Here is a 269654-nt window from a genome sequence, read left to right as displayed (position 1 = left end):
CGAAAGCCCAATTCCTGTTACTTCCCAACTATACGTACCGATTGAATGGAAACACACACCCACACACGCACATAATACACGCATTATGCTGTGCCATCACATCGCCCCAAAAGCCACTCAAACGAAAACGACTCTCTCCAGAAATCGGCTCCAAACTCCACTCACTCTCCTGTCTCGGTACCGTGAGCTCTGGCTCTGGCGAAAAAGCTTACACTCACCCCCTCGCACTCATGGCAGGGTATGGAAATGAGGGGCGGAAAAAGTATGCACCCACAGCCCCGCATGAACCGCAAGCAGCCGGGGATGGGCAGAAAAGAATGCCCGCTTGCAGTGCGCGGCGGGCAGAAGGAAGAAAAATAACAACACACAACACAAGAACCCATCATCCGACCGACAGCATCTCGAGTGCAACAGTTCCCTTTTGCGAAAACGTACATACACAGCCATGCGGGCCAGCCAGCCAGCCAGCCAGCCAGCCAGACGATGTTGTATATATGCTCGATGCTTATTTCCTTTCGCTTCCTTTTGGCTTACAAGAGGCTTATGGAGCAAGCACAGCAACCAGCGCACACAAACACACAAGCTTCCCCACTTCTGAATGCAATGTAAAAGAAGCACTACTAATGGCAAAACGCGGGCTGCATAGCATTTTAGCATAAAAGAGAAATGAGAATAAATACAAATGAATTATTACCGCATCAGATCGTGCGGCTGCTGCCGATGCTGCTGGTCCGGCCTTTGCTGTACGTGTAGGTTGGGTGTATGTATGTATGTGTGTGTGTTTATGCATTGCTACAGGAACTACAGGACCGGCTTAGCCTGCTCGAAAAGGGCTCGGGCGTCCCCGTGGAGAAAAGGGAGGGTGAAGTGAAGCAGCAGCAGCAACAACAAAAAACGCTACCCAAGCCACGGTTAAGGAAAGTCAACGCGATGCGCTCTTGAGCCGCGACGACCACGACGGCGATGAAACGAAACGAAACCTTCTCTACGAAGCGAGCTTTTGGGGTAGAACGGGGTAGAAGGGTACGATGGGAGAGAGAAACGGGAGCATTGAATCGAGAGGCAGGAAACAGAACCAACAGCAAATGCTGGATGCAGGCCCCCCTCCCTGCTGGCCGGTGCCGAGGTGCCAGCAGGCAGGAAGGAGATAAGAAAACCAGTTGATTCTTGGGAGATGCAAACGCAAAACATAAATAAAAGCAGCACGTTCGATGCTCTCTTCTCGCAGCGGGCTTTGCGGAGGGGTTTACTTTTTCCACCCTGTGCTTGTTTCTGTGCTTTCCGATGCGACGGAGAAAAGGTGGTGCTGTAATGGAGAGCAAGAGACAGAAAAAGAGAGAGAGAGAGAGAGAGAAAGATAGAGAAACAGAGAACGTGATATGAAATGAGTGTCACCGAGGCACCGAAGCTTGTGGGCTAGTGCTGCTCGTGAGTAGTATTGGGGCGGATGAACGAACCAACTGAGATATCCATCAACAGGCTACCAGCCAGAGAGCCAGCGAGTCAGCAAACCCTTCCCACAGGCCCACGAAGGCTGAGAAAGTGGGGAAACCAAACATAAGCCTGAAAATATGCTTTGGTGCAAATGTGCTACCAAATTAATATTTGCGTTGGATGCGCTCAATAACAAAACAAATAACTCTAATCCGAATGACTTAGTTTAATATTCTCAACATTAAATTTGAACAAAAAAAACCGAATCAATTCAATCTAAAGACAATAAATTGTAATAAACATACTACCAACAGAAGAAGTGTTATAACACAGAATTGACCAAATTGTCTTTCGATGCTATTTAAGCGACGAACCCACGATCGGTGAGTCGATCAGGAAACAACATATCAATGCACAGTGTAGCTTAACGTTTAAAGCTTAAATAATTATTAAAAAAAATGATTTTCAATAACGTTTTGTTGTTAAAATAATGGCTTCAACCTAAACATAAGATCACTACAAATTAACGATCGAATGATCAAGGGTTCGTCGCTTAAAGGCTGTGAAAAATACTTTTAAAGCTTATTTACAGAACTACTTATTTAAGCTTCTTTAAAATTCTAGTACGTTATACTAAAACATGCATGATGTTCTTTGAAACATAACGCCCTTCCCCGCTGATACACCACATCGTCCAAACCGCACTCGCAGTGCAAAGAATGCACTTCCCTGTGCAGTAAAATTCTTTCATCCCGAACGGAAAACCGGGATCCGTACCATCCAGGGGGCATCATCTTCATGTTTGGCGAACCGCGAACAAACACAGAAACGAACACGATCCAAACAAACACGACCATGCAGATCGAGCCCATTTTGCAAACACACACAGACACGTGTGCATGTGCATGAGAGGTTGCATCTGGGCATGGTGCAACGTGTTTTTTTTTTTGTTGTTGTTGTGCATGCAGGCCAGACTCTGGAGTGGAGACAAGTAACAACAATCGACAGGCACACGCCTAACTATCACGAGGAGAAGCAGAGGGCAGGTGATGGGAGGAGGATTCTGGTGTGCAAAAAACCAGTTTTAAGGGACAGCCGACAAGCGACCGATTCTGCGGGAGCAAAAGAAGCAGCAAAAAACACACACACACACTCACACAGCACACAGTGTTGGCCTGCCTGCACCCTAAAGCAGGCTGAGCAACCTACCTTTCGGTGTTGCGTGCCATCTTCACCGTTCTAGAGAAGGGAAAGGCTTCGCCTGCCCAAACCCTTGTGAAGCGTTCCAAACCCGTCCTCTTTCTCGCTCTCATTCTACGTGCAAACAACGTTGAGTGCGGTGTTGGAATGGCTGCAGAAGAAAAAAACAATACCAAAAAACTGGTGGAAAAACAGATGAAAAAAAGCGGAATAACTTTCCGAAGTTTCCTTCCCGCGCTCCCCTCCCCACGCAAACGGCCCTGTGTCGCAATGTCCCGTATTGGGAAAGCTTTTTACCTCCCCCATTCCATTCGCCCAAGAAATGATGGCCGCCGACTGTCCTGCGCTGCCTGCCTGTCCATTTCTTCCACTGCTTCCGAGCCACACGGTGTGGTGCAGCACACGTTCCGGGCATTAAATATGCGGGTGTTTCTCGGTTGGCTATGGATTGTCGCTGGCAAATAGAGTGTTCTGCTACCGCGATGACGCTCGCAGAACAATACCTGCACCATACATTCTGCCCTGGAGGCGCTCTCGCATGCGAAAGACAACAAAACTATCATCGTTTCCGAGATGAACCACCGAGGGGGGGGGGGGGATGGAGGTGCAGGAACGCAAATAAACAATCTAACTTTTTCCCGGCTTCATCCCGTCCTTTAGCTTGTGCTGGTCCGCTAGAGCAGAAGGAGCTTTTTTGCTAGCATACCTGCACTCCGCCCGTTTGCTTTCGGGCCCGGTCAAACGGGGCTAGCCGTGTGCGGCATCGAGACACGTATGCACGTATAAATAGCCGAGACATTTATGACACACAAACACACACACAAGGCACCAACTCATCCATACGGTCTGCGCAGCCTTGAAAGCCAATCGTACAAAACTTTTTTCGTTAAACTTTTTGTCTTACTTTTTTCGTTTCGCCGGCCGCACACTTCCCCTTCGTCCGGTGGGACAGTTTCCTGCGTCGTTTGACAGTTTCGAGAGCAAGTTAAATGCGATGCACTTGAGTGCGTCGCCGAAGGATGTCAGACCAGAACACAGAACGTTAAAGAAAGAGAGAGGGAGAGAAAGGAAGAGAGCACAAAAACAAGCATCGAGAGTGTATCGAGTGTAAGCGCACTCATCATAAGCGCCTGTTTGTTGGCCGTTCGACGGCGACCAGGGTGAGCTTGTATGATGCATGTTTGGTTTTAATGTCCAACCTGGACCTAGAAGTTTCCCTCCCCGTTGCATTTGGAAAGGATAAAACGGTCCCAATGGTGCCAGATGCTTTCCTGGCAGCTTTTTTTCTCTCCAGCGATCGTCAGAGGATGTAGAAAAACCGACCCAGAATAAGAGTGTTCATTTTGCGATTTCAATCACCATGTCCGTCCAGGCACGTTTTGGGGAAGAGTTGCAAGGCGCGACCCAAAAGCGACACATTGCGATTAAATGCAATGCGAAGCGCTTTTTGTTGTTGTGTTTCGGGCACACATTCTTTGTGGCTTGGCAAGCGTTTAGTGTGATTTTGTACGATCTTTCATTTGAGTCATCGTTTGGCAAGAACAGGTTTGGATGGGCTCCCCCTCAAGAAGATGGGAATGAATCATAAACGCTCATGAAGGATGAAGAAGTGTGAGAACAGCATTTTTTTTACCGAATGCAAGATGCAATGCCAATGACTAAGACGCAGAAATCGTCTCTTTTAAACAGAGCTTTCTGCTGCTTTCTGTGGTAGATGATATTAAGGGCAATTATATTTATAATTTTAATTTAAAGATTTTTTTTTTGCAAATTTTATTCGTAATACAAAAACACACTTAATGCTATAAAACACTTGACTGAACCCAGCTAATAAAGAGACAACTTGCCAAGTGCTTGGGATTTGCAGGTTAATCAAATAGACCATGCAATCTTGAAGCGAATTGCTGAATTCTTTTCCTCGTAAATTAGATCCAATGAAGTATTTTGGTGACATTTTGAGATTTTTTAAAACACACTTCAAACCCCTTCAAACATACTTCAAGCGCTAAGAAGTGCACGGTTGTTTGAAAGTAATTTGGAAACAAGCCTAGTTTTCCAACACAGCAGCAGCACCTTTACTCCATCATACCAGCCAACTAATCCTCCACACCAGCCGGCAGCCAGGATTGGCCAGAAGGTCAACAATATTTCGCAGCAGTTTGCAGCAGACCCGGCGCTACCAACACCTAACACCAACCTATACGCCCCACCCTCCTCTAACGCCTCTTCGCAAACGACGGTGGCAATTAGGAGATACTTGAAGAGCAGCATCAGCAGCAGCAGCAACAACAAACCAGTTGTGAAGAAAATTCGCAATCTTGGCGCACATTGTGCGCACCCCTCTTCACGCCTTTTCCTTGTCCCCTGCCCACAAAAAAAACATTAGACCACCGTCTACCGGCTACCGGAGTTTGAGTGGAGCAAACATAGTAATAATAAACAAAGCACCACACACTCACACAAAAACACCTCACAAAACAAAATAAGGCCCCGGCACACTCATCATGATTATAAGAGGCCCCCCTCCCCGACTCCATCCTTCATACTCCGGCGTCAAGTACAGGCCGGGCAGCAAGCCACATCAATCCATTACATTAATCACCCGACCGGAGGAAGTAAAGGAGCGGGTTGGTTTTCCGTCCGCAAGCGTACGCGCCGGCCACCTTCCAACCCAAAGCCACGGTGGTACAGCACGGCAAAAGGAATTGGCTTTTATTGGCACTGAATAAATTGTTTGATATTTCTCATAACGCTCTCCCCCCCTTCTTGCCAGATCGGAGTCGTTCTTTTTTGCATCGACGTTGCTGCCAGCTCCGGGCACACCGCGTCCACACTTTCGCAATGGTAAAGTGTTGCAAGGAGGATAAATTAATTACCACCCACCACCACCCCAGAATGCCCCCCCCCCCCCCAACCCCTCGTGTCACAAGAAAATAATCATCAGCAGCATCGTCGTTCGTCGTTCGTCGCACAATCTGGCCATCATGCTCTGTTCTCTTGTGTCGTTGGACATCATCGTTTGTGTGCGCACGCGATCGCCCCTTACAATCGATTATCGACACAAGTTGTCCAAGTTGGTGCCGTCCGTCCGTCTTCTGGAAAGGGAGGAAGTTTTATGCCTTAGCTGGTCGTTCTTATTTTACGATTCTTCGGCTCCAATTAGCGCACCATTAAACAGCACAGCCTAAACATCCATTTCCGGTTGGGGAAGGGAAGGGGTTCTACTCTGCCCGAAGAGCAGGATAAAAGTTTAACGGAAAGAACGCCTGTACTGTTTAGCTTCGCGTTTAATTGTTTGAGAGTTGGAAAAGTTTTAACATCAAGCAAGGAGTATGAGGTACGAGCCGAGTTTCATGGGCATTGAAAAGGTAAGAAAAGTAATTGAAAAGCAATGGTGAACTGCTAAATGATGATTGTTTAAGTTTTACAGCGTTTTTGTTAACTGATTTTTAAAGGCGAGAGCTGTAATATTCATCTTTTTAAATAATTCAAATTGTTACAAAGATTGGTCATACTTATTTACTCTTAAAATTGATAATGCAGATGATGAGAATTTTGACAAATGTTCTTCTCCATCCTAAGTCCTAAGGGCAGTCTGAAGCAGTTCTTTGTCTGGTCTCAACATTAGTAAGTAAAATATTGGATTGGAGAGCAATTGGATTGAAGCTTGTCTGAAGCAAAATTAATATGGCAAAATTAAAGCGTAGCTCTGATTATATTGCTACCTTAAAACATCTTTTTGTCTAAGAAAAATTAGATGAAACTTGTAATGAAGCTTCTTTGTCGCTCTATCACGGCGTAAACAATGTGAAACGAATCGAACGCTTCGCACAAACCGCCTTCACTTCCCAAAACAATAAACCTATCTGCTCATTAATCGTATCCGTCCTCGGCGAGGGCTAGAGCACACGAAGGTTAGCGTCTCATTAGTGACGGCACACATGATCCACCGTACCCGCTGCTGTCATGTCATCTTTCGCCCTTAGCGAAGGCCCTTAAGGGAGCTCCATCTCCCCCCACCATCGTCTCTTGGTTGAAGTCGCATCATAATCGCGAAACGGATTCGTATCGATCGTAATCACACAACAACTGTGCTCGATGTGGCCTCGAAGCGGCGCGAGGCACACCGCACGAATCGTCGGAATCGGAAGTAACCAACCCTCCCCATGGGCATGCCACCCCCCCCCCCACTCTTCTCCCAATTAAACGGGCCACCATTTTGCGGTGACACGATTGCGTGATCGAGCCGGAAAGAGATCTGTTTTCGCTCGCTCACTCGGCACACATACACAAACGGTTGAGCGGTTTCCCGTGCTTCCGAGCGCCACCGAGAGGGAAAACTGTCGTCGGTTTTTGCTGACGAGATTTTAATTTGGCGTGGAAAACCCATTCGAAAGCTCTAATGAATGAACTGCTGCCGGCCTGCGACCGCCGCTGCGTTGCTTGGGGCCGCACCGAGTTGCACGGGCGCAGTTGACAGGGCCCGTACGTCGCTAACGATCGATTAGTTTTTCACGCTTCCCCGTGCATGGTGCCGAGGCGAGGCGAAGTCAGTCAGCCGATTAGGCTTCGTGTGCAAGCCCACGATCCACTGCAATAATTATGCCATGCTGCACGATCGAATTGCTGCCAGCTTCGGTTTGCTGTTTCTGTTTGTTTGTTTGAGGCGTTGACGTCACGCCCAATCAGGAGATCATTTTGTGGCTTTTTACACTGTTTTCATTTACTTAAATTGCGCTTACACTCTCTAGCATCCGTCAATAGATATTTCAATTTATAATATTAAATTTTGATAACCTTAAACAATAATGCAAGCCTCTTTCTCTCTCTCTCTTCATGTAAAAATAAACCACCAAACCCAGTGAAGGTAGTTCAGCAGATGCTCTCCAGTCAAATAGCTAACAAGCCACAACAATTCACAACACAGCAAACAAAAAGTGAGAGCCATCAGCAGTTCTTCAACAGCACCCTCTTTTAAGATCTCCGCCCCGATTCCGGTCCGATTCGTTCCGTTCCGAAATAGACGAACGTCACCCGAAGGAAAGCCACCGCAGTTTCACTTTCAAAGGAAACCATTCATTTTCAGCCAGAGCTTTCGAGGGTGAAGATGGTTCCGCTGCTGCTGATTCAATCTTGCGGCTTTTTTTTTTGCTTCTTCTTGTTATCTGATTGATGGACTTTTTGGAGCATCAAAATCATAGGGTTGAGTTGGACGGTTTCGAGGTGAAGTTCCCTCAATCTCAAGGATGATGGTGCGTGATTTATGATCAGATTCAAGGTTGCGGCGGCTGCTGATAGCTGTGGTTGGATACGTTGTTGCTGCAAAACGTAGAAAAATGGAGGCTTACTTGAAACTTCCATACTTTTCAACAATTTTTAATGTATTACCATTAAACGAAAGTGAAATTAAAAACAGTGCGAAAAGGTTCCAGTATTGCTGAACACTTGTTTCTAGCTACCCTTGTGTCTATTAATTATGAACGAGCTGACAATTGATCGCACATACGCACACACCCGTCACGGGAAAGTGGATCCGGCTCACCAACTTTCCCACCGCGAAGGCACAACTTCCGGCCGCCGCTCGCTGCTTCCCTTTTCGCTAGAAAGTGTCAGATTAAGCCATCACGACGTCACACAGCGTCGGCGTCGGCCATGCCCGTTGCTCGCTCCGCTAAAAACCCGATTATCGACCCGACGTGGCGTGGCGCTGGTTCCAGTTTCCACACGCGGGGGCCATCACCCGACAGGTCAATGGTCCGTCGCCATCTGCCGTCAGTGCCGTCTTCTCGGGCATAAAATTTCCCCCAAAAACAGAGAGTCGAAAGAACAGCGGCGTTAAGCAGACGTTTAACCGTAGCCAACCGAGCCTCGAAAAGCGTTTCATGGATTCGAACGCGTGTTTTCTTTCTCTCTTTCTCTGTGTCAAGACACTTCAGCAGGATTACTGCCAATCGCACCGGGCCAACCGGGCACAGCACACATAGACGATCCGTTTTTTTTTTTTATTTGCCCGCAAGCCAACGCGTCTGACGGTGATGATCGCGATAGGCGAAAATTGGCGAAAAATTTCGTTGAAAACCATGACCACAAGGAAATTACCACCCTGTTTCCCTGTTTCCTCACTGTTAAAATTCTCTTTCAACTCGCGTCAACTTGCCAACTTGCCGTCTGTTTCGTGCGCTCGAAGCTTCCGTCCGTAGCTCCAGCAGTTTTGGACGGCAGTCTCTGGCGCGTTACGCTTTTCGGTCTGCCAACCAGGACGGTCATGGCCGGTTGTTGGCTTGCCAGCGCTGGCAAGACTGCTGTTCGCGCTCCCGTCATTTCATCGCAACAGCGGGAAGTGTGTTTGTGTGTGTATTGGAGCGTTTGAAGAACGGCCAGGGATGAACGTACTGCAAAAACAAAATGGGAAAAAAATAAGCAAAGAATAGCACCTTCTGCCGAATTATGCAGGTGGAAGTGAACGATTAAGATAAATGTGCAAATTGCTCTCTGCTGTAGCAAAGGGTTGCTTCTTCTGGGGTGGTTGCTTGTTTTAGGCATGTTTGTGCATTTGTGCTTGTGCACGCGGACACCATAGCAGCACGTGTTTGTATCAACAGCGATCGTCATCTAACCATGGAGCAGCCCAATGATCATTGAGTGCAATGTGAGGATAAAGAAGAATTATTTTGCGTGAAAAATAGCGTGCACGGTGTAGAGCAGACAAGCATTACATTAGCAAGAGTTAAAACACTGTTGGGAATATTCTTAAAATGAATTACATTAAAAAATCCATCTTGCAATACGACTTGCTAAGAGTGAACTCTTAATTGATTGTCTCCTTCCTTGTGATGTACATGACAACGACATGCTCCCTGACGACACGGAGTTATTTAAAGCCCAATGATATCACTCCACTCGTCACACAAACGTAAAGCGCAGTAAACGATCGATCTTTCAGTGGATCGATGCGCAATACACGTGCGTATTCAAATCCAAATTGCATGCAAACAACCCGTCCTGTCCGTCTTGCCCTATTTGTCCACGGCGGCTCACGGAGCAGCACCCCAACGGTGTGAACATTTTCCGCATTATAATTGACCTTGGCTGTGTTTTCCAGATAAGGATAGACCAGCACGCTGGACAAAAAGGGGAAAAGATCGATCGATGCTTTGCTCTGCGAACCGTTGCCAAGGGAAGCAGTAGAGAGAGAGAGAGATAGAGAGAGAGAGAGAGAGAGAGAGAGAGAGAGAGAGAGGGAGATAACTACTACCTAAAACAATCCAAACGATCACTGTCGGAAACCGATCATCGGTCGGTTGGACTGGAATGCGGGGGCGCTCGCGCAATAAACCTCCCCCTAAACACTATTTTTTTTTGTTTGCTTCTACTCCGATCCAGCGACCAGCGACTTATGACGGCAGCACAAACGTTCGATCAAACCCCCCTCTGTTTGCCGTACGAGGACAAACCGATGGCGGACGTGAACGGAAAGCGGAGGGATAGCGGCAAACTTGAGCCAAATTCCTAAATCGCCACCGGTTGACCCGAACCGAGCCCGGGACGGGTTGGCGCGCGGCACCAATGAAAACAAAACCCCCTGTCATTACGGCAGCGGCCGGATTGACATAGAAATTATTCAAATTGTTGGCCGCTCGTGAGTAAGCTCGGGCCGATTCGAGCCGGCGGTCACCCGGGCGGCTGCAGAAGCTGTGTGAAGCTGCGGGTGGTTCGGCTGTTGTTCTACCAGCAGCCCCCGTCGTGCCGGAGTTGGAATTGATCGGCTAGAGGGTGTCTTTACTGTGTCTGCTTCTTGTCCTCACATTCGCCCATTCTTGCTGGCAGTGAATTCTGGCAGGCTGGCAAAAAGGCGGCTCTCGGATTGGAGCTGATCACAGTGGTGGTCGACGTGCCGCGACAACGATTAATTATTAGCTGCAGGGCATATTGGCGCTGGCAGTGGTAGTAGTAGTGGTGTTGTGTTTGTGTGTGGAGGGGCGAAAAGGGTGCATATTGCACTCGGCCCCGGGGCGAGTGATGACGAATTACTCCGACCAATGGGTCACCCCAATGATTCTATCCATCACTTTTAGCCCGCTTTTTTTCCTGCTTAGCTTTAATCCAAAGCGACTGGTGTGGCTGGAGCAGAGCCTTTGCTGTCACACTGTTGGAATAAGTTAATACAAGTAATCAACAATGCTCCCGAGCTCTCAAACAGTAGCATTAGAAAGGAAATACGTCCTGTTTTCGAAATACGCAATCTTGAGTGGCCTTTGACGAAGACGTTTTATTAGATTTAATTATAGATTACAGTGATTATTCTACATGTTACCTCTCCCAGCGTACATTTTTGTCTGGAAATACATTACACAAATTAAATTTGATTTACTAAACTCAATCAATAACGAAGCCTTTTGTGTGAATGTTGGTAGGATTTCATATTCCATCCTGCTCACCGTTCTGTCCCGTGGCGCCTGTAGAGATTAATGCCCCGACAGCGGGGTGGATTAGTGGTCGTTAGGCAAAATAGAATTGTAATTAACTCGCTCGGAACAATGACATAAACATGACAAGCGCTGCTGGTCAAACCGAACCGAGCAAGATCAGATATGACTTTATTTAGGAGATCTCAGTGGAGCAAAACTCCACATACGAGCACAAAGATACAAAATGAAATCAAAAGATGATTTTTAAATTAAGCCACTAATTCCTCCTTGTGATTTGTGGCTTAACTAGAATAAAATCACATTTCATTCGCCACCTGTTGTTACCAACAAAACAAGCCAACCCTCACACTAAAGAAAGCAAATTTATGTTGCACACAGTTAAACGCCGATTATTGCTGCTTCCTCTTTTGTCATCTAATAATCACATTTTATCGCAAAAATATCACCCAAACTAAAACCCAGCAGCACGCTTTTCTTGCTAATCATCTTACGGGTTCGTTCGTTCTTTCTTTCTTTCTTTCTTTCTTTCTGCTGCCTCAAGCTCACGTGTCACAGAGAGAAAAGGGACAATAGCGGACCTCGTTCCGCCTACTCCCGTCGCGATTAGGATAATGAGCGTTAATAGACAGCGCCTACAGTGGCCAGCGAAATAGCTCTATTTTTTGGCCATTTTCATCCTCCACTCCCTTGGATCGCTTCTTCCCGTGGCTTCCACCGGTAGGGGTAATCTCATTTTTCCCTGAAACGACTTTATCAGCCTAATCTTTCTGCCCGGCACCAAGCCGTATGCGCGCCGTCTCTGACCGGATAGAAATTAAGCGAATTAGGAAGGTGATTGGAGCGTTGTTCTGCTTTAAAGCCTCCCCGCGGCCATCATCTTTCATCGGGGCAAAGATCGGTGTGCCGATTCTAGACATAAATTCATTACCCGAAAGGGTCCCCCCGGGACGGGGCCGCCGTATTTCGAAGCCGGTCCTCCCTCGGCAGGGTGCCGATTTGGAGTTCAGTGCTTCAATTTCAAGCATTCCTTCATGGAAAGAATTCCTGTTGGGAATATTTCCCTTACCTCGGCTAACCCGCTGTTGGGAAGAATTTGGCAAAGAACGAATCTAAGGGAGGTAGAGCGAGAATCGCAACCGAAAAAGGGGATTTCGGGATTTTGGCACGACTGCCGACTGTAGCGGGCAGGAAGAATTGATTTGAAGAATTAGCAAAAGCGGTTTTGGTGTGGGGAGGGAGTACGCCTGGGAAACGGATAGCACTGAGCGGTGGTTATAAATTTATCCCAAAATTCCTTCCATCCGGCGGCAGTGTTGGGTGTGTAGCAGCAGCAGTAGCAGTAGCAGCAGCAGAAGCAGTAGGCAAAGGAGCGAAGCCAGCAGTTAACCTTAATCGAGCGAAACGCGGCCAGGAACGTGGTTTTGTGTACTCCCGAACCCGGTCCTTTCGCTGGGCGGGTTCAAACAACGTGGGCAGGGGTTTTCGACGGAGTAGTTGAATTTAATAAAATTTGAGAGCTTAGGGGAAGTAAGAGCTTAGAAGAAACAAACTACTGGTTAAACTGCATTAAGCGCTGAATAGTTATAAAATATTTTTAAATCATTCATAAACCTCAGAGTTGTATGTGGTTATGTAGAGGATATTACAAATAACGTTAAAATAATAACAGTAAATAAAACTGTGGTAACAGAAAGCGAATAACTAAAACAAGGCCCATGAACATTACTTAAAAGTTTATAAAAAAAAAAACACAAAACAGGCATCTTTTACGACCAAACTTTAGCACTACTCTATATTGCTCCAGCGACTCAGTGCTACAAATGATAAACTCTTATAACGCTCTAGGGCACAAAGTATATTTTCATGTGACGATGAACCAACTAAGATCTTGTTCAAGGTAGCTTTTCTGACGATTATTTCATGTTCGGTGTAGCTATTTATGTTTCTATTTACAGGGTTGTCCAAGTCAGTTTCGAATGTAAATATTGTTATTCTCTGCATGCAAGAAGATTTTCAACAGCTGTCAAATGGTTTATTTGTTTCAAAATGAAATTTCAATTTCAACACATGATTTTCACCACATAACAAAGAACTGTCAAACTCAATCCAGCTTGAGTCGTGTTGAAAATCATGCTGAAGAAATTAAAAATAATTGTGATGGAAATGAAATGTCAGATCGATGTGGAACAACATTTTGCATGCGATGAATAACAATGTTTACATTAGAAATTGACTCGGAAAACCTTGTATTTTATTCTTTTATAACGCGTCAATTTAATCGTGTCTGTTTAAAGCTTTAGTGAGGTTTAGGTCCTCTAGTTCTAAGAACGATTTTGTAATTTGTTATGTAGGCAAAACTTGCTCTATAAATTATTAAATAAAATAAAATAAAAAATAAAAATCTGTTTTAACATTGTTTATAAATAAAAGTTATAAACAATGTATCAAAACTCAACAAACTACAATATTAAACAAGAATAGTGAAAATTATAATAAATTAAAGCACCAGAGTAGCTCATAAACAACTTAAAATGCTTCTAATTAATAATTATAAACTTAGAAAGGTAATTAGCAATTGAAAAGTTATAGCAATATGTTATCTCTACCAAAAATTATTCACCACAGCACAACCCTACCGAAAACCCCTGCCAAATGTCATACCGTTTCGTGGGTGACGGCGACGATGCTGGTCCACCACCTTGTGGATGGGAAAAGGCAGCAAGGGCGGGAAAAGGGCAGCTTTGCTTACGCGAATAGGGGTGGATAACATTTTTGCGAATTTGGCACGCCATCGCCATCGATCTGGCCAACCGGCATACCTTTCGGAGTGCCATTATTTTTCACCCACCCTCCCCCATGTGCAGTGCCACATTCTCACCGCAGCCTCAACGTTGGCCACAGCATCTCCGACCAGACGCAAACGCGGACGCGGCCGGATCCCCCTTTGCTTCTAACGCGGCTTTCTTCTCGCCGTTCTCTCAGCGTACCATCAGCGCTTGGAAGGAGCGTTTGGTTAGCAGGAGAAGGGCGCCTAATATTCGAAACTTTATGCTTGCAGCGAAACGTGAGCATCCGATCTTCCACATCACCCCACCACCCTCGGTTCTGTGATGATTTTCTCCGATTTGTCGATAGCGATTATCGGCACTGGGAGTTTGGGAGTTGAACAACAAATCTACCCCGCTGCACTGAAGGGAACGACGATGACGAAAGTAAAAACCGAAACCCGGTCGCCTCTTGCCATCTTACCTTCGCGCAAACGTCTTCCGAGCGAAACTGGCAAAGGGAATCAATTACCGGAGGGGTTTTTAATTGCGTCACAATCGAACGACACTAAGACGCCGGCGTGGTAAAGCGTCGGAGGCGCCGCCGGTAACGTCCGCCGTTTCTTTCCGCAAGCTTTTGCTCAAAAGTCGGGAAAAGGGAAATGCGAGACCGGTTCGGTGGTGGTGGCATTTTGCGAATATCGGCATTTCTTCCGGGAAATGATTATTATCCTTTCTGCGACGAAAGGAAATTGCAGCAGCAAAAATGAGGAAAGTGCGCAGCGCGGATGGAAATTGTCTTTTAACTTGCTGCGTGTGCGGAAGCTTCCAGGTGGAAGGTGAAGCTACCATTGTAATGGGTTGATCCGATTGGAACACAATTTAAATGTTCGAGAATTTAAAGCTGGTGTACCGGGTTGGATTTGAAGGAATTTCAATTTGCAATTCAACCTATTTGGCTTGATTTAAGAGTAATTGGTAGCAATTTATGACATGATTTATGTATGCTATACATTTACTAATTAAGAAGACACTCCAATGCTTCCAAAACAAACCACATCTTGCCAACGTTTCATACATTATTTTATATTTTTAATTATTGAAATTTAATTGATGTACTGCTGCATGCGTCCAATTAACAAGCAAATCTTAAGACAGCAACATCATTAAATAATTATAATTTTTTCACTTCAACCCTCAAACATTACTCCGACCCATCATTGCAAGACATTCTTGCACCGCTGAACGCTGACACGGGATATCACCCCTGGCGGGTAGGATAGAAGTATTAATAATGATAATTATAATGATTACATTACGAGCTTTATAAGCTTCGGTTCGGACGCGCCGCAGGGAATATCAATTAACGGCAACGTGACATGACCGTGGTGGACACCCCTAATCCACCAAGCCCCCAGCACCAAAAACAAGCCAAACAAGAAGGCCCCGCAAACGAATGAATCTCAGAATTGTGTAGCTTTTTTCCCCCTACCGGTCCACTAATAATTTTGCAAACCTCACCGGCGCTGACGATGCCTGCCGACAACAAGAGAAAAAGAAAGGTTTCATCGTGCCGGTTTTTTTGTGTTGTGTTTAACTAAATCTTTTCGGCCACCAAAGCCAGCGGGTGGTACAGCTGGGCCGCTGACGAAGGGACAAAGACAGAAAAGGAATGCGCCGAACGCATTCCGGGAAAATGGGGAGCCATTTTACAGCGCAAAGAGAAAAAAGAGTGTTCACCACCAGAATCAAACAAAGGGTGTGTGTGTGTGCGTGCTGGGGGACAACGTTAGAAGAACCGGCATGACTTGTATTCCCTCTCGGGCCTGATCTGGCGTTAATTCAGCGATTTATGCATTTTATTCCCGATTTTCGGATGTCACGGGACGTGAGACTCGCATTTGGTTCTAACCCGCTTCGCACCACCGTCCGCAAACTTTGTGCACATTCCCACGACACAGCAGCCAACCGTTGGATGATACCGGAACACTCAGCCTCGGGGATAATTGATTTCCATTCCGGGGGACGTAATTAGAAGGCGGCTCTAGAAAATTGGCTCATGCCGCGCTCGTTTAGTTTGGTTAGTTCTTTCGCGCCGCGCGCTCCAGCGACTGTGCCAAAAGCCTTCTGCTGGTTGCTGAAGCGTTGAGAATTGAGACTTTACAGGCGGTTGATTTTTGTGCGGGATTGGTGAACCGACCGGACTGCTGGTTGTATTATTTACTTTTGATTTCTTCTTTCGATTGATTGCTTCCTTGTGTGACGCCGCGCCGGGGTGTGCAATTGCTTGCGCCCTCGAGCTGAGATGAGCTCCAAACGGAAGACCCTTAAAAGCTTCCTGCCATTGCTATCGACTGGTGCGTGTGTGTGTGTGTGTGTGTGTGGTTTGATTCGATGAATCATCAAATAACAATTCTATCGCATTACAAATGCCAACAGCTCAATCAACCGATGTCTGTGCTGGCGGGAAAGATTCGCGGGATGCGGACACGATTATCTGGAAATCTAAATTTGAAACAGAATTAAGACTTTTTTTTTGCTTAGAATCACACTGTGGCATTAAAATGGATTTTTGGTGATGTTGTCTTCCTTGAAAGACAATTTGAAGACTTGATATTACATAGATCTAGGAGTATACTTAAGAGATATAGAAATATCTCGTGATAGACAATTGTTCAAAATGCATGTAAGCTTCAACAGTTGTGTTCCACATTTTGCTATTTTGTGTTTTGATTCTTGATGATTTATATTCAGAGTCTCTTAAACTGTGCTAAACTTTTCTTCAAAACTATTCTCAAATCTGTCACTAAAACGCACTCTTATGATATAAAACTAGACGAAATAAGACCCAAAAAGTCAGCACCAGTGTCATTCTCATCCAACACGTAAATAGATTCCAACCCGATCTCATGCGACCTTGTCACTAAATGATCGATTCGAAAACAACAACAGAATGTGTCCTTGCGCAGATCATGTAACGACTGTCGTTTCTTCCGCACTGTATTCTTCAAACGCTAAATTGATTTCCTAACGCTCTGCCACAACACTTGATCTTCCTGTTGATCTTATTTGACGGAAGCCAACCCTTTGACCATTTGGTCAACGACCGATCCCAGCGGAATGGCCATGATGCGGTCAGCTAGATAAATTACGTAACCCTTACACTACACTGCCGCTACCACTACACTTCAAAACGCCCTTGCCCTGCTGCAAACAATTGCCAACTGATGGTTAATAGAAGACCTTGCATCCTTCACGACGAACCGCACCGGACCAATCAACCGTTCCATCGAAAGCGATTTCATAACAAGCCGGGACGGGCGGGAAAAACTCGACGGGAACGACGCACTGTCTGGTGTGCGAACCAGCGTAACCTTCAGGCGTACTGGAAGTTCTTGTTCTTGCGTGCGGGGATGAAAATTGGGAGGATCGATCGATCCTGATGTAACGGAGCCGGTAGAGACACGCCGGCGAAGATCCCGCTAGCTCGATCAGCTTCAGGTTCTGGCCTGCAAAAGGAGCGATGCGTGCGAGTACACCACTTCAGGTTTTTGAGGTTATTGATCTAAACCGCGTCCCGGGGATCTGTCTCCTCATCAACCCTCAGTACCCAGCTGTGTCTATGTGTCTGTGAGAGAAGCTGCAAAACGCCCATCACTTGCTCTGTTCTAGCTCTTCGCACAAGCCCTTGTTGATTGTTGTTAATAGTCGATCGTCTCCGTTGGAAACTCTCCGATTGGATCTCCCAACAACCATGATGATGATGATGATGATGACGATCCTGTGGGTTGCCTCATGATGGGTGATTTATAGCCCCGCGTAGAACAAATGAAACGATCCCATCAACGAGCCGTTTTGGCTCGCTCCTACCACTCCCCCCGGGGGACAATAGGCAAAGGGGAGATGCCCTCAACACCACGCCAGAACCTCGCGCATTCTTCCTCGCTGGAAGTGGAAGGTGAAAAGCGAGAAGCGACAGTGAAATGGAATTATGTAAAAAGCGGTAATGACTCCCCGGGACTTCAATTGGTGCGCAGCTTCGTCATCGTTTCGTCTGGGAGAGTTGGGAGGACCGCGCGCGCGCGCTCGCTCGCTCGCCTCGTACGATCCAGATGATCCATCCTGTTTGACGTGGCTGGAACACGCAACAGCGCAAAAAAGCGCATCATCCATCCGTTGGCGATGGAGAACAGACCGGTTGCGGTTCTACAATGTTGCAGCAGGGATAAGGTAAGCGGGCTGGTTTTTCTAGTCGATCGATTCCGACCCAACTAGGGCAGAGTGCACGACCAACGAAGACGACGACGACGACGACGACCACGGCAGACGTCCCGGTCCCGTTGTGGAGTGCCCCAGGCCGAGGCGCTGCACGGAGTGATGCTGTAAGTCATAAAATTTAATTTATCTCAACCCCTTCGCGGTGCCCTCGTGAAAGTGGAGATGCTGCAAAAACTATGAAGGAAGAAGAAACGCAACCTCTTCCAGTAAACTAACCAGTTTTCTTGCAAACGCAATGATGCCAATGTCTGCTGGCACTGTGCAACTTCCCACTCCCAGCTTTCCCGCACGCCCGGCTCGGGTGGGTGCTCTTGTTTTACGCGCATCAGAACCGATCAGAACTGGGCTTCAGAACCTATTAAAGCGATGGGAAGCATAAGAAAACTTGTTGTGCCGTTGCCGTTGCTGCTGCTGCTGCTGCTGCTGCTCCCCGGACGCAAAAGTGGGGCCCACGGTCTGTGATTATCTAATCACGACACCACCACCGGCTCCACTGGCGCGAACTCCAGAACCTCCAAGGCGCGACCATCATGGGAGTGAGCTTAATGAAGAAGAGTGTATAAACAATCACCACACACACAGAGGGAGGCACACGGGTCACAACACCGTACCGGGTAGGTTGATCGTGACCTAACGGAAAAGATGCCATGAACCTCGGCCAAACCGGCGAACCGTAGGCGGAGAACCAGCTTTGCTGGGTTTTGCTGGGCTGGAAATCGATCGTCCACAGGGAAGACGTTTGCGTTTGCGGAAGAACCTTTGCTACCCGATGGAAGCGAACCGCAAATAAATAAAAAAAACATCCTACTACAATTAACCCCCCCTTTATTGTTCGGACAGCCGATCGATGATGTGCGGCTTGCGATGTGCGGGCCTTTTGCGCCTTCCATCTCGGCACCCGTCGTGACCTTCAACTGTCGAAAAATTATTCACTTCCAAAATCGTGAGAAATGCTCAATCCGCAATTGGGAGGTCGAGCCGCATCATCGGAAATAATAACTCACTGGCCCGGTGGGCCCCATCTCGTCCAGGGGGGGGAGAACGAACGCTTGGAATTCCTTATCCAGTGCCCGAGTGCGTTAGAATGGTGTGCTCGCGAAACCCACCAATTACGGTGTTTCGGGAGGGTTCAAAGAGGTAGAATGTACGTACGCAAAATTGCAGCTCTGTACGTTTTATGGCTTAATAAAGTTCTTGTAGCACATGAAGCGTAGGGAAATTCTGAGCCTGAGTGAGTCAGAATTACTCAGATCGATCTGAGTAATGGTACGGTAGGGTTTATTGGGTGTTCTGCAATTACAGGTGCTGGTGTAATGAGGTGAAATAAGCACAATCGGAGGCAATCGTAAATTCATGGTAAAGGTGGCTACTAAAGTAATTAATAAGCAATGCCAATGAAAACGTTGAAACGACTACCTTTTCGTATTAAAATGCTTTAACAAGTATAACAGACGTAGGTAAGAATATGTTCCAGAAAGCAAGGCGATGAGCATCTCACGATGAAATGTGTTTCAATCCACCTTAATTCTTCCTCCCATAATGTATCTTCCTTTCCGAGCTCCAAAAAGTCACTCTTTGCAAAATTATACTTGCAATCTGCTACATCTACCTCGTAAACTAAGCCCTCTGCTCTTCAAACCTGTGTGCTCTAGTGCAAAAAGACCACCTCAGACGACCAGCAACAGCTTCGGATGCAGCTTTCGTCCCATCCAAATCGACATATCTCGTACGTGTTCTTCCTCTCCTAACCATTTTACCATGCTCTCGGTACTGTAGGGCTTCGCCGGTCGATCATACCATGTGGGGACGATTGGCAATGCCTACCCCCTTATCCCGACTGGTGTTAGTTGAAGTGGTTGGAGGTCGACGTTCCGGTGGATGATGATGCTTTCCCCGCTGCCCAGTGTTGCATACACGGTGTGTTGGGTCTTTATGGTTTTATGATGAAGGCACAGACAACATAACACACACACACACACACATAGATACATACAACCACACGTTCCGGGATCGTTCGGACTCTGCGTCATCGAGTTGTGCCGGGTTGTTGACGTGCTGCCTTTTTTTTATTGCGATCTCTACCCATACCCGCACAACGATGATCATCTGGTCGATCCAGTTGCAACCTTCCCTACGAACCTGGCCAGCAGCACACATGTGTGGTTTGAACATTATCCTCCCCGTGTTTCCCTTTGCATGTACTCAGCACATCTCAGTTTATGGGAAAGGATGGAAAAGATGCTGCCGGACGGTTGATACAAACCCCTTTCCCATCATCTTGGAGAGATTTTCTATTCACTCTGATAATTGGCAACCGTTTAGTGAGGGGAAATTGATTTTCATACAAACATGATGCCCCCTTTGAGATCCTGTCCGTATGTAAATGAACGCACAAATATGTAATTTGCCAGTGATCATCAGTACTCCCCCTTCTTATTACTTGCATTACATTTCGAATAATACACAACACACGCTCCATACAATAATCCCCCTCTCTCCCACCCGGTGACCTAATGGTGAGTTGAACCTGTGGAGGCCTCACAGGTGGTAGACACGTTGCCAGTTGCTTACATCGTGAGCCAGCGGTTAGAAGTCAAGGTTTTTCTTCACAACTCAACCATAGCATCAACCATAGCGCTGCTCATCAGCCCGGTGTGCTCCGGTGTGCCAGGGTCAATGGCAGACGGAAACACACGGCGCACTCATCACCGTGCCGGCATTATGAGGCGGCACATCGACATCGAGCAGGGGAGGAAAACGGAATGGAAAACTTTAGCAAAGCCGTCGGCCGGTGGCGTGCGTGTGGAGCTCGAGTTGAACCAGCGCGAGCAGACTGTTGGAGCTGGTTTGCTCGGTTTGACTGTGTGTTAGCGAGACGGTTAACTGCTTTAGCTGAGGACGATCAACGACGGCGAGTGGTGTGCGGCAAGATTTTATTAAAATCGAAAATGAAATCACTTTTTCTGTGGCTGGTGTGGTTTGAAGTTACTGGCAGCGTTAAAGCTGAATGTGGTCTTTCGACGCATTGAACAGGTTGAAAATGCATTCAGAATTACTTAAAGATGGAAGTGTTCTTCTACGTTAAAATTGGATTGAAAATTCTTTATATTCTTTGAGTTCTGGAATATAAATACACCATACAATAGATTTTGCATCGTCAATGGGCAAGAGCAATGCGAAGAATACTATTTGAGATATTAAAAACAATTTTCGCTCCATCCAAAACCCACTCGTTCTCAACTCGTGATCGCCTGATTGCATCATAGAAAAGCTCTGCCAAAGATACCCGTTTTAAAATAACCTTCCCGTACGCGTGAGATTACGTTCGACCCGTAACAACGCAGAACGGAACTACAACGTTCGCTCCGTAGAGGGGTAGAACCGTTCGACCGCCTTCGATTGGTTCCATCCTTTCCGTATTGGAGGATGGAACCAAAACGCGGGAAGTGAAGTAATTTTTATGTAATCATATTTGATGACATGTAATCGGTCCGGCACGACTTCCAGCATGTTCTGCTGGCATTTACTGTACCACAGTTCTTATCTTTTCGACGGGGTTTAAAGCCAATTCTTCTGATGCAGCATCAACCTCACGTCACGTCACGAACACGACGAACCAAAGGTACCGTAGATGTGCAAACGCACGCTGCAAGACCATATCGTCGCCTGCTTGTTCGTGATGCTCTGCTCCCCGGACTGGTGGATCAAATCTGATGCGCTCGATACCTTCCAAAAGGGACACGTACGCGTCCCTTACACCTTAGTCAACGCTTTTCGGTGCATGCTCGGGTAAGTGAGAGTTTTGCGGTCACGTCGAGTGCATTTTGACGCCACTTTAACGTTTTGCAACCTACACGCGCTAAAGGTGCAATTGATTTTTTTTTATTCCATTCCAGAAACACACGCACACACTCATGTAGAAGGAGATAATGCACCAGCTCTAAAGCCGGCACGTTTCTTCCCAGGGGCTTAAGGGATCAACCGTATACACACATGATCATAACTTTTATGTTTTTTTCCCCTCTCTTTTCTTACTCTTTTCTCTTCCTATTGATCGGTGGTGCATGCTCGTGCTCTGACTGCCTATGCGCCGCAGTTCCAGCCCTGCAAGGTGAATATCGGTTTGCGTCTTTTCTTCAGCGTCCCCAGCATGCTTTTGTCATTCCTTTCCACACAGGAAAGTTCTATGCTCGTGGGGTAAATGTAATCGTATCCCCGTATCGATGCTGCGTGATGTCTATCTCAGCACCGGACTGTCGTGTTTTATTCCCCATGCCTTCCAACCATCGTGCGTGTCCCGTTTAGAGCTGGGTTTAGAGCTTTTTATTCAACATTCGGCACTTGCTTCAAGACCGCACTGCGGGAGATTTGCTAGATAAAAGGGGAGAACCCCCGTAGAAGACGATTAAAGTTGACAGACATAAATAATACGTCCATAAAGCCAGAGGGTTGATGCGTTACAAAGGGTTCAATAGAAAGAGAATGAACAATGTGATCTTTAGGACATATTTGATGCATTTAAATAGAAATGTTGCTATAATTTTGTCATAGATAAATAGCTTACTTTTCCTACAAAGTACAACAATCACTATGGAAAAAAAGCACACACAGTTTGTAATAATATTCCCGCCCAGTACGCACACCTGTATCATCATCATCAAGCCCGAGTTCAATGAAACTCCGACTGCCTGCAACTAAGGTGCACCTGAGCAAAAGGTAAAATTCGCCGGAATCGTAGAAGGACAAATAAGGGATGACCGTACAGTACTCGGCGGCGGAAGGCAACAGCACACAGACGTTCGTGGAACGGAAACACACACGCGCGTGGAATCAAAAAAAGGGCAAAAAAGAAAAACCACCCAGAAAGAACCCCCACCCATGCCACCATTGCACGCTCGTCTCGTGCGCTTCCTTCTTCCCGGCTGTGGTGAAATGAACAAAGATACTCGACGGGCGGATAGACGACGAACCCGCCCAAACCCCCTTCGCGTCAACCGATGTCAATCCGGGGCGGGCATACATTAAACCCCGGGCAAAGCAAAGCGCAGGGAAAGAAAAATGGACAGCAAACGAACGATTCAATTGTAATGAAAATCGAAACGATTGCAATAAACAACGTTTCAATTTACGAGCAGTGCGCTTGCGTAAAGAATGGGTTCTTGCGCGGACTGACAACGGGTCCCATAATGATCCACACGCCTCGGCGGGGTGGGGTGCATACAAAAGCGACCCACGATGAAAGGCGATCCGTTGCAGCCTTCCTTAAGAATGCAATGGTAGCAGCAACAGCAATGCACTCTCCCAGTGACATCCAAACAGACTCGTTTGCACTTGTCCGGTGCGGTGCGTTTGCGTACACATTAAGCACACACATGCGCGCGGGAGAAAAGAAAACATTTTAACACCACCCATCGAGACGGAGGGCTGGATTGCAGGCCACTTGTGCTGCTCCCTTTGTTGGTGGTAGCAAACGCCGATCGGCGATGAATCATTTGCATTGTTTTCTTGTGCGCCTACAGTAAGCTATCATCGAATGCAGCGATCCGATGGTCAGTGAACTCACCGGCCGTCGGCCAGCTGACGGCTCATCATGTGAAGAGCCGGCCCGTGAAGGACACGACGTCATAAGTGCGTCGTCCGGGTTCGGATCGGAACACTCCGTGTTCCGTGCGATTGTTCTGGTGGTGCGGTGTACTTTCACCCGCACAGCCGCCCATGTACGACAAAGACAACAGCAACACACATTTCACAGAGCCACCCAGAACTCGGCTGCACAGCTTCCCGGTGCAGCTGCAGCGTGGAAAGCAATTAGTATGCCACCGGCATCGTCACCGCGGTGTTGTGTTGTGTGGGGCGTGTTTTTGCAACGATGCGAACGAAAACAAATGCAAATAACAATACAAAACAAAAAAGAACGGTGGTAACTGCTTGTCCGATCGAAATGGTACAACGCGTTTAGGAGTGGATCGGTCGGCAGGCAGGGACCGGCAGGCAGAGTCAGTGTCAGTTTTCAGCGACCGATGACGAACAGTCGTTACAATTTGTCGTGCTTTGCATGCTAAAGATGGTTGTCTTATGGTGGTAGAATCGTGTGTAAATTGAGAGTGGGAGAGTTCGGTTCGTTGAAAGAACTGTAATGTTGGTTCTACTTGTCCTTTTCTAACCTTATGATGCATTCAAATTGGTATATTTATAACAACATACTTTGAAATGTGCTTTAATGGGCCTTATTGATCTTTCTTTTAATATAAAAATGTATACATTCTCTTGTATCTAGTTTCAAGCAGTATTTACGTCTTTGAAGTATTTATCTTTTTACTTCTTTAATATATGTATTGAACTGTTCCATTGCTTTCTATTACACGGATACGTAGCTTTTCTGAAAGCTTATTAGCTGCCTACTGTAGTTATAAACTTTCTTCATCATTTTTAGCGTCCTATCTTGTCTTGTTTCCAATGCCTTACTTCTAATGTATAATTCTGATCAGTACATAGCTTGAATTTCAATCAAAATGATTTTAATTTTATTATGATATTCAACACAACTTTATCTTAAATTTACTTTACTCCTCTAAATTAAACTATAAATTATCGAAACTAAATTTATCTGTTTGTGTAAATGATGCGTTAGTACACGTCTTTCTTTATGTCTCTATTCTTGACACAATTCTTGATCTAAGCCTGCCATCTCCTTGCATACGATCAACTATAGATAACGTTTATGACTTCATTAACTGCAGACTAATCAGTCCCTGGAGGTCCCAATAGAGATATAACTTCCAGACAGGAAAGATTTTAACCTTATTATTCGGTTTAAAACTGAAGATCGTTTAACTCTATCGCTTGCTGATATCACTGTTGTTCACTTATCCACACAACATGTCCTAATGGATATGTAATAAAGAAAATCACATACATCCATCGTAGATACAGACCTATGATGACTGCTAGTTACCGTTCTAACAGATCAAACCCGCTACTCACAATTTTCAACCACATTTTCCCACACACACAGACACACAACTAGTGCCATACATCCATACCGCCATACTGTTCACCAAATTTGCAACCCCAAAACCAAACAGCAAACCCTGGAGCCAGAAAAAAGTAACTAGAGCTTACTCCACTTTTTTTCGTAACAGTTACCCTCGCCGGGGCACTATCGTTAGCCCGGTACCCGGTGATTATGAGGCAAGGGAAATGGCTCTACAATGAGCAGCAAAAACACACACACACACAGCGATTTCATGCTGCCAAAGTTTTAAGGTCCCCCCTTCGGGCCCCGAACCGGTAGGCATACCATCTAAATCATAGCAATTGGCAGATTGCGAAGCTGAAACGATCGTAGATCGAACCGAGGCTTCCTTCCAGTTGAGCGAGTGGAGGATTTCGGACGATGAGTGTGCCCTTTCTCCCTGCCAATGCCCCAAATGGTCAGCACAATGGAATGGCCATTCTAGCTTGCACGATCCCAAATCCCGTTCAGAACTGGGTTAGCACTCTTGAAACAAATTGACCAAACACCCCTGAGCCATCGCAGCTCGTTTGTTTCTGTACTACGAGCGAAATTGGACGAGTTGTTCCACAGACACACACACACACAAGTAACAAGAACAGAAGAATCCAAACCGAACCTTCCATTACTACGGAGGGAACCCGTTTATTAAGGGCTTGCAATTTAAATTCTAAACGCCTGTATGCCAGCCTCCCGGTCCACATTCACTCGCAGGGGGGAGGGAGCAGCCCGTGTCTAAATGGGCTGTAAAAAGTGACCCCAGTGGAAGGGAACAACGGCCCAGTGGAGAAGAGAAAAAAAACCAACAAACCTACCGACATCAGTTTTACCGTGACTGACAGCCAGCCCGTGCCGTTAACGAACTTCTGCGCCTGTGGTTCGTTTGCTTGAGAGGGCGGGAGGTGTGTTTTTTTTTTGTCTTCGTTCCGTAGTGTCTGAGGTTCTGCTTTACCTAAAGTAAGTCAGAATACGAACCCGGAAGCAATCTTCCTACCTATCACTCAAACGGAGAGCGCGCGAATGAACCAACATGTGAGTAGGAGCTCTACGGTGGGTTCGTGGCCAAGACTACACTGTCTCCCGATGCCCCTCTCAAGAAGGGCGTACCCACTTGCCCGTACTCCAAGGTCCAAAAACCCAAGCTGCTTGGTTTCATTTGCAAATATGACTACCTTCCTCTAACAGAAACGTTAAAGCGGGCCTGCTCCGTGAAGCTCTGTGAATGGGGCAGAACCACGGCCAGGCTGTCATCTGTCTTTTGCTAGAACCGGGAACCGGGTGAGAGGTCTATCATTATTATTCACCGTTCTGGCGCAGCGACCCGCGTACGTGCAACAGCAAAACCGTTCTACTCATTCTATTCAATTTGTCCGTCATACGGCTCCGGTTTAATTTTCTTTCCCTACGTCTATTCCGGTCGGTCTCGGGTGTCATCCCAATTCTTCAGCACTGCTCCCTGGGTCCCAAAAGGCACGGGGCAACGGGCAGCCACTTACCAATACAAAAAAAAACACAGCAACAACATCAAAAGTACGTCTAAAGAACCCTTCGAAGATGAAAGATTGCGTAAAATGTTATACAATGGCACAATGGCACGTTTGGTGCTCCCTCCAATCTCATCAGTTCAGGGGGTTCTCCCGGCCGCCGAAAACAAGACACAAGATCCCATGCCGTTCGTTCGTGATCGAGCTGCCCCAATTAGATCGGGCGGTAAACATCAGAGTAGCATGCTGTTTGCCGTTGCAGCCAGCCAGTTTGGCTCACTTTTTGGTGGTTCGTCTAGGAAAAAAACAACGGTCCAATGGGAAGATGGTGCGGCTAAAAGGGCTAATATTAGCTTGGGTTGTTACATTAAGCTTTCCTTTGAACTATTTTTTTTTTGTGGTAAGCATTCAAGGGCTTAAGTCTAATGTACGATCGTAAGTGTAGGCTAAATAGTTAACAACACAACACAGAAAAAAAAAACTGAATTAATTCACAACCAAAGACTTACGAAAATACCTAAACCATCTATAAAGTACACGGCAAGCTAAGATCGGCTCTCTGTATTCAATCCCCACTATCTAACGATCACAATGAATAATCAATTGCGCTCACCAAACCGTTCCAGATCTCTCAGTCTCAGTCTAAGATAAACGGTAAATGTCAACCCTAATTCATACCAACCAGACCAACATCATCCAATTTATGCACAAATCTGACCCGACCTTCCGGGGCCAAACGGGGTTTTTTTCATCCGTCTTTTTGTTCAAACCTCAAACCCTCTGCTCTCCAACCCACCACCCCTAGCAAACTAGCTCCCAAAAGCCTAATCACGCACACACCTTTTAAGAAAAGCGTAATTTTGTGTGGAGGGGGGGAAGCCTAGCACACCGAAAACGATTGAGCGAGTCCACCGACCTTCACGGTAGTTAAATTGTAACAGAAAAACGCTAATCATCACCCTGCCCGGGGTTGCCTTTCCGTCTGCAGCCCGCCAGAACGAGAACCGTCACACCACCGGATGAAGTGGTGCCTTAAATAGCCGATGAGAGATGGTGCCGATAACTATGTTTCGCTTTGTCTGAGCTACTTTCCTGGTTGTACGGTACCCTGTTTCCTCCGTGCTGCTCGTCAAACCATAAATAGATGGGCACGAAAAATCAACAAACCGTCTCGCGGGGGGTTTTTTTTCTCTCTCTCTTGCTCCTCTCCCAGCCAAACGGGTTGCGGGTTGAGGAAACTACCGGTACCAGAGCGAACCGCAGTGTCCCATTGTGCCCCTGGACTGGCTTTGAAATGCAAAAGAAAGAGCTTTCACGCGGTGGAAGGGTGTGTGTTCTCCCATTTTTCTGATTAGGCAGGGTAGCATAGCTGCATTATTCACCTCATCTCAGCTGGCTTAAATTAGAGCTGGAAGGGAGGGCGTATGCTCTTGGGTGTTAAGTATGTTAACGCTGCTGTGTCGCCCGGGCGGATGATGATTTAGTATGGCGAAGGGAGAGGTTAAAAATGTTCTTATTTGTTCGTGTTGTTGAAAATATTCTTATTTCTATGGGGTTTTTTTAATCTAAAAATAAGCAAACGTGAAAAAAACAAACAAACAAACAAACAATCTCCAATATCTCTGCGCACATTTGCATAAATCAAGTCGCGTCAGCACCAGAAACCCAGTCCGCGGGCGCTTACAAAGATCGATACCGTTGATTAAAGCTAACAAGAAAGTACGAGGCAATCAGCCAACTGCACTGCACGGGCTGCACAAACGCACTGCACTCATATGCACGCTGTGATATGCAACGGTAAATAAGCGATGGCGATAATGAATGTCCGAATGGGTTCCCTGGGTTTGTGGGTAGATTGCATTGGTTGCTTGCCGGAATGCAGCAGGTAGGAAAGGAACGGCCTAGAAGGGCACTATGTCTTCGATGCATCCGAACTGCGTCACGTTGCATAATGTGCATCTTAAGTGCGTGTTATGTGTGTGTGTGTGCTTGGTGTGTGTGAAGGGAAACGAAGGAAGGGGCTGCGAAGCTGCGGGGTGAAATTTATTGTTTTGGAAGCGATTAGAATCGCCGGATGTAAGACGCGTGTGCTGTGACATACCGGGCTGTGGCACAAAGCGGTAATCGTTTCCTATAAAAGACGTTCCCGTGTTTTGCTGCGCACATGTGGTGTGACCGTGCCTGGTAGATTGTATTTCAGACAAACTAACGGAATTCCGTAATTTGCCAGTGAGTGAGCAAGAACCTGCTATTAGTGGAACGGTCTTGCAACGTACTTTTCGCTGGCCCTGGCTTGTTCTTGGAAAGGAGCGAATGTGCATCCGTACCTGTGATAGAGGTGCTCAAGAAGAACAAGAAGAACAAGAAGAAGAAGAAGAAGAAGAAGAAGAAGAAGAAGAAGAAGAAGAAGAAGAAGAAGAAGAAGTAGAAGAAGAGATGTCAGCATACCGCGTCAGAAGCGCGGGCGCGCACGCTCGCGTGAAGTGTTTGACCAAGTGACGAACTTGTGCAAACTTGTCCCGACCATCTCCTCTAATTTGTATGCAACTACAACCACAGCGTCGCTGTAAAAGAAAGCCCCCGCCAGTGGCGGTGGTATCGGCGTATTTGCTTGAATTGTGCGTCCCTTTCCGCACTTTACATTGCTAAAGAAGTGTGACAAAGCGGTTGAGTCAACAGCAAGAAACTACACTGGTACTGGTGCACAACTGCGGACTTGTGTCCTGCGGGGCTTTGAAAGTGGGGCCAAAGCACTAGCAAGTGTTAATGGTAAAGGATAAGCAAAGAGAAGAAAGAGAGAGAGAGAGAGAGAGAGAGAGAGAGAGAGAGAGAGAGAGGGGGAGCGAGAGAAGTCACTTCACAATGCCGCTCGCCGATATCGTGTAAATAAGCCGCTAATCTTTGTTTATTCTAATGCGGGTCCTAGCAGCACTGGTAGCACGCGGTGGGAGACAATCATGCTAGCAAAGCTTACAACACAACTGCATCGTATTTCATTTATATTCGCACTAAAGTAGGCAAACTCACCCATGCTCAGCTCCAGGAGTCCGGAGGCGGATTAGGCGTGTGCGATTTGATGGAATTAAAAATCGGCACCACTGTCAGGTCGTGAGACACGTTTAGAATGCATTGAGAATGCGTGATAGGTGATTTTATCTGGTAGAAGTCTTCTATGAGGCTTTAAAATAAAATACAATTAGTCAAGACAATATTTTGTGCGCTTTGGTAAGTACTCAATGGAAAGAAATGTAATAGAATGGGCACTAAGAATTGAAATGACACCGCCGTTTTAAACTGGATACTTATTACAGCAGCGCCATCTGGAAGGATTTATCTTAAACCCCATTTTTACAAGCAGCACGTATGTTGTAAAGCAAGGAACTGCACTATTTCATTTTTGAACCCCATTTTTGCTAGCAATCCCCAACCAAATACCATCTAATTGTCATCAACAACCGCCAACCCCGAGCCCATGTGCCTGACCAATTCTGACCCCAAAAACCAGTCCCGCACCAAGTGCAGGAAATGCCAAGCACATCGGACGAAGCTACCGCAAGGCAAAAGACTTCTTTCACCCTCATGTTTATTCATGGAACGAACCCGTACAGCTTGCGATGACCGCAACAGAACCACCGACCGGAATGGTAAATGAGAACCGAACACAACTGGTCTGCGTCGTCGGATGCAGCAAATGCAGAATACCGCTAAACGGACTGCAAAAGAGCAGGGGGGGGGGGGGGGAGTTAGAATTACAGTCCGACTTGCTTAACATTCCCAGTAGAGATATTGGGTTTGTCCCCGTCGACACCTTGCGGCTAAATTGACCGAAAGGTCGCGCAAAAAGAAAGCGTTTATAGTGTTAAGAACAAAGTTGTACTTAGAAAGGTTATGTTTTCTGTGAAAGAAAGCACTCCACGGGAGGGATTGAAATAGCAAAATAGTGATTCTCACCAAAGAGACAGCTTTCTTCAGTGGAATGATCTTGCTTGTTTTGATTGTAAATTGAAATTTCCAGTCCCCATTGTTGGAGAGAGCAACAGAAAAAAGAAGAATTGCATCCCTTTTCCATGCAATGCACATCAGGGAGCAACACTAGCATCAGGACGGTGGGATTCCCTTCGTGCCTTACGATGTGTATTGCGCACCGAAGATGTACGTGACGTTTCCATGGTTTGCGAGTAAAAGCAATCGAACCGTTTTACGCTGGCAATATGAATTGGAATTTGTTGGTTGACGTTTTGATACATCGGTCGTTACGGTTTGCATACTTTGTAATGCCAGTTTCACGTCTTCTACAGTTCCAATTTCAGTAACAAGAAGCAACAAGCGCTTACTTTCAACGAAGAAGCAACAGAAGCTATCAGAACGCGGACATGCACAAGTATGATCTCATGACTTCATCATGCTAGCTTTATTTTTAATTTCTTACTCATCCTATTTTACTCATCCAACTTAACATTCTTGCGGCAGCATCAAGTAGGCATTTCATATCACAAAGCACATAAAGCACAAAAGAGCGTTCTAGCGCAACAACGGACCGCACGACCGATCATCACCGGTCGTTCGATCAATCAATCAACCCAAATCAACCTTGGTTCCCTTTAACCTCTCGCATTCTGTTTTTCTGCCGTGTACGTGATAAATAAAGAACAGAGCTACAACAAAAATCTAATTATCTGTACCAAACAGTCTCGTCCGGTGTGCGGACTACGCGTAGCCTTCAACCCGCTTCTGCCTGCCGCTGATCTCGCTGAGCTCACAAACGGGCTAAGCAAAATGATGCCCCACAACGATTCCGGAACAGGTCGACGGTGCAAACCCACCGTCCACCGGCGTCAGGGTGAATCATAAATCATGACCGTGCAAAGCGCAAAACCCCTTGGCAGGTATAGCATCATCGCCGATTCTAGCGATGGTACCGAATTCCCGTGACACAAACAAGGATGCTCGTGTCCTAATAGTTAATGGCAATGCTTGGATGTGGCGTCATCGACCCGCTTTTTTCCCATTTAAACTGATAATAAAAATTAATCAACCAACCAAGCAAGTGGCGGTGTTGCGATGATGCTCACGAACGGCACGACATTCTCGACGAGCACGACGGCACGACGGCACGGGGATAGCATCAAAGTACGCGCCAAGAATGCGTCTCCTCGTGTGCGTGAATCATCCAAAGGGCACGGATCCACACGGGGTGAAGTTCAAGGACTGCAGACACACATCCAAGACTTCCGAGAGGAAGAAATCCTGCAAGCGGTGGTTCATTCGAGTGCCTGTGCAAACAACTGTCGCCTGTTCCCGCAAACGGACTATCAAAATAACCGTAGCACCGAAAGGTCAATTACGGTCCTGTACCCCCTTTCAACCGTCTGGCAGGGTGCGCATGATGGAAGCAATGGAAGACACACACCGGAGTTGCTCTGCAAGTTGCTCTGCACGCTGTTGCAGGGCTTCGGAGGAAAATGCTCCCGAGCCCGAGCGCAATAATAACAATCATTATCATTGATTTCGCTCAATTACCGATTGTGTTTACCTACTCGTCAACGCGGGGTGAGTGTCAAGAAGTCCTTAGCAAAACGGGGTGTCCACACACCGAAGAAGCCAGCGTCCCAAGTACAGCGTGCGTCGTGTGTTTTGTTGGGTGCGTTCCCGCAGTAACTATAGGTGTTGAACCGGCCATCAAGCTGAACCGTTTCGATTATCATTATCGATCGCGTATAGAGTGGCACGGTTGCAGGTAACAGTGCAGTGGCAGTGCTCTAGACGCACCAGGAGAAGGGAATTCCGCACACCAGTCCAGTTGCTTTGCACCGAGCGGTTGCGCGGTCGCAGTAAAGGCAACGTTCGATAATGATATAATTTATCAATTTTCAATTATTACCGCACCTCACCTATCCGCACCCGTCTGGCAGGTCCACATCGATTATCACCTTTTTCGGGATGATTCAAAATTTGAACCAAAAATCGTCTACACTTAGGAGTGGTTTGGGGAGGGCTTTGGTGTCTTCGTTTTCGTTATAGCAGGTGCTTCTGTTTGTCCTTGACGTGGCGGCGTGCTTAAAAAACATGACGCACTGCAAACGGTTCCAACATCCAGACAAAACGGGATAAACGTGAAAGACACTGAGAAGGTCCCAAAAAAAAACCCGAGCTACTAATTGATTCGTGGCCAAATTTGGGCTAGCTGGCTGCTAGGCTGGGGTATGAAATCGCTTTTGCACTCACGAAATGGGGTTTTGAAGCTGAAGAAATCAGCCGAAACCACAGACGACGACACACAAACTATCGCGCGTGAACGCGGAAATAATCATTCCAATTACCTGGGATGTGGAGATTAAAAAAAAAAGCCCCAAGAAGAACGATGTAATTTCTCACCATCCGCGTGGATGAAGGAGCGCCCCGGATGGCACACGGTTTCGAGCCATCAAACGTTTAACTAAGATTTCTTCCCTCCACAAGTTTAAGTGCAGCCATCATTTCGCTGCTCTTGCAGAGCGAACCAGCGCACCGCCGGCTGTCATTAAACGTTTCGCGCGAATCGTACCTCTGAGGGAAGATCCGGGGAAGTGTGCCTTGCGGGGCGGGCTTGGTTTTACAGGCCCATTAAATGCTGCATCGCCCAACGCACTCGAAACTAGTTTGCGGGCCAGTTGGGTAAAGTACGCCCGAGCCTTGATGTACGTCCGTCAGCTCGGCTATTCCATCCATTCGGCCATTCCATTCGGGGAGATGGGCAGGTTGGCACAATTAAAAGAATCCGGTGCAGTTAATCTGCAGCCATTAGTCATCAATTAAGTGCAAGTGTGCAAGTCGGCGAGCGTTCGCTTGGTGCATTTGGGTGATCCACACTGCAGCCCCAGGGCGCTCTGGGGAAGGGGATATAAAAGCGAGGTGATTATTTGGTAATTTGGCGAAGGTTGTTCTACTGTTTAATGGTCATCAGACAACAGGCTTCAAGGACGATTGGTGTTTGATGAAGGAAATACCGGCGGTAACAAGCTTTTTTTTAGATACTTTGTTTTGATAGGCTCTAGGGCATGCATTGGATTGGATCGGTTCCAGGAACGGTGTGGGTTCAGGATATGTTTCAGTACCAGTAAGGGTTTGAAATCAGTTCCAAGACAGGTATGTATTTGTGATAAGCTCCAGAAATAGAATGGGGTTCGTATCAAACCCAGAACTAGTAGAGGATTGGAATCAGTTCCATGATCCTGGTCCTGGACCGGTATGGTATTGAGATTTCCTCTAAGAAAATCATTACCAGAAATGGCATGATGTCATTATTGGCCACCGAACCGCTCTGGACTAAGAATTAGGTCCTGAGCAGTTGTATATTCGGTATCACTTCCAGAATTGGAATGGAATCAGGATCAGTTCCAGTATTGCTGTGAGTATCAGCTACAGAATAGCTGTGGATTTAACATCAGTTTCACTTCTGGCTCAAAATCAATCACACTGGATGTGTCCTGTGGTTTGCTGGTGCCCCTAAAAATTCACCATTACCCCTATTGCCGATTTGGCATAATCATCACGAACCTCATCAGAACAATCTACAGAACGGTTGGAAAACCCCATCCACAGGTTGTCCAACTTCAACAACCAACAAGAAATTGCAACAAGTCGAAGACCTCCACTTCCCGGAAAGCGCTTCAACGTCTGATAGATCTTTGCGACACTTCATCAACCGACGGTACAATGCAGATACAAGGAAGGGAAACAGGAATGTACATACCCATTCTGGATTGCCATCGACAACATTGTACAGGCGGCAGGCAAAGATCGATCAACCTGTCAACGCCGGGTACGTGCAAACGTGCCAACTGTGTAGACCAACACGGCCCCCTTAGCGTAGTTGGCACGGACCCGTACGACCTGTGAGTAGAGTACGACCGCGTGGCGAGCGTCAGCGAGTCATCAAGAACGAAGTCGCACCTCTTTCCTTCCCTCCTACCAACAGCAACAACAACGACACTGCCCCCAGCATGCTTCGATCTACCCCAATGGTTACATTTTAATAATCTATGTCCAGCGCAAACACACGACCAGGACAGCAATAAGCGAGAGGACAGTGTACGGCGGGAGGCAAAAGGAGGCCCGAGTATTTCCATCGAGCATATGGTGAGTCCGGTGGAACCCGCAGACACAAAAACCCTTCGCTTCGCTCTTAGCGTGTGTTGTTTGTTGCTACCGCTACGAAGCAGCTCGCTCCACCTCCCCCTAGTAATTCCGATTGCTCGATTTTGCCTTTGCTTCGCGCGTTCTTTGCGGCAACCCCTGAGATGCATGCTGCCGTTGCTAATGCTCTGTCTGGTGCTGCTGCTGCTGCTGCGGTTGCTGCTGCAGGAGCTCGAGAGCCGGCTAAAAAAGCATATGTCACCGCACACACCGCCTCGCCCGGGTGTCACTTGCACGTGTCTTCATAGACCGCGGCACCGCAAACCCTACCCTCTCCACCGCTTCCACCCTTTCCCCCACGCAACGGGTTTATGTTTGATCAAGGTTTGATTGGCGTGCTGAAAATAAATAAAATGCTGCGGTGCCCGTCTGGCACTGGGCTGGATGGATTGTGCATTGTGCGATTGGCAAACAATATCGATCAGTGGTGAGGAGTGTTTTTTGTTGCCTTCTTCACCCCCTTTGGGTACGGTAGAGCGTTGGAGGTGTTTGAGGAGTAATAGAGTGTAGGCGATCGCGTAAAAGCTGCAGCAAATCCCCACCCGGCTTAGTGGCTGCACAGGAATGAATTATGTAGCGTTGCGTGGGGAAGTACAAAAGGCAGTGCGGATTAGCTTCGTTTTCTTCGCTTCGCAATGAAGGTACAGGGTGATTTGTATGCAAAATTGTTAACGTTTAAAGGGGTTTCAGTTTGAATGATAGTAACATGGTGGGGTCATTAAGCAATAACAAATAAATTAATAAATACTTATTAGCTTATATTATCAGAAAAATCTTCCTTTGGTGCTGTGATCAGGATACGTTTCAACGACGCTACCAACAGAAGACAAGCTACGCTGAACACATTTGCGACAACAACCAATCGGACTGCATTAAAAATCCAACACATATCCACCCTATGACTAAGTGACTGATCACTCGAACCATTCTGAACTGCGAAGGTGCCAAAAACCTGAGCAAAGCAAGCAAAAAGAAACTAATATATCTGGAGATAAAATACGACAACATTAGCCTTGGTACCCCCTGCTAGTACTATAGGCTCCGGCAATTGATCACGAAATTCTTCTCGCCAGGCCCGTGAGTCATTGCTCTGTGCTGGGCGGGCTAGGAGATTAGTCACCCACCCCAGAAAGCAAAAGGAAAACCGGCGCGCGCAGCGCGCTTCGGGTCAAATCCTTAACAGATTGGGGGTATCAATTTGGCCGACTTCGAAGGTTAGTGGGTCTTGGGCTGGCTGGATATCAATTGAAGTGTTCTCCGCACCTCCCCTCAGGGCTGGGAGCTGGAATTTATGTTATTACCCTTTTCCCCTCAAGACAATACTGTGTTCGAGGGGGTGATTTGCGTATAGTGGGTAGTTTTGATCCTACCACCGTGCGCGAGAGGTCAATCGTTCGTTAACATTCCACGGAAACTCGGTACCCGCGATCGTTCATGGTGAGTTTATGCAGTAAGGAGTACGTCGATCAATCTAAGAGAGATTTTTTGTTGGTAAAGGCTGAACATGACACAGTATTTGCAATCAATCGAACGATCGATCGATCGCAATGCTACTGCTCGCTCAACGATCAACTAGTTGGGTGCTAGGTTAACAATCATCATCATCATTTCGTCCATTCGCTCTTGTTGGTATGTCCATTTTCACTCGCTTTTCGCGAAACAACAAACGACATCATCAACACACACACACACAAGTGAGAAATGGAGTACGATGAATGGATCATTCAAACAGTCACCAACAGTTCAGTCCATTGCACCACACAACCTATTCGTGCCGCGCGTCACAAACGTGACAAAAACTGGAACTCCCTTGGAGCAATGGAAATGGTTGGACACGAGTTGTTTTTCCGTTTTCCTGTGTGTATGTATCGGATGATTGAGTATGCTTTTTTCCTGTGACTGTGCCTACCAGAGGGCAGAGTTTATGTTCAAGTTTTTCTTCCCTGCTTAAGATCACGTTACATCATGCGCACAGTGGCTACAGACGGTGGTTACAAAAAAAAACAGAGTAGAAGACTGTGATCGAGTGATCGCGATGTATGGATGTGTTGTGTGGCGGTATCTGCTCAACTACTTCAGTTTAGAGAAAATCAATTTAAGACTTTATAACAGACAGCTCCGACTACTTCTATTCCCACCTAAACGGCCGGTAGTTAAACGATCCAAAACGAACGTAGCCCCTGGAAGCCCATTATCAGATGAACTCTGTGCGAGAATTAAGTCAACGATCGATGCCCCCTGCTACACATAAGAGCAGCCCAAATCAATCAGCAAAGGCGGGAGGAGTAATCCAGTTACCCCGCTCCAGTAGGTCGTAAAAGTTTATTTTTATTGCCGAAACTCATTAATGCTACATGGCACTTAATTACTGCGCACCTTCTTGGAGCCTAGCGAGCACACGAGCACAGTCCAGTGGCATCGTCGGAAATCGGGAAATAAAACCAACTCCAACAAGCAAAGAGGCAGGAACACAAGGAAGGAGCTCTATTGTACAACAGCCATTGCGAAGATTCACGCTTCACCGTGGCGTAATTAGCATATCCTACGAAGATATCGCGCGATGTTCATACGGCTTCATTTCCTTTTTTTGCGCAGGCAATATGCAACATTGTTGCAGCGTCTACTAGTTTGTCCAGCGCTAGAGTCCCGGAGGGCTCGATAGCGCAGAATAGGATTCGCTATGCGCGCGCCACGCTAAGGTCATCGCTAGAGTGTGCGCAATAAATTGTGCGCTTTTCATTTCCTCTCGGGGCTAAGGAGTAAGGTTTATTTTTTTTTGCCGTCTGGAGCGGAGAAGCAAGATCATCGGTTTGTTGGAAAACGTTTTGTAGGAGGTTGGTAAAGATCTCTTTTGCTGGAACGACAACCTCCCCGGGATGGTCTGCCTGTGAGCCTATATGCGGTCCGTACAGTAACGCTAAGCCTATATGCGGGAGAGCTTACCAATGTGCGATACAAAACACTGGCTCCAAGCCTAACCATTCCACAAGCCGAGTCCAAACTAAGCTGAGGTGGGAGTTGGCAAAGCACTGCTGCGAATAGGATTTCATCATCCTCGTCGCTTTCGTTTTGTGCTTCAACCAAAACAGTAAGACCAATCCGTGCTGGAGAAACTCGGAAAGCTAGAATCTGCCGCAGCGCAAAGAGCGCCCCGTCGCGCGAAAAAGGGTGCGTACACGATCACGATCACACCCCCCCCCTTTTGCGCAGATTGACACGGGAGATATGCGCCGTTGCATAACTCTGCCAACACCAGTGTCTTTTTTTCCATTACTATTTGGTATTTCTACGCAATGGGAAGGGTTCAGTGAGTGCGTTGGAAGTTGCACCGTTGCGGGACAGTGCCAAATTTGTCGCTGACGCTGTAAACTACTCCACACCACATCACATACCGGTGATGGTGAAGGTGAAATGGGGGGTCTTTTTATTGACTTCGGGCCTTTCCCCGGACTCGACCTAAAACACCGTTCTCGATCTTGGTGAATGTACGGTTTCGCTACGGTGCAGACCTCCGCGGAGAAGCGCTGCACTTGGACAATCACCACGATCGCCTGCAATGCCTCTAATGACACTCCGCTGAAGCGAATAAGCGTTGTCCCATCCCGCAACACGAGCGCGCGCGCGTTAAGCGATAAATGTCGAATTATTGCCGCAATTGGGATGAAGATATCTCCCACAGTAGTGGATGATCGGCTGATGAAGATGCGGCATTTCACCATGCCTCAGCGCTGGCCCGTTCACGATCACGGTGCCGTTAAGCTCCACACGGTTAGCCCACCCAGATTGGGGCTTCTGGTATTAGTCCCGCGTTCTGGATGCCCTTTCTACGATTAAAACCGATTCCTCTGCCTCTCTCCTTTCCACGAAATGGTAATTTTGCAAATCTTGTTGCAAAAATATGCTGCAATATCCACCCCGGGTGGAGAGTGACGGAAAGCTTTTCTTCGTTTCTATTCCCTTTTTGTTGCATCCAGCCCGCTTTGTGATGGCCCGCTGGATGAATGACGAACGATTAAGCACAGCGCGTGCAGTACACAGGGGCTCGTGGGTTTCGGTTATGCAATGTCCTGCCGAACAATAGCCAACCGACGGGTTGGGAAAGGGGGCGGCATGGCATGGGTGTAGTAGTAAATTCTGATGGATGTGGTATAATAAAAGGAAAACCAGCAAAAGCTGTCCCTCCCAGGCTGCACACACACACACACACACAGTGGGGGCGGGAAGATATTTATTGCAATGGAGCCTGGAATGGGGACGACAAACCATTCCCTTGGATGGGTTGATGCTCAGACATAGCGGATTAGAGGTGAACGGAAATGTTAGAGAGATTAAGATAAATTGAGTGAAAGATTTTGAGTTTTGTATTTAGGCTGTGCTGGTTATGCTTCAACTACCGAATTCAATTATAAATAAACGTCACAACAATAAGAGACACAACAAAAGTTGGCTTCATGAGGCTAACATCTGATGCAGTTTAATTTAAAAATAAAGTCTTCTTTAGATCCTTATTATACACAACATCACCATTAGTATCAACTACGATGTAAAATCTGATACTAATCTTAATATCACACTTTTAATACTAAAAGCACACTTAGCCGGTCTCATAGTACAGTCGTCAACTCGTACAACTTAACAACATGCCCGCCATGGGTTCAAGCCCCAAATGGACCGTGGCGACATACGTAGGACTGACTATCCTGCTATGGGGGGAATTGATATTGGAATTTCTGCGTCTAGAATTTCTTCTGCTTCTATGGCACAACCACCGAGGTCGGTGAAAGCCTGCCAGTACCACTAGTGGGCTCGGCTTTCAGTGCCTTATTGATTACCCATTGCAGGATAGTCAGTTCTACGTATGGGGACATGGTCCCATGACGGGCATGTTGTTAAGTCGTACGACTTGACGACTATACTACGAGACAGGCCGGAATTTAAGAGAGATAATCAGAAACGGATCTCACGTCAATAATACTCTGGTCATCGTATAGATATGAACGAATATTATCAATTCTGCATTAGTCATTATGCGACATTGTTTTAGCTGATACCTCGCTGATACGGGAACTGATAGGGATTTAGAAGAATAACCCAGATTCACCATTCTTTACTGCTAATAATCTGGCCTTGGGTTAACTCCAAACAACCGGCAAAGCCTAAGAGCTACGACGAATAATGGCGGTTGGTCGAGAGGTCAATTATAAAACCCAAGGCTATTTCCAACCAACATGGTGCATCTAACGGCGATCGATCCGGGACGAAGATCGTAGTTTGAGCACGTCCTACCGCATTTCCGTGTGCAGATGCCTGCCTTAACTTGTAGCTATCGTTAATGTAGTGAGTACTGAGTAGATTTACGTTTAAATATATTCAACTTGATGGATGAAGATGGCTGACTTTTGACCCGAAACTAATGCATTTTTTTTAGTTTCCTCAGGCGTAGATAAGAATTAATTAGTATGGAGCTATTATGGGGATAAAAATAGGCAAGAAACGTGATGTTGCTATGAACAGGGTTTTCATACACTGTTGTTCAGTCCAAATTGATTATCTCTTCAAAAAAAAAAAAAACAAAATGATAAGATTTAGTCTTATGCGAATTTTGGAGATTGTAGTTATCACTGTCCGTCTCGATAGAGAACTTTTTGTACTGTAAAGTTAACATAAAGCGTCATTTTTCATCTCTAAACTTGTTACTTATTCATTGTACTGTAGCTCATGACTCACGGACATCCCTACCAAGCAGTAAATGCTCTACCGATTCACTAACACTTGGCGCAACAACAAAAATCTCTGCAAAGTCGTCCTAAAATTCAATCTCCCAACGGTATGACAGCCTCATAAAGAGATGCTAAATAAATAAACCGATAAAGCAAAAAAAAACAGCTCGCCCGCTCCGTATCCCATTCATTTCGATCTCGTGTGCAATATCTATGACAGCAAATCGTGCCCCAAACATCGCGATTAAATCTCCCCCTCCCTCTCCCTCTCTTTCTCTCCTCCCACCTAAAACACGAATCATATTCACGACACTTCCGTGCGACACTTGGTGTCCGATGGGGAAGCGGGGAAACAACGTGACAATAACCTATGTCGTCGTCGTCGTCGTCGCCGTCGTGTGCTGGCAGTACTAATAAAAATTGATTTTTATGCAACGCCTAGTTCGGCGTTGGCCCGTTAGCATTGGGCTTGCTTCCAGGGTTAGAGGGTGTGTGCATAAGGAAGCTCTAAACTTGGCGGCGCGAGCGCTTTCTTCGCCCGTCTCAAGCGGGCACGAAAGGGCGTCCGGAGTGATCCGGCACAGCAACCGCATGCTCGTAGGACGATGGCGGTGGTGGTGGAAAGAAAAAACGAAACATTGTCACGATTTTCGCACACCACTTGCGGAGGTGCGAAGGCGTCCGTTCGATTTGATTGATACCGTTCGCTTCCTGTAAAAAACGCTTCCTTCAAAAGCTCTACCAAACACTCCCAAATGGTGGCTGGTGCTGCTGCTGCGCCAACTGTCAACCAGTTGGTTCGTGAGACATTTTTCATGCGCTCACCGGCGACTGCAATCCAAGTGGGCAATGAATCGGAAATCGGGTGGCAAACAACAGCCCCCTGACAGAAGTGGGAAGCTGCTGTTATGGAAACGCTCCGCCGTGGGGGTTGGGTGGGGGTGGGGTGAGGAGGTTCTCAGCAAACGTGTCATAACCTCTTCTCACACGAATCTAACGGAAGGTTCATTCCACCGGGGCGTCACGTGAGCCATCGTCACACACGCACGCGACTGAAACTCTCAACTTTTTTTTGCTTTGTTTTGTTTTGTTTTTTTTTTTTGTTGCAGCCCACATATGCTCCCAAACATAAATTACCATCGGGAAAACAATGGCAATAATGAAGCACATACACACACACACATACACACTCATCGATGCACGCCGGGAAGAGATAACTACTCCCGCCGCACCGCGAACCGGAAGAGGGATTGATAATTTATGTGAAGTGTGTATGGGGAGGAGAACAAAAAAACCGGGGTGCGCTAAGAAGCTTTTCCCTCTCTCACTCACTCTCTCTCTCTCTCTCTCTCTCTCTCTCTCTCTCTTTCTTTTCTGTAGTGCGAAAAGCGCTAAACAGATGCATCCGCGTCATGGGAGGAACTGGAAAGCGCCAGTGCCAGAGCGGCGCCTAATTATCATTCCCATGGGCACCACCATCACCCAACAACTCTCCGCAATGGGAACCTGGATAGGTGCGCCGGTGTGATCCGACCCTTATCCATCGATGAAGAAGATTTGTTCCGTTTCAACGGGAGTTATGCTTTCCAAAACCACCCACAATATCATCGTTTCTCAAGTTGAAGGTCGAACCACGGGCATTTGTGCGGGGGGCATGATGAACGGGGAGCAGGATGATTACGTTTGCTGGCCAGATTTCGCAACACATGTGTGGCTTAAAAGAGGGGGGGAGGAGCTGGAGGTTTACAGCTATGAGAGGTCATGACCTTTATGGCAGCGTAAAGCTGGGCAGCTCCCGCTCCGCAGTTTGCGGTTTGTCTGATGTTGCCGGGAGTGGTATTTGGTCAGTTTTTTTTGGGGAGGGGGCAGGTGGATTCTAATGATACACAATTCGCAACAGCTGACAGTAATTGCATGCATGATACTCCCGATTTGGAGAGTTGCAACAAACGCGCCAGCTCACATGTGCGTCATACCACTGCCGAACATATACAGGCTTTCCAAAATTTAACTCATTTAACTTAATTTGGTCCACCAATTAGAGCAATGGTCAGAAAGTAGATAATCCTTAGACCTGAGACGCTCTAATAGCAAAAAGATCCTATCATAACACACTCAAATGAAGGTCTGCAGTGTTATACACTAGACTTTCAGCAGTTTGAGGACCGATTTGAACACTTTGTAAAAAAAAAACTGGACAATCCTTTCTATCGGAGGATGATCCTAATGGAAATTAAACTACTACCAACCTCATCGTTAGAGTAATTACAGTGTGCTTGACTTACTGCATCTGCCGGACTGCAGCTGAAGGTCACGTTCAAGTCAGGGTACTTTTTCTTGGCCTTTGTACAAAGTTAGGGAAGGATAAACGGAATTTTGAGGCATCCATTCAGTCTTCTTAACGTCTTCAGAGCAGATGTCGTCCCTCTTACAAATTCTTCACTCATTTCCAATGGTAAAATCTTTGAATTCTTGAGTGATTTATCCCTAAATCGATCTCTTCTCTTCCAGCAAAAGGTCGGTAAAATGTTCTTGAACTCATGGACGGTGTGTACCTGGAAAGAAGCAAACTTCGATTATTTCATTATCATCTGTTTTATTATCGTTGAAATAGAAACGGCCATTGTATTTGTTTTGTTTGTTTGTTTGGAATTGGAAAATAGTACTTTACAAATGTCAGCCAAAAGGTCGCGCGAAACCTTGCACACTGTCACGGGATACACACACACACACACTCGCACAAACTCGCACCATTCGTAATACAGTTTTCATTTCGAGCGAGTCCCAAAGTTCAAATCTCCTGCTCTAGTAAAAATTCTCCTGAGCGCTGCTAAACTGCTTGCATTTCTTTTCTGCCGTTTCAACCTCCCACTAACTCCCTTCCTTCCCCTCTCTCTATCTCCTAACCACTCTTGCACACTGCGCCAAACCAACATGAGCTAGACATGTCGATTTGGATTGAAAAACTTCACTTAAAGAGCTAAGACTCGCATGCCGCGCGCTAGAGTAAACCGAACACACGATGGGGAGTTCACTTTTGCTACCTTAACGTATATACACGAAACAATTACAGATTGCTTACACTTTACAAACTTACGGATTATGCACGACCCGCTTGGGCAGTTTCGGTGAGAGTAGTGGGTAGATGTGTCGAAGCCCTATAGTTTGTGTGCTCGTCTCTATACCTTACCATCTACAATCCCTAGACGCTGTGTGCTTTAGCAAAACTGTGTCGCTTTAAAGAAAGGGTCTGCCGCTTCCTTTTACACACCCATTGTCCGATGGTGTTCACCGAGAGGGTAGAGCACGCTGAAACAACAACCGAAGCACACTTTTGGGGCAACCGATGCCACTATTCTTTCAGGGATAACGACTTTGAGTTTTATACTTTTAGTGCCTATACCCTAGCAAGTGACCCTAGCAACGAACATTTTGGTACTGAGCCGTCGTTTTCTCTCCGTTCATTCATGTGTTTCATAAAACGGTAACCGCCGGCTGCTAGAAACGGAACTTCTAATCGTATCCGTCTTTGAGCGTAACAACAGCGTACGCGTAGAGGCCTACAAACAAACAAGCAAAGAGATGACATGTTTAGTACAATACACCTTTGTTTCAAAACGGCATACAACTACCAACACTTACCTCGTACCGTTTGAAGATGATTTGATTCGTCCTGAGTTACAACCAATCGATAAAATCGATAACGCGCAGTAAATCTCACAGTTGCAGCTGCACACCGGCACTTCCTCCATCGGCTGGTGCTGCTGCTGGTGGTGGCGCTTCGAGCACGCACGGTGCGACCGACACGGGATCCTGCACACCGACACCCTCCAACACTTCCACAGCGATCGGTGGCTGTGCGATTGCCGCATCGACCCCATCGATGACGACACCGCCGCTGCTAACTACCTCCTCCGTTGCCATGATTTCGTCCATCGCTCCGTCGATCGCATCGAGCCCGAGGACGGAGGAGGGCAGCGGCGAGTCGCTGTCCATCGTGCCCATGCTTTCGATCAGCTGGAGCGGCGAGGCGACCGAAGCCGGCAGCGCCAGCGATTGCGAGGACAGCGATGGTGACGGCGAAACGGACGTCGTGGACGGTGGGAATGATATCGACGAGAAGGGGGAGGCGGCCGCCGACGAAAGGGCACGATCCTCGGGCAGCAGGAGCGGACGGTGCTGCTGCTGCTGCAGCTGCTGGTGTTGGTGGTGGTTGGTATCGCTTTCCGCCCAGCTTAACGTCGGCTCGAAGATCGATTCCGATGCGCCGGTGTTGCTTTCGTCCACCTCGAGCAGGCTGCACGGGGGTTGATGGTGTTGATCGTTGTCGGCGGTTGGCAGTTGAAGTTGCGCCTGCATGTACTGTTGACCCGCGTCTTGCAGGGGCCAGTGCTGCTGCGGATGCACGGCGGACGTGAGCGTCGGATTGAACGACACGCTTGACGAGCACGTTGGTGCTGCCACGGCGATAACGGAGGAAAATCGGGAACTGTTCCATCCGCTCGATACCGGGACCTCCGGTTCCGAGTCGGTCGACGATCCGCTGGAAGAGGACAGCTGTATATCGTTGTCGTCGGTTGGTTCACACTTCAGCGGCTCTTCCTGTTTCACGTCCGAGTTCGTTTCTTCCTCCACCGTCAACCGCGAGCTGGTTGGTGCTTCCTGGCCACCCGGTCCTGAGACACCCGAACCGGACGCTGGCTCCTCGTCTACCACCATCGCATCGTTCGTCCGACTGCCGGACGATGATTTAGTGTAGTGGCATCGTTTTATGATGACACTTTTGAGCTTGCGCTCCCTACACTCCGCCCCATCGACCGTCGTCACGTCGATGGTGGGCGATACCGACGGCCTTGACGCGATGACGTAGTGCGCCCCGGTGGATGCGCCTTCCTCCAGCAGCGCATCCTCATCCAGCAGCGGTGTCGAGCGTGTCTGCTCGTTCTCGGACGCCGGTTTGGTACGTTTTTTGCTTCTGCCGCCACTGCGTGCCGATGCGCTGCGCGATTTGGATTTCGATTTCGCTTTCGACTTCGCACCTTTCGCGCCAACGCTCTCCACCGCCGATGACTTCTTTTTCGCCTTACTACGACGCGGTTTCGCTTTGGCGGGGGACGTCGCCGCAACGTTCTTTTCCTTGGCGGCGCGTTTCGATTCCTTCTCGTTCGCCTTTCGGCTGCGCTTCTTCTTCGATCGGCCCTTGGAATCGGTCTGCGTCGACTTTAGCCGTGTTATGTAGGCGGCGTGTGCCTGCTGCTGGCTGGTGTTTCGCCGCAGCTGCCGTCCACATTCGATCTCGACGATCACGTTCTTACGATACGCGGTGGCACAGTTGTTGCCGCACGCGTAGCTACTGGACGAGCTGCTGCTTCTGCTGGCACTGTTGCTACTGCTGCTGCTGGTGTTGCTGCTAGTGCCCGTGTTGCCCAAACCGCTCGTTCTTCCGTTGCTTTCTTCCTCGCTGCTGCTGCTGCTACTGCTGCTGAGGCTTCTGCTGCGATCGTGGCTACTGGTGCTACTACTGCTGCTACTACTACTGTCGCTGCTGCTACTGCTACTACTGCTGCTGCTGCTGCTACTCCTATTACGCCGCTTCCTCGACACACGCTTCGCCGCCTTGGGCTGTGTGTTCTTTTTGTTCGGTCGTCTCCTTTTCCGCTGCCCATAGTCCGGATCATCGTTCGAGTCCGTTTCGCTACCCTTGCCCGAGATCGCGCGCCTGCCCGGCGGCAGATTAAACAGCGAGTCACAGTCGCTATCGTCCGAATCGCTCGCCTCGTAGATACTCTTCACCCCGATGCCGCCCGAGTAGCGCGTCAACCGTGGCCGCGCGTAATACTTTGTGCGTAGTGCGGCGCTACCACTCGCCACACTGCCACTGCTGCCTCCGGTTCCCCCATTACCACCACCACCGCAAGCTCCTCCTGCACCACCGCCCCCACAGTATCCCGAGCTGGTCGATGCGCCATTGTTGTAGTCCTGGTTGGCGGCCGTCTCTTTCTTCATCAAGTTTACCAGCTGCTGGCGCGTGCCACGCGCCGTTGGACCGGCTTCTCCCAGCGGTTCTTCTGCCACGAACACCACATCACTATCGCTGGCCGATTCCAGATCGACCACATGGTCGGGTGTGCGCAGATGGGGCGGCTTCTGTGCCAACACGAACTGGCAGTCGTCCGAATCGCTCGACGAGAGGAGGATGTTTTCCGTCGGCACGGCGCTCGAGGCCGCGGTAGAGGTTAGGGGCACACGTGGAAGCACATTCACTCCCTGCTGCGGCTGCGGCTGCTGTGGCTGGGAAGCGGATACGACGACGGGATGAAGCTCCTCATTCCCGGCGCTATCGACCAGCGAGCGAAACTCAATGTGCACATCAGCCGTTCGTCCTGTCCGCTGGTTGGTGCTCGCTGTGCCGGAGCTGCTGCTGCCACCGTTCGCACCGTTACCAGCACCTCCTTCCCCTGCTGCAGCCACACCGTTGGACGTCTCGTTCGTCGACGATGTGCTGGCGGACGGTTCGGGCAGATACACGATGTCATCGTTGTCCTCTTCCGACGATGAGATGATGACCTCACCGCTGCGCACACGGCGCGGCTGGTAGTAGCGCGGATTGTACTGGACGCACCGATCGTACCCGATCATATCGTACGGCGAGCGGGCAAAGTTGGTACACTCGTGCTGGAAGTGTTCGCCCGTTTCCAGCGGCATGTGGCGCAGGATGCGCAGCAGGAACTCGCGGGAATCAATGTCGTGCGTTTGGAGCAGATCTTCCAGCACGTTCATGTTCGGTGCGTGCACCGCTATGTTCACACCGAGCACCAGCAGATCCCTGTGCATATAGGAAAGGACACGATGCATCTGTGCCGGATTTTCTCTAAAATTGTAGAAGCAAAAAATGGTAAGTAAGTGGTTGTTAGCCACTTCGGTCGATCAGGGGCAGCGCCAGCTTACCTATAAAATGCGGCCGACGTGTCCCGAAAGCGTCCGTTCAGATCCGGCATCGGACACGCGTACAGTCGGTTCGAGTAGACGAACTGTCGCCACCGGAGCTGATCCTGCCGGCTCGGGATCGGCTGGTTGCCGTACTCGCGTATGAATCGGTCCACCTCGCTCGACTGGTGCAGCAGCAGCTCCTGCAGCCGGTCGTTGTTCGACTGCAGGCGCAGCGTCATGTTCGACGGTATGCTGTAGGCGGCGAACCGCGGCGAGTTGGACAGGAACAGGTTCAGCTCGTGGTACGTTTCCCGGTTGCGTGCCCGGGCCTCGTTCGCGGTCGGCACCGGGATGGTGTGCTGCTCGAAGCAGTCGATCGATTTGTAGTACACGATCGACAGGAATCGCTGCTTGCACAGTGGACATTCTGGCTTGACCTAATGGGAATGGGAAATGGGCGGATGAAAAATGGCTCACTCGGTGGCTCTACGGCGCAGTACGGACCTTGCTCCACTCCAGCAGGCAGCGGAAGCAGAACTGATGCTTGCACGAGTTGGCAAATGCTGGCTGGCGACACTTGCCGAGACAGATCGCACACTTGGGCGGCGGAGAGCGGCGACCGTCCGCCGTTTCTTCGGCCTCCTCCGACGACGAGCTGTACACCACCTCCGGACGGGGCGGTGTGACGGAGAGTGGAAGTATTTCCGGTGTGGGTGGACAGTCATCCACGGGCACTTCCTCCATGGTGGCAGGCTAACTGCTAGACGCTGGACCCCCGTTTACTGCCCCTCGTGTGCGGGCAATGTTTTCTGGGTATGCTTTATACTAACTCTCTACACACGGGCACTGCTACTTTGTGTCAGGGAAGAATCGAGAATGTACAGTCGGCCGCAGGCCCTACCAAACGCATCCAATCTGCGTGATTCAGATTCGATGCACACCTCTAATGCCTACTTGTTTCACTGTATCAAACCAACCGAGGGCTTTATTTTGCGTGGCGTTTGCATATTCTCCTCCGCCGTTAATGCGACTGGCAGCGCATAAAGATTGCTGTGTGGTTCGCACACGGACAGCTCAGTCTGGCAGCCATTAGCACGGGAGCACGGGCACCTTTTTCGCTCGTTTGCACCGTACGGGGCCCGCACACACTACCGTCCGCGACGAGCCTCAAAGTAAACACATAACAAAACGCGACGCTGGGTAATATTGGCAAGACACATTAATGAATTTCACGAATCGATACAATCAAGTATTTTCTTCCTCCGAACCACACAGTGCCACAGGAGAGACGACCAAAACAGCTCGCACACACACAGTCAGCGCCCGCACGTTCGGATAAACACAGTGCACGCACACATGCGCACGGTTCGCTGCTCGCGGTTTGACGTTTCGGGAAGAGCACACAAAGTGTGCGCTTGGGAACAAAATTTTCGCCAAGGTGGGGTGGATTTTTGTGAAAATTGTATGTAATTAAAGTTTAAAATTTGTTATTTGTCGTTGGATGATCTGAAAACAGTAAAAGCAGCAAATTAATCATTTTTTGCATCATTTTAGAACAGTAAACAAAATGTGCTATAAAGAGTGGTACGAATTTTATAGCAAAGCCCGTTTTAGCACAAACTACGAAGCGAAATTTTAATCTTTATGCTTTAATGTTTGCTTGAATGTTTAATATTTGTGAATAAAGAGTGATCATCGGCTCAAGTTCATTACACAAAATACTTTTGTTTTTAATTTAGTTTTTAAAACAATGAAAAACATGATCGCTTCTCGCATTGGATGAATATCATGGCGTGTCGAATGTTGCGCACAGTTTAGCACGCACTGTAAGACCTGTCAAACGCAAATGTAAACGGAAGGTTTTGTTTTGGTTTTTTTAAACGTCCGGTAAATAAAACATGCACGGAGGGCAGGCGATTTTAGGCAAAAACTATTGAAAAATAGCAGTGCAAAAAGGGTGAACAATGAAGAAAGTGCAAATGTTGTAGCGGATTTCATTTTTCCAATCAAACAAGTTGGTATGTGTGAAGATGGTCTTAGATTTCTTATCGTCTACAAAGGCTCGCTGACCGGACGTGTCGATCGCAAGTTGCTTGATTTTCACACCGCTTCACCTCATAAACTAGATATCTTTCTCGCACTTTAAGCTCACAAATGACGCCCCGAAAGCTGCTGCTGACAGTCGGCCACACAAATAAAAGCATCCTCTCTATCTCTCGCACGCGCACACTTTTCCGCGGTTGCGTGCGCATCGCCATCCTCAGCCTGCTGGGGGCCGCGCCAACAAACAACCCCGATCGGGAGACAAGATTTTGAAATCGAAACTGCCGCAGCATCAGTAGCGAACGGACGGTAAGCGAGTGCGGTACGGTTCTAGGTTGGCCCCGATCGTCAGCAGGTTGGTAGGAGAGCATCCGGCAAACGGCAAGGACCGGTCGACCGGGCGATCGTCACTCCGGTGGTCGTGGGAGGCGTGAGGAGGAATGTGCGGGCGCCCGATCTTAAATTAGAACACATCGACGTCGTGGTCGTCGCGGTAGTCGTCGGGCACCGCGCGCTGCCTTTCCAAAGATATTTTCCTTCCACGTCCATATCTTGAACCCCGTCCGTTTGCCCGCTTACTATCACAGTTGGCACTGCACACAACACAACCCACACACACAGTCTGCTGGGTGTGTTTGTGCATGCGTGTGCGTGTGTGTGTGTGTGTGTGTGTGCTGAACAGGAAGTGTTACCGCGCAAAGCAGCGGAGTTAAGCGGGGTCGAGAATTAGTAGTGCGAGATCTCTTCTCATTAACCCACACTGTGATTTTTCTTACTTTTAATCCCGTGTGCATCTGCATTTCCACAGCATCCGGCAGCTGATACGAAAGTGAGAGTGAGTGTGTGTTTATGTGATAAAGTGGTGCGATAAGAATCGACCCGGCGGGAACCACATTAGCAAGAGAGGAAGCCGACAAGATGTCTGGTGACACGCAGGCCAAGAAGCGGAAGGATAAGAAGAGGAAGAAAGGTAAGTGTGGCCAACAACAGCGCAAGGAACCGGTGTGAGATAACGATCGGGAGCCTTGCTACAGCAATTGCTGACCGCGGGCACAGCATCTGCGGACACATTCGCTTGCCCGCCAGTAGCGCCAAGCTCTCTTATCGGATGGAACGGCGTTCTGGCGTAGTGGCCGTTCTTTTGGGACCGTTTTTGACCGTAGCGAAGTCTCGCTTGGTCCCATCTCGGCGGTCTTCCCTTGAGGTCGCTTTTAAATTAGAACATTATTAGCTTGTCTGAAAAATCTTTAAATAGCTCGCGGCGCTCTTGGCGTTGAACTTACCGTTTCTCTGCTGCTGGTGCTCGGTCCCTTTTTTTCGGCAGGTCGGTTTTCCTCCATTCTAGCAGCGACGAAAGTGGCAAGAATGTCGTAATATTTCCATACACCGTGCGCTTTCTTGCGGGGGGTTTAGTCGCACTTTGAAGGGGGTAAATAAGGCGAAAAAAGGGCATTGTGGATCGCTGAAGATGGCTACTGGATTAAAGCATGGTGATTGATTTGAAACCCATGGCTACGGGGCTATGATTATAGTGTAGGATTAAAGACACATTTGGAAAAGATCAACTAAGGATCATTTATATTTGGTCAATTAAAATATTTAAAACATGTTAAACACGTGGTTCAAATAAGAACCTGAAATAAATCATCAAGAAATTGTTTTTTTTTATCGCGGAAAAATGCCCCTTTTTCACGGGACTGCGTATTAAACACATGAAACGCAATTTAAAACTAGCCGCGCCATTTTTACCCCATTAATAAATGACTCCTTGACGTGGATTGCGCATTTAAAAATTTCCATTTGCAAAACATTGCAAAAAGAATGCCCCAACAACGGGGTCAGTAAACAATGACCCAGGTCAGGCGGTCGCGGGATTAAGCTAGAGGCGCGCAGATACAAACCACCGTCAAGTGCGCCACAACTGGTTCCACGCACGACGCGCCCTGGTACGCGGAGGACGCAAAAGTACATGCCCGCAGTAATCGCAGTCCGTCGTCCGTTAAGCGGGGAAATTCTGTGTGTGCCGTGTTTTCTTTCCATTTGCCTGTTTCGACGGCACATCGTCTGATGTTTTTCCTTCCCCACTAGCGACGTTCCACCTGCGACGTGTTTGCCGTTAGCGCTAAGCCGGCTTTTTTTTTATTTTAGTTGCTTTTGTTTCGGTTGGTCTATTGCCGGTAGTTCGCGTACGTGGCGCCATCTCCCTCCCGCTCTAGGGTGGCGCGGGATGTAAAAATATCGTTCAGCAAAAGTCGTTAAAGCAGAAGCGGGAAGTGGGAAGTGGGCAAGTGGTGTATAGAAAGTGAGAATGCCGCGTGTTTGCTGACGTGTGCCACGTCACATGCCATGCGGTGCTCGAAATCAGGGAAACGGGCCAACACCAACACCAAGAAGGTTCTAATAATGGTGTTTTGCCTTTTCGCTTTGTCTACGTTTCAGATGATGAAGATACGGTAAAGGAAACGACGGTCCATGCACCGAAGCAACCGTCGGCCGGAGCTGCCCAGGCCGCGAAGGAACCGGGCGATGTGCAGATGCACATCCAGAGCGACCACGGCACTGGCGGCCACTGGTGTGCGAAGGTCGTGTTCTTCATCCTGCTGGCCGGTCTCGGTGCACTGATTGGGCTGATCATAATGGAAAATCAGGGCGTCTCGAACGAGGATACGCCACTGTCGGAATCTCGGTACTCGGAGTTCTTCAACGGTTGGGTGGACGAAAACCGACAGGACGATCATCACCACGATGAAGTGCTGGCCGCCATCAACTCGCTGGACGATCACGACGACGAGGGTGATGCGCATCACGCAGTGGAAGATCACGATGGTGGTGACGATGATGGCCACGATCAGGACGGAGATGATGATGATCACGATGATGGTGCACCGTACGCAGAGGAGGAAGATCACGACGATGATGAGGACGGTACGGAGGTACAGGATGATGATGAGGATGAAGGACCGGCATCGAAGCTGGATGACGATGAGGTAGAGGAGATCTACACTCAGCAGGAAGCAGCCGAACAACAGCAAGCGGCTGCTGCCGATGACGATGATGATGGAGATGACGATGGGCAGGATGATGATGACGAGGACGATGATGCCGGTAAGTTACAAAAACGGTCTGGTAGTCTGTTGTAGGTCGTTCGTAATTATGTCTCAGCTCCTGGCACGCTCTAGGTGCCAACGATCAAACCAATGCTGTTGATGATGATGATAATGATGATGATGATAATGATGATGATGATAATGATGATGATGAGAAGAATGAGGAAACAGTTGTTGGACAGGATAATGATGATGATAACGACCAGGACGAGGACGACGACAACGATGACGATCAAAATGACAAAAATGAGGCGGAAGATGAGACTGATAATGGTAATTTGCGGAATAATTGGTTAATTTTTCAAAATTCTAAAATCGATCCAAAAGACAATCGAATGAATTTTTGAAGTGTGATGTCACATGCTTCCTGTCATAATCATTTTAGTTTGCTTTTAACGCTTTTTAAGACCCAGAATGGTCTTTTTCGCAGTATGACACAATCGCTAACATTTTGTTTCAAGCTAGAATTTGGTTATTTTTCGTTCAGCTTTGAAGCCAAACATATTTCAAACTAGTGCTGTTTTGTTCTCTTTTTTATATAAAACTTAAGTTTTTTAAGTGTGTAGAATTGGCTTTTTTGAGTAGAGTAATTTAACTGAAGTCATATGTTCTTTCACTCTTTAGTTTTGACAAATAGTAAGACAGAATTGGAAGATGACAATGATGAAAATGATGATGAACAGGATGAAAATGATGATGGTAATGATGATGACAATAATGATAATGAAAATGCTGCCGCAGAACAGGACGACGATGATGAAAATGAAGAAGATAATAATAAGAATGTAGATAGCGAAGAAGGTAATGTCGATCTTTGTTGTTTTTGATTTCCATGCTTTTTTTATATGGTTTGTGTGTTTTTAAGTGAAAGATCAAATCCAGGTTAGCAAATAATTAACTTAAGTTTTCTTCTATTCCTCAGATCCCGCTGGAAATGCTGACGACGATGACGACAATCAGAATGAAGCAGCAAATGAGGATGATGATGACGATCAGGATGATACTCCATTCGATGAAGTTGTGAGTGTTGCAAAACTATAATTTTTGTATCTTTTGTTTGTTTCAAAAACAGTAGTATTAATTGTTTGATTGTTTTGTCTGTTTGTTGATATGAACGTTTGCTTTTTTTTCTTATTTTTACTTTGCTTCGTTTGTTTCTTGTGCTGCTTATACCGCTTTCAGAAGCGATCTAATGCTTTGAATGATAATGCTAACCAAAACGTACCAACGATCAACGAAGACACAGTGCAAACATCTGTCCCTGAACCGGAACGAAATCAGGTGCCTGTAACGACAACCGTCCCATCAACCGAAGGAGCAGTTACGGGCGACACGCTCAAAGATCAAATGGACGAATTAGTTCGAAACTATAACAAACTAGCGGAGTCGTTAGACGTACCGAAGGTTGAGGAGGTTGTCGATGTTCCGGACACGATCGCAGCACAGGTGAATGAGGTGGGGCTGAATAGCGCATGAGATTGGAATGAAGTGTGATTTTGCTTCAGTTTGTTTGCTCGCGTGTTGTAAAATCCTTTCGACAATTAACTAAGTAATTTATAATCCCATAGGACGCGAACGATGTCGGTGATGAGGAAGAAATTCTGGAAGTTACCCGTGGATCTCAGCCAGCAAACGACGATGACGACGACGATGTGGAAGATGATGATGCTGCATTCAGCGAGCTCGTGGACAACGATGGAGGAGAGGAAGAATATCTGGAGAAGCTCCGTGCAGAGCAGCAGCGACGTGCAGCAGCGGAAGAAGAACGCAGAGCCGCTGCCGAGCCGGAAGAGGAAACTTCACGTAAGTGACGATGGGGGACGAAACAAAAAAACGGATCGAACTGAAGCGCGTACGGTACGCGGATACTACAGAATCACACAAAATTTATGATATGCGCGCTATTTCGCATTTATCTCTATTAATTCCACTTCAATTCCACCAATCATGATCATCATCATCACCTGTTGAGCGATTCGATGAGAAAGTGCAACTTATTGCTTATAATCGAGCCAGTAGGCTGGCCAAATCCATGCTGTGTAGCAAAATGTTCAAACATAACTTTATACATGTGGTAGTGGTGGTAGATTTTGTATAAAAAAAAAGAAAACACATTTTTGTTCATTTGAAGCAACTAAACTAAGAACAACTCCTGTTGGGCTACACTTTCAGTTACCGTAAAGATCTTTGTCGGTGTCGCACTGCTCGGTGCTGCCCATCTTCTCTTAACTAGTCCACGTGCCCCTACGAGTGAGTTGTCCTGTTTTCCTATTGTATTTGTTGTACAGTTTCCGTGTTAGTGTTTTGTTGTTGTTACGATTTATGTTGTGTAGCTTCTTAATTCGTTTAAACCATTGAAAATGTTTGAATCATTTTTGAGTTTTATTATTTCGTTTAGTATGTTGTATTTTGTTTTTGTTTTTCTTTCAAATTGACATACTAGCTTTACTCTTTCTTTGTGTTTCTTACACGTTTTGTATCAATAATTGTGCCACTATATTGTTTGTGCATGGCGGTTTCTAACACTTGCCTTGCCTGTTTTACTTATTTTTTTAACTCTGTTACCTATTTTGGTTGCTCAAACTTTATTGTTTTCTAAAATTGATTCGTTGCCTTCGACTGATGAGATGATCTTCTATCTCTTAACGCTAATAATTTGCACTTTCGAGCTCGATAAATCGTTTCTCACATTTCTACTATACCTGTAAGCTTTTACTTATGTTTTGAAGCAACTGTGTAACCATTCAAACCAGCGAAAGGCTTATGAAGCAGGGCAACATTTAACACGAGGCTGATTTATTGCATGACGACCGAAATGCAGCGGTTTGTAATGTATTGTGCGTGTGTGTTGAGAATGCAAAATTTTGAGTGTGATAAAATATCGCCAATAATGCGTAATGTTTTCATCATCTAAGAAAAACCAACCAATCAAAGCGACGATAAATCCAACCCGAAGGTAGCTAATGTACGTTCCGATGGTGCTGTTGCGGCAAACGATAGTGTCGCCGAGCAAAAGAATGCACCGAACGTGCAAACGACCGCCACCAAAACGGTACTGGACGATTTTGTTTATGCAGGTCCAACGGAACAACTATTATCGGAACAGCAGGAGGAAGTGATCGAAGACAATGGTGAGTGTGTTTTGGCAATTAACACGAATGAAAAGCATTTCACTGATTGCTGCTTTCTTCTCCTGCCTGCTGTAGTGATCATATTCGACGATAACGACGATGCTGAACGCTACTCTGGCGATGACTACGAGTACGAGCTGGATGAATTGGAAGAGGCCGAAGAAGAGGCGGAACCTGAAGAGGACGCGGAAGAGCAGCTGCTCATCAAGCAGGAGCAAGAAATAGGAGCCTTTGTACCGATCACGTTTGAGGACTTTAGCTCCATGTACCGAGCACCAGCCGAACCCGAAGCTGTTCCGTTGCAAAGCCACCAGGAAGCGGCCTTGCCCGTTCAGCCACCACCGCCCTCAAACGAACGACATTCGTCCAAGAAAACGACAAAAGATTCCCTGCTTGCGCGCAGCAAACCACCAAAGGGAGCGTTTAACAAGCTCATCTACGGGCTGCACAAGGACCCGATCGTAATACCGCCCGACGGGACGGAGCAGCAGCAAACCGGGGCGGCACCAGTGGAACGAGGCGAAAATGTAAGTGCGAAGGGTGAGGCAAAGACCGTCCTGACGGCACTGCTTGCGGAAATCCCCTCACCACCGGTTGAGCGCGTTCACGAACACCACCTCCCAAAGCTTGTTGTCCCTCCCGCGGGAACGTCACCAGGTCGCGCGCGAACACCGTCGCCATCGGGCCAGCGAGCTGCAAGGGAAAGGCACGTTGAGTTTCTGTTGCCCGAGCGGGAGCAACAGCCCGAGTTCGAGCTGGACGAGCCGGCGGAGTTTGAGCTGGAGCGCTCCTCGCCCGCCGGTGACAATGGCAGCAAGGAGAATCTGTTCGTGCCCGACACCAGCGAAGAGGAGGAGCTGGAGCCGAACGAGTACGCGGAAGAGTACAGCACGTACGCGGAGGAGCAGGACGAGGAGGAACTCGTGTACGAGGAGGAGGAAGAGCTGATCGACGACATCGACTCGGTTCTGCTCAATCAGTACGGTTCGGACGAGGAGGAGGAACCGCTGACTGACGACAACATTCCGCCGGGTGGGGACGACGAGGAGGAAGCGTCCGATGTCGATGACACCGATCTGATGCGACGGTTGGAGGAAAAGTATGGCAAGCTGCCGGCGACCGGTAGTGCAGCTTTGCCGGAGGCCACACCGACCGAGGGCAATGACGAGGAGGACGAGGCGACCGCTGCCGGCTGGACAAGTATTTATGCGTATTAGTGGCCGTAACATCATCGCCCTCCTCGGATCTCTCGTGCCATGTTGATGCCAGAGAGAAAAGAGAGAACAAAGATTGCACCGCGTGTTGTGTGTGTGTGTGTGTTTTCGCTCGATCGCTCGCCCGCCCGCTCGCTCACGTGGCTCACATCGATAGGTTTCATCGCTGCTCTGGCGTGTTGAGTAGTGTTTAGTAGTATGCCACAATTTGCACATTTTCATTCTTCATGCTGCTGCCCGCCCACTCCGTACACTCATCCGTAGTAGTAGCGCTGCTTTCCATTCATCCCCCGCGATTGCTCCACCTTCCCCATCTTCCGACATCTGCAAAACCACGCATCAGACAAAACAGTTAAGGATGCCATTTTATATTTGTGTTGTGATTCTGTAGTATCTAGTAAAAGCACAGAGACAGAGTTTTAACGCTACAAAATGTGCTTCGGCAGGTGTTAAAAGCAAAAGCAAACAGCACTTGATTTTGATTTCCCTCTTTTTTTTCGGAGAGATATCCCCGCAATAAGAACCGTTTCGCCGCAAAGTATGGACCGGACAAATTAATTTTGTGCCATTGTTTCTGTCTTATTTCCGTTTACCCATCCTTGCTGAACTACTACGCGTACGTGTTCTGTCCCGCGGCCTGTTTGTCGTACAGAAATCCCCTCGAGGGCTGAAGAAGCTGATCGGTCCTACCAGGAAGAACTAAGACGGGCTGAGCAGCAACTCGATGAGGTATGTATGGTGTAGTTTTAGTGTGTACCACAACTCATTTCAGTCACTCTTCTTACGTTCAAGCATTTGTAATGTATAATTTGTTATGATTAAATTTATTTTCTGCACCAAACTTAGGAGTTTGGGTTTGAGTAAACCCCGGGCTTGAGGAGAACGAAAAGATCAACCCAATTCTTCAAACCCCCTTACCTTTAAAATAGTTTTGCCTGAGCGCACTGGGAGTACGCGCGACTGCTGGTTGTGCGTGTAAGACAACCCCAGAATTAGTTTTTAGAATCAGAAATTAGAAGCAAGCAGGAATGGGCAGGAATTGTTGAACAAGAAAGTAGCGCACACAAGAAGATGAAGATTGAATTTTTCCTATTGTGATAGCACAACTCTACATCAGCATGGCCAATGAATAGTACGAGATATTTTCTCAGACATCACAAGTACCAAGGACGCAATGAGACTGGTGGACGACAAATCACACTTGACAAGACCTACGACCTACTGACTGACACAATGTTTGTGGAAATCAATCGAGACTAACGCTAGCGTGCTCTCTTTACTGTAGAGTGTGAATAAATACAAGATAGTGTAGAGTTTGCGCACGTTTGTGTGTGTGCGTGTGTGTGCCTGTGTGTATTGATCTGTGATGAAAAACAGTTTGTTAGAATCTCTTCCACTCGAGATTGCCTCGAAAAGTCCGGATCAACACGAGATCGATACAATAATTTGGAAGAAGTTGCTCTAACAAAACAGCGCCCATCCCTTCCCATTCTGCAAACACACGCACAAGATTCAACGGGAATGCTTTCGAGATCGTTCTTCCATGGGGGGTTGATTTTGTGTGGTACCGTTTTGGACACCCACCCGAAACGTTTGTACGACCCTGCCGACAGCCCGGCTTGTCAGCATCCAAAATCGCACCAGCTGCAACGGACTCGCGGAACCATTCCTTGTGTTGCGAATGCGAAGTTACAGTGTGGCGTTTGCGTTGTGTTTATTTTAATTGATTAATGTATTTGCTTTTATTTCTTTTTTTTATTTCGTTTTTTTTCTCTTATGGCTTCCTAAACGCTTCTCTCCTTTTCTACGTTTTCCAATGCTGCTACAACTCTACTCGCGCATTTAAACCCTTCCCTTTTTCCTGCTCTAACATAACATATGCTTTTGCGGATGGCTCTCCCGTTTGTGTGTGTGTGCGTGCCTGTGTGTTTTTGTGTGAATTTGTATGCTGCAACATTAACGCCTCGGCTCCACGTTAACTTCCTGGATTAATAATCAACGCTGCACACAACACCAACAAAATGGACTCTTTTACTCGACCACCCAAACACCACCACAACTACCACGTCCATCGGTCACTTACTTCGGCTTAGAACAAGCCCCAGGAAGCGCTGGCCGCTTTCGATCGTATATTGCTCCGAACGCCCAACTCGATCGATGCGCTAATCGGCCGAGCGCGATCGTTGGATGCGCTGGCAGAGCAGCGGCGCAGTAACGCGATCCTGACGGAAGCGATCGCCGCCTACCGGAAGGTGATCGAGCACGAGCTGTCGGTGGACGACGGTACGCTCAAAACGGTAGCCGAACGGTGCATCGATCGTATGCGCTTCCAGGGCCAGCACGCGCAAGCGATCGAGGTGCATAACGTGCTGATTCGACGATTCGACAACGAACCGCTGTATCGGAATCAGCTCGCCGTAAGCTACCTTTACTTGAACAGGTTCGTTTGATTGCAATTGGGGGTTTGCTGTGTGTTGAAATTAAAAGTAAACATGCTTTCCATTTGCAGACTTGCCGAAGCTAAAGCCGTACTGCACGAGACGCTTCTCCGCTGGATCGACAATGGGTTTGCGCTGGTACACTACGGCTTTGTGCTGAAAACGCTCGACCAAAACATGGAACTGGCGGCCCAGTACCTGCAGGAGGGCATCGAAACGGGCCATCCCGGTACGCAGGACGGCCGGTTCTACTTCCAGCTCGGCGATGCGCTCCAGCGGCTCGGGCGCAACAGTGAAGCGCTCGCCGTTTACCGCAAAGGTGTGCAGAAGAAGCTCTTCCGCTCGGTGTACCAGCGCTCGCTGTACAATGTGGACGGGCTGGCGGCCCGGCCCTACTGGACGGAGGAGCAAACGACGTACGCTACCGAGCTGGAGCTGATCCGCGCCAAGTGGCGGGAAGTTCGCGACGAAGGCCTGAAGCTGCTCACCAGTGCCGGCGTGTTTGTGAACGAGTCGGAAAATCTGCGCGACCGGGGTGACTGGAAGCAGCTGGAGCTGTTCTCCCGAGGGGCCCGTGTGGAGCGAAACTGTGCCCGTGCACCGTACACGTGCCGGCTGGTGGAGCAGTACTTTCCCGCTGCCCGGACGTGCAAGCGCGGGCAGGTGAAGTTTAGCGTGATGCATCCCGGGACGCACGTGTGGCCCCACTGTGGGCCAACGAACTGTCGGGTGCGGGCGCATCTTGGGTTGCGTGTGCCACCGGGGACCTACATACGGGTGGCCCAAGAAACACGGTACGTAGTAGAACAGGGCGTAGTTGTTTCTTAATAGCATTTTAATGTGATGTTGTATTCCCCTTTTAGCTCCTGGGAGAACGGCAAGTGGTTAATATTCGACGATAGCTTCGAGCACGAGGTGTGGCACAATGGGACGGAAACACGGTTGGTGTTGATAGTGGATTTTTGGCATCCCGAGCTTACGGAGAGTCAGCGGCGTACCCTGTCACCGATCTAATGCTTGTGTGGTACAGTACGAGCGCAAGGGCAGGATTAACAGGATGTGCGTGGAACGCAAATGCATTTTTACCCACCCCAAACTTCTCCCTTTTAAGAGCTGTTTTACTTCTCCTTATTAGCAGTAAGAGAATGTGTTTGGTGCCTTTTGCAAATGCGAGTGAGTTTTACATTAGAAAAGTAGCGTAGTAAGCGTAAAAAACATTACTCAAAAAATCAAAAGTAAAAAGTGTACTTGTCTCGAATCACACACGGCGGTGTGGTGCAACCAAAGTTGTCGCGTTTGTCGAGCCGTTGCCTACCTTACGTTCGTTACGGGTTATTTGGGTGAGGAGATACGGTGATGTGTATTATTTTGTAAAGACAGATTCAGCCCTGTAAAGAGCCTATAAAGACGAACAAAGTGAAAAAAAATGAAGCTAGACGAAAGGGAGGACTATGACGGACTGATACGGAAGGACGAGAGTTACGAGAGATTACTTTTGCTGAGACTGGAAAGAGAATCTTCAGAAATTAAGTTGTGAGGATCGGATAGAGTTACCCCAGACACACCAAGAGCAATAATCACAAGCAAATGGAAATGCAGTGCGCGCAGTGTTTTGTGAAATCGGAAAGCGGTGTCTCCTCATGAAAATGGAGATTAATAAATAGTAATAAACGGAAACGCGCTTCCCTTCTTTTATTATAATTTATACCTTAAGCAGTAGTGCTAGTAGCTGTAAAACCGTGTCCAGAAGTCGAACATGTCGGCATCGTAAAAGTTGATGTACTTTTTCAGAACGGGCTCCTCCGTACTGTTAGAGTTGATCAGTTCAAGGGCTTGGGGGAATTCGCTGTCGCTCACGCGATCACTATCCCCATCACCTGTTGGTGCAGTTCTGCAATGACACAAAAGCACGAGTATGAGAAGGATTCGATCTACTCTACACTACAACTCAGCTTACCCTGTGCGTGCAAAGTCTACGATCAACTTTGTCATCACTTGCGTGGCCTTTGCGTCTGGCGAGTTGCGCCGAAAGTCGGGAAACAGTATCGGAGCGCGCAGGATGTAGATCAACTCATCGCAATGTACGATGCCAAAGTTTTGCGACTCATCCCGCTCCGGCACAAAGATGGAGGAGTACGAGTGTGGACCCTTGTAGTTGAACCGGTACAGATATATGGGAGATTTTGTGCTTGTATGATTGGCGTGCTGGCGTACGCTGAGAGTGAGCGGATAGACGAACAGTCCTTCATTGAACAACTGTAAAGGGAAAACAGTTAGGCAATTAGTTGGAATTTATTAACTAATGCAGCATCTATACTCACCTTCGTTAGTTTGTCCACATTTTCGTGCGTGAAACACTCGCCGATCGACGACTGATTGCCGAAGAAGCGCTCCATCAGGATCGGCAGTGCGTCCGTCTCCTTCGCGCCGCCCAGCACGTTCAGCAGCAGCGTCTTCTGCTGGGCAAACGTTTCCTTCGAACAGTCGGTGTCCTTCAGGATGGGAGCGCTGAACACGAACCCATCGTTTGGCACGATCCCCGTCAGCCAGGGTACGGACAGGTGCGCTCCACGGGCCCACAGCTCCCGCGGAGGTTCCGTCAGGAACGCGTCCGGAACGGTAGCAGCTTCCACCACCGGTCCGTACACGATCACAGGATAGCGAGAGCCGTTCTGTTCGTGCGAAAGCGTTGGTTAACATTTAGAGAGAATACACAAACACACCGGACTACGTACCGTAAATCCTTTGTAACTGCTCACGAAAAGATCAGCATCGATGGCACGAAGTGCTTCCACCAGTTCGGCCGAAGTCATCTTGTGGGGCTTTTTAACGCCCAACAGACGAGCCTGTTGGTGGGCAAGCTGTAGCGGGTTGGCTCTGGGAGCACTCCAAGGAGTTAGTGCATTGCCACTGAGACTGATGGCACGCTGGAATAACCCCTCGTTGCCAAGATGCATCAGCTGCAGATGCACGGAAGCACCACCGGCACTATGTCCCATGACCGTCACCAGCTCCGGATCGCCTCCAAACGCTACGATGTTTCGACGCACCCAGCGCAACGCTTCCCGCTGATCCTTCAGGCCAAAGTTTCCACTCGCCGCATCATCACCGGTCGAAAGGAACCCGAACGCCCCCAACCGGTAAGCGATCGTCACCAGTATGACCGCATTGTCCATCAGCTTTTCCGCTCCCGCAACCAAGGGAGAGTTGTATCCGGCCAGAAAACCACCACCGTGGATGTACACCAAGGTAGCTAGCGGAGTCGTTCCATTGTCGGTCGTTCCCTCTTTGCTCACCTTAAACGGTCGATAAACGTTCAGATACAGACAATCCTCCTTACCCTCGACACCACGCTCGGGCAGGAAGAGATTCTTCTGCAGACAGGGCGCTCGTGGAATTCTGCCCGATGCATCCAGCTCCTGCCGGTCCGCCCAAGGCTCGTTCGGGACCGGGTTGGCGAACCGAAGTGGCCCAACCGGGGGCTTGGCAAACGGGATACCGATGAACGCTTCGTACCGCTCGCCGTGCAGACTTCGCATCCACGATCCCCGCATACACCCGTCCTGGATGCAGACCCGGGGGACATTCTCAGCTGCTGCAGCGACACACACAACCGTCAGTATCACCACCACTCGGTGTGGCATGATGATGATGGATGGCATTAAACTGACCCTGGCCCTGGTGGGCTGCGTTCTTTTATACCTTGGACGCCCCATGGGGGTTGATTTTCAGCAAACTTTCTCTTCCACTTTCGACTTCCCAGTGTGCGAGTGGGAAGTGTTACAAATGCTGGAAAGGGCGTGAAGATCTTGTCTTGACGGGTGGCGAATTCTTAGTATTAGGTCCTCCGGGAAAGTTGTCCAATTGGGTGGAGATTCGAAGGCTGGAAGTGTGTAATAGAGATGTTACATGAAACGATTCAAAGCCTAGGTAATCCAATACCTTCTAACATTGACCTTTAACGAAAAAAAAAAACAACAAAATACTGGTTTGGATGCTGCGATTCTTGCCCTGGCAGTTCACCACACAGCGGGCACCGGAAACAGGTTTCAACCGATTAACGGGTACCGCTGAACTGCTGAATATCTGCTGTTTCGGACATTCGTAGAGGGTGTGGCTTTGATGAGAACGACCCACAAAAGAAAGTAAACCACCAGCAAACTGACCTATCTTACATAGTCCCCAGTTTTATTCTACAAACAATTTTGGTGTTTTTAATATTGTATACAATTGCAACACATTCCGGCACTACCTTAACAAACAAAAACAAAAGCCTAAAACCAAACCCTACAAACTAAACGCTTACGATGATGAAAAATGGCTCTCGTGAGCGATCATGAGCGATCGCTAGCGAACGATTGCTAACGAACGAAACGAACGACAGGTTTGATGGAATTGATTAATTATCTTACATTTGCAACTTGTACTGCATCGCCCCGTATCGAGCTCTGGTCACCCCCCCCCCTCCACCCCTTTGCACAACAATCCTTGGAATGGACGATTAAGTATCACATTTAAAGCTGTGTCCGAAGTCGCGCGTTTTCAGTAGAAATCCTTCCAGAAGGCAAACATTTCCTCGTTGCGAGCGTTCAGCACCTTCACCTGCACATCATCACCGACGCGGACGAACTCCTGCACATCACAGTCGAGCGATTGGTAGACTTGGTTCTCGTTCCTGCACTCCCGCACCGGTGCTAGCGGTGTCGCACGACTAAGGTGAGAGGAACAAGCCCAAAATACAATTAGTTTTTTAGTGAGCGCTAAAACAGACATCTTCCCCTGCCAAACCTTACCCATTGATTGCGAAATCGATGAAGAAGTTCACGAACGTGTCCACCATCTTGAGCTCGGGCGCACCGGCCGGATAGTCCGGGAAGATGGCCGGCTGGCGGAACAGATAGTTCAGGTCGTCACAGTGCACCACACCGTAGTCGCTCGTATCACCGCCCGCATAGATGGCGGAGTACGAGTAGCGGCCCCTGTACGACAGCTTGTACACGCTGGCCGGTGCACGGTCGGTGTCGGCCGCCGTGATGTACTGCCTAACGCCCAGCTGCACTGGATAGATGAACGCGGCCTCACTGTACAGCTGTGGGAAGAATGACGTTCAGTGCTCGTTTGCTGGTGTCTGCTCCCTCTCAAATGGTTCACTTACATCAACAAATCCCTGCAGGTTATCCTGCCGAACGGGTTCGTCGTCTGTGGTGTCGTTGAGGAAACGCGTTCGCATCTTCTCCGTCAACGCTTTCGATGGCGGTTGCTCGAGCAGGATCGGCAGAATGGTGCTAAAGTTACGCTGCAGCTCGCCAAACAGTGTCGCGTCCTTGAAGATACTGAGCGCCCGGATAGCACCCTCGTTGGGCACGAAACCGGCCAGGTACGGGACCTGCTGGTAGTTGCCGTTGCGCCAGCTCAGCTTCGGCTCCTCGGTCAGGAAGGGATTGGGGGATTCCTTCGGTTCCACCACCGGGCGGAACAGTGTCAGTGGATCAACGGACCAGAGCTGTGCGGGAGAGCAATGAATTAGTTTGCGTAAGAGTCGAGTAAATCCGCGACAGTGCTTACCTTTAGCTTGTGAACGTTACCGACGAGCTTCTCGCCGGGGATGTCCCGCAGTGCCGCGACGAGCTGTTTGCCCGACAGCCGGTCCGCACCCAGCACGTCCACCACCATGGCGGTCGAACGGGCGAGTGCCAGCGGATCCTTGGTCGGTATGTTCCACGGCACCAGGGAGTTGCCGCTCATCATGATCGCCCGTTCGAACAGTCCCCGGCTCAGCGGACTGATCATGTGCATGTGCACGGAGGTGGCGCCCGCACTTTGGCCCACGATCGTGATCAGCTGCCCGTTGCCACCGAACCGTTGGATGTTGCGCTTCACCCAGCGCAGGGCGAGCGTTTGATCCTTCAGGCCGAAGTTGCCCGGTGCGGCCGTATCGCCCGTCGACAGGAAGCCGAGCACACCGAGCCGGTACTGCACGGTGACCAGAATCGCCCGCCCCGTGTCGAGAATGTACTCTGGGCCGACAATGAGCGAGCTGGCCGTGCCGGAGAAGAAACCACCGCCATGGATGTACACGATCACGGGCAGGTTGGTACGGTCGTCACATTCCTGTTGGGATGCGGATGCAAATTAGTACACAAATACACACAAAGCTCCCACAGGTTAGTAAACGGTCGTCGTTGGCGACCTTCAGCGTGCGAGGCGTAGTAATTTTCACTTTCATTCTCACTCTCGCGGCATCACAACGCCACGTGTTGCTAATTGCCGTTTGCTACAAGTCGTTGCCATCGATCGCACCGACAGATCGCATCGACTGGCTCCATCCAGGGGCTCCAGCCATAAACCACCAAACAAGTGGGTGGGGGGGGGGGGGGTGGGGGGGGGGGGGGGGGAGGAGGGTTGAGATATAAAAATAAAACACGCGTTTAATAAATACGGCGACGGCTTTTCCAACCCCCCCTCGCACCGTTGGCTGACTCGGCACACGCGGGCATATCAATAGCACCACGCACGCCCGGTGGCGGAAGACCGCTTAATCAGCAGAACGATCAAAAACCGGAATTTCTGTATGGAGGGTGAATGTGCTCACCCCACGCGGACGGTTAGTGAAGCCACGCGCGCGCGCGCGCCCGCTCGCTTTTAACGATCTTGTTCTACTTGCTGAAGCGTTGCGCTGTTGCCTAGCGAGTATTGGAGCCTCAATGAAGCCCTGCCACGTGTGTTTGTGTGTGGTTACGCGCAAAAACGATTCGTTTGTTAATTATGACATGGCGCCAATGGAAGGGGGGGGGGGGGCTCGTTTGCGCAGTAAGCACTAGCAGGTTCCCACGCGTGACTGTCCCCACTTTCTCGGTGCCACCCGGAGCGTAAAATGGTTGGCGCGTGGCCACGAGCCATCGGCATCGCTTGGAGCGCGTACAGCAAGCGCGTGAGCGAGTGAGTGAGCGAGAGCGAACGGGAGCGTGAATAAATCATCCGTGACTCACCTTTGGCCGGTACACGTTTAGGTAGAGACAGTCTTCGCTGCCGGTGACGGGCGGATTGGGCAGCAGATCGTTTCGCTGGAGACACATGTCACGCTCGTAGGACGCGTTGTACAGCTGCTCGTACCAGGGGCCGTTGGGGAGCGGGTCCTGTTGGAGGTAGGGGAAGATTTGATGGTGGCGCATTTTACTAACGATAACGATTGATAACGAGACGACGACTTACACAAAATAATGCTTCCCTGATTACACATTAATCGTTGGAAAGATTGCTACTTGCTCAAGGTGATCATTTGCATTGAATGCATGCTCTACATGCATGAGGTAGAGAGCGTGGGAAATCGGACGGTTGTGCAATCTAATCGATATTAAACGAGTTAAAACGGGTGGCAAACGCATTTAATAGTTACCTTTACCAACGGGACAGAGAGAGTGTTCGCTTTTTTTTACTTCGAATCACAATAAGTAAACTGTGTACTTAAACGATTAGTGCGCAAGTTCTTCAATTTCACTCATATCACATCGCTGATGATACGAAAACATTTTATTCCACTCAATTTACATGAACATTACATTTAATATTTTAACGCTTAAATCCCACTTAATTCATGTTAGACAAACGTCCATGAACTCAATTATAACGTTCGAGCATACAACAAGGTTGCCAAAAAAACGCCAAATCCTTGTAATGGATAAGCTATGACGAATCACGATCGATTTTAGTCTACATTATTCTCTCTTGTCGAGATTATATTTCATTGAAGGTATATTTGTTAAGGTTTATCAATTCTCAAAGTTAATGAATATACAATGAACTGTGTTCATAATGCAATTGCTATAAATCAATCTTTGTTACTACAGTTCTTTGAGTGCAAGTTATCAGCCTAAAACGACCGTTACTAGAAGAGATGTGAACATTATTTTACTTGGTTATTCGTATCGTTTGCGGCATAACACATTTTCGCATTTTCACTTCTTGTCTTATTATTTAAATAAGACATTAGCTATACAATTAAGAGGCGAATCGTTGGTCTATTTGATAGACGAACCCGTTCGTAGAAGACCGAACGATATCAATCCTCAACCAGAGATCGTTCCTCCGTAAGCATGTATTAGTGATGTGCTCTTTTAAGCGTATCCATGACTTCGAACCGACTCCGGCTATTGTTAGTCCGATTCCGACTCTGGCAAAATCTGAACCACTAGTTCCGGAGTCGTTCGAAGTCGTCCGGAGTCGTCCGGATTCGCCCAGAGTCGTTCGAAGTCGTCTGAAGTCAACAGGAGCCGTCCGGTGCAATATGCTTTTGTGATCTGGCATTTGGTTTTGTTGTGTTTTTTGTCTTTCACTTCGCGAGTGCACTTTATATACAGGTCTTTGGTGCGAAGGTCGATTTCGGACAACTCCGAACAACTCTGGACGACTCCGGACGAATACGGACGACCCCGGGCGACTCCAAACGACTCCGAAAAATCCCGGGCGGACCTGCCTTCCAGAGTCGGATCGTAGTCGATTCGGGATTTTTGCTAATTTTATCCATCACTACCATGAACTTGACCATGATACACTTTTTGGGGTCCATCGTAACCAGTATTAAGATGCCTGCATTAGTCCAGTAGGATCGGGGATAGCTCGTTACACCAAAGAGGAAGTTATACACATTTGACAACCTGTTCATAAGCTTGTTTGTACAGGATTTTATATTAAAATTTTCGGGTTGAGCTAAATTTCAAAATTGTTCATATTTAGGCCATTATTTGGCCTTGGCCATTCTTCAATAATTACCCAAAAAAAAGGACACCTTGTTTCTAAACCATGAGAGTAAGAACCACTTTTCGATCAAAGAAACCATTACTTACCGCAAAACGCAACTCCCCGACCGGTGGCTGTGCGAACGGTATGCCCAGGAACGCTTCGAACTGCTCCCCGGCCATACCGTCCCGCACCGTCCCCACCAGGCAGCCGTCGTCGATGCAGACACGCGGGGCATCACCCGCTTCCACCTCATCCGCGGACGCACAGGCCGTGCTCGGTTCGAGGGCCGCCCGCACCAGCAGCGGACTGCCACTGCTCGTGCACGACACCACGCAGTGCATCACAAACAGCAGCAACGAGGGCACGATCATCGTCTGACGCGTGCGTACCATAATTATTGCACCAGGAATTGTACTACACACACTTCACACACGGGTGCTTTTCACGTTTTTTTTGTTTGTTTTGTTTTTGTTTGCACGAAAGCTTTGCACACAATTCACCCACCACTATCGCTTCGGTTGATCGCTGAGTAATCCGTTTGCCCTTCTGCCCTTTCGCACACTCTCACTTACTCGCTCGCGCGCAGGGTGATGTTCCGTCCGCTGGGGCTGATAGCGCACTGCACTGGACCGCCGGCGGGATCGATGATTTTATTAGCAAACCGCACTCTTCGCTGCCTTTCCTCTCTGCTCCTCCTCCTCCTCCTCGGTGGCCGGTTCCGCCGGGCGTCGAACGCGCACACGTAAAGATCTGCGACAACGACGACAACGAAAGCAAAACAAAACAACATAAACACACATGTGTGTCAAACAATATCGGTTCCCCCGACCCGTGTGTGTTTTCGAACCCCGCAGATAACACACACACACACACACACACACACACACACACACACACACACACACACAATCTACGATTAATCCTGAAAAGGGGGCCCTCCCTTCTCGGTGCGTTTTTACACCGCGCGCGCGCGCGTAGAAAGCGCAAGCCAATTAGTGACGTTTACGCGGCGGCTAAAGTACGCGTCGAGCGCTCGCGCGTACCTTCTCTATCGGCTCGCACCGTTCGAGTGGTGGAGCAGCGCGCTCGCCGCTACCTAGCAACCGACCGGCGCGCGCGTGTGTGTTGGTGTGCTAGCAGGGGGAATGCTGGCGTTGCTTCCAGTTTTCCAGCGCCTTCTTCTCCAAATCAAACGAGTGGCTGCACAAACACACGCATCTACGCGCTTCCAGCCTAATTATGGGTGGGGGAGGTGTAATTTGAAGCGATCTTCGTACCGGATCGATCGAATTCAATTACTTCAAAAAGTGTGGGGGGGGGGGAGAACGGGGACGCAACACTTCATTCACGTTCACGAGTAAGACACGCATGCGGCTTATCGGTTCGCTGGCAGGGCGCTTACCGGGACTCCTGGCACGACGCTGACCTACATCCTACAGCTCGAAATGGCCACGTGTTCTAGCTGATCCCGCTGCGCAAAGCGATCGAAAACTTGTCAGCCACTCGCTCAATGTAGCTAGAGAGCAAAAACCAATAACGATAAAGCGAGGTGAAAGGGAAAAGAGGGGAGAATGAAAACGTGGGTGTGAAAATTTTTTCGGCCATTATCATTTTTGCGCCAACACGGTCGCGTACCGGAGCTTTTTTGTCAAAAAGAGACATACACTCGAAATACCGTAAACGCTTCAACCGATCAAGAGCTTCGATCGGTTCTTCGGACATTTCTGCTCGCTTTCTCGATCGGTTTCGGCGGAAAGCGAGCTAGAAAGCGAGCTCAAAAACAACTCAATTTTGTTGTGCGGGATGCGAGGATGCGCGTGGGCTCACGGTTCTTGTGGAAGCCGCACAGGAAACAGCATGGCGTTTTGGGCGCGATAAGGAGTGTTGTGCCACGCGCGCACGGTGAGTTTGCAAATTGGGAACGTGTTTGATTGATAATTCGGGGCGTTATTTTTGGAATCGAATCGGTTTTATTGTTGAAAGTGTCAACTGGATGGGAAGGAATAGGGAGGGGAAGGAGGGAGAAGGGAGGGACGGATTGATTCTACGGAATTGGGGTTTCTTTGTCTTCTTATCACTTTGCTTTGGAAATGCTTTTCGAGGCTTTGTGGCATGTTGAATGATTGTTGAGTTTTCCTTTTTTATTGGATTCAATGATTATTTCCTATTTTGAAAGCATTTTTATCGAATAACTCGCACAAAAACTTACCAAAATTACAATTGATTTGAGCCATTCAAAAAGATCTTCTTATCACTATGCAAACTAATCACACAAAGCAATACCGCAACAAAAAGTTACCCAATAGAACCTTCAAAAAAGGCTTTTTTATTGACATGTGTGTGCTCTTCTAGCGCAACTGCTGCTGCCTGTGGCCTAGAGCCACTGATGGATCCGGCAACATCCCCTTCCACCCATCCACCCTCCCTCCGACTTCTGCACAGCTGTATAAACGAATTCAAAGCTTCCTAAATGAACGAGACTGGTTGTAAACTAAAAAAAAAAACACCAAAAACCTTAAACAAAGATCCTCTTCTGAGTAAAAAAAGGCAGACGATAAAAAAAAACCGAAACGACCACATGTTGTTTTGCCGGTTCTGAATTCTTGGAAAACTGCTTCTGCTTCCGCGCCTGTTTCAAAACCTGCCCAATCACTCTCACCCAAAGCTACACAAGCGTAGCGCTGCTCATTCAAAAAAGTATTAAAATATATTTCCAAGCTTTATCAAACGCACACAGTGATAAGGGAAGCGTGTGTTTCCGATTTGCTTTGTTTGCGATACCTGCTGGCATTCTTTATCTTCCATCAGGTTTCAATCTACCAAATAGCCCCGAAATTGCAGGCACGAGGCCATGATAGACAACTTTGTGCGATCGGCAGAAGGAGGAAGCAAAGCCAAGCCTATTGATGAATGGAAGATGTGATGCAGCGCGTGCAGCGGCGTGAAGCTTATCGGTTTTCAGAGAGTGTTGGCGTGAGTTTCCATCTGATACGGTGGCACGTGTACGAACTTTGGGGGAATTTCACTCATTTTTATCACCGACAGGGGGTTTTATTAGGCCACGCGTGTGAGCTGGGCGGAATGTTTGATTGGTGTTTGATGAGATAAGTGATGGAAGGAGTAGAAGGGAGGAGGAAGGGCAAGGGGATTTTAATTAGATGCTTTTTTCCAGTCATTTCATTTAACTGAGTGCAAAAAGATCATTTTTGAAATCTATTTTACCTTTTTCCTACTTTTGTCTGATGATGTACTTATTTTATGATATTTTTGCTATATTTTAAATTATGCATTTTAAAAATGCTTATATTTGTTTGGATATTTGTATGTACATAAATTCTTATTTATATGTATCTGAGAAATTAAAAAAATAATTCAAAACAACAGTCAAACAATGCGTATACTGTTTTCGAGTCAGCTCAGATGACACTTAGTGCTCTTAATGTTTGTTCTAATTTTCCTCATCTCAAAGAACCCCGCTTAAACAAAAATAGAAAACTACAATTAATATTCACTTACATTCCGTACGATTCCGTACAATAATTACATTCCGTAATTACGTCACCACAAATACTTTCACTTTCGCGCACGTCCAAGAAGAGAGGCAGCAATGGCACAACTGCACAACTGCGCCCACAACACCACCGAAGGATCCCGACGTGCAGCCCACTACTGGTGCCCTCGTACCGGGAGGATGTGTCTTTTATACAGCTGGCTATACTGGCCGGGGCGATCGAAGTCATTCGATTGGTCCGTTTGGGTGAGATTTTCCTGTTACCACCCTTTTCAGGCTGCCTCCTGCCCTTCATGGCGGGGAGTCTGTGCATCGGTAATCCTTCCCCCATGTGTGTAGAGTGCGTACGGCCGTCCACGTCCGGCACGGGAGGGTTGGGTCGACGCGACATTTTACTACCAAATGAAGTACTCTTTCCTCGCCGCTTCGTTCTGTTGGATGTAGTGTTTGTTGGAGTTCGTTCGGGAATTGTTTACCAAACTCAGTATTTAATGATTTATTGTTTGAACTAAAAAAAACCCTAAATTTACAGACAATTCTCCTTGCCTCTTGACACAGTGTGGTGACCTGTTTTTCTCTCCAACCCCAAATTGGCGGGTAAGTTGGTCCCCAAAATTTGATCATCAAATTGTGTCATCACTTGAAAGATCGTTCCCATACAGGCACGCGCTTTCACACACGCACGCACGCTTACACGCAACAAACGAACACAAATGCAGTCGCGCCTTTCGAGTGACCAACGAAAACATTTTGTTCCCAATTTGTTCTTTGCCTTGCTGCCTGCTTCGGCGGCGTTCTTTCCCCGCGTCAAAAATCTCAACGCCACTTTGCATAAATGCATCAAAAATTTACTGACCCACATTTTCGGGCACGCCGCCGTCCTGCATTGGCAATGCAGAAAAGTGCAGCCCGAGACGGGGTGCGCACTGCCGTCCAATGCGAATATGCAAGCTAAAAGCAAAAGTGCGACATTGCCCCAACCATGTGATGTGGCTCGTGTTCTCGAAGTGCAATGGAACTGGTCATTCAGAATTGGTCTGTGGTGTGTGTGTGTGTGTTTAATTTTTGCACTGTCGTTTTTGTGTCTTCCTTTTTGCGGTTGCTTTTCCTGCATACGGCAGCAGTTTGCAGTTGCAGTTGCAGCGAGCGTAAGTTTATTTTTGGTGCGATCGCTGCAATAGGAGCAGAACGTGGGAGGCTGCGGTGGGCCCGGTTAAACTTTAACCCCTCGGTTCGGTTTGCCTGGCTGCTCGTGTCGGGATGAAATCGAGAGCAACAGGAAACGGACGGGAATGCATTAAAGATGTAACAGACGGCTTTCTCCTTCGAGGGTTACACATTTAATTGACTCGAATAGTGTTTGCTGTTCTTGTAAGGCTACAGACACATTATATTTTCAGATGTGAAAAATATGCCAATATACAAACAGTAACGGTTAGAAATAAAAATATAAATAAAACAACAGCAAACGAAAAATTAACGAGAAATAATGGAAAAAGAAATCCAAATAGAATGAACAATAAACGTTGCAAGGAAAATGTGAAAAATTAATTTTTGGGTAGAATGACAAACAAAAAATGAGAAATACACTTAAAAAAACCAATCAAGAAATGAAATCTTAATTTTAACAATCAGAAATAAACTAACGACCAACCGAATGAAATCTTAATTTTAACAATCAGAAAAAAAACTAACGACCGACCGAATAAAACCAAAAAAAAAAACATAAGTGAAAAGGAGCTCGTAACTTAATTGTTAATATCGAACTAAAAACAACATACAAAGTACCGATATAATTAAAATTACGGACAGCTTCAAACTCCGGATATTCAGTATGTTTTTAATGAATTTCTTGGAATTCAGTTTCTGGCCTTGTCAAACTTTTATGTTTACAAGGTTACCATGATGTTATTGAATCAATTAAAAATGTGTCTGACTCCTAGTATGTCTCCTCTGATCTTACGATAAATAAATATATTCTGTTGATCAGTTCACCACCGAATGCATGCTTAGCACTTTGGACTAAAACCGACTCCAAGGTAATTTTGTCAATAATTCTTATTAATCTGGTACAGATGCATTGAAGTATATATTAATCCATTGTAGAGGTAGTTATCATGACGAAAACAACAGTGTTTTATCATACTATTCACTCTGATTTTTACTAAAACACTTGATTAATTATGTCCTGAATTTGAAGCAACATTAGCATTTTTGTTTTAAATTCTGGACAGGCGAAGTAAATTGTGATTAGGTGCATTAACATATTATTTAAGACAGTGATAATAACAATAATATTTGAAGCAATATGTGACGAATGGCCTTGATGGCAGGACGGGAAGGATCGCCAATACAAGGAATTGGGTGTTCGCACCTTAAGAGAAGTTAAAAAACTAAAAAAGTGGTGTGTGTGTGTGTGTGTGTGTGTGTGTGTGTGTGTGTGTGTGTGTGTGTGTGTGTGTGTGTGAATGTGAAGATTATAGATGATGTTTTGAGCCTGACTGGAATTTGAACCAAAACGTCCGCAATTTGAAGCATGAGCGCAACACTGTTCGCAATATGAATCAAAATAACGTTTCAATTGCATGGTTTTGCTTTTTGCAATGTTTTGAGTATAATTATTGGAAATCTTTGTTTTATTTTTCTAAAATGTAAAATGTTCGCTTCAATAAAGTGAGTTATTCAATATTTCGAAATGAACACATTTAATAAATTGGAATAAAAGGCTGCATACATCAAAAAGCATTTTAGTATTAAAAATGATGCTGACCTGATTAATCATCACTGCATTGATGTTCTTATGGCTCTACAGGTACTTGCAACCTCCTTCCAATCTGCTCAATCCCTATCAAAATGCTAAGATTAAATATAAATATCTCACCGCTTTCCCCTACACTGCTTGCAGTGACCCTACCCGGCCTACGATAAGAATGCCAGGAATTTGCAATTTCTCGCGCAACCTGCCGCGCCGTCAGCACGTCTGGCAGGCGCGGGACCGTCTTATCAGCTCGAGCGCGACGCAGCTGATTTGAAGTAACCCCTAGACAAGCCACCTTCCTCCTCTGTGTGTGTGTGTGTGTGTGTGTGTGTGTGTGTGAGTGCTCTTGATAGTGAAACCTAACCCGAGCGTAAATCGATGCCGTTGAACCGATGATAAACACGAGTCGCGATCGCTTTCCTTCGCGTTCGTTCCGCGGCACGCTGCACAAAATCGATCCCGCGGGTGGCATTGCACGTGAAGGCATCAATCCCGCTTTCGTTCGTTGTTTAGGGTGGCCATTTTTGACGGGTTGTTTGTTTACGTGTTTACAAAAAGTCAGCAAAACCGCTAACGGGTGGGCAATTTGATAAGGAGGATTAGATCGTTCGTAGGCCGAGTGGTAGAAAGTGTTTCGGAAGCGGAACAGAGTGTGTGCGTGTGTGCGTGATGGAAGGGAATGGCCAAATGCATGGTTATGATGGTGGCAAACAGTAAATATTAGTAAATGTACAAATAAATTAAGAACATAGTTCTTTTAGACCATAACACTATCCTTGAAATTGATCCCATTAATATGATGCTATTTCCTCATAAAAACCCTTCCAAAAGCGGTACATCTCTTCGTCCAGCCCTGGCACAAGTTTTTTGCTTACGAGAAAGTATCGATTGTTCGAGTTTGCAAACGTCACCACGTCACACTTTTCGCCGTAACATGTTCCGATCTTATCGACCGATTCTTGCGTGGCAAAGTCTACGATAAACTTTACCCACAGCTGGGCCATTTCCGCTTCCGGCGAGCCTGGTGGAAACTCGGGGAACAACAGTTGCATACGGAAAAGGTAGATCATCTCGTCGGCTTGACTAAGACCGTACGACTTTTCTGAGCCGGTTAACAATGTGGAGAAAGAGTACCGGCCACGAAACTGGAAGGAGTAGACACTGGTCGAAGTATTCTTCCGGTTGGCGAGGTGCTGCTTGATGTTCTTTACCATCGGGTACTGGAAATAGGCTTCCGAAAACAGCTACGGAGAGAGAGAGAGAGAGAGAGTATTTGAAATACGTTAAGGTGTCTGATATTGAGGTTCATCTTTCCATTGCGGTTTACCTTAGTGATCTCAGCGTAGTTATCCTTGGTAATCCACTTCGAGGGAGGAGTGTTCTTGAGGAAACGCTTTCTAAGCCCTGTGAGTTTCTCCTTCGAGATACTAGTTCCTAGTATGAACGGTAACGCAAAGACAAACTTTGCATTGAAATCTTCAATTAGTGATTCATTCTTGTAAATCGTCTGTGTGATGATGGATCCTTCGTTCGGAATGCTTCCCGTCATCCAAGGAACAGCTGCATATGCTCCCCGCCTCCAAGCAGCTCGAGGATCTTCGACCAAAAAGGACTCTGGTTCCCCCGGCGGCTCCACTACTGGAAGGTACATGGTGATCGGGTGGATATCCCACTGCTTCAACCGTTCGATACTGCGCGTCAGCTCATACGCATCCACCTTTCGCAGCTGCTCGACCAGCTCCGCCGATGACAGTTCATTGGCGTCCTCTATTCCAACTACGTTCGCCTGCGCTCTTGCGAAAGTAAGAGGACTTCCGATCGCTCCTTTCATGCTATAGAAATCACTACCACCCATGCTTATTGCCCGATGAAACAGACCTCGACTCAGAGGACTGAGCATCTGGTACTGTACACTGGATCCTCCAACACTTTCACCGAAGATCGTAACCCGGTTGGGATCTCCTCCGAACGCACGGATGTTCTTCTTTACCCATCGGAGCGCCATCACTTGATCCTTCATGCCAAAGTTTCCTGGTGCAGACCGGTCGCCCGTGGAGAGAAATCCAAACACACCCAAGCGGTACTGGAACGTCACAACGATCACACGACGCCAGGTCATAAAGCGGGCAGGATTACGCTGTTCCAGTTGCGCTGAGCCGTACAAAAATCCACCACCTTGAATGTAGACCATCACGGGAAGTAGTGCAGTTTCCCGGATTTGTAGAGTCGGCATGAACACGTTCAGGTACAGACAGTCCTCTGACCCGTACAGGCGAGGCGATGGGAGGACTGTTACTATCTGGATACATGCGCTCTTTGTCGTGGATGCATCGTACTTTCCCTTCCATGGATCGTTGGGTTGTGGATTCTAATGAAATAGCAAATCAATGAAATGGCTCACTACGACTCAAGCTGTACACTGTCTCACCGCAAACCGAAGCTTCCCGATAGGAGGTTTGGCAAACGGAATGCCCAGAAACGCTGGATAAGTGCTGCCAACACTGTTCTGCAAGACCGTGCCTCGCAAACAACCATCACTAATGCACACAACGGGTTCAGTTTGGAACAGTTCAACGCCTCCTGCACGTATGATCGCCAACAATAGTAAAAACAGTAGTGAGATAGGAACTTCACAGTAAAGGTTAGATTTAAACTTTTTAGACATTTTTGGTTGCACAGCTCGATCTGTCTCGGCGATCCGTTTGGGCCACACTAAAACAAAGCAGGCCGAACGATATAGCTTTTATACCGTTTCCGTTGTTACTTTCACTGGCTTTATCATGTATGTTTAGACATTTTGGAGCTGGCTTTCTTTGTATGAGAGCTATGCACACTTTTGCACGTTGAACGAGCTGATCAAAAGCCTTTGAGCTTTTCTCTTGGAACATCTGCTTTCTTCCAAGGTTGTGGTTTTTGCAAAAATCATGCTAAACAAGATCCCATATTATGGAGGTGGCTGGTCAAACTGGTTTTCTATAGTTTAGCGCTTAGTTTGCATAAAGTGTCGATAGCTCTAAAACTGTTTTGAAATGCAAATTCTATCACATAATCGTGTCATAATGAATAATGATTCAAGAAAGTATGCTGTTTTTGCTGCTGTATTTAGTCAAAAATGCTAATAAAACAGGTTCCAGATGTTGTTAGAAGAACGAAGATGTTACAAAATTTCCAAAATATTTATTTTTGATCATACCTTTCGAAGGCCGGAAACAACAAGATGGTTACGGGCAAAATAGCTGCTTTGAATCCCATTGATTCGTATTTTCAAGAACATTATTAATTCTTTATACAGTTAATTACAACGCCTGAGTTACCCATGATCGTATCCTTTGGCTTAATTCACGCAAAGGCAACGTTTTCGTCGGTTATTTTTGGCTGACATTTTGCAAAGTTGATTTTTGTATATTTTGAAGTTAAAATTTGTTCACCAATGACGCTCAACAAAATGCTTATAATTAATTATTATAATCAAACCTAACGAGAATATTATAGCCTAACCACTTACAAGTGAACAGAAATGCTAATACTGTCTGGGAATGGAATACACCAAGATGAAATTAAACAAAGACCAAGACAAAGGCAAAGAAATGAAAACATTTAAAGAATACTGGACTTGCGGATGAGGTTGCGAAACTGTACAGATGAAATGTTATGGTCAAACCTATCAGAGACTTCATTAAAAGCTCTAAAAGCTTTCATCAATCGCTCTTTTTGACCAAAACTAGTTACCCAGTTTAGCCGGTCTCGTAGTACAGTCGTCAACTCGTACGACTTAACAACATGCCCGTCATGGGTTCGATCCCCAAATAGACCGTGCCGCCATACATAGGATTGACTATCCTGCTATGGGGGGAAATCAATTAGTCACTGAAAGCCAAAGCCCCACTAGTGGTACAGGCAGGCCTTGACCGATAACGGTTGTTGAGCCAAAGAAGAAGAAGAAGAGTTACCCAGCTCGGAATAGACAAAGGGGGACAAAGACTTAGGCGACGTGACGGCACGTAAAAGTTTATGTTAGACAAAAGACATGTTATTAGCAATAACGTTTGCGATCAATACAACATCGGCTAAGAAAAACAGGGTTTGATCGTTTCTAAACGCAACATCTGAAATTGCGTATTGTAGTCCGATACTGGTGTGTTCATTCATCGAGTAGTATTACATATTGCCATGCGTGTGAATCGTTTTCGAACTTACTCAATTTTATCTGTGATCCCAGCGTGAACCCAAACTACGCTCGCATACTCCAAAATAGGTCGAACCCAGCAACAGTACTGAGATCTTAGACAAGCCGGATCATCAACGTCACGAGTAAATCGATATTTTGTACCAAGTATTTTTATTGCTTGGTTAATTAATGTGTTTACATGAAATTTGAATGATAAAGTCTCGTCAAGCCACACGCCTAGATATTTTACCAATGCCACACGCTTGACATCTTCACCACACAGCGTGTAAGCGGTGGGAATCTAAGGCGTTTGAAAAGTTGTTTGTTTACATGTGTAGTAAAGCAAAACAGCAACGACTGAATAATTTGATAAGGATAATTGATCTGCGCCGTCCGTATCTGAGTGGTAAAGTGTGTCGGAAGTGCAAAGGGTCATCAAAGCATTGGCAATCCATGGTTACTGTAGTATAAATAAAAACAACAAAATATGTGGACAATGCTTAAGAGAAATCATAAATCTTGTGTATTTCTTGCAATTTTAATATTACTAAAAAGCGGCTTAGGACGTCCTTCAATCTTGCTTTTAACTTTTATAAGTAGAGCCTTATGTGGACAGTTGGGCTAACAACCACAGAGCCCTACAACGCTTTAATTGATCTAATCAGTGTGGAGATCGGCTTAATCTTAAAAAGCACCGTTGTCTCAACAGTAGCGGCAGTGCGTAACGGGTAATGTTCGCTACTGTAAAAATAAATTAAGAAAATTAGTGTTAATATTTGAATTATCTAAATTAATTAAATTATTATCCGACCTCGTCAACATCAACACGCACGACTTAACAATATGCCCGTCATGGGTGCAAGGCCCGAATGGACCATGCCCCCATATGTAGGACTATCCTGCTATGGTAATAATAAGTCACTGAAAGCTAAGCCCCACTAGTGGTACAGGCAGGCCTTGATCGACCACGGTTGTTGTGCCAAAGAAGAAGAAGAAGAATTAAGCCACGAATTTAACCTTGAACTCTATGTGACTCCAATAACTATGCTCTTTCCTCATAAAAAACTCTTCCAAAAGCGGTACATCTCTTCGTCTAGCCCTGGCAAAAGCTGTTTGCTTACGGGAAAGTATCGATTGTTTGAGTTTGCAAACGTCACCACGTCACACTTTTCGCCGTAACATGTTCCGATCTTATCGACCGATTCTTGCGTGGCAAAGTCTACGATAAACTTTACCCACAGCTGGGCCATTTCCGCTTCCGGCGAGCCTGGTGGAAACTCGGGGAACAACAGTTGCATACGGAAAAGGTAGATCATCTCGTCGGCTTGACTAAGACCGTACGACTTTTCTGAGCCGGTTAACAATGTGGAGAAAGAGTACCGGCCACGAAACTGGAAGGAGTAGACACTGGTCGAAGTATTCTTCCGGTTGGCGAGGTGCTGCTTGATGTTCTTTACCATCGGGTACTGGAAATAGGCTTCCGAAAACAGCTACGGAGAGAGAGAGAGAGAGAGAGAGAGAGTATTTGAAATACGTTAAGGTGTCTGATATTGAGGTTCATCTTTCCATTGCGGTTTACCTTAGTGATCTCAGCGTAGTTATCCTTGGTAATCCACTTCGAGGGAGGAGTGTTCTTGAGGAAACGCTTTCTAAGCCCTGTGAGTTTCTCCTTCGAGATACTAGTTCCTAGTATGAACGGTAACGCAAAGACAAACTTTGCATTGAAATCTTCAATTAGTGATTCATTCTTGTAAATCGTCTGTGTGATGATGGATCCTTCGTTCGGAATGCTTCCCGTCATCCAAGGAACAGCTGCATATGCTCCCCGCCTCCAAGCAGCTCGAGGATCTTCGACCAAAAAGGACTCTGGTTCCCCCGGCGGCTCCACTACTGGAAGGTACATGGTGATCGGGTGGATATCCCACTGCTTCAACCGTTCGATACTGCGCGTCAGCTCATACGCATCCACCTTTCGCAGCTGCTCGACCAGCTCCGCCGATGACAGTTCATTGGCGTCCTCTATTCCAACTACGTTCGCCTGCGCTCTTGCGAAAGTAAGAGGACTTCCGATCGCTCCTTTCATGCTATAGAAATCACTACCACCCATGCTTATTGCCCGATGAAACAGACCTCGACTCAGAGGACTGAGCATCTGGTACTGTACACTGGATCCTCCAACACTTTCACCGAAGATCGTAACCCGGTTGGGATCTCCTCCGAACGCACGGATGTTCTTCTTTACCCATCGGAGCGCCATCACTTGATCCTTCATGCCAAAGTTTCTGGTGCAGACCGGTCGCCCGTGGAGAGAAATCCAAAACACCCAAGCGGTACTGGAACGTCACAACGATCACACGACGCCAGGTCATAAAGCGGGCAGGATTACGCTGTTCCAGTTGCGCTGAGCCGTACAAAAATCCACCACCTTGAATGTAGACCATCACGGGAAGTAGTGCAGTTTCCCGGATTTGTAGAGTCGGCATGAACACGTTCAGGTACAGACAGTCCTCTGACCCGTACAGGCGAGGCGATGGGAGGACTGTTACTATCTGGATACATGCGCTCTTTGTCGTGGATGCATCGTACTTTCCCTTCCATGGATCGTTGGGTTGTGGATTCTAATGAAATAGCAAATCAATGAAATGGCTCACTACGACTCAAGCTGTACACTGTCTCACCGCAAACCGAAGCTTCCCGATAGGAGGTTTGGCAAACGGAATGCCCAGAAACGCTGGATAAGTGCTGCCAACACTGTTCTGCAAGACCGTGCCTCGCAAACAACCATCACTAATGCACACAACGGGTTCAGTTTGGAACAGTTCAACGCCTCCTGCACGTATGATCGCCAACAATAGTAAAAACAGTAGTGAGATAGGAACTTCACAGTAAAGGTTAGATTTAAACTTTTTAGACATTTTGGTTGCACAGCTCGATCTGTCTCGGCGATCCGTTTGGGCCACACTAAAACAAAGCAGGCCGAACGATATAGCTTTTATACCGTTTCCGTTGTTACTTTCACTGGCTTTATCATGTATGTTTAGACATTTTGGAGCTGGCTTTCTTTGTATGAGAGCTATGCACACTTTTGCACGTTGAACGAGCTGATCAAAAGCCTTTGAGCTTTTCTCTTGGAACATCTGCTTTCTTCCAAGGTTGTGGTTTTTGCAAAAATCATGCTAAACAAGATCCCATATTATGGAGGTGGCTGGTCAAACTGGTTTTCTATAGTTTAGCGCTTAGTTTGCATAAAGTGTCGATAGCTCTAAAACTGTTTTGAAATGCAAATTCTATCACATAATCGTGTCATAATGAATAATGATTCAAGAAAGTATGCTGTTTTTGCTGCTGTATTTAGTCAAAAATGCTAATAAAACAGGTTCCAGATGTTGTTAGAAGAACGAAGATGTTACAAAATTTCCAAAATATTTATTTTTGATCATACCTTTCGAAGGCCGGAAACAACAAGATGGTTACGGGCAAAATAGCTGCTTTGAATCCCATTGATTCGTATTTTCAAGAACATTATTAATTCTTTATACAGTTAATTACAACGCCTGAGTTACCCATGATCGTATCCTTTGGCTTAATTCACGCAAAGGCAACGTTTTCGTCGGTTATTTTTGGCTGACATTTTGCAAAGTTGATTTTTGTATATTTTGAAGTTAAAATTTGTTCACCAATGACGCTCAACAAAATGCTTATAATTAATTATTATAATCAAACCTAACGAGAATATTATAGCCTAACCACTTACAAGTGAACAGAAATGCTAATACTGTCTGGGAATGGAATACACCAAGATGAAATTAAACAAAGACCAAGACAAAGGCAAAGAAATGAAAACATTTAAAGAATACTGGACTTGCGGATGAGGTTGCGAAACTGTACAGATGAAATGTTATGGTCAAACCTATCAGAGACTTCATTAAAAGCTCTAAAAGCTTTCATCAATCGCTCTTTTTGACCAAAACTAGTTACCCAGTTTAGCCGGTCTCGTAGTACAGTCGTCAACTCGTACGACTTAACAACATGCCCGTCATGGGTTCGATCCCCAAATAGACCGTGCCGCCATACATAGGATTGACTATCCTGCTATGGGGGGAAATCAATTAGTCACTGAAAGCCAAAGCCCCACTAGTGGTACAGGCAGGCCTTGACCGATAACGGTTGTTGAGCCAAAGAAGAAGAAGAAGAGTTACCCAGCTCGGAATAGACAAAGGGGGACAAAGACTTAGGCGACGTGACGGCACGTAAAAGTTTATGTTAGACAAAAGACATGTTATTAGCAATAACGTTGCGATCAATACAACATCGGCTAAGAAAAACAGGGTTTGATCGTTTCTAAACGCAACATCTGAAATTGCGTATTGTAGTCCGATACTGGTGTGTTCATTCATCGAGTAGTATTACATATTGCCATGCGTGTGAATCGTTTTCGAACTTACTCAATTTTATCTGTGATCCCAGCGTGAACCCAAACTACGCTCGCATACTCCAAAATAGGTCGAACCCAGCAACAGTACTGAGATCTTAGACAAGCCGGATCATCAACGTCACGAGTAAATCGATATTTTGTACCAAGTATTTTTATTGCTTGGTTAATTAATGTGTTTACATGAAATTTGAATGATAAAGTCTCGTCAAGCCACACGCCTAGATATTTTACCAATGCCACACGCTTGACATCTTCACCACACAGCGTGTAAGCGGTGGGAATCTAAGGCGTTTGAAAAGTTGTTTGTTTACATGTGTAGTAAAGCAAAACAGCAACGACTGAATAATTTGATAAGGATAATTGATCTGCGCCGTCCGTATCTGAGTGGTAAAGTGTGTCGGAAGTGCAAAGGGTCATCAAAGCATTGGCAATCCATGGTTACTGTAGTATAAATAAAAACAACAAAATATGTGGACAATGCTTAAGAGAAATCATAAATCTTGTGTATTTCTTGCAATTTTAATATTACTAAAAAGCGGCTTAGGACGTCCTTCAATCTTGCTTTTAACTTTTATAAGTAGAGCCTTATGTGGACAGTTGGGCTAACAACCACAGAGCCCTACAACGCTTTAATTGATCTAATCAGTGTGGAGATCGGCTTAATCTTAAAAAGCACCGTTGTCTCAACAGTAGCGGCAGTGCGTAACGGGTAATGTTCGCTACTGTAAAAATAAATTAAGAAAATTAGTGTTAATATTTGAATTATCTAAATTAATTAAATTATTATCCGACCTCGTCAACATCAACACGCACGACTTAACAATATGCCCGTCATGGGTGCAAGGCCCGAATGGACCATGCCCCCATATGTAGGACTATCCTGCTATGGTAATAATAAGTCACTGAAAGCTAAGCCCCACTAGTGGTACAGGCAGGCCTTGATCGACCACGGTTGTTGTGCCAAAGAAGAAGAAGAAGAATTAAGCCACGAATTTAACCTTGAACTCTATGTGACTCCAATAACTATGCTCTTTCCTCATAAAAAACTCTTCCAAAAGCGGTACATCTCTTCGTCTAGCCCTGGCAATAGCTGTTTGCTTACGGGAAAGTATCGATTGTTTGAGTTTGCAAACGTCACCACGTCACACTTTTCGCCGTAACATGTTCCGATCTTATCGACCGATTCTTGCGTGGCAAAGTCTACGATAAACTTTACCCACAGCTGGGCCATTTCCGCTTCCGGCGAGCCTGGTGGAAACTCGGGGAACAACAGTTGCATACGGAAAAGGTAGATCATCTCGTCGGCTTGACTAAGACCGTACGACTTTTCTGAGCCGGTTAACAATGTGGAGAAAGAGTACCGGCCACGAAACTGGAAGGAGTAGACACTGGTCGAAGTATTCTTCCGGTTGGCGAGGTGCTGCTTGATGTTCTTTACCATCGGGTACTGGAAATAGGCTTCCGAAAACAGCTACGGAGAGAGAGAGAGAGAGAGAGAGAGAGAGAGAGAGAGAGTATTTGAAATACGTTAAGGTGTCTGATATTGAGGTTCATCTTTCCATTGCGGTTACCTTAGTGATCTCAGCGTAGTTATCCTTGGTAATCCACTTCGAGGGAGGAGTGTTCTTGAGGAAACGCTTTCTAAGCCCTGTGAGTTTCTCCTTCGAGATACTAGTTCCTAGCATGAACGGTAACGCAAAGACAAACTTTGCATTGAAATCTTCAATTAGTGATTCATTCTTGTAAATCGTCTGTGTGATGATGGATCCTTCGTTCGGAATGCTTCCCGTCATCCAAGGAACAGCTGCATATGCTCCCCGCCTCCAAGCAGCTCGAGGATCTTCGATCAAAAAGGACTCTGGTTCCCCCGGCGGCTCCACTACTGGAAGGTACATGGTGATCGGGTGGATATCCCACTGCTTCAACCGTTCGATACTGCGCGTCAGCTCATACGCATCCACCTTTCGCAACTGCTCTACCAGCTCCGCCGATGACAGTTCATTGGCGTCCTCTATTCCAACTACGTTCGCCTGCGCTCTTGCGAAAGTAAGAGGACTTCCGATCGCTCCTTTCATGCTATAGAAATCACTACCACCCATGCTTGCCCGATGAAACAGACCTCGACTCAGAGGACTGAGCATCTGGTACTGTACACTGGATCCTCCAACACTTTCACCGAAGATCGTAACCCGTTGGGATCTCCTCCGAACGCACGGATGTTCTTCTTTACCCATCGGAGTGCCATCACTTGATCCTTCATGCCAAAGTTACCCGGAGCGGCCCGGTCGCCCGTGGAGAGAAATCCAAACACACCCAAGCGGTACTGGAACGTCACAACGATCACACGACGCCAGGTCATAAAGCGGGCAGGATTACGCTGTTCCAGTTGCGCTGAGCCGTACAAAAATCCACCACCTTGAATGTAGACCATCACGGGAAGTAGTGCAGTTTCCCGGATTTGTAGAGTCGGCATGAACACGTTCAGGTACAGACAGTCCTCTGACCCGTACAGGCGAGGCGATGGGAGGACTGTTACTATCTGGATACATGCGCTCTTTGTCGTGGATGCATCGTACTTTCCCTTCCATGGATCGTTGGGTTGTGGATTCTAATGAAATAGCAAATCAATGAAATGGCTCACTACGACTCAAGCTGTACACTGTCTCACCGCAAACCGAAGCTTCCCGATAGGAGGTTTGGCAAACGGAATGCCCAGAAACGCTGGATAAGTGCTGCCAACACTGTTCTGCAAGACCGTGCCTCGCAAACAACCATCACTAATGCACACAACGGGTTCAGTTTGGAACAGTTCAACGCCTCCTGCACGTATGATCGCCAACAATAGTAAAAACAGTAGTGAGATAGGAACTTCACAGTAAAGGTTAGATTTAAACTTTTTAGACATTTTTGGTTGCACAGCTCGATCTGTCTCGGCGATCCGTTTAGGCCACTCTAAAACAAAGCAGGCCGAACGATATAGCTTTTATACTGTTTCGGTTGTTACTTTCACTGGCTTTATCATGTATGTTTAGACATTTTGGAGCTGGCTTTCTTTGTATGAGAGCTATGCACACTTTTGCACGTTGAACGAGCTGATCAAAAGCCTTTGAGCTTTTCTCTTGGAACATCTGCTTTCTTCCAAGGTTGTGGTTTTTGCAAAAATCATGCTAAACAAGATCCCATATTATGGAGGTGGCTGGTCAAACTGGTTTTCTATAGTTTAGCGCTTAGTTTGCATAAAGTGTCGATAGCTCTAAAACTGTTTTGAAATGCAAATTCTATCACATAATCGTGTCATAATGAATAATGATTCAAGAAAGTATTCTGTTTTTACTGCTGTATTTAGTCAAAAATGCTAATAGAACAGGTTCTAGATGTTGTTAGAAGAACAAAGATGTTACAAAATTTCCAAAATATTGATTTTTGATCATACCTTTCGAAGGCCGGAAACAACAAGATGGTTACGGGCAAAATAGCTGCTTTGAATCCCATTGATTCGTATTTTCAAGAACATTATTAATTCTTTATACAGTTAATTACAACGCCTGAGTTACCCATGATCGTATCCTTTGGCTTAATTCACGCAAAGGCAACGTTTTCGTCGGTTATTTTTGGCTGACATTTTGCAAAGTTGATTTTTGTATATTTTGAAGTTAAAATTTGTTCACCAATGACGCTCAACAAAATGCTTATAATTAATTATTATAATCAAACCTAACGAGAATATTATAGCCTTACCACTTACGAGTAAACAGAAATGCTAATACTGTCTGGGAATGGAATAAACCAAGAAGAAATTAAACAAAGACTAGGACAAAGACCAAGAAATGAAAACATTTAAAGAATACTGGACTTGCGGATGAGGTTGCGAAACTGTACAGATGAAATGTTATGGTCAAACCTATCAGAAACTTCATTAAAAGCTCTAAAAGCTTTCATCAATCGCTCTTTTTGACCAAAACTAGTTATCCAGTTTAGCCGGTCTCGTAGTACAGTCGTCAACTCGTACGACTTAACAACATGTCCGTCATGGGTTCGATCCCCAAATAGACCGTGCCGCCATACATAGGATTGACTATCCTGCTATGGGGGGAAATCAATTAGTCACTGAAAGCCAAAGCCCCACTAGTGGTACAGGCAGGCCTTGACCGACAACGGTTTTTGAGCCAAAGAAGAAGAAGAAGAGTTACCCAGCTCGGAATAGACAAAGGGGGACAAAGACTTAGGCGACGTTACGGCACCTAAAAGTTTATGTTAGACAAAAGACATGTTATTAGCAATAACGTTTGCGATCAATACAACATCGGCTAAGAAAAACAGGGTTTGATCGTTTCTAAACGCAACATCTGAAATTGCGTATTGTAGTCCGATACTGGTGTGTTCATTCATCGAGTAGTATTACATACTGAGATCTTAGACAAGCCGGATCATCAACGTCACGAGTAAATCGATATTTTGTACCAAGTATTTTTATTGCTTGGTTAATTAATGTGTTTACATGAAATTTGAATGATAAAGTCTCGTCAAGCCACACGCCTAGATATTTTACCAATGCCACACGCTTGACATCTTCACCACACAGCGTGTAAGCGGTGGGAATCTAAGGCGTTTGAAAAGTTGTTTGTTTACATGTGTAGTAAAGCAAAACAGCAACGACTGAATAATTTGATAAGGATAATTGATCTGCGCCGTCCGTATCTGAGTGGTAAAGTGTGTCGGAAGTGCAAAGGGTCATCAAAGCATTGGCAATCCATGGTTACTGTAGTATAAATAAAAACAACAAAATATGTGGACAATGCTTAAGAGAAATCATAAATCTTGTGTATTTCTTGCAATTTTAATATTACTAAAAAGCGGCTTAGGACGTCCTTCAATCTTGCTTTTAACTTTTATAAGTAGAGCCTTATGTGGACAGTTGGGCTAACAACCACAGAGCCTTACAACGCTTTAATTGATCTAATCAGTGTGGAGATCGGCTTAATCTTAAAAAGCACCGTTGTCTCAACAGTAGCGGCAGTGCGTAACGGGTAATGTTCGCTACTGTACAAATAAATTAAGAAAATTAGTGTTAATATTTGAATTATTTAAATTAATTAAATTATTATCCGACCTCGTCAACATCAACACGCACGACTTAACAATATGCCCGTCATGGGTGCAAGGCCCGAATGGACCATGCCCCCATATGTAGGACTATCCTGCTATGGTAATAATAAGTCACTGAAAGCTAAGCCCCACTAGTGGTACAGGCAGGCCTTGATCGACCACGGTTGTTGTGCCAAAGAAGAAGAAGAAGAATTAAGCCACGAATTTAACCTTGAACTCTATGTGACTCCAATAACTATGCTCTTTCCTCATAAAAAACTCTTCCAAAAGCGGTACATCTTTTCGTCTAGCCCTGGCAATAGCTGTTTGCTTACGGGAAAGTATCGATTGTTTGAGTTTGCAAACGTCACCACGTCACACTTTTCGCCGTAACAAGTTCCGATCTTATCGACCGATTCTTGCGTGGCAAAGTCTACGATAAACTTCACCCACAGCTGGGCCATTTCCGCTTCCGGCGAGCCTGGTGGAAACTCCGGGAACAACAGTGGCATACGGAAAAGGTAGATCATCTCGTCGAGATGGCTAATCCCGTATGGTTTGTCTGAGCCCGTGAACAGTGTAGAGAAGGAGTACCGGCCACGAAACTGGAAGGAGTACACACTGGTTGAGGTATGATTCCGGTTGGTGAGCCGTTCTTTGACGCTCCTCACTAACGGGTACAGGAACCAGGCTTCCGATATCAGCTAAGGAGAGAGAGAGAGAGAGAATGTTTCAAAATTGTTATGAGGTTTGATGTTGTTGTTCTTTAACTAGCTTACCTTAGTGACCTCAGCGTAGTTATCCTTGGTAACCCACTTCGAGGGAGGAGTGTTCTTGAGGAAACGTTTTCTTAGCCGTGCGAGTTTCTCCTTCGTGATGCTAGTTCTCAATATAAGTGGCAACAAATTGACGAACTTCGAATTCAAATCCTCAACCAGTGAATCATTTCTGTAGATCGTCTGCGTGACGATCGATCCATCGTTCGGAATACTTCCCGTCATCCAAGGAACGATCGCATATGCACCCCTGCGCCAGGCAGCCCGAGGATCCTCGGCCAAAAAGGGTTCTGATTCCTCCGGAGGCTCCACTACGGGAAGGTATTGGGTGATCGGGTGGATGTCCCACAGCTTTAACCGTTCGATACTACGCGTCAGCTCATACGCATCCACCTTACGCAACTGCTCAATCAGCTCCCCCGTTGACAGTTCATTGGCTTCAATACCAACCACATTAGCCTGTGTCCTTGCAAGTGCAAGAGGATTATCGATTGGTCCGCTCAAGCTAAAAAAGTCACTGCCTCCCATGCTCACTGCCCGATGGAACAAACCACGACTTAGTGGACTGATCATCTGAAACTGTACACTAGAGCCTCCAGCACTTTCACCGAAGATCGTAACCCGGTTGGGATCTCCTCCGAACGCACGGATGTTCTTCTTTACCCATCGGAGTGCCATCACTTGATCCTTCATGCCAAAGTTACCCGGAGCGGCCCGGTCGCCCGTGGAGAGAAATCCAAACACACCCAAGCGGTACTGGAACGTCACAACGATCACACGACGCCAGGTCATAAAGCGGGCAGGATTACGCTGTTCCAGTTGCGCTGAGCCGTACAAAAATCCACCACCTTGAATGTAGACCATCACGGGCAGTGGTGCAGCTTCACGTATTTTTAGAGTCGGCATGAACACGTTCAGGTACAGACAGTCCTCTGACCCGTACAGGCGAGGCGATGGGAGGACTGTTACTATCTGGATACATGCGCTCTTTGTCGTGGATGCATCGTACTTTCCCTTCCATGGATCGTTGGGTTGTGGATTCTAATGATATAGACACACACTATAGACAAAATCAATGAAACGGTTAGCGGCGACTCAAGCTGTACACTGTCTCACCGCAAACCGAAGCTTCCCGATAGGAGGTTTGGCAAACGGAATGCCCAGAAACGCTGGATAAGAGCTGCCAACACTGTTCTGCAAGACCGTGCCTCGCAAACAACCATCACTGATGCACACGACGGGTTCAGTCTGGAACAGTTCAACGCCTCCTGCACGTATGATCGCCAACAATAGTAAAAACAGTAGTGAGATAGGAACTTCACAGTAAAGGTTAGATTTAAACTTTTTAGACATTTTGGTTGCACAGCTCGATCTGTCTCGGCGATCCGTTTAGGCCACACTAAAACAAAGCAGGCCGAACGATATAGCTTTTATACCGTTTCCGTTGTTACTTTCACTGGCTTTATCATGTATGTTTAGACATTTTGGAGCTGGCTTTCTTTGTATGAGAGCTATGCACACTTTTGCACGTTGAACGAGCTGATCAAAAGCCTTTGAGCTTTTCTCTTGGAACATCTGCTTTCTTCCAAGGTTGTGGTTTTTGGAAAAATCATGCTAAACAAGATTCCGTCTTTTAGCGTAGGCTGCTCAAACTGGTTTTCTATAGTTTGTCGTCGAATTTGCATAAAGTGTCGATAGCTCTAAAACTGTTTTGAAATGCAAATTCTATCACATAATCGTGTCATAAAGAATAATGATTCAAGAAAGTATGCTGTAAAATAGTCGAAAATGCTGAAAGAACAGGTTCTAGATGTTGTTGGAAGAATGAAGATGTTACAAAACTTTAGCCCCTTAGTCCTCTTTGGTTGGTTTTGGCTCACATTTTGCGAAGTAATTGGTTGACACATCGAAAACGGCTGGACAATATGATAAGGAGAATAAGTTGTCACCGACCATAGCAGAATGGTAGAGTATGTAGGTAGTGCAAAATGTTGGAAGAGAATTTGCACTGCATGGTAACTGTGTCAAAAAATGGTAAAAAATTGGACAATGCTGATGAAAATATAAAAAATCTGGTGTATTTCCTTCTAGTTTAATACTTGGCACGTCGTTGTGGCAATAGCACGTAGACGTTGACGAGTAGCGGCAGTACATAGAATACAAATAAATTAAGAACATGCAAGCGGCACAGTAAACCATGTAACCCTGACATTTAACTCGAATCAATGGCGTTACTTATCCTCCAAAAAGCTCCTCCAAAAACTGTACATCTCTTCGTCTAATCCTGGCACCAGTCGTTTGCTTACGGGGAAGTATCGATTGTTTGTGTTTGCAAACGTCATCACTTCACACTTTTCGCCATAACATGTCCCCACCTTGTCAACTATGTCGTGTGTGGCAAAGTCTACGAAAAACTTCACCCATAGTTGGGTCATTTCCGCTTCCGGCGAGCCTGGTGGAAACTCGGGGAAAAACAGTGGCATGCGGAAAAGGTAGATCATCTCGTCGGGATGGCTAAGGCCGTACGGTGTGTCCGTGCCGGTGAACAGTTTGGAGAAGGAGTACCGACCCCGAAACTGGAAGGAGTACACACTGGTTGGGGTGTGCTTCCGGCTGGCGAGGTGTTGTTTGATGCTTCTCACCATTGGGTACAGGAACCAGGCTTCCGACATTAGCTAGGAAGAGATAACGTTTGGAGTTCGTTTAGGTGCTTGATGTAATGGTTCATTATTTCAGGGTCATTGCAGCTTACCTTAGTGATCTCAGCGTAGTTATTCTTGGTAACCCACTTCGAGGGAGGGGTGTTCTTGAGGAATCGTTTTCTTAGTCGTGCGAGTTTCTCTTTCGTGATGCTAGTTCTCAATATAAGTGGCAACAAATTGACGAACTTGGAATTCAAATCCTCAACTAGTGAATCATTTCTGTAGGTCGTCTGCGTGACGATCGATCCATCGTTTGGAATACTTCCCGTCATCCAAGGAACGGTCGCATATGCACCCCTGCGCCAGGCAGCCCGAGGATCCTCGGCCAAAAAGGGTTCTGGTTCCTCCGGAGGTTCCACCACCGGATGGTACAGTGTGATCGGGTGAATATCCCACAGCTTTAACCGCTCTGTACTGCGTGTCAGCTCGACGGCATCCACCTCGCGCAACTGCTCCACCAACTCCTCCGTCGACAGCTCGCTGGCGTCCACTATGCCGAGCGCTTTCGCCTGTGCCCTTGCCAGCATGAGAGGGTTTTCGATTGGTACGCTCCAACTCGAGATAGCACTACCGCTCATGCTAATTGCCCGATGGAACAAACCACGACTCAGAGGACTGATCATCTGGAACTGTACACTGGAGCCTCCAGCACTTTCACCGAAGATCGTAACCCGGTTGGGATCACCTCCGAACGCACGGATGTTCTTCTTTACCCATCGGAGCGCCATCACTTGATCCTTCATGCCAAAGTTACCCGGAGCGGCCCGGTCGCCCGTGGAGAGAAATCCAAACACACCCAAGCGGTACTGGAACGTCACAAGGATCACGCGGCGAGAGGTCATAAACCGGGCAGGATCACGCTGTTCCGTTTGGGCTGAGCCGTAGAAAAATCCACCTCCGTCGATGTAAACCATCACCGGCAGTAGTCCTGCATCACGTACTTCCAGGGCCGGTACGAAAACGTTTATGTAAAGGCAGTCCTCCTTCCCAAACAGGGGAGCCATTGGCACGAGTGTTACCATCTGGATGCATGCATCCTTTGCCTTTGTTGCATCGTACTTTCCCTTCCATGGATCGTTAGGTTGTGGATTCTGGTGAAACAGGAGGTAAAACCAATGGAATTAAACGGCTCACTGTGACTCAAGCTGTACACTGTCTCACCGCAAACCGCAGCTTCCCGATAGGAGGTTTGGCGAACGGAATGCCCAGAAACGCGGGATAAGAGACACCGACACTGTTCTGCAACACTGTGCCTCGCAAGCACCCATCACTAATGCACACGGTAGGTTCAGTTTGGAATGGTTCTACTTTTTCTACACAGATGATCACCAACAGTGTTAACAGCAGCGAAAAAGGAACATCTTTTAAGAATGGTTTAAACTTTTCCACCATTTCAAAGCACGATCTGCGTCAGTTGTTCGTTTAGCTTACACTAAAACGAAAACTGCTGAACATGAACGCTTATATACTGTCCCTGTGGATACTTTCACCACCATAATCTTTTACTTTTGAATATTTTGGGGCTTGTTTCCTGTGCTCCTGAAACATATACACCTTTCTCCTTGAACGTGAATATCGAAGTTCAGAGGTCTCCTCATGGCAATGCTGCTTTCTTTCAAGGTTGTAGTTTCTGTATACAATTAAAAAACGCGCCAAACAAGATTTCATCTTTTAGAGGAAGGTTTGTAAAACCGGTTTCCAACGTTTCGGCGCCAAGTTTGGCTCACTTTCGATAGTTGTAAAATATGTTAAAATATAAATCTCATTACGTGATTTTTCCAGAATCATTCATGATGCTCGTTTAGTACAAGGCATTCGTCCATCTGTACTAAAAAAAAACACATTTTGCTTTCTCCTTTGCGGTTCTCGAACAAATCTTTCCTTGTTGTGTAACATCATCCGTAGGCTGTCAATGGCCCTCTTTTTGTTCCGGCCAGACGGCATCACTCTCAATGGCGATGGAAACTGTCCCGAAAAAAAAAGCAAACGTATGCAATGTAAAGCAATGCCATGCAGAAACGACGGGATGTTGCATTAATCTGGCGTCTCATTTGCATTGCCACATCCTGGCGGGTTTCCAACGTTGCGACACACGCAAGTTGGCTTTCCAGACAAACGAGGACATGGACGCGTACGCTGCATTCGATTAAGGAAAGCGGTGGGAAGGATCAGCCTTAAAGAAGGAGGAATAATTTTGTATTCGATAGTTTGCTCGTTAAATCATTTGAAGATCATCGTGAAGACGTAAGATGATCGCTCACACAAAGAAAGATAGCAATGCTAATAAATTCGACACAAGCGTGTAATTTGCTTCAAAAATGGATTAGTATTACGTTTATTACGATTGCGTATTCGTGTGTATAAGGCATTGCAACATCAAACGTGAGAATTAAGTAAACTGCTAATGATACGCGATGTACGAAGAACCGTAAACGGTACTCCAAAACTCGTGCATTCTCTCCATCTCCGCGTCCAATCCATTTCCACTCGACACCAATACGGCCGACGTAGCGGACGTACCCTCTGGGGATGATTTTGCATTACCAAAAGTGACCGTCTGAATGTTGTTTGCTTCACACGATCCTGAAGAATCGGGTCGCGTTCTAGAAGGAAAGCAATAAGAATTTAAAGCAAACAAACAAACAAAACAGTGCTGTTGTTTACCCATTGCTTGCAAAGTTGACAAGAAACTCGGTCCACGCGTTGCACATTTCCGTTTCGGGCGAGTCGGGCGGGAAGTCTGGGAAGAGATCGATCATGCGGAAAAGGTAGAGCAGCTCATCCTGATGGCATACGCCATGGCTTGCGTTCGACTGTATGTAGAGTGAGGAGAACGAGTGACGGCCCTCAAACTCAAACGAATAGAGCGTCGTGTCTCGGCAGGATGTTTGATTGGAGTTGGCATACTGCAGGAGCGTTTTTATGGTAGGATACTTAATCAATGCATCAGACATCATCTGCAAAAGAGGGGGTATTTGTAGAAGAGAATATGTATGCTCACCGAAGAGTCCTACCTTTGTGAACTGATCGGCATTGGTTTCCTTAATCCATCGATTATTGGTCGCTTTCGGAAAGTAGCGTCTTTTCAGTTGCTCCAAAACCGAATCTGTCGCATTTATGGCTAACACAGGCACTAACAGCTCCTTGAAATTTTCATTGAACTGCTCCAGTATCGTTTCGTTGTGTACTATTGCAATCGATACAACGGCACCTTCGTTCGGTACTGTACCGATCATGATCGGGATGTCCATATAACGCCCTTCCGCCCACAGCTTCCCAGGATCGTCCGGCAGGAAACGTTCCTCGCTCGGTACGGAAGCTCCCTGCACCGTGGGCCGATACATAATGATCGGATGCTCGAACCACGTTCTTAGCTGTGGCATGCTGGCAGTAAGTACCTTTGCATCGAGATACTGCAGCACATCCACCAGCTCGGCCGTCGTTAACTCATCTGCCTCGGACACACCAACCAGCTTTGCTTGCTTGCGTGCCAACGTCAGCGGATTTTCTATCGGCAGACTCCACACGGCTAGCGCACTGCCGCTCATGACGATCGCCCGCTGGAACAAGCCCACACTGAGCGGAGACATCATGTGCAGCTGCACGGAAGCACCGCCCGCACTTTCACCGAACAGTGTCACCGAGTGAGGATCGCCACCGAAGGCGCCGATGTGTCGATTGACCCACCGGAGGGCTAACACTTGATCAAGCATACCGTAGTTACCGGTAGCGTGTGCATCACCCGTCGAAAGGAAGCCCAACACACCGAGACGATACTGGAGTGTGACGAGGATCACTTGCTTCGTGGCCAGGATTCGCTCCGGCCCGTACAGCTGTGGATCAGCCGAACCGAAGAAGTATCCACCACCGTGTATGAACACCATTACGGGCAGGGGGACTGCACTGCCGTTGGCTTTGGGACGGTACACATTCAAGTAGAGACAATTCTCATCGCCAACGATCGGTTGTCCGGGCAGCAGGAATGATTTCTGCAGGCAGGCCGGTTTGCTTTCGGTTGCATTGTAATCTTGCGTCCAAGGTTCGATTGGGATGGGTTTCTGTTGGAGATAGCAATGAGTAACGGAACACGCTTTACACTCCTCCCAAAAGCACCTACCTTAAAGCGAAGCTTTCCAACCGGTGGCTGTGCATAGGGAATGCCTATGAATGCATCGAACCGTAGGTTCTTCGTATCCGTCATCGATGTTCCCAGCAGACAGCCATCGTCCGTACAAACGCGCGGATGCTTTAACTGTCCACCAACCGTGACCAAAACGGCACCGAATATCACTAGCAGCTTCATAGCGACACTATACCTCATGCTATACTGGCATCACCACTAAGATCACTTCAGTGCTAGAAGCTGAGTGTTTGCCACTAACACGACCTACCTCGTTGAAGGAAGGCAATAAAACTGCATTCTAAATGCGATAACCGGTCCGTGAGGATGGGTTTCCCTGTTCCGTATGGAGATAGACCCCATGTCAGGGTGATTGATTCGCGCCTGTGTAAAACAAACTCATGAACAACAACAGACGATGATAGCCGGGCAACGCATGGCAAATACATGTATTTGTAGGTGCAATCGAGGTGCGAATTTTTGAGTAAATATTGGCAAATTAAATCATAAAATTTAATGTTTTCATCATATCGTACGTCGTATTTATGTTAGTTTTCTAGCAGAATCAAATATTATTTTTAAAATGTTTTAAAATAAGAGTAAATTTGCGTTACAAACGCTTCAACTGTATTCTTACCGCCCCGTATTGTGAACACAGTGGAAATTGAAACGACTCGTGCCGCGCGACTTGCATACTGGTACGTTTTGCTGGCTACAACCTTGCACAGCATCGTTAGTACTTGTATGCAATATCGCAACCATAACAACGATTTTTTCCATTTAAACATTTACAAAAAGTTTTTTGGTGCCCGTGGGAGTTGTTGCAGTGTTTCTGTATTGTTTTTTTTATTGTCTTTATTGTGTTGTCGTCAGTTTACGATTTTATGTATCTTTCGACACAGTAAAATGAAACAGAATAGATAAAAAGAATATAAAACATTGCAGTACTAACAATAAAACATTCTTTAACTCTATAACATAACAAAAGAACATTCATCGTGTTTATATTACATCCTACACCAACACCGAGCACTCAACTATTCAGTTAGCGCTATCGATTTACTCCAACACTCCCGCAATAGTAATCTTTCCCGGAAATCAATACAATTCAGCATCCACAAAAGTTCTATTCGCTTCCAATATTTGTCATCCTTCAGCAGGAAAAAAAACACGGGGGGAACAGGTTAAAGTTATTGTACCCTGTGTATTAACTGACCACCGTAGTTTTATGGCTTTGACCTAGATTGTGTGTGCAAGCCCATCATCATCAGTTTTTCCTCCGATATTTCTCCACCAGAAGGACACCGAATAACGAGACACGTCCGAAACGAGCAGGCCCCGCCCCATCTCCAATTAGGCTAGGAATCAGCCAGCAAAATCTCGGTGAGTGTGCATTTCCAAATGTACGGAAGTTTGATTCGTGTCTTCCTGCCTTTCCTGTCTTGTTCTGATACGAGCGGGAAAGATATGTGAGAATAAAACAGTGCTAATGGTCACTCAATTGGAGCTGGTCTGTTCCATTCCTCCACCAAAAAGTAACCACGACCTTCATTACACAGTAAAAGTTATCTTCCCCATTGGGCACGGTATATCATGGCTTGTGCGAAGTTAGATGAACACTACTGACCTTGTTTGCTCTTTTCCCTGGTGCTCTTCAAAGCGATTTCGAAAGCTTTTCCCCCCTGCTGGACCCGCACACCAGGTTGAGATCGAAAAGTTAAAGCAAACTCACTGCTCCTCCAATCCAAACGAATTGCTATCAAACGCCACCACCATTGTCACTAGCATAAGGTCGTTTGGTTGGGCACCCCCGTTCGGTTCCAGAATCAGTCGGTTTTGCGGTGACAGTTTATATTATCCCGCCCGTCTAAAACACTACCGGAGCGCGGTGAAGGTAACTACTACTCGTCAGCCACTTGCAGGGCCAGAAAGGTGAAGAGTTATGGCCTGTTCGGAGATTGTGAAACTTCCCGGCACTGGAACGAGAGGTTTTTGTGGTTTCCAATTCTCGAGCTCGTAAAATCGTTGTGGTGCAATTTTTCTAAGCAGCATCTTTTATTGCGGTTTTTGTACTGAAATTGGTACGTGGCTGGATGAAGGTGGACAGGAAGTATACATTAAATAGGAAGAAATTGATCCTGTAACCTGTACAAACCATTGCATCGTATTGATAGTACAGCAGCGATCGCGTTGCAACATCTTGATTTTTTTAGGAGAAACTTCAACAATTTAATAACAACTTTCAACTGGAAGAAAGTCTTGAAACGGAGGAGAAAGTTGAACAATAAGTGTTGTGAAATCGTTATTATTAAATAATCGTTGAATCTTAGAGGGTTTTCCAGAAGTTCTCATAGCTGTGGGACACTTTATTGTTGGACAAATCCAATACTTGTTGGACAAATCTTATACGAATTTCAAAGGAGCCTGTCCAAACAGGGTGCCATTGAGTTCAATTTCCATCATATGAAGTTCACTTTCGATAGGAAAGAGTGAAGGAAGTGTCCCACAACCATGACAACCCCTGGAAACCCCTGTAATACACCAAAAACCAAGAATAAGGAGAAAATGTTTTCAATTCCTGATTTTTTTTTTTCAAAATACAACAGACAACAAACTCAGAATAGTCGACCAAATAGACAATTCTCAGAATTGATAAAAAAGTGAAAAACTGATAAGGAACATACAACTATTTTTATATAGAAAAAAATGTTATTTTAAACCACTTTGCTCTGATAAACTCTCCTGAAAACAATGATTCAAAGAAATATTATGTGATAAAGTTTAAAATCAATAATCCCATTCTTGAAGAAGGTCCAACACAAATATTGAATTATTCATAAGCTTTCACACCAGCAGCCGTTGCCACCGTTTACCCAGTTAAATACATCCACCCGTCAATTACAATTAGATTGCACTTCGTGCATCGGCTTTCGGCATGGTGAAAATTTCAAATGACTTCATCACACTCCATTAGAGCCAGCTGGCATTGCTGTAGAAGAGGCGGAGGAATACAAACGCTAGTAGTGCATCATCATCATCATCAGCATCGTGCACGATCCTCCGTATCAGCTCAACCGCATTGTTGTCCTTGTACAAACCTCCCCGGTAGATGCAGCTATTTTTAGCGCCCCGAATTACACATCCCATCCATTTAGGAGAGACAACTAGAAAAAGCCGAAACCCCCACTCGTACACAAACTGCACAGTACATCTCACCTGGTGTGGCGCAGGCCAATAAATATCACACGGGAATGGTGTAGGAATTTTTGCGATCGTTTTGTTTCATCCGAGCGGTATGAAAATTAATACCGCGCTGGTATATATTTCAAACTACCACACAGTGGTCCAATTTTTTGTGTGAAAAAAAAAGCAAATACATCCCCAATCGATGCCGGTTTCGGTTTTATTGCACGCTGATGTCGGAATTTTCGGAGTAATTTTAGCACATCGCCACGAGCGGAGCCTCTTCCACGGTTGTTGCTGAGCTGTCGTTTGCATTGTCCTTGATCTCCGCGCGGGACAACAACCGTGTTTTTGTTCGCGTATGTAAGAGAACCGAAAAAAAAACAACAATGAGTTTTGCAACAACACACCGTTCCGTGTCGTGTGTTTGAGTTGAATTTGTTTCTTTATTTTCCCTTTTTCCTTCTCCTCCTCTTCCCTTTACTCAGAACACATTGTTGATGCTAGCGATTAAGTTATGTTTTGTTGATCCATTCGAACGAAGAGTAGATAGATGGGAGATGTAAATGAAAGGCCAACCTCATTTGGGTTACAATTTGTCTCTGCTAAGCACATCCTTTGTTTTAAATTGAGGATTACAAAATTACACATACAACATAAAATAGTGATCACAAGGCGAGAGAGATTCTTCCCTCCCGATCATCAGTTCTTGAAGAACTCGTCGATCGCGGTGCTGGAATCGAACGAGGACGACTTGATGGAGGACGAGATCGACGACGACGTGGACGAGCTGAACGAGGACGACACCACCTTGCTGCTGGTGACGGAGCTGCTCAGCGAGGAGGAGGACAGCAGCGATGACGCCAGTGCGCCACCGTCCGAAACCGACTCGGTAACGCTGCGCTCCGACGCGAAGGCCGATTCGGACTTTTCGTGCTTCTTGGTGATCGAGTTGGCCGACTCCTCCACCATGGACTTTTCGCTCGCCGAACCGTAGCTCTTCGACTGGGTGATGTTCTTCTCCGACAGGCCGTCGGCCGTCGTCCGCTCGGTGATCACCTCCTTCGAGATGACGGGCGTAGAGGTTTCCGTCAGCGTCATTTCCGTCTTGGTGGTGTTCTCGGCAAGGGCCATCGTTGCGTACGCTGTGGAGGGGAAGCAAAAACCAAAACAGACGTGTGAGGTTTGAGGTGAAGGAAGAAGAAGATGTCTCTAGACCTAATTCTGTCAAAACACTCGCAATCGATTGAGGTTAGGAGTTAGGGTGCGCTCGATTGGGTTTGCGGTTTTTGGCCACACAACACTCCTGTTCTATTCTTCCAACAAACAGACACTTCGAGCAAACGGGTGACTAAGTGTGTGCTAGCGAGCGAGCACGAGTTTGAGCTGGGAAAATCCGGGAAAATGCGTGTGAATGCGTGTCGGCCGTCTACCACGAGGGCGTTATTTTTAAACCATCTTCTTCTGCTTGGGGTGCACCTCATTTTCACGTCTTTCCGTGAGCGGAGACCCCACGTTTGTTGAAGCCGGGTCGCTCCGTTGCCCTTTTTGTGTCGTCTTCGGGACCTGATCAGGTATCGGTCCATTTTTCAACAAGAAATGGGTTTGATTGCCGTCGAATCTTGCCCGCCGTGTGTATGTTCTAATCGACCCTCACCGAACCCCTGATGAAGATGATGAGAAATGATGTTTTCCTCCTTTTCGTTTCGCCTTTGATTTCCCCCAACCATGCTCGTTTGGGTGTGTGAGTGTGTGTTTTACCGATACATTGTTTATTTACTTTCCTCTTGAATGGTCGGCTTTGGGGCGTTCGTTAAACGTAAGAAACGGATCAGCGGGGAGAACGATCGCGCCCAAGGACTTGAGTGGCCAAAGAGTGATGCTGTTTTAAGGGGATTTTTTGTTGCTGCTTTGCTTTTAAGAGCCTGCCCAGCATTAGTCATACCATCGTACCAGGGATGTTTGTGTTTAATTTGAATTAATTGGGTCCAATTACGTGCCCAAATGGGGGCGCATTAATTACAAGCGGTTGTTTGTTGTTTCGGGGCAGAAACTAAGGAATGGCACAAGTTTGCAACAACAGCAGAAAAGCATCAAATGGGGATGGGGGATAGTGAACAAAAAAATACATCAAGCAGGATTTTTTGTTAAAGCAAAGTCAACCACTGCACCACTTCTTCTGAGCCGTTGGGCAAAGCGCATTTCTTTCTTCAATAGGAAGCGATAAACGATGGAATGCAAAAAAAAAGGAGATGATTTATGCATGGAGATACCGAAGGCAAAGAAAAGGCTGATAAGCGTGTTGAAAAAGACTGTAACTTCCAACGCTTCGTAGCCCTTAACTGGTGTGCCCACACACACACTCACAAAAAAGAACTCACTTCCACCTCGAAGGGCAAAAGGGACCACGATAGACAAGAAAAGGTCAGCCAGAATTGCATTTCCCTGATGATGGAAGGCATGCAGAAGATGGGAGAGTAGATGGGAATTAAATTAAACTGAATGCATCCGGTGCTTGAGCAAATCAGAGGTCTGGCATAAAGCTACAACGGCTCTACTGTACCTGTTGCTAAGAGCCCGAAAAGGATGGTAATTAGTAGATCGTTAAGGTGGAGAGTGTAAAAGACAAACTTTTGATGGAATGTTTACTGCAAACTTTTTTTAAACCATTTTAAGGTATATATTATGCTAAATTATACTCTCATTCAGGATGAGTTCAGGATCATCTGAAGTCTACATGAAGCTTAAATTTCAACAATCAATCTTTTCATGCTACCCCTTATACAACATTCCACTTTTTGCATGTCAACGTTAAGCCGACAACAACGACAGTCGCATTCCACCGTAATAATTAGACCTAATTCGACTGCTTTTCCACACTCCTCAACCGAAATGCTTATTCTTCAAACACAGTTCACCCTGTTCAAAGGAAAAATAAACGCCCAACCACTCGACACAGGTAGGACGCACGAGGCATAATTGTGTGGACAAGAACATTCCTGCCGATCTTGCACTGCAGCCGGACGGGACGGTCCGCGAAACATGTGTCGCTCGTCTAGCATTCCTTCTCAGGGTAGTGGCTTGACCACACAGCACCACGGCACCACTACCCTTAACGCCACAACACCGCAAGAGTAATGTGCGTGGTTTTTCACGCTCCTACTCCCGACACACGGCTGCCATTATAAATTGTACACGGCCGCGGTGTGTAGGTTTCCTCTGTGCTGCCATGTGTGTGAGTTGTGTGCGGAAAGATGGAGCACAATCCGTGACACCGGTGTCCGAGCAGACATTAAAATTGTTGGGTGAATATGAATTTAGAACAAAAACGTGACCCCGCCCCCCCCCCCCTATGGCCACGGTTTGTGGGAGGGGAGAATGGTATAAAAGCAACATATTTCTTTCGCAGCGCCCGCTCGCGTATTTAATGAACTCTTTCGCCGAGAAGCATTTGCTTTATGAAATGCTTGGTTGGGGTCACATTTGTGCGACAAATGTCACCAATTACAATCAAAATTCTGGCGTCGTTTGTGAGAAAAACGATCAACATGTGTATAAAATGATGCAAGAGCGACAAAAGTTATGAAAAATTGTGAAATGTAAAAGCATTGATCACATATATATAGATCGCCATTCTATCGCGCACATCCTTTTGTGCCACTCATTTTGCTTTGTGTATTAAAATTCGTTCACTGAGAGGTGTAGACAGTATGAGAAATTGCCTCCCCGTTTTTCATGGCCATCGTAAAAAAAGGAAAAACCCCCGTATGTTATGTGATTTATTTACCAGAAGAGATAGCACATCGTGATGAAATAAAAGAAATAAAACCCCTCCTTTCAACTTTGGCGCATAGAAATGGCAAAATCCAGCGGAAAAAGCGTGATAAAAACGGGGAGGCAATAAAACACGAAAAAGCTGAACTCTAATTGTTGAATGTGAAAACCGTGAAAAAGGGATTAAAAAGACGGAATGGCTTTAGTGCAGTCGCTGCTCGTTGTTTCATTTGTTTGACAAAAGAGGATTTAATGCTTCCATTTTTTGGATGGAGTTTAGTTAGAGAAGGGCTGGGACAGCGTATCATGAATTTAAAGTGAGATTATTCAACTGTTCTATAACCAACGGTATTTGAAGTGATTGAAACGAAATGTAAATAAAAAGACAAATATTGTATCTGTCCTTACCAAGCTCCATTTGGTCTCGAAATTGCAATTTAATGTCCCTATTTACATCCCATAAGCAATTAGCATCAAAACTTTGCCAAACACCTAATAATAATCATCGTAGAAGTAACAACAGCAACAGCTGGCAGGTTCCTAGGTTCCATTAACACTGACCACCTGGCGCCATATATTCGATTCCATCTGTTTCGCATTCGGACGCCTTTCTTCCTACGCACTGACACGCACAATCTCCTGCTACGAGGGTTACGAAAAAGGTGCAGAAATGACAAATCCCAATGAATCAGCAACAACCGTCAGCAATGCAACCAACTGCCGCTGATACCCCGTGGGGAAGGGTACACATTTCGCCAACATAATGCTGCTGCCGTTGGCGTACTAGCACCAAACTAGCGTAGGTATTTAATGCAATAAAACACATCACACATTCACACATTCGTTTCGATTCACCCGGCCAAGGTTGGTTCGTGCTGGCGCACCCCGTATCTGTTTCGCGGAAGCTGTACGCGCACCACCGGTCTCCATGGCAATGGGCGATGGGATGTTGAGCGGCAGTCACGCGCGTTGATCGTATCGTTACGATGTCGCTGCATCGGCGGGAACCATTGGTAACATGAATCATCTTGTTTTATTTGAAGCAGACTCATAAACTGCCCTCCTTCCCCAAGAGGATCAGCATGCATGCACCGGAAACGGACGAGACGTGATTCAGCTGGCGCGACACACCGAAAAACCCACCCAAGAGTCTCGCGAAGGCATTCCGCGAAGGCCCTTCACTGTCGGCCCACGATGCAGACGATAGTTGAGCCGCAGCATCCACGCAGCAAAAGGCTGCAAATGCTGCTCTCGAGCGCTGTGCACCGCGAACCATCATCAGCTGCTTAATGTACGCTTAATTAATATGTAATTCAGAGTGATCGTTGCGGGATGGTTTCGGTGTGGAGGGCTGTACAGCAGCAGCAGCAAGTTGCTTTTTTTGTTATTTTTAACTCCACACGCTTCGCAAGCGCAAGTGCAATTTGCATTCGGTGGGTGTTGTTATAATTTATTGTCCTTTATTGCCATACCCCCCACCATGCTTCCCCCTGTGCACGAGAGTACATTAATTTTGATCACCAGACATTAGCCAGACGCATACGAAGGGGGGACCATGGAAATGGTTCATGCTTCGTTGTGTGGTTTCAATGTTTGCCAATTTCTTGTTCATTCATTGAGCCGTGGGGTTTACGATTGCAACACTCTAAAAATCGCATTCATTGTGTATCGGTAATCTCTTTCATGCACTTAATCGCAAGAAGTGTTGATAAGATTCGATGTCTTTGAATTGATTTTTTTCTGCTGGTTTCCAATCACAATTCAAGGTGACTCACTGTTCCGATAAGGCTGTTGTTGCTTTGGTGCAAATTCAGGTCACTTATCATTATTGGTGTGGAGCATGGTGCATTTATTGTAGCTGCGATTTCATTTTTGGTATTAAAAACAGTAACGTTGCTTTAACAAAATGCTCTAAGTGTTCATATAACAATAAATTAACTAAAAGCAGCATACAATAAGTCCTGTTGAATGGCTTAAAGTTGCACTCTAAACTAGCCTTCAAATACAGGCTTTAAAATAAAATGACTTTTTCCAGTTTTTGGTGTTCAAGATCACACAAAAACTGATCAAAACATGATCGTTTGCCACATTAAAACACACAGTAAAAGCAAGGTTACGAGCCTCATTAGTGTCAAAAACATTCAAATTGCTAGAAACTACGGCTATTACTGCGATATGAATCACATTGCTTATTCAATTTTATGTCCCACAGGTTAATCATTTGCACGCCATTTTTATCTCTCGCTTCCTTCTTCTGCGTCACTTTGCAATCAAAATTGAATCAAAATACCAAACGCTAATTGCTTTCACCTTCACCGAGCTCATCACTAAATCCGCCTCATAAAGTCCAACACAACCACTTCACAATTGGCTTCAATTTACCCTAAATCCTTGAATCAACTTACCTTCAGGCTAGGTTTCACACAAAAAAACCCACGAATCACACTTTAAAGTTGCTGGTACTGCTGCTGCAGAGTTGTTCCTTTCCCGTGCACGGCTTCACTCGGACTGGCTCGCGACCGGCAGTTGACTCGCACGTTTAGCACGTCGTTGTTCGCTTGCCGGCGTTAAATTGTCTTCGAAACCCGCGTGTGCGTCTCACAATACAATCGCAACGCACAAAAATAGCCTTCGCGGCTTGCTTCTATGTCCCTCTCTCTTTCTCTCACACACACTTTGAAAACTTCGCTCTAACGGTAGCTGTGTAGCGTTTGTTTAAGCCGGACACGATCGTAACGATCTTTTAAAGGCAGATCTCTCCCTACGAACCGGCAACAGACAGTCGATCGATGCTCTCACACCAATACAAAAGCCGGTTTGGAATGCGAGCTGTTGTTGTTGTTGTTGTTGTTGATGATGATGATGATGAAGATGATGCTGGTGTGACAACCCTGCCCCTATCTCAGCGAAGTAAAAATGTTGCTTGTTTCGGGGTTTCGCTGCCGAGGCGAATAACCGTGCCCTGACTCATCGTGGTTATGTTTAGGAGCTTCGTGTGTCATCTCGGTTCATTGACAAGCAGAACAAAACATAGCTTCGAGAAGAAAACCTCGAACCTGAACCTCAATTAGCGGGTGCAAAGAGGCAAGGATGTGTTCGGTCGTCCGCGTTGCTTAATGTTTATGTGGGGATATTTTACGTTTCAGCGTGCTTTACTGCTTTTGTACAAAAAATGGTGCAAATAAATGGCTTTGCAGTGCAGTTAGTGCAGAGCTGGCAGAGGTTTGTTTGTGCAGTGCGCGTGGTGAACCGTCAACCCGATACCGGGAGCAGTAAATCAAAACGGTGGATTCGTTTCACACGCGGGAAAATCATTTGTCACGCCGGTGCCTGTGTCGGTGTGATGTGCTGGGTGGGCCGAAGCGATGACTGTGTTGGATTGATGTTTTGTGTATCGGTTTTTGTGAGATTGTGCCGAGTTGAGTCAGTACTTTTTAATAGCGCCTCATTTTTGTGATGAAAGCAACGAGCAATTAGTCAAAGAATGGGGTTATTTTGTAATCGATTTATTCTTAATTCAACATTTAGTTGCAATCAACATGGGATCAGGAGATCTTTGTTTTAATGTGGCTTCAATGATCAAATTAAGCACATTTTCTTGTTGTGTGATGGTTGTTTGTCTGTTGAACAGAACAGGAAAGCATGGTGCTTGTGTTCATTGAGAAGCACTTTGCTAACTGGAATGGCACTTATTCACCTGGTGTGAGATAGCCCCATTACAACGTATGATATGTTTATTAAAAATTGAATTGTTTAAGCATTTAAAATGTCATCATTAAGTATAATCATCCAATCCACATAATAAGTAAAATTGAAAATTTCTACAACTCAAGATTTGTCTTAATTTCGACCTCAATGGAGACGCCAAGTTATTTATATTTCTTTCGCTCAAAATTAACTCGACAACCAATTGCCTTTCAATCAGTTTTATTCAAACAAAATGATGGAATTTATGTTCCTCTCTCTCTCTCTCTCTCTCTCTCTCTCTCTCTCTAACATGCAGCGCTTTCAGTGGTGTAGTTTTGTTAAGTAATCATCATACCATCACTCTTAAAAAAAAAACAATAAATGCCATAATTGATTTGAACTCGTTTCCAGCATACTTGCACAACTTTTATCGCTACTTTCTTAAAATAGCAAACAGAGCGAGAGGGGATGAAACTTTTGCCCCATTGCTCGATTGAACCAATTGCTCTATTCAAGCGCCCGAGGGCACCATTTAAACTTCCCCTGCAAAAGTTTCACCCAGACGGAAGTGGGAAAGTGTTTTCTTATCATTTAATTACATTTGTTACGGGGTGCGCTTTACTTACCATCCTACCAAGGAGTTACAAACGATCATTATAGAGTGCCGTGCGATGGTTCGCTTTATGGGATGTAGACAAAGCGAACGTTTCGTCGCACGATGCACGCGCGATGCAGGTTAGGGCCGATGTATCAAAGCGGGTTCAACAATTCATCATAAATCATGCAGAACCGGAATGTACACGTAACGCATGGCCGTGAGTGCGAAGGTCATACGTGGCGCCTGGAGGGGGAAAACATATCTTCGCCTAGATAAGACTTCTCGACCAGTGACACATAGCCGGTTTAGCGTAATGGTCACTCTACCCGCCAGTCCAGAACAGTGCAGCCAACGCCGAGCAAAGATCAAATACAAGTCAACCGGGAAACGCGATACCTCATCTTCATTGTGTCTTGTATCCTGGCTCCGAGGACAAAAGGGGAACAGCTGACAATGGGTGAAGTGATGACGGCGTCCGCCCGTAAGGACACTTACTCACTGCTCACACTTCACCGACCGTGTAAAAGGAAACATCCGTTCTGAGGAGCAACGTACAAAGAGCGTTAGCAAAAGCACAATGAGCCAGAAGCATGCGGCTGTGTGTGTGTGTGTGCATGCGATTATAAGGCCTAAGGAGTTTCGGCAGAACCTTTTGCATAAGATTTATTGCCAGTGAAAAGACAAGAAGCTTCAAGTGCCCTAGCACACTCGAAACGCTCACTCCCGCAAAACGTACCTCCGAGCTGAAGTGAACTACTTCGAATCGACAGGCGACGAGCTTTTCGGATGAATACAGAAACATAACTCTCGGTGGCGGTATTATGTTAAGGGATTGATAAATTGTTACGATGACGATGACTTTATTTTAGCACAGACACAATACACGCACACACTGTAAGTTGTTTGGCTTTTTTTAGTTTGGTTTTGTTTTGGATAGTAAAATAGACATATTGCAGTTCTAAACAGGGAAGGAGCGGGAAATTATAGGCTGTAGCTTCTAGCGATGCCCTTTGCTGTTCACTGTTTTCTGTTTTTCTTGTTATTTTTTCTACTGCTTTTTATGTTTTTTGTTCTTTTTTTTCTGTTTAACATTGAGTGTGTGTGTGTTGTTTTGTTGGCGAGATTTAATATTAAAGAGTTCAGTTTTCGTTTAGCTTATTAGCCTAGTTTAGACTTCTACCAAGAGTTTAGCTTTAGTTCTAACATGAAGTGAAGATATAGTTAGATGCTTTTTTGTTTCGTACAATTGTAGTATTAAACTTTGTTAGACTTTTTGCTCACTTTCTTTTCATGCTCAATCGCCCCTTTTTGCTAATTCAAAGCCAATTAGTCTATTTATAACCATCTTATCGAAAAATGTCCCTCGTAATACTGCCATTAGGATCGTTCACAACGCGTCATCTTGCTTTCGTTTACTGGTTTCCTTTATTTATTGTCTTACTTTTTCCCGTGTTTTTTGTTCTAGTCTACTGTTTTTAAATGTTTGAAACGTCTCTTTTGTTTCGTTTTTATTTTGTTGAAAAGTAAACAATTAATCATTTGCCAATGTGTTTGTTTTTCTTCTCTTATTCACTTACTCTTTACCTAATCGATATAAAACTAGTAACACGTCGATTAAATATAGTTTTGTGGCTGTTATTGTTGTTGTTTTTTCTGCTTTTTTTCTTTGCTATACTAAATGTCAAACATTATTATTTTTTTACTTTATATTTTGGCACCTAGCACAACGCAATCGTCCCCGCAATTAGCGCTTCTCTTTGGATTTGGATAATGGTTGCTTGCAGGCTTTACAATCCATAACCATTCGGTACAAAATACCTTCGGAACGTCAATAGGGAGGGAACGACCCATCCAGCTCCATTTGACGTTCTCAGCTTGTCGCCTTTTACTGTCACCTTTTTGCTTTTTTTTCATTCCATAACAAGTGCAAGTTTTGTCTTAAAAACACACGTATAAATACTCTTACTAAATACGCTATCATGCTTGTCTTGTTTTTTTTTGTTTTTTTTTGTATCATTTTGTGTCTGACATTTTATTATCTTGTTCGCATCGAATTCGTCTCTCTAGCGGCTAAACATTTTTTTTTGTAAGCATTCAACAACTCGTTACTATTTAGCTAAATATTTCCGTCTCGCTGTTCTCTGCACAAATATCTACGCTAGTTTAAAATCTGTGGGTGTCTTGCACGTTTAGGTATTTGGTGTGTATTGTCATTGGGTATGGTTTTGGTTAGGGTTTGTGCGTGTGTGTGTGTGTATATTTGGCTCAGTGTTTTGTGTGTTATTGTTTCTGTAGTTGGTTTCGTGTAGCTATCTCTCCTAGGGGGGGTTGAATTCCATCGACACACTGAACATTAAAGTGTTACGGGAGGCGGAGGAATGCAGCTAGTGAACAGTCAGACTACACACTCTTTAATTGCTAAACATTTCCATCCCATTGTTGGTTTATTATCATGCAACTCTAGTCTTTCTGGTTTGTTATGTTTTTTCCCCTCTCCAAAGCTTTTAAATCTAATCTACTGTAAATATAACATGCATACATTACGGCGCTTTCCTTTTACCTCATTCACTCTCTCTCTCTCTCTATACACGGGAACCAATTGAGCGGTAAAAACGATTGTAAATCGCTTCCACCGTCAAACATACCGCCTGTACTCCTGTAATAAATTTATTGTCCACAGTTCTACTGGTAATGTCTTTTGTGTTTACTATCTTCCAACTCTACTGCTAAGTCTCGTTTTTTTATGTTTTTTTGCTATTATTTTGTTTTTTTTTTCGGCCATCAACATTCAGCTCAACAGGTTGTAGCTATTTTAATATTATATGTTTGTGTGTGTTTGTAGTTTTTTTTGTTGTTGTTGGTTATCACAGCTAATACTACCGTTTTACATCGCGCGATTATAAATACGCATCTGTGGATGGGTTACTTTTCCTCTACGGTTCATGGTTTTGTGCTTGTTAGCTATTGATCTGTTACCTTTTTTATATAACTGTCTCCAACAAATGGTGGCAATTAATTTAGAAATTTACCATCATTCGTTCACTAAGCTAAGATACATTTCCTTTTTTTTCTAAATCAACAACACGCCCCTCCGCACGACAAGCTATTGTAGGCTGTAAGTCTCTACACACTCTTCGCTAGTTTGTGCTGTTATACGAAATACACTCTACCGATGGGATTCTCATAATGTGTGCGGACTGCAGCTAGTGTTTGGCTCAACAATACCCCGTGCAAAATGAAGTCCAATATGAAATTCTTCTCTTTACAACGCCGCATGCTTCTTTGCGCTTGGTTGAATAGGCTATGCTTCTAAAATCGTTTCGCTTCAATTCTGTTGCTACACAACAACATCTTCGGGTCTTCGGGTGCATTCAAACAAACCCCATCGCACTGAGCTCCACTTCAACTAAAGAGCACGAAAGCAAATGGTAAGGAAAATTAATTACACTCCACACTTTCCCAATCACTTGACACTTTGCTATGGTCGACTGTATTGCGTTTTGATTGCATCTAGTTCTGGATGAAAAAGAAACTTGTAGCAATATGCCCATTCGAATGTGAATCCATCGTGTGCGAGAGAGAGAGAGAGAGAGAGAGAGAGAGAGAGAGAGAGAGGAGAGAGAGAGAGAGAGAGAGAGAGCGAGCGTGTTCGAATTGACTTGTTAATTATAGTTTTCCTAGATGTGTGTCACTGAGCTAAGGATAAGCCTAGCTCCATGTAGCAGGGCGAAAAGGGTTACATGGCTGTACGCAACGAACCGTGCAGGTCTGTAGGCCGTGGTTGGAAGCAATTCAATTTGTGTCACACTTACCACCCGCTGTGCCTGTGGCTATCGAGCGGGAGGTTCTGCTTCCATGCACCCTGATGATATTAAATCCTGTTGCCATGGGGTGGGATTTTCGTACAGACCGGAGATCAGGAGAGCGAAAGGCTCATCGATTTCTGAGTGTGCGTTGATGTAGTTGAGCTGGCGTTGGGTATGGAATGCTACAGAAACTCACAGCAAGGATTGAAGAAAGAAGTGTGTTTTTGTTTGCCCGTTCTTAAAACGAATGAAAAGGGAATTGAAGTTCAACGTTGGGATAGTGAAGGAAAAATATGTTGCATTCTGATCCGATTTCTAGGCAACAAATGAATGTTTCCATTTGTTCAAGTGCCTAATTGTTCCTTTCGATTCAGTGTAGGTTGGCAAACAAATTGGAATGAATCAAACAGAAATGTAAACTGTTCCTCAAAAACTAAACTTGCTCCGAGTAAAATGGAACAGGAGAAGTTATTAAATGAGAGTATTCTAGAATGAATATAAAGCTCATTAATCAAACATTCTGTATTGTCCATTACCAAAGGTTGATAGATAAAGCACGTAGAGCTTAATTACTCTTTTTTTGTGTGAAAAAGAACGGAGTGAATGGCAAGGATATCCTTTCTGCCGAGCCCAATATTGTGATAAAATGATTAATTGACTGAATGTTTAGAAAAATAAGTCTATTCAGTGCACAAAAGGGGAATCATGTGACTTTAAATTTCAATTCTTCTCACTTTGTCTTCTTTGCCAATGTCAACAACACTGGAGTTTCAGCGTTCTGTTTTCTCACATAAAACCCCCTGAAACTCATGTATCACCAGCCAAGTGAAGCCGATTGCTATGAAATGATTTCCCATTTTGCAAAGGATTTCCTTTTCCGTCCTTGCTCTCTAGTCTATTTCGAGACAACAAATCGGACAATCCTGTAAAAATAAAACACACAGGAAAAAGGAGGGAGGAATGTTGGTAGAATGTTCCCAATGAATCCTCAATCTCGTTAATAAAACGCCCAAAAAAACCCGTAAAGCACAGCGGAAAATAAGACCAAACAGCTGCTGGTGGTTACACGAGCGCGAAGGACACTCTTAAATCTTGGTCACCATCCCCGAAAAGTGCGCCCCAAAATATCGCACAACAGTGAAATGGCAGCAAGAGCAAAAAGTAGAGATCTTCCATCCCTTCCGTAAAGGAAAAAGCCCATTACAAACCCTTCAGAAAAAGGGGTAAAACTGTAACGACCGGGAACGTCCGTTTTTTTTTTGTGTAGTGCGAGCAAAAATAAGCAGAAATGCTTGCGAAGAGTTTGTGGTATTTCTCGGGGTCAATGCCGGATTCCCAACATTTCCCGGAAGAGGATCGGAACAAAAAAAAAAAAAGCGCAGGAAATGAAACGATCCAAATTCAACAGCGAAATGTGGAGAGCCAAAATATTAAAAATCTAAAGCCAAAAAAAAAACACCCACACTGACCTTCTAATTTACGCTTGGCACAATGGAGGAGGAAGCGGGAGCTTCTAGTTGTTCGGAAAATTAGCCACACTTTGCTACCAAGCAAGCACGTCAATGAGTAGCTTTTCTTTCGCGTTCATTGTGTTGCTTGGTTCGCTTTGTCTTGTGCTTGTACCTTTAGAAAATAGGATAGGATCACTTGCCGGCAGAGGGTGGGATTGATTTCCATCATCGAAATAATCTGGATCGGTTTTTAACGACCGGAAAATGGAGAGGCAACTTCAAGCGAAGCCGAAACTTTTTCTTATCGCGCTGGATTAGCGAACGAAGATTGGTTCCCTTTTATGGTTGCTGATGTGGCTTTTACTTTTGGAAAGTTTTTCAACTCGAGTTGTTCGACAAACGTAACTTTTCCGGTTAAGCTTTTCCTTTGTTTTAGATAAACTCACAGCTTTGCTGGCTGAGTTTCTAGGCAAATTAAACGTTTTAAATATAATAGAGAAACATTGCACGCATCCTTGTTCCGTTAAATGTAAAATAAAAAACAGTTTCGCTTGAAATGTTCCTAAATAAATGAAATGATCTAAACACAAATATAAAAATGCCAACATTTTACGTCCCAGGCGAGACACAAACCTGACAAAGAAGACACCATAACGATCGTCTTCTTCCATCCACCCCCTCGAAAAACCTTAAACCACTAAAACTGCTAAAACATTTCACTTATCTTAACCGTTGGGTTGCGGGAGGCAGGTCGCCTTACGGGTTCGGGTTCTGGGCGGCCTGGCGCCTCAGATCGGACCGTATGACGGCGGTTACGACGGAGCCGACCAGCAGCATCACAGCCATCGTTACGTTCGCCACGATGTCACCGTTCGTGTTGAGCAGCTCCGAGTAGAGCATGGTGAAGGTGATACCGAACACCTGGGCCGCCGCGTTCAGCAGCCCGGTCGAGGTGCCTTCCGGTTCCGGGTACGTCAGCTCGGCTGCAAACTCGAACCCAACCGGTAGGTAACCGGTCATGAAGAAGCTGGTTTATGCAAAAATAAGAGGGAAAATACGAACATAGTCGATAGTTGAGTTAAAGCCACACCTTACTGCTTGTCATACGCAGGACATGGACAAGGAGGGGTGGGTGAAAGAGTCGCTTACCCCAACAGGGCGGAGGTGACGTACACCACAGCAATGTGACCGACCGAAAGGGTGAAGGTGTAGATCCACATACCGATCATGGTGAAAATGTACACGGCAAGTGTAGTTTCTCTGATGAAAAAGAGACGAGCCCGGGGGAGAAAAACAACAAACGTGTTAAATGTTTTACCGCTTTGCTACACTTTCGCAATGACACTCACTTAAATCGATGCGTCTTATCGAGCACGATACCGCAGGCGACCGATCCGAGCATGCCGGCGAACACGATACACACGCCAATGCGGCCCGCATCCACCTCATGGCCGGGATAGTGCGTCAGGACGATCTGTGGGGACACAGGAAAGAAAGTAAAAGGGGGCTTAATAACGGTCACGGTACAAGTGCCTTGAGGGGATATATGATGAAAAGGACCTCCGGGAGTTAAGTGAATGTCATCAGTGACAAGCGTGGAGTGATTTCATTCCCCTTAAATTAACCCAACGTATACCATCAGAGAGGGATCAGGATGTGTGCGAGACACTGGCTATCGGTGAGAGAAAAAGTTATTTAATTAATGATGGTAAAAGCTCATTTCTGTCGTCCCGAAAATGATGATGAAAAGTCGGCTGGGACATTAATCCTGAACGTGGGTGGTTTCCTAAAGGATTTCGGGATGAAAAGCCGTCAAGTGCGCCTGGTGTATAGGCTACCCGCAAAGCATGGGGCTGAGTCTAGCAGCGCCATCTGTTGCTTGGTAAAATGTACTACAGGGAACGTGAAAAATCATTGCAGAACATTTTGGAAAAGTGAAACTTTGATGTTACTATTTCATATGGTAGATCTGTTCGTGATAATATAAATAAAATTTGGACATCTCCGACATATTGCCCACTATGTTCGTTTTAAGTTTCTGGTATAATCTATTATACTCTCCTCTTCACCTCGCACCCACACATACCTGATTCAGCAGCGTGGAGATGGCATAGAACACTCCCACGTTCATGCCGTACGAGATGAGCAGCAGCACGTAGTTCCGGTTGAGCATGAGGCGCTTGATCGAGTGCAGGAACGGTGACGACTGCAGCGGGTTGGGCGTTTTCGTCGCCTCCTGTGCAGCGGACGGTGGTGTCGGCGGTGCCGCCTTGAAGACTGGGGAAGAGACGCCGCGAACAAAACAGGAAGAAGTTTTTAATTAACCGCGTACACAGTCCGTTCCGGTGCGGCAGATTGAGATGACGAATCACACGGCCGCACTACTGTAGTGCCTATTTTTCCGAGTGCTGCTTTTAATTACACCTCTACCGCTTCACCATCATCGCCTACCGCCCCACTGTGGGACCGAACCGTAGGACGACCAAGGATTACTTACAGAACAGCACCAGCACGACCAGCACGGACGTGAAGCCAGCCACAATGTAAAACATCAGCCGTAGGTCATCACCGATGAGGTTGATGTCGTCATGGTTTTCCACCAGCATCGGTGGCACAAGAAACCCGACCGCTATGCCAAGCTGGAAAGGAAAGCAAAAAGCAAGATGTAAAAGGGGGAAAATAATAGTTTTTCATCTGCGCTCCCGACGCGGAGTCCCAAACCAGGCCCAACCAGGCTACCAAAAAGAAGGGGCGACGGACTTTTTGGTGGCGCGTTGAATGCTTTAAATTAAATCGAATAAATTTCCTGTGCCATACCACGGGCTTTGGGTTGGTGAAGCTTTTTGTCCATGGTTTTGGAGGTTTTCCACAAGAAAGCTTTTTCTCGAATTTTCACAAAACGCCTACTCTATCGGTAAGATGTATCTGATAGTCTGGGGAGGATTTTTAGCAAAGCGCTTCTTGATGTTTTCATTACGGCTTTCTCCTTAAAACTTAGGGATGTGTGCAAAACTATATCGAATTCACAATTTTCCAGCGTGTATGGGTGTATCCAAGGCTGTAGATCGTGACGTTTGTTCGTGTTTGCGTAGCGAGTGGTTATGTGTAAAATGAGATTGATTTACAGCTAGGATTGTGACACAGCCATGCTAGCAGGTTGCTCGAGAGAACAGGATGAGCACCCGAACACCGTGGGATGGTGCTATGATGTGCCTGGGTGTGCAGTGGATCATGATTCGCAAGTTAATAAATTATTTGCAGCAGCCCTTTCTCTCTCTTTCTCGTCCTCTTCCACTGCCCACACAAATTTCCCCATTAGCTCGCCGACTCCCATTAGTAAGTGCAAAGTAACGATCGTTTATGGGCGATGCGATAAGAGGCTTTCGGTGTGCCAAGCGGATCGGAGGGAGCGAGAATGTTAAAGGGCGGCGTTTAATTAAACATATTTTAAATTATTCATACATTGTGGCGGGCGTGTAAAGAAGGCGGTAAACTGTTTGATGAATGTGTGTATCGTGACAGCTTTGAGGCACACACGCGCGCACTCACATTCGTTACGTAAGGTTGGCCGTATGTGTGTGACCCCGTTGGAGCTTAATGACACCCAAAACGGGTGCAATCGATTTAAAGCATCCGTGTCGATTTGTGATGTTGTACGTGCGTGATGTAGGGATTGTTTTTTTTTCAGTGTTATAAGCGACATTGATTGTTTTCGATGTGTAATCTATCTTATCGGCTTTGTAATTTGTAATAATTAATATGAGGTAATGGATCACTTCAGGTCTAATTGATTAAAAAAATAGGAATATTATCGTTTTGCATTACAATTCTTCTAGTTTTTCATCTAGAAATTGTTTATAAAGTAAACATTCATTTGACAAGCTCACAAAATTGTAAATGATTTCTCATTGAAAGCAATTGATAAACTCCCTGACGAGTCCATCCAACTGTTATGAGTATTGTGTTGAATAATTAATTATCAAATCTATCAGTACCATTCCATTCGATAGTTATGCATGTTAATTACTCTCATTTGAAAATTAAAAAAAAACAACAACATTTAAATCCTGTATGTATCCTCCACACTATAGTTGAAACTTCTGCCGCCCTCTATCTGATTCCTCTCTCCCTTAAAAATGACATGCTGCGAGTTCAAATCTGCACAAACCTTGCTACGTGACGCGTACTTAATTGTGCACCGTTTTCCGCCCAGTAATCACACAATTTAATGCTTTCGCCCTAGCAAAAAAATACAGCAGAAGAAATGCACATTATCCAACATTGCAAAGCAAAAAACAAACAAGCAACGAACGCCCATATTGAGAATTTATGAATTCACACGTTTATGTGAAAGCTCGCGTTGACATAAATCTGCCCAACCAAACAAATCCAACTGCTGCTGCTGCTGCTGCTGCTGCACCCAAAACGCACCCACTGGGTATTTCGTTTTGTTTTGAGGTTTTGTTAAATTGGGGAAAAGTTTCAGTGCCACCATCGAATGGTAGAGTGCCGCCACGTACAAGCATCTGATTGCACTATCCAGGACTGCACTGCACTACTCCCGAACACCCTGATCCCCACCAGCAGCTGTGATCTTGAAAAGTGAATTCACAACAGTTCATGAATATTTATTGAGATAAGTTTCGGCTGCTTGCAGCAGAAACAATTGCTGCACGTGACTGTGGTGCGGAAAACAATCTTTTGTGTTTTTTTTCTTCTTCTGGGGAATGAGTTCAGTTTTCTGCTGGAAAATGGAATAAATTGAAGTAGGTCTTTGGAAAGCAAGAGCAAAAGAAATGGAGGAAAAATAAATATCAACCAAAGAGTGAACAAGTTTTTGCAAACGATACATCGCTACAAGCTGCGTTACATTGGCGTCTGTGTACGTGTGACAACCAATAAATCAAATCGATTTTCGAACCGTGAGCTGGGAACAGGAGACAAGGAGCGTAGAATACGAAATCAGTTACCGGTCAGCAACGATATCACGTTGTTACGATGCGAGCTCCTTTTTTTTTGCTGTTTGTTTCCATTCCAGACACAATAAGGACAGCTCAGCGCCGTTACGAAGGAATTGAAAAACGATTTTCGCTTCTCGAACCACGTGCCCAACGTTACTTTACATCATAACCCATTTGGAGTTCGGGCTGTTCTTCAACACATGATCAATAAATAATACTATTAACGATCGACGCGTGTTGAAACGCTTTCATCGCAACAGACTTGTTGTGGCACTACTGTTCAACAAATTTCGTTCCCAACCGGACCTTCGAAGGACACTTGCCTTTTCCTAAGCTACAAAACATGCGTAGTTTTCTGTTACACTCGAAGGCATCACTTAAATCTTGCTTCTCATGGTCACGGTCGAGGGAGAAAAGGAAACGAACGTCAAAAAAACATTTGCAAGAAATCCCCCCCAAAAGGTCGATACTTTCAATTTCCTTCCACTTACCGGTTGAGGTGGTTTCCGGTTTCCAACCTATTGCCTACCCCCCCCCCCCCCACCACGCAAAACCATCCTCAGATCCGGTCGGTTTCGGGAAAAGATTCTACAGTAACATGAATCAAGTGTTACGTCGACAGTGAAGGTCCCTCAATTACTGGGGCGTCTTTTAGGCGTTCTTTGCCTTTAGGCTTCCAACCGCTGGTACCGTGTGAAGGGAGACAGAGTGAGAATTACTTCGCTTGGATCTTGTTTCCTGTTTCCATCGGGTACGCAAGGTCCGTCCCGTTGGCTGATGGCTGTTCCGGTTGTGATAAAGCGCAGACCCATTGCTGGAACCGAGCTGGAGCGTTCGTTTCTGTTTGAGTGAAAAACAAGACCGCTCTGCACTGGGGAAATCCTTTTATCGCACCGCCGGTGATGGTTCTAGTGCGTGAGACTGTTTGGACGGGTGAAACGAGCCTCATAAGTTCATTTTTTAACTCACCGCCACTGTCAGCGTCAGCATGGAAACGGTGTTTTATGAGAGTGTGAAGAGTGTGAACAGAACATCGCCACAAAGACGATCTTGTGCAGGGTACAATTCAGAGCAGTGCAATTGCAGACAGTAACACTAAACAATTGTCCGGTATTGTCCAGTTTCCGGTGAATTGTGCGATAAGCAGTAAAGCGTCTACCTTTTTGTTCGAACTAGATGAATGTATGGTTGAAACGATGAAAGGGAATTGTGACCATAAAAGAGATGATTTATGGTGGGTAAGGTTTTTTTGTCGATGAAAATCTATGCGTGTCTAGGAATATCGGTCTTTAAGGTCCGAATTTCTTTTTAGGAAGTTATGGTAACTTGATTTTGTTCCAAATCAGATTGAAAATTCACAAGAAAGAGTAAAACTCTACTGAAGATCTTTGTAAAGAGAACGATTGCTGTGCCAAACAACATAAATGCTTTAATGATGTTAAAGTGAGTGCCACACTTTCGTTGTGACTCCCTACAAAGAACTCAGTTCCGATAACTTCGTGTGCGAGCGAGAAACAGGGCTAGACAAAAAAGGGCAAACGTTTGCCAAAAAGTTTCCCCACAGCTTACGCATTAATCGTTTCGATTACGTTGAGGATTTGCGGTAAAAGCAAAAAGGCTCCGTGCTCTACCTCACCGTGTTTGTCTGCTTAAGGGAGTGTTTTTTAGGGTAGAGCTTTGTCCAGCTTTGTGCTCATATTTGTCCCAGTTGGGTAATTTTGTCTAAAGTAGTAAAAAAAAACTGCCATGTCCCCCATAATGACTAACTTTTCCCTCGACTGTTCCGTTGCAGACGGATGAAACCTTTTGCTGCGAGCTTCCCGCAGCACAAAAGCACAAACAAACATGTCCGGAGAGAAAATGAAGCTAAATTTACTGTCCATGCAGGCACCATTTTGTTGCAAATGTGCGTTCGATGCAGCGCTGGAGATGCAGGAAGCGATGGCGAGAAGCGGTACCATTGCATTAGCTAAATGGCTTTCCTTCGGTTGGTCAATTTGATGAATAATGTGCTTTCATGCAGAATCTCTGTACAGGTGAAGGTGAAAGGATCGGTTTGCTGAAAGAGAAACGCAGACAGCCAGAGCGCTTCAACGTGTGTGGTTGTGGTTTTATTTAGGGGGGTTGGCGTCTTCTGTAGCTGCACAAGGTAGGATGAAGCTCTTTCTTTTGTTCGTTTTTTTTTTGTCACGTAGCAAACAAGTCATAACGTACTCCATAGAAGACGGTCTGTCTTCACTTAATCGGCTTTCGGTGGAAGTCAACCGTTTGGATTGAAAGTGCAATTCCAAATCCCTTTTGTCTGTCACTCCGTTGCTGAGCGCGTAACCCATAGGATGGACCATTTTCTTGGAACGCCAAAATGAAAGAAGAAAACGCCTTTTCCATCAAACGAATTAAACTCAATTTCCCCCAGCTCAATAGAACAGCGCAACCCCATTCATCATTTGATTGAAAAGCTTGCCGGTAAAACTGTTGCGCACGTGCCGCAAGTGACAATGAGTGCTCGCAAAGAGTGCGACGCGAAATCTGCGAGATAGCTATCGCCAAAAACACCTTCGGGCGGTCTGCTGCTCCATCGAACACAGGTGAGTGCACAGTGCACAGAATGCGTCAATTGAAAATGGATTGAAGCAACGGGGAGTAGAAAAAATGTGCTCCATTTAATGTCATTTCTTCTCGGGGAGAATCCTTTTGATGCGTTCGAAAACGTAACGAAAGTAGTTTCAATTGCGATGAATTGAATTTTGCCCCCCGCTTGGATCGAAGGATGGATGGAATGGGCGTGTATTTACGATGTGTAATAAAATTGAATTTTCGGACCAACATCGTCCTTCCCGAAGCATCAGTTTGGTGCGTTTGAATTGGCTTCTTTTTTGCTTTTTTCTCTGTTGGCAGCAAATTTTGCTGCGTTAGAAGGTTTTGTGATTTTTTGTTTGCTGTTTTTCCTTACCATGTGCCTGCACTGACCAGATTTAACGCACACTCGAAAAAAGACCCTTCCTCAATAGCGTAGAACCTATCTCAATGCAATGAAGCGATTTTCGTTTGACGAAACGAAAGCTCTCTGATAGCGTGGGGATTGAAAATGGCAGTGAAATGAAAACAGTTCCCCATGGGGAAATGCGAAATGGGGTTTGCGAACGATAAACGGTCACATAAAAATTTAACCATGTCAGCCAATTCATGGTGAATGACAGGCCGGAGGGACAGTAACTCAATTGGATTAAAGCTTAAATGAGTTAAAGGAAAAGTGATCGATCAGCATCAAGTTTGTCTGGTGAGATGAATGAATTTGTTATGAATTCTTTGCCATAAAGCTCTGTAATGTTTCACCCTCAAAAATATTAAAAATATCGCTTGCATAATATAATAAAACGTGAATATAGAATTATAAAAAAATAGGAAAAGCTTTCCTTTTTTGTTTACTTTTTCAAGCTGTCATAACACACCGTTTATAGACACGGTGCACGATAGAGACACAATTGACCAAACAAAAGGTCACGCTGAATGCTTACACAAACACAAACAGTCCGCCCCAGTCGGATGTTTATATTGGAGACGAACCGATGCTGATCCATTTGTTGACAAATGTACTACGATCAACAAACGCTTGTAGCTAAACGTATGGTGGTGTAACTAATGGCATTCTTCTCCAGTTCATCATTGTCATCACCATTAGCATCATCATCATCATCATCATCATCATCATCATCCCTGTAGATGGCAAGCAATTGGACGCAGCCATATCTCTGAATGGTCGATGTCAACGTTTTCCTCCGCTTTGCTGCGCCACAGTACCCATGATCCGCATGGGAGAGCTCTCGCCCACTTATATCGATAATCTGCTTAAGTGGGTTTCCATTTTCCGGCAGCACGTTTACCTACGCACAAGGACGAGCAGCACTTATGATCGCCCAGCGGCACGGAACCGAAACGCAACCGACCCAGCACCGATCCAGCATGTGCAAGCATGTAGGCAATTTTTACGCCCGACAGGTTTCTGACGCTACTGCCACTACCGTTGTACTGTACAATGATTAGCCACGTGGAAAGCCACGCAGCCGCCAGCGATCGTTGGGATGGGTGGTGCACACCAAGAAAAAGGAAAATAATCTCCCATTATTGGAGTATCGCAAAGTCGCACCGTGCTGGATGGAAAGTCCTTTCTGGCCGGCGAGCATTACGCGATGAGAGCGGCTCTAGGCTGTTCAACACACGCAACCCGGTACCGGTGGAAATGGGATTCTTTCGGATTGTTTGATTCCGCTACATTTATCAAAAACAAACGAAGGTAACGATAGTTACAGGAATGGGAGAGCAAAACAAAAAACAAAAATGAGGATTATTTATGGTTCGGCCTTATCGGAAAGCGTTTCTGGTTGAGCAAAGCGACGATGCGTCACTGCTAAGGACGATGATATATTTGCATGTTTTTTTTTGTGCAATGACATGATGATGGATGTTCAAATTACACTAAAAAACCTGATATCCATCAAGCATTGTAGAATAATTGAGGAATAAATTGTATTCTTTTTCACATCACACAACGCTTGAAACCTGCAGTATAAATCAAATGCGTAGTAATTGTGATCGTGGTTGTCAAATAGTGATTGCTTACATTTCCGGTAGATGGCAGCAGCTGGAAGTCAGCTTGCAATAGCTTATTCTACTAATATTAAACAGCTTAAGCTTCTTGTGCTACACTTTATCACTGTTTGTTAGAGGATTTCTGAGATTTCACATCCTCAATATGGCATCCCACGACTGCTCCGTCCTTCTTTTCTTAAATCCACATGTTGAACAACCGTTTCAACTGTGATCGAAAGTGATAAATTTCTCATCACTTCTCAAGCCTTCATCCTTTTACAGCCTCACATCTATTGATACGCCCGTGATTGGCAATCCGTGGCCTAAAAATGGATCCTATAAGCTGATACTGGCTCTCCTCGCGCTCCCTCGATGAGCTATTTGTTGCACACACACACACACACGCGTACATTCACCAACGCTTCCCAGCAATGCCATCGGCACGCATAATCATCCCCCATCCGCAGCAGCGTGTCAGCAGCAACGTGGTACAATCACGCGTACGCAGCGATAAATCAGCTTTCGCCTCATCCACTCACATTATCCCACTCATAATATCCTTATTGAATCGGAACCGATGGTGCTTCAAAGCCGGCAAGCTACCAGACAGGCCTGCTCTTGTGCTTATTATGGTGCAGCGTACACGCAGACACATGTGGCGGCTGGTTTGGTGATGTGAATGGCGTGAACAAGCATCACGATTCCGACTCATCCGCCGGGCGTGCCTGAAGATGACGCTGATTGGTTTCGGGCGGGCGAAAGAACAAAAAACGGGACCGACACCGACCGTGGTGCCGTTGCTGTGGTGTAATCCGGTGGCTTGGCGTATCCCGGGCGGGTGTCAAGCGCCGAAATCGTAGAATCCACTCGTCAGGGGAGCATAATTAGTGTGATGCGCATGGGATGAGAGTGAGTGATTTGCTGGAAGATGGTGGCTGGGTGCTTTATTATGCGCACAGTTTATGGCGTGGAAGAGGGAAGTAAATTAAAGGTTGGTTCATAATGCAACATGTCGAATAATTCTTATGAGTAAAATGATCTTTGGAGAGCAATTAATTGTAATGCAGGAAACATCTTTCTTTTTGAATACATAACCACAAATTATTAAAACAAAAAAACTAAAACTCAGCCAATTTAATTGCACGACAGGAATAATGAGGCAATTTATAATCCACTCCATTCAGCGCAAGACATCGGTAAATGTTTCTTCAACGGCAATTTCACGATCAAAGAAAACCATTTAAAACATGATTCTATTCCGAAGGACACGAAATAAATCTGCGCCTCTTCTGTGTCTTCAGATTTATTCAGCTTTATTTTCGTACCGAACACGCTTAAAACACATGCCACCGCAAGCAGGGCAGAAAATCAATTTTCTATCGCCCCATGGCACGTGCAAATGAAATTCAATTTTCCGCTGCAAATCGATTACCGTGCTTGGGGCTTTCGCGCTGAAAAACTCGCCACCTTCCCGGGAAAACATGTGCGAAACCCGTGCGGATTTGGTGTGAAGCTTCGCGGGCTCATTTTTTTTGTCCTTCTTCGAGAAGCATTTCTCCGAATCTAGCTCACCGCGAACCAGCCCCCACCAAGGTGGAAGGCCCCTTGAATGGATGGACGAGAATTGTAGGATCATCAAATTAGCATAAAAGCCGCTTCCGCAGCATGATTATACGCTCTTCGCTGTTACGTGCAATCACACCACGTACGCGCTCTGGTTTCGGTGCTGCTCACCGTTAGTGACAGTCATAATTTTGCCACTGGGTCACCAGCACGAGTGTTCGCGAAAATGTGGGTAAAATGATGTTTGCACCCATCTCTTCGGTGTGTCTTTCATGGATTCCGTAGCCCGTTGTCTCACGCTCAGTGAAAGTAACGCCCTCACTATCGTGATCGAAGAAGATTACGACCAAGTGGATGTGTGTGTGTGTGTCTGTGTGTGTGTGTTGTGGCGCTAACAGTTCGGCGAATTGGTGGCTTTAATGAAGTTTTCTGTGGTTTTGTCTTGATAGAAGAGGAGGCGTGGGCGTTTTATTAGCGAGCAGGATATTGCCTTTTAGCTGACTTAATCACACGCCGGCACACATCCGGTAGAGTGCTTCGGGGGTTGCAAGTTTTGGTAAAGTGACAGACGGAAAGCGAAAAACACACTCCGAGGTGGATTAATCCGAAGAAGAGTAGGTAACGCAAGACAGTGGCTTTATTCTTTTGGTTAAGACTACAACCACATGGTGAAATCACGTAACAGAGCTCAATAAATCTTTCATTTCAGCGCCAGAATAAACAAATAAATTTATCTTCTGAAAAGCTTAAGCAATTTTTATATTTATTCATAAATTCATAATAATCTTCTAGCCGTCTTTCATTTCATCGCATTGTGTTGATTGTATAACAGTAGTTTTTCCACCAAAAAGCGCCTAGATTTCTGCAATATGATACGTTAAAATGCTTTTTTATGTAAAACAGACAGCTTGCATACTTTCAGGCTCTTGATGAGCAGAAAATGTAGCATAAATACACCCAAAATCATTTAAAACGATAACCAAAACAAGCTTTTAATGAATAGCCTCGTTTTAAAATAAACCATGTTCCATTTATCTACTCACCAACAACATCAACTTTCAACCCGCGCCGAAATCAAACAAAAAGCAGCCCGATAATCATCACGCTTCCACGCCGCCTAATGATGGTTGATTTACATCTTTTCCGTGTTGCCACGAGCCAAAGGGGAAAAACAAGCATCAATTCTTGAGCTATGAAGAGCTGCCATAGCCCCAGTTTTGATGTGCTCTCATTATACGTCCAATTTGTCGAATTATGCTCACCGTTCACCGTTGGACGGGAACGAATCCCACTGCATGCAAGCTATATGAACGCCGTGCCGTTTTTTCAGCTCTCTTTTTCATTCATTCACACTTCTCAACTCGTTCTGCCCGCTGAACGGTTGAAGGAAAAGTTGAACGATTAAAGGGTTCCCTTCATTATTGCACGCAAACATTAGCTGTTGTAGTGCTTCTGTGAGCAGTACTTGCATACATCGCTCCTCAGATCGGAAACTAAATCAGAGCTTCTCCATCGCATAGTATGCGACTTTCCGCCCTTTTTTTTGTTCTTTGTTCTAGCTGTAGTAAAGCAGTGGATAATGAAAATGAAGCATCACTTCTGTTCAAACTTCTTCTACGATCAACAACTTTCCCTCGGCTCCTGGGGGTGCCTTACTTTTTGTGTGTTATATTTTTATCTCTACCATCCACCAGCAACAGCAATCACCCACCGTGGTCGAGGGTTGGGTCAGAGGGCGGCCAGAATGCGTCCCCATTTTCTGCACCCATCCCATCCCGTGAGACTGATTGGCTTTGGCAGACGAAACTGATGACTGCTCGCTTCCGAGCCGAGCCGGATCGAGTGAAGGAACCTCGCACACAAGCCATCGATGATAGACTACGTAAAGAATGGAAGTTTACGCTCGGCCGGAATGCTGTCGGATGGCAAGGAGAAAGCAAAAGGAATTTTCCTGCAACGTAATTTTCCTTTCAATCCCCGTTCGGGCCGACCTCAGCGAGATAGCATTTTCACTCGATTGAACAACCGATTTTTCATCGTTTACTAGCACATCGAAGGAAATGGGATTTTCTGGGATGTGAGGAAATGGGATAGGCAGGGCGTTGGTGGAAACGAAAATGATGACGATCATAATGACGATTGGGGATAGGAGTGATGGTTGAAAAATTGTAGAAAAAAATCAGCAAAATGAGGGCAAAAGAAATCAGGACAGTGAATAAAAATAATTAGTAGCAAAGCAAATTGATCTCCTTCGTCCGGCGTGACTTGCACCATCTGGATAGGGACGGAACGGGACGAATGGATAATTTATTTATTGCGTCAATAATAATATAATGCATCGTTTTATGTTGCTGTGCGCAATGTATCTTACCGAGACGAGACAAAGCACAATCGATAAGCGAATGGTTAAGGGAACAACAAAAAAAAGGCGATCCAGTTTTGAATATCTAATGAACGGGAACGGGTCGAGGGCACAACCGATGCAAACGTATGGCCAAAGCCAGTGGAGTGCATTAAAATCAATGCTAATTACGTTACGATATCGTTTTACACCGGCCTGCATTGTTATAATGAACAGAGCTGATAAAAGAAAAGAAAACTTTGGCCAAAGAGTGCACTAAAAGCTTTTTAATTGCCACAATGCTTGGTTGTTCCCAAAGCTGTTTTGCTCGTTTTCATTGGCGTTCAATGAAATCCAATTAAAAGTGCAATGTGAGTGCAATTTGGGGGAAATATAATACACTTGTAGTTGCTTTCATTGTTGTGTTCGCTTGATTATTTCGTTTTATAAGGTTGAAGTGTAGAAAAAACGGACTGTCAGAGGAATTGTTGGTTACCAAATTGAGAATATTCCTTTTTTTAATTGCATACTTTCAGGGGTTTATTAAGACCAGGCATAGACATATAATTATTCCAATTTTTTAGTGACAAGAAAAGTCAACCCAAACCCCGCACACCACCTTTTAAAAGACACTCAGTGCCGCACACCACAAAACGACGCGCCACAGCTGCATTTAATTGTCTTTCAAATATATATATGGGCTGTGTCACCATTTGCAACCCTCGTTCGCCAATTTTCACATATGCTCGGTTCGTTTTTTCCCCTTCTTTTCACAGTGCTTTCCGATTCTATTGTGCTGCGTTATTTTTATTTTCATTTAAAATTGCGTTCCACAAAACTTTTTTTCTTATTATTATTTATCCTTTGCTACAAAAAAACTCTCCCATGCCTATCCGTACGCTTCGGTTGGAACAGAGCTCGTCTAAGGCTCACCCAACGGTACAAGAAGTTTATGCAAGCTTTTCACAAAACGAGCATATATCTGTGCTGGGTCGGCTTTTGTGTTGCGCGTCCATACCACCTCCCTTTTTTGCACGCTGTACGCCTAACGATAGGATCTAAGAGGCGGATAATTGCTTTTCACACCCACCAAACGGGACCCGGGGTAAGATCGTACGCGCCCGCACGAGACGCCTTCGACAGCTTCATCGAAACCACCGAACGACACCACGGAAAATGCGGCACCACCGGAAGCGAGCTGAAAAGAGGTCCATTTTGCAGAAGTGGAGACACTTTGCAGCGCTCTTGAACGCAACGCGGCTAAGTCGTGTGTTTTGGAGCTGGAAAGTTTCGAAACGTCCCTTCTCCCCCGTCCACCAGGGGGGCGGTTCGGTGCGGGTCCCAAAGTGCCAAAGACTATGCCTTCAGTCTTTTGGAAATGATTTATCTTACGTGCTTCTCGGTTCGGTTGCGGTTTGGGCTTACGCGCGCAACACAGATTATCGTTTTATCAACTTTGTGTGCCCCAAAGTTAAGCGCTTTGGAGTAGCGTGATGTGGCCTATTCCCACTATGCAAGACACATTTTAATGGTTGATGGTTTCTAATAAAATAAGAAGCTTGAGGATTCGTGCTCAGACGAGTAATAACGAAAAGAAGAAACAAAACGATACGATACGCGTGCAGTCAGTTGCATCGGTGTGTGACCAAATGGAGAAAGTTTTTGCGACAAATTTTCGGAGAGAACTGGGAAGAACGGATTTAGCTAAAAGCTTGCGAGGAAATAGCTTGCTTTCAAATATGGGTGCCCTCGAGGCAGTTCGACCCTATCAAAAGTTCATTAGCTTGGGCAGACTGTTGTGGTTGGGACAGTTGCAATAATCCTCCTTGGAAACAAGGCTGAATGTCCAGCACTTACCTGATTACCGAACACGCCGATGCTGCAGGCCGACGACACCTGATCCGGTCCGAACCAGACGGCCGCTACCTTGGCCGGCAGCGACAGGATAAACACCTGCGAGGCGGCCACTATCGACTGGCCGACGAAGCCCACCCAGAACAGGTCCGGACTGACGGAGAAACACTTGACCCAGGCACCGATACACGTACCGAGCACACCGCTGATGGCAGCAATTCGTAGCCCCTGGAAAAGAGAGGAAAAACTTCGGTAATGAAATGCTTCAACTGAACTACGGCAACAGCAGCAACAGCAATTGGTGCCGACGTGGACGTTTGTCTTTTCGATTCGGTAGGCAAATTTTCCTTACTACTACGGAAATGGAAAGGATTTACATAGTTACAGCTGTAATAATTCCCGTTACGTCGGCACAATTGTGGCACTGCGGTATGTTACGAAAAGGACAGATTTGAATAATTATCATTTTAATAAGAATTCGTTGTAAAAGTAAATTCAATGTCACATGTAACCTTCTGTTGAATTGAAAAAGCTTGTACAATCTCGTCTAATACTGCGTATAGGAAATAATATAGAAAAACTAGTTGAGGACATTCTTTGGAATCTATAATTTATCTATAATATATCTACACAAAAGGACCTTACATATTTTTTTTCTTTTCACAATAATTCACCCACTATGCGCACAAATACATATTCCGACCACAGCTGCAATGAAAAATGATTGCAATGGCGTAGACTTTTTCCTTCTCCGGCATACGACAGCTCTGCGGTAAGCAGAACATTTTCCACTGCAAAAACGTCGCTTTCCCTCGTGTGGCCTCGTGGAGCTTAAGTATGTAGAATAAAAAAAACCAACCCGTTCCGCTCGGTCCATTCAGCATGATTTCAATAGTAACCGCACTTGTGAACTGAAACTTCTGGGGCTTGCACTGAAAAGTAAAAGCTACACAAAACCGGCACGGACAGGCGAGGTTTAAACAAATAACTCTACCATCGAACAGTGGAAGAATGGCCCACGCAGACACTGTCCCGCTCACTCAGTGGGAGACAGATGTTATCTCATTAAAATAAATGAGGAAACAGTTCCTCCAGGACAGTGCAAGTGGTGGCTGTCAGCCAGTCGCAGCGCAAACGAGAGTAAGTGTCTAGGTTTAGTTTCTAGATAGGCTAGGTAGCTTTGTGTGGGATGGTGTTACTGGTTGTAAAGCAAAGTGTTTGCAGCACACGGTATGCATTTATTTGCATTCGACATTTCAACCGGCAGATAAGCAGCGTGAGGGACACTGTGTTCGAGCGGAAAGCATTCAGTGCTGTCGAATGGTAGGGATATTGATACGAGATTACAGGAAGGACCGTGTTGTCGGACAATGTAGGCAGAGGATAAGTTTCCTTTCGACAAGTCCGACACAAATGTGGACACTGCGAGGAATGCGGACTAGAGACATATTTTCGCTGATGCTGTTTGACTGTTTTGGATTGTAATTTGGAACTCTGTTAGTGTAAAGGTTTTAGAAATATTATAATTTTGTAGTTTGAAATACGGTTTGAAAGCTTCACATTTAAATGTAAAAGCATTGAAATGAAGCTTTTGAATGTTTTTACTCAAAAACAAAACACAATTTTCCATTTAAATAATCTCATAAAAAGCACCCTAACCGCTCCAATTGCTCGAATTTAATTAACGCGCCAACCTCAACGCAACCTCATCGATCCGGTTTTGCAAAAGTTCTAATTGAAAATGCATGTTATGGTGCTTTCAATCCCGAAAAATTCAAACCTCATCAGCTACCATCATCATCATCATCAGCATCATCGGTGCAGCGGTAACGTGTAACAGGAAAACAAATTTTCTCCTTCATTGGTTGGTGCATGCAGCATGTTCACGAGAATGCTGCTCCATAATTGATTTCGCGGAATTGTAACGCACAAGCGTAGGGAGCAGTGGGAACGGTGGAACGGTTCCAATATAAAACTATTCCTCCCAATGCTCCCGAATAACGAGGCAAAGCCGCTTTCTCCCAGCTCCCCATGAAGCTATTTGCATGCCTAATAAAAGTGTAATAAAATTTAAACCACTCCCGGCTGTTTGGGCACATCAAATGTACCGTGCCGCCTGTGCAGAATAGGCCGATTTGAAGCTGCAGTGGGTGTAACAACAACTTACCAATTTATCCAGAATCCAGCTGGCCGGAAAGATGAGCGGAATGTACAGGATCATGAATATCATAGACGTCCAGTCGACCCAGGTGCTGGTGATGTTGTAGTATCTGTTGCGGAGGGCGTTGAATTGCATTTCCAGGTTTGCATCGTGCAGGTGACAAATGTGTCCAAAGTTTGGTGTCCAAGATTTGCGTGCGGTGGTCCACATTCCGTTGCGGTTACACGTCAGCCATCAGGTGGGCGCAAATGGAACGGAAAAAGCCGACATTAGTAATTACATTTGCTTGGGTTGCTGTGGGTATATATGTGGATGCTGTGGTTTTTCGTTCACCGTTCATCGGCAGGATTATAGAGTTTTAATTAAAAACCGCACGTCTGTGGCTGAAATGCGTGCAAAGGTCATCTAGAGGAGAACGCAATTGTTCCCCATTTACCATTAGCTCAAGTAATGCATCGCTCTGCGGGAAGTCAACTCTCCACCGCCCTTTAATCTGATTTATAAAGCGAGTCACAGGGAATGACAATCCAGTTAACTGAAGTAGTCAAGGCAATGTTAATGGGCATCGATTGAGAGGGGCCGGTTCGATTGGTACTGATCCGGTGGAAAATTGCTTCATAAATCGAGTTTCATCGAACCGACCGTCGTGCTGTCCGGGGTGGAATGCTACGCAACGCGGTAAACAAAAACCCAAGCTCATATATTTACCCCGTGCCGTCGACGACTCCCGTTCCGATGATAACCCCGGCTTCCGTTTGAAACGACCGGTAGGGTCGTTTGATGTGTGCGATAGTGACCTTAAAATTGGTTTTGCCTGTGCGTGTCGGTTGGGAAGGGAAGGGGGCTAAACCGAATGCCATGCAATCAGTGTTTGCGCGAAAGTTATTGCCGGACCAGCCCGATGACCTTTCCGGTATCCGGCTTACGGAAATAGAACCGTCTAAACCCGTTTTCTACTATCGTGTGCAGCTGTGGGAGGGCTTAGAGTCGATGGGCTAATTAGAGAGCTGCTCATAAAGAGGATTAAACTTGCTCTATCGGTGAATTACATGAATTCATTAAACGGCTTAATAATTTCTATTAAGTTGAGATTTGGTAATGGATTTCACACAATTTAAAGACAAACTTGACGGAATCCGGAAGCTGATGTAATAATCATTTAATAGATTTAAATTGATTAAAATTGAAAACAAAAACACACTTTAATCGATTAACACAGTCCCAAAAGGATAAACAAAATGTATACTACTCTTGCTTCAATAAAACCATTGCATACATTTAGGCGCCTGCTAATAGACGCTTTGTTAAATTTCCTTCTCTGTTGTTTGAATAAACATATTTTAACAATCTTTAACATCAAATAGGATTATCGTTAAACAGTTAACCTTACACAGAAACGGCCAACAATTCTGTACCGGCAAAACGGTATGATAAACGATGTTCATCCCTTTTCTCATCCTTTGCGATTGTGCCTTATTGTGTTTGTCGTTTCAAAGCAAATCTATTAAACTGGAATGTGAATTATTCCCACCGTTTGCTTGTGTGTTCGCAAACCATGACCCTCCTCATACATAGAACCAACATTGTTGTTGTTCCCTTTTCCAATCCGCTTCCGGCAACACGTGCAAGCTATTTGCGCTCCACCCACCAATTCTTCGGCTGCTCCATTCCTAATTCGTGTGTAAATGTTATTCTTTTTGGCACGATCCGATGGATCGAAGCATAAAAAAACACATTTTTCTTTTCGAAAATTTTGCAAGAAAAAAAGAAAAGACAACCAATTGTGACCCTACGCCCTACGTGAGCAGGGATAGTTCAGTGCGGCGATACAACAACGGTCCAATACCAAGACCGGTCGGCTGAAGCTGAAAGGTGAATTTTCACAGCACACTTTTCACCTCGCAAGAGGGACGCCAATTTCGCTGGTGTCGCACACCGGTGTGAAGCTTTTATTTAAAATTCCTTCTCACGTTCGAAAGCTTATCTTTTAACGCGACCAAACACTGCGTTATGTAGACGTTTTTTTTATTCTTATTTTTGCTTATTTTTCATCCTCTTTTGGAAGTGCAAAACCACTCACCCAAGCGCGTCTTAAGATAGCACCGGCAGATGTGTCGGTTGATCAATGCAATCGAAACCCATCATGGGTGACGGTCCCGTTCCCGGAGGACACCTTTCCCATTCCCGTAGATACTATCAAGGTTTTTGCAGTAGCTTTTTCTATTTGGTTTGGATGTTTGCTGTGTTTGTTGTTTGCCTTCTTCCCCCAAACCAGTTTTCGTATTCCACGCGTAACAGAACGCGATCGAAGATGCTTTGGCACCAGCTTTGACGTGGGAAACGCATCCCAAAGGGGAGTATGTGTCGGTATTTGGAAAAGGGCAATCTTGGGATTTTTTTTTGTAAAGCGAAAAGGTAAACATTATATGGTTTCCGACTCCTCGTTCACTCGTTGCCACAGAAAGACGGTGCTCGAGCAAACTTCCACGCGAGGGTCAACCATTCACCGATGGGAACGCCTGGTACTTTGTACTTGTTCTGCTCGATGGCTCGATGGAAGAATAGCTCCGCTTCCCGGTGGATGAGATGGATAAATCTCAAGAGTCTTCAGGCGCGCTGGAACTGCGAGTGAATAACTCACCCAAACGAACCAACAAAACTAAAAGAACTAGCTGCTTCTTTACACAGAAGTCCACATTGTCGAAAAGGGAAGTGTCTCCCCGAACAAGGCTAACGAAGCCGAGGCAGGGGAATATCTTTTTAAAGGTCAGCTCGGGAACACGGGAACGGTCGATATTGCTTGGTTTGCTTTGCCTCACTTACCGCTGCACGATATTTGCGATGATACTGTACTGGATCCACTGCAGCGCATTCGAGGCGGAATACATCACGAAGATGGCCAGCACCAGCCAGCGCCGGCTGTACATCCGGAACTCACCTGCGAAGGGGGCAGTAAAACGGAGGAAGTGGAAGCATTACTTTAACGACCTGCTGACAGCTGGCGTTGACTTTGGTTTGTAGTATGTGTGCATGGGCATGTGTGTGACTTATGGAATGAACGTGATAATGCTGCAAACGATGAATGGTCCGCCAATGTTAGTTTATATCCGTTCGTTTTGTTATTCTTTATTGAACGCGTTTTTCCACAAACTCACTTACGGATGTGTTTGGATGCTGCAATGTGCAAGAACAATAAAATATTCTCATATCCACCACGTGGGACGTGTATTGTCTTTCGGGATTTTTGAATTCAAATTGATGGTAGCAATAAGAAGATATGAAAATAACAATGATTTGGCGACAAATAAGTAAAAGCAAACAGCTATTTATGTGGATTGATTTGCTTGCTTTCTTCTTCTTCTTGTTTGGCTCAACAACCGATGCCGGTCAAGGCCTGCCAACCCACTACTTGTGGGGTTGGCTTTCAGTGACTTATTGATTTCCCCCCATAGCAGGATAGTCAGTCCAACGGTATGGCGGCACGGTCTATTTGGGGCTTGAACCCATGACGGGCATGTTGTTAAGTCGTACAAGTTGACGACTGTACCATGAGACCGGCTAATATATACCATACGGCTTGCTTTACCATATGCAATTTTGAACTCAATGTGTATGAAAAGTTAGACTGTTTGGTGTTGGTTCTAAACGCATTAAAACTATAATGCATACTCTCAAGACAAGCTCACCATGTAACATCGATACTTTCAGAAACTACTACAAATAAATCCTAAAGTATTAGAGCTAAGCGAAAACCAAAACTTACCCGCTGGCAGGGCCGGTTTGTCGAGTGTCGCATTCGATCCATTGGTTGCCGGCGGTTTGATCAGATCCGACGACTTGCTGCCCGGCATGTACGCGTCAGCGACGACCGTCACTTCCGGCACGTTGGAATGCTTCAGATCCATTGCGAAATGCGGCGAAAAGGGAAGGGTTCCCGACGGCGATGATGATGACTTTTCTACTTATCAAAACTTTTGCCCTCCCGATTTGTCTTTTACTCTCTCTTTCTCTCTCTTGATCTCTTAACACTATGGCTTTTTGTGTTTTTTTTTTTCGGTGGATAAGTTTAGCCTTACGCCATACGTTGTTCTGCTCGATGCGCTTCAGTTTTATAAACTGCCAACTCGTGACCTCTCCTTCGTATCGATATCCGTTCGTACCGGCTCTGGTGTGCGGTAGACAGGTTTTGCAAGAGCAATATTAAAAGTAGTAGTAAGGTACTGGATTTATTGTCATGTTACATTTCGTTATAAAAATGGTTTCTTTGCGCCTTTCTTTACCACTCCTCTTACACACTCCCTGCTTGAGTACCAGTTTCCACAACGGAATGTGTCTTTTATTGTGCGATGCTTAATACATCTTTTTCGTGCGAATTAAATCGAACCACGATTCCGCATTTGCTGCTCCTCGCACTCATTGGCACACGTATCCGTTTTCCGCAATCAATATCTTCTTCAGCCTTATCGATCCATCCCACGGATGGGGTTTGGGAATAATTTTCACGCCTCGCCGCGCTATATGGGCCACGCCACTTACACCGCTGCGACCCCGGATCCGGCTTATTAATAATGAAACAAATCTATTGATTTATTTCCCTCGTTGCGCCGGTGCTGCAGGCACCTCGTTAGGTGGGCTGTTTGGACGTCGAGCGTCTCGGAGCACGGTGGAGCATGCTCGCGTGCAAGAGTTTGCCGGTGCTAATCCTCGCAATGCGCCGGTACCACGGGCCGAGCCGGGATTCTATTTTTGGAAGCTGCAGTCTGAGTGAGGAGGTGATGTTTTCAATTCAGTGGAAAGTGCTCGCTGCATTTAGCCTGCAAAATGAACTCCCTAAGGGTGGGATTTGCAAGAGGAGTGCTGCAGGCCTGCTAATGGATTTGCCTCTCGGTGGTGCAAAGCGGTGTTGCTGGTTTACAGGATGCAAAGTAGATTACTCAACGGCTGTAAAGGAAGAGTGTACACAAAGCAATTGCTTGTTAGAGACTGATTTTGGGACAACAGGATGTGAGGTTGAGTTGGGAAGATGAGGGCAAAAATGATGAAAAAATAGTTCTTTTTACAAATTACACAATACTCTCAAAAATTTCTCAAATAAAAACCCATGATTATCTCTTTGTAATAATTGTCATCGATGTTATATCCTGGTCACGGCACCAAATTTGTAAAACATCTGAAGCCTATTTGAGTAAACAAATAGGTTTTTTTTTGCATAAATTGTTATAATTTTAATAAAATCGTTTCATACAAAGATAGGAATGAACAACATCACTGCTTCATTCGGGTGCTTATCACAAAATCAGTTTTTATGCGCCATGATCACGATTAAGCCTTAGACTGCCATTTCTTCACCCAAAGTACGAAGTAATAAATCCTTTTCGCTTGCTTAAACTGCAGCCAACAATGGCGAACGTCGTAACATAATCCTTACAAAACAGCGCGGAAAAACTGCAACCATCAAAGTAACTAAGCCCCGGAAAACTTCATACTATCCCACGCTCGAGCAACGTTCGCGATATTCCCCATGGTGAAGACTACTTCCGTCTCACGGTCTCACGTAAACAGATATTTTATACTTTTCTAGATTGTCCCTTCACAATGACTGTTGAGCAATTTGTGTTCTTCCTTCCTGTCACGAAAGACACCTTTCGTAAGAAGGCTCCTTTTTCGACACATATAAAAAAGAACAGCCCAAAAAGTGTAATGTTGCACGCTTCACAACGCCGCTTGGAGCTGCTGCTGCTGCTGCTGCTGCTACCGACCATTAGTGTCGCTGTAATTTGAGCAATCGCGTGGCACGTGTCCCACCATTCGCAAGTGCAATTGCTTTCACGTGATCCGTTTGCGAAAGAAGCCCAATGGCAAACGTTTTAAGGGTTTTACTTGCCTTGTGCACCGTGGCTCGATTACACACACAAGCAGTACGCGAGCCAATTTCCCGTGCAGCACCGTGCCATAATTACAACGAACGATAGTGCATTTTTTAACGATGATAAGTATTTTTGGGGGCACCCCAAATTCTAGCTGTACGCCCGACGTGCGGGCTACTCTTTTTGTGATAAACTCGCTCCCACCATGGTGCACCCGCTCTGCCTGGTATGAAGGAAAAATCTAATGAAATTGTCATCACGTCTTGGCTGTTTTAGTGCTGTGCGCTGTCAACAGCTGTGTGTCGCTGAAGGATATTTGTCTTCGGCTGAGCATCTAGAGCGCAACTTCTTACACAAGACCACGACTCGCGGCAACTATTAGTAGAAGACATTGCTGCCCTGGCCCTTCCCGGCGTGACCAGAGAAGTGAAAGTTTTTCAATTTTAAATCAAATAAGAACTTTGGCTTTTCTTTCTAGAAATAAAACAAAAACGGCAGCTAACGTTAGTCTGTCGAAAAATGTCTGGAGGGTGCCCTCCTATTTTTTGGGTGCAACTTTTGCATGAGGAGCAAACAAAACGCGCCTTCACGACTTGCTAGCATGATTCTATTCGGTCACTTGGTATGGTTTAGAGTCAACAATGCTCAACAATGCTTAGATTTAGCTTCTTGGCAAAGAACTAGAGCAAACACACGTGATGAACGTTAAAACATGAATCAGCTTTTTTGGGAACGAAAGTTATTGTTCCACTTAGCACTGTGTAACTTTAGCGATAGACACCGATCATCTTGCTCCCTATGAATGCAAAGATATAAATGCAGCGCGCGATAAGAGTAACAGTAATTAAATCTCCCCTTTAAGATAAAAGTAAAATATGGTACGATACAGAGCGTGTCGCCAGTGCCAGTGTCGCTTTCAAGTCTCCCGATAGCGGTATACTATAATATCAATTAAACGTTTATGGGAGAGCAGCGCTTCAATCCGCTACAAGGTAACGAAAGTGATAAGGGGAATCGCGCGTTTCTATCTCCAAAGTCAAACATGGTAAATTGTAGGAGTGAGAATGTAACATTACATTGGAATTTTTAGAATCAAATGGTTGAACATCAGCACAAACGATGTAATATAGATGCAAGTTTATTTTTGGTATGAAATTCCACACCAAAAGGCTCCCAGTTGCTATTGCTACATCGTGACAAAATCACTGTGTGCATGGCTTAGCGGGATTGAAGTAATAAGATGTGAAGGTTTATGATGTGCAACGATTGCACTTGCGTTAAAATATGCTTCACAAAGGGTTTGTTAAAATGAATTTTCGAGAGGGTTTTGGGGAGTGAAAAATGGTTATAAAATGCAAAATAAATTAATTTTACTTCTCTGAATCTCTGAAACCGGATGAGCCGGTCTGGTGGTACAGTCGTTAACTTGTACGACGTAACAACATGCCCGTCATGGGTTCAAGTCCCTAATAGACCGTGCTCCTATACGCAGAACTGACTATCCTGCTATAACACTACAATAAGTCACTGAAAGCCAAGCTCACTTTACTAGTGGGTACTGGCAGGCCTTGACCGACAGCGGTTGCTGCGCCAAAGAAGAAGAAGAAGAAGAATCTCTGAAACACTTCAAATGAGCGTAAAAGTGAATAAGGAAATTTTGCTTTTTTTTACAACAAATATTCAACTTTTGAAATTTAATTAGCACAAGTGTTCTCTAATCGCATTATTTAATCGCTCTTAACGCATAATTTAAACAGTCTAGCTATTATGCTAAAGAAATCGCTGAGCATGTTGTCAAAGCGACAGCAAACATTCCTAACCCGCCAGCATCTCTGGTCTCTCTCCGAAAATCAACGAAAATCCTCGAAAACATCACTTGCAGGCCCGGCCGGGAAAAGAATGTTATTTTCAAATTAGCTCACCATACCCCCTGCTGCACGCAGCCATCGGCTTTTCTCACCCATACTTTCTTGACAAACTTTGTTTTCTTTCTCGCTAGAGTGCTTTTTTGCACTATTTATCACCACACCGGTAAGTGGCACGGCGATTGTTGGTATCAAGCATCGTATTTAAATTGCAATCGCCACAGTACGCAGCGAGTAAGAAAATGTGTGAATTTGTTTTCGACTCATTCCTGTTAAATATTCCACCCCGATGAAGATGATTCCCAAGACACAACTATCCATCACACAGCAAATAATACTTCCGTAAGAGTACGACGCTTTCTAAATCAAACCAATTCTATTCAAAGTATCACAAACATTGGGAAGATTAATCGTGGATGGTTTGTGGGAGTGATTTGTGTTTCTGTTATTGTTCACTTCCGCATCGAAATCGTATTCATCCACACACAAAGTCCTTCCTGCCTTAGTTAGCAACCGCTTCTTAACGCGCCCGCGGCGTCCCCACCGCTCAGAAGCACATTTTCGGCTGCAGCTGGCAACTTTAAGGCAACGGAGCAAGTGTGCTTGAACGATGCGAGTAAGCTTCGCCACCACATTCCCTTGACATAGTTTATTGGAAAGTTGAAACGCGACCAGGACGTTCTAACCGCAAGAGTGCGCTCTTCTTGCTTGTGGTTGGATAAAGGGGAGAAAAAAAAAATACACAAACCACCCAACCAAACGTCCTCCAGCTCCACTTGGCAGGCACTGTTGAATAGCTACTTTTCATTCTGTTTTTTTTTCTGGCTCTCCTACCACTTTTCACAAATAAGGCTTGTTTGTGGGTATACTTTTGCGTGGCAAAAATCCTTCACGAAGATTGCTTTTGATCTTGCGTTGCTTGGTGCAGCTTTTCTTCAGACGCTATCCAAGCGCCTCCACTGAGGATGATCGAAGGATGGTTTCGGCCATGGTTGGCAGCTTCCCTCTGCTAGAAGCGTATCATCTTTTGTGTGGAGATAATCTTCACACTAACTATGCTGTTTAAAAATGCAAAAATGATTTTTTTATAACGGATGCTACCCTGTTTTGCTTAGACATTCTTTCCTGGGACGCAAAGAGATTGTACTTTCTATTTGAAAAGAGCGTATTCTACACAAGTCCTGCCTGGAATGCAAATTTCCTTTCCTTTTTCAAGCAAAATAAATAGTGAACTAATTCGTCTATTTCCTAGCAAAACCAAATTAACACCATTGTTCACGCTCCGTTCTTAATTATGATCCGTTTTAAATCAAATCGCCTCCATGGTATAATATTTATTTCCCAATTGGATGGCTGCCTTGCTATCGTCCTCTACGTCAGCCCAACCGACCAACACACACAGAGCGCATGAGAAATGATCGACAAATACGGCAGAAAGCAAGTGGAAAACTCCTGCACAAAGCAATCAGCTCGCACAGAAACAAGTTTTCCACTTGCGTCCCACAGGAAAGACAGAACGAATTACATTTCATTTTTCATCCCGCAAGATCTCAGCTCCGCACGGGCTACGGTTAACGTTTCCGCTTGGTTCACTGTGCTGCGACGATCGATGCCAGCAGCACGGAAGGCCTTTCCGTAGCAAGATTTATTTACTGTTCGTAACCTTTCCCTTGTGCCAGGAAGATAGGAAAAAGTTTTGTGTTTTGTTCTTGAGACTTCTACCATTCGTTACTTTCTTCTCGTTGTACTAAATATAGCGTTGAAAAATTGTTCTTTGTAATGGAATTTTAATGATGATTAAATAAACGAGGGTTAAAATGGCTGAGCCGCTCTGAACTATCTTCCGATGTTGACTGATTTTCCATGTAACTTGATTGAGTTTGATTGATTCATGCTCACCGAGTAACAATGTCACAAACTCATAAAATTTGTTTTCCTTTCAACCATTCATGCCGGTTTTCTTTTTCTCTCTTTGGCACTACTCTTTTGCGAAGAAGCTCTCCTTTTATCGCTTGATTTATTCACGGTCATGCTTTCAAACGCTGTTCAGCGTGGAACCCGAAAAATAATGGTCACAGTTTCGCGGTATTTATGCGAAGTAGAGGCACCAAACTTGTGCGATGGTTTCAAACTATTTGCATAACAAGCTGTAACCAGACCACTTCAAACGTTTGCTGACGTCAATGAGAGCAGTTCGAACACTCCCTGCTGCTTTTCATTCAGCCCCTGAGTGTATTGTTCTGAATAAACACAGAAAAAGCGATTTAATGCTGTAAACGCTCTGTCCCTGTAGGCACGACGGCGATGCAAAACGGCCGGAAGTGTATTACAGTCTGTAAAAACCCAGCAAACATTCCCTCGCTTTTCATTATTGCATTGCAGATTGTACAATCCCGGCCTTTGACATGCCTTTGATGCAATCGTTTTAATTAAGTTGGTTTACGTAGAATTACGCTGTAGTGAAAGGATTTCGTCACATTTCAAAGGACTTTAATAGAAATAGCGGAAATAATGCACACACACAGAGCTGCATCTTCATTTCGTGGAAGCTGCCATTGAGCTTGTGATGATAATGACATTCGCTTAATTCGCCGATGCAACCTGCTTTATTGAATGATAAATAGTAGAATCGCATTTAAATGAAAATCCTTAAAATTCAATTTATACGCCTGAAGGTATGCAATTTGTTTTACTGCTTGAGTTTAATTCCAGGACATTCATTGGAGATTCAGCAAATCATACACTTTAGGCAAATTAGAACGGAAAAGGATTGAGAAAATGTGTAGAAGGACATTTTAAGGTGATAAAAATTATGTAAAATTTAAATTAAAGTTCCCACCTACCAGCTGTAGCGCAATTCCATAATTAAAATTTTCAAGAGAGCTCAAGCAAAACTCAATTATGTTCACAGCCCCTACCTACCAAACAGACCTACCTCAACCCAAATTCAATTTATTATGATTCTTCTCCAAAGGCACACCTTCACACGGGTCTACACAAAGTTTCACGATTTGAATGACAGTGATTATGGTTATGTCAAACTTGCAAACTCTATCGTCTCTAAACGGGCAAACGAAATTGCCACAAAATTTAAACAACAAACGCAATTCGGTGTCATTTCCCTTTCGATTAAAATTCCTCAAGAGACGGACAGACGGGAATAAAGTTTATTATACCGTACCGATCCACCTTAAGGCTCACTGTTGTCACTGTGCACTGTCTTCCCCAGTGTGGGGGTTTGTTTTGGGGGGCGAAACTTCTGAAACTGACAGTCCCAACAGTCGCACACGGCAAATGATGATGCCAATGGCAAAGCAGCTCTGTGTCATAAAAATGCCAACACTGAAGCGATCGTTTCGCGAACCGTTTCCGCTGCGCAGTGGAAATGGAGCGAAAATTAATAATACTCTTGCCCTTGCCGGTTCACGGCTGGCTGCAGGATTTGAAGTGAACGTCCCGGGTTAGTTGATGCCCAGCCTAGCAGCCTCTGTTTACATTTTATGCCTCTCAGCACGAACGACTGGTGATCGATGGTTGAAGCCCGATTTGTGTGTTACTTTACTGCTTTTTTGCCGATTTGTTTTGTCAAAAATTTAGATCAGCCTTCCGCTGACGCGGTGTAAATATCCTGTCAAAGCACCAATATCCTCAAAACGACCACCCTCAAACTTGCTCCCGTGGTCCGTGGCTTTCTTCTTGGTGACAATCACAATCACCTGACAATGGTGACGGTGACACGGTAAATATAATCCAAAAAATAATGGCCTCATCCACGGAGAAAAACCGCTGGACGAAGAACAATTTGCAGTTTGTAATTTATCACCGTTTTACGTTCTGCAAACACCTCCACGAGAAAGTACGTCGTTACCTTGATGGACCCGGCAGCGCACGCCCAAGCTGGCTAAATTATTGATTTAGGCTATTTTTCATTACATTCCCGTTGCGATAGCGCGGAAGAAAAATTCATTTTATCGGACTGTTTTTCTTGAGTGATGAATGAATGTTTTGTGCTGCAGGTGATCGGCCGCCGGCGAGGTTGTAGGGTGTTGGAAAAGTTAATGCGGAATTTTGTTTGTTTTCTTTTCCTGTAAATTGTAACGTCCCGTTGCCATATCCCGCCTGGTGAGTAATTACTTTTCCGCCTGTTTGCTATCCCATATAACCACGCGTACATGTGTGTGCCTTGCACGAGCCTTGCAAAAAGATAAATTGTGCCAAATTTTGTTGTAATCGTAAATTAAACACTCGGGCAATAAAGCCAACGTGCGCACTTTATAGGATGATTTAAAGTTTTTTTTTGCTCTGTCTTGCCCTCCCCACAGCATCACGATTGTGGCTATAAAATGTCATTGCAAAGCTTCCTGTGTAATTGTACTGAAAGTTTGCGGAAGGTGTTGGCGATTGACATTCCTGGACTGGAAATGGAAGCAAGTGCAGAGTGGAGGGCGGTAGTTTCGAAATTATTTCACCTAGACCTTGGATGGCTCTGTATGTATGTGTGTGTGCGAGCGGTGCTATGCTGCCCTTGTGATTTGTTCTCTCCCCTCCCCTTGAGAAAGTCGTAATCGGAGAGCGCACCATAAAATGGTCTGATTACGGTACGCCCGATTATCTGTGCGGAGTAATCCAACGAATTGAAACCAATTGGTCGTGGTCGTGTTTGTTGGTACAGACTACCGCACGGTAAGGGGTGAGACTAAAGCGTACTGATAGGAACGTGAACGAAGGGGTGAATCGAGGGAAGGCGGTACGGTATTCAAGCACTGTGGGAAGTGGAAGCAATGGCAGAGATTATATACCAAGCAGCACCAGCAATCGGCTAGGATTTGCCCGTTGTATATATCCTACAGCTCTTAAACAATGGTTTTATTTCAATTCTCGTTTCAATGTTTTCCCTGTGCTGGTGGATTAGAGCTTAGAAGCTAAAGCAATCTCGTGTTAAATTAATGTCACCCGTTTAAGGTAAACAGCGCTGACAAACAGAGGCAACGAGCTTTCAAACGACTCAATTCAAATTCATTTGCTACTGTTTCTTTATATAATGTGGCCGCAAGCTCATATCAATATGCATAAGCTAAGCAGCAGCACCTGTCATCAATGATTGACACTGCACGCGAATGCACATTTGCATGCAACAAAGTGGTGGTCGCTCTAATTGAAAAGCGAATGCTGATGACAATGTCATGTGCTCAGTTTGCTTTTAATGTGCCAATAATGATAAACATTACGTATAATTTCCCCTAAAAGCTTCCAGCATACTTGCGTGTTTGAATTGATGCATGCCGCTAGTCATAGAGAATCGTTTTTCTTGCCTTAAAACCAATAGGGAATGCTGTCACAAAAACAGCGGCGTGAAATTGAGATTTATTTTTAGCCCTTCCCAAAGCAAATCGATTCCACCCGGCTCGGAGGACATGCTGCTGCTGCTGCTGCTCGGCCGCCGATCAAGACCGCAATGTCACGTACATTGTCACGGTTAAAGATCGATTACGGCTAGCGAACACCCCAATACCAAATAGATGATTGGTAAATGTATCTTGTTTTGAAGCTTTTTCTCACTGCTCTGTAACCACAATGTACAGCGTGGGGATAGATGATGGATGGTGGTGCATGGATGGGTGGTTGGGATAAAATCAGATACAAAACAGTCACGCGCGTGCACTTGTGCCGACGGCTGCATTGGTATTAATTAAACCGATGAGGACTTCAATCTGTTTATGGTATAATTGAAAGCATGTGTTTGAAAATAACGCTGTTTGTTGAATTTTGCGGCAGAAGACTTATCTTTCTGCTTGTGCAAATCTTCTTATGCTAACAGGCGACACCACTTTAGCTTGTAAAATACCGGTGCTTTAATCTTTTCCTCAAACAGAGCAACCCGCCTTGCCCATAATTTGAAAATTGTTCCTAATGCGATACACAAACTGTCACAAGATGCCCTCGGCTCGCCAACCATTACTTATTAAATCATTGCTGTTACGGTCACAGCTTCTGATGCCTCCTACGTCTCCTACTCCGTGTCCATCAGTGGAAGTGATTCATGACCCGTTCATGATCAGCATGATTTGATGACTAGCAGAAGAAGAAGAAGATAACGAAGAAAACAAAACGCACACACAGGGGAAGCTTTGTCTGTGACACAGAGCTCGTGATAGCAGCTGCAAATGGTATTCACACCGCAAGGGTCTAGTGGTGCTGTTAGATTGTGAATCTAAATTGTTTTCATGCCGTGATTGCATTTCGCTAGGGGCAATTTGAAGGTATCCGGTAGTTGGGTGCAGCGGGTTTGTGAGTGTTTAAGTGAACCTTGTTTTATAGAAGCAGCCGCTTTTTCACAATGAATCACGTGCTTTTATTTATTCATATAACATCTTATTTGTATATTACTCATTGAAATCGATTATTAAAAAGTCCTGTCTTGTGCTAAAATGGGAAGCAAATGCAATGGCTGTCTAAAAGTAAATTTTACAATTAATATAATATTTTATTGTTATTTCTATTTTCCAATTGGAAGTTTGGAAATAAAACGTAGTTTTCTAGTTCCATTAAAAAGCGTAGACTTTGACGTTGAAATAACAATAAATCATCATCATCAATAACACGTTAAGCTCTCTCATCCACTATTAATCTGCCTATATCTGTGAAAGTACTAGACTCAATGAAACATACCAGGAGTTCCCGGCATGTGTTCGGTAGAATATAAACAACACGGCTTTTGTGATTTACACAAAAGCAATCATAGTAATTTACGTTGCGGAAAATCCCCTTTTCTCTATTCAATAACGAATGCCTACAGTGAGGCACACCAATTACACTAACAAAACGCTTTCAAAGACACACAGATTACATGAAACTTATGTAATGCCACACTTTAGTTAATGAAATTCAAAACTTTACTAATAATCTTTCAAGATTCAGGACGGCATTATTTAATTTATTATCTTTTTGTCTTTATACTTATCTTTTTGTTGTTGCGAACGCGACAATCCAGATTTTTTATATTTCTTTCTAACCATAAAATAGAATAAAATATGATAGTTCAAACATACTCGAGAACAGACGTACCATCAAGGAGACAAACTTAATGTAATCCTAAACCCTTCAAGTAGGGCCATCTGGGTATTTTGACTTGCATTTTTTAGCAGTCAATTACTTCAATTCGTTTCGAACCTATAACGATTAACTTAGGATTACAGCATGCATGTGTGCCAAGCTAGACCAACTCCGAGAAGCGTAGGAAAATTCCACATCCATTTTTCTCACGGCCGTAAAATCGTTAAACCTAAAAATCTCTCAAACATAGATGCGTTAATAACATGAACCAGATAAGATTTCGAAAGGCAATAAGTTCAAGTATTTGTCAATGATGCGATACATCCGGAACATGCACCACTGAAGTCAAGTGTTAGGTACAGTTACGCCAAAAAGGGAAAACCACAACGCCTGCAATCAATGCAACAATTTGTTCTCACCAGAGAAAGCAATAAAAAAAGGGATCACATTTCCTTCAGGATCGCTTGACATAAAACAGCACACCAGAACCAGAAAACCTCCTAGGAGAATGCGTAGGCGTGGCAAAAAGGAAAAGGCTAGCGACACGAACATATGCGAAAAAGGAAGAGAAAATAACCTTCCCAAAATAGAACTTGAAGAAATTAGTATAAAAGAATTCATTTTGAATCTGAATAAACACTTACAATTCTGACGCCTAACTGTGCACCCGTGTACAGAGTTTTTTTGTCTGAACCGATCAACTAACCTTCCGCGACTTCGCGAATTTCATATCCGAAACTAATAATGGTGGCTCCAGAGAGGAGTAGTGTAAAGAAATAGGAAAACTCCAAAACTTTATTTTTTTATATCTACTCCAGTGAACGAAGTGAACAAAAAAGTTAGTGAATGAGTTTACACAAAAGGGTGTTAAATTGTAACGTCAAATCGTATTTCTTACCGTTCTTGTGAAAGAACAATTTCCTCCTCGTCCGTTAAACTCGTTAATTAAACAAAACAAAAAAAAAAACTCGTAATCCGAACCAGCAGTGTTTGTTTATCAAATTACTGAACAATTGTGCTTGTAATAATTCATCACAGCGCAGCCAAGGTCCAGACAAGGAGAACGTCACCCTGCGTCACTTCAAAAGGAAATAAAGGAACTTATCCAGGTAAGCCAATTCCTTATTAAAACTAACAAAAGGCAAGGAAATCATCGTCCAAAATGCCTGTAAAATTTGTTACCAATCCGAACGGCGCATGCCGATTGTGTACCGGGGTGGACACGAGCGAACCAACGATGACACAATGCAATGAATGCGATCGTTGGTTCCATTTGTCGTGTGTTAAATTACAACGACTGCCTAAACGAGAAGAATATTGGTTATGTCCGAAATGCCAAAGCATCAAGTACGAAATTAATCGTCTTACAAGCTTGACAAAGGAAACCGACAAGGGCAAGGAGGGAAAGGAACAAGAAACAAGCATTGAAACCTCCATAAAAGATTTTATCATCAGCCAAAAGGATCAGATGAAAGACATTTTTAACGTCATCAAAATATTAGTTGATGATAAAAAGGAACCATCGCACGTGGAAACCCTTATCAGAAGGCAATCCTTGATGCAGTTGCCCAAGTTTGGAGGCGATCCAAAAGAATGGACGAAATTCAAACAAACGTTTGATAAAACAAACGAAGAGGGCAGTTTTACGGATTTAGAAAATCTAAACCGTTTAACACAAGCTTTGAACGGAAAGGCGTTGCAGCACGTTCAACAGCTAATGATGGAATCCAATAACGTTAAAGAAATTATGTCGAGGTTAGAAGAGGAATATGGAAGAAATGATTTAGTTTATCTTGAACTCCTAAATAATCTACAGAAAATTAAAAAAGAGTCAAAAACCATGATTTATGAATTGACCAATGCATTAGAAAATCTAGTGCACACGGTAAAACTCATGAATAAACCGTCTTATCTAAACGATCATAGACTGGTTTTGGAATTAGTGTCCAAACTCCCCTACGACATCCAAGTCAAAAGGACGGATTATATTATAGCACAAAAGGTAGATTTAGAAAATCAAACCTTAGATGAATTGTGTGAATGGTTAAAACCCTTTGCCAAAAGAGCCAGTCTCATGAGTGCCGCACAATCGATTAATAACAAAGGACATCTAAACATACATGAGCAAAAATTTGAACATAAATCTAAGCCAAAATGGCAGGACAATAATAAACCAAATCAAAACAAATCATCTATAAAATGCTTAATATGCAATAAATCCCACGAAACTATTAAATGTTACGCCTTAGTAAACAAAACTATAACAGAGCGTCAACAGATAGTTCGTAACAAACGACTTTGTGCCGGATGTTTGAATTCTAACAATCACGGTATAAACGTTTGTAGAAGTGCGCAAACGTGTGGTATTAACGGATGTACAGCTAAACATCATAAAATGCTTCATTCTACAGAATCAACACCAGCAGTTGAAAGAGAAATAGCAAATAATCACCACGAGGTACAAAGCGCATCTTCCACGCATTACCAAGTGTTACCAGTAACACTAATAAATAAAGAAAAAACCGTGGAAACGTATGCTTTCTTAGATACAGGCTCATCTCTCACCCTATTAGATGCAAAAATAGCCAAACAATTGTCGCTAACGGGAGAAGAAACTCCTCTTCAACTAGTTTGGACGCAAGGTACAAAGGCTGACCATGAAGGAAGTCAAAAGGTAAATCTAAAGATAAGAGGGACAACCAAAAAGACTTTCGCCCTAAAAGACGTTAGGACGATTAAAAATCTAATGCTACCATTACAAACGTTAGATTACAATGAATTGTGTCTCAAGTTCCCTTATTTGAAAAATTTACCAATTGATAAGTTTGAAAACGTACAGCCGACCATTGTGATCGGCATAAGACATAACAAACTATTAATGGGTACAAAGCATCGCTACGGGAAGCAGGGAGAACCTATAGCCGTAAAAACCCCACTTGGCTGGCTTATACACGGTAAAAGGATGGAAAACAAAAATCAAAATTTCTCGATGGTTATTCAAGAAGATTCGGAAATTCAACGAATGATGTCAAATTATTTTTCCATTGAAGATTTTGGTGTAAAGCCCGTAAAGGCGCTACCTGAATCTGAGGAAGAAACAAGGGCAAAGCAAATCCTGAAAAATACTCTGAAGTTCAAAGAAGGACATTACGAGGTAGGATTGCTATGGAAAAAGGATAACCATAAATTTCCCGCTAGCTTGGACAACGCAATGTCAAGGCTCATTGGCTTAGAAAGAAAGTTGAAAAAGGAACCAGAACTAAAGGAATGGGCGTTAACAACTTTCAAGAGCTATGTAGAAAAAGGTTACGCTAGGAAACTAGAACCATGGGAAATAGAAATGCATCCATCAAATACATTTTATCTTCCACACTTCGTGGTAATAAACAAAAACAAGGATCCGCCGAAACCCCGATTGGTGTTCGATGCAGCAGCAAAGGTTAGAGGACAATCTCTTAACTCCGCCTTACTATCGGGTCCGGACAGCACCACTTCACTATTTGGAATCCTAATTAGGTTCCGTGAAGGAAAATACGCAATCTGTGGTGACATTAAAGAAATGTTTCATCAAGTAAGAATTCGTAAAGAAGATCAACATGCCCAAAGATTTCTTTGGCGCGATTGCGAAGACCGTAAGCCAGATACTTACGTTATGCAAGTAATGACCTTCGGGTCAACATGTTCACCTTCTTGCGCGCAGGCCGCAAAAAATTCCAATGCAAAGAGGCTAAAGGACAAATACCCTTTAGCGTTAACTCCAATCGTGCAACAGCATTATGTTGACGATTATAATGACAGCTTTAATTCAATGAGCACTGCCATAGAGACAGTACAACAGGTAATAAAGGCTCATGATGAAGGAGGATTCTTTATTACCAAGTTTTGCTCAAATAACAAAGAATTGCTCAGTACCATATCAGAAGATAGGATTGACGCAGACAATATAAAGGTAATGGATAGTAGAAACGAGGAATCGAAAATACTCGGAATTTATTGGAACACAACTAAAGATAACATTGGCTTTCATGCAAAACTGGACAAAATACCTTCTGACGTTCGTCTAAAATTCAGACACCCAACAAAACGGGAAGTATTATCATTTGTTATGAGTTTCTTCGATCCATTGGGTCTCTTATCCAACATAACCATACAAGGGAGAATTCTTATGCAAGAAGTGACAAAAGAAACAAATGAATGGGACGTACCAATTTCAGACAATTTGTTTGAAATGTGGACAACGTGGCTAAAATATGTTGACTTAACCAAACATGTTCGTATTCCTAGATGGATTATGAAAACGCCCACTTCAGAAATAGAACTACACACATTTGTAGACGCCTCCGACAAGGCATTTGCCGCAGTTATTTACGCCAGAAGCATAAACAATGGGAAACCATATGTCCAAATTCTCACCGCAAAGGCTAGAGTTGCGCCAATTAAAATATTATCAATACCTCGTTTAGAATTACAAGCAGCATTATTGGGGGTTAGGCTGTTGGATACAATCAAAAGTGAACTGAGAATCAAAATATCCGAAACAACATTTTGGACGGATTCAAAAACGGTGTTAGCATGGATAAATTCCTCTCACCGTAAATACAAACCATTTGTCGCCCATCGTATCGGAGAAATCCTCGATACAACGACAATGAACCAATGGAGATGGGTACCATCAGAGCTGAACCCAGCAGATGAGGCCACAAAGGTCATAACCAAAAATTCCATATGGTTACAAGGACCACCATTCCTAACGCATGACAAAAAGGAATGGCCCAGGAATGTAGCGGTAGAGACAGACGAAGAAAAACATTTCGTCAACATTCATATAGATGAAAAGGACTACATTCAAGAACAAAAATTCTCCAATTGGTGGAAACTCATATTTAGAATTTCGACCATCATGAAAATAGTCGATTTTGGATTGAGAAAAAGGACATTTTCCAAGGCATACACGATGAAAGATCGAATTCGTGCCGAGAATATTTTGTACCGAAAGGCTCAAAAAGATATCTATCCAGACGAAATAAAAGATATAAAGAAAAACGGACAATTGACAACAATTGGACCTCTCTCGAAGCTAACGCCCTTTTTGGACGAAAACGGCGTAATGCGCTTCAAGAGCCGACTGGAATACACCGAGCATCTCCCGAAATCAACGAGGATGCCAATTATATTACCAAAAGATCATCACATCACTCGTCTAATAATACAATGGTATCATGAAGTTTACAACCACCAGTCAGATAAAATAGTTTTATCGGCAATTCAACAAAAATATTTCATACCCAGTTTGAATACAGCATTTCGTTACGTAAAGGCTAGATGCCAATACTGTAAAAATGCTAAGGCTAAACCGATAGCACCGCTAATGGCACCGTTGCCTACCTGTAGAACGGAAGCGTACGTCTATCCATTTACACATACGGGTATAGACTACTTCGGACCATTCGAAGTAGCAGTAAAAAGATCAATAGAAAAACGCTGGGGTGTAATCTTCACATGCATGACCACAAGAGCAAGCCATATCGAGTTAGCTGAAAAGCTAGATACCGATTCCTTTATCATGTGCTTCCTAAACTTTCAAGGGAGACGAGGAATGGTGACTCATGTCTACAGCGACAATGGAACAAACTTTGTGGGAGCAGACAACGAACTGCGATCGTTGATAAAACAAATTAACGCCCGCATGCAACAGGGAGAGGCAATGAAACTACAAATAATGTGGCACTTTAATCCACCAAGCGCCCCGCACTTTGGAGGGTCTTGGGAACGATTAATCCGCATAATCAAATCCAATTTGAAGGATATGATACATTGTAGAAAAAATCGTGCACCGACCATTGAAGTCTTAAGAAGTGCCTTAATACAAGCCGAATTTATTCTAAATTCTCGCCCCTTAACGAACATTCCTCTAAATGAAGAAAACGATGAACCGTTAACACCGTTTCATATTCTTATCGGTAGAGCAGGAAATTACTCCATACCGATAGAAACCCCAACCCATAGCTTAGAACGTAAACATTACAGACTTGCGCTCTACTATGGCAAGGTTTTTTGGGACAAATGGGTAAAGCAATATTTACCACTCATTTCCCAAAGACCAAAATGGAATAAATTGACAGAACCGATTAAAATCGATGATATCGTTGTAATTACAGATTCTAATTCGATGAAACCCGGTACCTGGCTAAAGGGACGAGTAATAGAATTACAACCCGGCAAGGACGGACAAATACGATCTGTTAAAATAAAAACAGCACAAGGTATATATTGTCGTCCAGTTACAGGAGTAGCAATCCTTGACGTTTATAAACAAGAAAATCTTAAGACTTCAATAGACAATTCCGCCAAAACACCTGAATTTGTAGGTATCATGCATGAACGAAACCCTAAAAAACCATTAAGTACCTGTCATAATCAGGTAAATGAAAACAAGAAAAACGATCGCGATGTTAAATCTTTTAAACGTCCTTATAATGATTTACCACCAAACGACACGCGCGTTTCAGACTCTAAACGAGGGCCGGGATCGGAAAAGAAATTAACGGGGAATACCATCAAAAAATTTAACAATATTGTCATTACTCTACTAATGATTTTATTTCTTTCAGCTGAAGCAATAGGGGAATCATCAAGGGGTTTGATAGCGTATGACTGCGCTAATAATGACATAAACATTACTAGCTACTCCCTTATGGACGTAGCATCATGTATCCCACCGGCCAAAAATGTAACGACAAAAGAAATACGCATTCAAGTACTACAAAGAAGTCCGAAAACTATAGTACATGTTAGTCAATGCAAAGTAATAATCAAACGCTCAATTCGACATTGTGGCGCCTTTTCTCACACTTCTGATTATGAATATGGGTACGCGTACATCATAAAGGAATTTACACCAGTAGAATGTAAATTAGCTCAAACGTTAGGAGAAGTTTCTATATCTATCAATGCCAAGGTCAGGGAACTGCGTCGTAATCACACCACCAGAGGGGAAGCACTCATCGTCGGCAGCGTCACGGGAACCAAATGCAGCGGCGGAACTTACCGGACATCGAGCTACACCTGGGAAAGCGCATTGGTATATTACGAATATGAAATCGGAATGTACGATTACGTAGCCACGGCGGACATCGAAAACGACCAGGTAACGCTGCGTAACGGGATCATCTGCAAATATACGACGGGTTGGTGTCTAGATGCGGAATACGGCTACCTTACGTGGAGTGTCGATTTGTCAAGACAATGCGAGCGCAACGACTTTGAAATAATCTACGAAGGTACTGTAAACAAAACCTTTGATCAAAATACTGACGTCAAAACACGAGCTAACGCAGTCTACACCTTAATATCGAAAGAGCATATGTTTTCAATAAGGGCTCTCGATGCTACTCAAATATGCGGCTTTAATAGCTACGTAACCGATCACCCAAAGATTTTCATTCTTGAGTTACAAGGATATCAATCGCCTTTCAAACGCAGAGCAATCGATGGAAAAAATCTCGACTTGTTCACCTATTTCAATTCAAAAATCACGCTAGTAGAAAACTATCTCGGTCAAAAGTTGAACGATGTGTACACTACAGTTATGACCGAAATGTGCAAACTAGATAAAGCACTTTTGGAGACCAAATTAACACTTGCTCGCCTAAATCCAAGTGAATTCGTCAAGAATCTCGTTAAACGTCCTGGTTACACAGCAGTCGTAGCAGCCGAAGTACTATACATTCTGGAATGCAAACCGGTCTACGTCACTTATGACAGCAAAGAAGATTGCTATCAAGAAATTCCAGTGAAGTACAATAATCGCTCTATGTTTATGGCTCCAGTTACACGAATGCTACAACTAAGAGGCACGCAAATAGACTGCACACCATTACTACCAGCGAAATTTACAATTGGTGGTAGGTGGTATACTACAGATCATCGTTTGAGAGAAACGACAGCCCCACAACAACTGACCACCGATATCGTAACCAATTGGGCATACACTCCCTTACCAAGTCTAATGAAGAGTGGAGTGTACGATGCCGAAAGTCTCCAAAAGATGAAGAACTTAGTGTACGAACAAGGTGATAAGAAAATAGCATCTTCAGTCTTGTACAAGATGATCGCCGGTCAACATCCTAATCTACAAGGATTTACCTTTGACGCACTCATATCAGAAAAGGTAATTCATAATGCATTTCAAAAATATTGGTCGAAACTGGTATCATGGTCCACGTGGATCGGAAACATTACATCTACAGCCATAGGTATCTATGTATTTGGCAGAGCAGTCAAATTCATTATGGATACAATAATCCATGGCAGAATTCTATTCGAAATCTACGGAGTAGGATGGCAGTTGCTAGCATCCTTTTGGGATTCCTTGACTAATCTGCTATCTCATCGCGGCCATCGGAGACAACAAGAAAATGTAGCACCACAGCCGGCGTACAATCAAAACCACACTATCGATGAACCAAACACAGACCAGAACCCGCCAGCATTCTCATCACCCGTAGTAGAGCAAAGAATACATCGTACTCTACCAATGTTCCTGTATCCGCGATACAACAACATCCCAACAACAATAGACCACGAGATGACTACAGCATGCGCACCGCCTTCACAGCAACCGCTCATCGGGCAGCAAGACGGTGATTACGAACGCAAGTAACACAAATATCGTAGGTTTATACATTTTATATTTTTTTTTATCTCTGCTTTATAATCTCCTAAATTCTATCATAGAAAATGTCGCGTTATTTTGTAAAACTTGTAGTTTTACGAGGGCCGGTATGTTGCGAACGCGACAATCCAGATTTTTTATATTTCTTTCTAACCATAAAATAGAATAAAATATGATAGTTCAAACATACTCGAGAACAGACGTACCATCAAGGAGACAAACTTAATGTAATCCTAAACCCTTCAAGTAGGGCCATCTGGGTATTTTGACTTGCATTTTTTAGCAGTCAATTACTTCAATTCGTTTCGAACCTATAACGATTAACTTAGGATTACAGCATGCATGTGTGCCAAGCTAGACCAACTCCGAGAAGCGTAGGAAAATTCCACATCCATTTTTCTCACGGCCGTAAAATCGTTAAACCTAAAAATCTCTCAAACATAGATGCGTTAATAACATGAACCAGATAAGATTTCGAAAGGCAATAAGTTCAAGTATTTGTCAATGATGCGATACATCCGGAACATGCACCACTGAAGTCAAGTGTTAGGTACAGTTACGCCAAAAAGGGAAAACCACAACGCCTGCAATCAATGCAACAATTTGTTCTCACCAGAGAAAGCAATAAAAAAAGGGATCACATTTCCTTCAGGATCGCTTGACATAAAACAGCACACCAGAACCAGAAAACCTCCTAGGAGAATGCGTAGGCGTGGCAAAAAGGAAAAGGCTAGCGACACGAACATATGCGAAAAAGGAAGAGAAAATAACCTTCCCAAAATAGAACTTGAAGAAATTAGTATAAAAGAATTCATTTTGAATCTGAATAAACACTTACAATTCTGACGCCTAACTGTGCACCCGTGTACAGAGTTTTTTTTGTCTGAACCGATCAACTAACCTTCCGCGACTTCGCGAATTTCATATCCGAAACTAATATTTGTAGTTCAAGGGTTTAGATAATTTAGACAGAACTTGGGCTAATTTTTAGTATCCAAATTGAATTTTTAGTAACCCAATGTTTCAATTAAATATATTCCTTTGTATAAAGTATTTTTAGTAAATCTTTAAAAAAAAGTAAATCTTTTACTTATAAATTACTATTTTCTTTTCCATTTCGTTATTAGAAGATGTAAGAAATGATATACAAAATACAAATAATAAAATTATCCATTGACATAAGCAAGATGTAAGCTCGTAGTGTGATTTTTCGCTTCTGCATAAGTTTACAAATACAAATCCAACCCACTTCTACAAACAACACCAGCCATAAACCACCTGTACAAACTCCCATTACCAACAATCCCCTTGGCTAATGGCTTACCAGCACTACTTTTGTTTTCATTTCACAAAACTTACATCGGAACGGGGCGCCGTCGCACACATACGCCTTGCACGAAAGCCAAAACCCACAAACCGCAAAGCTCTTCCACGGCGGCAGACAGGTGAGAGATGCAGTGACCACACCACACGTTCGGGTGGGATTCACCCAGGTGAACCGGTTCACCCTGTTCCAGCGGCAGTCCGACCGGGTTAGCTTCTGTGTGCGCGGGTTTGTTTTTGTTTTGTGTTTTTCGGTGCGTGCCTTTAGCCCGCTCGTAGCCCGCAAGTGAACCGCGTGGCTGAACCGCACACACACACACACACACGCACGCTTAAACACAGCTACTCAATATCAAACAAATACACTGTTGCACGGCCAGGGTTATTCACTTCCGCACGCTTTTGTTGCACGATCACGCGTACTTGAAGGGCCGACAGCACAGCACACTTTAACCCTCCGCGGAGTGGCACTAGAGCAATAGCCCTAATCAGTATCAGCAACCAACGACTTGGCGAGGGATAGAGACGGGGGAAGATGGGAGGGTCTACTCCACAGCTGATGGTAATTGTTGCGGAATCATTCGATTCCGATATTGCGCTTATCAGCGTTACCACTGCCCGACGGCCCGCTGATGTGCGGCTGTCGCGATGGGCTTAGTTGATCAGTGCGTAAATGAAGTAATCGGTGGCGATTGGCCCCGTATTAAACGCCGTCGCACATCCACCAAGCACTGTTAACGCCGGCGGGAAAGGTCACGTCAAAGTTTCGCTAAGCTAAACGAGCAACTTATTCAAATTCAAACACACAACGCGTGCTTAGAAATCACTGTAAAGAATTGTACAGAACAGATCACAATGCACTTGGCACCTCTGCGGTTCTGTTGCGGAACTGAAACGACAAAACACTTCACTATCTGTCACACCGAGTACTGGAGTGTGTGCTTTCGCTTTTCAAAGCTTAACCGTTTACATCCACACACCTGTCTCGTGTGGGTGTGTGTTTGTGTTACAAGTGTTACCCGTCCTACACACAGCAGCTACACGCAGCAGGTGCAGGTTTATTGCAAATTTTCAAACGTCAAACCGCTGACACACACGCAATTAGAAGAAGAAGAAACAAAAACACTTTTAATAGCGCACAAACAGACTGATACACCCGGCCCCGGTGGACACGTTTTGCTCGTAGCAGAGGAGGGGAAGATATAAAACACCGCGCAGACCAATACAAATGCTCAAGCACGTGCGCACCGGTTGACCGTTCGAAGGCGACTGAGTCGTCCGCCGCTGGATTTCCAATTTCCGAACACGCTTATGGCACAACAACCGGTGGTAACCCTTTTTCGGAACGGGCGGACGGAAATCCCTCAACCGAGCCGGGGAAGTACACTGGTACACCCACCCTCCGGTATTCGAACGGCCTTGCTGCGTTGGCTGCTAAACCGAACTGAACGAAGGCAAACAGTCGAATGCTGGGCCCGTTCGGTGTACGGTTCGTTCTTATCACACGCCGAGAGTCGATACCCGAGAGTTGTTCTAAAACCGGGGTACGGCACACAGTGGATTCACTTGCTCATCTCACGCCTCACTCACCAGCTGTTGAAGGCTGAGCGACCGCGTTGTGAGTATAATCAACAGGGCTCGAGGAAAACTCTCTTAAATAAATATACAAAAAATATAGACACAAGCGGAAGACAGGCTTCTCCTCTTTAGGAGCTTTATTTCATCACAGCATCACTTGAAACACTCACTTTCTGCTCACTGCAGTGAGCAAGCCGTACAGACGGACTGCCGTCTGCTAACCGGTTCACAACCAAACCGCCTGCACGGTATGCAATCTGCGTAACAGCATGCTCACGTTTTACTTTACGTGCGTAGGAAAAAACAAATTAAAACCCGTTTTTCACCAAATTAAAGCCTCTCTAAAACGTGCATCTTGATGCACACTGAACCGAACACGGAAGCTGGTATCAACAGTGACAGAGATTGTATTCCTACCCCGTGTCCGAAACCGCTTCATGCGGAGTACGGACCATGCGCAGCTGCGATGCATCGCTCTCGTCGGGCCTTCGACCATGGTGGCGAATTTGTGGCGGATCTGTGTCGTCTGACTCACCGTTCGAGCCGTTCGACCTGTCACGTGTTTATTCGGGAACGGCAAATTCTCTCTTTCTCTCCACTTCAACCAAAATACAGACACACACACACACGCGGAAGTTCTTCGCCAAGGGAAAACATGTACAGAATACTCTTCCTTTTTTTCTTTTGAAACTGCTCTATTTCATTCATCCAGCTAGTCGACAAACGCTTCCTGCAACATAAAACACACACGCTCCTACCTACACATTAAAACGTGACCGAAAGCGGAAGCTGTGCGTGCTCTCTATTTTATGCTAGCAGGCATGTGTGCGTGTGTGGGCTAAAAATAAAGCGAATAAAAATATCCCGCCACTGTCGATGGCTTACCACACCGCACCGGGAGCTACAGTGCTGCGTGTGCTCCTGCTGGCCTGGCCGCTGGTGTCGAGCGGTTGGTAAAAATTTTCCCACACAAATCGAACAACATAACTGACTGGCTGGCTCGGGAGGGGATACTGGTCTCTGACGCCGAAGATGGTTGGCACTTTGCACAGCGACGTCAACGCAGGGGGATGCGATCAGGCGGGGTTGTTTGTTTGGGCCCAGGGGAAGAAGCCAAAGGACTACCTAGCCCAAGGACTATGATAATTTATTTTTATTTCCAAGGACATAATATCCTGCTGGGTGGCTCGCCTGGTGGGGAGGCATTGCTTCGTGTACGGTTCGACCCAGCAAGGGGTTGCTTACGTCATGAAATCAGCAAACTTCTTAATGAGTTTCGCGTGATTTCGGCACAGGGAGTGTAGGAATTTGCAGAGCGGTGGATTTGATGTTTGTTCGCAGTCAGATGGGTTGTTCGTTTCAATTAAATTATTATTTTGTATGCTTTGTTACATATTCCTGGAAAATTATTTAAATCGTTTTGCTTGAATAAGGTTTAAGTTGATTGTATTTTTGTAATGAATTGTTAGTAACTTGATTTTAATAATATTTTGTATATCTGTAAAGAACTCTTTATCATAAGCTATCTTGTTTAAACTATATTACACGGTACTGCGTTTTCATGCTCATCACACTCCCAAAGCTCGTGTTCAAATCCACCCCAGCACCCCATTACTCAGTAGCTTCTAAATGAATGCTCTACAACACAATTAGTACCTACCACTTGACTTCGACAAACACAACAAACCAATCGCTTTATTTTATTACCCGACGCTTCCATATGGCGCCAACTTCAGTGCGTTACACACATTCCGCCAAAGCCCCTGGACAAATATCTACCAGGCCCCTTAACGATATAACCCATTATGCTACGAAAATACAACCTCTCGCGAGCAAAGCATATCATAAAACAACATGCTTGTACGTACGAATGGAACGTGCGCGCGAAAAACAACCGCCTCGAGTTGCAGCGCCAACGTTAAAGTCTACGGTCTACCCACCAATTCCATGGCTTAAGCTGTTGAACATCCTCGTCTATTTATGAGTCTCATAAATCTCGCCATCGGATGGTTACATCCCCCTTGCCATCGGTTGGGAAACGAACGGTTTGCTCGTCTTTGGAGCTTTCCTTCTTTTTCTGCCCGGTTTAGGTCGCATTTCAGGGTTACGAGTGACATGTTTTTGCTCACTTTTTTTTTTTGGGTGGGCAAAACAAATCCGTGCGATTTGAAATTCAATCAAAAATATCTCCCTATGGCGGTGTACGTGTTTGCATACCGGTAGGTAGATTGAATGTTTTACAGCTTGGAAGGGCAAAAGCGATCAATACTGTTCCGTTGAGTTCCGTTTACAAAATGCCACAAAAATCTGGCTTTTAAGTTTTCAATCTACTGTCAGCAAGACAACAAACAGCTCGAGCCCTTTTTCTATTTTTAGATTAACGTACTCCACACCCGTTCGCAGCCCTTGACTCCCTTCTCGCTCTTTTTATTATTACACGTTTCTTAGTTTGTGTTAAATTTGTAGCCCGTTGTCAGCCTCCCTCATCATCCGCCACAAGCGAAAGCTTTGTGCTCTCGCTCATATGAAACTGTTTGCACACGTGCATGAGGCAGACCCCCAACAAACACGCACGCACACACACTCGGAGCTGCTAATCAAGGTCTTACAGCGCTATATAGTGTATTTTCTCTCGTTCAACATCGCTACCAGGAGCGCATGGTGCGCGTAATCACAACGGCGGCGTGCGATAAGCGCAGAGCAACGCCACAAAACATCCACGTGACACTGCCAATTACGCGCGCCTGAACGGACTTCTGAGCGGAGCGCAGTGAGATGAGATGAGTTGAGCCTGACGCTCCGTACTCACTCGTGCCAATCGGAACGGCTGCGGAGCAGCGAAAGAGAGTGAAACTTTGCGCCACGGTTTCCATGGTGATGGCGGCGCAATCCATGCGGGGCTTGTGTTTGACACACAGCTGAATGACGGGCGAATTACAAGACGTAAACATTACTTCACACCTTCCGCTTAATTTATACGAAAATGGAAAGGTAGTTTAAATCGAGTTTTAAAGAAGCGATCGGTTACTGTTTTACGCCTAGTTTTAGGCAATATTTATGACCCTTTTAGGTATTTTAAAAGTCTAAAGGAAAGCGATCGAAATAAATTATAAATTTTAAACCATGCGCCACTCATAACATAAATTCCTCGTGTGTCTTACGTGAGATTGAATTCCGTGTTTGGGGAAGTCCATCACGGTCGGTTGAGTGTGAATGTGTGTGCCAGCTTTGCGTAAGCGTGGTGTGTCCCATCACTGCTTAAAATCACCTTCGCACAGTGAGTGACGTCGAGTGGAATTTGTAAAAACGCGCCAAAAACAAAAATATGATTTTTTTCTTCTCTCTCTCTATTAGCTGGAAAGAAAAGCGACCCGCATAAAGGGGTGGTAAGATGAAAGAAAAATCGCCACTACACCGCTACTTCGCCACACACACAGCCAATTAGGGTACGTTTCATTGCACGATGCCATAACCCTGCCACCCACTTTAGGTGCTTCAGTTTCAGCGGGCATTGCACATCAATGGTGGAATTGAAATTGGATGCTAAGCTCAGTTAAGGGAGAGCTTTTTATGCCCAACAACCTCCCCTCACGGTGGCAAAGCGACAGCGAAACGGATACGAAAAACTAACGTTCCATTTTGCCTCATAATCAACGGCACCGATTGATTAGTAGCGCGAGATTAAACCCTACGAACGGACGCACAACCTTTTGCTAAGTAAAGGGCTACAACGCACACAAAACCCCGCCACCACCCGACGGGCAATTGCTATCGTGTGCTCTTATCAGAATCTTTGCGCTTCTGCCCTGCTGCGTCAACTCAGTCAACACACGCATCGCGTAAGTCTAATTTGCGTTCGACCGTCGTTCCGTTCGTGCTTTTTTTTTGTTGTTGTTGTGTTTGCTCCACCCATTGTAAATGATTCTCCCACCTTCCTTGGGGGTGCCTTGGGCAATTTACTTTCCCACGTCTCATCTACGGACGTTCTCCGGGGGAGACACAATACACAATCTGTCGCCCGGTGTGCTTGGAGCAGCCGTTAAGCTTACAAGCCAGCTTGAATCCGTCCTCGCCCGACAGTAACCCTGAAAAGCTGGGCGCAAAGGGAAAGGGCCGTCGCCGTCATGCTGATAATGATGATGTATCCCGCATTTGATTTAATTTTCCGCGCCGGCCTTTAATGTGCCGGCTGTAAACTTAATAGTTTATGATGTAGGAATTCATCATTGCGTGCTTTTGTGTGGGTGTGAGTGTGTTTGTGGTTATTTTTCTTGTTGTTGCTCTTTATGGGTTATGGTGAATTGTTTTGGAATGTTTAATTGAAGCTCAAGAATCGACCTTTCGCTCGACGGGGAGGTTTCAAGGAATTGAGTAAGCTATTCTTCTTAATCGCTGTTACGGCACAGTTATTGAGGAAACATTTAGACCGATTGTTACTGCTCCAATTCTGTTACTTACCTTTTTTTTAAGTGACATAGTTTTCAGGGTAGTTTATTGCGTAGTTTTTAACAGATTTAACAGATGTTGAGTGGTTTGAAATTTCAATTAAATGTCAATACATAATGGGCTATTGCTTAATTTATCAGACATCAAATAAATTAAGCTACTTACTTACAAGTTAAGGCTTCTTACTAAGCACGTTTATATCTCATAGTTCAATGCTTACAGGAATTATCCAAGATTTTTGTAATTTTCTCAAGGCGTTACATTCAAATACAACTGTTACATTTAAATACATTTAAACCGGTTGAATAGATTCAACCCAGTTGAGTTGCATTTTGATAAATTTTAGATACTTCAAATTCAAATATAAGTAATAATTCCTTCTTTGACCCTTTAATCCTTTATCAAAGGCAATACATAAAATCAATCAAACTATGATACACTAAAAGAGAGTATTGATTTTCCAACAACTTGGAAACATTTGATTAAATCTCGTCTAGTTGTAGTTGTAAAACCTCTAACAAAAATCATTATCAAACCCCTAATAGTAAGTATTATCGGCATTCCTTTACACCCAATATTGTCATCCATCGAAAGGGCACAGCTTCAAAACATCGAAAGCAACCTGATGTAACGTAAAAATCAAACCAACCCACCTTCTCCCCATCCACCCAAAAACAATGATTTACAATTCACTTTCACGGACCGTTTCGTGCAGCTTTTGCACGCTTCTCTTCCCCAAAACAACAACAACAACAACACGATCACGTCATCGTTAGAGCTTGGAAAAGTCGGTTAAGTGTCAGTGGTGCACATGAGCGAAGGATAGGAGCAAAAGGGTGAAGAGTGTGGAAGTGCCGTGTACAGCTAATCCAATAACACGCAGATACTATTAACCTACTACTACCTCACACACACACCCGCTCACAGGCATTTAACTACATCTTCACGCTGAGAAGATGAAAAGCATCATCTTATTTGCACAGCACGCGGAGAGGGAGAGAGAGAGAATGTGCGCGTGTGTGGAAGGGCTGCGATACACAGCGGTACATGATTAACTACATGCTGTACACAGGCCGTCGAGTGGCCGTGACCATGTTGAAACAATGCGGTGGACGGGGGAAAGGGAGCGAAGCAAACAAGAGAGAGAGAGAGAGAGAGAGAGATAGGAGACCTAGCAATCGGGCCAAATGCCTTTACCTTTGCCTAATTGCTCGGGAATGTACTAATGGTTGTTACTGGCCTGGCCGTGTCTGTGGTAGATTTCTCATTTCTCCCATTCTATCAGGTGCCGCTTAACGGACTAGCTTTGCTTACCAACGGCGTCACCTCCAGGCAAAGCGGAACGGTTCATTTCTCGTGTCTTAGAGCGAAGCACATGTAGAACAAAACGCTTCGTCGCCTGCTGCGAAGTAAGGTTGTGCTGCTGTGTTATCTTCCCCCCAAAAATAGGTACCCTTTCACCAATACAGCGCTATCTGCTCTACATACGGCAAACACACGCAGTACTAACAGTGCCATATCATCTTTTTCGCATCCAGGCTCGCTAATAACCCGTCTTGCCCTGCCCAAAAACACTGACACCAAACCAGCAGCAGCAAGCACACATCCCTACCCTATCGCCATTCGTACCGCGACGCGAGCGAGCGAGGGAAAAACGGCAACCCGGTCCCCGGGTTGGAAGGTTTTTGGAAAAGTGCGCGCGCCCCAGAAGCTGCTCGGTTGTTCGCCGGCACTGACGCGTGTTTCGAGTGTGCGGGCGGTGTTAGTTTATTTTACTTATTTTATTTTTTTACTTCTCTTTTCGTCACAAGTGTTTCGGCAACACGTGAAACACGAACTAAGGTACGAAAAGCTCGAGGCTTTCGTTTTTGTTTGTTGATAACAGTTCGCCCGAGCGTGAAAGTGTTGAAGGAAAAGGTAAACAAAGCAAACAGGGAAGGTTTAGTGTGGCGTTGTGAGTGCGGTACTGGTGGCTCTGTCGAAAGGGATCAAGTGGAACAAGTGAGGATCGCAAATGCGAAAGTGTGGGTCAAGTGACGTCAAGCTTAACGAATGAGTGTCAAGTGTGTGCAAAGCCAAACGTCACTTGGACGTAATTTCTAATATTTTTAGTGTGAATTTGATCAACCAGTGCAGAAATATTTCTATTAATTTGTACATCAATACTGCTTATCTTAACCTCAGAATTGAATGATCGCCGCATTATCGATCAATTAGCAATGCTCCGTGTTGATCAGTGTTGATGTGTGATCAATCTCATTCGCACACCGTAACCTTCAACTTGGATCGTGTGACAGGGAGACTTCCGCAACACACCGTTGTGTATGTGAGCATTCTGCTACATGATAAGGTTCGAGAACATGACAACCCCGTTGCATTCCCGGGGGGGCTCGCGAGTGAATGCGATCGCGACAACCGCAAGATAAAGACGGACGTGCAGACAGCTTGTCAAAGATAAACGTGTCACGCAAAAGCGAAGCTTCTCACGGGGCGGTTGCTGTTGCGTGAAGCATCTTCCGTGCACTCCATTCTATGCGTTTGTGTTCGCTTGTTAGCCTTTCTGGCTGGAAAACATCTTACAGCGGTAGCGATCAAACACATGCGCACGTGAACCGGTGAAATAGTGCGGAAGTTAATCTCTCGTTAAGAAATAGCTTTTTGGGGGTTGATGAAGCGCTTCGTCTTCCTGTGATGTGATGATGCGACGCTGACAGTGCAATTGGCTGATACGATCGTACCGCGGCGTTACTCCAGTTCCCAGGTGAACTCTCCCGGCCTACGGCCTTACCGGCCTTAACGGTAACGTTCGATGCCAGCGGGGAGGCACCGTGGACCGAAATGTTGGACACCGGGCGCGTCTCGAAAACGAAACGAAGCTGTGAAGGTTGTGACCCTCCGCGAGTGATCTCGATCATTTACACCGCACCGTTCTGGTTTTTGGGGTGATGAATGAAGGCACGAAAAGGCCGCTTGCGGGCTTGGAAAATCCATCTCCCAGGCCTGTCTCTTTTTTGCCACCCATTCTTCTGCTTCCTTCGCTCAAAAGGCCACCGCCTTGGGTGCAATTTGTCCGCCGCGGCGCGGTGGCGGTCACCTCTTTTACTACGGCTCATTATTGCAATTTAGAGGAGGTTTCTTTGCCCGGCCGCTTTGGCCCCGTCGTTGCAACAACTCAGTGTCGTGTGCGAGTGAGCCGAATGAGAGATGAAAAAAAAAGGCGAGTGAAATAAAATCAGATAGATTTTTCATTGCGATTTCTTTTATAGTTTTGTTAGAGCCCGGGTTTTTACTTCGCAACTACTGCTGCATGATAGCGTCTGCATTTAGTCTCTTCTTGCCGCAAAGTGGCTTAAGCCCCTCGTTGAATGAAGGCGGCAATGGGTGTGTGTGTGTTGGGTGGTAAGCAGCTCCCATTTTTTTTATTCACTTGCTCGTGACGAAAACGTGAGAAAATTGCTAATCGTCGTCCCTGGGTGCGCGATTTGTGCGATTCGCAAATGAAAGGCGACGCTCGAGAATAATAAGGGTTGAAAAATCGTATCGCGCACAAAGTGGCACACAAGGCTGTCCCACTCAAATGGGGTGGGTGACGGTGATGGACAGTGAAATGTACGTGAAATTGAGGATGAGAGCTGCCATGTACCAGCGCGTCTACGTGTGCCGCCTCCCACGCACAGTAATTCGGTGTTAATAGCCAACGGGTGCCCGGGTGGGTATGATCGGTACGGTTCTTTAATTTCGGCACAGTAAGGTTCATGTACACCCGCGGTTTCGAAGTGTACGTTTCACCCCGGGCGGGTGGTTGCTGGTGGTTATTGCACCTACATTATGCGGTCATTTACATGCCCCGGGTGCCCTGCGTGGAGGAATGTACTGCAGGTGGTGACAGCAGGGGGAGTATCGCTTCCTTGGTAGATAGTGGTGTTCGCAGTGGATAAATAGAACGTACTGTATTGTGTGGGCTACTTCCAGCTCATGTGTTACGTTTCGATAGCAATAGGTGAAACAATGTATCGAAGGTGTGCGAGTGGTCAACAGCACGTGCCGTGCGATTGTGTGGAAAATGTAATATGGTGCAGTGATGACAAAAAGTGAAGAGTGCATAAGAAGGGAACGGTGTTGAAAGGGATTTAAGTAAAGTAAAAAATGTATATTAAAAAGTAATACACCAATGGAGACAAATAATTATTCAGTGTGACTCTATGTGGTTTGTGTCCCGGGTGAATAGCGCCTAAAGTTATGCAATGTTATGTATCCATGGATTCTTACATGGGAATGTGAAATCAAACTAACCAGGAAAACACATGAATTCATGAGTGCAAATGAATTACTTTACGCAAAACTCATTTGTTACATTTTGGCTTGATACACTACAAAATTGTGTATATAAGAAAAATTTGAAAGTTAAAATATGATCCGGTTTGTTCTTTGATTCTATTTTGATGATTCAATCTACGAAGGAAATATTTCTTCAATGGCAATTGCTTGAGAAGATTATAATAGAACTATTAAAAACATTTAAATCGCAAGGCATTCGCCAGAAAATAATGATCACATTCAACATGACTACCCCAGTAACATGCAGATAGCATAACTCTAGGCGTTATACCATGAAACTGCAAACTAGAAGAAGTTGGGCGCGCGAAATTAAAACGATTCTGTTTTTCTTCACCTAATAAGTCGTGTGAAACTGTCTCACTCACACAAACATGCATATTCCACTCCTTACAGTTAGCAAACGAAAAATGAGTTTCCCATGCAAGCGCGTAGTGAAAAGTGAAGTCGCAAGTTCGCAATCCACCGTTCACAGTTCTGACAGCGGTTTTTGTGCTTTAAGCAACGCAAAGGACCGCATCATCTCGTAGGCCCGTTGGGGGGAGGGGTTTGACCCGTATCATTCGCACCCAAACCACCGAAAGCAAAGCAGCAACGACAAAAAAATGCTAATCGAACTGTCCAACTTTAGTGATAAACTGCGCCAGTACCGGCTGATACTGGAGAAGCTGACCGCCAACCAGCCGGACTATGAGCGGCGCCGGGAAAAGCTAAGGTAGGTAGCAGCAAGCAAAACATTTATTTCCCCTTTTTATGAAGCTGGAGGTTAAAGATGCTCACACATACACACACAAAACATTCGCACGGTCGTCTCCTCGGGCTGGCTCGGTTTTCGATCACCATCATCATCCAGGGCTTTTTTTTTTGGCAGCTTGTACGCCAGTGCCACCATTCTTCGTTTAACCCGTGAACATTCAGAGCCCACCCAGCCGCTCGTTTGCATATCGCCAGCTGCACTTATCGATTTATGCGATGCGAAGTCAAGTGACAGCGCAGTCGGTAGAGGAAGATTTATGAGCTTCTGGTCAAATCGTGACTTCCGTCGCAACGGTTGATGGAGTTCCGGTGCAGAAGATGATGCCAAAGCACTCGGGATCGTTTAATGCATCACCACGGTTGCGAGTGCGTTGCAATATCTCGATGGAAGTGGCTAGTTTGGTGGTTGGTTTTTTGTTTTTCGCGAAAACGGTGGCGATGAGATTGGATTATTTAATAGCGCTATTAAATCGATTGCAAAAGATAGAGGGATTTGTGTGCAGAGCACTTGCTTTAAGAGGCTTGCTATTAAGCTTGGTTTGGAAAAAACAGCTATTATTAAAATGATTTATTGAGTGGCCTTGAATGCATTTTTATTTCATTTCAATATTTGTTCATTTTAATGGCACTGTTTTGGAGTCACAAGCGGCCACTACATATTGAGCTCGAGATTAAAATTCTAATTCCAATGGCCAACGAAACTAGCACCATTGTTTCAATAGCTAACCTAAAAACAATTAGAGCTAATATCAAGTGGATTAAAAATCTAATTCATAAAGATAAAGCAATTAATCCTACAAGATGTCTCATTAAAAAACCAAACTGTTGATGAAAGTCATTGATTGTCCATTAAAGTGGTTCGAACCTTACAATATCCTCATGAAGCTCATGAATTGAAAACTAAACCTGTACAAACGTTGTTGCAACATTTCCAAACATATCTTCATTATCACGTCTCACCCGTAAACCTTCATCACTTTATCGTCCATCCACATGATGTTTTCTCCACCAAATCAATCAACACCCCAAGGTAGGGCTTTTAATTACACCCTGGCACGTTGTATCAACCCCAATATCGCAATGATACAAACTAAACGTATCGTGGGCCAAGCCTAAAGTCTCCCCCCTCCCTGACAATCGTAGCATAACGCTTACAAGCAAAAACAATCGAATCGTTTCCCTCTGCCTCCGCGTTTGTGCCAAACCAAATGGAACCCATTTCTCTGCCCGTGGTGCGTTATGTAGCGAACGAGATCAAAAGTTATGTTTGCTGTTACCTTTTACACCGCTCATCCTCCTTTCTCTCGCACGTACTGCTCCTCCACGGGACCAGCTATCAATTGTTCGGACAAGCTCCATTTACTCTCCGGTTGGTGTGTTGGATCCTTTTTTTTTTGTTTCGGAATGGCCCAGCTGCACGCAAAACTGTTGCCTTCCACCGTCCATGCCGGGACATGCTACACACTTTCGCTCATTTCCAAACCCAATTAAAAGCGAAAATTGGAACTGCTGCGTGTAGGTCCGTATGTGTGTGTGTGTGTCGGTGTTTCTTTTCGGAAGCATTCACTTGTCGCAGTTAGATGCGATTTTTGGTGCTTTAAAAAAAACAGGAAAAGGGGTACCTTGAGATCAACTGAATGGGGGTCCATTTATGTGCCGGCAGTGGACACTTATGACAGCCCATAAACAGTTCAATCAACAACGCCCAAAAACCAGTCCCCACCAAGTGGGGTGTGCAGTTGGGAGGAAGCATTAATGCAAAAGAAATGGTCAAAGCCACAATCGAAAACGGACACCTTTGTTCGAGAAGGTTGCGTTGTGTTTGTTTTTTCGTTTTTGTTTTTGGAGAGCGCGATTACGTCTGGTTCGATCCGACTGCATATAAATCGTAGCACGTGAGATCGGAGCCGGTGTCAACTGAGGGAAGAAAAAGCCACCCCGAAGCCACATATCATGCTCGATCTGCTCCGCGGTCCGGCTTGACCATCGGCCTTTCTCCCTGGCCAGCCGAAAAAACGCGCTCCCGCCCCGGGTGGCTTAAATCATGCCACTCGCTCGGTATTCGGCTGCCCCGGTCAACCTCAGTCTGCGTGGTTCGATCGACGGGGCAAGGTTGTTGTTGTTACGCCCGGCTGTGCAAACAAAACGTTGCAAAAATAAATCTTTAAAATCTGGAAGACACGGCTTCCATCCACTCCGGACAACCTACTTCTGCTGCTGCTGCAGTGACGTACCGTGCTCGAAGTGATAATTTGTATGCGCAGCCAATTAGTAACGGTGCGCTTCAATGACAACGTACCCTGCTGCTGTGCGTTTGTGTTAGGGGTTGCGACGGTTGAGAGCATGTGTCTGTGTGTTTGGTTGGAGGGAAAGGTTGTTGGTGATAATGTGCAATCACGTACGGGGAGGAAATAGATAAGCGCAGGTACGAGTGCGAGATACTTTGGGCCGTTTGGGCCGGAGACTAGTGGCGACCGTTCCACACGAGGACACTGAACGACTTCCGATGCACGGTGCTGGGGCGGGTGCCTTAGGAAACAGTCCCCAATCCGGTGTGTACCGTAAGCAACAGCGCTTGCATTGTTGGTGGTGAAACGTTCTGAAATGTTTTAAAGGTGATCTGTGAGAAAAGTGTGCGAGTGTCTTGAAGTCCTAAGAATGCATCTCTAAATGTGTCCTAATCTGTTTTGGTGATAATAATAAGAAATTGCTGTACTTCTTACACTGCTTAACTTTGTCAAGTGATCTACATATTAGCAAGACGTCATCAACCATGTGATCTTCCGATGGTGTGAAGTAACAGCAGGTGTAGTTTGGGGCAACCGAGCCCAAAGGTTTATCGCCCAAGGTTTGCGTTGGCGTTTGCGACTGCCATAGTAGGCTGCGCTAAAGTGGACAAATATCACGTGTTGCGCTGTCTGAGTGTGTGACTGGATTGGTGTTATCAGCACAATATGAGAGCACAAGATGAAACTGAAACGCGGATGCGTGAAGAGGGTTGATAAAGTCTAGTGTCATACATGAGCGACCTGACACATGCTGGAAGTATTTATTAGCTGAAGGGGTGTAGTGTGCAAGTGACATTGAAATCTCGTTGTTTAAACAAAGTAACTTGACAATTATTCAACCCAAAACTGGAAAAAATAAGAAAAAATACTTTGTTACTATTCAAATCCATGATCTAAGTTCGTTAAAAATTTCGCTGGAATATTCTACACTCAGCAAGATAAACAAACCCGACCTTTTTTTTTGTCCGCCTTGCATTGGTACAACATGAAATCATACAAAAGATAACAATTCTTTTTTCGTTTGTCGAATGCATTATTTATGGAGTGAGCGTAATAATGACATCACGAGTGCGCGATAGGCTTCTAAACCTTATCGGCTTGATAAGAGGATTTGTGTGTTTCTAATCGAGTATAGTATCGTTTGGCTAATCAGTTTTCTTTCTTTTACTATCACTTGAGTTGCACTTAAATTGAACTGCAAATTGAAATAGGTCTGGAAAATCCACCCTAATCCTCATATAAAAAACTTTTTAAAAATTTTATGAAAATTGTATCCAATTAACTGTATTTAAGTGGTAAACTGACCTGGCATAAATCTTTTTCTCTGAATTATGTTGGGAATGCTTCGCAACACGCGTCTTGACAAGATATCTCGATCAGCAAGCTCAAAATTTAATAGAATAAAGCAACTAAATTGTAACAAACACAACCAAAAACAACACCCTTTAATGAAATCCATTGTACGAAATCGTCTTTTAATTAAAGCGTGTGAGCGTTAACTTTTTCGTTCATGAAACCCCGAGTTCGATGACAATCATTCGCCTACCCCCCCACCAAAAAAAAAAAAAGATGCAAGTCAGTGTGAAGTGTAATTTATCTAAGCTCCCGCGCACAGTGACAACTTCTATTTGCCAACTCACTTTTCCTTTCAACAGCTTCCCCTGCCCGGTTGTGTCGGTTCTTGTAGTGTGGTGAAACAGTGCCCCAACGTAAATCAAACCGATTAAAAGCGATCGCACAATCCACAATCTGATGGTGCGGAAAATGGACAATTAATGTGAAAGTGATGATACGTCCTGTGCTGGTTGGGAATCTTCCCATACCCCACCCTAAAGGAACGCCTGAGGAGAATGTGGTGTAGTTGCGGTTGTACGATACAGCATAACAGCATAGGCGGGTAGCGTTCCGGTGAGATTGTCTCCTGCAAATAAAATAAAAACCCCCCAAGACGACCCCAAGTGTACACGAAACTAAGCCCAACCTGTCGCAGTCATCGAAAGAGCGCAGGAGGGAGAGGCGAACGCTTCAACGAACGCTTCACACAAATCACCGGCTGGAATGTTGCCGGCGGATCGGTTTCTCAGCAGTCCGTGGTTGCCAGGGTCAACGATGAAGTTGACACCGGGCGCGGGCATCACGTTGCTGATCGGCATCGCCGGTAGCATCTTTCTCGTCGCCCAAAGCCATCGACTTTTGCGCAGGTGAGAGACGGAGGGGGGGGGGGGGAGATCATCGCATTGCATGGGATCGGTGCACTCTGTGCAATGTTATGAATGGGCGTTCGGATGCAGCCGGGTGTAGTAGTTATGAAATGGTCCGCTGCAAATTGAAATGGCTTCAACGGGGCTGGGCCGCGAGTGACTGTTTTTCTTTCATTATTATTATTATTATTATTGCGCCATTACAATTGTGCAGCTTTTGAGGCTATGCTGATTATTGAAATTATTATTTTTTGTTTTTCATTGTTTGGGATATGAAATATAGGTTAGTGGTTGAGAATGGCTCAAGACATAATGTACACAAATAAAGATAATGAAATAAGCGTTAAATAATAGTTGTTTTTACTGTCGAACGTTTCGTTTTGGCTCATCTTTGGCTTGTCTTTGGCTTTGATTGCTAATAACAGTGACTAGGAAAAGGTTGTTGAAAGAGTAAAATGCATACAAATTTACAGATTACTTGCAACCAGTCTAGTGCAAATTAAGCTTAGTAAAAGTAACGTATCGTAACGCGTAACGTGATGGTTCCGATGACTGTGTTTGTTTTGGCGAGCAGTGTATAAGTTGTTTTACTTTAGCTCTTATCTTGCATGTTTTTAGGTCACATACATGTTAAACCTTTGCAGAATTAAGTAAAATGATAGGCTCATCAAAATATAACTATAAATCAATTAAATAAAAATTAATATAGAAGTACAATAATAAATTAATTTACATTGATCATGTACCTTTTTACATTCAAATGCAACAATTCAGCCTTAAAAAGCATAACATTTCACAGCTTCTTTCACATTACCTTTCCCCGCGAACAATTCTACATCACGTGCCATCACGTTGTTTGCTTATGGCACAGCTTCCTACCAAACATTACACACAAAGGGGTTCTCTGTTCCGCAATGTAGCAGCATATAGTCAGCTCTCACCAAAATAAAAACACTACCAACCATGACCTTCACCGACTGCCAGCGCAATGCCTTCTTTCTATCGCTGTTTGCATGATTGTTTCTGTTCTGTTCAGCTTTTGGATGGTAAAAAAAAAAACTACGCATAAAATATCAAACAAAAAAGCAATAAAGCACACTTGACCCTCTCGACATCGACCCAGCGCCATGTAGTGGTGAGCGCCATAATTTGAGCAAAACAATCGCCAACACCAAATGTTCCCAAAAAAAAAAAACGGAAGTAAATGTAACGGCCGTACACAGTTTGCAGCCATAGCATTGGGTGTGTATGTCGCTGCATGCGTCTCTGTAAAAAAAACACACACAGCGTATTAAGGTGTGTTAGTGTGTGCGTATTCGTCACACTTGAAAGAAGCTGACCGTTTTGAGCGAAGTGGAGGGTTGTGAACTGTATTTTCACCCCCTTTCTCTTTGTTTTCTGGCTTCAGCCATCGTTCAGCTCTCTTCCTGCGGCCTCAAATGATCAAACGTTTATTAACGATCGCTCGCTCGTTTGCTCGCTCGCTCAAGGGAAAGGGTGTACGTGGAAAGTATTGTAACACGATACGCATTCGCATTCTTCGCCCGCGAAAGGGGTGTTCACGTGCACTTTTTTGTGCAATTGTGACCTATTTTTCCATTTTTGTATGTTTAATATTTGCATCCACGCTACTCAAATTCTATTCCAAAAATATTGTGACAAACGGTTTGAGGTGATCGCAAAACCAATAACAAACAGCAAACTAGAGCGAACGATCGTTGCGACTACGCTTTCCGCTTTGTGACCGTTCTGTTCCGGCTGCGCAAGATGGACGACCACATGTGAAACCGGCACACAGGAAGCACAGGCACCGATCGCACGCGTCCGAACGTGGATCGAGCTGCACACCGCACCAGACGAACGATGCATGTTAACAAAAGCAAGAAGCAACCCTCGCACCCTGCACCAACCCTCCCGACCATTTGTTCTAACAGCACAAAAACGGGACGGAATCAACACGCATGACGCCGCGTTGTGCATGTGCGTCGTGCTGGTGGTTCCCTGCTTCCGATCCACCGGAACCACAACCTACACACAACCATAGCGTACGATGTGCGGGTGACGAAAAGAGAAAATGTGGAGGAAAAGCCGTACGAGCGAATTGAGGGAACGAGAAGCACCACCTGGCGTGGCAGGGGAAAAGCCCGGCCGAACAAGCGGGAAAGGTAGCATACGGGATGGGCGTGATGCAGGTTCGTCGCTTATACTTCCGAGCACCCGGCGGCAGTCTCTGGTTAGTGGTCGTTAAGCGACGTAACTATCGCCGGGAGCAGTTACCAAACTTGCATCGGCGCGATCCCTTCCGGTATGGGTCGAGTTGTGTGAGAGAGTATGTGTGTGCGTGTGTGTATTCTGTCACAAGGTTCAATGTTATGTTCGTGTAATTAAAGTCCAATCTATCGAATGAGGAGAAATATAAGCGTGCGAATCGTTGTGTTAAATTTGTGCTAATTGTGATTGTGGAAAATTTTAGTTTCTCTAATATACAAGAGCTCCAGTGAATGCCATAATGCATTGAGCAATGTGCTCCAAAGGTGTTCTCAACTTTGGCCTGCTGATGTAAGAGCAGTCTGATGAAAAGCTTGTTGTTTGCTAGTCTATTGTAGCCAGTGGAAAAATGTATTATTAATCAAGTGTTACGGTTACTGATGGTTGATAAAGTGTTTATTTTTACTTTGATGCCGGTGAAGTAGTGTTGCTTTTGTGTTGTTGATGCCAACCTGAAATTATTCGCTTGTAGCGTGTGTGTTAGTTGACGTATCGATTTGTAGGCTTTACCGCCGTAGATCATTGGTCGCCTTTGTTTTTGGTAGCGCATAAATACAATGTGGGTAGTGTTTGAAATAGTAATGAAATAACTAAATTCAAGTAACCATATCCACACTAACCCTTGTTAGATCCTATGAACCTAACTCAGGTGTATCTCAGGTATAACAAATTACAGTTAAATATATTTCAAGTTACAGAGTTTTTTTAGTGGTTCTGATACTTTTAGCACACTTTCTGGACAGTTTGAATTTTTGTAACAGTGGCATTTATGTATAGCTTAATGTCACATTGAAGCCAGGAAGTGTGTTACCGTAATCAGATCACATGGAAAACTCTGTAATGTATTAATCAATAGCTTAGTCATTATTACTTCTAGTTTAAGTTTATTATCTCTCTAATATTCACCGAAGTGATGATTGTTTTTGAATGTGTTTTTATTTTATTTTTACAATAAACCGTTACAGAACTTTCCTTCACACCCAACACCCCGGCTAATGTACGATCTTATTCCTCCCTCGCCGCCTAGCCTAGTGAAACGGAAGCATCTATCAATTACTCCACTTCATTAGCATTTTCACGCCGAGACGGCTACTACATCCGTCCCGAACGGTGTACGCTACAGTACAGTCAATGCCATCGGTGTATCTATTTAACGCGTACCATAAGGCACCAGCTTTGAACCAGGCCGTGTTTGACGGGCAGACCTCCCCTCACTGCACGGTTGCGTCGGAAAGGGGTTTGGGTGGGTTTGAAGATGGAATATTGCAGCAGGAAATGGACTTTTACCAATTTCGATTTGTCCAGTTGATTGACCCGAGTTGGTGTGTACATGGTTCCCGTTTGGGGGAGTGGGGATCATTTGTGCAATGACGAAGGGGGAAAGCGAAGAAAACGGTCAGAATATGGTGATGGTTCTTTACCAAACAACCATTTCCAGTAGAAAGCGTTACAAATTAAGAACTATTATCCACCGAGCCGAGGGGAAATGGAGAGCCACATGATCAAGCGATTCCACATAGAACTATACATAACGGAAGGCATTTCACTGTACATGGAAATGGGCAATTGGTCACCAATTTCTTTTTTGCAATACCAACGATCCATATCAATTCGTTTCCTACTTCAGCGTATGATGCATTGGATGAACTAACATAACTTACCTTCCCAGGCAATCATTCTTTTCCTTACACCAATAACCAACTACAGAAATGGCTGTTTTTATTAAGCTTTATTTGCAATTAAACAACACATACTTAATAGCAAAACTCTCGCTAACCACGTATCACCGTTGCACAAAAGCTACAATGTTTCGTGACCGTGAGCCCGGCAACTGTTGAAATCGATTTTTTCCTTCCGTCAGTAGCTCGTTCAACTTTTCAACAGCCAGAAAGCCTTAACACTACTGGTACGATTTAGTTTCCATGGTATTCCAATACACTGCCAATTTCGTATACGCTCACAGCACATTTTGCTTCAGCAATCGAAACCCCCCTGTTCTTATCACGCCACATTTGCAAAACTTCCAATTAATGTATGATTTATATCACTATAACATTGTAACGTCCATCCATCCAGTTTTGCTACTGCTTCTCTCTTCGCAACAAGTACAAACTTCATGCGAGAATATTTGCATAATGTTTTAATGCGAATTTACGTATCCATTTCATTGCATAACTTGCTTTGTACATGGCATTACGCTGGCAATGGACGGGCTGCATCAAACCGATCCATTGTAACGAAGATGATGATGATAATGATGATGACGATGATGATGATGATGATGATGATGGTGGTGAGAAGGGCAGACAATATTCTTAAACGGGACTACTACAACAGTGACACTGCAAATTGTTGCTTTCTCCAGCGCAGCTTGGACGTGCAACAGCAGTCGATTGCTGTCTAGTATGATAACATACTCACAGTGTGTGCAATATGAATAGGATGTTTTATTCGTTTTTCTCGTATTTAATTTAAATGCTCGAATGGTTGCATTTCACATCGTTTTAAACCACACCAAGACACTTCTGAGTCAAGCGCTGATTTGCCCAATTTTATAAACTATCACGAGTGTTTACTTTATTGAAGAATTGGCAAATAAATATCCTAAATAATCATCACACAATTTTCGTTTTTTTCGAAACAACTTTTCCCGCCCGAATAATTGTTTCATAACACGTCCTTCGCTTCATCACATTTCGCTATGCTTCGTCACACTCACAGCACCGCCGTCAGCATAACAGCGTAAAATTTGAAACCGCTGCATCCAATTTCACCCCCCGAAACACGCTCACACGTGTCAAGGATGGCGAAACCTCAAGGTGATCACTGCACTTTTGGCAAGCGCTTGGACTTTTGGAGGACTCTTCACTCTTCAGCAGCCTCATCTGATCGATCGGTTGAGGATGAAGATCCCGCCAGGTCCGTTGGTTGCTCACCGGCACTACCACTGCTACTGCTACTACTACTCGTCTGAGTGGTGGCAGTGCTGGTGCTGCTGCCGGTGGTGGCAGTGCCGAATATATCACCACTTCCGAGCGATGTCAGCGCGAGCAGCTTGATAAACACAACCTCCGCCGCGCACAGCATAAACAGAAACATAAACACCGCTATGTTGGCCTGCGGCTGATGCGGCTGCCCGGGCGACGATAGGCCCTTGGTGCCGCCGATCGCAGGTGGCGGCTCTAGCAGCGTTGTCAGCGTCTGTACCATCAGCATCGAGAGTACCATGTTTCTTCGCTGTGAGCTTTCACCTAGCGGCGCTAGCACGCTTGCTGGATAGAACCGGGTGTGTTGATCGTGGCCGGGGTTTGATCGTTGCCGACGGTTGTCGGGGCCTTCTTCTTGATTGGGGTACGTCAATTGCACGCTTCCGCTAGACGTCACTGTTTGCCCGCTGCTCCACTTCGAATACACTGGGCTGGTCTGGGGGTCATGTGCGCCCGACAACGACTTATCACTCGCACGTACCGAACCGAATGAACGAAATCACAAACGTCCCGGGGGGGAAGAAGACAGTCCCAACGGCATTTGCATACGAAATTATACGAACACACGCACGAACGATTGTCTTTCAAGAAGGTCTAAAGTAGGGGTCCCCTTAACACAGACACTGCGGTTGGCTTTCTTTTATTCTTCACAACGCTGGGATCCAAGACATTTTGTTTAAAAACAATCTTGTCCAGTTTTTGTTTTCTTCGCTCTTTTCGGTTGTGTGCTCGCACGATCGATGAGGTAAGGTTGAAGACTTGTTGCTCCTGCTGCTTCTCCTCCTATGGCTATGATCACCGCCAGTAACGGTAACGTCAACGTCAGCGATGTTTCGTGGCGCTGAAGCAACTGAAACTGGTCAACGCGATCGCCGCGATCGCCGCGATCGGTCGCTCCGTCTGTCTGTCTGTCTGTCTGTCTGGCTGCCCACCCGCCCCACGGCATCGGGTCTCTGAACCACCTCGCACGGTGTGGCGATACCGTTCGAGCGGTGACTTTTGGAGTCTGTGACTGTAACTGTAACCTAAAGGCGACGTTCAGACAGCGAACGTCTCGTCCCCTTCTTTCTCCGAATCTCTTTCTCTTCGCTGCTTCGCTGCTTCGGGGTTGCGCGAGACGAGCAGCGATCGAAAGTAAAAGCAACTTATCAGCTGGGCCAAAATGGCAACCCAGTGCCGGTGCCAGTGCATGGGGAAGGCATTGGGAATAGGGTCTTTTAAATTGTCCCTGCCTCTCTTTTGCGCGCTCGCTCTTTCTCTCTCTCTCTCCCTCCCTCCTATCTCTGTGCAATGCGGCTACGTAATCGTGACGGTGTGTAGCATAAGAGTTGGAAGAATTATGTTGCAGATTGCACCATTATCCTGCCGTGCCGTAGTTTTGCCCGGTTGCTGCACTTTTCTGCACAAATGGGTGGAATTACCTGACTTGCATTACTTGTTAGGTTCATATAAAGACTGAGACGTTTGTGCAGGGTTGCATGGCGTGCCACAACGTCAACACGAATTAAATTTATGTGAAGTTAAGCATATTGTATCACAAGAGATGCAATAGGTTTGATTTATCCTAATTAATGATTGGTCTTATTTTAAATTTTAATTTCCCTATCTTGTACATTGCCCAGTGTACAGTCAATCATCACATCACTTGAAAATGCGAAAATTAATTGCATTTTAACACGACGCACTCGGCTGTGATGCGTTCAGTGCAAATGGGTCGTCACTTATCGTGGGATGCGGGCTGTAGCTGATAATCCATGCTCATCAACCATCCAGCCACAGGGTGGGGAGAGCCACTTGTTGCGGCGATCAATTAATCTTTCACGCTACGCAAGAAATCGGTCAGGAAGAGCGCATCTACTGACCACTGGGATTTGCATTGTTTCGGTAGTACTTCCAATTGCATGCTGGATTTGACTGTAGAGGAAGTAAAGCGTACGCAGCCATTTGAGTCATTCTACTGTAAAATAGGAATATTAAAAAGTGCCTTTTGAAGCAGTTCGCAATGTCCTGCAAGGGAAATTGGTTGGAAGAATATTATCCTGCTGATGTATTTCATTCAGTGACTGAACTATCATATTTATTAATGTTTGTAAATTGTTGTTGTTTGATGTTTAATGATTCGTTAAATTTAAAATAACATTTAAAGCTTAAGATTTAATAAAACATTGCCATAAGAAATTGTTAAAAAAATGAAACAACATAAATTTGAAATGAAATAATCAGCTCCCACCGAATCACAAACCCTGCATTCCACTTTGGCAAACTAATTTTCGACACCTTCGATCGGCTTTATCGGGGTGAAAATTCGAAACCTTTTTGGTTTGTTTGTGTCCCTTTCCATACACTAGTCCACACGCCGTCAAGCGCGACTTGCACCAATTCGTCGACTCTCTAATGTGGCCGATTGCCACATCGGTTCCGACCGCGTTAACCATACGCGCCGGTGGACACTTACCAACTCGATGATATAACCCCACACCCGCCCCACGTGTGCGCTCGTCTTAATGGCAACCGTGATTCTTACTGCCGTGTTGCATGCCGTTTGTTGCCATTTTGCCACCACGCTCGACAGTGGAAAGGTTTTCCAATGCCTGCCCACGCACGCACGAACGAACGCAAACAGTCATTGGCGAGGAGGCAGTGTGACGCACTTTCCGATTGCCCATCGAACGCTCGCGCTGGTGGTGAATTAATGCATCCAGGAATTAATGAACCGGTCGGTGGCGCGCTGCAAACACTGCCCCAGCGATGCATGGCTAATTAATTGACCCGGGTGCTGGCGTGTCCGCGTGGTTGATAAAAGTGAAATATCACCACTTTCTTGGAAGGTGGAGGGGCGGGGAGGGGGGGAGGGGGTATTGGTGACGTTGATGGGGAGCGAAATGCAGCAGCGGGAACGGATTCGTTGTAGCTAAGGCAGAAATGTTGTTCTATAAATTAAAGTGGATTGAAGGGGAATGGAATCATGACATTGAATTGGAATATTTCGTATCGAATTCATTTCCTAGTGCTTACTTATTGCGTTTTCTATTGCAATTGTACAGATACTTATCAGCTGTTTGTGCTTTATCTTCTCAAACTCCTAGTAAACTCAGCCAACGACGGCGCTCTTCCCGGAAGCCCGATGCGGCAGAGTGTTACATGTGTAACGCAAACATCGAGCTCGAAACTCCAGACAGGTAAGTTTTCCCTCTTACCTTTCCATAAAAAACCCAAATCCCATTCTAACTACTTGGCCCGATTTTTTGCCTCCATCCTTCATGCTGCTAGCTTCGCAACATGCCGCGGTTGCGAAAAACTGGTCTGCCGGGGCGAAAACTGCTGCCAGTGGGTGGAATCGATCGGCATCTGGGAATGTACCGGCTGCCAGTCGAATCGCGTAATCCAGCAGAAGGCGGGCGAATGGCTGCTGAATCAGTTGACCGTCCGGCTGAAGCACCCGGGCCCGGTAGAGCTGAAGGACGGCAATCTGCTCGGTCTCGGTTTGGGTAAGCCTGCCAAAGTCCCTTTTGTTTTTTTTTTTGGGTGGTGTAACTCATCCTTCTTCCCCATTCCGTCCCAGACACGGACGATGCTCGCAGCACCACTTCCAGCACAACGACGACCGTTTCGGCCAACCAGCGTGTGAAGGTGCGAGAATTCATCGAGGAGCTGCTGTCCGCTATGCTGCACGGTCCGCTGGACGATGTATCCGTTGGGCAGCTAATGAAACATGAAAGCTGTAAGTAGACTCCCGTACGCACACACACCCACACATACGCACAAATGTCTCCCCCACCCCGTCAGCTGTTTGATCACTTCACCATTCACACACACACACACATCACACTGCTCGGGCTGCTCGAATCAAACGCGCGCGCGCGCGAGAGCTGCTCCAGCAGTGTGATGCGGATTGCATACCCACCAGGCGCATTCCAAAAATCCACAGCAGCAACGGAAAAAAAAGGTCGGCAACACGACAGCGAGCGCGACTGTTCCCGCGCACACCTGGCAAGGACACTCATGATTTTCTTACCCTCACCCTTCTACAGATTTAAGACTTTTTCGCAAGTTCCACACACGTTTGAGCAGGTGTCTGTACAATCTAGAACGCTCGATCCATCACTCACTAATGTCGGGTAAGAAAGAAGAACCGAATCGGCGTCAAGTTCGAGCGCCGCTCGGGACACCACATTTCTGCACCGTGTGAGCACTCTTCCCTCTATAGTGCACCAGTATCTGTGTGTTTGTGATAAACACAATATAGCAATCTCTCCTTTGAGTAAATTGCATGTAGCGTTGGATGCAATTGTAGTAGGTTCACCTTAGTGTTTCCTCGTTTCCCTTCAATTCGCACACAAGCTCGTCGTTCTAGTCTGTTCTGTTTCGTCTTTAATCTTTTACCACAGCACGTACAATTTAAATACATATTTCTCTCTCTCTCTCTCTCTATCTCTCTATTTCTCCGTATCTTCCAACACTTACTTCCGTTTGCCTGCTTATTGAGCCACCCAGCCTTGAGCTTTTTTTTTATTCGATCCTTATCGCGGTGCTATTATAACTCCCAGCCGGGCCCGCTCATGATACTCATCAGCTCGCTCCACGCGCAAACACGATTTGCGATCTCGCGCAAACGGTGCGTACGTCTCGGCCACAATGTGCATGTGCCTGATCTTGAGTGCAACGAGTTTACGACGGTCCGGAAGTACGGCCGGTCTGTTATAATTGATTACTTTACTGCGCCCTACAACTAGCGCCTGTCGGCTAGTACTAGCACTTCCACCACTACTACTTCTGCTCTCCTTGGCCGAAAGTGAGGCCAGCCATTCAACGTAACCCTGCTAGAGGGGAGGAACTTTTCCCATCAACCAGTGACCTTCGACATCGCCTCAGTGGTGTGTGCACGCGACCGGCTAGCGATGGAAAGCGAATCTAAGCAAGCGGGCCGCTTGTTTTTTTCGCTCACTCTCATACTTTTTTTCTATACTACACCGTTCACTTCCGCCCGTCGAACCGGGTGATCATAAATTACGGTTTTGCAAAAATGTGTCACACCTTCTCTGACACGCGAAAAAAAAAACCAACAAATGGAAGCAAGCACCGAAAAAGCTCGTACGGAGTCGCAAGGACGGTCAGTAAGCTTGCGGTGGGCAGTCGACAGTGCGTGACAAAAATGTGCTACCATTTTTGAATCATATTTTTTGTATTTATTTTTGCATCTAATGATTTTTTTTTCGAATGTCCATGAGTCTGTACTTTCATGTGTAAAAACACACGCAAGACATTGAATATAAATATTTTTTAAAATATGTATGATTTGTATTTTCTATGAAACTAATTAAAATAATTAATTAAATTAAAATAAAATAATTATGTAAAGATTTTATAGTTTCATTGCTGTAAACGGAACATTACATGAAACTCTTTGGAATGATATTGCACTTGTTTGGAAATAGCTCATAGGTAATCAATAACTGCCATTTCAATGATCTGGAATTACTTCCCCTGACCTACCGACCTGCTTGATTGTGGCTAGCCAAGTCTCAACTAGCTTATTATCTGTGACTCATTGATTGATCTCAGTTCTTCTGCTCCTCTGAATCTCTGTTCCTAGAATACATATTTTTATAGATGGAAATTTAATGCGGATTTTTTTTCGGAATTTTAAACGTTAAACCTAAGTCACTTTGTCAAATAGACATGAGTTAAAACATACTATAGTATGAACATCAAAATTATATACTTAAATAGTCGCCACACGCTGTACCGCTGTCAGAAGAACGCTTGGAAAAAGGTCCATCTAAAAAATATCACTGTTAGAAAACAAAACCTCCCCTGGAGCAACAAAGTGGAACACACGGCCTGTACGGACCACAGCGTCGTCTTTGGGCATAGTGCTGGCCACGACCTACGGTACAACTGCAATGTTTTGACGCCCGGGTGAACGCGAAAGATGAAAACAATCCATCATTACGGTCCAAGCATGTGTCACATCGCGTCACGTTAGCACGTACCGAGCCACTGGCGTACGATTCGGGCCAGCATCCGCCCTAAAACAGCAGTCTCATTTTATCAACGTCGACTGCTGACTTCACACCGTTGAACACCCTAACCAAAAAAAAAACTATTATACACTACGTCATGTGGTAGATGAACTGCTGGAGAACGTTAAGCTTTCGCCACACGAAAACCTGAATCATCCATGCTTACCGGTTAAATTCAAACCATCCCGGACCAACAGAAACGGAACCAGGATTCGCATTAAATTCGTGCGCACGTCTCATGACGGGACTGACTCATGCCGGCATTATTCACACGACTTCAGCAAACACACCGTGGCGATGTCGGTGACTTGGATCGTCTTCCCAATGCCAATCAAGTTCTACATTGTTTGTTTGAACGAAGACGTTTAGCATCGAAACCTGTTTCTTTAAGCAAATGTACTGCCAACTCCCGTCGTGGTCGTGGTTCCAATTTCTGTTGGTGTTTTTTTGACCTGCCAATTGTTAGCCACAAACAAAGAAAAGGAAATCGATTCCCCTATCTTACCCGCTCAGTAAAATGGGGGGGAACTTTACCGATGGGATTTGTCATCGAAATTCCAATCTCACCCTGCCGGAATAACTCAACTAGCGCACCGCAGGCCAACCCGTTTGCGCCAGCCAACCCAATGTTGACAGAAGCATGCAACCATCGGCCCCCACGGCACGAAAGCCAGTTTATCAATCGATTGATAAACGCAAACGGGACGGCTTGATAGGGAGCCTCTTCCCAGCGGAATGCCATGAAATAGTATTACGCGCTGTCATTACCTTCCCAAACACGCGCGTTTACAGGCGCACTTTGTTTGTGGTGGGTGAGCGCTCAAAGGGGCTGTGATTGATAAATGTCACACACTGGACCCACTGGTGGCGCTGATAGAAACAAATAATGATGATAACGATGATAGGCACAATTTAGCAGTGCTTCGATGGCAAAGTTATGGGGCTTTAGGTACATCTCTGTTGTTCAAGCGAATGTTCTGTCATCACGTGGAAGTTTAAAGTACCAAAACACCGGTGTTTGGAAAGTTAATTATGAGCTTTGAGGGACTCGTTTGTCCGAAAAAAACAAACAAACAAACCAAACCAAATCGATAAGATAAAACAATTCACTGACATTTAACAAGCCTGTTTGCGTTGTTCAGCATCCCAAAATCCTCTAAACAATCGTAACTTTAATACCCTCCCCATTAGCAAACACCTTAGGGCATAACTCACTCCAAGCCCCAGTGTCAACCAATCTCCTTTAATTGCATAATTCCCGTTCACTCGTTCCTGCTTCCGTTCGTGTCGCACCGCGTCGTGTCGATCAAACCGACTCCGATAAGTGTCAAACGATCTCCGGGAGAGCTTCTTTCACCTTGCTTTGCGGAGATTGTTTACTTACCTATGCCCGTGCGCACACGCTTTGCATAATCAAAAACCCCTCGCACGATGAAGACCGGCCAGCTAGTCGGACAGCCGGTTGAAATGTGTTAACACAATCGGGCCCCTTCCTAGGCTCTTCCCTTGGCTCTTCCCTTTGAGAAACCGCACCGAACATCAGTTGGCCTTCTTAAGGTCGTGGAAGTTTGGAAGCGAAAGAAAAAAAAACAAACCGAAAGCCTCACCGAAGAGAAATGACAACGTGTTGGCTATAAATGGACATGCATGTTTGCAAGTAAATAAATGTGTGGCACGTGAGGCTGCAGCCTAGCTCTCCCGTCTCTCTCACACACAGTCACTTAAAGCCGAGAGGGTCGTCCTATACAGCTGTACCTTTAATAAAACCGCGCAAAGTAAGCGCTTAAAATTGCGCCTGCTTCCACAACCAAGGACTAATCCATTTGAGCTTTAACACACTCACACATACAAAGCAAATGCTATCTCTCTCTGTCTCCCTTTCGCTCACTCCGTGTCTGCGTTTTGGTGAGAAACAAACCCTTCCGATGCACGCAGTGACAGGTGCTTGCGGTGCTGCGGAGGGTTCCGATACAGCAACCCTCTTCTGCGAATGGGGTGACAGGCGAACGTTACGCAGCATTTAGGACCCACCGACAAAGCGGGAGTGAGTGAGATAGAGATGTTCCGTTTGCACTGTGGAGCAATGAGGGGACAAATTATGGAAGGAATATTATTTTTTGCTTTTTAAAAAGACTTCCCATATTAATTTTACCTTCAAGCTCATTGTATTGCATAATTGGATTTTTTTTTCTTTTAATTATTTTAAACAAATATTTAAATAGTTTATTTTTTAGTTGGCGGCGGCTGACAGAAGCATTTTGTCAAGCAATTTAGAGCCGCTTTAGAAAGTATGAAAGGTTCCATATTTTTTAATTAAACTGGACTGGAATTTGTAATTTATAACAAATATGATGTGCAAGTATTTCAGCCATTTTCGCATTAAAAAATGGTGGAAAAAATACTTAAATTTGAGTCGATCATTCCCTGGATGACCAAAAACGGCTTCCACCAGCCGCCGTCAGCTGCGCTAGTAAAAATCGAAATTACACTAGCGAGTACGGACAATTTACCCCGGCCTTAACAAGCGTTATAAAAAAAAGCTTTCAATCATTGCTTAAATGCCTTAAAATATTGTGTTAATAATAAATTATTAAAACAAAAATATAAAATAATTATCAAGCATAATCTCGAATCTTATGAAGATGACACTAAATAAAAAGGCTTTAATATTGTACAATATTGTATCGGATTTGTATGTGCTTTTATTACATTATTACAAAATCAACTTGATGTTTTAAATCATTTAAATGTTTTTAAATTTTTTTAGATGTTTTTTTTTAATTGCTTTAAGTTAATATTTTAAACATATTAACTGTGAGCAATTTCACAAAAAGCTCCCCACTCACGGCACCATTTTCATTCCACCACTTGCACCACCGTGCAGTCGGGTGCGGTACCTGTTGCTGCGGGTTCACCGCTGGTCGGCTGCCGTGGGTCGGTTCAGTTTTTGAACGGGGCGCGCACGATAACGAGTGTGTGGCGGTGCCGACGCGGACTCGCGACTCGCAACGAAACGGCCGTAACGAAAGGCAAACAGTGCAAGGTAGTGGCCGCGCGAGGGTTTTTGGCGTGATAATAAACCGCGAGAACGAGTGTGTGTGTGTGTGTTTTGTATTATTTTTTCTCCCACCTCTCACTGGTATTACATCCCGCGAAATAGTGCCCATTAATCGGCTGGCCAGAGTAGTGGTGCGGGCCAAAGTGTTTAGCAATCTGTGACGCAGGGGGGGGGGGGGGGGGAATGGTTCTGATAAGCAAGTGGAGCACCAGTGACCGGCTAAAGCCAGTGAGTGGGTGCCAGGAAATGCCGTGCCGGAACACAGACGAAGCACCTGCAAGTCGCGGACGCGCTTTACAGTGATTGGTGATAAGAGACCAGTGTATGCCGAGTGAGCAGCACCTGTAACGATCTCGTTCAAAGCGGTGGTTCCGATTGCTACGCCACTTCCTTCCCAGCACGTATCCTATTACTGAAATGTCCTGCCCAGCGTCCTGCTAATCCCTTCACTTCCCAAATTCATTTCCCAAAGTGCACGCGTTCTAATCAGCTGTCGCTGGCATTGCTCGCGCACGTACGTGCTTCATTCTCCATTGCGAAGGATTTATGTCGACCCGTATGAGCGACAAGCTGCGAAATCGAATTTGCCACCGAATATGCACCTCCTAAAACGAGCCGCTCCGTTACACACCGCTTGTGATGGATCTTTACTCGGCATTGCACAGCAGTCACCTGCACCAGCCGTTGCGTACTGCGCGACGAGATTGCACCCGGGCAAACCATAAATCCTTCCCCATTTCGCGATTCCACCTTTTGCCACCTGTTTTCGCCCCATTCGATATCGATAGCGACGAAACAACGGCGAGGTACGCGCGTCGGTGGCAAATCACAAAATTGCATCCAAATAGACGGGCGTTGGTGAGGGTGGAAACTGTGGTGGCCGTAAATTGAAATGATTGCCGTGTTTTGATTGATTGTGCGGTGCGCGGCGGTATCGCGTTGATATAACGCCGAGTACCAGCGGGAGGCGAAGCGCCTTACCCACTAGACGTGGGTTTTAGTTTTGAGAAGTGTGTAGCGGTCGGAATCTGGCAATGATTTTGCTGATTTTGTGAGGCGCAATTGCAACTTTTGGATAACTGTTTCCTTGGTGTGATGCACTTTTGATGTTGGAATGTGCCTTGACCAGTGACGCAAGAAAACGGTAACTCGGTATTTGGGATTGATTTGTAGGATATAAGAAGGTTTTTTAGGAAGTTTACACGTTTCTTTTGACATGACACGTTAAAGCCGAAGAAGTCGGTGGGACAGATGACGGTATTCTCATTTTGTTCGTGCCACTGGATGGTTTAATGAAGAAATTATTCAATATTTTGAGCACATTGATTTGACAAGAACGCTTTTCTAAGGGCGGTCTGGTTTGTATTCTGAGCATTTCTCTTTAAGCTGATTTATTTAGCTGATAAGTATGATGCATTTTATCAAACATATTTATTCTTGGGGTAATTTTAGAGGAAATTTGTATCAATGTATTTTATTTATTTAATTTTATACGAGTCTTCAATATTTACTATTAAAAGTAGAAAAGACAAATTCTGTCTCAAAGGCTCAATGTCTCTATAATTAAAAAATAAACAACAAACTATTGAAAATGCGTTTTAGAAGCATTTTCTTAATAATTTTTGTTACTGAAATTATTAAAATCTTTATTTTTTTAATATCTTTTAACCATTGTTTACACAAAAGATTACCAATCTTCTTTATTTTTAAAAGTGCTTCTTCATTGCACAAAAATCCTATATATCTCCATCCATCGTCGGTGTCAATCGTAACACATTATCAATCGACTGTTGAATCATTGCAACCCTCCGAAAAGCTCCGGCAAACGACGAAAGCCCAGCCTCCACCACCACCGCCTACTGCCACTACTACTACTACTACCACTAGCCCAGCTAGACGTGGTGTCTTTTATTATTCCCACCCACCCCGGCAATTAGTGACCGGTCAGTGGGCTTTCCAACCATGTGGAAAGTCTGTGCGGTGAAAAGTTACAACCGACTGCAGCCGAAATCGAAGACCCGTCCCGGAAAAATCGAAGAACCGCAGACACCCACAATGAATAAGTCATAACACGGATCATGCGTTGGCAAGGGGTGTGTAAAGGGGGGGGGGGGGGTGGGTGTAGTAAGCAAGAGAGAATAGTCATCGGGTATTCCGCCTTGCGCTACACGCTTATCAGTCTGTCAGTTCACATTTCGCGGCATTTATTTACCTTTTTTTTTTGTTGGTTGAGTGAAACACTACCATTAAACTTATCAAGCTTAAACAACTTATCAAACACGCACACACACACACACGGCATTGTGGTGGAGTGATTCTCGGGCACATGTGCCCCATTAATATTGGTATTAGCGTTCACCTTTCCCTTTTTGGGAGGGTGGCAGAGTGTTGGGCGTGCTTTTCCCAACCTTGTTGTTGCAGTGTTTTCCCCCCCCCCCCCCGTGATGGAAAACTGACCCATTCACTTCCATGAATTTTCCGCTTATCCGCGTTTTGGGGCAGGTGTTTCAGGTGCGCGATGTTTGAGTTTTCGCACAAAGCCACGCAGCGCTTTTCGTGTTGCCACCGTAGGAAGGTTGCCCAGGAAGGAAGTGCACTGTGTGCCAGTGTGTTTGCAGGCGATTCGTACGAAACCGTACGTTACGTTATGCGGTCGGTGTTGTTGTGGTTGGTGTATGTGTTCTTCCTCTTTGTGCAAAATTAAGGCACTTTGAGCGCAAGAACAGAAAATCATGAAATATGCTCATACAAAGAGAAATGTGTGAGGAGAAATAAAGAAGAGTCAACTCAATTCATACAGTTTGTCCGCTGTCAGGTGTGAGAGAGTTGATGGGAAAGTTTGATTTATTGCAGACTGCAAATTAAGCGGCCGGTTTTATGAATGGAATAACTGGAACCATTTTTCCAACTGTAGGTTTTGAAATTCTGATCTTTGGATTAATATGTATTGCGGCGAGTATTGCTTCTAAAATATGTGATAATTTTTTCTTCATTTTCTTTAATACTTTTCCTTAATTCATCTACTGTCTTGGAACAACATTAAAGACAAGCAGCAACCCTAAACCCGTGGCAACCCAGCTTTGCAGCTGGGCCGATGTAAAGCAGCAACAATCTTTTAATCCATTTCTAATACTTGCGAAGCGGCTTAATCTGGTTGCGGCTTTTTTTTTTATCGTTCTTTCTCGACTTTGCGGAACCCGTCGCCGCCACGGCCACCATCGAAACAAAAAACGTCATAGAAACGAGTGTAAATAAGCGAAATTTTATCTTATCAGCCCTCCGGTGCGTGTCGTACCGTGGTGGGACAAAAATCGGCGCTTATCGTGCTTCGCACGGCCGGGCGATCAAGGGCAACCTTTGGAAAGGGAGAAGCGGAATGTACGTAATCGTCTCCACCAAAGCTTACAGCGTGTGAGCGCTTTTTTGTCACCCACAAACGGGGAAATGGATTTCGCGTAGCCTGCTTTGATTCGATTCGCAATCGAACTCGCACGCCCCAGGCCTTCATTGCCGCGCTGATGAGAGCATTCCCAAGCAATGTTAAATGACAATGAAACTTTTCCAATAATCTCGCGCTCATACTGCTTCGCGCTCACCGCCACACTCATCTCCTTCAAAAACACAAAAGCCGAAATGAAAAAAAAAGAAAAGCCCCGAGAAAACTATTCTAAACCGCGGGCAAGAGCGGCTCGGTACGTGCATTGCGCCACCGAGACCAGAAAGGTGACAACAGTGGGTAGAAAATTTAATTAAGTTGTGCTTCGTCTCCCGACCTTCTCCCCACGAGGGAAAACAATTTTCACGCCAAACGCACCAATCACAGCGGCAAAAATCGAGCGGGCAAACGTTTTGCATCAGCCTCAACATAGCGATAGTAGTATGGGGGGAAGCATGCTTCAAGCTGGCGAAAGAAAATTGAAACCGACACGTTTTTGGATGGAGATTGATACAGATTCAGCTTGATTTACGCGAACGCACCCTGGGAATGTGTGGAAAAAGTTGGAATATGATGGAATATGATTGTTCGGTGACGGCGGTGCACGTGTTTAATAAGTTTTGGAATGGTTCTTTTGAATTTTCCACCCATTATCAGAAGCGTCAGCAACGGGTCGAAGCTTGGCGTCTTGTGATACAGTGTGCAAGTGTTGGTGTATTTTATTTTTGATTAAGTGAAACACATTGAAAGTGAAATCGCCTCAAAATGGTGTTCTGCAGCTGTTCGTTCCTTGCCTATTATCTGCTGACCGCCGTCGTGTCGTACGTGGCCGTTTACGTCCTCCAAGTTGTGCTAGGTAAGCTTCATCGAGTGGGAGAAGAAATGCTTAATATCTAAATCAAATTTGAAGAAAAGATGTCTCAATGCTAAACATTTTAAATCAATCTGCATGAAGAAATGGCCCCATGAATGTCATCACGACATGCTTCACTGCTCCGTTGCGACATGGAACTCTTCATGTTTCACTGCGTCAATAAGCGTCCGCTGCGTTTGAAATTAATGCAATAATGCAAATAATACACACCTAGCAAAGCGAAACTGGAACCACCTAATTGGAAGCCGTGAAAGGTGTGATTTCATTTGCTATCTTTGTGACATTGGAAGCAACCCAAAAACGGGGAATTATTCTGATAAAGTGTGAAGGACGGTTATGGTGTTTGTGCTTTGCGGTTCGTTGCGCACACTAATTTTGGATAAAAGTGACACATTGATAAATCTTACTTTGATAAGTTATTTTAATTAATTTATCTTTCACTTGTTAAACTGCGAGCCACAAGTGCCGATATGTGTTGAGCAACGAAGCTTCCGCTACTTTGCGGCGGCATCGGTTTTGCGCGCCATCCTTTCGCTGAAATTAGCAATGGATGTGTTGCATTCGTTGCAGACCTTTCTCCGTGTGAGCACACGTAGGGAACACACGGAAAAGGAAAGTAACACACTCTGCCAAATTGTTTTGCTTAAGAAACCGTATCAAACTGTATTGGACGCATCTTTGCGCCGTTCGCTTCCCGATATCCTTATCGAATTGTGGATTGCACAGCGTTTTAGCGCTCATGGTGAGCCGTACAATGGATTTCTGTTGCTGTTCGCTGTTGTAAAATGGCAAAACTATTTGATTGAAATAAATCAATTATGCGCAGTTATTAGGCACACATACATGTCTCATGAGCAGTGTCATAATCATTCCGTTTCCGGGTGAACGATGCTTTAAACGCGTGACACATTATGTAACAAATGTGAAAGCTCTTCTTCTTCTTCTCCTTCTTCTTCTTCTTCTTCTTCTTCTTCTGCTTCTTGTTTTTCTCCTTCTTCTTCTTCTTTTTCTTCTTATTATTCTTCTTCATTTTTTTCTTCTTTATTCTTCTTCTTCTTCTTCTTCTTCTTCTTCTTCTTCTTCTTCTTCTTCTATTTCTTCTTATTGTTCTTCTTTTTCTTCTTTTTTCTTTATATTTTCCTTTTCTTATTCTTTTTATTCTTCTTATGCTTCTTCACTTTTGTCTCGTTTCTTCTTTTTCTTCTTATTCTTATTCTTCTTCTTCTCCTTCTTATTTTTATTTTTATTCTTCTTCTTTTTCCTCTTCTTATTCTTTTTTTTCTTCTTCCTTTTCTTCTTCTTCTCCTTATCTACTTTTGCTACTTCTTCCTTTTCTTCTTCTTCTTTCATGGATTCATCCTCTTATCCTTCTTTCACTTCTTCACCTTGTTTTTCCCCTTCTTCTGTCTTCTTCTCATTGTTTATATTGATCTGTTTCCTCTTTTTACTATTATTCTTTGTATGCCTTTTCTTCTTCTTATTAATTTAACAATCGATCTAGTTATTCAAAAACTCCTACAGACTTACAAAGTTTCTTTAATCTCTTCTGACATGAAGGCTCATAATGTCTAGATTAACATTTACAGTACATCATTAATGTCAATTGAAATTAAATATTTTACTTAACTTAGAAAACTCTTGTATTGTACAGTAAGAGATACAGCAAAGCCGTGCTAAAGATAAACAATGCTTAGGAAAAACATCGTATCATAAGGAAAGCATAAACTTCAAGCCAAACCCCGCCATAAACATTCCTATCTTTTTTTTCAAGGTAATTACGATAAAACCTTGATCTTTCCACTAAACTTTGCCGCATCGAAAAACTTGTCCATTGGATATACAGATAAAACAATTATGACGCTGCTTTGAAGACACTTAATCCATAAAACTATCGTAAACTTACAACACTTGATAAGCGAGTCACAAGGAATGCAGTGTTCTTAACATTAACACCACACAGCGAACTTACTCCGTGTACTTTGTTATCAATATTTATCCATGCCCCCTGATAACCTTTCGCTGATCGCACCACATCGAGCATTCCGTTCAAAATACAGCCCTGCCCAAGATTAACCCCGCCAAGCGCCGGTCTTACTAGCGAAAATTAAATCCCAATCGTCTCCCAAACAAAACCCTCCTATGCTTTATCGCCTTACGAACCATCGGCACCAAATGGTATGTAAGCCACACCAGAGATTACACACACACACACGTTGCGCCAGATTTTGCGTTGCAGCTTGAACTTGACACCGCGATTACGCGCACCTTCGCCGCGACCTTCGCGCCCTTCACGCGCCACCTGCCACCTACCGGGCGGAGAGAAGGGGATTTGCATCTCGATGTCAGGCTGCAGTGTTGCGCTCGGCGATGAAAAACAGACGCCCCTTTGGGGGCATTTGCTCTTTCGGAGTGAAATAATAATTTTTCAACACGCATTCACAGAAACCGGTTCCGAAGGACGAATACCGCCGAAGGCCGCCGTGCCCTGGCTGGCTGCATTGCATAAAAGCCAGCATAATCGATTCTCTCATTACGTGCCAGTAATGGAGTAATGAAGGAGACAAAAAAAGAGATTATTAACCTATTTCGCTCTTTCCACACTGGGGGGGAAATAGAAGGGGCAAACCAAACCGCAAGTTCAATTGGAAAAGATTAAAACGCGATCAGTTAAGGGAGGATCTCACCTTTCCTTCGGTGCTTGCTCGATCGACCGACAGTGCGTAAATCATGCATGAAAGCGACTGTGGTATGCGATTGATTTCCTCTATGCAAATACAGAGCTCCTCTGTAGTAGCAACGGGTCGGGACAAAAAAGATCACCGCACCGATTCGCCGTCGGTCAGGTGGAAAACACGCGAATGGAACTTGCCGGCAAATTGCCACCGAAACTGGTAATTTGCGTGATCAATCGAAGCTCGACGATCGATAGCCCCTTCTGCTCTGTGTACGTTCAGTGCACCAAGTGACCACAATGACGATGGCAAAACAAAAATAGAAGACGGTATGTGTGTGTTGTGGTACAAAGTTTCACGACCCACGGCCTGAATCGCTGGCTTGTGCCGGAACGTGCCCCTTAAGGTTGTTGTTTTCTTATGTTGCGTGTTGCTTCTGTTTTCATTTTTTGTTCTGCTGTTTTTGTGCATTTGCTCAATTAAATTCAGCCTGTTTTTTTTTTGTGGCATTTGTTTACGATGAGCTTTTGCTGGGCCTTAAAGATGGGTTTCGCTCCTACAATGTTGTGCGTTTCAAAACATAAGCTTAGAGACAAATTAGACGTTGCAATTTGCTATCAAACACGACAAACAAGTCAATGTCAACCCCGAAAACAAAGCAAATGAAAACAAACTCATCACAGTGAGCACTCCCGAAAAAGCTTCCACACAAACAGTACGTGACGGAATGGATGCTTTCTTTAGCAGGGGAAGACGTTTTTAATGAAAGTGAGCGCGTGGTGAAACAATAATATACTGTCTTTCTTTTCCAAAATTTGAAACTCAAACAGAGCACCTCAAATATACCATTTTTTGTGTGTGTGAGTTTTTTTTTGTATGTGGACTCCCTTGCCCTAATGATGCGTCACGTTGTTGGCTGTTGATTTTGGCATTGACGTAATTGGATGGCAATAGGTAATGATTGTGTTGCAGCGCAAAAGATGTACCTTGTCCGATGAACAATAATACTTGTTTGTTACAACACACTGCTCAGAAGAAGAAGAAGAAGAAGAAGAAGAAGAAGAAAAACTCGACTCAAACACATCCAGACTAAAGAACTTAATCGAATCGTGCAGTGTAGAATGCTAATTAAAAAGGAATGGGGGGTGATCCCTCATTACGCGAGATGTGTGCCTGCGTAGACTTCAGACTTTTTTGTAAGGGAAGGGAGTAGGACATAAGGATTGCCCTCAATGATAATTACCTCACTCGTGCGCTCACTCGCTCGCTCGCTCGCAAGTAAACGAGCTTAAAATAACCTTTCAGCCATTTGTGCTCTGCATGTCACTTGGGCTGACCTCTTCGGCGTTAGCCGCAAGCTAGCATTAACATTGCATTAGTGTTAGGGAGGTGAAGAGTGCAAAAAAAAGGGGAAGAAGTGGAGCTTACGAGCAGAGTGGCTCAGTGATCTTGACTGTGGCGGTCTGTTGGCCGCGGGTTAAGTGTGAAATTATTAATAGCATCCCTCATGTGTTTTTATGATTGCAAACGGCACGTGTTCTTTTGACAACTACTCGTACACGAAAACACGCACACAAACACTTTATCACAACACTTTGACGCACTTGTTTCGTTATTTTCTTTTCGAACTTTTTTGTGTATCTTGCTGCATCTTTTTTTGCATGTTTTTTGAGTGTCTTTTTTTTCCTTTTAAGTATGTTCTTTTCTATAAACATTTTATCTTATCTTATAACTTGTACGCTATTTACTATGTTTTTACTAAAACTCTTCTTTTATTTCCTTATTTATTTTCATCCCCTTTTCCCCATTCATCCACCCAAAAAAAAAAAAAAAAACAAACAGATCTACCACTATGGGAAGGTCAACAGCAGCATCACAGCCCGAGCGATCAGCACTTCGAGCTGAAGCGACTGATACAGAGGATACTGGAAGAGATCGCCAAGCTGCCGGAGCTGCTGAACCACAGTGGCCTGCCGCTACGGCCGGAAGAGCATCTGCCGTACTTCGATCCGAAGAAGTACGAGCAGCTGTTGGCCACTGCGGTGCTGAACAAGGTAAGTGCGGGGCTGGTTCTCCGTTCTCCGTTCGCACGTTCGCAAGCGCCAGCTACTCCCAACCTGCGCGTGTTACGCGAGTCAAGTGTTACCTCCGATAGATTATCCCCTGTGCGAACGATTAAGGACAGGGACAGGCGAGCGATGGACTTTAATTCTGCTCGATCGATCAATCCATCGCGGAGTAGCAACTACTTAAGAAAGTTCCTGCTTTTTTTGCTCTAGAAAGAGGTTATTTTTCCCCATGTTCTATCGAATTGCTGCCCAGGGTTTGAGACGTAACAAACACACAGCACAGCAGGCACTCGATTTAGCATGCGAGCCATGTGTCATGGTCGCAAGAGACAGGGAAAGGAGCCACCGAATGACGGCTACACTTGTGAGGTTTCCAACGCAACCCACCCGCCTACTGTGCTCTCTCTCTCTCTCTCTGTTTTTCCCGGTGCAGGGGCGAAAGTAAACGTACATGGCAGTTGACTTTCTTGGCCAATTTTCCGTACAATCAGTACGTGTCTGACCAGAAGAAACAACGCATCCGTCGCGTACCGGTGTACCGGTCCTGTCAAGTAAAGTGTGTATCTTTACTGTCTTTTTTATACAAACGTGCGGGGCATGGGCAGAGGTTGATTGGTTGTACAAAAGTGACCTCAACCAGTTGTGTTTCGGGCCGGAGATATTATCGTCTTCATTAGTTCCCGAAAGTGTGTGCCTTTGTTGGGGCGAAATCATACCGATCGATTGTGCGTTATCTTTTGCGAGTCGGAACGTGGAAGTGTATTCCCATTCCGACGTGGTTACTTTGTCAGGTTTTTTAAGAACATTTCGCCGCGACAGTGAAGTGATTCGGCCGTCCTATTATTCCCCTTTTTTATGTGACTTAGAACGTATCAAAAGTGCTATTAGAACGAAGTGTATTGGAGTGCATAAAAAAGAGCAAACAGAACACACGGTGTGGGAAAAAGCGTGATGCTGAGCGTGCTGACGATCATCCTCGGTGCCATTTATCTGTACTTTGTGATCGAATACTTTCTTCTCGCCCCAGGTGGTGGACGACTATCGGAATCCGAAAAACTTCACCGACGGCGGTGACGTGGCAGGCAAGGGGCAGACCGGCGCTGGTGCCACCCCGTACACCGGTACCACGGTGGACATTAACCACAATCAGCTGTCCGAGACGGGTAAGTGCTGTTGGGCTTATTGGTGATTTAGAGAGATTTAGTGCAGCAAACGTGTGTCCCTTTCTGGTGAAATGTGATGTCGTGTGTCCGTAGTGTATTTTCAAAAAGATGTTCGCAAGTAGATTCAAGTTTTCTATCTTTTTCCGGGCATATGAGCAAGCCTACGTTATCGTGTTGATAATTATTTCCTTATCTTAGACTCTCAGAAATTGATAACTATTCAAATGGAAAATGTTGAAACACAAGGCTGTATCCAGAGGAAAACTATCAATTCCTCATTGCAAAGAACCGTGAACCGTGCCTAAATCTAAAGTTTCTTCAATATTTTGGAATATTATTTTTATACCCATCCCGTCATATTTGGTCTTCTAAATTCTCCAAACTTTTTGAAATCAATTTTTGAAGATCAATTCACACATTTTTGTTAATCTTCTGTTAAAGAAAGTCTTATACTAATACCTAGTTCCTTGGACACTTCTACAACTGTAGGTCCCCTACAAGCTTCACCTTCGCTTCGACTTCATTTTAATATGATTTTAAATACAACCTTTTGAGGTCAAACGAAGAACGCGTGAAGCGTTTTCAAAATATGATCCAATTATGCAACTTTCCGTTTCACTTTCAACAAACCTTCACCGCGGCTCTCCTTACCCCCCCGTGATGCCTTCAAAAGAGCAATCGATGGAGTTTAAACTTTGTAAAGATGGCCCTAGAGCCATCCTTCCGTAATGCGCTTCAGCTAGGATTAGCGTTGCTCGAGGTAGACACGGTCATAACAACAAACCCAGAATTGGTCCTGCATGGCGCCAATCGCACAATCCACACAAACATTCGTTTTAAAATGTGTTGCGTTTTAAAACAAAACCTCGCCCACTCACACTGAGCCGGTGTCGCCCCTCGAAGAAGCGCAAAAATAATTGCATTAATGTGACTTCTCCGTTTTCTTCGCATCGATATTTTGTGTTGCGAAATGTAGCCGCCCGCATCCTGTAAGAAAGTGTCGTTTGGCTTTTGAGAGGGTAATGCAATTAGGTCCATTGTTAGCGTCTGTGCGTAGTGCAGTCGGGCAAGTCCGCAAGTGTTCTGCGGTTTTGTTGTGATTTGCGCCGTCTCGAGAAACTGAGAAGGCAGGCTAGTGTGTGTCTGCACGTGAGTGGTAGAGCTACCCCTATCTATCCGAATGTAGAAACCGAGTCCGTTCTGGCCTTGAACTTTGATTGACCAGGAAGTGAGTCTTCCTAGGAAGGACGAGCTGAAAGGTCATACTAGTTGTAAAATTCCAGGAAAAGTCTTTAATATTCTCCCTCCCAACCGTGGTCGTAAAACCCTTTTACCGCTTTATGTCTGTTCCTGTAGCCTTTGCAAGCCCGCTTTCTGCCATTGTTTGTCCGTTTGGTTAGTGCTTTAGTGTGTCCCTTACTGAAAGCTCCCGTGTTATATTACCTGTTTTGTTTCTATTCTTCCAATTCTTTTCACCTACATCCCCACTATTAGGTAGCAGCCAAAGTTTGCTGAGTAAAGAAAGCCTCAGACAGATGTCCGTAACGGTAAGTAGCGCGCGTCGTTCTGCGCGTTCGCATCGGAGTGTGACACTTTTCCTTTCAACTCATCCTTTACCCCTAGGCTGACGATCAAGCACCACAACCACACGAAGGCGTCAGCTACAGTGCGATCGGCACGGAAAGGCGGCTCTCCGACACGGACGAATCCTACCTGAGCGACTACATCCAGCGGCATAAAGTCCCGCTGCCCGATCTGTCCGACACGACCGGTTCCGGGTCCGGTGCCGAGGACGACGATCTGCAATCGCTCAAGTCGAACGCGACCGATGGTACGTGGGAGGAAAATTGGCTGTTCCGCAAGCGGCAACTGAAGACGACCGAATCCTCGATCGCCATGCTCGTACCGTCGCCCACGGAAGAGGTGAAGGCACTGATCGGGGACAAGAATGCGGACGAGATCAGTGATCTGTCCGAGGCTGGATCGGACTGTGAAGGGTACGAGTCGGATGGCAATGTGAACGGTGGCACTGTACCATCGGTAGCGCCTGTGGTTGTGGCATCAAGCAGCAAAGACACAACGAGTGAGGGAATTTCGTCCTCCTCCAAGACACAATCGCTGGACGAGATGCTGCCGCCCGACAGTCTCGTGTCGATCAACTCGTTGCCGGTCAATGAGGAGGCACTGTCGGAAGCTACCAACAGTCAGCTGCTGGCCGATCAGGTCGCACAGAACGGAGCCAGTGGACGTCTGCAGGTGGACGATCTGATCAGTATCGAACCGGTGGCGGACAGGGTGGAAACGACCAATCCGACCCTGACCAACCCGTTCCTGGACGATGTGTTTGAGGCAAACAACAATGTTATAACGGACGACGTGAAGATGCTGCAGCGTACCGAGACAGGGGACAATCGGTAAGTGGGAACAGGGAGGAATGGAGGAACACTAAACCTGCTGGGTTGTTGGGATCGACGATCTGATGATCTTTGCTTTCGTTTGCTGATTGCTTCTACTGCATTGTTGTGTTGTTTGTCTTTTTAGAATGTATTTCCCTACTTGTGTTAGGTTTTCCCACTCTTCTTTCTTCTTGTAATTGTGGAGTAACTTCAAGTCTTTGCTATTTTCTTTGCTTTCCTTTCCAGCAGTTCCGCCACCGAATCCAACGGTTACGGTGACCGAAAAGAAATCCCAATAGATCGAGGTAAGTCAGCCCGACCGTCCCAGGTCCTACAGTTTACCATAACCCTGCGCTCGAATAGCAACCCCAGTGCCTGTAACAGACCAACCTCCGTGTAGTAGAGAAGCCTCAACCAAATCTCCCCTTCCTTCCAATAAGCGGTGCTTCTCAACCCCCAATTCTGTGTACAGTAACTCTTGCACGTCTGTCCAAAAAGTAGCACCAAAAAAGAAAAAAAACCTCCCCAAATTCGGCACACAAACGGTACGGACATGCACACGCACACTAACAATGCTCTCACCGAACCAATTCACCTTAACCATCTCTCTCGTGCAGCACACCCTTCTCCATCAAATCCCGTAGCAGTAGACAGTGTAGTAGTGGTAGCGGTACCGCCCCTAGCGGACAGTAGCACAACTAATGGTAATGGTAGTAGCGTGGATAGTAGTGTAGCAACAGATAGTAGCGTCGATAGTAGTACCGTGAAGACTAACAAACTGGAGTTCTTAAAACAACCGGAAGTGCTGCTCGATTCCCGTTCACCACCGGACTCGCCAGTGCAGCAGGTACTGTCACCGCATCCGATCATGATGACGATCACGGACGTGTTTGATCGGTTGGCGAACAGTTCCCCACTGACAGCCATTTCGGAGGAGCAACCACCGGCAGTGCTGGATGAAATGGTTGACAGCGAACCGCCAACGCTGGAAGCGATCACGGAGGAATGTTCCGGGCTGGTGGAAGAGAAACACCCCGTCCTATCCCCATCAGACAGCGTACAGGTCGAGCAGGATGATAGCGAGTATCGAACGATTTCCGAAGCGACTAACAACAGTCTCCTGCTGGCGGATTCGTTCGATGGGCTCGAATCGTTCGATACGTACGAGCCGGGGAACGATGAGTTTTGCTCGCTGATGGAACCGAATGACTCCGATCGTACGCCGGAACCCGGGCCATCGCCTGACCGGCTACAAATATGGGAAACACCACCAGCTGCACTGTATGTGTGCAATCAAGGCCAGATTGAGTTTGCAGAGCAATTGCAATCACTGGAAGAGGATACTACCAAGCAGCAAGACCCTTTCGAACGGACGCCAGACGATCAACCGACCCGGGTCACGCTTCAGCCCGATCTGGTAACGTTCGACAACAATGCACCGAGTCCGGAGTCGGGTCCACCAGGGATAGTGGCCGTCACGGAGCAGATGCGTGCGTACTGCGAAGAATTAAAAGCGATTCTAAATCTTCCTGAAGATGAAGAGCCCTCTCAGGAACTGTCCGTCCCCTTAGAGCCGGAACCGGAACAGTGGGAAATTGTGGACACACCGGAAGCTCTGGAAGCGCTAGAACAGTTCCAAAATGAGCTGCTGATTGCTGTCAGCGATCCAACGCAAACAGAGGTTCGACCGTGCAGCAATCATGCGATTCGGGAGGAACCACTGCTGGAGCTTGAGGATAGATTCCCCAGCCCAATAGAGGTGGCCGGGCTGCAGATGGCACAGTACAGTGACAGTTTGAAAAGCCTGGAGTACGTCGAGGAAGGAACTGTGATGGATGAGGAAACGTTACCCCTTCCAGACGCTTTCATCGAACGTGGCGAGTCACCGCAAGCGTTGCTTGTCTCTTCAGAAGATTCTTCACAGCCCATAGTAACGGTCAGCCACACACCTTCTACCGAACCGGTACCATCCATCACGACAGTGAGCCAGGCAGGGGAGGAACACCCACCCACCAGCACGGAGGAAACGATGCTCACGTCGATCGAGTCCCGGGACGAGTCGAAGATCGAGGACACGAGCATGCCCGCGTTCAGTGATACCGAGCTTCCTTCCCTCTCATCGCCATTCACTTCCTTCTCACTTACCAATTCTACCATTAACAACAACAGCAACAACAACAACAATTGCATGCCAACTAACATCAGCCTCACGGAACAGGGTCCTAACCATCTTGTCACTAACCACACCTCGAATAACACGAATCCAAGTATTGATGTAGGCGAGTCTGCGCTGGAAGTTGATCCAGAGCAACCGCCCGTAGTGGAATCGGTCGCTGACGTATGTTCGCTCGTTCCAGCACAAATAGCAACCAATGGAGGCGATGTACCGGAGGTACAGGGTGATTCTGGAGAGCAGGACGCGTCCTTGGATGCACCGGACACGCTCATACCAGGTAAGTGCTCTTGTAGATCCACTCCCCCTTAAGATCTTGCGGTAGTAATGTGTCTATGTGCCCCTTCCGAAGGATCCATTGCCGAGCGGGAGCATCTGAAGTGGCGTAATGCCAAACCGATCGCCAACAACCCGTACTCGCCCGATGTGCTCCAGCGTCGGCTGTCGGAAAAGGCACGCCCGTCCAGCATGATCGAGATCGATCGGTTGGTGCGGAAGGAGGCGGCCCCAGCCACCGGAGGAGCTGCCGGCGGTGTGCTGATCGACGATGAGGAACCACCCAAAGAGCCGACGGACTCGGGGACGGAGAACGATCGCTCGTTACAGTCGGTGACGGGTGGCGTACTGACAGAAACGAAGAAGTAAGTGCACAATTGGAGCCAAAAACTCAATCTTTTCGGAACTAATGTTTCTTTTGATTCGTTTCTATAGGATCGGTCGCGAGTACTACATCAACGATCCAGAGCGTCTGCGTGCGGGCGGTGCCCCCTTAAAGTCCACCCTAGGACCACAGACCCAAACCCAGCAGCCAGCGCACAGTACCGACGACGAGAAAGTGAGTCACCAATCCTATTACACGCTACCGGCCGATTCTTACCTAATGGATCGGTTCCTGAACAATGCGACCGCACCGGCTACGGTCGGTCGGTCCGCCTCGATACGTTCGATACGCAGCCTGCCCCAGCACGAGCTGGCCAGCGGGTCCGGGTCCGTGCATCGGGCGGCGTCGGTCGATTTGGGCTACCAAACGAAAACACCGTCGGCGGCCGGTAGTGATACCGCGCCGGCCGTTGACATTCCCGCCCACATACTGGCCCAGTTTGAGCAGGAAACGCTGCACAGTGACTACAAGCGGGACAGCTTTCGGGCCCGGCACGCCACCACGCGCCAGTTCGTGCTGAATCCGATCTTCGACGAGCAGTCTTCGCCCGGTCCGGATCAGCCGGACGGGGTCGAAAGGGCTGCGCATACGTTGCCACGGAAGGCGCGGGTGGCGGCAGCGGCGGGGGGTCGTGGAATTGTGCCCGAACCGGTTAAGCCTGGTCGCGGACAGGTGGTGGAGACGGTTTTCACCGATTTGGGCACGTTGCGCCGTAGCGCGAGCGTGAAAAGCCGGATAGAACAGTTTTCCAGCTTTCCGGTCGTCCGGCGGACGGATAGTTATCGATCGACGTTGAGCAAATGATCGAGTGGAATTTGGAAAAAAGGGGAAGCCTGGGGGATGTGCCAACGCAATCATTATTTTTATCCAAACAAAAAACCAACACAGTCGATTGGTTGGTTCATGCTGTCGTGATACGGGATGGCATTTATGTATTTAATGAACGTTACTATGTTACTATTTGAAAGGATAGATAAAAGTATGATAATTTAAGTAAAGAGAACAGGGTTCAACAGAGAATACACCCATTTTAAGCAAACTGTTACGTAGGGGAAGGCAGACACTGTTTGGTTTTAGAGATTACGGACCACCAAAAACGAACGTAGATCGTTAGCTAAGCTCACGTCGGTACAAGCAATCACAAACAAATACACAAAAACCATTGATCGATCGTTACGAGAAAGCTGAATACCCCTGAGGTCCCAACCATCCGGGTTTTGTATGTGTGTGTGTCTGTGTATGTATGTCATGTCCTTTGTCGCTGTGTCTGTTCCATTTTGTCCCTCATTGTCCTGTGTGTTTTCGTGTCGCTCTTGTCGGTTGGATTGTTGAAGCTGGAATGACGGGACTGTCTTGCCCTCCGGGTACATCGTCTCTGTCTTGTCGTGTGTGTTTTGTGTTGAAGCATTTTCTAATTTCAGTACCCAGTCAAAAAAAAACAAAACAAAATACAGAAAACGCTCTCCCCAATGTAGCAGAAGCAAGACACTTACAGGCAAACACTTACCACACCCATATCAAGGGAGATCAGGAAGCGTGAAGAGATCAGGAGCTGATCGATCAGAAGTTTTCAGAACCCCCCCTTCACCACACGCTTCCATATTTAGTTGAATGTCCCACGTGGGGTAAGTGAAGTGCTCAAGAAACTTCCGTGACGTTGCCAAGTAAGCTCAATGTTGGGTTGAAGGGTTTGGTGTAAGATCGAACGAGCGCTTGTACGCTTCTAAAACCATCATTATCTATAATAGAGCAGGTTGGGTTTAGATAGAGCAATGGGATCTTAACATCCGGATCGTAGCAACAGTAGCAACTTCATCCACAAAAACCTTCATTCATTCATCGGTACAAAATACATGTACAGACACTAATGTTCCTTTTTGGGGCGGACAGACAGTTCATTCCTGCATCCTTCATCCAGCAAACCCATTAAAATGGGGCAAATCCATCGGTATGCATCCTTGGGACAGGGGAACAGTGGCATTGGCGATAATTGGTCTCTCATACAAACACACACAAACACACATACATACCCCGACTCATCCTCAGTAAGGTTTTAGAAAGGCGCTTCAATCGGATGGCGCATTGTGGCTTACTACAGTGACTAACAAAATGTTGTACCCAGGAGAAGTCAGATCGAGGAATCAATGTGGATTGAAATTTTGAAGAAACTGTTTTTCTGAAGATGGTGATTCCTCGATACTGCCTCTAACGATCGTATCTGGATGCTTCGTCCTAAACAGCGCCGTAACAAACCCTAACCAGTTAACCCCAACGATCATTGGAACTCTTTTAAGACTTTTAAGGTGGAACTCGTGCCAAAACAGACAACAACAAAACTAATCAATTCTAATCAAAAGCCGTATTTAGAGCCTACAACAATTCTTCCCGTTTTGTGCTACAATAAACTAATCTCTTCTTTTTCTCCACTTCCTCCTTCAAACTCAGTCCCTTCTGCTTGGCCGTGCTGTGGATGAGAGTGAAGCTGCAGCCCCACAAAAACTCACCCCCGAACCGGTCAGCTCGCTGTACCGCTCGAGCAGCGTCGGTAAGCAGCGAGATCCCAGGGCGGAAGACATCTTCGCTGCCCGCCCGGTACAGGTGACGGCCGACGATCCGATCCTGCAGCAGGGCACGAAGGTGAGCTACCTCAGTACGGCGGCCCGCGAGATCTATCTCGTACCCGTGGAGTCCGAACCGAACGGAGGCTCACTGATGAGCTCTTCCTCTGAGCTGAGCTCCGTTCACTCACCGACGAACGCTCATCAGCGCCCGGAGCTGGATAGCCTCACGTACAGCGAAGACTCGGATGTGACGCGTATCTACGACCTAACGACCGGGGAGGCGAAGGTCGTACGTACGTACCACTCGGAAACGGAGCCACCGCACGATACGATCCTGCAAATACTACCTCAACCCTCACCGACCAAACAGCAGCCAGCGCTGATGGCGACTGCCCCTAGTCATGAACAGTCGTCGTCGTCGTCCACCGTATCGGCCCTTAAAAGTCAACTTTCCACCGGCGAACGGGCGGATGTTGGCAGCTATCTTCGCCGTTCGCCATTTCCCGTGAAACCACTCTCGCCCGAAACGATCAAATTCTTTGCGCCGAAGCGAAAGCTTAGCTTTACCGGCAGCACGAACAGTTTGGTGGGGGAGTCGGGGGCCAAGGGAGCTGGTAGTGAGCAGGGTACTACACACGTGCTGCCCTCGATGCACTCGTCGCTGCACATTGACTTCCCCGCGAGCCGGAACGCGACGGGCAGCGAGTTTGCGATCATCGAGAAGGATGTGATCGATGTGCTGCCGTCGGTGAAGGAGCTGGCCAAGTGTTACAGTGGTAGCACGAGCGATGTGTCCACGTTGCCACCGAAACCACTGTACAAACCGAGGGTAAGTAGTTGGGTTGGAGGAAGTAGGGAAGCTTAAAGGAAGGGAAAACATTGGATTATAAGTCCCTTTTATAAGGGGATGAAATGGTGCATTAGTGTGTGATGGTTACTTCGGTAGAGAAAGCACATGCCTTCAGTATATGATTTGAGGCATCTATTCCTTCTTCTTTTGGGATCGTTTTTTATGCTTTACCTTATTTATGGTTTTCATTTTATTTATGGTGATGATGAATCATGATGATGATGATGATGATGGTGGAATAAAAGGTCAAGCTTAGAAAGGTAATGTACAGTACAGCGTGTTACGATCACTAGTTTGATCCTTCACCATGTTCCTTTTGTGCATGTTTGTATGTGTTTGTGTGTGTGCGATCGTATAACACAAAACTGGATCATTTGATACACAAAAATAAGATCATTTGTATCTCACGCATGTATACCCAATACTGATCCTTACCCTTCAACGAGCATTCTTCACACGATCACACAATACACACACGCAACAATTACTTGATCGTATAAACGTACAGGACACGGTATCAAACACACACACAAAACATTGTAGAGATCACGTTCTAATTCACAGAGACTCATTTAGTCCGTTTTCCATCCGTTTTACCTACTTACTGAATTCCAACCAAACAAAAACACATCGGTGTGCTATTTTATGTTTTTGTTCACTTAATCGGAAGCTCATTTGTACTCCTAACCTCACAAAAAACTCTCTTAGTAGATCACACCAACTAATATGCCTTTGCTCCTTGCAGGACTTTATCCGCCAGTCGTCCGATGTGCTGAATGAGGAAGGCATGCCCAACACGAAGGGCCAGCGGCAGTACAGCAGCACGAGCAGCATAGCGGTGCGGGACGAGATACGGGAGATCCGGAAGCTCAACCTGGAAGCGTACCGACAGTCGACGTACTACCCGATGGCTCCCGGGCACAGCATAACGGCGCGCAGCCTGTCGAAGCAAATTCGTGAGCATAAGTACGTGGTCGATCGGATGGGCTGCTCCGGTGGGGCATACTTTCGGCAGTAGCGGGTAGACTTAGTTATTAGTAGTAGCTGTAGTGCACTTAGTAGTAGTCAGTATGTGTCAGTGATAGTGTGTCGTTGCGGTACTTTAGTGCTTATAGTGGTAGTTTAGTAGTCCAATACGTTGCGAGCGATCGATGATGTACTGATCTGGAGACGAATTATTCTTTTCTTACACGCACACATGAACACACACACTCAAACACACACACACACACATGCAAACTACAGGAGCAACGTTACAGACGACCATAAGGTGGGCCACCACCAGCAGGAGGAGCAAGCGGCACCAGCACCGCTGGTGCCGGGTGGTGCCGATGGTGAGCTCAACGGAACCGATGCAGACGACGAACCCGGCCATGCATCTCCGGAGCGTCCCGCCAGCCCCGTACTACTGCCCGGCCATCTGAAGAGTAGCATACAGTTTTTCGAAAGCCTCAAGAACAAACCGTAATAGCCAACCGCCAACATGAGAGCAGCAAAACACTCGTCTGGATGGGGATCACACTGCAAACTCACGTTGAAAGTGTACGACCTTTTTTGTGCCATTTGTGTAGTCGCCCCAGCTGGAAGCGTCATTTAGTCATCCTTCACATCCTTCACACACACACACACACACATACATACACACTTACGTACTCACCTGTCGCATCGTTGTCCTTCGTCATCGCTCACTCATACTTGGTAGGATTTCCGTTACGCCCCTTCGTGTTAAGTGCTTTGTTTTAGGTTCGCGCGCCCGTGTGTTTTTCTGTGTGGTAGGCCATCTTGTTTCCTCTCGCACCAGTGGCGACAATTTTCAAGAGTCCCAGTCATTCTTCTCTCCATCGTACATTGTGCAAGCATGGATAGCCCCGTTTTTTTTTTGTTTTTAAATGGTAACAGCACTGGTAATACACCCGAAAGGGAAAACGGATTAATTTATTATATTGGCAATCGCTTTCAAATGCTCTCCCAGTACAGGTTCGTCCAGTTCGCCCAGTATCATTGTTTTTTTTTGTTATTACGACGCATATTTTAATCAATTTTGTTTTAATTTTCGCCTTTTTCCTAAATTCTTGTTGAGTTTTGAAACATTTTTCTTTTTATGCATTCATTTTTTGTTTTTTCCTCATTTTTCTCACCTGCATTTACCTACGAGCTTTCTGTTTCACAAGTAGTAGTTCATTCTCATCTTACCCGAATAAAGATGAACTTATGGATTTGATGGAAAAAATAAAGCATTGAAAAATACAGCTTTTGAAGGTTTAAGTAAAGAGCACAAAATCCGAAAAGCAGGTTTTATTACACTATTTATTACCAAAAATTGATTGATTCATGTTGGGCCCGCTCTCGACGGAAGGAATTGGTAAGTAAAGACGCTGAAAAGTGTCCCACTACTAGATTGGCTACTACTACAACTACTAACAAATACTGAACAGTGATCAGGCCGAGAGTGTCGATCGAATACTATGCTTTCCAGATGAGCACAAATGCGATTTGCTTGATTTCTAGCCACGGTTGCGATTGAGTCGTTGCATAAAACAGGCACGGAATGAGTTCAGTCGTACATCGATTTCGCCTTCCTCGAGCTAAAAATACGCTCCCAAAGAATAACGAATGAATATCCTTTCTGGTTTGGCTGCTGGAAAATGCTGCTTACGTACCTCATCGAACTTGTATATCTCCTGGTAGCAGGACGGTGAGATGCATTCCCGCACGCACCGTGTCCTTTCGATGCCATCAAACTCCGCACATCGATTGCTTTGGTCGCAGGCTGATTCGTACTCGCGGAATGTGAGCTCCTGTAAGAAGAAAAAGAAGAAGAAAAATGATAAAATTACTCCTACCGGCCTTTTTTCCCACAATCGATCGGATACTTACATTTTTGCTCGTCTCCTTAAAATCATACTCGGGAAACTGAAACACTACTTTGTCGGCATCGGCCGCCCATACTGTGGTGGCGATTGTGACGGTTAGCAGGAGGCAAATTTCCACCCAGGCAGAGCGTAGCATTTTGATTGAGGTGCTTTCGTTTGCGTGTGGTGCAGAGCCTACAAAAAACTGACAATCTCTGCGGGTCAATAACTTCTGCTCGGGGTGGAAATTTGTTTACCAATTTGCCGTCTGCAGCCAGCAACAAATAACACGATTTGCTGCACATGCGCACGACAGTCCGTGGGTTGCTTCAATGTGTCACCAAATAGGACCGTTATTTATTCTATTGGTTTAATTAGAAATCATATAAAAAAGGAAATAATTAAAGAAACATGAAAAATGGTGGAGGCGCCAAGCATTTCGTTCTGGGGGAATGAGCAATTCAGATGTTAAGCTTTAGAAGCAGCCCTGACCAACTGCCCTGAACAATAATGAGTGCTGATTATTGGTTCTAGGATGTGCTTTTGTATGTTCTTCAATTATAGACTAACGAAAACATAAAACACGCTACAAAAGTGCATTATTTATCGGCAAAATGTGTATGTTTTACATTTTTTTCTATAAAATAATACGATTACGTTCAAATTTCCTCTGCTCAGCACACATTCAGCAGTTCAGCAAACGTGCGTCCCAATGTGCTGACAGTTTGACAGCTGCCGGTGTAAAATCAAAACATTGTATAATCGTGTGTGCTTTTCGCAGCGGAAGGATTTGTTGATGGTCGCTAAACAATGTTCCACCACAGGCATTTAAATGGTAAATTCGACTTACTTTGAGTCTCTTCTTGTTAGTCGATTACATTTCCTCCGTACGTTTTATCTTCCCGTAGGAGTTGCGTCACTGGCGCGCAGTTTCAGCCGCATCGCACTCAGAGAACCGGCTACAGCTGCGGTGTTTCCGATTGTCGCACTGAAAACTCCCACCCTCAGCACGCCACAAATACCCCTCAAAGGACATGAATCCCCGATACTGCTTCCGGTACGTCCACTAGAGCTTCGTTCCACGGTTGGAAATGTGGAGATTGGCAATAGCATCCGGCGGAATCCACTGATCCCGCTGAAAGAAATCATCGACATTCCGGCCGTGTCACGCATTATCGAAAATCCGGTACAACCGCCCACCGGGCCGATCGGTGATAACCTCACACTGATACCGTCGCTCGACCTTCCGACCGATACCGGGTCGAAGGATGAGCACGGTAAACAGGCGGCCCGGCTCATCGTCATCCGGAGGCGCAAAATGCGCAAGCACAAGCTGAAGAAGCTTCGCAAGCGCATGAAGTTTGAGTGGTTAAAGGTAGGATGGTAATGGGGAAAACTTTAATGCAACAAACCGTAAACCTTTTCCCCCGTTCTTGCACCCATTGTAGGTCCGACAACGGCGCGAGCTGAAGAAGGAAAAGCTCTTCCAGGCGGAACTGTTGGGACAGATCAAGGAGGCGGAAAAGTTTTCCGCGGAAGCGTACGTGGCGAGCAAGCTGCGACAGGCCACCGACGTGCCGCTGCCACGCTTCTGGAAGGGCAAACGGTTGCCCGAGTTTATTATTAAGCAAAAGTTAGGCATGGAGTAGTAAGTCGCTGATTTGTGGTGCGTCCGCCGTTCAGTGAATAAAGTATTTGATTTGTGGCTAAATCGTGCGTGAAGATTTAAAATTAATAAGATAAATAATTCGATAAAGAAGCAGTTATCTTAAGCACATTTTATCTATACTATATCCCATCTTATCTACACAGCATATCCAAATCCGATCTAATATCTCAGAAAACGAGCATCTAATTATCCGAAACGATCTAATATCTAATGTCAAACATATCGATTTTCGGGGTTTGGAAAACATAAACAACCTCTGGATGCTGCGCAGCGCGCGCTTTTTACTCTCAGTCACCCGGCAACTCGTACCTCGTGCGGTAGTACTCCAGGCCCTCGCACGTGCACACTACAGTGGAGTAAAACCCACTTCAAACAACTATTCGAAATCCAGCATGGCCCCTCAACTCCTTCCGGCAGCATCCGGCGAGCTGATCGTCAAAAACGCTCGCCATCTCACCGTCCACGAGGAGGCGATCGAAAAGCTAGCGGACCGTGTCATCCGCGGCATCAAGGAGAAGGAAATTAACATCGAAAACTTCTCCCAGCACGAGCACCACCCGACGGCGAAGGATGCACACGCGCCCAACTGGATCTTTCTGATCGATACGCTTAACTTCTGCTTCTGGACGCCGGGAAGCGATGCCACCAAGTGGAAGGTGGACGGCCAAACCGGCTACTTTGCGCTGTGTGCCGCCATCAATCGGGCCATGCGCGAGGGCATCGACATCACCAACCCGGCGTACTATGCAAAGATAACGCTCGAGCAGCTCGAATCGATTCTACGATCGGACACGGAAGGCACGAAGGCACCGCTGCTGGAAGAGCGGGTACGCTGTCTGCACGAAGTAGGCCGCGTACTGCTCGACCGGTACGAGGGACGGTTCGAAAACTGTGTCCGCGCGTGTGAAGGTTCCGCGGTGAAGCTACTTCAGCGCGTTGTGGAAGATTTCCCCTGCTACCGGGACGAGGCCATCCTCAAGCATGAAGCCGATGGTGCAACGATCGAGACACGTGTTTCGTTCTACAAACGTGCGCAGATCTTGGTGGGAGATCTGTGGTCCTGCTACCGAGGGGAGGGATTGGGCCGGTTCGACGACATCGATGCGATTACAATGTTTGCCGACTATCGGGTGCCGCAGGTGTTGGTCCACTTCGGCACGCTCACGTACGGGGACGAGCTGATGGCAGTGCTGAAGGAGGACAAACTGCTCGCGAATGGATGCCGCGAGGAGATGGAAATTCGTGGCGCATCCATCTACGTGGTGGAGCGGTTGAAGGTGCTGGTGCGGGCGAAGCTGCTCACCGACCATCCGGACATTAAGCCGAGCTGCGTCAATGCGATCCTGCTCGACCATTTCCTGTGGGACTATCGGCGGAAGCACGCGGCCGAGCTGGAGTACATTCCGTTCCACAAGACGATCAGCGTTTACTATTGAGCGAGCCACGGTCAAGTGATCGAGTGCGGAATTGGGCAAAGATCTGCATCTACATTTTTGTGTTTAAGGGAACTTTGAAGATCAATAAAATTGGCAGCAAGCTCATATCTTAATTTGAATTTATGATAATATGTATAAGGACATTATTCACTTACCTTGTCAATCCAGTCCATTTCCAACTTTCATGTTTTCAAGAACCAATTTTCTCATTTTCTTCAATGCTTTTCTGGGTGTTCTTGATACACTTTAATAAACTATAATCCGTTTCGCTTCGCTTGGAATGTTCCTATTATCATCATCATCAACATCATCATCATCATCATCGTTATTATTGGTTTGTAACTGTTCCATTACTATGCGCGGTTTTTTTTCTTTTACCATCGTACTGTTTGTGTGTTTATGTTGTGTTCCGGGGTTTGGTTTTTACAGTCTACACATTATTAGCCAAACCCGGGAACCACGGTTTATTTACACGAAATATATAATATACGATAACAAAGGACAACTACCTTGGGGCGGCGGCGCTGTACCTTCTTCTTTCAGCAATGCTTTTTGCCTTTACTGCATGCCAGAGAAAGCCGCTCTGGCTGTGGTTTAATTTCCTCCGCACAGATAAAAACAGGTAGATTAACGTATCAACTACTTATGCAAGCATGCACACTCGGCCTGTTTTTCAATAATGGATACTACGCTCCTGTATGGAATAAGGGGATGTTCGGGTGCCGAGCTGCTTCACCTTATGGAATACAGTTATTAGAATTTTGCACATACAAGTATAACAGAGACGGGATACTTCTTTTTTGATTAGCAATGGCTTTTTTCATTTTCCGCCTTCCGATAACTTCTATTCGATCAGCATCGAACGACAGAAAAGGGAGGGCGTTTAGGGATGTTTTTTTTTTGTTTTCTGCCGAAAGTTCTTACACTACACGATCGAATGTAATTATTGTTTTACCACCACGGACACACGTAAGAATTGTTTCTACGCAAGCATCACGAAGGTGTTCAATATGTGTGCTTTCGATGCAATCCACAAGCAGCACCGAATGCGCTCGCTTCTGTACACATTCACAGCAGGGCCATTAACAACAGCGATATACGTTCAAAAAAGAGAAACGATTTGATAGAGTTTGCATGTAACAACAACGGTACGATCATATTGTTCGGTTTCGCTTTGCTCGATGACGGTTTTGCCAAAATCCGACAGTGACACGAGATAATACTTTGATCCTAACACACGTATGCAAAAGGGATGTTTGCAGGGTCGCTCGAGGAAGCTTACGCTCGATTTTATGCTCGCATCCTGGGCATCAGGGGACTCGGAAACTCGGAGGGAAGGGAATACGGGGGGACGGAAAGTTGTTGGTTTTCCTTTTTATCCCTCCGTTGCAACGCCAAACCAGCCAACGTTTGGGATTATGTTTTTGTGTGTGTGTTTTTTCTCCTTTTCTCTCTGTTTCATTTGTCGCCTATTAGTTGTTAAGCCCAAGCCGCGCAATTTGCTTCAACTTCAAGTCGAAGCACCTAAATACGAAATGTGCTTTCGTAAAGGGATCTTATTAAAAGTCTAGACGTGTGACATCCTACGAAAACTGTACTAAATACGGATACCGAAAAACGAGTGAAAAAAAGAAAGAAAGCTAAGTATCGGATCGAAACAAAACAGGGTTCATTAACCTTAACACATTTGCTCTCTGCCCACACATTACGCAATAATCAATAAAACTCATCAATAAAATAATCAACATAATAACATCGGGATCGATTTTGAATTACACAATTAGCCGAGTGAGGACGCGGAGATGTTATTGGAAGGGGGAGAGGAAAACATTGTTTTTTTTTTTTGCTTGTTTTGCATCTCCTCGGGAAAGCGAAACTGCAGCAGGAAATTGATTTGTGCGAGAGAATAATAAAATAGGAAAGAGAAAGGGATGCCTATTAAAGATTGCTTAACGCTTGCATAACCATCGTACAAATCAACGAGACCAACGAGCGCGCCGGGAAAATGGAAAAGGAAAACAGAACGAAATACAATGGAACGATGATTAAAGATGCACTGGTTCCGTTCGGAGTTGAACCACGAAAAGGGCAAAAAGAAGAGAGGGAAAGGGTAAGAAAATGAATGAAAGCCCTTTCCACCATGTTTGGAGCACGTTTGACGGCGTCGCCTGGATGCGTTCTGAATTCTGCTCTGTCCCGCGTGCCTGTTTAAACTTTCGTTTCGACCATGTCGATGTTTAGCTTATAGTACACGTACGGGAAGTATTCCGACTGTCCGAAGCCGAGCCCAGGAATATCGACGTTCTGTAAAAAAAAAAGGAAAAAAAGATTGTAGAAATCTGTTTGGAACACTTTGCACCGCATTGCAAGACACTCACATCCGCATTACCACCGGACGAGGCTGCCGAGCCGTCCAGGTGGCCGTACAGCTGCTGCAGCACGTCACGCAGACGCTTTGTGCTCTTCTTGTTCGGGTGGATGAGGATGGCTTGGAAATTGACTGGCAGTCCGTATCTGCAATTAAATCACACATTTTAGTAAAATGCCCGAGGAAAATCAGAAGATACGAAAATGAAGGCGACATACCTCAGTACCGATTCGACAAACACGCGCAGTGCCTTCACGTGCACCCAGGCGCAGAAGCACTCGCTAAAGTTGACCTTCAACCATCTGACCAGCGGTCCCTAATGTACACGGAGCAATTGCCATCGGTTAGCGACACTTCCTTTTAATGCATCACACCGTCACTACTTACAAACTGCTTCTTCTTGTCCGTCACCAGCTTCGTGATTTCGTTCTTGCCCGCGGCCAGCTCCTCCTCATTGTACACGAACTCGCGCACGACAAACTTGCGCTCGCGGGCGTGCAGCTTGAACTCGTCCACCACCTTCTTGAACAGCGTCACCGTGCACAGCACGTAGTCCTGGTCCTGTGTGATCGTTTGCGACGAGCGGGGCACGATCATGTCCGTGATCTTTTCGTAGTGTGCGTTCCAGTCGCCCATGTTGGCCCTACGGTTACGGAGATTCAGGATAAGGGTTTGTGCTTAAGGAGTTGCTCTATACTACTACTATACTGTACGTACTTCGGCACAATCACGAGCAGCGTGGTCAAGTACTCCGAGTCGAGAATGAAATGTTCCTTCTTGACAAGATCGGCCAAGTTACGGGTCAGCAAACTGCCACTGTAAGTTTTACAAACAAACCATTTCAAACCATATTTTCGTAAAAGCAAACATACATATCGCATTTGAGTCACACTTACGATTGCTTCTTCTCCAGGTTCTGCAGGTTGCCCTTCAGATTGTTGTACGCGGCCGATTTCGTCTTCAGATCCGCGTCGATTTGTCCGACTTGTTTGGAAATGATGTCGGCAATGTTGCGCAGCGACTGCTTCGTCGGATACTTGGCCAAATCCCACTGGAAGCGGGTGATGTACGAGGTCAGGTCATCTAGAGTTTTGAAGTTGCAAAAGAAGACAAAATATTAGGAAATGTGTTTAAAAAGCTTCCAAGCTGCACAAAAATATTCCAAAATAATGAAAATAAAACAAACAGAAAAAACAAAACGGTGTTCAAGTGCGTCGGAAAAATCGATCGATGAAGAAAAAACAGTCCTGCAATAATAATAATTAAAAAACAAAACGGAAAATACACAAGGACTAAACTCGTCACATGTACACAAAGTTGTAAGCAAACAATGGGGAGGGTACAGTACATAAGATACATATGACACGCGTGTCCATTGAAAATACTATATGCACCATACAGATTCTTTATTTATAGAGATTTTTTTCATACTTGTTTTAATACTCTACGAAACTGTGTACACAGTAACAAACAAAGCGGCAAATTTTGAAACGGGAATAAAACACATTATCAAAGCAAGGGACAACAGAGTAGCTCATACACGGTCGAGTTTCTGTTTTTTTTTTGTAAATTATAATACTTTTTTGTTTGGTTATTGTATACACTGCTTGTTCTGCATTTCTAATACAACAGACTACACTGTACCGGGCTAGCGCAAACAGGAAAGATGGAGCTTACGGCACAGTTCAAATTTAATCCAAAAAACCTTCAATTGTGTTCAATTCGCTACGCTAGAAAATTATAAACGGGACGCTTGTTTTGGCATTTCCAATTAAAAAAAAAATCACTAACTAAAGGCGGAGAGGAAATAGTATACACGGAACGGTAAAACGGAGATCATAATGATCGTTACTTCCACAAAAAGGGGGGAAAGTGTGGCTCAACGTTACACGAGGGAGAGGAGAAAGCAAATGCAGCAAAAGAGCAAGAGAGAGAGAGAGAGCGTGCTGAAATTAAATGCAACAAAAGTTGACAATTGTAACTAAAACAAAGGTACAGAAACGTACGCCAAGGTGTGCAAAGTCAAACAATACACGGGTGATTTTCAGCTCTGTAAAGATCATTTGTTAAACACATTCCAGAACAATGGTATAAAACGAGACAACAGCTCAAGGAATTAGGTTTGAAGGGATGATAAGGACGAAAGGATGATAAGGATCGTGTAAGGGGCGGGAAGTAGTGTATGTGTGTGTGTGTGTGTTTGGACCCGCAATATAGACACATACAAGGAGGCAATAATAACACAGCTTGCAGCAAACATGTGGCGACGAGATCCTGAAACGAGCAACTGGACTGGGGAGAAAGATAGATTAAAAAACAAAGCAATAGAAAGTGAATACAGCTACGGCAAGAAGGTAGAAGGCAACAAACGTGTAAAACATTGCTACATTTCAAGAAACGGACATAGAGAAGGAATAAAACACAAGGAGGACACACATCGCCAAGAAGAGACAGTAATATAGCAGCATTCGAAATGGCGAAGGGGGCAGACGAGCACGCAGGCACGAAGAGCAAGTGCTGAAGAAGAGTGCAGGTGAGTGTGGAAATTACACAGTTCAGCTCCGATAGAGGCGTGCCAGCAATGTGGGCAGCAAAGGCCAACAAACAAACTAAACACACTAACGACTATTTGAAAATACCCTCTCGGGGGAGGACACAGAAATAAACTTCCTCAATTATGCAGGTCTGCAACAGAAAGTCAATGCGCGCGTGTGTGTGTGTGTATGAATGCGTGTAACGGAAGAGCAGCTAGTAGTAGAAAGATAGAAGTAGAAAGAGAGCATAGAGTGAATTGTTTGTGTGTAGTAGAGCTTCGAAAATAAAACACAGAAAAGAGAAACCAAAAAAAGGAAAATTCAAAACAATACCAAATGATTGCAACATTATCAAAAATAAAAGAAAAGGAGGACCAGGTGAGCCTGACCTGGATTGATGACCGCCGACACCGTCGTTGGTAGCGGTGGTGGGCGCTTTCTAGCGGCCGGTTGCTTCCTCCCCACGCGCAACCCATTCCGTGCCAACGGGCGCCAGCTTGTCCCGGACGGTGCGTCACCCGATGCCGGTGACGATGGTGGGAGGTGGTCCAGCGCCCCACCGTACACGGCCGAGTCAGCGTCCTGCTGGTCGGGCGGACTGGTGGCGGACCCATGGCTGCCGGTGCCGGTCGTCACCCTTCTACTACCACCGCAGCAACTGCTGACCGGCGAGAGGCGCAAACCCGCAATCCCAACCGGGCGGCCGGGGCTGTGCCCACCGAACAGATGGCTAGACGAGCGACTCCTGCGGTGGTCCCGGTGGGAGAACCGAAAGAACGGAATTGTTTTGGAAGAGGAAATTGTACACACACAGACCAACCACACACACACACACACAGAAACTTTATACAGAGCATGTGCTTAATCCCGATAATACAATCATCATCAGCAATCAAAAACCATCCTTCTCCCGTCAAACAGGACATCAAACAATTACTACCATGTGTGTGTGTTCCATATGGATGACGTGTATGAGACGACCTTACGATGGAAGAATGGTGGTGATGGAGCGCAACATCAAACGACGGAAACATTCAATGGTAGAAGGTAGTATATGCTCGATGTAACATTTACATTGGAGAAAAAAACGAAACATACACAAAACACAGCACACATTCATCAAAGGGTATCGGCCAATTCGATTGATGATCATCAACTTTTGACTTGGTTCGGGACAACATACAACAAATGAGTGACGCGACAGGACATTAATTATGAAACATTGCTCGTACTATGCCGAGAGCGAGACAAAACGATTCACCTTGGACTAATGATGATACATCAAGATGATCGAGTGATTGCAGCGTGAAAGATGAAATTGTCTTTTGAGAACAGTTGCCGAATATTGCCGATCAAATGTTTCTCTCTGCCCAGGACAGAGAGCAATCGAATGATTGCCAACACGTGTGACACCAATGGACAGAACACAACACACGTGGTTGCATGATAATGCGTAATGAATGTTTCAAATACACAACGATCTTTCTCCTTCTGCCCCCCCATGATCAACAACATCCAAACACATAAACACACCCACACACACACACACACACACCCACACGGGCAGCGGTGTGGCGACTGAATGTGGCGAATCAAGCGCGCCAGCTGTACCTGGACTTGGACTCGGAGTGCTTGCGGCGCCGATGAAACCAGCGCCACTCGAACCCGTGCTCCTCCTCTTCCTGCTCCTCTTCCCGTTCCGTTTCCGGTGCGCTGTGGCCCCACTCGTCCGGCGGTCGGCCCCCGGCATCCGTCACCCGCAGATGGGCGTGACTGCCGCTGCAGCTATCGCTACTACCCTTACGGCTTTTGCCGCTCGCTTTCTTCGGGATTTTCGGTGAGCGCGGTGGCTTCCGGTGCCCTACTCGGTGGCCAAGTTTGTCCCGCCAGCTGCTGCTACCGCCACTGTCGCAGGCCGGCTGCGCACAGTCGATCACGCGATCCGCACCGTAATCGTACACCTGGCAGACAACCGTTGGCGGTGTGGTCGGTGTGGTCGGTGTGGTCGGTGTGGACGGTAGCGGACAGGTACAGACGAGCTGGCCGCCGCCGGAGCCCGGTGCCGTCCGTCGCTCCATTGACGAGCAGGCCGATGAGGAAGAGTTCGTAACGCTGCCATGGCGCGAGGAACTGGTCGTCGTCGTTTTGCCACCCTCGCTGTGGCTGTGGCTGTAGGAACGGTTTCGTTGCCGATCATCAGCAACCGCCTCATCGCGATCGTCACCGTCATTTTCATGATCGCTTGGTTGCTCACTAGCTATTACTTCACCCGACAGGGACAGAGCTTTGTCCGGCTCCAGTGTTGGTGTGGCCGGACCGGATTCATCATCCGATGAGTCGGGGCCTTGGTTTGGGAGGTTTCCAGCATAATTGGAATACAAGTGTTTAGTCGTGTGTGCGGGAGGGGAGAGTGTTGATCATTTGTTTAGATTATAGGGTTGTACTAGGAAAGAAAAGGAAGATCGATAGGAGCTAGAGGGACATGGGTGCAAGGGGGGGGGGGGGGCAAAACAATCGATGAAAAAGATAAACCAAAAAGATACCAAAAGTACGCAAACGATCGATCGATCGAATCTGTTTCCCAAATGGATCATAATGAACGCAAAAAACAGCTCTAGACTTCATCAATTATTGGGACCGGAAAAGAAGTCCCGGAAAATGAATTAAAAAGGACAGTTAGCTCACACAAAACAAACCGAAAAAATGCACGCAAAACTAAACTCTTCCGGAGACATACAGAGAGAGAGAGAGAGAGCGAGAAAAACTAGCATCTAGCAGCGGCATTACTGCGCCACGGTAGCATCGAACGACAATTGATTGAGTTTTTGGTTAAGTTTTGTTGGCTGCCGTTCGCATTCGACTTCTTTCGTCACCGTTTTAATAGGGCGGGAAAATGGTAAACCATGGCCATACCGAACCCGTTCCCAGCAAAAGATGTAGAAAATGTACACAACAAATCATAAACACGCACACACACACAGCCTTTGCAGCAGGCTGCTTGCTACTCACTGTTGTTGGCCTGCAAGTTCTCGTACAGCTTGTCGCGCTGGTCCTCCAGCACGTCGCCCAGATAGGCGGCGATCTTGCGCGTCGTCTGCTCGACGTACCCGTCCAGCTTGCCCAAATCATCGGACAGTCCGACCAGCTGATCGAGCGTACCGACCTAAAACGGTGGTAGCAAAAGAAAGGGGAAATGTTATCCTCTCGTTAGACATGGTGGATGGCTACTTGCAGGCTATTCAACCCGCCTCACTGAACGCCTACCTTCAGGTCCGGGATGTGAAACTTGAAGTTTTCACACAGATTGTTCTGCTTGCTGGTAACGTTGTTCATCGTTTCCCAGGTCTGCTGGCATGTCTTGTCGCCCGGTGCGGATATTAACCAGTATTCGGTCATTGTGGACGCTTATCGGTGGATGGGGATCCTAAAATGAGGCAATCGAAAACGGTGGAAGATCGATTAGTGGAGCTGGAGTGACCTTGGGTGGTCGTTCTTTTTTTTTTACGGCCAGTTATTATTTAATGTTCGTAGAGCCAGCCGCAGATGCCTTGAATCCCTTGACATTCGCATGCCTTTGCCCAGCCAGGATTGATTTGTTTTGAAGCGACGACACTAAAATCGATAGCTGAGCGAGCAGTGCTGATGATCAACGTTCAAATGGCTCTTCCGACGACTCCCAAGGAATTTTGCCGCCACTTATGCAACGATGGTCGGTGGAAGTTGGTCGGCGCCTTCCTTTTCAATTCATCAGCCACTAGATCACTAGAACTAGTAGTAACGGGGTGGGAGACCTAGGCAACTGCGAGCCCCACCAGAGAGCGAGACCACACCATACCGCCCCACCGGGTGGGGAAGCGAGAGCGCGCGAGTACGGAGCGAAAAAATGGTCAGCTGTTTTGAACTGATAAGTCACATGACATCTACCTTTTCCTCTGTCCGCTCAATAGACACGGAATTTTCAACAAACGCTCTGGTGGTACTTCCTTTCGGGATCAACTGTTCCTGTTATTTGTTTAGTCCTGCCACCGTCCTGCTCACCTCCGGCTCCATTTTCCACCACCATCTCCACAAGGACTATCCCCGTGCTTGACACGGGGAAGCGAGCATTATCGATTTTCATTGCACCCCCTTTCGGGGTTCGCTCTTCCTTTGGCCCGTCGTCGGGAATCGTCGTCCTAAAACACTTTTGCAATTGTTTCGTTACACACTGCCCCATGGGGACATTCGGTGGGGAAACGGACCGTTCCACTCGTGCGGTCACCCTCCAACCAGACCCACCACCAGCCGCGGATTCGCAGTAGACTCACCCTCTTTTCCAATGGCCAACCAAGAAAAGCGACGACGGATGTGTACGCGCTCGCGAGAGACGGTCCCGGAGATTGCAGCCGAACCAAAATCCGTCTGGTCGAACGTGTAGCGTTGCAGCAAATCCGCGAAACACACACGGCACAGCGGGGAAAATCCTAGATCGAACGGGCACAAGGCACGGGAGCTCTCAGGCAAGAACACCAACAACGGCAGCGGATCTTCTCTTCTCCACCATTACAACGTATTCACGTGATTGCTTTCGGTGCGGTGCGGCTGTGTGGGAGAGTTTTTGCGACGTTTCGCTACACGGTGCCAGGGGTGCGCGTGATAGTGTGCGTGCTGGCGTGAATCGTTTGCGAGCTGTCAGTAGTGCTTTGTCTCGCTCGTGCACGCGGTACCAAAGCGGTGTTTGCCGTTTCATTCGGCTGTGTTTTGAATTGAACGGTTGTCAAATGCATTTGCTTGAGAATGACTTGATGTGTCAAATTTTCTTGATCAGTTGTTTACATCTCAATTTAACCGCTTCACAGGGTGATAAGATACATTTCGTATAAACTATTTTATGATATTTTAGCTTGCATAAATTTTATGCTTTTTGCACAAAGGAGAAAAAATTCAAAAATACTTAAAAGCTCAATACTATGATCGTATACAGGTAAAACCATAAAGGCATAATTTGAGCCAAACATTCACTTACAAGATCAGGAAATGTTTTCTGCAACTGTTTTTTTTTACAATGAAACATAATGATGGAGCACTTTGTCTCGATTTGTGATGCCATTTTAGCCTGAAACGATAAATGTTAAATTAATTATGATCCCTTAACGCCTCATCAGCTCATTTGATAAAATGGCCTACTGGTACCCAAAACGCCGAAGTAATTAACAACACGACAACCTCATGATGGCGCTTTACGATAATCATCTGCGGTACACGCTGTACAACACACCTCCAGCTTAATTTCGACCCGCGCGGCCTTGAAACGCTCATCAATCGCCAACACACAGCACACAAAAACGTGCCACCAGAAGAAGTTCAAAATGTAGCACGGAGCCATCATAAGAAGGTATCGGGGTCTGCACAAACCTAAAGCTAATCTTGATCTTTCAGTATATGACACCGCCCGGCGGCTGTATCGGGCTGCTTATCAATGGACCCACCGGGCGTCATGTTCAATAAATCTTAAATTTGTTAGGAAACTCGGCTGCGCTAAAAAGCCGGGCTTGTTGATCAACCAATGCAGAACTATCGATAGGGGGGGGGGGGTGCAGGTGCATATGAAGCGATTGACAAAATTTGGGTCATCCAAATACTACTTCACACCGCACACCGGGGGTCGACGCTCCCGCTGGGCCAGTTTATGGTCTCTCGAGTACCCGCCGGAACACCGTCAACAAACGGATTGATAAAACCGACCAACCGCCTATCTTAATGGGTCAGATTAAAGGGTAGGTCAGCGGGTTGTTCTTGGTATAAAATGTGACCACGCCAGAACTGGGAATGCTAGTCGCTGGCTAGGAAAGCATTGGAAAAGCATTGCAATTTTTTGGTAGAGCAATAATGGTGAACCCGAAAGTCGATATCGTTCTACTAGGAGCGCTGGTCGTCAGTACCGCCCTGGTAGTTCACGCACTGGACAATGGTCTTGCGCACCGGCCACCGATGGGTTGGATGAGCTGGGAGCGATACCGGTGCATAACGGACTGCAGCAGGTATCCGGATGAGTGCATCAGCGAGGCACTGTTCAAGCGCATGGCCGACTTGATGGTTTCCGAGGGCTACCGGGACGCTGGCTACGAGTACGTGAACATCGACGACTGCTGGATGGCAGACGAGCGCGATGAGGATGGGGTGCTGCAACCGAACAAGGAACGGTTTCCCAACGGAATCAAACATTTGGCAGACTATGTAAGTAAGATCGTTTCTAATGGTAGTACACCTCTATAAACTCCTTCTTCTCCTGCTAGATCCACGAGCGTGGCCTTAAGTTTGGCATCTATCAGGACATTGGCACGAAAACGTGCGCCGGCTACCCTGGGATGGTGGGCTACTTCAAGCTGGATGCTGAGACGTTCGCCGATTGGGGTGTGGACTTTATCAAAATCGATGGATGCTACGCGGACGTCGAGCTGATGGTGAATGGTAAGAGAGCGACACCTGCGTGGACAAAGTGTATCACTTTCACCTTACAATTGCACCTAACCGTGCACATCATTTTTCCCCCCAAAACCCACAGATTACATCAAGTTTGGAGAGTATATGAACCGGACGGGTCGCCCGATACTGTACTCCTGCTCGTGGCCCGCCTACCAGGAGTATGATGGAATCATCGTAAGTGAAGCGATTGATTTTTTAATGACGACGGTCAGTGTTGCAATGGGTGCAATAAATTGTTCGATTGTTTTTGTACGCTCTCTCCGTTTTAGCCCGATTACGATCAGCTGAAGGAAACCTGCAACATGTGGCGTAACTGGGGTGACATCGAGGATTCGCACCAGTCGGTGGTGGAGATTACGAAATACTTTTCCGACCATCAAAACAGAATCGTCCCGCACCACGGACCGGGGCACTGGAATGATCCCGATACGGTAGGAAGTTTAATGTTTGCCTGTTTTCCCTACAAGAACTGTGGTGATCTGTAACGATGCTTCTTCCATTGCTTCCCTATCCCCCCACGGTTAGCTTATCCTGGGCAATTATGGGCTGAGCTACGATCAGAGCAAATCGCAGCTGGCCGTTTGGACCGTCATGGGCGCACCGCTGCTCATATCGAACGATCTGGCAAAGGTTCGGCCGGAGATAAAGGAGCTGCTACTGAACAAAGCCATCATAAGGGTGAACCAAGATCCGCTCGGCATCCAGGGAAGGCTGGTGAAGACGGTCAACAAGATAGAGGTGAGGATCTTGAAATAATACAAGCACACACACACACAAGGACAGTTTCTGACGCAATTTTGTCACCCTTTTTTGATCAGATCTGGAAACGGCCCATCATGCCCCGGGTGGGTCACGAGCTGACGCAAGCGATCGCGTTCGTTTCACGCCGGGCCGACGGTGCACCGTACCCGCTGCGCGTGAAGCTGCAGGAAGACGTCGGCCTTAGCAATAGCACCAACATGAAGGGCTACAAAGTTTACGTAAGTTGACCACAAAAAACTGCATAATTTTTCGGTGGCATACAATAGATAAGGACGCCGTGTATTGCGCTTTTGTAGGATCTGTTCGATGCAAAGGCGGCTCCATTGCTGGTGCGCGCCGGCAGCACGTTCGAGACAAGAATCAACCCGACCGGGGCCAATCTGTTCCGCTTTGTGCCGCAGTTTGGGACGAATTTTATCAGCTTCTAAGCGGCTGGAGACGCATTAGAAATGTATTCCCTAACTGTAGATCGTAAGACTGAAAATGAAGCAAAGACAGAGAGAGAGAGAGAGAGGATGTTTGTGGCTGAAAGTAAGATGAGCGGCAAGAATCCATTGCAAAGAACGAAAGCTAAGCGTTGTTAGTGTAGCAACAGAAACAGCCTGCTAGAAGTGCTCTCCCATCCGGTTTCTTTGTTGTACACGAGGGATGTACACACGGTAAGGTCTTCCAGCAAGTGTCAAGGTCAGTGTGCGCGCACTGTTGCATCGATGTATCCCGTATGGACGAACGAAACGAAATTCATGCTTCCCTTGGTTTACCACACAAAACGAATCCCACGCAACGATACTGCGCCCGCGGACAGGGCACCACTAACCGAACTGCTTACTTGCGTTTTCCTCTCCTCCCTGTTTTTTTTTCTCGTTCTGTTGTCTTCCGCGCTCTGGATGGGAGAGCTGGAAGCTTTGCCTGGTCTTGGTTTCTATCATCATTCTTCCACGGGCTGCAACGTACCGGCAAACGTTGTTTGTGTGAATTAGACTGCATAAATTAAGCCATTCGCGCAACACACAGCACCACCAACTCTCTATCTTTCTCGCGCAAATGCTGACGCGCACCGGTAGGACGTTCGCGTGCAACCTTTCCCCAGCGTTTCGAATAGCACCGATTGCTTCCGCTGCCGAGCTGCGTTGAGCACACGTTGAGTGATTCCAATTAAATCGCTTTATAAACACACAGCCCCTTACCGAGAGAGAGAGAGAGAGAGAGGTAGAGAGAGGGAAGAAAAGAAGAAAATGGCCAAACGCTCGCGCGCCACGTGGCACTTGCCCGTTCGATTGCGTTTCCCTTTTGTTTTTCAACCGTGTGGCGCAGCAGAGAGTGCGGCGAGGAAAGAAATGGACAAACTGTGGTTCATCAGAAGATCTAAACAAACTGGTTGCGGGTACGATTAAAAGTAAAACAGTAAAACTCGTAAACTATACGCATTCTTCATACTCATTCATACCACGTGGCCCCGGGAAGCATTGAATGATCGTGCATGCTGCGTGCTCGGTCAACTCCTATCCAATTGAAGCAAAAAAAAGGGTGTGTGTGTGGCGCGTTGATCGCACGCTTGGGGTGACACACTTTTTCTCACCTCACAACCTTATTTGACTGTGTGTGGAGACAGCGGGGAGTTAAATTTCACTGCCTCACTAGAAGTCACGCACGCACACGACGGGGAGGCAGTTGGGGCTTCCATCAAACCGTAAAGCGCACACAAAAAGGCACCATTTTGATAATATTTAACCATGTTGGACCGGGTTCCTGTACGATGATAAACAAATTTCCCGTGCTCAAGGTTATTTTTTTTTTGGTGGTGGTGAATTGCATGCACCCATCCCGCTAAAAGTACGCCTGGCGGCCTGGCAAACACACGCGCGTGCAATACCACTTGAGATAAAAATAAGTTACTTCCGTGCCGGGCTGGCTGGTTGTGGTGCATATATGGTGGTACTGCACCACACAACAAGAGAATAATGTACAAATTTGTGTGTTTTTTTTTAAATAATTTAGCTGCGTACAAAAAACAATTCCAACTGGAATCGAGTTGGTAAAAAAGGCACACACGACCTCTAGGTGTGACATTCGATCTTCGGACTCGTCTTCAGCCTCGCGGAGGGAGATCGTGTGGCGGCGGCGGCGGGTGGGAGAAGGAAGATGGCTGTTCGAAATCTTATATAACCGATGGCTAAGCAGTCTGCGGGGACAAATGGTTGCTTTCTGAAGAAGATCTGGCAGTGTAAACTTGGCACCGTGGAAGGGAAGGGGAACTTGGAATGATCGTTATCGACCTACTCTCCATCAAGGTTTCGGTAAATACCGAGGGGGAAGATCGTTTAAATCAACAGTGGCAACATCGAAAAAAGGGTTGTCAAACGCGGGACAAAGCAACGAAACACACACACACACACTTCTTGGTGGGTCGCTGATGAAGACGACCGTGAAGGTGATGGATGGTGCCTCTACATTAGACTTTTATAGGATAATCGTACCGTACTTTTGGTCGCTCAAGTACATGCTACCATTGGTGATAAAAGTCACGTGTGTTCATGCGCTGTGCTTTTGCTCCTACTGCAATCCACCGAGCACTTCACATACCATTAACGCTGCACCACCACTATCTCTAGTCTAGGCGCGCGCAGACTCTATCCAGTGCACCTCGGATGACACATTCCATTCCGCGCGGCCCTCGGGTTCAAAGTCCGGGTCCGGCGTAACCCCTTGGAAATGTTTTATCGCTCGCACTCTTCACGTGGTTGCGTGTTTTATTATTGCTTTTATGAATCGTTAACACTGGCAGAAGCGAACTCTCTCTCTCCACATCCCCCATGGTAACTCGTGCTCTCGTCAAAGAGAAGATTTTCTTTCAAGGTCAACCCGTGGTGGAGAGGGAATGGTATCCGGCAAGCGGGATTAACACTACTTCCAGCGCGGTAAGGTGTGGCAGCCTGCAAAGTAAGCAATCACACTAACGTCACTAAAGTCACTTGGCAGATGTCTTTCCCGTTTCGGATTGGGAAAGCGTTGGAATACCAAAAAAAACCGTCTTTGAAACATTCCAAAAACATCCCACCAACGGATGAGCCACGTAATACGTTTTCGGCTATTACGTCCCGGTAGGAGGTAAACCTGTTTTGCCCCGTCCGCTCGGCACTGCCAAGAGATGCGTCCAGCCGTTCCAGGGCCTGCCCAACCCAACTATCAACGCGCTAGGCGCGATCGATCACGCACTGATTGCGTGGCATTGCGTGCGAACGATCGTAGTACGAACAGACAGGTGGATTTTGATGGATAATCTTTTTTTCCCGATTTTCTTTCAACGTGCAAATAACAAATGAATCGCAAACTACGCCGGTTATTGTCTTACAGTTCACCATACATTTTAGTCTTGATACTTTGCTTTGCGTAAAAAAAAAAATACGGAACAAACATATATGCTAGAATAGGGACCGGGGCGCTACAGAGTACAGAGGACACCCTGAGAGATGAGCCGTCGCCACAGTGTGTTGTGTTCTTTGCCTACCTATAGATCCGATTAAAACAAAACGAAAGAAAAAGACCTCTCCGCGCGTACAAAACTATGGTGGTGGTACTGGCCCAACTGGTTCAAATTCGAATTAACAAAGCTTTAACCGTCTAATATTGTGGATCGCTCGGCGATCGTCCCCCCGGCGGGGTGGGAAAGAAACAAAAAAAAAACTTAAATAAAACAATGAAATAAAGTACACTTCTTGAAGCAACAGCGGCAGCAGCAGCAGCAGTCTTCGTATTGCGAATGAAAACGACGAGTGTGGACCACACGCGCACACGCACACACACACACACACATACGTGTGATATCCCGTTCCCAGCATTCCAATCAGGGGGGTTAGTCATGGGGTGGTGGTAATGGTTTGGCCGCACCCGGATTTTTCGCGCTCACGAGGATGGCTGCTCCGGCGGGACACGCTCGTACGTTCGCCGGTGCATCGAGTCGACCGCCTTCAGGTAGTAGGTGCCCGGGAATAGGACCTCCACCGAGCCGGACGGTTCGTACGGCGCCGCGTGGTTGTTCTTTTCCCGCACCTCCATCAGGCGGGTAAACTCGGCCGGCTCCACCTTGGTGCGGCGGTCCAGCAGCGGCTGCACGTAGTTCAGGTGGCGCTTAAACTCCGCCAACCGCTCCCGATCGGTCGTGACGGCGATCGAGTACATCGACGAGGCCAACCCGGACCCGTACGAAAACACGCCCACCCGCTTGCCGAGCAGCTCGTCCACGTCCGACCCGACGAGCAGCGACACGAGGCAGCTGTACACGGACGGCGTGTACATGTTGCCCACCTGGCTGGCCAGATGCAGCGAGCGCTTCGTCTTGGCCGCAAACACCGGCGCGTACTGCGTCATGAACGCTTTCTCCACGTCCCGATCGAAGTACGTATCCTCCAGCCGCACGTTCGCGAACTGCTCGAAACCCGGGAACAGCGCCGGGCGCTGGTCGGCCGGCGTCAGCACGAAATCGTTCAGCCCGATGCGGGCCAGCGACTTCTGCACCAGCTTGCAGTACGGGCTGTGGAAGATGACCGCGTCGAACGTGTCGAGCGTGACGGGCGCGACCATGTCCGGGTGGCGCTGGGCGAACTTCTTCCGGTACAGCTGGTAGCACGCGTCAAGGGCACTTAGGTAGCACTGGATCGAAAGCTTCCCGTCCACCACGGGATACTCCGAGCTGAGGTCGGGTTTGTAGAAATCGTACGCGTGCTTCATGTACGTGGCGCGCATGCCCCGCTCGAACCGGAGCGGCGCGTTCGGCCCAATCAGCATGGCCACCGCACCGGCCCCACCGGTGGGCCGGGCAGAGCCCTGCGCGTACACGGCAATGTCACCGCACACGACCAGCGCCAGCCGGCCGTCCCAGCTGGACGATTCGATCCAGTTGATTGCGTTCAGCAGCGCCGCCGTCCCACCGTAGCAGGCGTTGGTCGTATCGATGCCCTCCAGATCGGTCACCCCTTCCGGCTCGAACAGCTGCATCAGCACCGACTTGACGCTCTTCGACTTGTCCACGATCGTTTCCGTGCCGACCTCGAGACGGCCGATACGGTTCAACGGTATGGAGTGCCGTTCGAGCAGGTTGCGTGCGGCGGTAAGGCACAGCGAGTTGATGTCCTCCCGGTCGGAGCAGAAGCCCATGCGCTGCTGGCCCAGCCCGATCGTGTACTTGCCCGCCGACACACCATCGAACGCTTCCAGCTCCGTCTGGTCGACGTACTGTGACGGGAAGACGATTTCCAACCCCAGAATGCCGACATCCTCCGGCCACTGGCCACTGGTGGTGCTGTTGCTGCTACTCATCTTTGCCCCGCACACTGATCGATTCGGTAACTTTCTCTTCAAAGACAACGGGCGCACAAGAAGCGGGACACGCAGCGTCCGAGCTTTCTTTTTCTTCTACACGACCGATTCGATTTCACGTCTTCAAACTCCTCGCGGCGGCGGTAGTGGACTTTCTTCTTCTTGCTCGTTCGCCTCGGTGCTTTCCTTTTCTCGAAAACCTTAATCGATCGCCGCCTGCTGTGGCTTTTAACTGTGTTTCTCGGCTGCTTGCTTGGCACACACTGGTCTGTGGTCTTCAAACCTTGGTCCCAACACCTGTGGCTCTTTCTCTCTGCCTCTCTCTCTTACTCTCTTGCTCCTGTTCCGTCGCTCTCTTTGCGTTGTGTTTTACGAAACAAAAGGAAAACCAGAGACTCCACACACGGGCACACACTACTAACGCTGGCGCTGGCTGGTGTTCCGCACGAAGAAGCCCCGTTATACTGCTCCGCTGTTTTGTAGGTCACTGTCGGAAACCGGAATACGGCCGCAATTTTGTCGATGCGCGCCTCGCCTCACCTTCACGCCTTTCCCGAGGAGGGGATAATTTCTTTACCACGGGGAGCGAGCCACGTTATATAATCCACCGCAAAAGGAATCTCGCGGAGTGGCCGAAACGGGATTTAAACACGGATTGAAGGTGCCAAAAACACACAGACACACAAACACACCGGCGCTTCCGGATGCTAAAACCCTTTCAGGATGAATCACAGAGAGTCACAGTTTCGGGGAGGTCCGATGGGGGAGCTGCTCCAATGATAAATACACACGCGCTGCGGGGGTTATGTCATCCGAACGGGGCGGAAATTCCCGACGTTGTAAACTATCGGACCAGCGGCCTCGATCGAACACAATCAGTGCGAAACACACTGTTTCTATGGTAACTTCTTACACGATCCGGCAGTCCGGCTCTCGACAGAACGCACACTAATGGGACACGTATGTAGTTAGCTGCACCGGGAGAAGGCCCTCCAGTTCTGTGTCCGTCCGTGGCGGCGTTCCTCTCAAGACTGAACGATCCGATCTCTTCTTGAGCGGCCGAAGCGTATACCACCCCTTCTTCCGGCGAAGAGGCCCAATGGGGAACAAGTTTTCACGTTCGCTTCTCTCGCGCGATGATCACGGGCAGCAGACGGATGATGACAATGATGATGATGCGTTCGTTTGGGAGGAGGCTCTATTGTGTCTCTCAGGCCGCTGCTCCACCTTGACTCCACACCAATCCACCCCACTCCTATTGCCCTCTTTCACCTGACTCCCGCTGCCCTCTCGCTCTCTCTCTCTCACGCACACACTCAGCCACTGCCGGTGTGCGATTCGTCTTTGGCCGCGACGTGTTTTTATGTTGTTGGTGGTGTGATGAAATTGCACATTTGCTGGCAAAAGCATGCCCTCAGCGCCCTTTTCGCACCGTCCCGTTTATGCTGTTTTATGCAACCGTCGTGCCATCCTTTTCTGTCTCGCGCGTCCGTGCGCTGTGGCGAATGAGACGAGGGGCTGATGAATCAGCATTCTAGCGGGGAGCAGTTCTATATTGCTTTCCGCAGCTGGATACGTCAAATAGATGTGCAAGTAGATGAAGAAGGATAAACTACACTTTATCTAACATTTATAACACAATTAGAAAAGTTTTTGATTGCAAACTTTCCACCAAAAAGATTTGTTTACGTTTGCCGGTCTCCCGGGCCGAGAACTGTCAAAACCGTTGAAGCGCCATCTAGTACAAAATCATGGTACTATTACTTCATGGAATTGCACAGTGGGATGGTCACAGGCAGAATTTGAGTGTTTAAAAGGTCAGTTACATACAGGGTTTTCCATTCCAATTAACAACTGTCCACAGTCAACTAGCAATCCTCGATTTGAAAAACACGATTGTCTACCACTTACAAACAAGTCAAGCCGTTTTTGGTACACTGTCCATTTCAATTTCACAATTGTCGTCTTCGAAAACACACGTCAGATGCGGCACGGGTTGTTTTGGTTTTGGCTGGAACGTGTATCACTTGAAGTTGGGAAAGCTGAGCAACATGGACATGTTAGGCAGTTTTATCTATATTTTAATTTTTAATACAATGCAAAAATTTGTACATTAATCAGTGCTTTTACTGGTAGCAAATGAAAAAAAAAATTACAACGTCCCAAAATAACTTAAAAACTGTAACGCTCCAATAATAACTAAAACCAAATGATAAAACTGCTTAGCATGTCCATATTGCTCAACTTTTTCATATTCTCATATTCAATCAAGACCTGTTTACAGCATGGTTCAATTCTTATACACAAGTGATACACGTTCCAGCCAAAACCAAAACAACCCGTGCCGCATCTGACGTGTGTTTTCGAAGACGACAATTGTGAAATTGAAATGGACAGTGTACCAAAAACGGCTTGACTTGTTTGTAAGTGGTAGACAATCGTGTTTTTCAAATCGAGGATTGCTAGTTGACTGTGGACAGTTGTTAATTGGAATGGAAAACCCTGTATTGATTGTTATTTTGGGGATTGTACTGTATCCGACTAAGTACCGCAAAAGAAGATTTTGTTTTAATAAAATGTTTCGCGCTTTCGGTTTCAAGGTTGAATGATTTAATGTAACATAAAACCCATGGAAAAAAGATCCAATTTCAACATTTTCATTCAACATTTAGCAATTAACAGCGTGTGTCTAAAAGATGAAAAAAGTTTCTTAATTTCCTCATTATTTTATAATTTTATGATTTTTTTTATCTCATTTTATCGACCGAACCATCGAGACAAGCAACAAAGATTAAGTATCTCTCGCACACACACCAGCAACGATACACCTTAAGCTCGTTCGATAATTTTAACGATGTCACATAAATTTTCCACCACATGGTGTCAAGTATTTCCTTAGAACCGAAACCCACAGCGCATCGGATCCCTTCTCCACTTCCCCTCAGCATGCTAATTCGCACGGAACAGCTTTCCGTGCAGCATTGGGTTGCCACACATGGTTCCCCCAACCCACCTTCTACCGCCAAACCCTCATCAAATTACGATAAAAAATGACAAAATAGCCCATTTAGGCCATATGATAAGGTGCGTACGTGTCATAAAAGTAAATCACATTACTTCCGGTGCGAAGCTGTCAGAGAGATACGACGGGGCGACCGCTTTTATCGCGCCACCATACTGGATGTTCAACATAACCCATAATCTTTGCCCGTAACGGGCTTTCAGATGGGCTCGGGATGCTTTTTTGCTAACCTTTTTTTTGTTGTTGGTTGGGAAGGGAGATAGGGAGTCACTGTAGGGTCAAAGATAACGAAGCACACCAAGGAACCAAGCTTCAGACATTCGATTCTGGCGTCTCCATATGCGTGTGCGAGTGTGTATGTATTCCAGTGTTCAGGTTCAAAGGACCAGTCAAAACATAAACACGCGCACGCGCTCGACCGTTCCTCCTGCGCCGGCAATACAGCTTTGCATGCACGTGCTTTCCGGTGGCGACATCAGCCACCACTTGTAGGAAGCGCTACGCAAATTGATGAGCTCTATTAAACGTGGAGTTCATCCGAACGCTACGAGACCGGAACCAGGAGCGAGATAGAGAGAGAGAGAGAGAGATCAAGGCCCCACTCTCTGCTCTGACGGCCGGTTGGGTTCATTCAAAGTTCACCGGAAAACTTCCACCGCCATCGGCCATCATGTTTCGCAACATCCGCCATCACACAGAAGAGCGCACGGACGGACACGAACCGCCGTATGGATCCGCGCGATGGTGTCACGCTGTGTGACGCAACCATTCGAGTTTGAGAAATAGCCCAGAACGGATGAGAGACGTTTGCTGCTGTGCTGGGATTGGCGTGCTGTTTTTTTGTTTGTTGTTTGTTTGCCTCGCAGCACCAACATTTTAACCTACACTCCGCTCCCGTACGGAACGGACGTGCCAAGTGTGTGTGTGTGTGTGTGTGTGATAAACGTGACCTTTAAAAACCAAGTGCTTCAACATACATCAACTCCGGTGTGGAGTGTGGAACGATCATGCCGTAGTCAATTCTTACGTTGAAGTGTCCTTCCAGAAGTTGGGTCAAAGTTCAGGACACAGAAAAGTTCTTTCTCCCCGTTGGGAGGGCAAATCATCAACGTGATAAGAAGTGTGTGTGTGTGTGTGTGTGAGGGAGAGAAAAATTAAACACAGTGTCAAATTATCCATCAGGCCCGGTTTTGGCTGCGTTTGCTTAAGCGGTGTTTGTTCACACACCCTCCTTTGATTCCACCCCCCCCCCTGCTGGAAGGTAGACGGGACAATGTTTATCTTTCTACTGTTTGCCTCGGACGGTTGCCGAAATGTGTGCCAAATATTCTCCCAACGGTTGGTGGCCCGGCTCCGCAAGCATCGGCGCAAACGGGAGGATGGCAGCCCTTCCGCAACGCCAGTCCCTCCTTCGTCAGCATCATCACCACCACCACCATCACCACGCTGGACTGCCTGCCTAAGGACGTGGATCAAGTGTGTCTGTGCCGGGTCGTGTAGTGTCGCCGCCACCGCAACGACCACCTCGGAGGAGCATACGCGCGCAGGCGGCTGGGGCACGGTGGCCAAGCTGCTGTTCCACAAGCTCCTACACCAGGCGTGATAGCAGCTGGCCCAACCGCACCCTGCAAATGGAGGCAACTTTTCATAAAAGGCAGTAAGTTGACAATAACGGGGTTGGGGAAAATAATTAAACCAAGAAGATTGGTTCTCGTGCCTCTTACCGAGCGCGCTTCTCTTCGCAGCGTGTCTTGTGTTTTTCTTGTGTATGCAAAAAAGCACACACTGTATGTTTTCTGCTGGTACTTCGGGCGGGTTACCGACACTAAAGTTCGCTTTAATTCAACTCTGATTGGAACGAAAAGCCACACACATCCTTCCATCCACACGCCAGCCAGACACATGTGTTGTGACGGTTGTGCTCTCGCTCCGTTCTTCTTCCCGTTTGACGTTTCGGTTCGATGGCATGGTACGCGTGGGTTGCTTCGATTCCTTTTCAGTTGACTTTGAAGGTTATTGGCCAAGATCTATTAAGGAGAACAGGTCGATGCAAAGCCCGTTGCTAGGTTGCCATTTTTAGCACGCTTTTGACAGTTTCATGAAAAAGTGTTTACAAACAAACGGCTAATAGTTAACGCGCAAAAGTGGACGAATTTACTATTAGGAAGGTTATATTGGTTAAATTTCTTGCGGTCAATCACTTCTGGACAATAAAGGAGAAGTAATTGCAGTTTACTCTGTATTCAGAAACATTGATAACCTTTTTCATTGTTTGCCATTCCGTGACCACAAACCACTATCGTTTGCAACGGTCCTGCTGGAAAAACGAAATGTTTAACATGTTCAACTAGGTTAAAGAAGTCCTTTTTACTTTCAATTGAACACTGTGAGTAAAATGAAACATCCAATCGACACACACTGGTACAATATGCATACGGTCATTTACTTATAATCCGGCTACGAATGATAAATGAGATCCTTGGATTGTATCAGTCATGTAATATTCTAATTGGATTCTAATTCTTCAAATATTCTACCAGGAATTGAATGTAAAATGCTGAACAAAACTCTCATTCACTCCATAGCAACGTCCATCGCTAAACATAAACAATGTTCACTTTATTTGTCAAAATTTTCCCATGGCTTTCTGTCAATTTACTCTAAGCGCTTCGACCTGTTCTCTTTCAAGGACCTTGGTTATTGGCGATGGAGCGACTGTGTGTACGGTGCACGCCCGGGAAGATCAGCGGACCCGCTTCAATGATACTTCGAACTCACGTTAGATCTTTTCGTACGAAATTCTCAATAAGAATTCCAAGCATAAGAGTATGTGTGTATTTGAATGTCTGATAGGACTGTCTGGGTAGTGTGTGTGTGTGTGTGTACGTTATTCAAATTGGATACTACCAAACAGATTCATACCCTCTGCTCTTTTTTACCCGTCGTTTGACGAGCTTTTCCTCCCTTAGAGTAGCGTGTCGTAAATAAATGAAGGCAGCAGAAGCACCTCTTATTTCTTTCTTCGACTCATTCGTTCGACAACGCGTGACACGTACATATACCTACGACTCGACGCTTTCGTGTTCGCTCTGGTCCAATTTGTACAGAATGGGACGGTGAAGTACCGGTTAAGTTTAGAAATAATATTACTCTTGTGCACACAGCACAAACTCCCACAGACGCCAGTGCAGACAGGACAGGGTCCGGGGTCTGCGAACATGCAAGATAAACTTTGTGATGACATTTTCCTACAAAGTAAAACACATCCACTCCTCGCTCTTATGGACTCTGTATCCTCTGGTCCTATTCCAAACGCCGGACGGCGTTGTCGGTGTGGAAGAGATCCCAACGACATACATTTTCCCGTCAGTATTTCACCTTGCTACAACACCTTGAGGGCCACCGTTTGAACCTTTGCCGGAGATTTTAATCACCCAAACGGTATCATTTTTCTGATTACTGTTATCTATAATCATTTCCTGCCTTAGCTTTTTGGGCAGCAGCACTAGCAGCACCAGCAGCAGCAGCACAAACGGGCTAGTTGCCAAACACTGCTGGGCCAACTTTTCTCGCAGCGCTCGGAATGAAGTGCTGCAGCAATAACAATTTGCATAAAATCAATTTCGTTCTTCCAGGCCCGTGTCCCCCTTCCACTGACCGGGATGCAAGTGCTAACGAAGAGCGTCTTATTGGGAAAAGGAGTGGAACGTCTCGTCATTGGCTTCTTAGTGCCGTCGATCTGCTGCAGCGCTGCACGATCGATCTGCAGCGTGGCGCGATGCGTTTTCTCACCTTTGCGTGTGTCATAGGGGTGGGGGTGGGGGGGCGTTTCCTATGCAGATGTTGAAGGAGAAGAACTGTTTTTTTTTTTTGTTTAAAATATGCAAACACGCTCAAGAACAACGACATTGTATTACGGAGCGAGGAGAGAGAGAGAGAGAAGGGATAGGACAGAAAAAAGAAATGTGATTTATTAGATTTAAATGTAGAGTGAACGTAACGTCTCGAGTATAACGATGATGATGTGGAGGATGATCAGCAATACGCAATCGTGCTTGGAGTGTGCTCGCACGTGTACGCCTTGTCGTCCGCTGTCGGGTGCGGCAGCAGATTGGCCTCATTTGCGAGAGTGCTTCCTCTGAGAGTACTTGTGATCCACACACACACTACGGGCAAATCAGTTTAGTGATAACTCAATTTTTAGATTTTAAAAGGAGCACGGCGCCACTAAGCCGAACGTTGGGAAGGCTTTCTAGCCCTAAAGCGGCATCCATTTGGCTCGATTAACTTTTAATAAGGTTGCTCTCAGCTGCTTACGGGTTGAGGCCATAAGGCATAGGGATTTTCTGGTGATGTGGGAGGTTGATCTGTTTTATTATAATGCATAAACCCCTCTTGAGTGTCTTGGAGGTAAAATGTACATAAATGTAGTACATAAATTTTTAATATAAGATATTATTAGATCTTCTTTTTAAATAAATCAATCGCCGTATCCCCGATTTGATTGGTTCGGAAGCATGAACATGACATTACCAGGCTCAACACGTTCTCGCTTCTCGTGGTGGCTCCCTCTATATGCGCTGACGCTTACTAACTATTCCTTCAACCCAAGACGGCATTTCACATTCCCAAAAATACAAGCCAACAATCCAGACCATTGCTTTCGCTCCCATTATACTCCTGTGCGTCGAAAAGCAACCAGCACTAAATCAACGGTGCTACAAAAACGACGCTACAGCAAACAGTCGCCCATCCAATGGTCCATCCAATTCCCATCCACCATCCACCTCCAGCAGCTTCATTCGTTAGGCACCGCAAGTGATCATTAATGGATTTAATTTCTTACTTCTCTGTCGGACTGCGAGCGGCGGAGCCCCGGGGCCAAAGTGCGGCGTGAATGACACCCGAGAGAAACCATAGGGTGGGACAAGAAAATAACTCCCTACCAACGAGAAAATGCAAAAAAAGAAAAACTGCCAACCGTGTCATTTACCTCCCCTTTGCTGTACCTTTGTGTTTGTGTGGCGTCCTGGGTTTTTTTTGCTAGCTTTCCCACCATTACGAATAATTAAACCGTCGGCATTGGGCTGTGTGTGTGTCCGTCCGGTAAGATGGCACTTGGGAATAATTTTTCCTTCACGGTTCTCGCTTCCACACTCGGCACATTCCCGTTGCGCCTGGGTCTGGTCCGCACCGGACCGTTTCGCAATCGTTACTTTCAATTGACATTTTTCTCATCTCGCGCTGGTAATGTTGTTTTGCTTTGTTTGCCGTTTTTTCCCCCTGTGCCTCCGGTTGATACGGTTTGGAAGCGCGCGAAAGCAAGCGGCACACAAAGTCGCTTCGTGCCATGTTTCTTTCACATCAAAAGGTTTGTGTTTTTGCTGGTCGTTTATTTTTGTGCACAAGCATCTGGTTGATTTGTTCTCATTTTTTTTTGTCGTTGAGGAAACAATCTACCTTCGAGCTTGCCTTTTTAAATACTCAAGCTCAGGCGGCTAACATTCCGATTCGTTGGGTGTTATTTTTTTCTTCTTCTCTGTTTTAGTAATTATTTGCTGCCCGCATAAAACCATTTCATTCCGTTATGACAAATTTGCACACAGCAATACTGTAGGAGAAATTATGTTCTGTGGCAAGCAAAACTTTCATTTCATTTTCCTTCTTGGTTTGGATTTCAATTTCATTCCCATGTGGAGGTTCACACACACACGAAAACACATAAAAAACACGTATGATTCTTCCCATACTCTCATCCATCATCATCATAAGGCGGCGAACGTATAAATCTCGCATCGACTTTCTCGACATGCAAAAAGGGAAGCAAAAAGGGGGTTTGAAAAAAAAACAGGGAAGAAATCTAATTTTGAGCTCCGTTGTTTTCAACTCCAACGGTGGAACCACCAGCTACTCGGTACGATCCAGCGGACGAGGAACGCAAGCAATTACTAGCTCTCCTGCAGCGGATCCGTCTTCGAGCTAACCCGCACTAACCGGCACCAGGCACCAGATGATGCAACAGTGATGTGATTTTCTTCTTGCAGCGTTCACACACACACACACACACACACACACACACACACACACACACACACCATGCGGTTAGGTTCAGGCACCCCGCGATGGCGCAACAAAATCGAAAGACAACAAAGCGTTTCGCCCGACGCAGAGTTTTATTTGGTGAAGCCCGACCAATCCCGCTTGAATGGGTTTTATTTTTCCACCTTCTTCAAAACGAGCATATTTTCTCGTCAGTGCCACTACCCCACTGCAAAGGGCGAAAGAGGCAAAAAACGACCAACCATACCGGCGAGTCTGCTGCGTGCATTTTCTTGAGCGCATCGTTGAAGACTTTGGCGCGCGCGTACGCAAAAACAAAAGCACACACGTCGCCTTCGTCAGCTGTCAGGCGGGAAGAGACCAACTCGTCGTCGTCATCGTCCTGTGGCAGTCCGGGACGGGCGATGTTGTTTTGCTGCGCCGCGACCAGCCCAGCGTATAGGCGAAGTAGGCGAATAGAGCCCGTAATTGAATTTCGCTACGCAAACGACCACGCAGCCAGCGCGGCGTACAACACACGCTGCGCTTCGTTCGGTTCTGCCGCCGGTTTGCTCTTTCCGCCGGAGCGCTCGCCCAGCTCTCGGCAGCCGCCGGGCCGGAGGTGTAATTATATTATCGATTCATAATTTTAATTTAAAGAAAATAAGAAGCTGTGGCTTGTTTTTACAACCATCCCTTGTCTAGTGGTGGTGTTGGGTGGTGTTTGTGTGAGTGGTTTCTAGTTGGTATTAACTGGTTGTCTGAGGTTGCTGCCCGATGCCCAGATGATGCTCGTTTAAATTGAGTCTCTGCAAGTCACGATGGTGTTTAAAGGAACGCCTTTTCTTACATTGAATTAAGCAAATTCGTACGTCTTTTTGAGCATATTTTGTGGAACAATGGAACATATTTTGTCTCAATAGGATCCATTTGGGAGTACAATGTATTTACAGGGCAAATATTTACAGGTTTCAAGTCAGCTTTTTGGATCCAGTTCGATAGAAATGGACTTTTGAGGTAGAAAGTATTACGTTTTATATTAAAATAATTTTGTTGGATGGTATTTTACAACACATTAAATAAATCATGTGATTGCATACTTTCAGGCGCTTTAATTTCCTTAACGCAACTAACAGCTCTAATATTGGTATCATGCCTTTTCTTATTAAAAAATTGTATGCTACTACGTTCAACATAATTTGTAAATTTTACTGAAAATTTTACTACAAAAATCGGCTATCAAATTGTGCCTTAACCTGAACGGTTGGTGACTTTATCGCCTAACTAACAGCTTGTGCCACTTAGGGAATGTCGCCCACAGGGCACATTTTACTTCGAGTGATCACTTGGCTACTAATGAAGTGGCTTTCTGCTCAATTCCATTTCACCATGGCTACAAATTTGCCATTGAATGGCGGTCGTTGGGCACCATCAACATCGTTCGGTAGCACCATTTTCTCCCTCTCTCTCTCTCACCTCTCTCTCTCTGCAGCGACTGAAGCTGAACGTTTGGCCAGCTCGACCGATCGATCGATGGTGTTGGTCGGTTATTAATTTCACTATTTATCAGCTAATTGGTTCCAGAATGCTACGAGCACAGAAGCATCCAAGTGCGATAGAAGGGCGCAATTTGATAGAAATGTTATGATGTGAGCATTTCCTTTCACTGCTTATACACAGCGGTTCGGCAACCACTCACAACAATCTTTTAGTCATACGCCACTCATCCCTTATCAATGGATGACACACAAAATGTGATATGTGTGACACATGCCCCGCTTTATTAATATGACAATCTTCGAAGAAATCACTATCTTCCAGCAGCGGGCATGATTGTTCCGACGCAATACGACGCTACACTTTGGGGATGGCATGCTCACTCTTTCCGGAAAGAAAGTGGGCCGGAACATTACGTGCCGTGAAAGCGGATGGCATCACTAAGCACGCGGGAGAGGCGGGGAGAGGGTAATTAATTCCTGCACGAATGGATGGAAGCATCGTTTAATGGGCTAATTATATACCACTCATCGGAATGACTTGCAGCCGAATGGTTGACGGAGTTGGAGGAAGCAGGAGCAGCAGCAGCAGCAGCAGCAGCAGCAGCAGCAGCAAAAAAGGCTATAATAGCGAAATCATTTATTTAATGCTCGTGGTGGATTAATGCAATGGCACTGATGGCGGGGGCAGGGTTGTTTGGGGCGGACTTTCATTCGAGAAAGATGCGTAAGGAAACTGTGTACTTAAGGTTGCTATTATTGCTTGGCTTTTTTTGGTGGCGTGTGGACATCCTAATTTGTTTTTAATTCACGATGATGTTGGTTTAGTACGTTCAGTTGATTAATGCCGGAACAAAAGCATGATCACCTTTTCTAACAAGCTTTTTTCTCTCTGATTCGTATTTGAACAAATTACATCTAGAGTTCAATTCCAATAGTAAATCAATAATGTAGCAATAAGAAAGGTTTGAACAAGGTTTAAATATAATCAGAAAAAAAAACCTTAGTTTACTGCATCATTAGTGTTTTTGGAACCCATTCAAACAAAGCTCAATGTCATGTCGATACCGATATCCATAAATTTCACACATACTTTACCACTTTTCAGAATATCCACTCAAGCTTGAATGTCATACTGCCGAACCGCGCTCCTCTCCCAACCACGCTCGCCCAAAATGCCACGGCACGGGCCCGGGCGCACATGTGCAAATGAAAGGCAAACAAAATGAACCCAACAATTGTAATTTTCCTCGAACCAAAGCAAATTTAGGATGCCTATTTGCACATCCTCTCCCCTTTTGCGAGGGGATGATGATACGCCAGGGCAGAATAAAATGATGCATGCACGTTGGGCGATGTAACATGTAAAACAATCTACCCACAGCACGGCTCAGTCGAGGATGCTGCTGCTGCTACTGCAAAGTGGGTAGCCGAGGCCTTATTGTTCTCCGGTTACATTGTGCTCGGTAGCTCGTGCTCGCCCCAACCTGTACAGAGCGCAAGAGTACCTCGGTTTTGATACCCCGTGCTCGTGGTGTAGAATAAAAGATCCACAAAAGCCCTCCCCTGCTCAACATTCACCGAAGACGCTCTCCCAGTCCTCTCCCATTGTTGTTTGTGAGATTGTTGTGTTTTAATACCCTATACTTACATCCGCGCATAGCCGACGGGCGTATCCGGCATGACAGCGGGGCCGTACCCGGGGGCGTTTCGGGTGTGTGTAAGCTCCGGTAAAGATTAAAGATGTTATGTTTTATTATCCTGGCGTCGTCGTTCCTTATTATTATCCCCTAAGAAGGAGAAGGTGCACCGTGGCATCTTCTCGACCCGCTCGCTCGGGATGGTGTCTTATGCAGGGGATCACATATCCTTAAGAAAACTAGCCAAAGGCTATGAAGCTGTGGAAAGTTTCGGTTTTCCGGTCGTTTTCGCACCAGCCGCTCGTAGTTTCTCCGAAGCAGCCCAGGTATTTGAGCGGGTCGTGTTGTGCTGTGCACACCATAAGGCTATAAATTTAACACCAACCATATGTGTACTCGGTACGGAATACAAGCATACAGAGACAAACACACACATGAAAGCTAAACGGAAAACGTTCTTGGCTGGCACACGTGTACACCAAAACCCGGTCCGGGTGGAAAAAGCACCTGATGTTGTTATTTATGCCTAAAAGATAGAGGCAGAGGAGAAAATAAATTGTAAAAAACACACACACACCAGTTGCGAGTTGGCAAATTTTAACGAAACTCTCTAAGAATGCTGAGTGTGAGTTGCATGTATGTTTGAAAGTGCGGTACGGTAGGGCATGAGGTCTACATAATTTAACATTTTCCTCCCAATCATTTCACATGCGAGTGGCGCTATGATAGGCACTGCAAATAATGGCCAACCAATAGCGGCATATTTCTTTGGAAAAAATATCGAATTTCATACGCACGCACGCAAGTAAGCACGCTCGAACGTACACGCACCAGGCGTCTCCATTGGGAGGAAATGCTAAACCAAGCGAGCTTTCTCCCGGGGTCACAAACGCACAAACGCATTTCACATCGAAACAACGACCGTCAAAGAGAGAGAGAGAGAGAGAGAGAGAGAGAGAGAGAAGGAGAGAGAGAGAGAGAGAGAGAGAGAGAGAGAGAGAGAGAGAGAGAGAGGACAAATAATAATTTTCCTCTACATTAGCATATATGTACATATCTCGACACCCACACATACACACATTCTCTCATGCATTTGCGCGTTGAAAAAGCTCAATTTGCTCAGCCCATGGAATGATGCTAAAATAGAAGGCGATATTGAAATTTTATACCAAACCAAAGTAGGCTTGCTAGAGCAACGAAGTTTGCGCTGTCTGCAGCGCTGCGCTAAAAAATACTTTAACTAGGCAACCAGGCAAATGGTACCGAAAATAATCCCACACCCTGACCTAGACGGGAGCTCGGGCTGCGGACTAGTCCATGAGAGTCTTCGGGTGTGGAAATCGGGTCAACTTTTCTCGGGTCCTCTTTTTTTTGGTTTTAAAGAAAAGAAGTAACAACGTTTCGGGGACTTGTGATGATGGGATCAATATGGAAATGAAATGATGAGAGGTTTCGCAGTAGGGAATATATATATAGGGAGAGGCAACCCCCGCGAGGAGGAGAAATGGGTCGGATGGGCAACAAATTTCTTACTCCAGCTGTCTTCCCTCGGGGTGCGGAGTTTTTTGCCTTTCGTTTGGGTGCAAGTAAGTGGGTCCGGGAGCTCGAATGGAAGGAAATGGTGGAGAGCAAAATTTAAACAACCAAATACAAATTGCACTCCCACTGCTGCCCAGCTCGGAAAACACTCGGGAAAGCGTGGGGAAAGGAACCATTTGCTTTAATCCATTCACATCCACTTTGTTTCTTTCCTGTGGTGTTTTTGTCCCAGTTTGTACAGGGTGCAGGGAAGGCTTGATTTTCTTTTGTTTGGGATATTTTTGTTTATTTTTTAATTCCTTTAGTAAATGTGTAATAAACTTAAAATAAACTAATAATCTATAATTTTTGAATTAAATTCCAAGTAAGTTTGGAAAACAGTCCAAAACAAATGGAAAATACCATAACAGGATTTTTGTTTAATTTACAGAGTCCCCAATAAGATTCTTATTAGACTATATACATCGATCAACACCTTTTCTAATGTATCACCCTGTCGCCCTCTGCTCAAACGACGAACGAATGCTCTTAAAGCAACGGCCTTAAAAATGCTCTCAGGATGCTGATAAACGCTACGGACCAGGAAGAAAAACTTTATCCCTTTTTCGCACAGCCTATCCTTTCCCACCAAAACTTTGCAATTAGGTTACGTCCTCGAGAAACGCCCAAGCCGACCCGCTGCCCTGACGCTTGTGACGGACTGGTTAAACGAGAACGTGAATATTAACGCACCAGTACAGCAGAACACTCCGCAGAACCCAATAAGAATAGGCGTAAGGTGCCCGTTTGTGTCCTCAATCTCGATCTCGCCGTGCAGGGTAGGGGAAGCGAAGTGGAGACATGTTTGAGAGCGCTGCCGAAAGCGGAAAGTTTATCGGTTTCGATCGAGATAGTGGTGGTTTTGTGCTACGATGGGATGTACCCACAACAACCGGGGGTAGCTGTAAAGTTTGACGATGGTGAAACTTTCTCGCCAACTGTCGCTGCTTCGCTGCTAAAGTGCGGCACTAGTCTCATTGAAGCAGTGCGGCTCGGCCTACGGGAAATTAGTCATCTTGGGCTTGGGCCAATCAAGTCAAGTCTTGCCAATCTCCCATCAATGATTACACCGCACCGCCCTAATGCTCGCAGGCGGAGGCGGCCGAAGTCGGAACAGCCGACCCAAAAGTTGGCCGGATGGAACGGACCTGCACAGCAACAGGCGGTTCGGGCCAGAATGAAGTGTAAAGTGATGTTTTGCAGGCCACGATGCCACGCGATGGTGGTGATGGTTTTATTTGCCCATTTTCGGGCCACGAGTTTCGTGGCGTACTGGCCGCGTTGTTTGCTGGAGGGTTTTGCTTAATGAACGACCGGGCGCCTCCATGGGTGGACGAAAATCGTTCTTCTTGCGCGGGGGCCGCTTTATTGAATGGTTGTGTTAATGCGTTGGTTTGGCAGTGCTTCGCTCGAAAGCCGTTGATTGATGAGGCTTGTAGTTGAGCGGGCAGCATATTTTATTAGCTATTTAATGCATCGGTTTCGAATGAACTGTGCTTGGAAGCTTGCTAGATTATTATGTGTGAAGGATGTGGATTATGCTGGCGTCAAACGCATCAATGGCGAAGTTATTGCTTTTAGATTGAATTATAAGATGAAAATTCCGATGCTATAAAGCTATAAAGCAATCGCACCGAGACGGACTATTCGGAGAATGAATTTTATATTTTCATAGCAAGAACTCTACCGAACTCGCTTTCATCACGTTCCGTTCAAACAGAGATTTTTCAAGCAAAAGAATCTCTTATCGAATACACAGCCCCAAAACAACCATCAGTAAGCATTGAACAAAACGCATAAAAGAAATGGGAAGGTTTTTCGAACACAACACTTTCGAACCATTTTGCAACAAAACACTTCCCAAATGCAATCGTAAAGTACGGTGGTCCAGAAGACCATTTCTTCCTGCACCGAGCACCGAGCACGACACCCGAAGCCACACCATTTGCGCCCCGTTTAACCACTCTGCTGCACCGCTCGGCTTGCTTGGATGCTCCGCACGAGTTTTCAGGCTCGGTTAACCAAGCTTCGGTTGTTACTGCTATTGGCAGTGCTGCCATCGCCGCTGCTGCTGGTCGTTTGGCCATAAAATTTCGGTATTTTTCCACCACCCACCATCAACCCCACCCCCCCTCCTCCTCCTCCCGCACAATTGCAGGAATAATCAAAATGGTTATTTTATGCTAACAAGCAAAACCGGGCAAAAGTTGAATATTTCAGCTGCAAACGGTTACGGCGGAATTTTCTCGCTACTTGCACTCGCTGCAAACACACACCATCAACACCAAATTGCAACTGCAGCTGGGTCGTGAACCGAGAGAGGGAGGTGAAGGGAAGAGTGTTTTTCCAAATCGGGCATCGTACCGCTAGCCACCCAATGGTCACCACTCTTCTCGTTGGCCATTGAACGAACAAACTCTGCAAGACAGTTTTTATATTTGGGGGAAAAAGCAGGGAAAAATATAGCACAAAACAATCGACACAATCGGGGGCAAGCTTTATGGAAAAATAAGCGGTAGGGTGGAAATGATTTGGGAATGGGCCCTTTCGCTCCGCAGAACGATTTAATCAAACTTTTGCACAAACAAGTGTGACTGGTTTTAATTAAAAAACACATTTTCAAATTACTTTCGTGTACGGAGCTTTGCGAAGCATTTGCCATTTGCTACATACACACACAATACTTGTCAGCACACAGAACTGATGATTGGATGGGCGAGTGATAGGAATAGATGAAAATAAGGGGAGGACAGGGTAGTGATAGTGTTGATTTTTTGTTGATTAAGCAAAGTGCTGCTGATGCTGATTATTGATTCATTAAATGGGTTAGCTCTCAATATAAGAGAACAACATCACACACGTTTATTTGTTTATTTGTTTATTTGTAAATGTTAAGTGATTGGCCATAATTGGCCTTATCACTGATCTTATAAACTAAACTTATAATAACATAAAGCATCACGGTACAATGTAACATCAGCACAAAATAAATAACAAAGAGTATCACAGTAAGAAAAACAGGTTAACCTAGGGAATTCCAGTCGAAAGAGTCATAGTGCGCATTAAATCGCATAGCCATCGCAGTCAAAGGTTCATTATCGCTATATGCACGTCTAGTTTGGTCAACTCTTAGTAGCCTAAAGTTTCTTAAAATACGAGCAGGTACGTGGAAATTAACTCTAGCTAAAAGGTCCGGTGAATCTATCTCTCCTAGGATGATTTTTTTCATGAACAATATTTGCGCCGTTTCGCGACGAGTAGCGAGAGATTCGAGTCCAAAAATTAAACACCGGGCATGATAACTAGGTCTCGCTGCTACGTTACGCCAGGGTGTGAACCGTAAGACCAAACGGGTGAATTTTTTCTGCACTGACTCAATCTTGTTCGACCATAACGACGACGATGGGCACCAAACTACTGAGGAGTATTCTAAGATGGATCTGACTAGTGATTTGTAGAGTGCGACAAGACAATGTGGGTCGGAGAATTCTCTCGACTGCCTGCGTATAAATCCTAGCATTCTGTTCGCTCTATCAATAATTTCGTTGTGGTGCACATGAAAGTCAAGTTTACGGTCAAGGGTAACTCCTAAGTCTTTTACTGCACTGTGTCGTTGTAATTGTGTACCGGAGATGCAGTAGTTAAACACTATTGGACAATTAGAACGGTGAAACGACATGGACAAACATTTATCAACAGAAATTTGTAGATCGTTGTTCAGACACCAGTCGGAAAAAGAGTCGATCGATGCTTGTAGGACAAGACAATCACCAAAACACCTCACAGGAAAAAAAAGTCTAAGATCGTCAGCATACAATAAACATTCAGATTCCCTTACTACAGTAGTAACGTCATTGAAAAATAGAGAAAACAGCAAAGGTCCAAGGTTACTACCCTGTGGCACGCCTGAACAACTCACGAATTCCCTAGATGTCATACATTCAACTTTCACGCGATATCGACGATTGGTGAGATAAGATTCGAACCACTCCACTAAATGGGTAGAGAATCCAAGACGAGCAAGCTTCGCCAACAACAAGCGATGATTCACCCGATCAAAGGCAGCCTTAAGGTCGGTAACGATGACATTCATCTGGGCTCCCGAAGCGAATGCAGCATGGTAGTGAGATACAAACTCTACCAAATTGGTGGTCACACTGCGGCGAGGGAAGAACCCGTGTTGGCGTGTTGATATCAGCGAGCGGCAACAGTTCAAGTGCGAGTTCTGGACGACGACTTCAAAAACCTTAGCACCTGCCGGTAAAGTAGTAATGCCACGGTAGTTTTCCACTAAGCACACGTTGGATCATTGGAGCAAAAAGGTCAAGTAAGAATGGCTATTGGTAATTAATTGATGTAGGCATTAGTTCATATGAGATTTGAACCCATACCGGGCGTGTTGTGAAGTCGTTTGTTGGGTAACTGCATAACATGCAAAACATGACGTACATTTTTTTGCATTTACGTCAACTTACTGTACAGCTTTCTGGAGGGAATGACAAAGACCTCAACAAAAACACAAACACAAATCATTTCATGCTCTCCTCATCCAACTGAAAAAACACACCATAATGACATCTGCAACGATTTTTTGAAATATTGCTTTTCTTAACTTTCTCGTGCTTCATTTAATTTCCAACGACGAGGCGGCACCCAACCAGAAACAGCGGGGAATTGAGGAGCAAAATATTATCGAAAACGATGATGATGATGATGAGCGTCATCCATCTTGCGCCAACTACCGCCACAATACCTCGGTGCCGGAGCGCCTCGGTTGGCAGTTTGGTGGCCGGTGGGTTTAACTTTTGTATTGATTTATACTATTTATTAGAGAGCTATCGCACACAGTTCGCACGGGGCACGCAAACACGATGTGCCGCATTTGTGTGAGGTGCAGCACCACAGCGTCCCAACTTTGGTGAGCTGTAGGGAATGATTTATTTGACTTGCCAGACGAGCCGTCGTGTTGTTGGGAGCGGAAGTTTCGGCCCGATGGGAGTTAAAACGGTGCGCCAAAAACGTCCCTCCCGGTCCCTCCCAAAATCACAAATATCTCGGACAGCAGATAATCAGATAATACGCAACACTCGTCAATCAATGGAACATGACTCGACTTCTTTACCCATCGCGGGTTTGATAAATCGGGCGGCATTGTTTCGATTTCGAGGGCGCGCGAGACTCAATTACTGTCGATCAATGGGCGCGCGGCTCACATTTCGTGCCACGGCCAGTAAAATAAGCAATGATTGAGTGGCCATATAGTGTGCCTATGTGGGTGTGTATATATAGAGAGAGAAGAAATACATCCAAAAATTGAGCATCAATCAAAGCAATGGAATAATGATGATTGAAATTCTCCGCCAGCAGTTGGAATGCTATTTAATCAATTTTTTGTCAAAAAATGAAGTAAAAAAAACAAGTTAAGTTTGCAATGGAAAAGCGTTCTTAAGCGAAAAAAAAGACGCTCGAACCACTTTATTTCATTGCATTGCGAGTAATATTATACGATCTCACTGCGACACGCGACAGGTCGTTTGCTACGGTCACCTTGCACCAACGGCTTTGACAACGTCTTACCTTTCCCATACGCTAGCGTATAATGTTCTTCTGTTATTTAATTCCTTTTCATTTTGTCCCTTTTTATCGTTTCTTTGAAAGGAAATAAAAAAAAGGAAATCCCTCCAACGCACCTCAAAGCATTGAAAGTTTGAATATTCATTTGCAACAAAAATTGGTTACCTTTTTTCGCGTGCACTTCGTTGTGTTTCGTTTCATCGTACGAGTATGGAGTAGTGATGGGTAAAGTTGGCAAAAATCCGCAGTCGATTCCGAACCGACTCCGATAAATTCGGAATCGACTCCGGAAGGTAGGTCCGCGCTGCAATATCCGGAGTCGTTCGGAATCGTCCGAAGTCGTACGGAGTCGCCCGGAGTCGCCGGGAGTCGGAGTCATCCGGAGTCATCCGGAGTCGCACGGAGTCGGAGTCGTCCGGAGTCGTTCGGAGTCGTCCGGAGTCTTTCGGAGTCTTTCGGAGTCGTCCGGAGTCGCCCGGAGTCGCCCGGAGTCGCCCGGAGTCGCCCGGAGTCGCCCGGAGTTGCCCGGAGTCGCCCGGAGTCGCCCGGAGTCGCCCGGAGTCACCCGGAGTCGCCCGGAGTCGGAGTCGTTCGGAGTCGTTTGGAGTCGTTCGGAGTCGTCCGGAGTCGTTCGGAGTCGCCCGGAGTCGGAGTCGTTCGGAGTCGTTTGGAGTCGTTCGGAGTCGTCCGGAGTCGTCCGGAGTCGTTTGAAGTCGGACTCGTTCGGAGTCGTTGGGAGTCATTCGGAGTCGTCGACTCCGGACGACTCCGGTCGACTCTGGACGACTCCGAACGACTCCGACTCGGGACGGATCTAGTGGTTCCATTTTGCCGGAGTCGGAATCGAACTAACAATAGTCGGAGTCGGATCCGAGCCGTGGGTGCGCTCCATACAGCACATCACTAGTATGGAGGGTAGCAAAATGTAGCAGCAAAAAATGCAGAAAGGGAACGTTGGTAATGGAAAAGAATCGCCAACCAACGCTAATACGGGATGCCCGTCTTATCAACGGTTCTCAAGCAGAGGTCCATGCAGCACAAACTTACGGGCACCGTTCGCTCACGCTGGGTGGTGAATATTTTACGCTTTGCTCCCGTATTTCGTGTTTTCTTTTTTGCCCCCAGTTCCAGCCATCCAGATCGGTGCAGGACGCACAAAGTCCGGCACAAACGAAGTTCCGTTCGGCGTTTATGAGTTGTTAGACAGTCCAGTGGGGGGCGGAGGGGAGGGAGAGGGAAAGGAGCGGGCGTGATGAGTGAATTGGAAAGTAGCCGGTGTGATGGAATTTGCTGCAAGTGTTTTTCCATCTGTTAATCCATCGCTGCAAAGTTTCGTTTGCCAACCCCGACCAATGGGTAATGGTAATGGGAAAGGATCTTTCTACCGGCGTGTTGGTGCTTTTAAAGTTGAAAAGTTTTCGTTTTTCCGAGCTGTAGTGTTCGTTGGAAGGCGGTGGTAATCAATGTAGATGGTGATGAAAGTATTCATTCACCTGTCCACGTTCGCTCAGTTGAAAGGTACAAATATGTCGTGCTGAATGGTGCTATGAATTGGAAAACGTAGAGCTGGGAAATCTTAAGGTTTTCCAAATAGTCCCATTGAAAGTCCTCTTGAAATCCTATTGGGCGCTGATGCTCTGTTAGATTTAAATGTGATTCCAATTCGCAATACTGTCGTTTCATGATCGCAGCTGTCTTTTATTAAAATTTGAACTAAGATTCCTAGTATAAAACAAATAAATGTTAAATGTACATTAGTGTTGCCAGGTTTAAAACATATAAAGCGTTTAATACATTCTACTAATTATCATCTAACTATACCTTTAAAACAGCAAATAAAATACAGCTTTTAAATACATTGGTACGTTCTAAAAATGGTTCTTCTATTTCAAATAAAACTAGGCTTAAATTGACGAGCCGCTCTTCAAACAGCAAACAAAATTAAACGTCCAAACACGCGACGCTCTATCGCGTTCAATAAATCACTCCAACGCGTGCATCTTCTGCACCGAGTCCACGTCGTACCGTCACCCAAAGCGCCACCATAACCGTGTAGATTATTAGAGGATTTAATTTTCATTAGAAGCCGTCCGCGGACGTACGTACGGCAGCGGTCGGGTAAATGTTTACAGTACGTGACGCCAAACCCCGTGCGTCTACTCGAGCCGATAGGAATGTGTGCTGCACGAGCATTTCGAAGCGACGAGCCACAACAAACGACAAAAAAGGTATGGCTAATGTGTGTGTGTGTGTGCGTGTGTGTTGCCCCATGCTCATAACGCCCAACCGGACGGGCACCGATGGCACTGATGGTGCACGTTGCACTTCGATCACGATGCGACGCAATCCATCCGCAGGCTTGCGGAAAACTGTCCTTGTTACGCGTTGCCGTCCGACCAGGGCCTTTCCCTCTGCGTAGTGTGAGCGGCAAATTTGGAAAACCCGAGGTCGGCAAATTAGGTCCCGGGCATGATTGATGGTGACCGTTTGCGGTACGGTGTCCAGCCCAGCGGCACCTTGCGCACGGGCCATCGCTTGCTGTACCGGCATCGACTGATGAAGATTGATTACTTCAGTCTGCCATTCGGACCGGCGGATGAGTTTTGATGTTGCAACATTAGCACTCGGCCCCCCGGGGGATGGGCAGATATTGCGCACACACACAAGCACGCACACTTTGTGATGGAATGACTTTGATATTTTGTAGCTTTTGGTAAAAACAGTGTCTTGGGTAAGGCTAGACACATCCTTAATGGAACCACTCCGTCTATCAACCGTGCTGCATTCCCCATCCAACCATCAGCTTCATTCAATCAACTCAAAACAACTTTAACATTATCAACTTACCTCTTTTTCTACTGTAATGCCACACCTTCTTACCCTGTCGAAGGTAATTGTATTGACGCAACGTCGTCGCAACCGCAAGTGGAGTGCGCTTCTTTTATTTGCCTGTTTTTTTTTTTGCCACATTCACGTTTCCTTTCGACACGATCGCAAACCGGCAGACGATGACTGCAAGGCAGCGTCAAATTTGGAAAATGCAATTGAATTTGAGCGGTAAAGTGAATGGGTATGTGTTTGCGTTTGTTGCTTCTTAAGGACGCAGCAGGGGTATGGGGGAGGGGGGGGGGGTTGGGTGGGTGGGTTGCTAGGTGACAGATAGATCGATCTGAACCGCATATTGACGGGGTTAGGGTAAAGGGCCCGGCGTGATACAACGGATGGAAGGAAATTGGCAAATTGATTGAAGAAGGTGAATCGCTAAAGTGATTGAGAAAGGTGAGCTTGTGTGAGTGATTTTTTTATTGTTATTTTGGGAAAAGGTGTTGAGGTATTTATAGGAATTCTGTTCTTTATTTATTGTTTTAAAATGAGGTTATTTTCATTATATTACTTGTTTACTCTTGTTTTGAATATTCTACTGTTCGTTCAACATTGATTTAAATCGTTCGAAGATTGTTTTGTCGTTATATTTTTTCTTCTGCTTCTCTTTTCCTATTTTACATATTAATCTGTCTTTATAAACATTTTTGTTTATTTTCTATTTTATACTTACTTGCAACGTTTTTCTCCTTTTTTGTTCGTTGTTTGTGACTAGTTTACCTTAACCAGGACAAATTATCGAGTCAATATTTTAATTAAAGTATGTGACACACTACAAAGGCATCATTTTTGTCGAGTATTTCCTAAAAAAAGCCTTACAATTCGGTTTTGCGTTCCATGAAATGCACACCAAAGCCTCCAACTACAGCAAAAAAAAAACAAACTTTCACAGCAAAATGCGCCACATGCCGCTGGTTTGCAATACGCACATCCCAACTAGCACTTGATCACACAAAAAGAAACCATCCCACACACCTTCCCAAAAGAAAGCAGACATACAACGAAATCCCCAGTTAGGCTATGAAAACTTTTGCTTTCTTTATTTCCGTGTATGACTCCACCACCACCGACCGCATCGGATTTAAGTTTCGAAGGCGTGCGCTTTATTGGATGAAAAAACTTTTCCACTCTGGGCCGCCGACCACCTTGGCCACGATTTCGGTGGTATCGAGGTGATTAATTTTTGTTTGTTTGATTTCCTACCCAACAGGCTAGAGCTTCACGCAACGCTTGGAATGAGCATTCCTCTGGTTGCTGGTTTGTTGTTGGATTTTTTTGTTCGTCTCACACGAAGAATATAAAGAGCATACTGTACGATCATCTACCACGAAATGGTGAAATGGGCGATGGCGCAAAGCCTTAAAATGCCTTCTTGGAAGGTGTATCGAGCAGGTTGCTTTGCTCCGCACCAGAAATGAGAAACACATAAAACGCGCCCAAAGTAAGCTTTGATTATCCGTAACGAACGAAGCTGGCGTGCGAAGGCCAAACAATATTCCAAGACAATAAAAAAGGGCATCGAAAGTGTGCTACACCAATTCGCCGTCAGAGACAGCGAGCAAAACAAGCAAGCGAAAAAATGGTTCTACACTGCCCCTAAAAGATAGTGACAGAGACCCTTATTAGCTGCCATAAAATCGTTTTATATATGTGTTTGGAGAGAAAAAATATACACACAAAGCTTCGGTTACTGTCTGTTGCGATACTGTTCCATAGAAAGCGCTGCGTAGTGGTTCTTGTTTGTTTACGATGCTGTAATGCTCCGGTCCGGGTGTTTTGTTTCTTTCGTTTTTTTTTTCGTATCCCACCTGGGGGCGTTATTACGCTGATAAAGAGATCCTGCCTAATTGATATGTTGACAGTGAAATAAGCCCCGCCTGCACGGGGGCAGGCCCGCCTTTGATGATATGCAATTAAGGGCGTTCGACGAAGTAGGCGAGTGTTTCATTAATAAGTTGCTACGTTGCGATAGTGTTCGTTCAGTGTAACTCTTGCATTACACCACCATCAATTGGCAGTGATCCCGTTCATTTTGTAGATACTATCTTTAAAAATAAAATGCTGATTTGCTATCAAAATTAATTTGCATCGATAACATGAGCTTGCCATATCGGATCGTACAATTATTAAATTACAAAAGCTTTTCACCCGCCTAAGTTTGAACAGATAAAGGTACTGGATTTGTTAAATAATTATGTAAATATCCTACTTGAACAGCAATTTAATACTGCAGAGCGCTGCACAATGAAGGGTTTGAGGCTGTATTAGGGTATGGTGGTGAAGAATGAAAACAAATATACCCCTATCGTAACTTTCTCATCAATCAAAGGCACGGAAACATGTAAATCAATACACACAATCAACAAAAAAACATTTAAATATATGTTTCGGGCATCAACAATTGATTGAAATACAATCTTTTTGAGTTATAAACATCTATAGCAAAAGCAACACATAAATTATTGCCGCATTTGTTTGCTATTTTAATATAACGGGAACGGGAAACGATATCTTTATTTGCACCCGATACCAACAGAATCACCCAACGTTGGCGTAATTCTTGGAAAATCAATCTGGCAATATTGTTAACATTAAAAAAGCTTCATGAAATTTTACCCCATCCAACTCGCAATAGTGACTTTTTGCACTGGTATTTACAATTACCGCGAAAACCCAACCTGCCTGCCATCGGTCTCGCGCATTATATTACATTGTTCCATCATATAAATCGTGGCGCATTTTCATACTCCGCCTGGTAATTTCTTCCTTTTGCACATCTCACCCATTCGTATTATTTCCAATTCTGCGCTAGGGTGAAATTTACACAGAATTATACCATCCATTCTCGGGGCGCTTTCGGGATATGCTGCAAATAAAGCTGTTCATTATGGTCGCGAGGGTGCGCGCTTAAAAACGACGTGGTGCCTACATTCTGTGGTTATGTTGCGAAACTGCTCCACGCACCACTCGTACAATTTTCGCGCTACCACTAGTTGGCTTCATTTGGCAATGTTAAAATCAGATACGATGCCCCCCCACCCCCTCCTTTGGTGGCATACAGGATCCGGTACGTTAAGCGTAAGCCACTTGCACCAACCAACCCGTGCGGAATTCCCAAAAAACCAAGCTTTCCACTTCAAGTAACGCACCGCACCAAGTTGTCGGACGTTGTCGATTTTGCTGCGGGCATTTGGAAAAGCCTATCCTGCCGGGAATGGGGCCAGCGAGAGAAAGGGTTGTTAAAATGTAGATACAATTATCGTGGCAGATTATTATGGAACCTTTCGCTTCACGGCTCACGGGATTTCATGGGGTTTATCCGAATGGAAGCTCTTTGCTCTTTGTGCGCGTGTCTCTCTCTCTTTCTCTTGCTCAGGGGAAATGAATGGGAATTTCAGCGATGATGGTGATCTGCTGGCACAGGTAAGCTGGCCAAGAGTGGCTCAGCAAGCTGATGTGAAAAACAAAAACCTCCGCCATCAACCGTTTTCCCCCAAAAGTGGCATCCAATTGTAGCACGCTCGGTTAATATGCACACACTGGTTGCGAGTTTTCCGCTGCGGCCTGGAATTACCCAGGACAGACGTTTCGGTTCCCTACCTTCCTACTCCAGCTCCAGCTCATTCCTTCCTACAAGAGGGGGGAAATAAATGCTAATGGCAGTGAAAATAGCCAACAGGCAGCCAAAAGTCTGCAGGGAATGGGAGCATTCCCCCTTGGAAAGCCTAGACCGAACGAATGTATGGAACGTACCTGCTAATGAACGGTATTCGAAAAACATCATCCGAAAAGCCTTGAACAGGAACATTTTGATGGTCTGAACAAAACCGAGGCCAACTCGATATGCAACATTAAGCAATGTTTGCGTCAAACCGAAAATATCCGTTGAGCGTTGTGATTTACTGGCAAGATCTATTAAGGAGAACAGGTCGATGCAAAGCCCGTTGCTAGGTTGCCGTTTTCAGCTCGCTTTTGACAGTTTCATGAAAAAGTGTTTACAAACAAACAAACGGCTATTAGTTAACGCGCAAAAGTGAACGAATTTACTATTAGAAAGGTTATATTGGTTAAATTTCTTGCGGTCAATCACTTCTGGACAATAAAGAAGAAGTAATTGCAGTCTACTCTGTATTCAGAAACATTGATAACCTTTTTCATTATTTGCCATTCCGTGACCACAAACCACTACCGTTTGCAACGGTCCTGCTGGAAAAACGAAATGTTTCACATGTTCAACTGGGTTAAAGAAGTCCTTTTTACTTTCAATTGAACACTGAGAGTAAAATGAAACATCCAATCGACACACATTGGTACAATATGCATACCGTCATTTACTTATAACCCGGCTACGAATGATAAATGAGATCCTTGGATTGTATCAGTCATGTAATATTCTAATTGGATTCTAATTCTTCAAATATTCTAACAAGAATTGAATGTAAAATGCTGAACAAAACTCTCATTCACTCCATAGCAACGTCCATCGCTAAACATAAACAATGTTCACTTTAACTGTCAAAATTTTCCCATGGCTTTCTGTCAATTTACTCTAAGCGCTTCGACCTGTTCTCTTTCAAGGACCTTGGCTAAACATAAACAATGTTCAATTTAACTGTCAAAATTTTCCCATGGCTTTCTGTCAATTTACTCTAAGCGCTTCGACCTGTTCTCTTTCAAGGACCTTGTTTACTGGGATGCGATTTGTTGGTGAAATGTTGTCGTTTTGAAGTAGACAGGTTTTGATTAAGGATGTTTTCCCTCTCTTTCTCTCTTTCTACAGGTGATGAGGCTATGAGTACGATGAGAAATGTTACCCCCACAGGAGGAGTAAATTTGATGCAGTTTGGCGCCCGCAGCATTATGGGTATGCTTAAAGTGACGCATTTAATTCGTTTATGTTTTTCTTTCCCCTTAATACTACGAGCTTTCCAATATGACTTCTTTTCTTTCACATTCTTTCTTCTCGTCATGCGGCTGCACGTTTTGGACAGGTGGAAAGGTGGGCAATTTGAAACTAGACACTAGTCGTTACGCTACTTTTCCGCTTTGCTTTCCATCATCGTAGTATGTACTACTGTGCTCAACTTCTTTGACTACTTCTATGGCCAAACACGCGAGGTGGATTCATAAAAAAAACCCCCCTGTGGTTGAAGTTTTAAAGTATTGTGAGAACGCATAAACGTTTTGTTCTTCGCTAGTAGCAAAAACAAAAAAAAAACACACAAGTTTAATAGAATGTATAAAATGTATGGCAGAGAGAAAGTGATGAATAAAGCGATGCAAATAATAATGTTTCCATTAGCATAGTTAAAGGTGTGGATGGATTTACTGAACTTGAATGAGAATGTCCGAAAAGCAGTATGCTGATGTCGAATTGGTATAAATATTTTAAATGAAATACTTTCAAAGTCGTTAAAGTCATACAATCAATCTGTTCTAAACCGTAAGGAAAATGCGCTCTCCAAGTTGAATTGTTTTGCTTTAAACCATCCACTTTCTTTGATGGAAAGAACCAAGCAAAGAAACAGTGAAAAACATATCGCAATAACATCCATGCATCCGTCACAGCTGTTACAACGGAGAACAAGTAGAACAAGGCCGTTTGTACCAAGTACCCTTTTTCCTCCATGCAATGTGTATGACCTGCAGCAATGAAGGGCTCCTGCTCTCCCAACCAATCCATGCTCGCTTCTTCCCAACTACAACTTGGGCCCTCGCTTCGCTCATCAACCGTGGTAATGTTTTTCCGTGGTATAAGCGTTTTCAAGAAAAAAGCACCACACTGCAGTACAACCACACTCGTGCCCTCTCGTGCCACCGGGGCAGCTAAGCCAAGTAGCGGAAGCAACCGCGTGGCAAACATTCTTTTGATGTTTGCGCGGGGAAAGAGAACAAAAAAATGTCGGTGCGGTTGCGTGCGGCTTTTTTGAAGAGAGCGGAAGATTAAAGCTTTCACTGGGATGCGGCTGAGCTGTGTGTGTGTGTGTGAGGTTGTACGTTGGTTTGGGAGTAAATGTAGTACGCGTTTACACCACACAGGAATCAACAGGTAAGCAGGGCACTGTTGGGTGGATTTTGCACTTTCAATTATGCTACCATTTGGGGGAGAAGAGATGAGGATGTGCATGGACCATGCCAGGAAGAGAGATGAATGCTTCCAGAAGCATTTTACGCAAACATGGGCATAAGGATTTTAAACTTTGCCCCGTTGTTGTTGGTAAGTGGTTTTGGTAAGTGTTTTGGGGTAGACGTTACAAGGTGTAGGTTTGTTTATTTTAGACGTTTTAAGTAGCTATGTCCGTTATGGAGGGAGCGATCGTTACCAGAAAGCGATCGATAGATTCATTAATTTTTTTTTTTGGATTTTCAAGGTCATAAAATACAAATAAGTAAGTTAATAGAAGCACATCAAAATTGCTCGTAGCCAACGGCAATGTCCAGCCTGTGTAGAGCGCTAATAATTACTACTAACCATTAGTAATTGTGACTCATGGTGTACGTAATTTGTAGCGACATTTTCCAAGCCAACCCATCATTCAAACCATTTTCCCCAAAGTACAGACTGCAGCTACAACCTATTGCCCACACAGCCTTGTTGCTTGTCTTGTCTTTTACCACCATTGCTCACGCTGGCCGTCAAATATGCTAGCCCATTTTTTCCAACTTCTTTGTTCCGTTCCGTAGAACAAAGGCCAAAACCCGCAGCTAGCCGGAGGCAATCGTTAGGAGTCCCCCGACGCAAAACCGTAGCAAAAACAGATCCAATATCTCAGCTAGGACCGGGCCCGTCCGCCTTTGGCAGGCCACCGTTCGCCGCCCGTAGTTCCATCACCATTTAGGCCGTGGAGCAGCACCATTTGCACTTCGTAACCATCAGCGTTGGGCCATATTCGTCTTGCTTATCGTACGGTGGCGGACGGCGGCTTTCCAGCAGCAACTGGCGTCGTGCAGCGGTCGTGGGGTGTCGCAACCGACGTTTTGGCGTCTCGCAGCCATTTATATAAGCTGTCGGAAAGAGCCTTAACTGGGACTAATCATGGCGCGCCACCCGACGCCGACGACGGTTGATCCTGACCATGAAAAGATTTCGCCTATCCGTTCGTTGCGTTGCGTTTCGTTCGTTTTGCCGTTTACCGGGGTGGGGGACAGTGTCCTGTCGGTCGCTCGGCATGTCTAGTGCCAATTTTGCATGATTATCATGAGCGTACTTTCGCACTACGGGTTAGTTGCATTGGGGTTTGGGTGGCGCTAGACCTTTCGGAAAGGCTACCTGGAACTAGCACAGCCGGAGATAGATTGCAAAAGATGACTTTGAAGTTGAACGAAGACACACCGTACGGCGAAGGCGTATGGACAAGGTCAAGAGAATCTAGTTGAGCTGGTTGCTTGCTGGTTGACTGACGATTACTCATTTTCCTAAATGATCTCGTAGCTTGCTGCCGTTGGCTGCTGCCTGCGTAGTGTAGTGCCTGGACGACGGCACGAACTAGCATGGGTTGGTTAGATGACAGGTCGAAATGCAAATGATAGGCTCCATTGGCTCCATCGGCTTCATCGGGGTGTAAGATGACAAATGATGTCGTTACGCATCAAGTGGCATTAAGGACGAGAGAGAGAGAGAGAGAGAGAGAGAGAGAGAGAGAGAGAGAGAGAGAGAGAGAGAGAGCGTTCGGAGTTTCGGAGAAATCTTTGTACATTGAGTTGAAGAAGTTTTTGCTGAAATGTGGTTCAGCGTGTTTACATACACTACCAAGAACAGCTTAAGAAGTATGTAGCAATCAGTAATGTTGAGATTGGTTTTGGACTAGAGATGGGAATTTTGAGACTTTTTCAAAAGAACCAAGATACAGAAACATCCTGTCAGCAACTTTACGTCGGATTAAAGAAAGCAAATCATTGAGAGGAAAGAGCGAAATTAAGTAGCTACCAGCAATTGGTAATAGTTTCTAGTAATAGTAACTAATTTGATGTCACTAATCATCGGAATAAAACTGACGAAACTGTTGAAAGGAACGAATTTCATGAAAATAGTTTCAAATAACTAATAAAAAAACAACTGCATGTCTAAATGAAGTGTTGTTAAATGAAAAGAACGGCATGAGTTCCTAGTAACTCTGATTGTTTGTACCTAGATACTCAGCCGTACCGGCGAACTCGTTCGACGAGAAACATTCGTCGCTCATGAGTGGACAGGGTTGTACCACTAGGTATTCCAGTACAAAATCTATACGGTTTTTTAATGTTTGATCTAGAGGGCTATGAAATGGGTGAAAATGAGCGTCGCGGCGAACGTTCCCAGCAAGATCTATTAAGGAGAACAGGTCCATACAAAGCCCGTTGCTAGGTTGCCGTTTTCAGCTCGCTTTTGACAGTTTCATGAAATAGTGTTTACAAAAACGGCTAATAGTTAACGTGGAAAAGTGGACGAATTTATTATTAGGAAGATTATATAGGTTAAATTTCTTGCGGTCAATCACTTCTGGAGAATAAAGGAGAAGTAATTGCAGTCTACTCTGTATACAGATAATCTCATTGCTTGCCATTCCGTGGCCACGAATCACTACCGTTTGCAACGGTCATGCTGCAAGAACGAAACGTTTAACAGGCATAAAACAGCACTTTACATGTAACAGCATCCAACTGGGTAACAGAAGTCCTATTTACTTTCATTTAAACAAAGATAGTAAAATGAAACTTCGCATCGGCACACACAAGTACAATATGCATACCGTTTTCTGCTTATAACTCGGCGTCGAATGATTATTATTATTATTATTTATTTAATCTTTAACGTGCCGTATGGCCTAATTAAGATGTAACAGTTCAATTAAAAAAAATACATAGCAAAAACAAGATTTGCATCGCAATTCACTGCGGCCACGGCAAAAGCCGGAGACGTTCCTTGAAGCACTGACTTGAGATGTCGAAGTCGAAGCAATCCGAGACAGTGTTGAAGACAGCCGACATGCGGAACATAGGGTCAGACCGACCAGCACTGGAACGGGGTTGAGCGAGCCGTAGAGTTTCTCTAGACCTAAGTGTTCGGGATGGTGTATAGATATCGACTCGATGCAACAAAGGGGATGAGTCGATAGAGCCATTTAGCAATCCAGCGATGAAAGAGCAATGTGCATTGCGTCTTCTAACCGAAAGAGGTTCAAGGCCTAGAAGACGGCACCGCCCAGCATACGGAGGAAGATTATTGCGATCCTGCCAGGGAAGTAGGCGTAGGGCATATCGCGTGAGCTTACGTTGAATCGCCTCAAGTCGAGCAATTGAAGAAGCGGTAGTTGGGCTCCAGACTACGCACGAATATTCCAGAACCGAACGAACGATACAGTTGTAGACAGCTTTGATGCACATGGGGTTGCGGAATTCATTAGATGTCCGGATAACCACGCCAAGTAATTGATTTCCTCTGGCTACAACGTCATCGACATGCTGTTCAAAGTTCAAACTAGAGTCAAGCAGAACGCCCAGGTCTTTGGCATGATTCTGTCGATTAACTGCAGTGCCGTCCATGAAGTAGGTCCCAGTCACTGGGCTCCTGCATCGACTAAAAGACACACAGTAGCATTTCTCGATGCTCGATAGTCAGTCCATTACGCTTGCACCACGAACAGAAAATTTCGATGCAGTCTTGCAGGAAAGTACAATCACCTGTGTTGTGAATAGGCGCAAACATTTTTGCGTCGTCGGCAAACAGACTGATACTGTCGGGAGGTAAAGCGAGGGTAACATCGTTGATAAACAATATGAAGAGAAGCGGGCCAATATTGCTTCCTTGTGGCACACCCGAGCTGCTGACTATTTCTTTGGACATGTGCTTATCAATTTTCACGATGTTACCTATTAGGTATGTGCGATTAATTAGGTAAGACTTAAGCCACTGTACGAGCGAGCTGAGATTACTCATTTTCCTTAGATAAAAGAGATCCTTAGATTGTATTAGCCATTCAATATTCTAACTTGATTTTAGTTCTTGTTATATTCTAATAGGAAATGAGTGCAACATGTTCTTCTTCTTCTTCTTCTATTTGGCTTCAGTTCAGTTGTTTAGATGTATCTGTTTATAAGTTGGTGTATACTTCTTGTATTAAGATTTAAGAATATCTTTTCTTTTAAATTTCGATGTTGTTTTCTTTCATGAAACGGATGATTTCTTTTATCGTTGTTCCTGTTTTTCCTTTCCAATTGATTATAAAATTATTCCAAGATATGAGAGGGTTTGAGTCTCTTTGATTTTTGTATTTTGTGCAGTAGAAAATTTTATGGCGTCCCGTTTCCGGAGTATGGCAAGTTGGACAATCACCGTTTTCTTCGATCTTCATTTTAGCTAACCAATATCTCGACAGGTCATGGCCAACCAGTAATTTATTTGTTGTTTTGATTTCATTTGCGCTTAGTGGGATTTCGTCGTACCAAGTGTGCAACATGTTGAACAAAATTCTCATTCACTCCATAGCAACGTCCATCGCTAAACATAAACAATGTTCAATTTAACTGTCAAAATTTTCCCATGGCTTTCTGTCAATTTACTCTAAACGCTTCGAACTGTTCTCTTTCAAAGACTTTGGTTCCCAGGAAAGAATAAGTTCGCCAGTATGGCTGACTTATTCATTAACAAAGTAGCTGAGTAGCGATTAAACATTCCCATCCCTACTTTTATCCCTACCCATCCCTACTTTTGATCATATGTTGAAAAGAGGTGAAAACAAGTAATTGATAAATAATATGATGTAAATCAATAATGATACTTTCGCTACAATAATAGAAACAAAATCAATCGCTACAGCCAACTCAATAAGCAAGATTGCAGCATCCATGCTTCTAGTGAATTTGCCCAATGCACACCACTTTCTTGTACCAGAACCTTCCACTTCCAGCAGGTCGTGCCACCAACACATCTTATCGTATTTTTCCAACCCACAGCTTGCAGGTATGTATCTGCTTCAATTGCGAACACGCACACCTTCTCCCTCGGCATTCCTCCTTTTCCGATCGGATCCTTCGATGCACCACAATGTGTCGATCATAATTGAGTTATTTTTCAATCATCAGCACCCGTCGACATTCCATGCTACTGTTGATGGCTGTTTGAACTGCCAGCTACCGGTAGCACCGAGCGCGGGGCCAACTGCAACCAAAGTGTCAGACTGTACTTCTAAGCATCTTCGTCAGATAAGAATGTGTCTACGTGCGTGTGGGTGTGTGTGTGTGTGTGTGTGTGTGTGTGTGTGTGTGTGTGTGTGTGTGTGTGTGTGTGTGTGTGTGTGTGTGTGTGTGTACATATCTGTATATTAATGAAGAAAATTCAATTAAACATTCCTCCACACACACACACACACCGGTCGGGTTGGTAGTACGGCACAAAGGCACAAACCCAGTGTTGTGTGAGTTTAATTAAATTTATACCCTATTGCAATCTCACAAACGTTGCCCCCCCCCCCCACCGGGTCGTGTCGTGCCTCCGGGCCCTAGATGGCTACTAGTAGTTGGAGCACCATTCAACTGGAACTGGTTGGTAGGTGCGATCGGTGCGGGGTGCCGTCGAACAATGTGGCAATCGAGAGCATATCGAGTTGTCGCCTGGGAAATATATATATATATATATATCGGAACAGTAATTCGGATTTGGAGCGGGGATTGTGCTCGATTAACCCTCCCCGAGTCGTCGCTGTACCTTTATCTGCTCTATCCACTGCTTCAAAAGTGTAGCACTGCAGGTGAGATATTGAAGGATATTGGAGCAAGCAATATAGTTCTTCGGGGAGTTGCTTTTGACTTTCGACGAAGGTTCTCTAAAATCCCAACGCTTTTTTTCCTCTCAAGTACCAGAACGCTCTGTCGGAAGATGTGTGCACGGGAAAACGTTATAAGCTCCTATAAACTCAGCTTTACCTAGAGCTTGAGATTGGAAATGAAGCCCTGCGACCGCCGTTTCTCCCTAAACAGCCCAAAACCCGTGAAGACAAACTTTCACAATCGGGAATAAATTTGAAGTTAATTCAGTTTACGTTTCGAAAAGGGGGGGACAACGCCTCTCCTCATCTTTCGTCGCTTTCTAATTCAGGCCACATCCAACTCTAAAATGTAGTGAGGAGTCAAACATGCGGAACTCACCCTTCGGGGACAATGTTCGATTTGTTGTCATTTTTCCGCAAGATACGCAAAGTGCCCCCTAACGAACGGTGTATTGCTGGCTCCAACTCGAACACGTGATCGAATGCGTGTTTGACTGTATCGTTGTCGGCTGTGAAGTTCAAGCAATCGACGCACCCCAAAAGAGTGCTCCCCAAATTGAATTCCCCAAAGCGTCCCCTTTAGCTGGGTGGGAAGTGTTAAAAGTGGGTCTCGGGATGGGATTCACTTTACTCACCACCTCTATAAAACTGTCCCACCGTGTCCCTGAGTTATTGGTTGAGGTTTTTATTTGCATTTTCGGAAGAGCTAAGGACGACGGTGCGGTGCGGCGGGAATCAATCGACAAGCTGGCGGTTTGAGAAGTGTTTCACACCTTCCGGAACATGGTGAAGGTACCCCGGAAAGCAGGAGCAATCTTTGGGTTGTTGAGTTGCTCTACGCAGCACAGCAAATAACGCTTCCTTGTTTGGGCTTTCGGCAGCAACATATAAACACACCAGCACAGCAGTTACCCATTTTAACCATTCATGAAGGGAGACTGACGCCCAACGAACAGTGTGTTTGTGCTTGCGTTTTTTTTTTCATGCGTTTGCTGATTTTCTCCCTCGACAAGAGGGTTGCGTTTAATGGTGCCTTCTGTCAGAGGTGCTTGTATGCAGAGACAGACATTGAAAGCGATGGTAATGGGGAGTACAATGGAGGGAGCCAACATTCAAAGCCATTCCGACAAGTGCTTCCGGGACGAGTTGAATAGAAGAGCACTTTTCTTTCGATCGAAGAAGTATCAAGCGGAACGATTACTACTACTTTGACTTGACTTTGAGCGACACAAGCGGAGAGGAAATCGACATTGTCGAGCACGATGGGTTGCTGCTGCTGCTGCTGCTGCTGCTGCTGCTACGTCCCAGTGGGCTGCAATAGTGCGTGTAATGGTAAAGATGGTACCAAAACCAAAAAAAAAAAAATGGAAAAGAAACTATGTATGTCGTTCGTCTCGTTTGGCATCTTTTTTGCTGGCACGTTCAGTGAGAAGAGTGAGAGCTAGAACGAGCTTTATTGGAGACCGTTTTAGAATGGAGCGCTGTTGATTTTTATGTTGCTTAATGAATTGCACTTGCACAAGAGAGCTCAACAATGGACTATATCATTACATATCCTACTTCATAAAAAATCTATCTCGTTTTCCAAATTGTTGTACTTCCGTTTGAACTTCTCATGGCTAATCGAGTTGGTTGATTGAATATTGGCGAGAAAGGAAAATGGAATTGAGAAAGCTCAGTTTGGGCCACAAGTTCTTCGTACATGTGAAAGAAATATCCATTGAAAATGTACAGACATGATTGTTAAATTATTTAACAGTTTATGTTAACATCAATATGCGATTGGACGCAACTTTAAACTTATTTACTTATTTGGTGCTATAACCGCTTTGCGGTCTTGGCCTGCCACAAGAGTGTCTTGGGTCAGAATCAGGCGCTTTCGGCTGTCTATCCGTTATTCCGATCTTAATGCTGAATGCCTCTACGCTCCGCAGACCTCGTGGATGGTCTAAAAGGACTTTACGTGCCAAAAATTCTTCTGAGAATCTTCTACAGATATGAAGGTTCCGTCAGATTTGGACTGTGTCTACTGCTCAGGGGCGTATATGCTACAATGAAGGTCGATACGATATCAGTCACAGCTCCGTCCGTCGTGACTGATGCCTTCAGGTGAACTGCTTTCTCAAGCTATAGAAACCCCCATTGGCGTTCAGCATCCTTGCACTCTACTCAATTTTTAAGCTGTTCTCGGTACTGACCTTTGACCCGAGATATGTGAACTCTTGGATGACTTCAAACGTGTGTTCACCTATCCGTACATCTCCTTTGACTCGAGAAGGCAACTGCACCGGCCAATTCCTGTATCAGCCGACTCTGAACGGCTCCAACTCTGGGCTACTCCAATGTTGGAAGACTCACACAGGTGGAACAGATGGTTCTGCATACGCCCAAGTCGGAGCGCTCCAGAGAACCCACCACTACTTCAGGCAAACTCATATCACATCTGCTATGGGATGGGCAATATATAAGAATGTTGATAGAGCAAACATGCACGATTAATTCCAAGCTGCAAATGATCAATATGAACCATTAAATAAATTTAAAAAAACGCTTTTAATAAACAGCAAAAATCAGCCAATCAAAAAGTCATCCGCCAATGATGCATTACTTTTTCGCACAGCAATAAAGCATCAGTCATTAAATCGTTTTAATGATGGCATTAGCTCCCTGGCACAGTGCTTTCGAAATGAAGCGCAAAGAAAAAAAACATACAAAAATCATAAATCAAATATAAACTCATTTACCTGCGAAGCGGAAACAATTTCTCAACCCGGGGGAATGCGAATCATTAAACGTTTAACTGCGTTCCCCCGTGTATATCAGACTGCCATCACCTTCCGAAACACTGTAGCAATCCAAAAATGCCGAGCTATTATTTACGAGGAAAGTTGCGTGCCAGTGTCAGTCGTGGGCTGGGTTTGGGGTGCATACTTTTCTCGCTACGTGCAGCGAGCTGGTACTAACTGTTCTCGCTCATCCATTTGATATGGAAAGCTGTCTGAATTCAAAGTTGATGTAATTTCTTCCTCCATGTACCCTCACGCTCCCCTTGCTTCAGCCAGCCATTGGAATCGAAACAGCCCGCAACCCTCCGAAATTGCCCGCCTCCCATTCCCGGTTCCCCGTGTCGATGGCACGCAACGAGCCATGGTTTATTATTACTTTTCCACTTGGCATCATGCACCCGGCCCGGCGTCGTTACCGTCCCGTTTGCAAATCGACCACACCGACCGAAGATAAAATATGCTAATTCACCTTCCACAGACGGGTATGGGTGGGAAGGATGGAGGCAAGAGGGATGGGGTGAGAAAATTTAAAAGAACGTCACCGGGCGCCCGCGTGATGAAGTAAACGCACCACACCCACCGGTCGGTATTAGGGGCTGACGAAATTGCTGAAGGATATTTATTGTAACAATTTCCTCTGTTTTTGCTCGTTGGTGCTTCCCTTCCAACGATGCACGAGGGGAGATATAAGCTTGCCAGAAGAAGCAAAAGAAGAAGCGTTTATACTTGCTGATAGGGAGTGTAGATGTTGTGGCCACCCGGAGTAAATGGGAGGTGTGGGTTATGAAATTTTCCATTTCCATACACGCGCACCGATCGTCCGCCTTGCTTTGGAGCAGGGCGCGAACTGTGGCTCAAACAATCTACGCAGCCTCATTGCTTTCAACAAGAAGAAGAAAAAATGAAGAAGGAGAGCACGAAAAACAACCCCCGGAGGCCGAGCAAGGCTTCCCGCCGGCCTGTTTTATTTTCCGCTAAGCTCCATCGCTAACGTGAGATCGCTAAAACCATTCACGCGTGAGCCACTGATAAAATCGAGCCGCGTTACCGCTTCTCCGGAAGCGTAAATTGTCCGCTCCTGCCACTTGCTTGCAGACCGGAAGCAAGTGCGAGAGGTTATACAGGCAGCACGCGAATTATGCCCGGAAAAAAGAAAGAAAGAAAAGAAATACAGTGCCTCCATGAAAAAGATAAACGAGTTCGTCGGGAATGACACACTGGAATGGCGGAGGCGAAGGGAAGAAAAAACAATCTGCCAAAATCTCGTAGCAAGCGTAGCAGGCCGGGACTGGGCCGATGAGAGCAAATGTGCGTCCCCGCGATTTAGTTCACCTCGCTGTACCTAGTAAGCCTTGTTGATGTAGTTGCTGCTGCACACACACATATCGTTCGGAAGCAGCTATCTCACCCTTCATAAAGAAGAACGGCTCTGCACAGCGTGGGGGTTTTAGACACCGCGAGGGAGCGAGCTCGCAAAGGGCAAACGTAACGGTCCCATCCGGTAAGTAAATGAAGCACATCACACCGGTAGTTGAGTTTCTTATCCTTTCATTGTGCTTTCGTCAGCCCAGCTTCTTTGTGCTCTGTGTGTGCTGCACGATATAAAATTGAACTAAATAAAAGTGCTCCCCCGTGTGTGACGCGCAGTGTCTGGGTGGAAGGCATCAGGTTTATTGCGGGCCGGGGAGGAAGGGGGGGGGGGTTGAGCGTATCCTTTCATTACACACCGGGGCGTATTAGGTTGACCGGAAAGTGATGGTGTTTGCGCGGTAGAACTGATTTGGGTCCGTTTATCGTCGTCGCTATATAAAATCTGATATGAAGTAACGCGTACTACTTTTGATATTGTCTGACTACTTGGATGGCTAAATTTGTATTCTTAGTTTTTGAAGGAACTGCTGCTGGGAGTGGTTCCTTCACCATTAATGGAGTAAGGTATGGAGAAGGTTCAGATCAGTTCTTAGACCAAGACATGTTAGCGATACATTTCCTAGCTGAAGTGCAGGTACAGGTACAATTCTTGATAACAATTAAAAATGTAGCAGGTCTAAGAGTGGCATGGTTTCAGAATCAATTCCAAGGTCAATATAGGTTATGGATAAGTTCCATGATCAGTATAGGTTCTTTATATCGCCTAGACCCGGTATAAGTTCAGAATCAGTTGTATAGCCTACATCTAGAGTAGTTCGAGTATCTGGATAGCATCAGGGGCATTTCGAACGCCGATATGAGATCAGGAGTAGTGCTAGAATAGGTATCAATTCAGAATCTATCACAGAATTGGTATAGGTTGAAGATCAATTTCAGGATTGGCAAAGTCCAGCTCGCGAGCCGTATGTGGCTCTTTGATATCGAGATGGTGGCTCATAACCGTTCATATATTTCATAAAACTTTCACGCATTTTTGCTCTTGGTTTAACAATTTGGCTCTTCACGTGAAACTCTACGAACATTTTTGTAGAATTTGGCTCTTACGGTCGTAAAGTTTGCCACTGGTATAGGTTTGTGATTAATTCCTGGATCTATTTCGCTTCGGTATCAGGTACTGAATAAGTTCTTGTATAGTTAAGGGTATAGGAACAGTTCCAGGATGGGCTTGTAACTTCAGAATCTGTTCCAATATCAGTATGATTGGAAGAATTGCTATCAGTTTCAGAATAAGTATTAGTGTATAATTGATTTTACGGTAAAGGACCTGATAAAGTTTCTCTTGATGTGCTATTTATTGAAAGTCTAAACAAAAAATGCTACTGTGATGCGTTGCAAAACTTTTCGTGAAACCTACTCCAAACTACTTTCACACCTCCCCAGGCACACACACACACACACATTGCTCATTCCCCAAGGCCAGGATGAAAATCTCACTTTTTCACATCTTACCAGCAACCTTTCTTGCCGACAAACAATAAAGGGCGAAAAGGTGCCTTGACGTCAAATTAATCCAGTTATGTCTCAAAAGCGAACAAGTTTGCTGCAAATGAACAGCCCGCCTTCGACACCCAGTTCGCCTGTCTGCTGTCGGTCTGCCGGTTTTTGTACCACCAGCATCAGCAGAACTGTAGCAGACAATGCTCCCAACACCCAACCGAAAGGTTGAAACACCTCGTGCCACCGGGGTTCGTCTGCACTTTCGGGTGCATTAAGATTTAGATGAAAATTAATTGCATTTGTTTCTGCTGACAAACTACTTCGAGGGAAGCAGAAGGAATGGAGTAAGAAGAATATTTAAAAAAAAAAAACATCAAAAGCTCAAAGGCTGAACTACTCCAACACTAGTTCTACCGAAAGAGTTGAAAAGGGGGGAGGGACAAAACTGGGTTGCAAAGTCACTACGACAGCTTTTTTGGGAGGGAATACCATTCAACTCCTACTGTACTACCGTGAAAGGATGGTATTTATTAGGGGCAAAAGTTTTTTCCACCCCCTAAAGGAAGCGAAACATAATGGGCTCTCGGTTCGATTTGTCACCCCACTTTCTTTTTTGTTTTATAAATTGTTCTCGCATCTTCAGCAAACGAACCGCTGTACGATTTTACCGCCACACCATCAAAGCGCCAGCCGTAGGATCGAGTTTTGTTGGGAAAGTTTGCGAACTGTGCAGTTATCTGTCGAAATTTATAAAACATTCACAGCGACATAACCCGCCGGTCTGTTTTATTTTTTGTTCCTACCACTTTCTTCCACTTTTCCGCCAGTTGTCGATTGGGTGTGTGTGTGTTTTGGAGTGTACTGAGGTGCAAAAATGGGACCAGCGAAAAAATAGGTGCTACTTTTACGAAGTGCTTATTATTTTACAACATTACCATTCGCTTCAACGCGTTTTTCTGCTGCCAGCTGAGCTCGCATTAGCAAGATTGGATAAACTCCTGCTGTAACTGTGACCTTGGAAACGCACCAAATTTCATGAACGCACTTTTATAATTCCTTCTCCTCTTTCCATCCACTCCTCTTTTGGACTGTTTGTGTGTGTGTGTGTGTGTGTGTGTGTGTGTGTGTGTGTGTGTGTGTGTGTGTGTGTGTGTGTGTTTATATTTGCATGAATATTAATCATACCTGCGAAACAGCAGCCAAGTTGCCAAGCTTCCCCAAAATACCCCGCTCGAAGGAACACGCCGGCAACTCGTTAGTCATTCCGGCTCCGACTGTTCGCCGGTTGATTGTACAACCGGAAGCAAAGTTTGCATCAAAGAGCAGCACCTGTCCCTCTCCATCGAGGGAGCGCACCCACTAGCGGACACTCTCGGAAGGATAATGATTATTATAATAATGCTACTAACGCAACGTCGCTGATGATGACAAATTGGTGTGCTTGTGCGCCCGTCCCATGGCAGAAGGCAGCAATAAATGCTGGCGCTGCTGTAAAGGCGTTGATAACACGACTTTCGGGCGAGTTTCTTTACCATTTTGTGCGCACCATTGCGACGGATTGTACCGTGCGTACCGGTGGACCCAATGGCACCGGTGCTAATAAGCTAGCTGCCACGGGAACGGTCGGTACGGTTAGGTTTTAATTAGTGTACTCGCGTCACGACCTCCGGTATTGCAGAGTGTTTTATTTACGCGCAGACGGTACCAACATGCTGCTTTTAGAGTGACTTTTGGGAAATAAATTGTAAAGTGAAAGCGTCGAGCCAGCGGTTTCTTTGATGAACCTGCCTGTTTGTGCCTAGTTAGTAGTACTTGTAAAAGTTACAATTTATTTCTGAGGAAGAGCTTTGTACTATCAGTTGCAAAGCTTCACACCAACTTTTACATGTAAGATCTGAGATATGACTTGCAGGCTAACGATGGAAATTATTTGTAACTATTCGTAATAAACTAACTATAGCGAAGACTCTCTACGGTGCATCTTCAAGTGACCGTCAGCTTACCAAGTACGGTCAGACGAGGTGAAATATACATCAACATGAACTATTTGACTCGTGACTGACTTGAAGAGACATAAAATGTATGGACTATGATGGTACCGTCAAAATGTGCATGTTAAAGAGACAATTCAAATCTTGAAGGAACTACAACTTGGAGAGATTTCACTGTATTATTCGAAATGTAAAGGCCGGGGGACATTATCCGTACTCGCTAGTGTAATTTCGATTTTCACTGGCGCATCTAGCGGCGGCTGGTAAAAGCTTTTTTATCATCGAGGAAATGGTCGTGTCGGATCTCAAAACAAGTATTATTTTCATCATTTTTCGATGCGAAAATGGCTGAAATACTTGCACTACATATTCACCTTTCAATTACAAAGCTTCTCGAGTTCAGTTTAAGTAAAAAACATGAAAAAATAACATATTATCTGAAACGGCTCCAAATTGTTTGGCTAAATGCTTCGGACAGCCGCCGCCAGATGCGCTAGAGAAAATCGAAATTACACTAGCGAGTACGGACAATGTCCCCCGGTCTTAATGCTCCAAACAAAGCGATCCTCAAACACATTGATATGGTGGTGTGAAGTAGCAGCCCAACTGAGAGCTTATAAAATACTACCACACACACACACACACACACAGCCTTTAAAATTGATTAATCGTCTAAATCTGATCAAATCAACTGTTCTTGACACGTCAATCAAGCGGTTGTTCAAGCGCATCACTCACAGCCTCCGAACGCCATTTTGTGATTTAATCGCCTTTCATAATCAGCTGTCAATCAGTCACTTTAGTAAGCATCTAATCAGATCATTTTGTGGGTTTGCTGTAGGGGATTGGATTAGGAGAGGTGTTTACTTTTTTTTTCTTTTTAACTGTTTTATAAAAGCAGAAATTGATTTATTGATAACATTTATTTTTTTTAAATAGAAATTTGATTAGATATATTTAATATTTTATCAAAACCCGTTCAAATCACCAAACATAAATCTTTAGCAGTGTAACAAATGTATCCAAGGTACAAAAGGACCCATCCCCAAATGTAAACCATTTAAAAACGAACCCCAAAAGTAATCGGACATCTCATTAACATGCCCCAACTGCTTTGCCAGAGAACAAAGAAGGGCAGCATATTTTTCCGTCCATTCTGTGAAAGGGAAATAAAATTCTTCCGTTTTGTTTTACACCGGCTGAAAAAGATAAGTCGAGGAGTGGGGTGAGTGGGTTGCAACAAAAACACATCCGTTTTAAAAAGTTTCCCAAAGCAAGGGGACCTAACACAAACAGATAATTTTGACCTTCTGTGGTTCAAATCGGACGTGAAACCCCGAAGCACACGCGTCCCCTTCGCGTCCCGTCGCGGTAAGCTACAGTTTCATTCCCCCAGTCTTTGCAGTGAAAAGAGGGCGCGTTGAAAGC

General features: G+C 45.5%; 21 protein-coding genes and 1 long non-coding RNA gene across 41 annotated transcripts; 7 read left to right on the top strand and 15 right to left on the bottom strand.

Annotated features, from left to right (window-relative positions):
- Positions 1-43076: 43076 nt before the first annotated feature.
- Positions 43077-48860, bottom strand: LOC121592970 (E3 ubiquitin-protein ligase Topors-like). The gene is made up of 4 exons (XM_041914947.1): positions 47935-48860; positions 47449-47867; positions 44143-47371; positions 43077-44060 (listed from the first exon to the last, which is right to left on the bottom strand). The coding sequence occupies exons 1-3, from the start codon at positions 48172-48174 to the stop codon at positions 44218-44220; spliced, it is 3813 nt and encodes a 1270-aa protein (XP_041770881.1). The 5' UTR covers positions 48175-48860; the 3' UTR covers positions 43077-44060; positions 44143-44217.
- Positions 48861-49628: 768 nt separating this feature from the next.
- On the top strand, positions 49629-61040 carry LOC121591703. The gene is made up of 16 exons (XM_041912531.1): positions 49629-49828; positions 50282-50443; positions 51913-52578; positions 52653-52853; positions 53205-53381; positions 53503-53600; positions 53763-54035; positions 54149-54383; positions 54753-54830; positions 55496-55711; positions 55787-56230; positions 56405-56911; positions 57578-57663; positions 59025-59365; positions 59435-60157; positions 60227-61040. The coding sequence occupies exons 2-16, from the start codon at positions 50392-50394 to the stop codon at positions 60375-60377; spliced, it is 4248 nt and encodes a 1415-aa protein (XP_041768465.1). The 5' UTR covers positions 49629-49828; positions 50282-50391; the 3' UTR covers positions 60378-61040.
- Positions 60966-63202, bottom strand: LOC121591702 (juvenile hormone esterase-like). Its single transcript, XM_041912530.1, has 4 exons — positions 62099-63202; positions 61685-62035; positions 61321-61619; positions 60966-61254 (listed from the first exon to the last, which is right to left on the bottom strand). The coding sequence occupies exons 1-4, from the start codon at positions 63077-63079 to the stop codon at positions 61086-61088; spliced, it is 1800 nt and encodes a 599-aa protein (XP_041768464.1). The 5' UTR covers positions 63080-63202; the 3' UTR covers positions 60966-61085.
- Positions 63203-63525: 323 nt separating this feature from the next.
- LOC121593649 (juvenile hormone esterase-like) lies at positions 63526-71757 on the bottom strand. Of its 2 annotated transcripts, none has more exons than XM_041916216.1 (7): positions 71619-71757; positions 68207-68852; positions 66353-66499; positions 64929-65474; positions 64519-64866; positions 64157-64452; positions 63526-64074 (listed from the first exon to the last, which is right to left on the bottom strand). In XM_041916216.1, exons 2-7 carry the CDS (start codon positions 68492-68494, stop codon positions 63906-63908), a joined length of 1794 nt encoding a protein of 597 aa, XP_041772150.1. In that variant the 5' UTR covers positions 68495-68852; positions 71619-71757; the 3' UTR covers positions 63526-63905. The 2 variants fall into 2 exon arrangements, with proteins under 2 accessions (XP_041772150.1, XP_041772149.1); XM_041916215.1 differs by lacking the exon at positions 71619-71757 and adding an exon at positions 69146-69210.
- Positions 71758-75162: 3405 nt separating this feature from the next.
- On the bottom strand, positions 75163-77036 carry LOC121592358 (juvenile hormone esterase-like). Its single transcript, XM_041913759.1, has 3 exons — positions 76800-77036; positions 75699-76739; positions 75163-75615 (listed from the first exon to the last, which is right to left on the bottom strand). Exons 1-3 carry the CDS (start codon positions 77034-77036, stop codon positions 75163-75165), a joined length of 1731 nt encoding a protein of 576 aa, XP_041769693.1.
- A 2060-nt stretch (positions 77037-79096) lies between these two features.
- On the bottom strand, positions 79097-85904 carry LOC121594372 (juvenile hormone esterase-like). Its single transcript, XM_041917549.1, has 4 exons — positions 85643-85904; positions 85193-85582; positions 80119-80769; positions 79097-80029 (listed from the first exon to the last, which is right to left on the bottom strand). Exons 1-4 carry the CDS (start codon positions 85877-85879, stop codon positions 79595-79597), a joined length of 1713 nt encoding a protein of 570 aa, XP_041773483.1. The 5' UTR covers positions 85880-85904; the 3' UTR covers positions 79097-79594.
- On the bottom strand, positions 83513-85055 carry LOC121594373 (juvenile hormone esterase-like). The gene is made up of 2 exons (XM_041917550.1): positions 84546-85055; positions 83513-84445 (listed from the first exon to the last, which is right to left on the bottom strand). Exons 1-2 carry the CDS (start codon positions 85047-85049, stop codon positions 84011-84013), a joined length of 939 nt encoding a protein of 312 aa, XP_041773484.1. The 5' UTR covers positions 85050-85055; the 3' UTR covers positions 83513-84010.
- A 2106-nt stretch (positions 85905-88010) lies between the features above and the next one.
- LOC121592357 (juvenile hormone esterase-like) lies at positions 88011-90188 on the bottom strand. The gene is made up of 3 exons (XM_041913757.1): positions 89952-90188; positions 88839-89876; positions 88011-88763 (listed from the first exon to the last, which is right to left on the bottom strand). The coding sequence occupies exons 1-3, from the start codon at positions 90186-90188 to the stop codon at positions 88329-88331; spliced, it is 1710 nt and encodes a 569-aa protein (XP_041769691.1). The 3' UTR covers positions 88011-88328.
- A 718-nt stretch (positions 90189-90906) lies between these two features.
- Positions 90907-92951, bottom strand: LOC121594184 (juvenile hormone esterase-like). The gene is made up of 3 exons (XM_041917215.1): positions 92699-92951; positions 91588-92628; positions 90907-91510 (listed from the first exon to the last, which is right to left on the bottom strand). The coding sequence occupies exons 1-3, from the start codon at positions 92927-92929 to the stop codon at positions 91067-91069; spliced, it is 1716 nt and encodes a 571-aa protein (XP_041773149.1). The 5' UTR covers positions 92930-92951; the 3' UTR covers positions 90907-91066.
- An 897-nt stretch (positions 92952-93848) lies between these two features.
- LOC121594183 (juvenile hormone esterase-like) lies at positions 93849-96002 on the bottom strand. Its single transcript, XM_041917214.1, has 4 exons — positions 95655-96002; positions 94552-95595; positions 94202-94494; positions 93849-94140 (listed from the first exon to the last, which is right to left on the bottom strand). The coding sequence occupies exons 1-4, from the start codon at positions 95856-95858 to the stop codon at positions 93939-93941; spliced, it is 1743 nt and encodes a 580-aa protein (XP_041773148.1). The 5' UTR covers positions 95859-96002; the 3' UTR covers positions 93849-93938.
- A 3232-nt stretch (positions 96003-99234) lies between these two features.
- LOC121594009 (uncharacterized serine-rich protein C215.13-like) lies at positions 99235-105315 on the bottom strand. Its single transcript, XM_041916841.1, has 2 exons — positions 105020-105315; positions 99235-99985 (listed from the first exon to the last, which is right to left on the bottom strand). The coding sequence occupies exon 2, from the start codon at positions 99972-99974 to the stop codon at positions 99543-99545; it is 432 nt and encodes a 143-aa protein (XP_041772775.1). The 5' UTR covers positions 99975-99985; positions 105020-105315; the 3' UTR covers positions 99235-99542.
- A 3152-nt stretch (positions 105316-108467) lies between these two features.
- LOC121592390 (feline leukemia virus subgroup C receptor-related protein 2) lies at positions 108468-155880 on the bottom strand. Of its 3 annotated transcripts, none has more exons than XM_041913800.1 (11): positions 155808-155880; positions 154445-155297; positions 133390-134567; positions 132450-132564; positions 129633-129735; positions 127469-127693; positions 114654-114795; positions 114243-114433; positions 113506-113630; positions 113306-113416; positions 108468-113183 (listed from the first exon to the last, which is right to left on the bottom strand). In XM_041913800.1, exons 3-11 carry the CDS (start codon positions 133529-133531, stop codon positions 112913-112915), a joined length of 1425 nt encoding a protein of 474 aa, XP_041769734.1. In that variant the 5' UTR covers positions 133532-134567; positions 154445-155297; positions 155808-155880; the 3' UTR covers positions 108468-112912. The 3 variants fall into 3 exon arrangements, with proteins under 3 accessions (XP_041769734.1, XP_041769733.1, XP_041769732.1); XM_041913799.1 differs by having other exon boundaries at positions 154445-155494; positions 155808-155868; XM_041913798.1 differs by having other exon boundaries at positions 154445-155862.
- On the top strand, positions 145357-153073 carry LOC121592356. The gene is made up of 2 exons (XM_041913756.1): positions 145357-145520; positions 150570-153073. The coding sequence occupies exon 2, from the start codon at positions 150581-150583 to the stop codon at positions 153071-153073; it is 2493 nt and encodes an 830-aa protein (XP_041769690.1). The 5' UTR covers positions 145357-145520; positions 150570-150580.
- A 6262-nt stretch (positions 155881-162142) lies between the features above and the next one.
- LOC121592764 lies at positions 162143-205452 on the top strand. 17 transcript variants are annotated; one of them, XM_041914535.1, is made up of 18 exons: positions 162143-162349; positions 165164-165482; positions 178354-178446; positions 178538-178755; positions 178830-178988; positions 179299-179385; positions 193173-193384; positions 194427-194562; positions 196057-196109; positions 196186-196976; positions 197205-197263; positions 197576-199411; positions 199484-199772; positions 199843-199966; positions 202238-203182; positions 203449-203463; positions 203949-204169; positions 204449-205452. In XM_041914535.1, exons 2-18 carry the CDS (start codon positions 165373-165375, stop codon positions 204669-204671), a joined length of 5571 nt encoding a protein of 1856 aa, XP_041770469.1. In that variant the 5' UTR covers positions 162143-162349; positions 165164-165372; the 3' UTR covers positions 204672-205452. The 17 variants fall into 17 exon arrangements, with proteins under 17 accessions (XP_041770469.1, XP_041770471.1, XP_041770465.1 ...); XM_041914531.1 differs by lacking the exons at positions 162143-162349; positions 165164-165482 and adding exons at positions 167980-168075; positions 169467-170012; XM_041914530.1 differs by lacking the exons at positions 162143-162349; positions 165164-165482 and adding exons at positions 167982-168138; positions 169467-170012.
- LOC121592772 lies at positions 205033-206405 on the bottom strand. Its single transcript, XM_041914556.1, has 3 exons — positions 206081-206405; positions 205864-206001; positions 205033-205788 (listed from the first exon to the last, which is right to left on the bottom strand). The coding sequence occupies exons 1-3, from the start codon at positions 206210-206212 to the stop codon at positions 205708-205710; spliced, it is 351 nt and encodes a 116-aa protein (XP_041770490.1). The 5' UTR covers positions 206213-206405; the 3' UTR covers positions 205033-205707.
- Positions 206406-206795: 390 nt separating this feature from the next.
- On the top strand, positions 206796-207766 carry LOC121592771. Its single transcript, XM_041914554.1, has 3 exons — positions 206796-206890; positions 206964-207430; positions 207504-207766. The coding sequence occupies exons 1-3, from the start codon at positions 206866-206868 to the stop codon at positions 207702-207704; spliced, it is 693 nt and encodes a 230-aa protein (XP_041770488.1). The 5' UTR covers positions 206796-206865; the 3' UTR covers positions 207705-207766.
- A 210-nt stretch (positions 207767-207976) lies between these two features.
- LOC121592768 (queuosine salvage protein) lies at positions 207977-209273 on the top strand. The gene has a single exon (XM_041914551.1). It carries the CDS (start codon positions 207985-207987, stop codon positions 209158-209160), a length of 1176 nt encoding a protein of 391 aa, XP_041770485.1. The 5' UTR covers positions 207977-207984; the 3' UTR covers positions 209161-209273.
- A 157-nt stretch (positions 209274-209430) lies between these two features.
- LOC121592769 (V-type proton ATPase subunit C) lies at positions 209431-218675 on the bottom strand. The gene is made up of 9 exons (XM_041914552.1): positions 218370-218675; positions 217327-217486; positions 217072-217225; positions 212425-212611; positions 212246-212344; positions 211916-212171; positions 211747-211844; positions 211539-211674; positions 209431-211464 (listed from the first exon to the last, which is right to left on the bottom strand). The coding sequence occupies exons 2-9, from the start codon at positions 217456-217458 to the stop codon at positions 211369-211371; spliced, it is 1158 nt and encodes a 385-aa protein (XP_041770486.1). The 5' UTR covers positions 217459-217486; positions 218370-218675; the 3' UTR covers positions 209431-211368.
- On the bottom strand, positions 212618-217065 carry LOC121592770 (serine/arginine repetitive matrix protein 3-like). Its single transcript, XM_041914553.1, has 2 exons — positions 215674-217065; positions 212618-214807 (listed from the first exon to the last, which is right to left on the bottom strand). The coding sequence occupies exons 1-2, from the start codon at positions 216138-216140 to the stop codon at positions 214414-214416; spliced, it is 861 nt and encodes a 286-aa protein (XP_041770487.1). The 5' UTR covers positions 216141-217065; the 3' UTR covers positions 212618-214413.
- A 1025-nt stretch (positions 218676-219700) lies between the features above and the next one.
- LOC121592767 (alpha-N-acetylgalactosaminidase) lies at positions 219701-224962 on the top strand. Its single transcript, XM_041914550.1, has 7 exons — positions 219701-220278; positions 220338-220512; positions 220607-220701; positions 220797-220958; positions 221053-221265; positions 221346-221507; positions 221586-224962. Exons 1-7 carry the CDS (start codon positions 219931-219933, stop codon positions 221715-221717), a joined length of 1287 nt encoding a protein of 428 aa, XP_041770484.1. The 5' UTR covers positions 219701-219930; the 3' UTR covers positions 221718-224962.
- On the bottom strand, positions 224630-228305 carry LOC121592766 (hydroxymethylglutaryl-CoA synthase 1). The gene has a single exon (XM_041914549.1). The coding sequence runs from the start codon at positions 226603-226605 to the stop codon at positions 225193-225195; it is 1413 nt and encodes a 470-aa protein (XP_041770483.1). The 5' UTR covers positions 226606-228305; the 3' UTR covers positions 224630-225192.
- Positions 228306-230314: 2009 nt separating this feature from the next.
- On the top strand, positions 230315-254133 carry LOC121594038. Its single transcript, XR_006004886.1, has 3 exons — positions 230315-231284; positions 253618-253701; positions 253829-254133. It is a non-coding gene; the product is annotated as an uncharacterized LOC121594038 (long non-coding RNA).
- The last annotated feature ends 15521 nt before the right edge of the window (positions 254134-269654 follow it).

Source organism: Anopheles merus, chromosome 2L, assembly GCF_017562075.2.
Source record: "Anopheles merus strain MAF chromosome 2L, AmerM5.1, whole genome shotgun sequence".
In the NCBI taxonomy this organism is placed as follows: Eukaryota; Metazoa; Arthropoda; class Insecta; order Diptera; family Culicidae; genus Anopheles; species Anopheles merus.
Note: the sequence above shows the minus strand (reverse complement) of the source record. Positions and strands in the feature narration are given on the sequence as shown.

Excerpts from the sequence above, each read along its gene's own strand:
- LOC121592772 (XM_041914556.1), bottom strand. The coding sequence starts at position 206,212 with ATGCTACGCTCTGCCTGGGTGGAAATTTGCCTCCTGCTAACCGTCACA. Across the intron at positions 206,002-206,080 it reads TTAAGGAGACGAGCAAAAAT|GAGCTCACATTCCGCGAGTA; the intron begins GTAAGTATCCGA and ends TTCTTCTTACAG. Across the intron at positions 205,789-205,863 it reads AGATATACAAGTTCGATGAG|CTCGAGGAAGGCGAAATCGA; the intron begins GTACGTAAGCAG and ends GCGTATTTTTAG.
- LOC121594184 (XM_041917215.1), bottom strand. The coding sequence starts at position 92,929 with ATGGTGGAAAAGTTTAAACCATTCTTAAAAGATGTTCCTTTTTCGCTG. Across the intron at positions 92,629-92,698 it reads TCGGGAAGCTGCGGTTTGCG|AATCCACAACCTAACGATCC; the intron begins GTGAGACAGTGT and ends CTGTTTCACCAG. Across the intron at positions 91,511-91,587 it reads ACTACGCTGAGATCACTAAG|CTAATGTCGGAAGCCTGGTT; the intron begins GTAAGCTGCAAT and ends ATCTCTTCCTAG.
- LOC121592390 (XM_041913800.1), bottom strand. The coding sequence starts at position 133,531 with ATGGATCTGAAGCATTCCAACGTGCCGGAAGTGACGGTCGTCGCTGAC. Across the intron at positions 114,796-127,468 it reads TCGGCGTGTTCGGTAATCAG|CTTGGCATAGCGGTCGGGTT; the intron begins GTAAGTGCTGGA and ends TTTCCTTTCCAG. Across the intron at positions 113,184-113,305 it reads GTCACCTCCGCCCTGTTGGG|CTTCTTCATGACCGGTTACC; the intron begins GTAAGCGACTCT and ends TGCATAAACCAG.
- LOC121592769 (XM_041914552.1), bottom strand. The coding sequence starts at position 217,458 with ATGACCGAATACTGGTTAATATCCGCACCGGGCGACAAGACATGCCAG. Across the intron at positions 217,226-217,326 it reads TTCACATCCCGGACCTGAAG|GTCGGTACGCTCGATCAGCT; the intron begins GTAGGCGTTCAG and ends CCACCGTTTTAG. Across the intron at positions 211,675-211,746 it reads TTTGTCGAATCGGTACTGAG|ATACGGACTGCCAGTCAATT; the intron begins GTATGTCGCCTT and ends ATTTAATTGCAG.
- LOC121593649 (XM_041916216.1), bottom strand. The coding sequence starts at position 68,494 with ATGGTACGCACGCGTCAGACGATGATCGTGCCCTCGTTGCTGCTGTTT. Across the intron at positions 66,500-68,206 it reads TCGGGGAGTTGCGTTTTGCG|GACCCGCTCCCCAACGGCCC; the intron begins GTAAGTAATGGT and ends TACCTCCAACAG. Across the intron at positions 64,075-64,156 it reads ATCGATTTCGCAATCAATGG|TCGTGCGACACCGCTAGCAC; the intron begins GTAAGGTTTGGC and ends CTCTCACCTTAG.
- LOC121594009 (XM_041916841.1), bottom strand. The coding sequence starts at position 99,974 with ATGGCCCTTGCCGAGAACACCACCAAGACGGAAATGACGCTGACGGAA.
- LOC121592358 (XM_041913759.1), bottom strand. The coding sequence starts at position 77,036 with ATGTCTAAAAAGTTTAAATCTAACCTTTACTGTGAAGTTCCTATCTCA. Across the intron at positions 76,740-76,799 it reads TCGGGAAGCTTCGGTTTGCG|AATCCACAACCCAACGATCC; the intron begins GTGAGACAGTGT and ends CTATTTCATTAG. Across the intron at positions 75,616-75,698 it reads ACTACGCTGAGATCACTAAG|CTGTTTTCGGAAGCCTATTT; the intron begins GTAAACCGCAAT and ends CTCTCTCCGTAG.
- LOC121592771 (XM_041914554.1), top strand. The coding sequence starts at position 206,866 with ATGTTCCACCACAGGCATTTAAATG. Across the intron at positions 206,891-206,963 it reads CCACCACAGGCATTTAAATG|GAGTTGCGTCACTGGCGCGC; the intron begins GTAAATTCGACT and ends ATCTTCCCGTAG. Across the intron at positions 207,431-207,503 it reads TGAAGTTTGAGTGGTTAAAG|GTCCGACAACGGCGCGAGCT; the intron begins GTAGGATGGTAA and ends CACCCATTGTAG.
- LOC121594183 (XM_041917214.1), bottom strand. The coding sequence starts at position 95,858 with ATGAGGTATAGTGTCGCTATGAAGCTGCTAGTGATATTCGGTGCCGTT. Across the intron at positions 95,596-95,654 it reads TTGGAAAGCTTCGCTTTAAG|AAACCCATCCCAATCGAACC; the intron begins GTAGGTGCTTTT and ends TATCTCCAACAG. Across the intron at positions 94,495-94,551 it reads ATGCCGATCAGTTCACAAAG|ATGATGTCTGATGCATTGAT; the intron begins GTAGGACTCTTC and ends CCTCTTTTGCAG.
- LOC121592766 (XM_041914549.1), bottom strand. The coding sequence starts at position 226,605 with ATGAGTAGCAGCAACAGCACCACCAGTGGCCAGTGGCCGGAGGATGTC.
- LOC121594372 (XM_041917549.1), bottom strand. The coding sequence starts at position 85,879 with ATGTCTAAAAAGTTTAAATCTAACCTTTACTGTGAAGTTCCTATCTCA. Across the intron at positions 85,583-85,642 it reads TCGGGAAGCTTCGGTTTGCG|AATCCACAACCCAACGATCC; the intron begins GTGAGACAGTGT and ends CTATTTCATTAG. Across the intron at positions 80,770-85,192 it reads TCCGATGGGTAAAGAAGAAC|ATCCGTGCGTTCGGAGGAGA; the intron begins ATCCGTGCGTTC and ends GTAAAGAAGAAC.
- LOC121592764 (XM_041914531.1), top strand. The coding sequence starts at position 169,870 with ATGTTGCCGGCGGATCGGTTTCTCAGCAGTCCGTGGTTGCCAGGGTCA. Across the intron at positions 179,386-193,172 it reads CCATCACTCACTAATGTCGG|ATCTACCACTATGGGAAGGT; the intron begins GTAAGAAAGAAG and ends AAAAACAAACAG. Across the intron at positions 199,967-202,237 it reads ACAGTACCGACGACGAGAAA|TCCCTTCTGCTTGGCCGTGC; the intron begins GTGAGTCACCAA and ends CTTCAAACTCAG.
- LOC121592768 (XM_041914551.1), top strand. The coding sequence starts at position 207,985 with ATGCTGCGCAGCGCGCGCTTTTTACTCTCAGTCACCCGGCAACTCGTA.
- LOC121592356 (XM_041913756.1), top strand. The coding sequence starts at position 150,581 with ATGAAACCCGGTACCTGGCTAAAGGGACGAGTAATAGAATTACAACCC.
- LOC121592770 (XM_041914553.1), bottom strand. The coding sequence starts at position 216,140 with ATGGAGCGACGGACGGCACCGGGCTCCGGCGGCGGCCAGCTCGTCTGT. Across the intron at positions 214,808-215,673 it reads CACTCCGAGTCCAAGTCCAG|GAGTCGCTCGTCTAGCCATC; the intron begins GTACAGCTGGCG and ends GGACCACCGCAG.
- LOC121592357 (XM_041913757.1), bottom strand. The coding sequence starts at position 90,188 with ATGTCTAAAAAGTTTAAATCTAACCTTTACTGTGAAGTTCCTATCTCA. Across the intron at positions 89,877-89,951 it reads TCGGGAAGCTTCGGTTTGCG|AATCCACAACCCAACGATCC; the intron begins GTGAGACAGTGT and ends CTATATCATTAG. Across the intron at positions 88,764-88,838 it reads ACTACGCTGAGGTCACTAAG|CTGATATCGGAAGCCTGGTT; the intron begins GTAAGCTAGTTA and ends CTCTCTCCTTAG.
- LOC121594373 (XM_041917550.1), bottom strand. The coding sequence starts at position 85,049 with ATGAAAGGAGCGATCGGAAGTCCTCTTACTTTCGCAAGAGCGCAGGCG. Across the intron at positions 84,446-84,545 it reads ACTACGCTGAGATCACTAAG|CTGTTTTCGGAAGCCTATTT; the intron begins GTAACCGCAATG and ends CTCTCTCCGTAG.
- LOC121591702 (XM_041912530.1), bottom strand. The coding sequence starts at position 63,079 with ATGGGGCGTCCAAGGTATAAAAGAACGCAGCCCACCAGGGCCAGGGTC. Across the intron at positions 62,036-62,098 it reads GCAGTTACAAAGGATTTACG|AACGGCTCTCGCTATCCTGT; the intron begins GTACGTAGTCCG and ends TCGCACGAACAG. Across the intron at positions 61,255-61,320 it reads GTAGACTTTGCACGCACAGG|AACTGCACCAACAGGTGATG; the intron begins GTAAGCTGAGTT and ends GTGTCATTGCAG.
- LOC121591703 (XM_041912531.1), top strand. The coding sequence starts at position 50,392 with ATGTCTGGTGACACGCAGGCCAAGAAGCGGAAGGATAAGAAGAGGAAG. Across the intron at positions 55,712-55,786 it reads GGAAGTGATCGAAGACAATG|TGATCATATTCGACGATAAC; the intron begins GTGAGTGTGTTT and ends TGCCTGCTGTAG. Across the intron at positions 60,158-60,226 it reads CGGGTGGCCCAAGAAACACG|CTCCTGGGAGAACGGCAAGT; the intron begins GTACGTAGTAGA and ends TTCCCCTTTTAG.
- LOC121592970 (XM_041914947.1), bottom strand. The coding sequence starts at position 48,174 with ATGGAGGAAGTGCCCGTGGATGACTGTCCACCCACACCGGAAATACTT. Across the intron at positions 47,868-47,934 it reads GCCTGCTGGAGTGGAGCAAG|GTCAAGCCAGAATGTCCACT; the intron begins GTCCGTACTGCG and ends CATTCCCATTAG. Across the intron at positions 47,372-47,448 it reads ACGTCGGCCGCATTTTATAG|AGAAAATCCGGCACAGATGC; the intron begins GTAAGCTGGCGC and ends CTACAATTTTAG.
- LOC121592767 (XM_041914550.1), top strand. The coding sequence starts at position 219,931 with ATGGTGAACCCGAAAGTCGATATCGTTCTACTAGGAGCGCTGGTCGTC. Across the intron at positions 220,513-220,606 it reads CGTCGAGCTGATGGTGAATG|ATTACATCAAGTTTGGAGAG; the intron begins GTAAGAGAGCGA and ends CAAAACCCACAG. Across the intron at positions 221,508-221,585 it reads TGAAGGGCTACAAAGTTTAC|GATCTGTTCGATGCAAAGGC; the intron begins GTAAGTTGACCA and ends GCGCTTTTGTAG.